General features: G+C 40.6%; 1 protein-coding gene and 1 long non-coding RNA gene across 2 annotated transcripts; one reads left to right on the top strand and one right to left on the bottom strand.

The window, feature by feature from the left end:
* The first annotated feature begins 77,725 nt into the window (after nucleotides 1–77,725).
* LOC117517316 (protocadherin-16-like) lies at nucleotides 77,726–283,472 on the top strand. Its single transcript, XM_034178302.1, has 28 exons — nucleotides 77,726–78,586; nucleotides 78,684–78,881; nucleotides 81,869–82,642; nucleotides 234,329–234,517; nucleotides 237,382–237,613; nucleotides 237,712–237,954; nucleotides 240,275–241,333; nucleotides 241,480–241,667; nucleotides 245,827–245,923; nucleotides 248,342–248,499; nucleotides 251,846–252,286; nucleotides 252,366–252,661; nucleotides 255,210–255,325; nucleotides 259,355–259,594; nucleotides 265,685–265,810; nucleotides 265,944–266,153; nucleotides 266,535–266,791; nucleotides 266,876–267,082; nucleotides 270,955–271,351; nucleotides 271,438–271,551; nucleotides 272,583–272,794; nucleotides 273,463–273,614; nucleotides 274,707–274,837; nucleotides 275,796–276,082; nucleotides 279,404–279,545; nucleotides 279,683–279,854; nucleotides 279,958–280,367; nucleotides 280,462–283,472. The coding sequence occupies exons 1-28, from the start codon at nucleotides 77,759–77,761 to the stop codon at nucleotides 282,507–282,509; spliced, it is 9,924 nt and encodes a 3,307-aa protein (XP_034034193.1). The 5' UTR covers nucleotides 77,726–77,758; the 3' UTR covers nucleotides 282,510–283,472.
* A 25-nt stretch (nucleotides 283,473–283,497) lies between these two features.
* On the bottom strand, nucleotides 283,498–284,190 carry LOC117517317. The gene is made up of 2 exons (XR_004562703.1): nucleotides 284,045–284,190; nucleotides 283,498–284,006 (listed from the first exon to the last, which is right to left on the bottom strand). It is a non-coding gene; the product is annotated as an uncharacterized LOC117517317 (long non-coding RNA).
* Between the last annotated feature and the right edge of the window lie 4,168 nt (nucleotides 284,191–288,358).

Below are 288,358 nucleotides of genomic sequence, written 5' to 3'. Positions count from 1 at the left end.
CATCATTAGAACATTAGAATCCTCAGTGGCTCATGGATTTCTCTACTTGTGATCAGTGCAGTGTGGACTTAAGTTTGTTTACTAAGTGTATAAAGCCTGCAGGTCTTTCTAAATTTGTTAACAAATTAGCACCACGTGGTCCGGGTCACATGTTGAGAGACGTGTACGGGTCATGCGGTCCCTCAGCAGAGAGAAGCGTGTCATTTAAACTTAAAAAAGGCCTGCAGTGTTCTTTGTTGTTTCTTTCTACTCCCATTAATAACTCTGTTGTTGTTCTGTCTTCTTGGTATCGGCAGTTAAAACACATACGGCACGATCTGTTCTCATGGAGCTTCAACTTTCCTTTCTCTCCACGTCTCTCAAGATTTTTGTCAGTTTGCCAGAGGATCCTAAATATCCTTATGGACAGATATGACCTCTGGTGGATTGTTTCCATCTCCTGTCCCTAATCCCTCTAAGGCTCAGATATCATCTCCTAATAAAAACATATTGTGACCTGTTCCACGTGTGGCACTGACTGTGAACTCAACAATACCTTATCACCATTACTGTCCTTCTGCGGCAAGCAGTTTATTGGGAAAAGCAATTCAAAACTCACTCACTCACTCATTCAAAAAAAAAAAAAAAAAAAACCCCAAACAATCCAAGTCTGAGCAATCTGAGAAGACCGGACAGGACATAAATCAAGTTTGAGGACACCCCTTCTGCCGCAGGTCCAGACACAGACAGCTGTGAGAGTTACTGAGGAGGTTTTTAAGTTATTCTTGACTATTTTCCAGATTCAATTTGGTCTCCAGTTCCTGTGCTCTGATTTCCCAAAGATAAAACCACATTTGAAGAACGCTGCATCATAGAGCCACAAACACAGCAGAGTCACTGCTTTGAAGATAAACTGATGTCTGGAGATTTTAAAACACTGTGTGCTTGGAAATCTGACATTTTAAATGGTTTTCTTTTTTAATCCCTTTTTTTTGTCTTTTTTGGTGACACCACACTGCACTGTGGGTATCCTGAAGGAAAACCAACAAATTTCAATTATTTGTTTTCCCCTCAACAAAATTGTACACATTGCCAGATTGTCCTGAGGTATTGAAGCCATGCTTTGGAAGCTTTATCCCTGTTCTAGATCCTGATTTTTGACCTTGTCACCTGGCTGACCTTGAGCCAATCCTGTCCTCCCATTGCCCAAATTTGTGGATTTGGTTGTCAGTCTACTCCTCAGCTGCAAAGTGACTGTACCCCTGCCCGTTTGCCTGCCGTAGGTGGCTCTAGGGTGGGGACTCATGGGACTGTTGCCCATGAGCTCAAGAATTTCAGTCATCCCAACATAAATCCAACCTTTGCTTTAAAACTCAGTTTCTTACCTTCTCTGACTGATGCAGTCCAGTTGTGCCCACAGTATCCTAGTGAGATATTGATCCTTTTCTTGATGATCTAGACTGCATGGTCTGAAGGGCACAGTATAATTGCAATTGGGGTTATGTCAAACTACTCAACTGCTTTAGTTTCCCAGCTGTGTTGCAAAATGCAAAATGCAATACGTACACTCAAAAAACTGATGCATTGGACCAACTCAATTATGAGCAGGATTTCCATTTAATAAATATATGTAGCCCAAACTAAAATAAAGCGCATCCATGGAAGCTAATTTAATTTAGTTTAGTTGGGACTACATATATTTATTAGATGGAAATCCTGCCCATAATTGAATTGAGTTCATCCAATGAGTCATTTGTTTTAGTGTTACACTCAAAAACTGACTCATCTAATAAATATGTGTAGTCCCAACTAAATTAAGTTCCATGATCTTGTATGGAGGTGTTTTATTTGAGTTTGGGCTACATATATTTATTACATGGAAATCCTGCACATGATTGAACTGAGTTCATCCAATAGCCATTTTTTTTTTAGTGTTCTTCCTTTTGGACTACTGAACCAAAATGGCGGTGCAACATTGCGGCGACCATAGGGGGCCTGCTCCAATGTAGGTATGAAGCGCTTGTTCTAAGCTTATTAAAGAAACATCAATTCATTTTTGTAGGTGATTATACACTTCTGAACAGATGGTTATGAACACTAAATTCCATTGCTGCTAATAAGCAGCTTTCAGAGCCAGAGTGCGTTCCCCACGTGCACTTTGGTACTTCCAGTCTGTATTCGGCACAGATGTTCCAGCATACTGCACCCTGCCACTGCTCTGGGCTGCCTCTGTAGACATGACGTGTCCTGGTGCTGCAGTGGTCAGAGTCTCTGTGCTGCTCTTCAGCCCAGCCTTTGCGAGCCCGTTGGTAGGATTTCATGATGTCAGTCGTCACCTCTATCTCCCGGTGGAAGGTCACAAAGGTGCGATAAGGAGTGACGAAGGCATCATCAATACCACATCCGCTGCAGGATGTGCTTCTCTTCCATTAAAGCCAAAGGTTGAGTACTTGTTATTTTCATATCACAACTCTTCGGTGCAACAATAAACAGGAAGCAGCTGATCTCTGAGGCTAATGTGAGGGGTTACTTATCTCCCCTGATGCACCCAACCTTCTCCATCTTCCACTTCCTCCGAAGTCTCCGACACACGAAGGCTTGTCGAAAACACGTGTTCCTCACACGTACGCATAAACAAAAGGTTAAATGGTGTCGCATAAAACTTATAGCAAAGTGTGTGGGAGTCAAACCCTGCGCTACCTATGTGAGTCACAACCAAAACCGTAGAACTACCGAACACTGCTGCACGGAACCTTAAGGAAAAAGTAACCTGGGTGTCTTTTTCAGCCTCCCACATGAACAGACCTGCTATCAAACTGTCATTCAGTCTAAACATAGAAGACCGGGGACTTCTGCACGACATTAATGACCCCAAAGGTCATAACAGTGCAACACATCGGGCTGACAACACCCACTAAATCTGGCAGCGTCCCCGCTGCCATGTGTGTGTGTGTGTGTGTTTGCGTGTGGAGGTGCCCCTCGCATTTTCCCACGATGCACCAGCATGTGGGGCAGGGAAGGAAACAGAGGGGATGTAGTGCTGAAAACACACACACACACACACACACACACACACGCACACACGCACACACGCACACACGCACACACGCACGCACGCACGCACACACACACACACACACACACACACACACACACACACACACACACACACACACACACACACACACACACACACACACACACACACACGTGCACTACAGCTGCACACAGGTGCACATTTAGGAACTTCCTGTGCACAAACTGGGTATTAGTCAGATCCACTCAGGAAACTCAGCGTTGGCTTCTTCTTGTCTGCCAAGACTAAAAGTTTGGAACTGATGAGAAAAGAAGAAAACCTGAGTTGTTAGACATCATACCACAAAAACATTGGAAATGTAAAAGTTGGGATGAGACAAATACCCCCCCACCCCCACCCCCACCCCACACCCCTAAGGTAAAGTCAAGATATTTCATGTTTTGTGTGGTCAACTTAATTTGTTAATATATGTACATCCATGGGCGGTTAGTGGTTAGCACTGTTGCCTCACAGCAAGAAGGTAATGGGTTCAATTCCCACCTGTGGCCTTTCTGTGTGGAGTTTGCATGTTCTCCCCACGTTTGTGTGGGTTCCTTCTGGGTGCTCCGGTTTCCTCCCACATCCAAAGACACACATGTTAGGTGGACTGGAAACTTTAAATTGTCCGTAGGTGTGCATGCGGGTGTGAATGTGTTTGTTTATCTATATGTGGCCCTGCGACAGACTGGCGTCCTGTCTAGGGTGTATCCCGCCTCATGCCCTATGACTGCCGTCACCCTTAATTGGAGTTGAAGATAAGTGAGTGATTGTACATCCATTCTTACATTTCAGTCCTGCAATACATTAAATAGAATAGATCAACATCAACATTCAGTTTGTCCTTGCTTCTGTGTCAAGCAGAAAAGTCAAAAAGTCAACCTTAGATGGCTTGTAGCGTTACAGTGTCGCTGGTGGTGGGAGAATTTTCCATTGTCTCATTGAAACAACCCAAACATTCAGTTTACAGTTAACTGCACCCTGACATGTCACTTTTAGTATCATTTGTGGTTAGTGTCACGTGTGGGTAGCAGTATTAGTGGTTAGAGTCATCTATAATTTACATTATCCACATTCGCGTCAACTGAAGAGTTAGCATCTTCCATGTTTAGTGTCATTCAACATTAGCATGTCTGCATATGCTAACTATGGCTACCGTTTTCTTTAACCCTCTGGGGTCCGAGGGCATTTTTTGGACAGTTCACTTGCCTGGCATAAATGTTTTATTATTGCTGTTACCAGTGTTGTACAGTAATGAAGTAAAAATACTTCACTACTGTACTTAAGTACGTTTTGGGAGACTTTGTACTTGAGTTTTTTTTAATTCAGCTTACTTTCACTTTTACTTCACTACATTTCCGATCTTAATTGCTTACTTCTACTCCGATACATTTTCTATGCGCCATGCCGTTACTCGTTACAAAAAAAACAAAAAAAAAAAAAACACGAAAAAAGTAATGTTTTCACCCAGAGACACCACTGATTACTAGTGACTGCAACGAAGTCAGGTCGATTTGTCACGAGGCATGTCCGGTAGGCTTTTTTTTGCAGTTGAGCACTTGCGCACTTGTTTATCAGGAAAATGAACATTTCTCTACATTGCATCTCTACATGCATAAAAGTTGATTACAGACCCACTGCAGGACTGTAATCAACTTTTCTGCCGCGCAGCTTTGCTTTGAACCTTGAACCAGTCGAAGCAGTGATTCGCAGGTTGAAGCAGTGCTTCGATTTATGATTCGTGGATTGATTGATATATTTCACTTTATCCTAATTTTTCCCCGCTAAAACCCAGAAGAGCATATGTCTGTGAGTAATATTTAATATTTTTATGCTAAACTGACCTGTTATGGTCTTATGAAACAGTTGATAGATAGATATTAGATAGATATTTTATAACTTAAAAACGGGACCGATGCTAACGCGTTAGCATGTCTATGGCGTTAAGCTGTTCGCATCAGCACGTTTGTGTTGATTTGTTTTCTGTATAATTAATGGCTCAGTGTTCATTGTCGTAAAAGAGACAAATAGTATTTTTTTTAATTTATTTTTATTCATATATTATAGCAACAACAATAATAGTCAATAATAATAGACTAATAATGTTACAATACAGTTTTAGAGAGAGACAAAAAGCACCTAATGAAACAAAACACAACAGAAAAGATAAAACCAACTAACAATGAAAATAAATAAATACATATAGAAATAAATAACTGTTTCCTGTGAACACCTAGTGAGTAGCCTACTCTCGTTTAGGTTTTGAAACCTTGTTTCTGAAGTGTTCTTGTGTGATGTGCACAATTTTCAGTATTTTCACTAATACTACCAGTCATTTACAAGCCTAGATAAACTTTTATTAAAAAAAAGTCCGTTTTTGATTATTAACATTTACTTGTACTTTTACTTTTACTTTCAGTACTTGAGTACATTTAGTTGTACATTACTTGTCATAAGTAAGTACAATAAGTACTAGATATTTTAAGACTTTTACTTGAGTAGCATTTCATTCAGTGACTTGAACTTCTACCAAAGTCATTTTTTAAATGGGTATCTGTACTTTTACTTAAGTGTGATTTTCCGGTACTTTATAAAACACTGCTGTTAACAGCTCTCCCTGCATCCCACAATCAAGTTTTATGTCTCTTTTTTTTTCAGGACAACCTGTGCTTTCAGAATATATATGTTTTGTTGTGTTTTATAAGTGTAATAAAGGTATTACAATCAAAAATAGGCAAGGGAAAAATAAAGCGAAAAATAATTTTCCATACACAGTTATTCAAAACACACAGCAAACTATAACAAACAACTGTTTTGACACTTTATAAAGGTAATTTGAGGTCTTGTGTGAAAGACTGTACAACAAAAAGGTTCAAACAATAAAATGCACATTTTGAAGAATATATACAAAATGGTCTATGCATTTTGTTGTCCATCGATATGGTAAACAGTGATTTACGCAGAGAAAGCAACAGAGTTATCCAGTAACATTCACATGCAAACTAGTGGAGCAATCCTGATAGTTACACACTCTTTGTTTGAGCATGTGAGATTGTCATCAGAGGCTCTCCATCTGCTCCTGCTTTCACTGATCGCTGTGCGTAATGGTGCAGGGCACACTGAGTATGTACTAATAGTATGTACTCATTGGAGCACCCAGGGGGCTATTCAAGCGGGCCAACTAGTAACACATCACTCCTGAAAATGATCTTTGGCCTTTCACGTGAGGTAAATCTGCCCTATGATTGGATTTTGGAAAACCATGTGACGGTGAACCAATTCCAATTCCATCAACCAATTCCAAATTCATCACACAGCTTCTATGTGGAGTACAAAGTTGGCCGCTGGCTGGCTCGAAAGTCAGCGGAGTTAACTTTTCAGCAAAAAAACAAAAAACAAACAAACAAACAAACAAAAAAGTAAGTTTCTATCTCATATCATTAAAAAGTTATTTATAATTTAGTAAAGCTTGGTCTTAGCCGTCGTATACGACGGCATCGGCCCCAGAGGATTAATACAGCCTGTCAACAGGACAGCATGGTGACTTAGTAGTTAGCAATGTTGCCTCACAGAAAGAAGGTTATGGGTTCGATTTCTGACCTGTGGCCATTCTGTATGGAGTTTGCGTGTTCTCACCGTGTTTGTGTGGGTTCCCTCCGGGTGGATTGGATACTTGAAATTGTCCGTAGGTGTGCGTGTGGGTGTGAATGTGTTTGTTTGTCTATATGTGGCTCTGTGATAGACTGGCGTCCTGTCCAGACTGGCGTCCTGTCCAGGGTGAACCCTGCCTCATGTTCTGTGACTACTGGGATAGGGTCCAGCCCCCCGTGACCCTGGAGTAAGCGGTTGAAGATGAGCGAGTCAGTAAGCCTGTCAACAACTGATTGTGCTGTAGTAAGTCCCTTCCGCTGCTCCCTTGTGTTCACACGGGGTTGTCACTGCAAATCTGAGGTGGATCTGCATGTTGATTTGGCACAGATTTTACGCCGGATGCCCTTCCTGACATTACATGGAGAAATGGGCAGGGGTGGGGTTTGAACCTGGATCCTTCTGCACTGAATCCAAGTGCACTAACCACTTGGCCACACTGCTGGTTCCTTCAAATCCAGAATTCTATTTATTTGCAAGAAATTTTCACCATCGATTTGGAAGGAATCCTTTGTCAGAACGGTACCTTAGGTTTAAACAAGCCCTTCTAACTCACATGCCAAAATGTAGAAAAATGTTGCAATGAAGGCAAACAGCTGCACAGAAAACAAAATGTAATATCAAAGAAAAGTTGATTCTTCGTAAGTTGAGTGATGTGGTCTTCCCACAAACATAAGGAAACTTCCTGACACAAATTTCCTCTGTCGTACAAAAGCCGGAAGCTTGTCAGAGGAACCGTTTAGTCTCCTCTTTGATTATCAGCCTGAACGACAGGGGACGAGAGCGAGGTCATTACAAGTGCAATGTAAAACCTGTACTGCTGCTTTCTGTCTTTACAACAAGATCTCTGCTTGATATGGAATAAAAATGTATGGCTTTGAGGTTGAAGGCGCAAGATACGTTTACAGCAAACATTTGGCTATTCCTGGAAGGCCTGGTTTGTCTGAACCTTGTTGGGAGGAAATAGGTCAGCTTCTGAAGTAGATCCTCTGTCGGTATAGTATATGTTAAACAGGAAAAGACATTTTATTATCTCTTTCAACTCTAATCACAATAGGAGAATAAATTAACTCAAGAATCCGAGTCTGTGGAATCATAAGATGAGTGAAAAGTAGATTTAGTGATGTATTTTGGAAGTATGCCATCTAAAGGGGTCATGTTGTGGAAACTCAACTTTTATCCATTTTATTGTTAAATAGATTGCAGAGGTGGGACAAAGTCACCAGCAAGTCATTCTCAAGTCACGAATCGGCAAGTCTCAAGGCAAGTCTCAAGTCATAATGATCACCAATTGTCTGCAAGCTGACTTGAGACTTAACTTGGGATTTTAGACTTGCTGATCCATGACTTGAGAATGACTTGACAGTGACTTCATCCCACCTCTGATAGATAGTACACAGAGAAACTCCCTGGCAATAAGCAAAAATTGTGCCACAGGGCACTGTCACTCACCTGGATGATATAAGACATCACAGTTTTAGCTAGAAAAGTTGGCATGGGCAAACCCCAAAGGTTGTATCAAGGTCAAAATGAAAAAAAAAAAAAAACTCTTTAAAACCCCTTGGATATGTTTTGGAGCTACCTACTAGCTACAGTTATACCAAATTTCAGCTCCATATCTTTAAAAACTGTTGACCAATGGATCTAGGTGCCATTTTCAACATGGCCACCATGGCAGCCATAGTTAAAATCAGATCGCAATGCCTCAGACACACTTTGGTATCCTCATGGGTAGGAACATACAGACTAAGTTCCAGCTTCACTGGTTCAATGGTTTCTAAGAAAAGATGTTTAAAGTGACAACTGGAAATGTGGGCGTGATCACAGTCCAGGGGTTACATAAAGGCCAAAACGGACAATTTTGCAAAACCCATCGGATATGTTTTTGAGCTTTCTCATTGCTACCCATATAGTAAATTTCAGCTCAGCTGCTGCATAAATGGCTGACAAATGGCTATATACTGGATTTTGAAGATTAGAACCCCACAAACAAACTGTGGTGTCCTCATTGGTAGGAATATGCACACCAAGTTTGAGCTTCATTGGTCCAGCAGTTTCGGAGAAGAAGATGTTTACACACCCCACTGCCGCCACAGCTGCCAGCAGGCAGATGACCCACAGTATAAGCCCACCGGACCTTCGGCCCAGGTGAGCTAAAAATTAGTTTTAGACTTCTTTGACAGCTTAGTTACTCCATGAGGTAATGCCCACATGACACTGTTGTTGTCATTATTATTATTATTATTAATATGCATATGTCACAGACATGAACGAGTGAAGCTTGTCAGCATCTCACCATGTCATTTACGTCCTTCAGACTTTATTTTGAGTAAATGGTTCAGGGGAGCATTAGCATGGCACCTCATAACTCCATAACATTCAGTCACAGATTGTCCAAAGTATACCTTTTTGGAATCTTTATGATTATGATATTAATACAATAACATACTTTTAGAGGGCACTATGCATTTTCAGAGGCCCGATGTCCATGCCCAGTTGCCCAAAATGATGGATATTTGCCCTAGTTTGCCCTGTCATTTTGGGCAACTGGGCATGGACGGAGGGACTCTCAAAATGCATACCGCACGACAACAGCATGTTATTTGCATTATTGTCACTTACTGAGATGCACAACACCTGGAATCACATTAACAATGTTTAATGTCATTTCAAAATGCACGACACCCAGCAAACGCGTCCATAAAAAGTTGGCTCACTTTAACTTTTGTCGTGTTGGCTGGTACCGTGCTGCACTCCAAATTCGCCAGTGCGTCCTTTATCAAGCTGGCTGCTTTGGCTGCTGTTCATTTTCGTACTATCCATGATAAAATCATCCGGAATATCCATATTGGGACCAACACACACTTCTCGCCTTTTCATCTTTTCCTCTGCGGACAGTTCTTGGGCTGCGCGCTATGACGTCATTTGTTTACGCACAGTGGGCGGGTATATCCAGGTAGCGTCGATGTAAATCTACGCTACCGGCCTAGCAATGCCTCAGTAAAGTGATAATAATGTAGTGTAGTACAGGGGTCAAAAGTTAAAGTTGCTCCATTAATTTTGCTCCAGCTGTATTTGTGCTAGATTTGATGCTTGTATCACCAATTGAAGGATTGTTTCAGTTATCTGCTGCACTAATAAGCCAGCAGAGCATGAACCAGTTGCTGACTGTTAGCTTAAACATGTGTATATAAGGCAACCCGAATTAAAGGAGAAATGCTGATTTCAACAACCTGGACCTCATTTCTGGCATAAAATACGGTCGTTTACTCACCAATATAAGTTTGGTGTCATTAGACGTCCACAGTTCAAATGACATGTTCAGTTCAAATCTGAAGCAAACATTTTTCTTCTTCTACTAAGGTGGATTAGAACTTTTGTGGTACACAGCACAAACTACTGGACAGGAGGAACCTAGCAGTCAGTGTGACTCACTGATTTGAAAATGCAGCTCTTTCAACCAGATGTGTGGTGCCGTGACATGTCAATCATCTGTGTCCAATCAAATTTCAGGGGAGTCCAGTGAAACCCCGGCCTCCGCTCTAGCTCCACCCATGCCAGGAAGTGTTCAACATTTGACATTTTCTGTTTCACTGTGACTGAAAATTTGGCACTTCCTGTTTGAGTGTGAGCTTGCCACTGAATTCCTGCGAGATTCCATGGGATCCCGTCTGTCAATCCAGGAAGTGTTTGACATTTGAACATTTTATGTTTTGCTGTGGATTTGAAATTTGGCACTTCCTGTTTAGGACGCCCCGTACCATGAGCGAGCTTTGCACTGCTTCACTTGTATTATTATTATTATTATTATTATTATTATTATTATTAATATCATCATCAGAAATGTCCCCATCCAATTGCAGTGAAAGGAATCAGCCCAGATCAAGTAATTTATTGACCAGTCAGCACTGGAATAAGTAAAAACAAGTGTTAGTATGTTCCTTCTCACTCCGCTTCATAAGCATAGTGACGACAGAGCTAACTGCACCTGCCCATCAGTGCTTGCTGCTAGTTCTTCAGTAGCACTGCAATACATGTTTTAAAATCATATTCATGCTCTGCTTCACTTCAAAATATGCACAAGTTTCTTTTTGACAGATGCCGAATTTCATGTGCTTCTTACCAGCCAATCAGGTAGCACTTTCCTCATGAAAATACACATATTTCCTCGTCATCTTGTCTGAAATTGTGTGATCACAGAGGTAGCTGCAACACTGATGTTACATCATTTAAATGTTTAATTTCCAGATATAATTTTCATTTTAGTTCTGCTGCATTAAGTATGATGTCATTCAAGAAGTGAAAATAAATGAATGACACTGAGTTTCTGGTAGTAATCCTCTTTCTTGCTTTGTTATCACTTGGCCTATTTATCATAAGCCTTTCCTAAAAACACACATGTAACTCATGTAAAACGCACCACAACAGCTTAAAAATATAATGCAATACCATAATATGTACGCACGCTTGCACGCATACACAAATCATGTTTTAATAGAACATCTGAAATCATTGGACTGATGCATGGTGGTGTATAGCAGCAGGCAGACTGGCCTTGGAATAAAGGAAGCTACAATAATATCACTAAGAATAACTTGCAGGCACATAGAAAGAGAAAGACAACTCTATTTTAGTCTCTTTTCCTGGGATAAAGATAAATTTTATGTTGAGGATTCAAAGGTTTTGAAATACTGAATGCTTATTAAAGATCCACTACTCACACATTTATTATGGTTTATTCATTAGAAATGTTTTATTTTTAATATGTACAGTATTTTCATATTTATCAGACCTAAAACTTTAGAAAATTATTAAAACTATTGAGAACTATTTACGAATAAATATAAATAGGTAAAATGTGTGACCACTGTTCACCTTCAAAAAGAAGTAGATAATTACAACTGGTTGTGGTAGCACATGTGGGAGGTATTGTTTTTAGTCCAGTGTGTATCTCTGAGATCGACATAACTCAAAGAGTACTGATCCCATTTGGACAAAACTTGGCAGAATGATTGATGGTCATGCAGGGAGGAAGTGGTTTGATTTTTATGAGGTGGGGGTTGTCCAAGGTCAGATTTTTTTCACCAAGTGCTTATATATTGTATACAGGGGTTATTTAGAATGGCTAGTTTGAAGAATTGGTTCGAGATATACCTTGAGCTTCTGTTAAAACACAAATATGAAGCCTTATCACTCACTCACTCATCTTCAACCACGTATCCACGATCGGGTCGCGGGGTATGAAGTGTTATATTTCTATAAAAATCAATTACCATATGCCTTTTCTATTTGTTAGTCGCCGTTTCACCTTGGGTGACTTTGAAAGTCAAACTCAAGGTCATAGCTGTTTAACTCAGTGTTTGGAGGCAATATGGTTTGAAAATGTTGGAAGGGTTAATGAATGGCATAGTGCGTTGTTCCAAGGTGATTTATTTATTTATTTAAATCACACCCTTTCCAGATTTTGTAATCACACAGTACAGGTGTGATGTGACAAATAATGTCACATGATTTTATTATTATGATCATCATTCATGAGGATGCTTTCGTGCTTCCTCCAGTACTTGATGTGAAGATTTATGTATTATCAAGAGTGAGCTGAGAACCACCTATGGTTTTAAAGTAGCTGGTTAGAGTCTTTATAACTTGGGTGTTTCAGATTCAAGGGTATGTCTTCACAGAAATTACATATAGCACCTATAACCATCTGTTCATTAGCATATAACTGCCTGCAACAATGAACTGATGTGTTTTCATAGGCTGAGAATGAGTCCTTCAGATCTACACCGGAGCGGGCTCCCCTCATGGAAGTTGCCATGTTGCACCACCGTGTTGATGAAGTCACCCAATACACTGGTCCCTCGTTTATCGCGGGAGTTACGTTCTAAAAATAACCCGCAACTGGCCTGCCTGATAAGGATGCAGAACACAATGCCCTGTTAAAAAAAAAGAAGAAGCATGCAAAATTGCACAAAAAAAAAAAAAAAAAAAAAATTGCGAAACTGTGAGGCTGCGAAAGGTGAACTGCGTTATAGTGAGGGACCACTGTCGTGGCATACTTACTTTGCCTATCGCATTTTGTGATGTGGCAAGAAAACTGAAGAAAAATGAAGAATCAGTGGTTACTCCCTTGGAGTCCAAATAAAGTGTATCGTATCGTATTGTATCATATCATATCCCATATTGTTGCTAGTGCAGGCCAACAAGTTTAAGAACCCTCATTTTTTCTGAAATGGAGGATCATATAGAGAAGTCAAGGGAGAATCAACTCTGATCACCAAAAAGGTGATAAAAGGCCATACATAAATAAATACAAATCATGATACAGTATGCAATCTTCAACTCACCACTAGAAGGCACAGTATCATGCACCCTGTAGCTTTAAGAGATTTTTTGTGTGTGTATGTGTGCAATCAAATTACATGAAGAAATCTTTGTGGATGAAGCTCTCATTAAGAATATTTGGGGTATGGGAAAGGAAGTCTTGGTTTATTGACTACTCTTCTGTTTGGCCTGAATCGCTGACCTCGTCTCATCCTGTTTCACAGGAACTTTGGATCAGATAGCTATACAGAGCTGATACCCGTGTGGACACAGGCGAGAAAGTGACAAAATTGTCAGTTATTGCATGTGTAGTATTGCATACACCATCAAGAAAGAAACTAAATCCAGACTGATGAAGTGATAACTTCTGAATGAAACAACTCCAGTTGGAAACAGGCACTAATTTTTTATTTTTAACTGGAGTAGCCACGACAGACAGAATAGTTTTGCTTGTCAGCCAAGAAAGCACTGCAGATGGTTTTTTTTTTTCCAGAGTAGTTTACAAAGAGCAAAAGCAAGTGTTACTATTCATGGGCTTTTCAAAATCTGAAAATTTGTTTCAGTCCATTTTATACACAAACAAACCAACTGAAATGATTTAATGCTTTGATTCACATCACATTTGTGCGGTCAAAATGTGTGTTTGAGCAAGCCCGGCCAACAACCCTATTCTGACAGCCAACATCGACAGACCTGCCCTTTAACTCTCAGGCATGCTGGTCCAGATGACCTCACACCTACTTCGAAGCTCACTGCCGTCATGTCACACATCTGTGATGTGTTCATGATGGCTATAATATGGGTCAAATCCAATGTAATTAAAATCAGTATAGCATAAGAAGTGATGATACAAAGGGCCAGACTGAGTGATTTCCTCAGGATAGGATAGAATAGAAAAGAAACTTTGTCATTGTACATATACAATGAAACTTGTCCTCTGCATTTAACCCATCGTAATTACAGTTAGACACAATCTAATCACTAAGAGCAGTGGGCAGCCACAGTCCAGTGCCCAGGGACCAACTCCAGATGTAGACGCTGCCTTGGTCAGGGGCAAAGAAAGGAGCAGACCCTAAAAAAATACACCTCTCTATATTTGTTCCTACTGTAGGAGACAGGAAGGTAGAATTTGGGTTTAAACTCCACCCCAAATAATCCACAGTGAGTGCTTCCATAAATTAATCCTTTCACACGTGGAACCAAGTCCTTCTGAATATGATTTGCTGTTTTCAACAACTCCAAAACCTAATTGAAACAAATGAGTCACTATTTTGAAACAGTCAAAAATGATTAACAAATTAATTGCTTCAGGAAAAGGGTCACTCTATTAACATGCTTGAAACACAAAAAAGAACAATTGCTTTAGAATATGATTTAGTATTTGAAAAAGCTAACAAACAAGTAAACAAACAAACAAACAAAAATAACCCCTGCTTCAGAAAATTACTTATTTTGAAACAGTCAAGATGGAACCTGATACAATTGCTTCAGAAGAATGTTTACTCTTTTAACATGCTCGATTGCTTTAGAATCTGATTTGGTCTTTCAAAAAGATAAAAACGTTTCAGAAAATAATTCACAGTTTTCAAAAATTCACTATTTGCCGTTTTAACACATTTGAGGCACGAAATGAAACTTTTGCTTTCCAATATGACTTTTTTTTTTGTTCTGAAGAGCTGAAATAAGCTGCTTCAGGAAATGATTCACTGTTTGGAAACATTTGCAAAATGGGAATTCAATCAATTGCTTCATAAATATGTTCACTATTTTAACATGTTTGAAATGCTATGTAGCAATTAATCCATAGCATTAGAATAGGATTTAGTGTTTGGAAAAATAAAAAAAATTGCTTGAAACACTCAAAATGGTACATGAAGTGCTTGTGTGCAAAGCATCAGCACAAGTGGGAGCAACATGTATTCACCAAGGCTTCCTGAGGTGAAGCATTTGAGCGCCTTGTTTCCACAACACTGTCATGTCTTCCTCATTTTCTCCAAACACCAAATCTGCTTCACATGCCCCAGTCCACACTGCACTTGGACACTGTGGTTAGCCAAGTCTTTGTATTAAAATGTACAACCCCAATTCCAATGAAGTTGGGACATTGTGTAAAACGTAAATAAAAACAGAATACAATGATTTGCAAATCCTCTTCAACCTATATTCAATTGAATACAACACAAAGACAAGATATTTAATGTTCAAACTGATAAAATGTATTGTTTTTGTGCAAATATTTGCTCATTTTGAAATGGATTCCTACAACACATATCAAAAAAGTTGGGACAGGGCAACAAAAGACTGGGAAAGTTGATGAATACTCAAAGAACACCTAATTGGAAACAGGTGAGTGTCATGATTGGGTATAAAAGGAGCATCCTCAAAAGGCTCAGCCGTTCACAAGCAAAGATGGGGCAAGGATCACCACTTTGTGAACAACTGTGCTTAAGAACAACGTTTCTCAATGTTCAATTGCAAGGAATTTAGGGATTCCATCATCTACAGTCCATAATATAATCAGAAGATTCAGAGAATCTGGAGAACTTTCTACATGTAAGCAGCAAAGCCCAAAACCAACATTGAATGTCCGTGACCTTCGATCCCTCAGGCGGCACTGCATTACAAACTGACATCATTGTGTAAAGGTACTTACTGCATGGGCTCAAGAACACTTCAGAAAACCATTGTCAGTTAACACAGTTCTTCGCTACATCTGCAAGTGCAAGTTAAAACTCTACCATGCAAAGCAAAAGCCATACATCAACAACATCCAGAAATGCCACCGCCTTCTCTGGGCCCGAGCTCAGTTGAAATGGACAGACGCAAAGTGGAAAAGTGTGCTGTGGTCTGATGAGTCCACATTTCAAATTGTTTTTGGAAATCATGGACGTCGTGTCCTCCAGACAAAAGAGGAAAAAGACCATCCAGATTGTTACCAGCGCAAAGTTCAAAAGCCAGCATCTGTGATGGTATGGGGGTGTGTTAGTGCCCATGGCATGGGCAACTTACACATCTGTGATGGCACCATCGATGCTGAAAGGTACATCCAGGTTTTGGAGCAACATATGCTGCCATCAAAGCAACGTCTTTTTCAGGTGATGTCCCTGCTTATTTCAGCAACACAATGCCAAGACACATTCTGCACATGTTACAACAGCGTGGCTTCAGAGTAAAAGATTGCAGGTACTAGACTGGCCTGCCTGCAGTCCAGACCTGTCGCCCATTGAAAATGTGGTGCATTATGAAGCTCAAAATACGTCAACAGAGAACCTAGACTGTTGAACAACTGAAGTCCATAAAGCAAAAATGGGAAAAAAGCTTATTGTTGAGTGTTTTGTATTGCTGAGTGTTGTTAGAAGTGAAGGTGATTTAACACAGTGGTAAACATACCACTGTTCCAAATGTTTCGGAAGCCAAATCAGTATTTCTAATGATCTGAATGGTATATAATGTTAAAATGTACTGGACAGGGGAACCAGAATGAATTACTTCTGGGGCATGGGCAGTTGCCTCAGTTAATTGGATCTGTTGGGAATGCATGGAGCAAGATTCATTGCAAAACTTGTCAGACTATAAATCTGAGATGTTGCTAAAATTTTGAGATGAGGGTCAGTGTGGTCAGGGTGTGGATTTTGAAGCTGGTAGGAGGAACTATGAAACATGATAGAGAGAAATCCTTTGTCTGTGTTCCTTGAACAGGATGTATATGTGAAGAGTGAATGTTTTTGTAAAGATTCTTTCTACATGAATACACCTGTGCTGTGTGATAGACATTGTAAATTTTGTCCTAGACTTCTACTTCGTGGGGAGTCTCACCGAATGTGTCGATCTTCAGCCATCTGGTCTTAGTTAAAGCTGTGTTATTGCAAATCTGAGGCAAGTGTTCACACAACAAGATCTATGTGGAATGAACTCACGCAAATATGCACATATGCAGGACAACTGCTTGCATTCAACTGCAAAAAAGCACAGATGATGTGTTGACTATTTCAGCCATTTTTGCGATAGAACTTTCTGCATTATACTGCATTTGTCAGGTCTTTTATCCTATGATAGAACTTTCTGCATTATACTGCATTTGTCAGGTCTTTTATCCTATGAACCTTTTTCACGTGGATCAAATATTTCCCAAGGTATGGGTCAGCCCAGTCTCACATTTTTTTTCGTGCTCCCGTGATGAAATGAGTCAAATTTTTGTGACCTTTTTTTTTTTTTTAACTCACTATTACTAACCCTACTCCTACCCCCCGACCCTAACCTTAACCATAACCAAATCTTACTCCTTCCCCCCACCCTAACCATAACCACCCTCAACTCCCCACTTCACTTTTAATTTCGTGCAGCCATCACGGAATGAATGAGAATGAATTTGTGCTGCCATGACGAAAATGAGGCGCTTTACGTCACAATATCAGGAACCAACAGATTAATGTACAGTAGTGTTCAGAATAATAGTAGTGCTATGTGACCAAAAAGATTAATCCAGGTTTTGAGTATATTTCTTATTGTTACATGGGAAACAAGGTACCATTAGACTCAGTAGATTCTCACAAATCCAACAAGACCAAGCATTCATGATATGCACACTCTTAAGGCTATGAAATTGGGCTATTAGTAAAAAAAAAAGTAGAAAAGGGGGTGTTCACAATAATAGTAGCATCTGCTGTTGACGCTACAAACTCAAAACTATTATGTTCAAACTGCTTTTTTAGCAATCTTGTGAATCACTAATCTAGTATTTAGTTGTATAACCACAGTTTTTCATGATTTCTTCACATCTGTGAGGCATTAATTTTGTTGGTTTGGAACCAAGATTTTGTTCATTTACTAGTGTGCTTGGGGTCATTGTCTTGTTGAAACACCCATTTCAAGGGCATTTTCTCTTCAGCATAAGGCAACATGACCTCTTCAAGTATTTTGATATATCCAAACTGATCCATGATACCTGGTATGCGATATATAGGCCCAACACCATAGTAGGAGAAACATACCCATATCATGATGCTTGCACCACCATGCTTCACTGTCTTCACTCTGAACTGTGGCTTGAATTCAGAGTTTGGGGGTCGTCTCACAAACTGTCTGCGGCCCTTGGACCCAAAAAGAACAATTTTACTCTCATCAGTCCACAAAATATTCCTCCATTTCTCTTTAGGCCAGTTGATGTGTTCTTTGGCAAATTGTAACCTCTTCTGCACATGTTTTTTATTTAACAGAGGGACTTTGCGGGGGATTCTTGTAAATAAATTAGCTTCACACAGGCGTCTTCTAACTGTCACAGCACTTATAGGTAACTCCAGACTGTCTTTGATCATCCTGGAGCTGATCAATGGGTGAGCCTTTGCCATTCTGGTTATTCTTCTTTCCATTTTGATGGTTGTTTTCCATTTTCTTCCATGCGTCTGTTTTTTTGTCCATTTTAAAGCATTGAAGATCATTGTAGATGAACAGCCTATAATATTTTGCACCTGCGTATAAGTTTTCCCCTCTCCAGTCAACTTTTTAATCAAACTTCGCTGTTCTTCTGAACAATGTCTTGAACATCCCATTTTCCTGAGGCTTTTAAAGAGAAAAGCATGTTCAACAGGTGCTGGCTTCATCTTTAAATAGGGGACACCTGATTCACACCTGTTTGTTCCACAAAATTGACGAACTCACTGACTGAATGCCACACTGCTATTATTGTGAACACCCCCTTTTCTACTTTTTTTTTACTCATAGCCCAATTTCATGGCCTTAAGAGTGTGCATATCATGAATGCTCGGTCTTGTTGGATTTGTGAGAATCTACTGAATCTACTGGTACCTTGTTTCCCATGTAACAATAAGAAATACAAGGTCTATTAGAAAAGTATCCGACCTTATTATTTTTTTCAAAAACCATATGGATTTGAATCACGTGTGATTACATCAGACATGCTTGAACCCTCGTGGGCATGCGAGAGTTTTTTTCACGCCTGTCGGTTACGTCATTCGCCTGTGGGCAGTCTTTGAGTGAGGAGTCGCCCACCCTCTCGCCGATTTTTCCATTATTTAGGAATGGCTCAGAGACTGCTGCTTTGTTTGATCAAATTTTTTTTAAAACTGTAAGGCACAACTGAGTGGACACCATTCGATAAATTCAGCTGGTTTTCGGTAAAAATTTTAACGGCTGATGAGAGATTTTGGTCTGGTAGTGTCACCGTAAGGACAGCCCACGGCGCCTGATGGCGATCGGCGCTTCGAGGCGGCAGCGTCTCGCCGCTTCAAGTTGAAAACTTCCACATTTCAGGCTCTGTTGACCCAGTAAGTCGTCAGAGAACAGAGAACTTTCAGAAGAAGTTGGCATGAGGAGTTTATTCGGACATTCCATTGTTAACGGACATTTTGTAATGAAAGAACGTGCGGGCAGAGTCGCATGTCGGGCCGGACCCGACCGCGGGGGGTCGCAACAGGAAAAACACCTCCGTTAGAAACCTTAACGGGCAAGTTGGAACATGCCCAAGCTGTTAAACAATTTCTCAGTTACTCACTTCTTGAAAGCCATCAAAAGCCGCCTGAATTTTACAAATGGTTTTCAACACGGAGGTGTTTTTCCTGTCGCGGCGCACACAGATTCGCCGAGTCGTCACGGAAACAACTTGGCGAATTTGCGCGCACGTCTTTCATTACAAAATGTCCTTAAACAGTGGAATGTCCACATAAAGTCCTCATGCCGGCCTCTTCTGAATCTTCTCTGTTCTCTCACGACGTCCTGGGTGAATTAAGCCTTAAATTAGGATGTTTTCAGCTCGAAACAGGCCGACGACGGCGTCTGGAAGCGCTGCACGACGTCCCGCTGCGTGGGAAGTCCTTACACCGACAGAAACACCCCATAATCTCTCATCAGCCGTTAAACTTTTCACCGAAAACCAGCTTAATTTCTCGAATAGTGTCCACTCGAATATTCCTCACAGGTTCAGAAAAAATTTTGATAAAGCAACGCACGCCGTCTCGAGCAGCGTGTGAAACAAAGGAATTCAGCCGAGAGGGCGGGACCACATCTCACTCAAGGCCTGCCCACAGGGAAATGACGTCACCGACACGCGTGAAAAAACTCATGCATGCGCACGAGGGTTCAAGCATGATTGGTGTAATCGCACGTCATTCAAATCCATATAGTTAAAAAAAAATAAAAGGATCGGTTTATTATCTAATAGACCTCGTATACTCAAAACCTGGATTAATCTTTTAGTCACATAGCACTACTATTATTCTGAACATTACTGTATATTTTGTGCTGCTGAAGCACAACTTGCTGTGAGATCAGGTTGTATGGGTACACCTCATAACTTAAAACCAGCACAGAAGGCACACTCATATGGGAGATCATTTTCAATCCAGGTGAGAAATTGTAGCTTACATGTTAAATGTTTGGTATGTTTTCTTGAAAATATAGGCTTATCTGGGGCACAGTATTTAATTATTTCTTTTACAAAACTAAAGAGGCACTTGAAAAAGCAACACCTGAAATTCTTCACTGCCATAACAACATTACTGATGTTTTTGGTGACCTTTCTAGCAAAATGTATATTTGTATCAATGCTTCAAACCAATTTCCCCCCCAATCAGTTCTTACATTTCTTATCTATATGTTAACATTTCCATTTTTGAGTTTGATGTTAAAATTATCAGTCCCAAACTGGTTTGAACCAAATGAAATACCAATTATGTTCCATGTCAGGCTGTGTGATTTAATATAAACTTTCGGATGTTTTAAAAATATCTATTGATATAGGTTATGGTATATTTTACTCTCGTCAACCACCACTTGTGGTTGACAAGCCAGGCTATGCTAGGTACACTATTTAGCCTAACCTGAGCTAGCTAACTATTTCCAACATTATTTCTCTTTGTATGTTAACATGTAAATCAAACGCTGATTAAGTTGATGGCTAAAGCCAACTTTTATAATATACATTATATAAATAATGTGGAAACACATATCCGCTATCCACAATCCAACAAAAAGGTACTTTTATACAACCTGTGCCAGTGAACGCTGCGGCAACTGGATTTAGCTTCCTGGTGTCATGGAAGCAGTTTTATGAAAAGCTATTGGAATTCAGTAGGGTGAAATATGGGATAAAAATGAATTGGTAACTAGCACTAAAATGCACAGTACATGATGTCACTCAAACAATGTGACTCATAATGAATGTCACCTGACATACAATCCACCAAATCAAATAACAAGGATCTATTTAGACATCATGTAAAACAAATATTTAACTGGTTGGAAACAGTAAGACCACACCACGTTTTACTTTAACTGCATACTCCTGGAAAATTGATCTCTATTAATAACATTATTAGCCATAAGTCCAGGTAAATATTTATCTTCTGCAACATTAAAAATTAATAAATAAATAAAAACCTTGTTTTCTTTTTGTTCCTACTGGCATATTGTTTGTGATTTACACTTACATTTGTAGAAAAGGTTCAAATCCTTGATTTCTATTTGCATTATTCACTGTAACAGATCCAGATCTGTTCATAATTTTACCTTGCCTGTGTTAAACCAATCTTTCACAGCAAATTTAAAAATTTTTTTCGTATAGTGGCTCCACATCTTTCAAGATTAAACTAACATTATGCAAAGAGCCCAACATTCAACAATGATAGATTTTAAATTTTCACTCCCAACAACATAATTTTCGTCACTTGAGTGGGCTCACCAACCCTGTTCCTGGAGATCACCTGCCCTGCATGCTTTCCAGGTGTAGCTGTGTCAACCACAGGTGATTATTCCAATCTGATGTTTTCCTCTTGATTGGCTGACCACACCTGATTTAATTAGCAGTATGCGGAGCATGGAGAATTGGAAAACGTGCGAGGTATGAGATTGCCAGGAGCAAGGTTAGTGACCCCTGCTATAAAGGAAATATGTAATAAGAAATAATATAATAAATACAGTATATATATAAAGCTATAAGATACATTAAAAACATCCAGGTTATTTGAATCCTCATTATGGCACCCACATGAGGCTTCTTCCCTCTTCCCTTCCCATCATTACCATTAACATGTAATATATTCTCATTTTTTTGAGCCATTGGTCACTGTGATAGCTAGATGTTTGACAATTCCTTGTTGTACTTTTGTTTTACTTTTCTGTTTTGGTTTTCTTAGTGTGGCCAAAGCAGATGGTCGCCCCACTTAGTGTGGTCTGTTTGAGGTTTCTTCCTGTAATTAAAGAAGAAAAAAAAAGTGTGAGTGAATTTTTCCAAACCACTTGTTGCTAAAATGCTTGTGTAGATGGTTGGTAAGGTTTTAATAGCACTTGTGTGTAACGCTTTGGGGCGACTTATGATTTGGTGCTGTATAAATAAGTTAAATGAATTGAAATGATCAGCTGGGACAAGATTATTATGTGGATCTGTGTACGTTAACACATTAAATATGCCTGATTTTGAATACTGAGTACCATGCATTCATTGTTGAAATTTGATAAATGGATGGGGGGGGGGGGGGTTATGGTGACTTTCTTGGTCCTGTCTCTCCAAAACATTTCTTGAAAATTCCTTCAGTAGTTTTCCATACTGCTATTCACACCTGCCCACATCCCTGCCACATCCCCCTCCTCCACAACTCCCTTGTTGTGCTTCAGTGGTGCAGGTGGAGGGTGACCTTAAATCTGGGCTGATGAATGACCCTCACGTTGCTGATGTCAGCAGTCTGGCGCTCTGCTGCTTTCTCTCTCAAAAATGTTTACAACCCCGTAAATTTCATCAAAGTGAAATAACACCTGCTGCTTTTCCACACTTCATTAGCCAATGTGCACACTCTGTTTACTAATATGTCGATATTTTCACATTGATTAGCCAACACCTGTTCCATATGAATAGAACAGAAATAATATAGTGGGAGCAGTGATGCGTTCCAAATTATGCACACCAAAACAGGGTGAAAAACTGGGCCAAGCAAAATTTTTAAATTTGTTAGTAACTTGAAGACTAAGAAAAGTAAAACAATAAAACAATGCCGAGATATCTGAAATGAAAAGGTGAGTGTGTTAGTGGTGTTGGTGGTGGTGGGGGGAGGGGGGTTGCTTGACATGAAACCAGAAGACTCACATGTCGCAACTCTAGAAGGGACGGATACAGGTAAGATGGAAATGTTTAGCAGAAGATCGTCCGCATAGAGACAAATCCTCTGCTCTGAGCTGCATCATAGTATCCTTTTGATGTGGGGGTGAGAGCAAAGGGATTGAAGTACATGGTGTTTTTGGATCATTGCAGTCAAAACATCTCTATGGGATTTACATTTGTGGACAAATTTTAAAAGAACTGAAGAAACCACTACAAGTATAATTTCTATAAATTAGTTCTTAGTACTTAAGTTGGTCTTACAATTCTGAAAAAAAAAAAGAAATACAGTGTTACATGACCTAACTTCTATCATGAGAATTTGAATATTTACGAGCCCAATTTCATAGCCTTAAGAGTGTGCATATCATGAATGCTTGGTGTTGTTGGATTTGTGAGAATCTACTGAATCTACTGGTACCTTGTTTCCCATGTAACAATAAGAAATATACTCAAAACCTGGATTAATCTTTTTAGTCACATAGCACTACTATTATTCTGAACACTACTGTATGCACATGGATAAACACTTATCATTTACGATATATAATACATTGACATATTATGTATTAATTACACATGAATGCATTATATCAAGTGAAGTCTGGGACCAAGCACTAGTGTCACACATCACTGCATCCACATTGCCACGGAACTGCCCTGGGTCCTGGATGGCAACCAGCCAGGCAGACAGCCAGTCTATCCCCACCTCTCGAAAGTAACCATCTATCTACTGTTGCCAGGGGAAGAGTGGGTGACCCTTTGGCTTTCTCCAGCTACTGGGGTTCTCAACACTCAGGCACCTATGTGCTGGATCATGCACAATGACCCACGCCACATGGCCAAAATGTCAAAGCTGTCGCTCCCTCATAATGCAAGTGATACTCCTCATCTAAGTCTCCATAAGTAACTGGTCATTTAATATAAATGACCACTGTTCATGTAGTAATTCCAGCAGCACCCAAGGATCTAGCATATATATATACACACACACACACACACACACACACACACACACACACACACACCACACACACACACACACACACACACACACACACACACACACACACACACACACACACACACACACACACACACGCGCAGTGAACTCAGAACATGAGAAACAAAATTCTCTGGTCAAAACATATATATAGTCATATGACATACAGTGAAGCATGGTGGTAGCAGCATCATGCTGTGTGGATATTTCACAGTGGCAAGAACTGGGAGACTAGTCAGGATTGAGGGAAAGATGAATGCAGCAATGTACAGAGACATCCTGGATGAAAACCTGCTCCAAAGCACTCTTGACCTCAGACTGGCGCAACAGTTCATCTTTCAGCAGAACAATGACCCGAAGCACACAGCCAAGATATCAAAGGAGTGACTTCAGGACAATTCTGTGAATGTTCTTGTGTGAATGAAAAGTTTTGGCACCATCCCGCTACTTTTCAATTCAGACTTTACATTTCCATTCTGTTGTATACTGCGCCCTGCATTGTAATGTTTTTTTCTTTTCATGTAGAGTCTGGAATAATGTTTAAAGCACAGGGATTCAAAAACTCCAAAATGTTTTTGAATAATGTTTTGAGTTAGCTTGCATTTGTAGTGGAGATCACAAACACTTTACAAAATCCCCAACTACATGCACTATCCTTTCTTTAATTATGGTTTTACTTTTCCATTGCGTTGCATATTTTCATCTTGTATTTGCCGATGATTGCTATGTTAAATTAGCTTGTTAGCTGACGCTGATGTTAAGGACGGGTGAGACACGGGACATCAGACAAAACAAATTTTCTCTTGGGTTTGATCTGTTGTATCTAACCTCTCCACAAACTAATCACCTCAGTATGAACGCTTTTCAATTTGGTAAGTCTGTCACACTATGCTGGTTTGAGGAAATGTATGAGTAATGTATCTAAAATTTTGATATCCGTTTGTGACCATTTTAATTCTGTATGAGCCCTTTTCTGATTCTTTAAACGTGTTCCTTGTCAGTTGATGTCCGGCGAGCCCATCAGAAAGTTTTATGCACGCTCAAAACTTTGAAGTCATCAGAAAAAGAGCTTTCCTGGTGGTTGCACATTTGTTTACCGTTTTGTCCTGTATTTGTTTCTTACTTCTACATTACATACATGTTCATATCCTGTGGATGTCTGCCAGAAAGTCACACTGAGTTTCTGGCTTCTGATTGGCCAAAGCTACAGGGCAGGGTGTGAATTCAGCACCAGAAGAGAGAGGACGGTTCCCGGCACAGCAACAGTCTATTCATTTAGCCAAGGTCAGACAACTGAAGAAACAGACAGTGCGCCTACATGTGTATGGATCTGGATGCACATGAACGTCATGAAGAAGTATGATGTCATAATCCTCGAGCTAGATGGATTTGGGCTAAATCTGAGTTCAAGCCTTGTCGTCAAATCTGGATCTCCCAGCATGCATACCGTAAAACCTGGCTAAACTGTCATCGTATAAACCGGACGGTCGCACTCACTGGATAAAAGCAAAGGTGCAAATATATTTGTATGGTTTTCCCTGTAATAAACACTGTATATAACGGCTTTTGTATAACAGATTTTCACTCACATCGGACAAAACGTTCTGTCCGATCGCAATGAATTTCTAATGAAATGCCTTTGCATATACTGAACAGAGCAGTCTGGACATGCCCAGTAACAGAGGTATGAAATTAAGTTCAGCACGGACACTGACCGATTCGAGGAAAGTGGGTACCATATTTCCGTGATTAAAAGCCTGGGCGTTTATTTTTTTCAAACTGTGCTCAGACCTGGTGCCTAAACAAGGCTGGTGATTATTAACAACCTGCTGCTTGCTGCCTGCACTGTAATATGGTGTTAAGTTTCACACATATCCCTGGGTGTGACAAGCCAAAGACAACTGCTTGCGTGGCTGCGAACCTGCGCACCTGCTGAACAACAGAGACCGCAAGGGCTGTGATTTGTCACATTTACATTTTCACTCCTTCCTCTCTCGTCATATTTTAAAACTTTTGCAGTGTGTCATGATTCGAGGCAGCGTGGCACAGAAGGTGGTAGGAAGCAAATGTAGACCCACAGACAAAGGCATTGAGTTATTAAAGAATACTTTATCTGGTAAATTGGCACAAGGTTCGATACACAGTAAAACAGTCATTGTGGCGGAGGTACAGACAGACATGGTACGTAGTCTAAAGACAGGCAGGGTTCAGGAGCACGGTGTGGCAGATATCAGAGGCTGAGACTGTGGTGAGGTCAAAAACAAGCAAAGTCCTGTACACGGTGAGGTGTAGTTCAAGGGTAAAGACAGAAGCAAGGTCAATACAAGAAAGGACGGAAAACACAGGCAGGCAATCAAACAAAGGCAAAGCAGGGTTGGGATGACGACAAAGAGTACAGCGACCTGGCGGGGAAGTGGTGAAGTGAACCTCCTCAAATAAAGGAGGCGATAATTAGAGGAACAAGACACAGGTGTGGAGAACATTCAGGAAGGAGGTGTGACCAGATGAAACAAAGATGAGGGAAGCCGGTGCAAGATTGTGCAGTGAGACAAAGCAGACAGATGAGGGAAGCTGTGCAATATTGTGCAGTGAGACAAACGCAAATTGAACAGGACCTGACAAAGAGATGATCCTAAAATCACAGTGATCAAAATAAAACATCAAAACCAAATACAAGCAAAACTCAAGACTTCATACATAAGAAAAGATAAAGAATACCTAACATACCCGGACAAGGAATTAACCAGAAACCAAATATAAGAACCGAAAAAGATCAACATGAAAATAAAGGTTAAAACTAAACAAGAGCAGAACTCACAAGGGGCAAAATAGATAATAGAAAATATGACTAAAGATTACACAATGGAAAAACAATAGCTGGACAGAAACTACAACTGAATGAACCACATGACTAAGTATAATAAACAGAAAGAAATGACTAAGGTGTTGTGAAAGTGTCGTGACACGGACCCACAACAGGGGGCGTAAATGAACGGACAATGGATAAGCCAAAAGTAACAATTTAATGTTGTGAATCACACAACGACGTACAGACAATAACAATATAGTGACTGTCAATCATACACCAGGTGACGTGTGGGCAGGCTCGACGATAGAAGATGCCTGGCGAGAGAAGAGCCGGATCCACACAGCTTCCACTGCCAACGGAGCTGAAGAACACCGGAGCCGCCAAGCCCTGCGCCCCGGGTGGCCACTGTCTTCAGCAGTCGGACCCGGTACTGCTGGCAGAGAACAGAGACAGTCCTGATGAGTGTGAGGTCGCACACTCAGTAATCCCACAGTCTGTATTCAGTAAGGAAGGAGCACCTCCACCTCCAATCACACACTCGTGCAGCTCCTGTCTAACCACTTATCTGGATGGGGTGTGAAGCGAAGCCGTCGCTGATCACACCAAACGCCAATCCCACAGATAAGGACACACCACAGGAAAACGGCTGCAAAGAAGTTCAGATTAATACTCAATGTTTTGAGTCAGCAGAGAAAATTACCTGATTGGTAGTTGATTTCTCGGCGAGGAGGTGGAGTTGCAGTCCGGCCTTTATGGTGATGGTGATGAGATGAATGAGTGACAGCTGGTGCTGAGGATGAGTGACAGCTGTCACTCCCAGTGGCTCCGGCGCCCTCTCGTGCTTGAAGCCCGCACTCCAAGCAGGGCGCCATCTGGTGGTGGTGGGCCAGCAGTACCTCCTCTTCAGCAGCCCACACAACATAAGGTATGATAAACAGAAAATACATAATAAACAGAAAACAAAATCAGAGAACACAAAATACCAAACAAAAAATAAATGAACAGTAAACAAAACCAGTGGCAATAATATGACAACAGAAAATCAAAGACTGAAACATAAACAGGGCCGAAACCTGACACAGTGCTCCCGCCAATTACATTTTGATCATGGATGAAATGTCCACAAATATGACCAACATTACGAAACAGAGTCAGAAACAAATGCTCAAATAACCCAATTCATCAAGTTAAATTCTATGTACTGTACCACTGGTTTGGTGGTTGATGATTGTATAAAGAAGTGGAGCTTGTTGAAGGATAAATTAATCCAGAAAAAGCCACTGTTCCTGTGGTAAATTACAATAAGACGGTCACCAACACAATCGAGAACTTTAAAACGGTCACGTGCATGTCAACATCATTGAATGGCCACAGAGTTACAGAGCTGGAAAAGCATAAATCAGGCTTTAGGATTTTCAGGTACCACTCCGCAGTGGACTCAGAAAAAAGAGTGATTCAACCAAATGTAATCTTTTCAATGGTCATAATGCACAGCACTTATTTTAGGCAGGTGTTTATTTTTTTTAGATGAAGTTTTGACCCGGCCATTCATTGAGGCAGGCCCAGCCCCTATTCAAGGTCAGGCATTTAATCAAGGGAATACAAGCCTAACTGATGCATAGATCGTTCGGTGCCTCCTGACTATAACTAATTTGTCAGCTATAGTCCATTTTATACATAAGATGGATTTTGTCCATTTTATACATATAACAGATTTCGATTATAACAGACAAAATTCGCTGGTCCACCTGAATCCATTATATGCCAGTTTTACTGTATATGGCTTGAAACCTGAATGCGGCTCTTTGTGTTGCCAGCAGAAATGTGACTTTATCCGTCCATCATAGCCCCAAATCCACCGGAGACCAATGAATTAAAACGATATTTGCCACTGGACAAATTATTTAAATTGGTTACAAATTAATCTACTCAAGCCGTCATACGAGTGTGTGACTACACCTATACATGATGATAACATTTATCGTTTTTGAGTTAGTGTCTACACAAGCTGGCTTTGACTGATTAACCCTCCGGGTCCAATGCCGTCGTATACAACGGCTAAGACCAAGCTTTACTAAATTCTAAATAACTTTTTAATATATGGAGATAGAAAGTTAATTTTTTTTGCTGAAAAGTTAACTCTGCAGACTTTCGAGCCAGCCATCAGCCATCTTTGTACTCTGCATAGAAGCTGTGTGATGACATGCGAAATGTGAGTGTCCAATCGGAACTGGTTCACCGTCACATGGTTTTCCAAAATCCAATCGTAGGGCAGATTCACCTCACGTGAAAAGCCAAAGATCATTTTCAGGAGTGATATGTTACTAGTTGGCCCATTTGAATAGCCCCCTGGGTGCTCCAATGAGTACATACTATTGGGCTCCAAATGCGCCCTACGCCATTACACACAGCAATCACTGAAAGCAGACGGAGCAGACGGAGAGCCTCTGATGCCAATCTCACGTGCTCAAACAAAGAGTGTGTAACTATCAGGATTTCTCTGCTATTTTGCATATGAATCTTACTGGATAACTCTGTTGCTTTTACCATGAAGACAAAAAAATGCATAGATCATTTTGTATATATTATTCAAAATGTGCATTTGTGTTTATTGTTTGAACCTTTTTGTTGTACAGTCTTTCACACGAGACCTCAAATTACCTTTATAAAGTGTCAAAACAGTTGTTTGTTATAGTTTGCTGTGTGTTTTGAATAAATGTGTGTCAAAAATTATTTTTCGCTTTACTTTTTCCTTCCTTATTTTTGATTGTAAACCTTTATTACGCTTATAAAACACAACAAAAGCATATATATTCTGAAAGCACAGGTTGTCCTGAAAAAAAGAGACATAAAACTTGATTGTGGGATGCAGGGACAGCTGTTAACAGCAATAATAAAACATTTATGTCAGGCGAGTGAACTGTCCAAAAAATGCCATAGGACCCCAGAGGGTTAATACACTCACTCTCATTTACATTTTTGCTATCTGAGCCCTGCAGGAAATAATACAATATGTTATTATATATTTGTATACTGTATAATACTTAAAATGCATCTTCTATACAACATATAAATATGTTTTATATATTATAACACAATGAAGATCCGAATATCTCTACTAATGAACTAATATATATTTTGCATACATGCATATTGTCTGTTTAGTCATAATTTTAAACTCTAATTTGCAAACTAGAAATTTAAAGATGAATCATTCAAGCATAATTACCAATTCTATTGATGATTCTCATTATCATATAACATGATGAATTGTTTTCAGTGCAGATGCTGTGCGCTTTTCTCTGAGGCTGAGTTCCACTGAGAGGAGCTGGGGGGCACCAAAGTCTGCGCTCCAGACCCTCTCCGCCTCCCTCTCCTTCGTCGTCCCCCCTTTTGTGTAGCTCCCCGAATAAATTAGCGACCCAAGGCGCGAGGAGGGAGGCGGATGAGGGAGGAGGGTGATGGGCACAGTAAGTGGGAGAGGCAGGGCCTTATGTTCAGAGGAGTCGGCTTTCATTCGGCGAGGCGCGTGGTGCGTCTCCATATCATCCTGACAGCAGTGCGTGGATGCTGAGGGTTTAGCGAAGGAGACACGCGTTCAGGATCCGATCCAGAGCAAACCGACGCCTCCTGCTGCAGACGGCGCACAGACACCAGCCGATCCAGAGGGCGATTCCCCTAAAATACCGGTCTGCCACAGTAGCGCATCCTCTGTGGATTTGGCTCCAGCGCGATTTTTTTTTTTTTTTTTTAAATGGATAACATGTAACTGAAAAGAAGGGAAGTGAAAAAAAATCCAGCTTCTCCATTCAAGATTTTTGTCCTGTCGGATTGTCTGTCGTTGCCGGATTGGAAAGCGGTTTGCATACTAATCAGGTTTCGGAGGGGGAGCATCCAGAGCGCACGTCCAGGAGCAGCGGATCGGCTCGGATGAACGTAAGTGGAAGCTCGTTTCCTCACATGCATCAGCCAGATGAACGCTGCTCACAGCAGATATAAAGGTGCGCAAACGAGCTCTTTAAGGGGTGCACGCGTCTCCTGCACCCTGCTGTCTGCACCTTGCATCCGTGAGCCAGGCGCGCTGACTATAACGGCAGCACAAAATCAATGGATCATGCATGTGGTGATGCGCATTGATTACTGATCAGAATTCACAGCTTGGCAAAGAGCTGTTTTAAAGCTATAAATACATGAGAGGGATCCATATGGTGTTCGTTTAACAGGCCAATATTTTCTTTTTTATGCAACGTGGAACATTTTAATAACCGTACTTGTAAGTCAGCGGTTTTTTTCTGCAGACTTGCCAACTTCAGAGTGAATACACTTTGTTTTGGAGCGTGCACAGACACATTTAATGGGAAGCACCATAAAGCGCATGAAGTGGGCTTGCAAACTTTGGGCTATTTCCTACACAGGCCAACTGATCTACCAGTGCAGGGCTTAGGGCACACTTATGGACAGAATGCACTATTACCACTTGCCTTTGAGCAAGGCACTTCCTCAGGCAAATTCTGTGTACTGTAACCTGCCATGGAAACCACTGCTATCCAGATAGATCTCGTACAGCATCTTCATGTGTGCAAATCCCATTAGACACAATTCTTTTTTCTAACTGAAAGTAACATTTACAAGGTCCAAAGCTATAATGAGAGCGACTAATTCCACCATGGAGCCCACTGACACCAACATAGCCTGGTTGTCTGCAGAAAAGCATTACTAATAATAATGTGTCCACTTCATGCTTTTACAAATACTGGCCTAAGTCTGTGGTCTGCATAGAACCAATAACAATTATTTTTTTTTCCACAGTGATGATGAGGAATGCCGCTGATGCAGTATTTTCTAACAAGAACCATATGGGTATTGCTGGTGCAGCTCATGTTTGTTCCTAGGCTTTTCCAAAGCCTAGGAAATGCAATCATCTTATAACTTGCAGTATTAAAAGGGCATATCATGATTACAATTCATTTTCACTTCTGGTGAAGTTTGATGCACCAGATCAATTTCACAAGCAGCTTTGTTTTGCCAAAGTAGTATCTCATAGATGTGCCTGCCACCTGCTGGATGGTTAGTGGATGCTAGATGGATCAGGAGCAGGTGTGGGGGTTAGTGAGCATGACAGACCATTTCCCCACAGCAAATATTTTTGTGATTGTTTCACAGTGGTTCCATCCATCATGTTTCTGCATAAAGCCTACACTAAAAAATGAGTCATTGGATGAACTCAATTCAATTTTGTGCAGGATTTCCATGTAATGAATATATGTAGCCCCAACTCAAAAAAAATGCAAGATAATTTAATATATATGCCATATAGATATGCCATCATACAGACTCTGACAAATCCTCAACTGAGCTGCTGTCATTACACCTCTGTACTGAGAAATCATTGGATGAAGAGACTGCTAATATAATTTTTAATACTTGTTTAGTTCTTTTATTCTATGGACTTTGTTGTGTCTGCATTAAATAAATACAATAAATACAATATAATATATGCAAAGATAATTTAATTTTATTTAGTTGGGACTACATATACTTATTAGATGGAAATCCAATCCAGTGAGTCAGTTCTTTGAGTGCACAGAAAGGATTTTGTATAAGTTTGGCCATGAAAGCAAATGACGATGGAAATAGCTAATTTAGGTACAGCGTGAATGGGATCCGTGAGAGAGAAAGAGAGAGAGAGAGAGACACAGAGTGTTTTCAGACAGAAATGTAATAAATAATCATAGCGTTATTTTGCTTGTTTAACAACAATTTTATTGCAAAATTTAAACACCATATTCATCCCCCAGATAAACCCCACAAAAAGGATTTTATTTGAATGTGACCATGAAAGAAACGCAAGCGAGGGAGATGACTGAGTACAGTGTAAATGGGTTCCGTCAGAGAGAGAGAGAGAGAGAGAACTTTTCCACACAGAAATATACTTAATCATTCTGAAGCTCAAATAACACGATCACACCTACACACATCCCTGTGGAAAGGATTTTGTATGAATGTAGCTGAAGCAGACACTTGTTCCTTCCTTCTCTCTCTCTCTCTTTCTCTCTCTCTCTCTTTCTCTCTCTCTCTCTCTTGCTCTCTTTCAACATATACAGCATGTGGTTTTGACGTTACGCTTATTTGTTTCTTCAATTTCAAATCCTAGGTCTGGTGTACAAATTTATATTGATTAATTACTAAGAGGACAGACTGTGTTTGACAGGAGAAGGAAACATATAGTTTTTGCAAAGTGTGTCAGTGGAACGGCCCCGCAATAGATTGGTGACCTGTTCAGGGTGAATCACATCTGTTGCCCAACAACTGATGGACTATGCTCCAGTTGCCCCCCCTTACCCTGTGAACCTTAACTGTAATAAGGGGGTTTAGAAAATTGGTGAATGGCTGGATGGATGTCAGTGGAGATCTTTGATGTCTGTTGCTGAGAGTCTCTATGTTTTGTATACTCGCTAATGTTCCTTTTGCATTTTGTTAAGATATCTCGCAAAGACATGAACTGATTTCAAAGGAATTTAATGGGATGACAGGCCCAGGGTCAAGAAACAGTTGATTCGATTTTGAAGAAGACATGGATTCAAACTACTATTAAATTAATATTTTTAGTCTCTTGCATTGATTTCTATATTTGTATTTTTGTGAAACAGTGCCTCCTATACAGCAACTAACTCATTTTAACTCATTTCAAATTTCACAAATTTAATCAAATTTAATTTCTACTGACATCCAAGCATTATAATTCATTTTTGTAGCATGTTGCAAAATTACAGATCATTTTAATGAAGAGGACATACTGTATTTATCTGGGGGAAATTCGACAGTGAATATTCTCTTTTCCTTCATCAAAGTCATGCAGATTAATGACAGGAAAAACTGCATGTGTGCTAGCAGGGTGAACTTTAGATAGGAACCTAATACATATTATATGATAGCTTTTGTTTCTATAATAACATAACCAGATTTATATCTTAGCCTACTCGCCATAACTTTGTTTTACAACATGTCTACAGACTAGGTAGATGTATATTTCAATCTTTTTCTGTAGGAACATTTAGATTTCAAGTACTAACTCCTATAATATTATGTAATTATGATATTTTTTTGTATATGTTGTTTACTGCCCTGTTTGTGTAAATGTCACTTATGTATGTGCTGTCCATATTCTTGAGCCGCTTGGGTGAGAAGGGAGAGTTCCCATGGGATAAAAATGCTTTTAAACCTACCATTCCTGGTTCTCAAGACCAGGCTCCTAGGTGTCTCTGTCCCTTCTTCTTTCTTCTGCTTTTTTCTCTTTTTTCCCTTTTTTAATAATTAGGAGTACCTTAGTATACACTAGTACTAGTACTAGTATACACTAGTAGTAAACTAGAGCACAATAGTTGCTAATTAGAGCTATTGTTTAGTCACTAGCCTATAGCAGTCTGCCTCTCAGTAGGAGGGGTCTGGTTAGGTTTAAAACTCCAGCTTTTGTTGGCTTCTGTTCTTTCTTCTCTACAAGAGTCAGACAGAAGTCAGACTTCCAGAGCAAGAATTTTAGCTGAGGAAGCTTCTGCGATTTGAAGCGAAACGTCCTCGCGTCAAGCAACCCAGTCCAGTCGAAGATTCAAGCTTCTCTACTATACACTAGTAGATTTCCACCTTAGATTTGGAATGTATAATAGAAGATATACCTTACTGAATTTTCATGTGTGATGTTTTGAGATTACTTGTGACCCATCTTACGTTAACATCCATAAGAATTCTTGTAAATCACATTGAAATCTACCAAATGTTGGGCATAGCATCTGATCCCTTGAATTTCTCCCCCTCAGGGGTTGAAATTCTAAATTGTTTCCAGACAAAATTAATTTGGATTATATTGGCAATATAATATTATGAATCCCTTATCTAAATGCTAAGGAATAAAATTATAGTGGTATGAAAGAAAATTCTTTAAATCTTAAAAAAAAATCAAATGGCACTATATCTTTAAGGATCGATAGAGAACTGTGGGACCTTGGCAAAGGCTCACTTTATCTGTATGCTGTTTTATTTAATTTTATACATTTGGCAGATGCTTTTATTCAATGCATCTTAACAGTCTGGAAAACAAAAAGCAGCAGTTCAATAAATAACAGGAGAAAATGGAATGTGAACATCAAACTTTTTGGTTGGAAATGTAACATGCAGCTAACTGACTACCTGTATCATCTGAACACAGTACATATAGACTGAGTCACAGTCACCCACTATGCTTAAAAGCCAAATTAGCATAATTTTTCCTTGAATTATTTATAGGGTGTATTAACAACAGCATGCCAGCCAGCCAGGCCGGTTTGTCAGGGTCCAGCCTGGCACCAATTGAATTGAATTGAATAAGCTTTATTGTCATTGTATAAAAAAGACAATGAAATGTTGTTCGGCAACACCCCTGTGCAGCAGCTCCCTCACAGATAAATTACAATATACAATAGACTATCACATATAAAATATATAGTCTGTTAAAAACTCAGTATAAATAAGATAATGAATATTAAATACTTATTTTAAAGAATAAAACAGTGGAGGGAATATCCGGTGCAATAATAAAAACAGTGCAGTGTGATCCCCGGTGCGATACAAGTAGTCAATATTCTTCTAAAAGTCTTTTCACAGCCATTGGGAAAAAGCTGTCCTTCAGTCTGTTTGTGTGGGCTTGGATAACCCGGAGCCTGCCAGATGGGAGGATGGAGAAGAGGGAGTGTCTCAGATGGTAGGGATCATTCGTGATCTTTGTGGCCCGTCCGAGAAGGCGTTTTGAGTACATCTCAGCCAGGGATGGGAGCGGGCAACCGATGATCTGCTGAGCTGTTTTAATCACTCGCTGAAGCTGTTTCTTCTCAGATGCGGTGCAGCTGGCGTACCACACCGTACATCCATATGTGAGTACGCTCTCGATGGTGCAGCTGTAGAAATTCTTCAACAGAGGTGGAGGCAGCTTGTTCTTTTTCAATGTTCTTAGGAAAAATAGGCGTTGCTGGGCCTTTTTAACCATATGATTGGTATTGGCTGTCCAGCCAACTTCCTCAGAGATGTGTAGTCCTAGGAACTTGAATTCTTGGACACATTCCACCTGTTCCCCTTTGATCATCAGAGCATGGTGAGGTGTAGCCCGCGCCTTCCGAAAGTCAAATATTATTTCTTTCGTTTTCTTGGTATTCAGGTCAAGATGGTTTTCACTGCACCATGTCACCAGCGAATCCATTTCCTCTCTGTAGGGCGTTTCATTGTTGTCACTAATCAGTCCCACTGTCTGACTGATGACTGTTGTGTCATCAGCAAATTTGATGACAGAGTTGGTGGCGCTGTGAATAGCAACGCAGTCATGGGTGTATAGTGTGTACAAGATGGGGCATAGTACCCACCATTGTGGCACGCCAGTGTTGATGACAGTGGAAGCGGATGTGGAGTTGCCTATTCTCACATACTGCCGTCTGTTTGTCAGAAAGTCCTTAATCCATAGGCATAGCGGGGTTCCAAGCTTCAATGCCTGCAGTTTGTTGACAAGCCTACTAGGGCTGATGGAATTGAACGCTGAGCTGAAATCAACAAACAGCATTCGGACATAAGTGTTTGGATTTTCCAAGTGGCTGAGAGCAGAATGAAGTGCAATGGAAACTGCGTCATCTGTGCACCTACTGGACTTGTATGCAAACTGGTGTTTGTCGAGGCCGGGTGGAATCTTGTCCTTGATGTAGTTGAGCACCAGCTTTTCCATACACTTCATTATCACTGGTGTCAGAGCCACCGGCCGGTAGTCATTCAGTCCCGAAATGGCAGAGCATTTGGGCACAGGAATGATCCTGGCAGTTTTCAGGCAGTCGGGGACTGTGGTCTGCTGCAGTGATTGATTAAAAATCTTTGTAAACACGTCAGCCAGTTGGTAAGCACACGACTTCAGCAGCCTCCCTGGCACGTTGTCGGGCCCAGGTGCCTTGCTGATATCGATCTTCCTCAGTACCTGCAGTACCTGGTGCTGCTGGATAACAAGGGGCTGACTGTAAGGTGATGTTGGTGGCAGCAACAATGTGTCTTCAGCCTGTCCTCTTCCTTCCTCAAAGCGGGAGAAAAAGGCACTGAGCTGGTCCAGGAAAGCCACATCTGCGTCAAGGGGAGTGATGTGGCATTTTTTATAATCCGTGATGTTTTGGATACCCTTCCACATGGTGCGTGCGTTGCCCTCTATGAAGTTGGCCTCTATGCGCTTCCTGTAGTTTGCCTTGGCAGCCGTAATACCTCGGGTCAGGTCTGCTCTGGCCTGTCTATATGAGTCTCTGTTCCCTGACCTCAGTGCCATGTCCCGAGCCTGGAGAAGTAATCTGGTCTTTTTTACTAAACCAGGGTTTTTGGTTGGGGAAGACATTGTCCATAGAAAAAGAAATGTATGACAGGACTGAGTCAGTAAAATGCTCCATGTCTGTGTGCTCAAAAATGTCCCACTCTGTGTCCTCAAAGCAGTCTTGAAGAGACAGTTTGGTCTCTTCAGTCCAACACTGAATTGTTTTATTCAGCGGTTTAGACCTACAGATGAGTGGTTAGTAGGCTGGTGTCAGTATCAAAGAAAGGTGATCAGAGTGGCCCAGGTGGGGGGAGGGACGGGCTTTGTATGCCTCTGGAGAGCTAGTGTAAACCTGGTCTAATGTTTTGCTTTTCCTCGTCCTGATATCCACATTTTTGTAGAACCTGGGGAGCACAGTCTTCAAATTTGTGTGGTTAAAATCCCCAGCCACAATAAAAAAAGCTATCTGGGTGTTTGTTCTGCTGTCTGGTTATGCTGTCATACAGCTTGGACATCGCAATTTTAGCATTTGCACGCGGGTGTACATACACAGCGGCTACAAACACTCGGCCGATTTCTCTCGGCAAGTAATAGGGTCTGCATTTTAATAATAAAAACTCTAGGTCGGGGCAACAGTGCTTCTCAATGACCGTAGTGTCTGTGCACCACTTGTTATGAACATAGACACACACGCCCCCTCCCCTGGTCTTACCGGAGTTTGTTGTGCGGTCCGCCCAGTAGATTGTGTGACCTGCTAACTCCACAGCCTGGTCGGGAATATTTCCATGGAGCCACGTCTCCGTCATCACCAAGAGGCAGCTATCCATCGCGTTGTTGGTGTCGCGTAGTTTAATCTCGTCCATTTTATTAACCAACGAGCGAACGTTTGCTAAAAAGACGCTAGGAACAGCCGGCTTGTGTGGGTTGGCGGCTAGCCGAGCCCGGCTGCCGGCACACTTGCCTCGTTTCTGGCGTCTTCCACACCGTCTTCGCTGCCTCCGCTCTGTCCGTAGACTCTTCCGCTTCCTTCGGCTTGTGCACTCCTGCCGCACGGTCCGCTCTCGGTCCGTCTTCTCAATCCGTCCTTGCCGACGTATTTCGTCTGGGAACAAACTGAATCCTTCCGGCGTCCAGCCGGTCCAATATTGTTCCAGTTCAATAATTTTGGTTTGAGTAATAGTATTTCTCTGTGGATTGCTGCTGTCAAAGGAAGAGCGCCGGGCCGCTGCGTCTACACGTGCCGCCATCACCCTCACTGAGTCACTGAGTGACTTCAACTTGACCAAGCAAACATTATTAAATTCTACTTCAAGTTTTCTTCAGTTTCTGTGTTAAAATGCCATGAGCTGTAATGGTTTAGGAATCCTTTGCTTTGGGGATGTACCAGTTTTGGTTTTATTTACAGTGTTTGGTATGCAGTCTTATCATATTACGTAACTGCCACACGCTCTGACATTTGAATGCTACTGGAGCACATTATGCGTTCCAGAAAATTCATCTGTCTCTTTCTGTCAAGCACATAGAACAGGTAACTCGTTGGATAAGGAGTAGGATGAGTAATATGTAGACCTGGGTTTGATTACTGGTCATGCTACCTCTCTGTGTCCTTGGACAAGCCACTTCACGTGCGTTGTCCGAGTCCACCCTTTTGTAAATAGGTACCAATCTTGGCTGGAGATGTTAGCTGCAATGGACTGGAATTCCATTCAGGGCTAAGTCGTAGACTCTCATCCACAGAATCCAGAGATAAACACAGGCACCCATGGGCCTCAAGAGAAGTCTGGGAGCAAGCATCACTGCATCCATCACACCAAAAAACCACCTTGGTTACTAGATGGCAACCACCCAGGCAGACAATCACCTGCCCCCAACTGTTGAAAGTAAAGGCACCTTGACACTTGCACAAATTTCATCCCTGCACTGCTATCGACGAGGGTCTTCTTTCACTAAAACATCACATCTAGGCTTGCATCTCAGATGTACCTTCTGGCAAACTGTAGTTGAACTTTCTGGTCCTTCTTTATAAGAAAACCCTCCTCTGCTCCACTTTATCATGAAGCTGTATAACTGGGGATACAAAATGCAAAATTTGCACTGTGCACAATTTCTCCAATCACAGTCACAGAAGCCCATAACTTCTTCTGGGTTGTCTGGGTGTCTTAGTGGCGGGTGACTTTTATATTTTTAATTAATTTATATCAGGTTGTAGAGATTTATTTTCAGTTTGAGTTTAAGGAAGATAATTGTAGAAATTTTTATATTGAGAAGCCTGATTTACTTTTTGTATTTGAAATGGCATAAACAAATTAAAATGTGTGAAATACCAAAGGGCTGAATACATTTGCAAGCCACTGTACATATTGTTATATGTATAGTATGTAAGTAAGTAAGTAAGTAAGTAAACTTTATTTATATAGCACTTTTCACAGACCAGGGTCACAAAGTGCTTCACATGATTAAATCAATAAATACAAAATAACACATACAAACATTTAAAAGAAAATCAAGCTAAAATGCAATTTTAAAAAGGTGAGTCTTAAGTTGCTTTTTAAAAACATCGACAGAGTCTATCGAGCGAAGGGAGCAGGGAAGCTCATTCCAAAGGCGCGGCGCCACGGCTTTAAAAGATCTGTCCCCTCGAGTTTTAAAACAGGTACGGGGAACCATCAGCAGGTTCAGGTATGTATGTATAGTTTGCTTGGTAAAACAGTTGCATTTTCATTCCTTCTTATGAGTTTGATAATGTATCTGTAAAATGATGTTTATTATAAATGTAACTCGTCATAACTATTCAGATACATTGCGGAAATATGAGGCATTGACATGCAGTGTTTTCAAATAGGTTGCACAATGTTTAAGACTAGTTCACAGAATTATTGTGTGCCAGAGGTTTTGAACATTTTCAAATTTTTCTTTGCACACTGGTACACAGCCGCACACAGTTCATGCAGTTTACAACAGTTTACAATGAGTGTGGTGATAAAATTCATGCAAGTGTCAAGGCAACTTAACCATCTATCTATTGCAGCCAGATGAACTGCGGGTATCCCCTTGGTCTTCTACAACAGCTGGGGCAGTGATGCTTTCCTCTGATCATGCTCAGAGAAGTACACCAGATGGCCAAAAGGACGCAGCTGATGCTCGCTCACAATGCAAGTGATACCCCTGATCTGAGTCTCCCTAAGTAACTGTTCCTTTCACACAGTTGTTCCAGGATTTCCCCAGGATCCTCTGAAGAGACCTAGTTGCAAAGACATCTAGTCATCACCTACTCACTGGTTAATGCCCAAGACTCACAACCATACCGTAAGACAGGAAGCACCAAGACCCTAAATAGTGCAGCAGATAACAGAATATTTACAGAGGAATCCTTCAAATGGTGATACAAGCAACAAAGTTGGCACAAATACTCCTTAGGCATAGCTCTTTTGAAAGAAAGAAAAAAAAAAAAAAAAAACGAGTGGGCACTTGAATTTTCAATAGGTGGCCAGTTAATAGGGTTCTAAGAAGGAATAGTTTGCACCATGTGTCATGCTTAGTTAGTTATGACGTTGTGGGGTAGCATATGCCACATCGATACTGCTTGACCTTTACTTTGCAGACCAAACATTCAGCACAGTCAAAACTATTCCATTTATTAATCCCATTAGTTCAACCAATAATTTTTACCAAAATTGGAGCAACTTTAACTTTTGACCCCTCTACAAACTGAAATTGACCTTTATCACCATTCTTGTTGTTTTTACCCCATAACTCCAGAACATTCAGTCATAGATAGTCCAAACTATACCTTTCTGGAATTTTTGTTATCAGACACATAAGCTTTGGTATAGCTTTCAATATGATTGGAACATTTTAAAATTTTGAGCCCTGTACAATTCTCAAATTGACCTCTACCTGGCCGCCTATTGGAAATTCAAATGGCTAATGTTATTTTCCTAAAATATGTACCAAAAGGTATACGCAGTCAAATTTTGGTGCTTGTAAGCAGATTTGAACAATTCTTGCAGTTATCTGCTGTACTAAAAGACTTGGACCTTTGCTCTAAGCCATGAATCACAAATTCATTAAATGTTTAAATTGCAAATTCTTCAAATATCTTAAATATCAAAAGCTGTAAAATGTTTGTTTAAAGTCAGCTTCAGCTCATCCGGTCACAGCATGCAGCTGCAGCTGAAACAAAATCAGCCTAATTGTAATGCAGAACTGTTTTTTTGTTTCTTTCCTGTTTTTTTTTTTTTTTTTGTGCCTGGGAAGACCATGTTGGACTTCAAGAATGGAAAAGTGACTCAGAGTCCCCTCCTCTCTCTCACACAACAACCTTGAAATCCAGTTCACCAGAATCCTTAATTTTGTCCATAAAGCTGTCTCCCTGTGTGACCTTTGGTGCAATCCAAGCCAAATCCCAACCCTTAATTTTTTACACCAGGTTCTATAAATGTTAAATTAGCTCATTAAAAAATGGGGGCAGGAAAAAGTGGACTTTGTCTGGGTTGAATGCAGCCAACTGCAAAAAGACCTTGGTTCCAAAACCAGCTCAAATTCATAACCTGCCAAGTTGTGACCAGCTTTTTTGCAGGGCAGAGGTCAATTAGGTTCTAAGTTATGACCAATAAAACATGCTTTTTAGGAAGATTTTGCCAAATTTCTCTTAAACCTCCAAGAAACTAGGTCCCTATAAAAAAGCTGACCTTTTGCTGGACGGTTTGGTTGTTGTTTGTCAGTCTTTTTTTGGTGGCTGAGCCGAGGCTGCCACCAGCAAACAGAAAACCCTTCCTGTAATATATTTCTTTAATTGTTCAGTAATTACTGTATTATTGTACTCGGTGTGCATGCAATGCAAATTGTCTCAGAGGTTTGAATACGTGAATGCATAACTTATGGGATTTTATATTTCACAACTTTGCCGTAATGTATCTTACTGCAAAAATCATGTTGTGCCACAACTCCTCAAAAGTGTATGTTGTGATCAGTCATGGAAACTCTACAACACCAAATAATTTACTTACAAAAATAAATAAATAAACTGACAGGACTTTTGTGTAGAAAGGCTAAAGTTATGAAATTTTGCATAATTTGCTTTTACAGTTCTTAAACTGATGGCTCCTTTGCATTGAAAGGAGCCAACTTAGGTGGTTGGGGCATCTGGTAAGGATGCCTCCTAGGCACCCCTCTAGGAACGTGTTCCAGGCTTGTCCAGCTGGGAGGAGATCCTGGAGAAGACCCAGGACTAGGTGTCCAGGTTTAATCTTCACACTACCCTGGTAACACCTGGGGATCCCCCGGTCAGTGGTGGTTAATGTGGCCCAGGAAATGAAAGTTTGGGGTTCCCTACTGAAGCTGTTGCCCCAGTGACCTGATCGTGGATAAAGAGTTAAAGATGAGTGAATGATTGATAAGTAATGTTTTTTTCCCTACTTTGGGAGGCCCTGCGATTATACTCTGGTGCGACTTACAGTATATACTGAAAATTCACAACTTTGTTATTAATAATAGTAATTATAATGTCTGTTTATATAGAACTTTCCCAAGAATCAAAGCACTACACAAAATAAAGTCCAATAATAAAAGAATAAATGCTTGTAATAAAAAATACGACACAATGATGCACAAAAATCCCAAGTTAAAGAGCTCATTACACAGAAAAACGTGTGACTTATACATGTTTTTCCCCCTTCAAGAGACATTTTTGACAGGTGCGTCTTATACTTCGGTACAACTTTTAATCCAGAAAATACGGTAATCAACTCCAGTAGATGATATTTATTCTATGATAGAGTTGATTTAACAGCTTGGAGAGTCAATTTAACTATTTAACTCTGTAAATTTTCTTATTCAATAAATGCATGTTTTATTTAGGTAAAATAAAATTTATGACATAACAACTGTCATATATTTCCATCACCCTGCAACCTGCAAATGTTGTGCTACCATATCTAGGCTTGGGTTCGATTTCCAGTCATGCTAACTAACTTTCCAGTTTTTTGGACAAGACACTTCATCTGCATTGCCCAGTCAGCCCAACTGTAAATGGGCACCAGTCTTGGCTGGGAAGTACCCATGTGATGAACTGGTGTCCCATCCAGGGGGAGTCATATGTTTCATGTCCTGATGGGTCTCAGAGCCTACATATGACTTACTTCTGAGCTGTCAGAGCTAACTAATGATGTGGCCATAAATGACCCTTTTAACATTCATCTGAGCATCTTCTATTGAGCATAATTATCCGAAAGTGGTATATCTTCTCTATATCTTATACCTATATCTTATTTTATATTTTATAAAGAAATTGAAACTGTGATAAGTGTACAGTAGTGTTCAGAATAATAGTAGTGCTATGTGACTAAAAAGATTAATCCAGGTTTTGAGTATATTTCTTATTGTTACATGGGAAACAAGGTACCAGTAGATTCAATGGATTCTCACAAATCCAACAAGACCAAGCATTCATGATATGCACACTCTTAAGGCTATGAAATTGGGCTATTAGTAAAAAAAGTAGAAAAGGGGGTGTTCACAATAATAGTAGTGTGGCATTCAGTCAGTGAGTTCGTCAATTTTGTGGAACAAACAGGTGTGAATCAGGTGTCCCCTATTTAAGGATGAAGCCAGCACCTGTTGAACATGCTTTTCTCTTTGAAAGCCTGAGGAAAATGGGACGTTCAAGACATTGTTCAGAAGAACAGTGTAGTTTGATTAGAAGTTGATTGGAGAGGGGAAAACTTATACACAGGTGCAAAAAAATTATAGGCTGTTCATCTACAATGAGCTCCAATGCTTTAAAATGGAAAAAAAAAAAAAAAAAAAAAAAGACGCGTGGAAGAAAATGGAAAACAACCATCAAAATGGATAGAAGAATAACCAGAATGATAAAGGCTCACCCATTGATCAGCTCCAGGATGATCAAAGACAGTCTGGAGTTACCTGTAAGTGCTGTGACAGTTAGAAGACGCCTGTGTGAAGCTAATTTATTTGCAAGAACATTTTGCCAAAGAACACATCAACTGGCCTAAAGAGAAATGGAAGAATATTTTGTGGACTGATGAGAGTAAAATTGTTCTTTTTGGGTCCAAGGGCTGCAGACAGTTTGTGAGACGACCCCCAAACTCTGAATTCAAGCCACAGTTCACAGTGAAGACAGTGAAGCATGGTGGTGCAAGCATCATGATATGGGCATGTTTCTCCTACTATGGTGTTGGGCCTATATATCGCATACCAGGTATCATGGATCAGTTTGGATTTGTCAAAATACTTAAAGAGGTCATGTTGCCTTATGCTGAAGAGGACATGCCCTTGAAATGAGTGTTTCAACAAGACAGTGACCCCAAGCACACTAGCAAAAGAGCAAAATCTTGGTTCCAAACCAACAAAATTAATGCCTCGCAGATGTGAAGAAATCATGAAAACCTGTGGTTATACAACTAAACACTAGTTTAGTGATTCACAGGATTGCTAAAAAAGCAGTTTGAACATAATAGTTTTGAGTTTGTAGCATCAACAGCAGATGCTACTATTATTGTGAACACCCCCTTTTCTACTTTTTTTTTTACTAATAGCCTAATTTCATAGCCTTAAGAGTGTGCATATCATGAATGCTTGGTCTTGTGGGATTTGTGAGAATCTACTGAATCTACTGATACCTCGTTTCCCATGTAACAATAAGAAATATACTCAAAACCTGGATTAATCTTTTTAGTCACATAGCACTATTATTATTCTGAACACTACTGTATATACATAGGAAGGTAATTTATGTTTGTAGGCTATGGTAAGCCATCACAGCCACCGTTTACAAAAGCATCTGTGGGGGCCCTCAATGGACACATCATGCAAATGATGTATTTCTGGCAGTGTCCTTTGTGAGTCTCCCACCAAAGATTTGCCCTGCTTGTAGCTTAATCAAGGCTTCAGCTATTACCAAAGTCAAATATGCATTCTTGCAGGAACCAGAACTAAAGATAAACGTCAACTCTATCGAAAAGGAAATTATTTTGCCAGAGTATAGACACAGTAAACAACAATGGTTAGTTGGATACACAATTATAAGTCTTAGTATTAAATATAAATAAATCAGTCTTTTTTTTTTTTTTTTTTACAATAAGTACAACAAATTTATGCAAAATGACTGGAAGATATATTGAACATAATAGTTTCGGAGTCGGAGTCGAGCCGCTGCTCCTCCATGTCGAAAGGAGTCAGTTGAGGTGGCTCGGGCATCTTTTCTGGATGCCCCCTGAACGCCTCGCTGGAGAGGTGTTCCGGGCACGTCCCACTGGGAGGAGGCCCCGGGGAAGACCCAGGACACGCTGGAGGGACTATATCTCTCGGCTGGCTTGGGAATGCCTTGGGGTTCCCCTGGAGGAGCTGGGGGAGGTGTGTGTGGATCGGGAGGTCTGAGCGGCTTTGCTTGAGCTGCTGCCCCCACGACCCGACTCCGGATAATGCGGAAGAAAATGGATGGATGGATGGATATATTGAACAAGATTTTTGACAATATTGCACACAACTCTGAATAACTCTGTTCATTATGTATTCATCCTGCAGAAGGGGGAGGAATTATTCAGTTTGATTGCCACAGGTTGGAACCCTGTCCACCACACTCCTGTACTCAGCCACCTGGTCACTGCTGATGCGGCCCACGATGGCATAGTCATCCGAAAACCTCTGCAGGTGGCAGGCCTGTGACCAGAACCTGAAGTCTTAAGCCCCGTTTACATATAGACGGTAAACTCTCCCGGAAGCATCCCGGCAGAGATTTTGCCCCCTCCGGGCTATTTTAGGGATCAAACGCTGTAGTTAACGCCGGCGCACGGGGGCGTGGTTTGGTTCCGGCTTCACCGGGAATCGTCGAAAAAATTATTCAACATGTCGAATAATTCCGGGAGCACTCCCGGAGAAGTGGCCTGACGACGGAGACAACGCAAACAACGGCGTTTGATACTTTTTAATCGCCGTGTCATCCCGCCCCTTCCTGTAGTGCTGCAGTTTACACCGCCATAATTGGCGGCTGGCGTTGTATCCCTAACCAACGGTGTGTAAAACAGCGATAGAGCCCACATCGGCATCCTCAAAGGCATTTTAACCGGCGACAGAGGCAGACAAAACGGCGGTGCTAGCGGACAGTACGCTGTTCTAAACGCCACCTCCTGGTTAACGGCGCTCCAAACGGCCGATAGGCGGTGGGCAGTATAAAAACACTAGCGCGCTGCATGCAGATCTCTCACTCGCGGCCAGCTCCAGATATTTTTGCAGAGAAGCTCCAGTATACCTCCTAAAATAAAATAGGCAGCGGCAAGGACTTACCAAGAGGTCTGGTTCAGAAGCATAGGGTAGCCCTGTGGTGGAAACGAGCAACACGTTGAGGAGGGGAAAAAGAGAGAAAAGAAAAGGCTGAGAGGTGAGCTCCCTGTCACTCCCTCCCCTGCACTGACAGCTGCTTCAGCCTATTATACTCTGGGGGCAGTGCCTATAAGCAAAAGTTCCTGGAGTAACACAGGATTTGCCTGGATAAATCCAGCGGTACACAGGGCATTATCGGCGGCAGCAGAACACCGCCGTTCTCATGCGCGTCTTAACCTACGATTGTAAAGGATAGAACTGAGTATTAACCCCATTGCCTGACGTGTGCCGGATGCTACGGCGTCAAAACTCCACTTTATTCGGTGGATTTAGCGGCGTTTTATCCGCGTATTTGCGGCTAGTACGGCGCTCAAAATGCAGTCGAAATGCTCTGCCCCTTTCCACCGCAAAAACAGCCGGAACTACCGCGAACTTCGGTCTGTGTACTACCCGCGGACAAAACCGTCTATGTGTAACCTGGGCTTTAGGTGTAGAGTGTGCACAGGAAGGGAGACAAGACCGTCCCCTGTGGTGCTCCGTGCTGCTCTTCATGGTGTTGGATGTAATGTCCAGAAGCCTCACCTACTGTGGGCAGCTTGTGAGGTAGCTGGTAATGCAGGCCACAGTTGGAGCTTCCACCTTCATGTCAAATAGCTTATCACTGAGCAAGTCAGGTCGGGTCGTGTTGTACACACTGGAGAAGTCAAAGTGCGTTCAACTCTGTGCAGCATGAAGATGATGGCATCCTCCACCCCCTGTTGGGCTGGTACACAAAGTGCAGGGGGTCCAGCGATGATTCGATGACTGTATGGAGGCGCCTCAGGAAGAGCCTCTCATGTAACTCCACAGGTCTGTAGTCGTTAAGTGCATTGGGGTTCTTCTTCTTGGGCACAGGAACCAGACATGAGGTGTTCCACTGGTCAGGAACAACCTTTTGGCTCAGGCACAAGTTGATGTGCTGGAAAATCCCACACAGCTAGGTAGCACATCTCTTCAGTACTCTGGGGCTGAGGCCATCAGGACCTACAGACTTTCCTGGACACATGGGACTAAATTCTCTTCTCACATCCTCAGCAGTGATGGTGATGAGAGAGGATGGAGACAGCCCTGGTTGAGATGGGGGGGCAGGACGGCTGAGGTGTCAGGGCAGGAGCAAGCAGACTCATGGAGTAGAATGAGGGTGTAGGGGAGGGAGGGGAGTGGGAGCAGATTGGTGGGAGGAGGGGGGGGTGTAATAATTGGAGTGTGCGGTGAATGCACAGGGGAGGGGGAGCGATGAGAGGAGCTGGGGAAAGTATGGACTCATGTAGGTCTCCTTCCATCATCTGATCTGCCTTCTTACCATGACCAGTGATGGTTCTCATCCCGCTCCACACCTCCCTCATGTTGTTCTGCTGGAGCTGGCTCTCCAGCTTCCTCCTGTAACTGTCCTTTCCCTCTGCAATCTTCTGCCTCAGTTAAATCTGCACCCTCTTCAGCTCCTCTCTGTCTCCACTACTGAATCCAGCCTTCTTCCTGTTCAGTGTCGCCTTGATGTCCTTGGTCACCCATGGTTTGTTACTGGGGTAATGGTGCACAGTCTTGGTTGGGATGAAATTGTCTGTATAGAAGTTGATATAATCCATTATGCAGTCTGTAATGCTGTCCATGTCCTCTGCGCATCACAGAGCACAGCCCAGTCGGTCACGTCAAAACATCCACGAAGATTGTCTTCAGCCTCCTGTGATCACCTCTGTACCACTCTAGTGATCACAGGTTTCCGCCGAACTGCAGGAATGTAGAGTGGATCTAAGTAGATCAGGTTATGGTCCAGTTTACTGAGTGAGGGGAGGGCTGTGGCACTGTATGCTTCCTTGACATTAGCATACAGCAGGTCTTTAGTCTTATTGTCTCTTGTTTTACAGTCCAAAAACTGCTTGAAAGTGGGAAGAGATGTTGAAGGGGTAACATGGAGATGGCAATGAAAGCACTGGGGTGTAGTGTGTGCAGCCTTGCTGTCGTGGGGGTGATGGCGTCACTGGCGCTCGACACATTTGCCGCCAGTGGGATGTAAACAGTACGTGGGAAAACTCCCTCGGCAAATAATCTTAAGTACTACACCCATATCCCATATGGTTTTCCAGATAAGGCAGATGTACCACGGGGATATAAATGAATCATTCCTATGTTGCACTGTGTTAAACGGAATGTTGAGGTCGTTTTCTTCTTCCGTGCCTCTCCACAAGTGGCCAGTGGAAATATTTACCCTACATCCTCGGCTCGCCACACGCTTATGATGGCTGAGGTCTGTGTTGGTGTTTAACTTGAGCTCTCACTCCACCATCTCAGACACAACATAAACCAAAGCTTCGGCATCGAAATGCTTCCACATAGTTTTAGTTTCTCGGGCAGCAATCGACCCACAATTGAGGGATTACCATTGTTTTCCTGGAAAGCGATGCCTGTTTGCATCATCCATCCACAGGAAGGCGAGGTTTCAGAAAATAAGACTCCCATTGATGAGAATTTCCTCACGGTGGATTGTTAACGTTACCTCTAGGGTCTCCTTGGTTGCTATGGCACCTCCAATCACCACATCTGGCTCCCTGCTCTTATTATCATCATGAAACTCAATGAGACTGTTGTAAAATATAAGTTTGTGTGTATGTGTGTGGATAAATTTATTACAGCTGTATCCACAACACTATCAAAAATTAAAACAAAGATTAAGTATCATTAATAATTTAATATATTTTGCTGTGGCAGTTACAATAGCCTTTCTCACTTCATTTATTATTCTCAATACAGCAATGCAGAAAGATAATGTTTGAATTATGTATGTTTTTTTGTTGACATTTTAAGGACTCATGGCATATTTTTCAAGATTACAGAGTGGTCATTATTTTTGTTTCAATAAATCAATTCAAACCTTGAGAAATGATAAGAGGCCTTCACTCTGCTGAGAGGTCAGCCAGCCTTTACGCCAACAGGACAAAAAAAGGTTGAGACTGTGCAGTTTTTGCATTTAGTGGAAAGTATGCATGGTCTGTTCTCCCAGGAAATACAGACGTCATCTTCCTGACAACTCATTGATCTGTTGCTCTGGAGAAGGTACTATTAATTTGTGCCCGATTCACGTAATCAAAGGAAATTACTTGAATCTTTTCACGGATGCAGAGCGATTAACTCACTGGAGCTTTGAAAATGTGCAGGTCCACTTCTGTTTGTTTTGAGGCCAAGTTCTGAGGTAGCAGCCTTCATCGTTACTCGTGGTCCTCATCCAAGAAGACAGGCTTCCGTTTGTCAAATGAATAGGAAAGACTCCACACAGAGGCCAAATTATAAAGTTAGAGGACACACACACACACACACACACACACACACACACACACACACACACACACACACACACACACACACACACACACACACACACACACACACACACACACACACACAGAGTGGACACCCACTATTCCGCTGGTTATTTGTCCTTAAGTGTGCTGAAGTGCAGGGGGCGCTGTTTCATCAAAGTACAACTAACAAGGAAATCAATGAGCAAAATTAGAACAAGACCATCGCACTCATAATGCGCAAATCTCTGCCAACACTAGTTTGCAATTCCACAAATATTTAGAATTTTCAAGAACAAAATCCTATTAGAAGTAGCTTTTCATAAGCTAAAATATAATATAAACTATAGATCAAAAAGGCTTTCCAATGTTAAAATGAAATATCTGCTAAATCCACAACTGAGAGTGTCACTTTGCACCTCATTGTCACAAATGAGAGTGACTGAGGCACTTTTGATTAAGATATAATGCACAATGTTCACCAAATGGGCTTTTCAATATAAAATTCAAATGTCCACAAACTCCACAATCCAGATCAGATCTGGATGAAACTTTGTCAGGTGGTAGTGAGTGCCAGTCTGCACCTCACTTTCAAATATGAGAGTGATTGGGGCATGTTTGATTAAGATAATAATACAAAATATACATGAAATGGGGTTTTCAATGTTAAATTTAAATGGCGACAAAATCTGTAATCTGGATCAGATCTGGATCAAACTGTCAGTCGATAAAGGGCACCATCCTATATAACACTCTCAAATATGAAAGGAATTTGATCTTTTTTGACAGAGTTATGAATTATTGAAAATACTTTCATTGTTGAAGATATGATTTTTTTCCAATTTTTTCTTGACTTTTCCCTTTGAGCTATGACCTTCAAAATTGAATTAGTTCTTGCCTATCAGGATATGAATCTTCAGCAAACATTTCATAATGATATATGAAAAATTGTGGGCTCCAGGCCACAAACAAAAAACAAACAGGGGCGAATACACAGTTGGAGGAGGTAAAAATGTAAATTAAAAATGATCTTATTGAGACCTCATAAAGAATTGTTGAATCTATTCCATTATCTGGATTAAGTCCAAAAAGTTCTTAAATAATTTTGGAGATATTCATGAAAATACCGAAAATCAATTATTTTGAAATCAGAATAAAAATAGTCGGTCCTCATGTTAGAAAAGCTTGACCAGAGGATCCACAGTTCCTGTCTACACTTGAATGCCTTGCATGACAGCATTCTGATGTGTGTGCGTGCACACGCCTGTGTGTGTGTGTGTGTGTGCGTGCGTGCGTGCGTATGAACATGAGGCCTCATTGAAAATTGCTATGGAAAAAAGTAGTATATTTTAATGCTATCCAGTCCAATGTGAAATAAAAAAAATGCTGGATGTGATATGGGCCTGAATTCAACAAATCATGAAAACTGGTTCACATTTTTTAAAATGACACCCTCACTCACTCACTCACTCACTCACTCACTCAAAAGCCTGTAAAAAATATGAAAAAAAGCCATGCTGTCTAGATCTGTTTTAAAATCTAACAAGTTCTGTCTTCGTCCAGTCACCAAGCCCCTCATGAAATTAAATGAAGATCAGTTTAGCAAACTTTTGATGAATTGATTAAAAATGTAACAATAAAGAAAACCACCCCCCTTCACAATGTAACCAACAAACTAACTAACTAAGACTTGGATCCATTCCACTAACCTGTGTCCAGTCCAAACTATAATAAGCCCGTATTTAGTCTATTGCCCCCCACCCCCACCTTTCCACTAGATGGGGGTGGGGGGCAATAGACTTATTTATTTATTTATTTATTATTAGTATCTTTCAAATGTCTTTTTATTGACTTTGAAACATCAACAAATGCAATCAAATCCAAGAAGTTTCTTCTTTTCCTTTTTTCTCCCCAACAACCCACAAGCAAAACCCCAGACAGCAAAAACAACCACACACAAGGTCAAACAAGCAATAAAAAACAGAAATAAAATTACTAAGTAGTATTGTTTATGAAAATACTAATAAGTATACATATATACATATCAATAACAATAGAGAGAAGAAAAAATATATAGATATTTAAAATATTCAGAAAATAATAATCATCAAAGAAATAATGAAAATTAAAAGTTAAAATAATTTCACCAAAAATACCCCTTTCAGCAGTTTTTTCAGATTGCCAAAAAAACCCATCTGGCAATGTTGGAAAGAGAGAGAGAGAGAGAGAGAGAAAATGTCATGGGCTCGTCTCTGCTCCATGCTTCACCTCTCCACAAATTCTGTTAAAATTTCTTTAGCAGTTTTCAATATTCCTGCTAACAATCACATGTTGCCAAAGACATTACCTTCTTGGTGGACATTGGCGGAGTCGTGGTGTTGCAACTTTTAGAACATTTGATCTGCTTTTTTTTTCTTTTTAAATTACAGGGTTTAATTTTTAAATTTGACAACAAACGTTGATCCAACCTGCCCAGACCAGGCCTTTAACATGGTACAATTGGGATCTGGCTTAATGATCGCTGGAAAACAGTTATATATTCCTGTTGGAAACTGCAGATGGAAGTTCTCTAAAGCCTGCTGTTGTCTCAAGTTTCCCTGTCCGGCCGTGCCGTGGGTTGGACCTGTGACTCTGGCTCCGGAGTGCCAAAGTGTGGCTAAATTATTGGGACTCTGGCTTTGTCATTACTGAAGTAGATGGCTGGAAGAAATGTGTCTGTTTCCATGCGTACGCGGACGCGTCTGTTTCTGTTTGGACCTTGAGTCAGTTTTACCCTGTTGATGTGATGGCTGAAGCAGGCGTGTGCACATTGTTTGCATGCATTTCTGGGTCATATGTAGAAATAAACACGCGAATCACCCTCACAGAAAAGCTGCACTATAAGGCAGGCAGAGAGAAAGAGAGAGAGAGAGAGAAGCAGCAGCTCTTTTGCAGAACATCTCATGTGTTTTTAATGAAGTTAGTGAGATAATCTGAGCCTCTGGTAACTTCAAACGCGTGCACGAGCTGACAGCTGCATGTAGGGCAGCTCAGGTAGAACATGTTACACCAGCAAAGGGATTTAGAGGCTCAGTGTGTGTGTGTGTGTGTGTGTGTGTGTGTGTGTGTGTGTGGGCGGTGTAAGACAGACGGGGAACAACCACGAGATCACAGCCCTAAAGAGATTATTTTTTGATCTGGAAAAGATTGAAAAGTGAGACTTTAATCAGACACGACATTATTCTCCGTTGATGTCTCAAACACATTTTGTCTCTCTTTTAATCATTAATTTAATTTATAGCAGTATTTACTGGCCACCACTACTGATTGCTTTTTAAACAAAGACAGCCTGGTTTCATTCGTGGACTTACCACAAGACGTACAGCATAACGCAGTAATATGATACCAACACATTTTCTTAGTGAGAAACCACTGAACAGAGTTAGAGGGAGAATGTAACAAATTATCTGCACTATCTTAGAAAACAAATGAGCAATTACATCTTTAGGAATGTCAACCTGAGGAAAAAAAAAAAAACACATTTTCCAGTCTGACTCATAGAAATAAAGTTAGTACTGCTGTGGAAACTTAAAGCACTTGACTCAACTCTACCTAGCCTGACAACCGGCCTGAATTAGGCTAGATACTGGCTTCTCTCTCCTAGCCTGTGATTGGTTGACGGCCGAGACGCTGACGTCAGCATCACTTTGAAGTAGCTCGTGCGCTGCTCTCCTATTGGTTGTTTAGGAGTGGGAATTCCACCTCCAAAATGGAGGCCAGTATCTGGCCTAATTCTGCCGGTTGTCGGGTTAAACTCTACCAGGCTTTTTAAGGTTTTCCACTGGCCAAACCTAGTCCGCATTACCTAGAACCTGGTTGTGTTTCTGGTATTACCTACGTTCCAAGCTAGCTGAGGTAATACCACAACGTGTTGTGAAAACACTGCAGATTATAGTCAGAGTGACTCGTCACTATTGCTGCATCATCACTGTGTGAGACTGGAGACAAACATTGTCCTGAACAAACCCGCCATTTTAAAATTATTGTGCTGAAGCTACAACCACCGGTGTTTAAAAATGAAGCCATGGTGGAAATGGAAGTTTAAAAAAAAATGCAGTTCTTTGAATGGGCGCTGAAGGCTAGCTCCAAGAGCAAATCACTACCCATAGTCCATTAAAATGTTTACAAGCCAATTTAAAAAACACAATAATAATAATAATAATGCTCGTGTCCCTGTTCATGACAATGGTACGTGAGTGCCTTATTTATTGATTTTAAAATTCAGCATTTGAAGATATTTTAAACCATGAATTTATGAATAATTAGGGCATGGTCGCTTTGACAGGGTGTGTCAGTGAGAGGAATCTAAACTCCCGTATGCAGAGGAAGCTCGCAGTTGTGGTTTGTTATGCAGTTATTTGTACAAAAGGACCATTTTTTTTAGTGAAATTTTAGTGTTATTCAACTAGTATTTTAGCTCTATTAGCACTGTTAGCAGGTGACAATAGCTTGGCTACATTAGGGCTACCCTCCTAGGCTGCACAAATATATGTTAATCAACAACCAAACCAAAGGTAGTCTGTTAGCCTTAGCTTCTTTGGGATCTCTGAGATAGAAGAGTTCATCTTGCCAAGGTCCCACCACACCTCACCTCTTTACCCATTTATTGGTTGGCCAGGAGTTAGGCAGAGTTAAACACTGTGAAGCTGACTACATCCAGTGCTTCTACTTTTGAGCTATAGAGGGCTTGTCCAGTATATATTCAGTGCATGGTTGTGCTTCCTGTACTATACCATAATATAAAAACTGAGCTATTGACTGATTAATGTGTATCATTATGTCCTTTTGTGTGTTGCGTTGAAGATGATGCTATGGGGCAATGGAAAAGGAAGCAGCTGGTACCAAAAATAAGTAGAGTTAAGTTGAATCAAGTTGAGTTGAGATGGTACATCTGGTGAAAAGGCACCATTAGTTTCACTCGCATAGAAATTGTTTATTTGTAAATATTATCAGCCGGCTCTTGTATCACTTTGATTTATATGTAAATAACAAAACCTGGTCTTGATATGTTTTGAGGAAGCAATGTTTAATGTTTGCACTCACACGTTGGCAGTGCACTGTGGAAGGTAAACCTAGGCCCGGTTTCATAAAGGAGTCTAATCTTTCAGTCTACTAAACTTACTTAGTCGACTACAGTTAGTCACCCAACATTATCCATCTAATGACCGTTTCACATTGATGGTAAAACTTGTAGATTAGCCATCTTACCTTAGTCAATGGTTTTCACGGGCATAACATACTCACGCGTGCCATTGCCAAGTGACGGCTCCAATGTGCATTTTTGTTTACTTCCGGGTTGGTCATTGTCATGAACTATGTAGACTTTGTTTCGTTAACTGCCTTTATTAACATTTACGGACCCATAGGAACAGCAGAATGATGTGCTTAGCTTTTAGCCTAGCAGTTTCACTCTTCAGTTTCTTCTTCTACACTTCTATCGAGCCTTTTTGTGCACAAAACGTTGCTCAGTGTAACAGTGACGCCTGGTGGCTTGTGTGAGAACTGTCGCAAACACATCATGACAGGGCTGCTCTTGATTGTTCCATCAAGTGTTGGTGCATGATCACTGCCATTTTTTGAGGTATGACACTGAATTTTTGTCGACTAAAATGAGATTAGACTCCTCTGTACCAGGCTAAAAACTTTAGTCCGGTAACATGAAATTTTAGCCAACTAAGTGCTTTGTGCAACAACTAACGTAAAAAAAATTAGTCAAGTGAGTTTATTCAACTAAACAAGATTGGTTTGCTTTGTGAAACCAGGCCTTGAGCCATGAGGCCTGTTGGTTCTGGTGCTAATCTCTGGATTCACATCTTGAAGTGGATTAGAGTCTATGACTCCCCCTGGATGGGATGCTAGGTAGATGCAAGTTACTGGCTAGTACTCATTTGCAGGTGGGTGAAAAGGGACAATCCAGATTAAGTGTCTTGTCCAAGTATAATGACAGGTAGCAGGATTTGAACCCATATCGGCAGGCAAGATCCTTATCCACTGAAGAACCTACCACCGTTTTTTTTTAAAGTGACACCTTGTATACCTCCACTATACATCTTTCCATAGCTTCCATAGCTTCATCTTTCCATAGCTTCCACTTTCCATAGCTTCAAGGACAAACCAAATGTTGATTTTGGATGCAGGAGAGACAGGGTTTTAGTACAGAGGCAATCTTTTTGTATCATTTGGGAATAAGGTGTTACCATGTATAGTCTGTCAGCACATCACTTGGTATCTATTCTCACTTCAAAAATAGAAAAATATTGTTCCAACTTATATGCTACCAGTCAAAAGTTTGACTGGTGCTGTATGTTTGTTAGGATGAGACTGTTTGGGCTTAAACAAACAGCTGAAATGGTGAAAGAAGTGTTTGCCTGCATGATTGCACTTGTGATGAAGTTAGACGCCTTCCCTCTTCTGGCCCTGTTTTGGCTATCTGCTGAGTGTTCCTTCCTCTCTTGGTTCAGTAATGAAAGGGGGGATTCTGTGATGTCTTTTATGATACTTTGTGGTGTTTTGTGTGTTTATGTGAACTATCCACTACGATGGGAATGAAAGTTCTGAAGTTCACATTTTTGCATCCAATCAAGAATGAGGTCCCCAAAAGGGGTAATCACTGATTTAAGGTTTTACGGTATTAGGGACACGACTAAGATAAAGTGGGGATAAAGGTTGGGGTCAAGTATGTGAGGTTATGGAGCGCTTTGGGAAAACAATAGATCTTTTTATTAGTTCAGTTGGAATTATGAAGTTACAGCTTATTGGATAATCAGCATCAGCTGATTCACTAATGGTTGCATTCTTCACCTGCAAGACTCCAGCTGACTCGTCAAATCAAATAAAATATTACTAGTCTTATGTTGTTCAGAACCGATGAAACTTTTCTGGATGAAGCCTGAAACATCTTCAAGGAACTAAGTCCAGTTGATGTTTAGGATACTTTCCACTAGTCCTAGGTTTCATTAGTCCTAGGGTCCACTAGTGCCAGTATTAAGGAGAGCATGTTGAAGTTGTTTTTACATTTGTGGTAGGCTATATGTTACACAAAAGTAGGTTAAGTAATGTTACAAAAGTGTGACGAGTAAAAAAAAATTAATTATGGTGAATTGACATTATTTGTTGATTTTCAATTCAACAGATTTATAGACAACAGTACAATTAAAGGTGATTAATGGTGTATGTCAACAGATTCAGCTTGCTGCTGAAACTGACCAACACCTCAAGCTTGTCCTGATGTGATCTGTAAAGTTTCTGCATTGGTGTCGGCAGGAATATTTGGATGCTGATGTATGTTTTGGTAATGCTGGGTATGTGGACTCTCAGAAGAATTCATCAATATTCCTGATATTTATGACAAAATCACTGAAAGATGAGAGTACTACTGCCAAATCTAATTGGATATCAAATTAAATCAAATCAAATTAAAACAAATCAATTTATTTATATAGCGCCAAATCACAACAAACAGTTGCCCCTAGGCGCTTTATATTGTAAGGCAAAGCCATACAATAATTACGGAAAAACCCTAACGGTCAAAACGACCCCCTGTGAGCAAGCACTTGGCGACAGTGGGAAGGAAAAACTCCCTTTTAACAGGAAGAAACCTCCATCAGAACCAGGCTCAGGGAGGGGCAGTCTTCTGCTGGGACTGGTTGGGGCTGAGGGAGAGAACCAGGAAAAAGACATGCTGTGGAAGAGAGCAGAGAGAGCAGAGAGGATATGTAACCTGTGTTGTGTTTGGTCTGCACCAGATGTAAATTCACGACCTCATGCATTAGAGGTGGATGTTTGAACAGTGAGTATAAAACCCAATGGTGAGAGCATCTGTTACTAGACCATCTCTTGGTGTTGGGGTTTTATTGTACAGTGCTGTACCGCTGCCTACCATTACAATCGTTGAGATGGTCCATCTAGATCAGGGGTGGCCAAGTTCAGTCCTCGAGAGCCACCTTCCTGACACTCTTAGCTGTCTCCCTGCTCCAACACACCTGAATCCAATGAAAGACTCGTTAGCAGACTTTTAATGAGCCTTTCATTGGATTCATGTGTGTTGGAGCAGGGAGACAACTAAGAGTGTCAGGAAGGTGGCTCTCGAGGACCGCACTTGGCCACCCCTGATCTAGATGGACCACAAAGCTTGAGTATTTTGCTCATGTTTGATAATGAGGCACTATAAAATCAGATTAAATCAATATTTAATTTAAGACATCATGACATCTGAACCCATCTAATCCTAAAACAGTCTAATCTTTTAGTCTATTAAACTTAGTCGGCTATGGTATTGTTATCACAGTAGCTAGTATGGTTCCCTGTGCAAGGATCTAGCAGTCTGCCAGGTCCCCCTTGGTGGGTGTGGTCATGGGGCCTATTAGAATGGTATGCCCAAAATGAGCTAGAACAATCCAATAGGTTACCACTTGAAAACACTTGCAATCCATGTAGGCCCCATGGCTAAACTTGTAGCTTAACTATCTTACGTTAGTTGACGATTTTCACGGGCGTAACGGCCTTGCGAGCGCTGTTGCCAAGAAACGCCTCCAATATGCGATAGTTTTGTTTACTTCTGCATTGGTTGTTGTCACAAACTATGCAGTCTTTGTATATAATAACAGTTTAATTCTTTAATCTCTCTGTCTTTGTCAAACTCACACGACTGTGCTCATCACACTCCAAATTCAGTAGAGCGCCATCATTGGACAGCTTGACCTCACAGGTCAGGAATCACCTCCGGCTGTGTTTTCACTTTGTGATGTCTGGAGGTGACGTCACTGATGTCAACAACAACAACAACAAAACCCCATGAGGATCAAATGTTTCTTATTCATCACTGCTTCTCTTTCTTCCTCTCCTCTGATTGCAATCACTGTCTCTGTGTTTCAGGCCCGTTGGGCAGTGAACTCATGAATGCTTTGTCACGTGGGGGTTTGCATTTTGTGTGTAACGTGTGTAACTAATCCAGCCTGTCAGCATGCATGCGGCTAAATAGACAAATCTGAGTCATCACACCAGCTTTGAAATGTTGTGTTTCTGCTGCTACAGATGCTTCAGAACTTTTACAAGTTGTTTTTCCTCCGGCCAATATTCCTACAGAGTCGAGAAAGAATGCCAGCGCAGAGAAGTGAAACTCTGAGTGTGACACACCTCGCTCAAAGTTGTTTTGCTGTGGATCTGCGATTTGAGCTGCATTGTGTAACTGATTTACAGGGTTGGGTAGGATTACTTTGAAGGAATACATGTGGATTACATGTATGTATGTACATACATTTGGATTACTTGTAATCAGATTACTTTTGGATTACATTTCAAAATAATCCTACCCAACCTTGCTGATTTATTTAGGAGTCATGAGTTGTTGCAGTGTTACAGAATACATTAAGTACGCCATGTGCAGACATTTCTCTGTTGGATTTTTGGAATTCCCACTCTTGGATAGAGGATTTCCCGTGAAAATCGAAAGAAGCGCACTGAAAGAAAATCTTGGGGCACACCTGCATATCAGCACCAAAATGCACAATCTTGTGAATGGCCATGAGAGTTAATAGTGGAACATTTCACACTCGGATTCAAAGCAGTCCTTGTACAGAGCCTCATTTCCTCCACATGCATCCACGACCTTGTTCTTTTGGTAATTCCCCAAAGTTGATAACCGTAGGTGAGGATAGAAATGTTTCTGTGTAGGCTCTCAGTCGTCCAGGTGGTTTCCATAGTAGAGAAGCTTGAATCTTTGACTGGACTGGGTTGCTTGACGCTTCAAATCGCAGAAGCTTCCTCAGCTAAAATTCTTGCTCTGGTAGTCCCCTGTTTACAATGGGGTACTCAGATCAAAGCAGTTTCAGTCTTTTGTTCATGGTAATGAGTCATTCACGCCATCAGGAGAGGTGTCAGTCCCATCTTTAGGAGGGACAGCTGCCCTGTCATTAGCAGGGTGCTAACTAGAGCACAATAGGTGCTAATTAAAGCAGTTGTTTAGTCACTAGCCAGTAGCAGTCTGTCTCTCAGTAGGAGGCGTCTGGTTGGGTTTAAAACTCCAGCTTTTGTGGCTTCTGTTTGTTCTTCTCGACAAGGGTCAGACAGAAGTCAGACTACCAGAGCAAGAATTTTAGCTGAGGAAGCTTCTGCGATATGAAGCGAAACGTCCTCGCGTAAAGCAACCCAGTCCAGTCGAAGATTCAAGCTTCTCTACTGAGGATAGAAATGTAAATCGACTGATAATCATGTCCATTCAACTGCATTTACCCCAGGTGGACTCCAATTAAGCTGTATATACATCTCAAAGATGATCTGTAAACAGGATGCACCTGAGCTCAGGTTGGACCTTCATGGCAAAGGCTGTGAATATATGTACATGTGATTTGTTATTTTTTTTTATTTTTAATCAATTTTTTTTAATTTAAAAAATTTACAAAATTTAAAAAACTTTTATATTGTCATTATGGGGTATTGTGTGTAGATGTTTGAGGGAAAAAATGAATTTCATCCATTTTGGAATAACAAAGTAACATAACAAAATATGGAACAAGTGAAGCTCTGTGAATACTTTATGGATGCACTGCTTACCTCCTGATGGGCTTTCATGCCAAGAATGGGATGCATCCATTTAAATATGATTATTTTATTGAACATCTTAAATAGCATTGACCCCTAATATGGATATCCAACATCTAAACATCTTAAATAGCATTGACCCTAATATGGATATCCAAAATCCAGACAGGCTGGGACTTTTATTGCTGGAAATAATATCAACTTAAATAGAAGTTACCACTTAAAGTTCATTTTCATTGCTTCATTTCACATCCAAATTAGAGAATGGAGCCAACCATCAACGAATATCTCACCCTCCAAAAATCTCTGGATTGGAATGAAACATTCACCGCTTTGATCAGAGAATTAGTTGCAGCCTCGCTGATGTCACTGCCTTCTACATTTATGGAGGAAACATCTAATAAAGCAAAAGCCCACAGTGCCATTTCATGGACAGAATTAAAAACAAAAGCTTTCACACAGTTTAACTGGCAACAATGTTAGTTTGTTACAGCTCAGTGCCAACAATTCCCCAATCACATTTATTTCAGAACAATCTGACCTTGGAGAAAAATGAAAATGTGAACAATAGTAGTCACAATTGACTCTTTATTACAAGTCATGTGATTACAGATAAGTTGAATGCAATCTGAGTTTTCCAACTTCTTTGATATTGTGTTTTATAGCATTAAATTGCATCAGATCAACCAGCTGAGCTCCAGCAGTCATCAGGAAATTTCGAAAGTAGCCAAAGAACTGGTCTGAATGTCATAATTAATTCAACTTTGTACATTTTGTTGGGCTCTTCTACGTAGGCTGGTTGAGTTTCACAGGTTGTGAGGGCTTTTATAGCTCCCCTGTGTGAGGTAACCCACTTATATGACACAGTCATGAACTCTGTAAGTGCAGAGAAGTATTAATATTTTATTGCACTTTGGTGCAGAATATGCATGTATATTTCAGTGTGTGTGCATACGTGTCCAGACAATGGTCGTCTGACTGTCTGAGGGGCTGTGATGTTTCTGTAATACTCAGAAATACCAGATCGGGGCCGAGCCCATTTTGAATTAATGACATATGGAAATAAAGTTAAAGTAGTCTCCTACTTCTCTGTGGACTCTTAAATGGAAGAAAATTATTGGAGGACTAAGAAAACGCATACATGGGGACTCAAACACACACTGAGCGCAGTGCTGGTGACAGCTGGGTTTGGAAATAAGACATTTATATCCAGTGATCCAAGGGAAGGAAACCAAAGGGGAGACAGGGGTCGTAGTTGCTGTGCCCTAAACTCACAAAGCCCAAATGGTGTGAAAACTGAGATGCAAAGCATTCCTCTGCTGTCTAACCCCCACCAGACTCTAAGCCAGACTTTTACCCACACTTGTTTCTCTCTTCCGGTACAACACCAATGAGTCCGGTCATCCAGTCGGATACCAGTGCTTAAAAAAAGCTTTGCTACTGCTGATTGAAATCTTTTGTCTCCTTTTAAGGTAGCATTATTGTTAGACCTGTGCAAATATTACTTGTTGAACCTTTATGACATTCTAATGAAATGCATGGGTTATTAAACCCCAACCAGAGAGTTTGTCTCTGTGTGTATGATCGCGACACGCGAAGCCTCCGCTCGGCTTTCCATGACAAAATCTCTTGTTAAAAGTGAAATCTGCCGGAAAATGGTTGATGTCCAGCTCTTGTGATAACCAGAGAAATGGCACACGATGGTCACGGATCCAGACAGCCATCCGTTTAGAAATGAAATGGTCGTTCAGCCTGTCGATGGCGGCTTCAGAGCGTGGCGCGCCCCACAGCCGCTGGGGGCCGTCCTTAAAGCGACAGTAACACTCCTTATTCTCTACCAAACCTGTAACATTTTCACCGAAAGCCAGATAAATTTTTCTACAGCTGCCAGTCTCTAACAGTTTCTGAAAAACTTCTGATGGAAAAAAAGCCCAAATCATTCCGCCATTTCCTGGCAATGAAAATCCGACGAGGGGGCTGGACCACTCCTCACTCAAAGCCTGCTCACAGGTGAATGACGCAACCGACAGGCGTGGAAAAACTCACGCATGTGCACGAGGGTTCAAGCTTGTCTGACGCAATCACACGTGATTCAAATCCATATGGTTTTTGAAAAAAATAATAAGGTCAGATACTTTTCTAACAGACCTCGTATACATACGAGGTCTGTTAGTATATATATATATATATATATATATATATATATATATATATATATATATATATATATACACACATACATACTCTGTATGAAATAATATATACATAGTACACCAAGTATATACAGTGTAATATAGATGTGTAATATAAATATACTGAGTACATAATACTATGTGTATCATATACTATGAATACCATGAAGGGGACACAAAATATACAGCAAAATGGAAATGTACAACTGTGATTAAACAATGGATAGAATGTGTGACTGGGGATGGTGCTAAATCTTTTGATCAGTACTACAAATTAGTCATGGCTAACTCAAAATATTGTCCCGAAACATACATGTTTTGAACATTGTTCAAGGGTCAGTGTGAAAATCACACTGGCACCTGGTGGATGACTCTGGAATGTGCATCAATTTGAAATTAGTAATTTGATTTTTAAAGGCTACAGTGAGTGCACGGTATGTATAGGCACTAGCTTTTTCGATATGAACCAAAAGGAAATGTGTACTGTACTTCTGAAGACAAATTTTCTGTTTGCACTCCTGTATAAACATCGACTGATGTTCCAGTTTTTTTGGCATGTTCACCTACTGAAAAGCCCATTATCTATTCTCAGTCCTGTTCATTGTGTATGCTAACTGTGTTTGTTTTCCTCTTCACATTAGTGCATAATGTGCTGTTGGATACACTGTTGGAGGCTCACTAAATGGTAAATAAATGGACTGCATTTATATAGCGCTTTTCCATCTGTATCAGACGCTCAAAGCACTTTACAATTATGCCTAACATTCACCCCAATGTCATGGTGCTGCCATACAAGGCGCTCACTACACACCGGGAGCAATAGGGGATTAAAGGCCTTGCCCAAGGGCCCTTAATGATTTTCCAGTCAGGTGGGGATTTGAACTCATGATCTTCTGGACTCAAGCCCAACACTTTAATCACTAGACCATCACCTCCCCCAGCATCAGCACCATAGACAGGATGGGACAAATATATTGCTCACTACTTTTGAATCCAGTCATGAAAATTGCTGTGGCTCTATAAGAAATGGTGTTTACTCAATATTGAAAAATGATGATTAGTAGTTCACACAAAGCAAGTTTCCATTACCCGCCTTATTTTGTAATTTGAAGTAGCAATTTTTTAATTTATTTCATTTATATAGCACCAAATCACAACAAGCCTCAAGGCGCTTCACACAAGTAAGGTCTAGCCTTACCAACCCCTAGAGCAGGGGTAGGCAACCTGTTCCAGAAAGAGCCATGAGGGTGCAGGTTTTCTTTGCAGCCACTGACTCCACCAGGTGATTTTACTGATTAATATCACTTTGAGCAGATGGAATCAGTTAATCAGTGAAATCACCTGGTGGAGTCAGTGGCTGCAAAGAAAACCTGCACCCTCATGGCTCTTTCTGGAACAGGTTGCCTACCCCTGCCCTAGAGCAAGAACACAGGCGACAGTGGTAAGGAAAAACTCCCTCTGATGATTTGAGAAAGAAACCTCAAGCAGACCAGACTCAGAGAGGTGACCCTCTGCTTGGGCCATACTACCGGCACACTTGACAACACAAATATACAGGAAATTTTGGGAGTCCATGCTGATGTACAGGAGGGGAGGCTTGCCGAAGAAGACACCCACTCCCACTTCTGGGTGGAGCCGCACCTCAAACAGAGAGAAAAAAATGAAATGGTTGCAGAAAGACAATAAATAAGGTATAATTTGTCAGCATTAAGTGGCAAGAAAAACAGAAGAAATACTAAGGTGACCACTGGCCAGTAGCCCTAAGCTTCACTAACAGACCCAGACTTTAGATAAAGTTGAGGCTGCGACCTGCTCTGTTTACTAATAAAATTAATTTAACAGGGTAGAAAGCATAGTAACATACTATGCCAGTATGCTAGCCATACAAAAGGGAAAAGAAGTGCATCTTAAGTCTGGACTTGAAAGTCTCGACAGAATCTGACTGCTTTATTGACGCAGGAAGATCATTCCACAGAACAGGGGCACGATAAGAGAAAGCTCTGTGACCCGCAGACTTTTTATTCACCCTAGGGACACAAAATAGTCCTGCACCCTGAGAACACAAAACCCGATCCGGTACGTAGGCTTTAATTAGGTCAGCTAGGTAGGGAGGTGCCAGTCTGTGAACAATTTTATAGACTAGTAGCAGAACCTTAAAATCTGATCTCACAGGGACAGAAAGCCAGTGAAGAGATGCCAAAATGGGTGTAATGTGGCCGAACTTTCTGCTTCCTGTTAAAAGTCTGGCAGCAGCATTTTGAACCAGTTGGAGACCCCTAATGCTGGACTGCGGTAAACCAGAAAATAGAACATTGCAGTAGTCCAATCTAGAAGAAACAAAATCATGAATCAGGGTCTCAGCATCAGCCATAGACAGGATGGGACAAATTTTTGCTATATTTCGCAGGTGGAAGAAAGCACTCATAATATCTCTAATGTGGAGGTCAAAGGAGAACGAAGGATCAAAAATTACTAATAATAATTAATAATAATAATTAATAATAAGGTTCGTCACTTTGTCAGTGTGCTGTATCACACGAGCCTAGACTAAGTGTTAACTGGTCAAATTGATGCTAATGTCTCACTGGACCAAGAACCATCATTTCAGTAAATTGAAGATACAAATTGAAGATATGCTTAATGGAAGCATATTGTTTTTCTTTTTTATTTGAAAAACCTCTAAAATATCACCAATTCTTTTACACTCAAATGATGCTATTATAGGTCACATGATTGTGACCTATAGCGTGCCATGACATTCTAAAAAACATGGCACGATATGTGTGGACAGAGTGAGAGTCACAGAGCCTGTTTAACCTCTTAAGATATGACATTCTTTCAATATTGGATTAAAAAAATAAACAAAATGACAACATTTAGCAAGACTCACCCATCCATCGCCATGACTATTGGAACTACAGTGCTCGAGAGAGCCTTGCTGGAATGACTGTTATCACAAGAGAACAGAACCCAACAGTCGCATTCCACCACTCAATGGAAAGGCTGTCGTGTTTTCGCAGTATTCTGAAAATGTCTCTGAACTGTTGTGCAGATCTGTAATGGAAACCCAGCTGATGTAAACATATGACATATGATATGTTGAATAACGAATGTTTTTTTAATGACACCATTATCAGCAATGCCAACTAGAGGCAAAGTTCTACTCTACTGTTCAAATTTCATCAGACTTGTTTCTTTCTCACAAACTCCCAACTTATTCATACCCCTCTCTGACTTCATATTCAGTTAGTTTGACTTGTCCTAGGTGATGTGTCAGCAGATACAGGATGGAATAAGTTGCTGTCAACAGTCTATAGGGAATGCCAGACCTCAAGCATTGAGGAACTGGTAGAAACAACCAAAGCTTCCTTTTTCCTTCAATAAGCCATCCGATCAAAGTGTAAGAAATGTGGCTGAGATACAGGCTCTGTGGAGTGGCCGATTTTAAATTTGGAACTTCGTGACTTTGAGTCCTGTTTAGCTTGGCCACTGGTAGCTATGGCGTGCCCAAGCTGATCTGCTAAATCCATTAGAGGGGACGGAGGGAAGGAGGAGGTCTAGACATGGGTTGGACCTGGAGATAGGGAGGCCTGTTAGTCATGGGCGCCGCGAGAGGGAACACGACTCTTCACAACTGAGATACGGCAGCGTAAACACACTTGACATCATATCACACATGCAACACTGCTTCCAACAGTCACATCCTACAGAAAACACTACGGTTGCCTGCTATACGGTAACAGCACTTAGAGTGGAGGGCCGTGTATTTGAGGCTTTTGAGGCTTGCACACAGCAGCGGTAGATTATGGGGGTGCAATGCCAGATATAATGTGGCTGAGACTGAATGGAGCCCTCCGGGGCTGTGCTGCCTGTCAATGTGGTCGCACAGAGATGATGTCACTGCTTGCACATTGTGCAGGCTGCAAAAGAAAAGACATGGAAAATCCCAGACAGACAACAACCAGACTGACAGTTGTTTGTGTTTAGAGTATTACTATGACCTCTACCCAGGAGGCCATGTGATCACCAGCATTTATATTGCTTTGCCTGTGGTTTTGGTTGACTTTTTAACCAAGATGACTTGAAAATCTTTTCAGCCAAATCTCCATGAAATTTGGAATGATCAATCATATAAAGTGGAAAACTCCATTCCATTTTGGCTTTGATCATAATCCTAAAATGGGTTATTGGAAGATTACCGAAGATTATGTCCCGCCAATATGTGCAGCCGGTCTGCTCTGTGTCAGCCTGATCCCGTCAGATCTCAGAAGATAAGCAGAGCATGATCTGGTTAGTACTTGGATGGGAGACCTCTTTGGAACACCAGCGGCTGTGGAAAACTGGAGTTGCGTCAGGAAGGGTATCCGGCGTAAAACTTGTGCCAATTACTAATGCGGATCTGGCTGTATCTGCTGTGGCGACCCCGAACAAAACTGGGAGCAGCCGAATGAACAACAGCAATGTCCCGCCAATACGTGCACAACATCAGGGACATCGGATGAGGAATATATGAGCTGATTAGATTTTATGGTTGCATATATTTGATCCCCTGGTAATGGGGATGAAGTGATTATTCGTGAATATATGTGCATTAAAAATACATGGTTGAAACTTGATACTTGTAGATAATAACTTGATAATATATATACGGTAGGCAAATATTATGTATTTTTTAACCGCCTTTATTTGAAAATAATTCCCCTTAAAAAAATTATATTTAGAATGTGTGCTTATTATAGTGATATAAATAGAGTAACAAATATGGGTGCAAATTTGTATAAATCTGTGATAACCAGACATAAGAACCCCTTACCAATGAGCAGACAGGTATTGTGTAAACAGTTTTTATTGTAAACGCAATGCAACAGTTCAAGGCAGAGCACCAAGGGGGCAGTGCAGAGTCCAGACAGAAATGCTCGTCCTGTCAGCTAGCCCAACAACCGGCCCGACTATGAATCGGATTGATACTGGCCTCCATTTTGGAATGAGATTTCCCACTCCTAAATGCCCAATAGGAGAGCAGCACTGGAATTCCCTCTCCTAAATGACCAATAGGAGAGCAGTGCTCGTGCCACATCAACATGAGGCTGATGCATGGGCTGACGTCAGCGCCTCGGCCGCCTACCAATCACAGGCTAGGAGAGAGAGGCCAGTATCTGGCCCAATTCAGGGCCGGTTGTCGGGCTACTTGTCAGCAGACTGTTCCATTACATGCAGTAGAGGGCCTCTACTGCATGTATGTATGTCCCTTCGGCTGCTCCCTTGTTTGCACTTGGGGTCGCCACAGCAAATCCAAGGTGGATCTGCATGTTGAATTAGCACAGGTTTTATGGCGGATGCCCTTCCTGACGCAACTCCACATTACATGGAGAAATGTGGCAGGGGTGGGATTTGAACCCCGAACCTTCTGAACTGAAACCAAGCATATTAACTACTTGGCCACCACCCCGTATCAGGGCCTCTACTGCATGTAATGTCCTCAAATACAGAATGTAGTCTAATGTATGTAGCCATCTCAGAAGGAACTGGAATAGTTAACAGCAGCAGCTAAAGCAACAACAGTGCTTTCAGAGCACAATATTCCCAATAGATGGTGTGCAAGTGACGCCACGGATCATGTGATATGTCGTCATGCAGCCATACTGGACGTCAACTTCTGCATTGCATGAATGGCATACTGTATGTGCTTTTTCACTTTATTTACAACTGTCTACACAAATTGTACCAAGTTGGTGTTTCATTGCTGTGCATACGATTGCATTAACCGTAAAAAGAAGGGCTCCAGGGTACATTTTTAATTGTTTTCCCGCTGATGAAGAGTGTGTGAAAAGTGACAGTTTTAAAGTTCTCCGTGACATCTTTATGCAGTTTTTGTGGATTATGATTTTTCTGGATTAATTTGTCCCTCAATGAGCTTTTCTTTCTACAGTCAATCAACTTCAAAACTAAAAGTAATGTGTAAAATGTTTTCCATGAACTGCGGCTCATTTGAGCGACTGTAGTTTTTTGACTCTGTGTTGTGAAATTGGTCATATTTGTGGGCTTTTCTGCCAAATGTTTTTGATCCATGATTGAAATATAATCCATGTGTGCACTGCAAAAACTATGAAAATTTGATGGGAGAGGAAGGAGTGAAAACATAAAAGTAAATAGCCTTTTGCAATGTTCGACTATGGGTCCTGGGTCTGAGCACTGTTTGAAAAAAAGGCCTGTCTTTCAATAAAGGAAATATGGTACCTGCTTTCCTTCGGCCCGCGGTGGATAAAAAGGCACTCCTACTTCAGGGTAAAACTGAAATTTCCTTTAGCTCAATAAAACAATCAAGGGTTATAAGTTCCACAAAAATAGCAACAGCTAAGGAATCCACGCATGCGGCTCAATCAAAGACAAAAGATCATCAGCTGTTAAAAAACAGATCTTGTGGTTACTTGTAAAATGCTCAGAAGGGAATACTCACAGAGAGACACAAGATGATGGGCTAGGACAAGACGTTCTGGCAAAGTCTCTGTGTGAAAACATGCTTTATAAAGAACCCGGTGTCGCAGACTGAAAGGTCCACCCCTAAAAATTGGTCCACCCTGCCTCCACTGTGCATGCGTCATTTGTGACCACAGCAGCTCCTGTGAGATGGACTCTCTTCATCCAAAGCAATCAAATGGATTAATGTGATTATTAACCATCAGATGACAAGGTAAAACCTCTTAAATCATTCTAAAGTCAGTTTTAAGCAAACTAGGCCGTTTTAATCAGAAATGAGGCAATTTTAAGTAGAAACGAGGTGTTACTGAGTGACGCTTGAAATGACTGACGCAGTGAACGCATCAGCTAGCAGCTCATGTAGCTGCGACACTCTGATCGCTTCCTCTGCCATTTATTATGAAATAATGCTGAATTTATGTGGAAATGATTGTTGTACAAAAGCTTCAGATATCTGTCGCTGAGACAGATGATGACTGGAGTGCAGTTTTGAGCAGAAACGAGGTGATAATCCGTGAACCGCGGCTAATGATGCATGCACAGTGAAGGCAGGGCGGGCTGATTTTTAGGGGGGACTGTTTGGTGTGCGACACCGGTATAATCAGCAGAGACGTTACAGGTGGTGCAGTTCTTTCACAGAAGTGCTTCACAGGGTAAAGCAACAAAGAACAATGAACATTCTGTCAGTCTCTGGTAAGCTTGCACAAGTGTCTGAGAAATGTGGAGTGAAATTAATCTGATCCACACGAGGAGAAAACATATCCGAGCCAGCAGGTGAGTGCACAGCAAAATAAACCAGATGGGATTCTAGCTGGCTGTCAGAGCACTCAGTAGATAGAGAGTGAGAGAGAAACTATTACACCATCTTCATCAGACAGCCTAAAACTCAGCTTATGGAGAGCAAAGGAGAAACCATTACATCCTTTTTATCCCCCGGTATGAAATAGGAGGGATATAGCAATCAGCATGTCTGGCCATCCGTCCGTTTGTCCGTATTCACTTGTTAGCACGATATCTCAAGAACCAGCTGACCAATTTCATTCATATATAGCATAAGCATGTACTTGGGTGATCCCCCGACACCAGGGTTCTAGCTACGACCATTTTAGTGCTGGGTAAATTATGTGATCGCGGCTCATAGCTTTGGGGGGCCGTGGCCCCTGGATCCGCGGCCCCCGAAGCTATATGGTTTTTTATCACTAAAACATTCTCGGCAAGCCTTACTTTAACTAATTTTTGGTGGTTTTAGATGAATGCGTTTAGTTGTTGAAATTATTATTATTCTAAGTAGTATTAGTAGTAGTAATAGTCTTCAAAAATGTCTTCAAAAGTGGACCTTTAATATAGGACTGTTGTGGGGAGCTGCCCCCCCCCCCACTCCGTTCGTGCATGGATTCGCCCTTGGCTTGCTGTTTCAGCAGTAAGACGGGATAACACTTATTTATGCAGAAAACATGACCAGATTGACAGGTAAGAGAGTTTTTATCAGCGTTTTTACATCATGTCGTCCTCAACAAGAGGCTTGGGTCTCTTGAGACTTGGATCAGCTGTTTTTAATGAGGACACACACAGAGCGGCACAGATTTTTAACGAAAAAAGTGTAAAATTATGTTTGTAAAACCATAGCTCTGAGCGTCACCGTGCTTTGAGAGACAATTGTTTTTGAAATCCGAGCTGCAGCACAGTGGATGCGGCTCTGTGCAGCAGCTTGCTGAAAGAGGGCATTTCAGACCTCCACCTGCATCTCGTTGGGACACCTTAAAGCTGTGATCGACCCACAATGCAAACATAATAGTAACGCACACAGAGAAGTAACTTTAATCTGATTGCTGATTTGGAAAGATTATGAAAATTTTGGGGATTAATTTTCAAAACCTTTATTCTGAAGTCATAATTATTATTGGCACAAAGCGGAACTTGTCACACACCACCTTCGACAAAGACCGTCGACAAAGATGAGTCACTCTCTGCCTTAAACAGATGGCTATCTCTAACGTGTTCACGGGGGAGAGACGGAAGAAATAAATTAAGGAAATAAATAATACGCAAACAGTCTGAGACATATACGACCCACAGACACAGACAGACACAAAGACACTTCTTAAAAGGGGAGCTACCACCACTACCTTTGCACCCCCCCCCCCCAAAGAAATAAACCAAACCAACTTTTTTAGGTTCCTTAGATGACCCAAAAGCACAATCAGGATGTTCCCAAAAATAAAAACTGGTCTCAAGCCAGTGATCCAAGATGGCTGCCAAAATAGTTTTTTTTTTCTTTCTCTAAAACACCAATGATTTCTGTTATTATTAAGTCTATTGTTTGTTCCTACTATGTATTTTAATGACAAGGGTCTATTGGCGGCCATTTTGGATGCCATTTTGAGTCTTAAACCCATGAATGAATTTAGTTTAGGCACAAATGAGTCTGCTGTGACCCGCAATGGTCTTCCCATTGAATCTCTGTGATATTTAAGTTGTTTATATGTTGTGTAAAGGTATTTTAGTGAAAAAACACTATTTTGGTGGCCATGTTGGATAACTGGCTTGAGGCCAGTTTTTATTTTTGGGAACATCCTGAATGTGTTTTGGGGTCATCTAAGGAACCTAAAACACTTGGTTTGGTTTAGACCTGGGGTGGGGGGTGTGTGTGCAAGGTAGTGGTCGTAGCTCCCCTAGTATCTTGCTTTATTAACACAAGGAGCGTTCTCATGTGCTAGTTTTGACAAAAATTGTCAACAAAGCTCCCACTTTTCAGTAGGAACACATACTTCCTACGGGCACTGCACTAGTTTGGTAAAACCAAAGAACAGAAAATCAATATGTAATCAAGTAATCCTTGAGAATGTAACTATAATCTCATTAAAAATTTTCCCAATGTAATCTGGTGTGATTACAGTTACTTATATAATGTGATTATGTAATCTTGATTACATTTAATCTCTTACTACCCAACCCTGCCCATGAGCACTGAAGCACACGTGAAAGGGGCGATGACATTATGGACCAACAAATACTTTGCAGCTTTCCAATTGTTTCATCAATATACTCTTTCATTTGGACTCATCAGAGTGGGAGTGAGGGTGGAAGAATGAAGACATAGTGGACATATACTCGTATACTGACTGTTTCAAAACTGACTGTTTTTACCCAGCTCAACAAAGACAAGAAGGCCATCAAGACAAGGCAAACTGCCTAATCACCCTCAAAATATAACTGATTTGTTCGTTTTTCTTATCTCAGACGGTTTTAATGGGCTACATTGTTTCCTTGGCTCTGATTCTGAGTTTCCCATTTCTCATTAACACACTACTTATTTCTCTCAGAGCTACACAGCCTATATTTTTCCTCTTCCACAGACACGAACATGCAAATGCAGATGTGAAAATCCTCGCTGGAGCGGTGTGCGTTCATGCGAGTGCTAACTCTGACTCCTTCTTTGTGTGTGAGTGCGTCAACTGTCCAGAGCAGCCGCCTCGACCAGATGTAGAGGTCAGCGACCCCAACAGGGGAGCCAGTATCAGTGTTCGTGGCCATGTCCCATCGGAGCTGTAGACTTTATTAATTCTCTCCTCAAAGGGTTCACAAACTACTGCAGCAGGTCAAGAACGGTTTGGTGGATAAATATAAGTTTTATTACATAGGAAACAATGTTCTGGATTTGATTTATGTCTGACATATTCCTGAGGATTAATCTGGCATGGAAACAACCAACATATTTACATATTTTAATTTGTAGTGTATGTGTGTGTCTGTGTGTGTGTATATATTCTTACATACATACATACATTCATTTCTCAAATACAGTTATTCTCCCTTTCACATACATATAATTCTTCCTTTCACATACTGTATGGTATTCCAGTGGTATTCTTCTTCTCACACACATATTCAACTTGGCAAATACACACATTTCCCCTCACACAAAGGAACATGGTTTTGCTTTCACATGCAAATGATCCTCTTTCATCCAGAGGATCCTCTTCTCACATGCAGATATGCTCCCTCTCACAAATGTTTGCTTTCACATGCACCTATACCTCTTGTCACATACATCTGATCCTCTTTTCAGATCCCTATATTTTCTCTCACGCATGTATGTTTTGTAATGGTTTGATTTGTTGTCTCTGGACTCTGGTGTGTCTATTCTGCTGGTACTTCTTGCTCTTAGTCTGATACAATGTACCTGTAAAATATTCACAGCGCTTCACTATTTCCACGTTTTACTATGTTACACCAAAATGGATGAAATTCATTTTTTTCCTTCAAAATTCTGCTCACAACACCCCATAATGACAACATGAAACAGGTTTTTTGATTTTTTTTTTTGCAAATTTATTAACAATAAAAAACTAAGAAATCACACATACACAAGTGTTCTCACCCTTTGCTCAGCAGTTTGTTGATGCACCTTTGACAGCAATTATAGCCTTACATCTTCTTTAATATGATGTCAGAAGCTTGGTGCACCTATCTCTGGGCAGTTTTCCCCATTCCTCTTTGAGGCACCTCTCAAGATCCACCAGGTTGGATGGGGATTGTCGGTGCACAGTCATTTTCAGATCTCTCCAAGGATGTTCAGTCAGATTCAGGTCTGGGCTCTGGCTGGACCACCCAAGGACATTCACAGAGTTATCCTGTCCTGCTGAAAGATGCAACGTCACCCCAGTCTGAGGTCAAGAGCACTCTGGAGCAGGTTTCTGTGTGTGTTCCATAGACTCACTGTTCGATGATCTCTTTAAATCTCCTTTGGAAATATATATACATCTATAATCCCCTGAAAAGCATCCTGCACTCTTCATTGGAAGACAGTTTTCAGATGTTAACAGATACAGTTTAGCTTTGTAATAACATGTTGTAATAACCACAGACATTATTGCAGAGACTGCACATAGTACCATTGTGCATGCCCAGTACCTCTACTGTCACAGCGCTGCATTCAACATTGCTTGTAATCTGCAGTAACCTGGTGTATAATTGGATACAATAATATGAAACATAACTTTAGACTGGTATTGTGATGAAGTGGGCCTGATTTCCTTATTTTTGGAATCGGGAAGGCTAAAATTGACAATAGGAGACTGGTCTTATGTATGATCTTCTCACATACATGTATTCTCCCCCTCACACATATAACACTTGGAGTTGATATGGTTCAGGTGGCTGCCACAATTTCTGACTGCCCTTCAAGTTCTTTTAAAAAATAAAATCTATGAACGATTGAATGGTCCATTTACTGTGTATATTACTTTTGCTCTTTATGTAATGTGTGTGACTTTCTCTGTGAATGCATAATCTCAGTGTGTGAGCTGGAACTGCAGCCGACATCAGGCTTGTTTCCTCTCTATAGGTGGAAGACATTCCTCAAGTTAACTGTCTACATTATACATGCACTGTGGGAGCGACTGTGTGAACGCGGCTGATCAGCACAGACCAACACCCTCCTGTTTGCTACCGCTCCTTTCCCTACATCATCAATTTGTATTTAAAAATTTTTAAATAAAACCTAAAAAGTAGGACAGAGTTACATTCCATACAGTTCAGGTATTGTGTTCAATTCCCTGATGGCTGCTGTGTTCCGCACATTGCAGGATGTTTTGAAAAGTTATACACTCAATTAATGTGCTCTCATAAATACGAGGACAATACACATAAACATTTGTACTCATTTCCAGTGTAACATAAATATTTTCAGACCTCATCGAGAGATAAAACGTGCATCGATAGTATCTCATGAGAGTTCATGAAGGACACACTGGTCAAGTTGCCAGCGTACCTCCACATGGGTAGTCTGTCAAATATGGGTCAAACTCCTTTTGCAAATACTTTTTTGTGTTTGTTTTAACTTGCCAGAATCACCAGATATTAAGATTTTTTGCAGCAAAACTTAATAGTGTTCCAAATTGCCAGTAATATTTTATTGTCATTTTTTCTAATCAGTCCTGCATGTCTTCTACATGCCCCTTTGCTGTGGTGGGCACAGCTAACCAAAACGTTAGCTTTGATAACCATTAATCCTCTTACTGAAAAGTTATCTTTTATAACGCTATGATAAACTGCAAAAAAATTTATTGGAAGAAATTTTAGTATTGATTTAGACATGAACACAACAGATTACACTGTTGGCTTCTGATAAACCAGCTTCACTTTAACGCCAGGGCTGCTGGGTAAATTCAAAGATCGAGTCATTCCCAGACAGGATTACAAACACAAAAAGAACGCACAATAAATAAATGAATAAAAAATAAAACCCCAAACACTGTCATCAGATTTCAAAAGCAGTAAAACGCAGTATTAGAAGTCACAGTTTATCTCGGTATTAGATAGTCATTTCCGAACTAAAAGCTGCTGCTTTTTTCACACGCATAGAACCCTGCGACTTAAACAACCGAAATACGTCAAATAATGCATTGATTGGCAGAGTAAAATACACGTAGTAAATATAAATATTTACCTGTTAGTTTCAGTAGGATTCATTAAATTCTGAAGAAAATTAATAATCCACATAAAGCATCCTGATTATCCAAAACAGTGTCTAAATGGTGAAGAAAAGTCTCTCTGTAACACAGCTGTGCCATGAGATTTCCTCTCTCCCAACGAAACTTGGTGATTAAATTATCCCGTTAGCCACAAAGAAACAAAATAAAATAATGTTAAAATTAGACCGTTTTGTTTCTGTGTTGAGCGGATGGTAACACTATAACATCCAAAGTGAACCTGAACTACACTACCCACAATGCTCCCTGTGTTGACCGGCCAGTCACGTTTTGCGGTTAATGATGACGTCATCAGCAAGCGACAGCCAGTCTGCCACAAACACATGACAGGGACTAAAATCTTTAATTTTTAGGGTTTAAAAATGCTTTTTACCATTAAACTTTGCTCACTTTACCAGCAAAAAAAGCTAGCGGACTGAAAGTTAACGAAACTAAATTTATCAGAAGATAATTGGTCTGCTGATGGTTTTAAAAGTTATCTGAAAAGCTAATCCACTAACAAAAACATTAGCTTCGATAATCATGTGTGTCAAAGGGGCAGTGCCCACCACTGCCCCTTTGACACACAAAGAACGTTAAAGCAAGTGAATACTGTGACTCTGAACAGGAACATATGTGCCTGTAATGGTTAGACATTATGTCCATATGTATTTGGACATTGCAACAATTTGATTTTTTCACTTGTCCATCACAGCATGTTAAAGTTGAGAATAAATACTGAATATGAACCTGCAGTGCAGACTGTCACCTTTAATTTGAAGGTAATTACATTTAAATTGGCTGAACATTGGTGGAGTTACGGTTCTTTTTGTCTGAAATTGTTGCAACATTTTAAAGAAGTAAAATCAACTGGACAGTTGGCTGCTGAGCTGTTTCACAATCAGCTGTGTGTTTTCCTCTGAGTGTTTTATTAAAATGTCATCAGATAAAAGTTCTACATTTGATTGCAACTGTTCAGTCAAATCAGGTGTTCAGAAACAGAAACAACATGGTACAGTTTGGTAAATGTACTTGGAGCAGGCCATCCTCAAAAACTGAAAGACTGCCTGAAAGGAGGCCCGAAGCCATCAAGTGTGTGTGAGGACTGCAAAATAAGAACAAACTTCAGTGGCTGTGACTGGAGAAAATGTGCACATACTTCACAAGTCAGAGCTTCATGGCAGAGCCTGTAAATACGCTGGAAAAGAAAATAGATGTAGTTTTCACTTGCAGAGAATATTTTCTCTGTGAAATTGTGCATGATTTAGAGTCTAGAAACAAGAAGATTAGTTTTACTTCTTAAACGAGTGCCTTTCACCCTGTAAAGGTCCTGTTCAAGCAGCTCACGTGCCCATAAATTCCATGTGTTTGCATATGTGTTTGGGTGAGCCATGATGGTCACGATGTCCTGGTCAAATAAATAAATAACAAATCAATAAAATCTTAGAAATCATTTTGATGCCTTTTCCCAAAATGTGGCTGATCTGGATACTTACAAAAGGTTTCAGCTCCCAGTGAAGAAGAACAGGAAGAAGACCACCACCAATAACAAATTGTCAAATACTTTTCAAACAACTGTTTCAAAGTGACTTTCTAACACAGTGGTATATGATGCCATAAACAATAGAAACAAAAATACATTCTCAAAGAGCATGTAATTAAGATCAGAATTAAAATTATACATCCATAATTATGAATCAGTGGACAGTCTTCCACTTTCATATTCTTTCCCATCTTCTTGATTGAACTGAATTATTCTTTAATTCTAAATACATATATCAGTTTGATGAGGAAAACAGTTCAAAGTACAAGATATTTGTGGAGTATTATGTCCTCTAAGACTGGTGTAGTCCACAAGACATCAAATAACAAAAAAAGGCATCACCATAGCAACGCTAAAGGTATCCTTTTACATTGTTAGGAATAGTTGTCATATTTTTGTGATTCTGATAAAAAGTAGTCCTAACCTCAAATATTACACAAACTTGAACATAACTATTACATCAGATTTTCTCCAAAATTTCCTTCTGAATGATTTTTGACTGATAAAAAAACTAGTCTTAGCATCTGCCATGATAACTGATGTTCTTTTCTGTCTTTGTCCTAGGTTTTAGCAGATCTCAACCATGCCAATAACAAGTAAAAGCTCAAGTGGGATGTCCTGGGTTCGTAGACCCTGTGTGTGTTTATGTTTCTGGCGATGGAATCCAGTCTTTTACTTCTACATTGTTGTTCTTCTGGTTCAGTCTACAACTGTCCTTGGAGTGCTTGAACTCCAGCTTGATGAAGAGCAGCCATCAGGAACTATTGTTGGAGATATCAGTGCTGGTTTACCCCCTGGTGTCACTGCAAGTCTTTACTTCATCTCAGACCATGAGGGCACAGGTGTTGGCAGCGACCTCAACATTGACGAGACCACGGGAATCATCACCACTGCACGCCGCCTTGACCGAGAACAGAGGGACCACTACAGTTTCATTGCTGTGACAGTGACAGGGGAAACTGTGGAGGTTTCCATCACTGTCAATGACATCAATGACCACGCACCTGCATTCCCCAAGAAGAAAGCTGTCCTTAAGATTCCAGAGCACACAGCAGTAGGAACAAGGTTTTCACTGGAACCTGCGACAGATGCAGACAAGGACCATCTGACCACACAGGGCTACGGCATTCAAGAAGGCAACGTTGGACAGGCTTTCAGGTTGGAGACTAAAAGAGCTGCCAACAAGATGCTGTATCTAGACCTGGTAGTCAACGGACCACTGGACAGAGAGAAACGATCATCCTACACCCTGACCCTGGAGGCCTTTGATGGTGGTTCACCCAGAAGGATGGGATCCATGATCCTGGATGTGAGCGTGACAGACATCAATGATCATGCTCCACTTTTCAATCAAAGCAGATACCATGCAATTATCTCAGAAAACCTCAGACAAGGCAGCAGCATCCTTCAGGTAACCTACAACCTATTAAATGTCAGCTTAATGAATGATGTTACAGTTTATTGATACCACTTTAAATCATAACCTTCAATGTTCATTTTTCTGACAGGTCTTTGCAACAGACGAAGATGAGGGTGATAATGGTCTGGTTCTTTATGAAATCAACCGGCGTCAGAGCGATCCTGACCGCTACTTTGTTATGGATATCAAGTCAGGCGTCATCACTCTGAACAGACCTCTTGACTATGAACAAAAACGTGTACATGAGCTGGTGGTCCAAGCCAGAGATAATGCCAGCCATCCTGAGGTAAGACATTATGGGGAGCAGAAAGAGATTAAGCCTAGTCCAAGGCTAAAATACACATATAAAACAAAACTACAGTAATTCATTTGGCATTGTAATTTGTGGACTTCAATAGTACTAGATTTGACTTACTCGAGTTTAATCTGATCTGATGTAAAAGTTGAGTGTTCATGTTGAAGTCCAGGAGTAAATGGGGGTTCAAATGAATCTGCACAATTTGCACTGTACATTTTACTGCAGACAACAATACAGATATGTGACTTAAACAAAAAAATTATCAGCACAAAAATTGTTGACTATGGTGGATTTCCTTTCTCAAGAAGGTTTCAAGTATCAAGTTGTTTTTAATAATATGCTAGAATGAACCCAGGAAAGGTAGGAAAAGGTATTTTTGACTTCACACTAGTTTTGAATACTGTTAGCAGTAATGTAATGTAATAACTATACTAATTTTATATAAATTGGCGTTTATGATCCAATGAAGTGATGACATAAGCAAAAATGTAGCAGTTGTTCAAATTCTTGACTGAGGTATGGACAGTGGTGTGCACAGTTCCGCTAATCCGCTAATAATCGAAGCTAATGTTTTCATTATCAGATTAGCTTTTCAGATAACTTTGATAACCATCATCAGACCATTTATCTTTTGAGAATTGTTAGATCGCTAACATGTTTTTAGAGGTGAAGTGAATCAGTCTGAACAGTTAAAAACCTTTGTTAAGTCCGATACCAAAGATTTCAGTGCTTACCTGTTAAATATTTTATAGTAGATAAACAACTTTATCCTCTGTAAACAGAAAAGAGCTGGTTTCAGGAGAAACCGCTCTATCCGCTACAGTTAGAAATGAGCTGGTCACAAGATAATTGCTCTCGACACCATACTAACTCAACAGCAATATCACCCAAGTCATCCAGAGGCATACAGCTTTAACTTATGGTTAAAATTTTAACCAAACTAATTTTGGACATGTTATTTAAATTAACATCACTTCTGAAGTTTTATAAAGTGAAAATATCAGCTATATGTTTTAGTTTTAAAGTATTGCACTAATTTATAAGATTTTAGTGTGGACATGCTGTGTCCAGGTGCATTATGGGTAATCTCAGTACAGTCATGACATTTGCATTTGAGACGCTCTGATCAGGCTCCACACGGACAACAGCATTAAACTCTTTGTATATTGTGCCTAAAAGTCTCGTGAATATATCCTCTGGCTTTATAGACGTTGCTATTATGTTTGTTTTATGTAAAAATGCCAGAAGAAGCTCAGGTTGCTTCTCCATTATTTTCAGTTGGAATCATTGTGAGTTGCAATCGATTCCTGTTTCCTATAATGTCCTGCTTATTGTCCTACAACACTGTCTGTTGTTTTTGTTCCAGAGTAATATATATATAAGATGTCTGAAATTTGATTTGCGTTTATTAAATTCCACGCAGACTAAACGTAGCAGATGGATTATTTGGAATATTTGTTTTGGCAAGTTTTCACGGTCTCTACTGCCATCTACTGGCCAGTAGTGTTCATGGCAGTATTTGCCCTAAGTATTGAGATATCCCATAATCCTTTCTGTGCCTGAGAGTTGTTGCAGTCTCTTGAAGCAGCTAAATAAATAAAAATGTACATTTTGTTTGTATAATGTTCATTTACAATTGTCGTTGTGGATTCTGTTGTTTAAACCGCAGCAACTCTACGGCGCATGAAAAAAGAAACAAAACAAAAACTAGTATGCAAAGGATTATGGGTAAGGGTCTGAGTGTCTGGGAGCCAGTAGATGACAGTGTTCTATGCATTTTGACCCCGGTTATATCAGACGGTTGTCTAATCACAACTTGACTTTTGGCTTCTTTTTTTTTTTACATATGAATAAAATGGCATATTTTACAAAAGCACAAGAATGAATGAGTCAACCAATCAGTGTTAGTGGAGGCTCATTTACTCATAATCCATTTGGCATCTGTCTGTGTTTGTTACAAAACTTCAGAATTAGTGCATTATTTAAAATGAAAAGATATATGTTATATTTTAACTTTGTACAAATGACAGAACTGACATTAATGGGGTTATTTTATCCAGATTAATTTTTTAATCAAAACCATAAGTCAAAACTGCTTTATTTTCCAAGACCTCTTCCTCAGGGCGACACTGCTATATTCTGTTAAGGAATATTGACATTTGTTTTTGTGTGTGTAGAGTGGAGCTTCACTGCTGGAAGTTATGTAGTAAACAGGAGCTTCCAGCAGTGGGCAGGGCGCACAAAGACAGAAGTGCTGACTCATTGTTTGGGTCTGCGGTTGCCTTTAATGCTACCAGAAGCAACCCTGGTGTTAAAACTCAAAATCAGCTTGTTAGTAGTTGCAAGTGTAACGGAGACAATACTGAAAGTTATCGGTTATCAGTTAGCTGTAGCTTCCGATAAATTTTTGGGTGGTTTATCGGTTTAGCTTTATAAAAGATAACTTTTCAGTTAGCTAATTAGCTGTTATCGAAGCTAACTTTTTGGTTAGCGGTGCCCACCACTGGGTATGGAGAAAGTAACAATTTCAGGCTGGATAATTTCAAACATGGTAGTGTGTCTAATTGGTGACTTTGTTTCAATGCCGACTTAAAACAAACCTTAGCACTTCTATGTCACAACTGTTAAATTGTTAAATAATTATACATGTTACCATGGTAATGTTATCATGGTAATGCCCAAATTACAATGGCATATGTGGATGTCATTTAATATATATTTTTAAATACTACTGGATGCTTAATGGCAATGGTTGCAAATGCATCTATGAATGTTAAACATTTCAATGAGGTTGCGGGAAGCAGATTTTTCAACACGTTTGAAAAATATTGAGGATGTCAGTTTTAATAAAATATTCCATTGCCGAGATTAAAAACAATATTATTATAGTATATAGTTTACATACTGCATGTACCTTTTACAATGTGATACAAATATCAAGGCATTGTGAACTATGCTACCAAATTTTCTTCCAGGTGACCAATGCTTTTGTGACTATCCATGTCCGTGACTACAATGACAACCAGCCAACTATGACCATAATCTTCCTCAGTGAGGACGGCTCTCCACGGATCTCAGAAGGGGCCCAACCAGGCCAGTATGTAGCTCGGATATCTGTCACTGATCCAGACTATGGCGAGTATGCAAATGTCAATGTGTCCCTAGAGGGAGGCGATGGAAAGTTTGCTCTTACCACCAAAGACAGCATCATCTACCTGATATATGTGGACCAAGTGTTGGACAGAGAGGAGCGGGATTCATATGACCTCAGGGTGATGGCCACGGACTCTGGCACCCCACCGCTCAGGGCCGAGTCATCTTTCACCATCCAGGTGATGGATGTTAACGACAACCCCCCGCTGTTTGACCAGCAGGCCTACAGGCAAACTATTCCAGAGGTCGTGTACCCCGGTTCCTTTGTTCTCCAGGTTACTGCCAGGGACAAAGACCAGGGCCCTAATGGGGATGTCCGGTATAGCCTTCTCAAGGACAAAAACTCTCACTCTGATTGGTTTTCCATTGACTCTGTAACAGGAATCATCACCACAGTGAGTGCTCTTGATTTTGAATCAGAGCCGGCACCAACTGTGACGGTCATTGCAACTGACAACGGCCGCCCGCCGCTCTCATCCACGGCCAAGGTGGACATTGTGCTCCAGGATGTTAACGATAACACACCTGTGTTCTCCAGCAACTTCTACAATGCTTCCATAAAGGAGAACACCCCAGCTGGGACCTGCTTCTTAGAGGTAGGAAAAGAAAGATCTTCCCCCTCAGCCCTCTGCCCCTTTTTTAGTCGTCTCTACCTCCACTTTACTCTTCTTTATTTGGCAACATAGCTGCTGCATTTAATTCTCATGGTGCTCAATCTTGTGCGCTGGCTGCAACACTTTTGGCCTACTTATTCAGCCAAAAGCAAGTATTCACTGTCTCCTTTTGCCTTTCATCTCTTTATTCACTCTCTTTTCACTCTCAGCCTCCCATTAAAGCCTCTCTGATTGTTCCCCGGGCAACGGTCTGATTTAATCTATACATCAGTACAACTAAGCCTGGAAATCAAAGCCACGTCTGAATCGAAAGCCACTGATTTCACAAGAGGATTGTACACTTGGAAGTGTTGACATGTGATAATGTGATTTTATCTAAAAACAAAAATCAAACCAAAAAAACCCCTTGCAGCTTAATGGTGAGTAATGAACGGGAAAAGGTGAGTTCTAGAGGCTGGAGAAGCTGCAAGGAGAGAAGGACCTGGAAGGAGGATTCACCTGCATTCCTGAAGCTACTGTTCAGAGATTTACTCTGTGCCAGTGTGTTCGCTGTCTCACCTCTCAGGGTTCCCATGGTAACCAAGTTAGCGCAGGGTGAGCCTTCAGTGACGATGTGCTAGCTGCATATGCTGCCTTGTTTTTATCTTGATTCCAGCATCTCCAATGCATAGGAAGAGCTTCTCTTGAGAAATGAAAAAGATAAGTTGTTTGTCTTTCAGCAAATTCTTAAATGACCACCACGCACCTCCTTTTGCCAGTTATTTTTAACCTTCTAAAGTCACACAACACTAATGAAGGACACCAAAGCCAAAGTTAAATAAGAAATCTGGACTTATGTTGACTTTCTGAGACATTGTTTAACCGTCAACAAGCTTCGTTCCTGCAGCTGGCGCTTTGTCAGAATTTTCAAACTGTTGAAAAATGTGAACGAATCCTGACAACAACTTCAGTTCATCCGTAATCCGTTTTGCTTTCTGTCTTGATGATTCCTCATTGTTTGTGTAGTTCCCGTACCGTTTGATTGTCGTCCAACTTCGTCCAACCTCCCAAATCTGACGTCTTGCACGAACATTGACGACATCTGAACAGATCAGTAACTAAAGATCCGACGAGCTGCACATGACTCGTCCATGTGTGGGACAAAAAGCAACATTTTTATACAGAAACAATAGCAGCAAGAACATTTAATCAACTACTTTAACTATTTACGCAAGTTGCAGCCGTCTGTGGCTGCAATGTGCATGTGCGCACACATTGTTGTAGTGAAGACAAAGCCGTTGTCAAGACAACGCAGCTGCAGGTGCTGTGGAGAGCACAGAGCCGCTGCAGAAATGATCACAGAGTCAAGGTCACTGTTTGCTTCATTTTTCTTTTGTTAGTTTTGGTTTCTTTTTGATCTTTTATGCGCTCTGCACTCGCAGGCTTTTTGATGATGGGAGACGTGCCAGCTCATTCGTCAACTTTTTCTTGAAGATTTGTGGTTTTGTGGCTTTTTTCCCCATTTGTTCAGCAAACGCCGTGTGCTGTGTGACCGGGGCTTAAGATGAAGCTTTTGAGAAGGGGGCATTTTTTCTTCTCTTCTTTAAAGATGAAGTTCCTTGTAATTTTCCCAGAAAATTGCTCAAATCAACTTTCTGTTGAAATGGAGTTATTATAAAGTACTTAAATTTCTGAGATAACATTACAGCCATTTTTTTGGCAGCAACTTCATTTAAAATGAAATGAATGAAAATTTAAAATGTTTAAAATGAGATTTAAATTACTCAGTCTTTTCATACCCATTTTGGCCCCTCCAGTTCCCATACTATCAGGACAGGAGGAGACGCGCAAGAAAAACTTCATCACGGCCGGCTTGACTGCAGTGATTATTAGATTTGTGCGTGACTTGCTTTAATTTTACTTCATGTACAATTGAAGGTCTACTGCCTTTCTTTGGCTCCATGATACTGATGCTGACCATGTGTCATGGTAGCCCAACAACCGGCCCGGATACTGGCCTCCATTTTGGAGTGAGATTTCCTACTCCTAAACGACCAATAGGAGAGCAGCGCTAGATTTCCCGCTCCTAAATGACCAACAGGAGAGCAGCGCTCGTGCCACATCAATGTGAGGCTGACACGGGCTGATGTCAGCGTCTCGGCCGCCAACCAATCACAGGCTAGGAGATAGAGACCAATATCTGGTCCAATTCAGGACTGGTTGTCAGGCTAGTGTTATGGCATCTTTTCTCTGTATTTGAATCCATGTGGGTCAAAATTATTCTTTGTTTCCACACAAGATGAATTTAGATCATATTGGTGACACATGATGTGAATCCTTTATTGGAATACTAAAGAATTAAAATTGTAATGGTGCCAAAGAATATTATTTTTATGACTTAAATGGTGTAAAAAAATCAAAAGGGGACTCCAAATTTAACAATCGTAACCCTATTAAAAGCATGTAGATCTTACATGTAGCCTGAAATTCAGTCAACAATTGAATGTTCAAGTTTGTCAGTTTGTTAACAGGTATTTGGACAGTATGGTGTCAGATGTTCTTTGATAAATGCTATCTGAGCCTATTCCAGGGTACAGATGAGGGTAGAAATGGAAAGAATAGGATAGATACACGGGACAGTGTGAGATGTAAATGAAATTATAGCATGGGTAACAGAATGCACAACTACATGTGTTTGGCATGACTAAAAGTTCTCTATTTGCTGGAAGAACTGTATACACCAAGCAAAATCTTCTTATCACAACACTACAACTTTTATTTATTTATTTATTTTGCAAACCTGCTCAGTTTGTGGCAGGCTGTGTGCGGATTGGAAATGGATGAGATCTGGACTATGACTTGGCTACTACATGACATTTATTTTGTAGTGTTTACAACATTCCTATGGAGCTTTGTTTTATGAATGTGGCTGTTGAATTGCCAGAAAGCAATTCTTCTTCCATGCTTCATGTTTCATGCAGAGTGAGGTTTTCTTCAAGGAGTCTAATGTGTTCATGAGAGTCTATCAATTTGTTTTATTTATGCAGTGCCAAATAACAACAAAGCTGCCCCAAGTCATTTCACAAGCGTAAGGTCAAAGCCTACCAACCCCCCCTGAGCAAGCACATAGGTGACAGTGGTAAGGAAAAACTCCCCCTGGTGTTCTTGAGGAAGAAACCTCAAGCAGACCTTCTACATTCTGTATTCAAATCCTACCCTGTATCCAGAAAGTATTCACAGCACTTCACTTTTTTCCACATTTTGTTATCCTTATTCCAAAATGTATAACATAAATTTTTTTCCTCCAAATTCTACAAAAAAGCAATGTGAAAAATGTTGTTTTGAGATTTTTGCAAATTTATTAAAACAAACAAACAAACAAAAAAACAAAGAAATCACATGTACATAAGTATTCACACTTTGCAAGGAAACTCAGCATTGAGCTCAGGTGCGTCCTGTTTCCACTGATCATCCTTGAGATGTTTCTACAGCTTAATTGGAGTCCACCTGGGGTAAATTCAGTTGATTGGACATGATTTGGAAAGACACACACCTGTCTACATATAAGGTACCACAGTGCATGTCATTGCACAAACAAAGCATGAAGTCAAAGGAATTGTCTGTAGACCTCTGAGAGAGGATTATCTAGAGGCACAAATCTGGGGAAAGGGAACAGAAACATTTTTGCTGCTTTGAAGGGCCCGCTGAGCACAGTGACCTCCATCGTCCATAAATGGAAGATGTTCGGATCCACCAGGACTCTTCCGAGAGCTTAGTCAGGGAGGTGACCAAGAACTCAATGGTCACTCTGTCAGAGCTGTACCATTTCTCTGTGGAGAGAGGAGAACCTTCCAGAAGGACGACCATCACTGCAGCATTCCACCAATCAGGCATGTAAAAGACACATGGCAGCCTGTCTGGAGTTTGCCAAAAGGCAACTGAAGGACTCTCAGACCATTAGAAACAAAATTCTCTGGTCTGATGAGACAAAGATTGAACTCTTTGGTGTGAGTGCGAGGTCTACGGTCTACGGTGAAACATGGTGATAGCAGCATCATGCTGTGGGGATGTTTTTCAGCAGCAGGAATTTGGAGAATAGTCAGGATTGAGGGAAAGATGAATGCAGCAATGTACAGAGACATCCTGGATGAAAACCTGCTCCAGAGCGCTCTTGAGCTCAGACTAGGGTGACGGTTCATCTTTCAGCAGGACAATGACCCTAAGCACACAGCCAAGATATCAAAGGAGTGGCTTCAGGACAACTCTGTGAATGCCCTTGAGTGGCCCAGCCAGAGCCCAGACCTGAATTCGATTGAACAGCTTGTGGCATCATATTCAAGAAGACTTGAGGCTGTAATTGCTGCCAAAGGTGCACCAACAAAGTATTGAGCAAAGGGTCTGAATACTTATATCCATGTGATTTCTTAGTTTTTTATTTTTAAGAAATTTACAAAAATATAAATCAAAATTTTCTTCATGTTGTCATTATGGGGTGTTGTGAGTAGAATTTTGAGGGGAAAAAAAAATCATTTACTCCATTTTGGAATAAGGTTGTAGCGTAACAAAATGTGAAATAAGTGAAGTGTTGTGAATTCTTTCCAGATGCACTGTATATCCTATCAAGCCTCTCAGGATATTTAAGAGAGAAGCATCCCCACGTCTGATGCTGTCACCATGAACTTTAGTTTCAGGATGGTGTGTTATGATGATCTGCTGCCCAGTCCACATGTCTTTGATGCTAGATCTCTCCAGAGAAACATTGGAGACCACTAGAATTGCATGTCAAAGAGCAATCACTCAAAGGAGAACTTTGACATTTTTCAACCAAGGCTCTATTTTTCCTTTAGCAGCTGCCTGTCACTGATAGCCACTTAAGTATTAAAAGTTGATTGTTGAAGTGTGACTGGATCTTACAGAATAGCCTCTTCCATATTTGCATTTTGTGCAAAGTGTGGCCATGTGGCATGATTCTCTGGGCATGATCACAGGGCCTTCAGTGCTGAGGACCCCAGAGACTGGATGAGGCCATGGACACAGGGTGGGACTCAGGGTGGCTCCATAGGTTAGTGGATGCAGTGATGGGTAACACCAGTGCATCATCCTAGATATAAACGATCTGACCTAACTCTCCTAGATATTCTTTCTCAAAGTAAATGTTCAGCCTGATTAATGTAAAGATGATGCCTGCAATATTTATCCTTTAGATCTAAAGAGGTTTTTTTTTTTTTAACAGTAGTTAGAGCTTCATGTTAAACTGCAGAAATAATGAACCCAATCTCATCCAGTTTCTCAGACATTAAGATTTTATGTGTATTTTGTGGACTGCCATCAGAGTGGCACTCTGTATTGGCCGACACTTCGGAAGGAAAAAGTTGTATTGGTGGATCCATTGTTCAATTATTGAACCCTGTAATTTGCTTTTAATTAGGCTGTTCTGGTGAAACAGTTTATCCCTCAGTAAATAGATGAACCTCTGGTCCTCACTTCCAGTTTTTACAACTGTTAGAATGTCTAATCCTAGCTGGCAGTTATTGTGGCTTTTGACGTAGGCACAATCCAGTGCCAGATATCACGGGTGGTATTCCGACGTGCCACAGAGCGTGAATAAGGCTTGATTGGCCCATTCCAGCACGTTCTTTTAGGCTCAGTTGGACTGAGCCAACAGTCACCAAACACACACAGGCTGCATTTGGCAGTATAATAGTAGTTGGAGTGGACTTTTTCTGGACCAATGCAAAATGTGTCCACTCTAACAAATGATGTTAGACTTTACATCACTGGCTAATGTGCAGCTACAGATTTGTTCTGCATTTTCTCCATTCACTTGCCAAGCAGCTGTCGAGATTGTGAAGTGTTTGGTAGTGTACCCCGTGGACACGGGATAGCAAAATGAATTGTGTTCCAGATAATGACAAAGTGAGATTTGGTCAGCTGAGCCAAGTTTTAAAGTGTTATCACCTATCCTTTTGAATTATTAAATCAGCGTTCCTGCAGGGTAAAAATGCCCCCTCCCCCATCAATATTTTTTTTTTAATTTATGTGTTTAATGTCTCAAGGACTGGTGTGCGTAATCAAAGGTAAGGGGTAATTTTTGTCTTTTCTGCCAAAAAATTATTTCTTTGTGAATCTCCGTGTCATGTGTCAAGTGTTTTATTTGAATGACACATAAGGCCAAAGCAGCCATATAAAGGAATAAGCACATGTGGAACAAAAAATGCAAATATCTATGTACATAGTTCCAAACCTGCACAATCCCAACATAGATACAACATAAATGATGAAAATTGTCTGTGTGTGTGTGTGTGTGTGTGTGTGTGTGTATGTGTGTGTGTTATAGGTTCGGTGTATATCTTAGTTGTTCCTGGGACTGCACTCTCTGATGTTATGACTGAATGGATATTTGTACGTGTGTGTGCCTCTATGTATGTGTGTGTGTGCGGGTATGAATGTGTTTGTTTGTCTATATGTGGCCCTGCCACAGACTGGCGTCCTGTCTAGGATGTACCCTGCCTCATGCGCTGTGAATTTCAGTGCCGGATAAATTATGTGATTGGGGGTCACAGCCGGGGGTTGAGGGGGTGCAGGCCCCTGAAGCTGTAGGGTTTTATACCCCTAAAACGTTATTGGCAATCCCTATTTTAACTAATTTGGAGTGGTTTTAGATGCATTGAAAGCAAGAATAATAGACAAAAAGATTAGATTAGATAATCCCTTGGGAAGATTCCCTCAGGGAAATTGACAGTCATGTTTTTTTTACATGTTTCTGTCAAAGTCTAACTTAATAAAATAAATAACATTGAAAAGGTCATGAATATCACTGAAAATATAAAAAAAAAACATTAATATTTGATGTACATAGCATTTGCACTCTTCAAAAATGACACACTGTACCTTTAATCCAGTGAAGCAGGCAGAGTTTTTCTGTCATCTTGACAGTTTTGTCTTTTTTCAATATTTGTGAGTGGGATTGCATTACTTTTTTTTTTTTTAACAACATAACCCCCATTGTCTTGTTTGAACAAGAGCTGAACCTGGACTGATTTGATTGTCAAACCAGCTCTTTTAAATATGACACCTGGTTTAAAAACTTTCTGAATCAGTTTTTCACACTTTCCTGTTTGACTGAGGCTTGTAAACAGTAAACAGTTTGTCCAGTTTGTAAACAGTTTCAATAAAAACTATTACTTTTCATCAGTGGTGAGCACAGCTTACCAAAAAGTTAGCTTTGATAACAGTTAATCCGTTAACTGAAAAGTTATCTTTTATAAAGCTAAACCGATAAACCCCTAAAATTATTATATATATAAAAAATTTAGGGGAAGTTACAGATAAAAGCTATACTGATAACTTTTAGCATTGATTTCCGTACACTAGCAGCTACTGACACAACAACGAGCCAGCGCTTCTCTGTCAGATTAGCTTTCTCTCAGCAAAAGAGACCTGGTGACCAAGGAGAAGGAGGAATAAAGACAATTTCTCTTTACACAATACAGACTTGTCAGCCAGCCCAGTCTCATGTTTGTTTTTTTTTTCGTGCTCCCGTGACGAAATGAGTCAAATTTTCATGATGGAGCTTTTTTAAAACTCACTATTCCTAACCCTACTCCCACCCCCAACCCTAACCTTAACCATAACCTAATCTTACTCCTCCCCCCCACCCTAACCATAACCACCCCGACCCCCCCGCTTCACTTTTAATTTTGTGCAGCCATCATGGAATGAATGAAAATGAATTTGTGCTGCCGTGACGAAAATGAGGCGCTTTTCGTCACAATATCACAAACCAATAGATTAATGTATATTTCGTGCTGCTGAAGCACAACTTGCCGTGAGACCAGGTTGTGTCGGCATATCACACAAGTCATCAACAGGCATACAGTTTTAACTTATGGTTAAAATTTTAACCAAACTAATTCCAGACAAGTTATTTAAATTAACGTCATGCCTGGTTAATGTCACACCTGGGTTTTATGCACTAATTTTGAAGGTTTTAATGTTTGGGACACACATGCTGCAGTGCATTATGGGTAAAGTTTCACAACAGGAGAAATGCATTGAGACGTTCTGATCAGGGTACACTTGAACATTTTTTACTTTCTCTCTCTCTCTCTCGTAACTGGCTCTCCTCTGCCTGCAAAGGGTAGAGCTGTCTGTGTGCTGAAAAACATTTAACAGGTAGGCACTAAAGTCTTTGATTTCAGATTTCACAAAGATTTTAAACTGTTAAGCTTTATTCACTATGCCTGCAAAAATATGGTAGCGGTCTAAAACTTAACGGACCTAAATTTATCGGAAGCTAATTGGTCTGCCGATGGTCTTCAAAGTTATCTGAAAAGCTGATCCGATAATGAAAACATTAACTTCGATAATTAGCAGTTAGCGGATTAGCGGAACTGTGCCCACCACTGCTTTTCATGTGAAGTACTCATATCCGGCTCTGTGGTGAAGCCCTCCTCCTCCTCCTCCTCCTCCTCTCTCTCACTCTCTCTTTGTCTCTCTCCATCTCTCCCCCTCCCCTTGCTAACACTGCAGTTTTTCCTCCGAACAAACTTGTAGTTTTTTGCTATATGAAGCCTTTATACTTAAATTTCTGAATGTATCAGCGGCCTCTGCTACAGAAGGAACACTGGATTATTTAATGATTTTGATGGAGTGTTTTTTTTTATCCCTTTCACTGAGATGAATAGACGCTGGTCTCAGCTGTGCTGTGAGCAGCCTTTACACAGAGCTGTGTCTGCACAGAAAGGAGAGCATGCAATAGCACATTTCATATAGCACCAAAATTGCATGCTAAAAAGAACTATTGCACGGTAATGAAACACAACAGCAACTGGTACAAATAATCCATGTCACGTGACCTCCATCCCAGTTTATTCACTGTTCCCTCTCCATTTCATGTTCCAGTCATGTCAAAGGTTCAGAAAAATAAAGATGTGTGTGTGGTGGTGGGGGATGCAGGGGGCATGTTTCCCATATGTAGCCTGAACTGGAGGTTGTTTGGACATTTTGGTGGTCCTCAGGTGTGGCTGAAGGGGAATATACTGAAAATACAAATCATAGGGCTTCAAATGAGCTCCAGTGCAGTGCTGTAACTACCCCAAAACTCTGCTCTATAACCACCACAAATCCCATTTGTGCATAGCAGAGTGTCTACAACCACTCTGGGCATGAACTAAGTTAAATTCTAACAATTCAAACAAACAATTGACACAGTAAATCTGTATAGCGAACTCACCTTATTTGCTTAATCCAACACTGCATTAAACAGTGGAGAGTACATGATTGCTCTGGGGTCTAGCTAAGTTGAAAATCCATTGCCAAACTGACAATTTATACATTAAATTGGGGTGTGGGGAGTGGGGCATCAATGGAGGGGCCAAGTCTCCATAACAAAATGGAAATGGAGCTTCCAACTTTTAAGATGTAGCAACTGGGGCAGTGTGATGTCAGACGCAATCAAGATTCCATTCAAGGGTTCTTTGTCAGGGCACGGAGGGGGTGTATACACACACACACAAACACACACAGTATACAGTATACATTCTGTCATTTTTCTTTCTTTGTCTACTTGCCTTCCTCATCACAGTTCTGTCTTTTCTCACGTGCAGAGTACATGCACTCATTGTGAGAGTTGCATCTTATCAGTTCAACCACCACAGTATTCTGTAATGTATTGGACTGTTTGTGTAGCCGTGACACAAAGGTACTATTTATTTGTCAGTTTCCCTGCTTTCCTCTTCCACTGCTTCCTCAAAATATTTCCCAGACTAGAAAGGTTACAGTATGCAGCCCTTTACGTGTGTGTGTGTTTGTGTGTGCATATGTGCATGCATATACACATTCATTTGATTTAGTTTCATATCCTGACGAGGTAGAGGCTGTAAAAATGGTGTGAGTTGAAGCTGCTGATAAGAAGTGACAAGCATAGCACAAAAACACAATATCAGCTAAAACTGCACTCAGACTCTGGTTTCTTCTCAGCATGCTGTCAGAACTGCTCAATTCTGATGAGTTTCATTAAATTTTGCATATCTGCATTGCACAGAAGATGGAAATACTGCACAAAACCGTACTTTGAATGAATGCTTTTGCCAGTCAGTGATTTGATTACTTTCAGTGTTGTTGCTCTGCACCTTCCAGAATGACCGAACTGTAAGAATCCACTAATCTGGCATGCGATGATGTGCACATTCTTGTCAAAGAAATGTCCAGATCCAATGTCAGCGATCAGTATGGGGCCCGATCAAGGCATTTTTTTTATTGATCAGTAGTAGATTTGCTTCAGGAAGGGCATCTGGCATAAAACCTGTGCCAAATCAGCATGCAAGACCCATACCAGATCTCTTGTGGTAACACTGAGCAAAAAGCGAGGAGTTGAAAGTAGTTTTACACCAAACAGTCTGCATTCTGTCTGGCACTTCACAAGCACTGTGTCGACAGAGGTTACAGCCATCAGCAGCACTGCAGTATGCATTTTTAAAAGCATATTTGTGCTCTGCTTCACTTCAAATACATACTATGTCTGTTTATGACATATGGCACATATGATACACCTCTTGCTTTCCACATGAATGTGTTTTTATTCATATCTTGTATGTGTTTTCCTTCAGCTAACAGGCACTATACAAGCCCATATTGAAAAGAATCAGCCCCCCCCCCCCCAATTTGGGTAATGACAAAAGATATTTTGCATATAATAATAATAATAATAATAATAATAATAATAATAATAATAATAATAATCATAAAATTGTGAAAAATGTTCCAGGGGACAATGGGCGTGGCCGTTGTTAATTGCAGGGTCTTCAAAAGAATGTATAGGTCCCAAAAATTTTATTCTACAAGTTATGGTTCAGGAGTAATGAGCCAAAACGTAAGTGGCACCATGTGGTTTGTAAATGTAATTTTTCTATGAGTAATGGTTGCCTTGGGTAAGGTCTGTGATAAGTTTCATTGCTGTCATGCTCGCAATGTTTGAGCAATAAATGGTATTCGTGAAGAGCACGTATGAATCAAAATGTCTGGCACAACATGGAAGGAAGCAGGGCCAACATGGATACGAGGTCTGTCAATAAAGTAACGGCCCTTTTTATTTTTTTCAAAAACTATATGGATTTCATTCATATGTTTTTACGTCAGACATGCTTGAACCCTCGTGCGCATGCGTGAGTTTTTCCACGCCTGTCGTTACGTCATTCGCCTGTGAGCACGCCTTGGGAAGGAGTGGTCCCGCCCCCTCGGCTCATTTTCATTCTCAGGAAATGGCGGAATGAAAAGGACTTTTTTCCATCAGAATTTTTTCAGAAGCTGTTAGAGACTGGCACCTGGAAACCATTCGAAAAATTTATCTGGCTTTCTGTGAAAATTGTACGGGCTTCACAGAGAATAAGGACTGTTAACAAAGCTTTAAGGACCCCTTTAAGGACGCTTGGCGCGCCACGCTTCAAGCTGCGACGATGCGGCACAAGCCACTGGACCATTTCTAAACGGATGGCTCTGTGGATACGAGGCCGTCGTGTGTTCTTTCTCTGGTTATCACAAGAGCTGGACATCAGCCATTTTCTGGCAGATTTCACTTTTAACAAGAGATTTTGTCATGGAAAGCCGTGCGGAGGCTTTGTGCTTAAAGACCGATTCACTTTGGAAGCGAGACAAAGGAACACCTCCATTTCGGTGTGTCAGGGGACAAGTTTGACATGCCTATCTCAGCTTTCAATGCTTACCAGTCCAGTAAGTATCAGAGAAATTGTGGAGAGCTGGACATGTCCAAACTTGTTCTCTGACACGCCGAAACGGAGGTGTTCCTTTGTCTCGCTTCCACAGCTAATCGGTCCTGACGTGCGGCTTTCCATGACAAAATCTTGTTAAAAGTGAAATCTGCTGGAAAATGGCTGTTGTCCAGAGATAACCAGAGAAAGAGCACACGATGGTCTCGTATCCACAGAGCCATCCGTTTAGAAATGATCCGGTGGTTTGTGCCTCGTTGTCGCAGCTTGGAGCGAGGCGCGCCGACTGTGCTTAAAGCAGTCCTTAAAGCTTTGGTAACAGTCCTTATTCTCTGTGAAGCCCGTAAAATTTTCACAGAAAGCCAGATAAATTTTTCGAATGGTTTCCAGGTGCCAGTCTCTAACAGCTTCTAAAAAAAATTCTGATGGAAAAAAAGTCCTTTTCATTCCGCCATTTCCTGATAATGAAAATGAGCTTCCACAAGGCGTGCTCACAGGCGAATGATGTAACCGACAGGCGTAGAAAAACTCATGCATGTGCACGAGGGTTCACGCATGTCTGACGTAAAAACATATGAATGAAATCCATATAGTTTTTGAAAAAAATAAAAAGGACCGTTACTTTATTGACAGACCTCATAGATGCACTTGAGCACAAGGAAAACTACAACCCCTGGCAAAAGTTATGGAATCACCGGCCTCGGAGGATGTTCATTCAGTTGTTTAATTTTGTAGAAAAAAAGCAGATCACAGACATGACACAAAACTAAAGTCATTTCAAATGGCAACTTTCTGGCTTTAAGAAACACTATAAGAAATCAAGAAAAAAAGATTGTGGCAGTCAGTAACGGTTACTTTTTTAGACCAAGCAGAGAAAAAAAATATGGAATCACTCAATTCTGAGGAAAAAATTATGGAATCACCCTGTAAATTTTCATCCCCAAAACTAACACCTGCATCATATCAGATCTGCTCGTTAGTCTGCATCTAAAAAGGAGTGAACACACCTTGGAGAGCTGTTGCACCAAGTGGACTGACATGAATCATGGCTCCAACACAAGAGATGTCAATTGAAACAAAGGAGAGGATTATCAAACTCTTAAAAGAGAGTAAATCATCACACAATGTTGCAAAAGATGTTGGTTGTTCACAGTCAGCTGTGTCTAAACTCTGGACCAAATACAAATAAACATGGGAAGGTTGTTAAAGGCAAACATACTGGTAGACCAAGGAAGACATCAAAGCGTCAAGACAGAAAACTTAAAGCAATATGTCTCAAAAATCGAAAAATGTACAACAAAACAAATGAGGAACGAATGGGAGGAAACTGGAGTCAACGTCTGTGACCGAACTGTAAGAAACCGCCTAAAGGAAATGGGATTTACATACAGAAAAGCTAAACGAAAGGCATCATTAACACCTAAACAGAAAAAAACAAGGTTACAGTGGGCTAAGGAAAAGCAATTGTGGACTGTGGATGACTGGATGAAAGTCATATTCAGTGATGAATCTCGAATCTGCATTGGGCAAGGTGATGATGCTGGAACTTTTGTTTGGTGCCTTTCCAATGAGATTTATAAAGATGACTGCCTGAAGAGAACATGTAAATTTCCACAGTCATTGATGATATGGGGCTTCATGTCAGGTAAAGGCACTGGGGAGATGGCTGTCATTACATCATCAATAAAGGATATGATTCCTTCTTTATGTTCTCTAATGCCATATACCAACACAGTGCAGAGTAGCTACCTAAACTCTGTAAGTGAGATAGAGTATCTCGTCAATAGTTTTACATCCTCATTGAAGACAACTTTGGATGCTGTAGCTCCTCTGAAAAAGAGAGCTTTAAATCAGAAGTGTCTGACTCCGTGGTATAACTCACAAACTCGTAGCTTAAAGCAGATAACCCGTAAGTTGGAGAGGAAATGGCGTCTCACTAATTTAGAAGATCTTCACTTAGCCTGGAAAAAGAGTTTGTTGCTCTATAAAAAAGCCCTCCGTAAAGCTAGGACATCTTTCTACTCATCACTAATTGAAGAAAATAAGAACAACCCCAGGTTTCTTTTCAGCACTGTAGCCAGGCTGACAAAGAGTTAGAGCTCTATTGAGCTGAGTATTCCATTAACTTTAACTAGTAATGACTTCATGACTTTCTTTGCTAACAAAATTTTGACTATTAGAGAAAAAATTACTCATAACCATCCCAAAGATGTATCGTTATCTTTGGCTGCTTTCAGTGATGCCGGTATTTGGTTAGACTCTTTCTCTCCGATTGTTCTGTCTGAGTTATTTTCATTAGTTACTTCATCCAAACCGTCAACATGTTTATTAGACCCCATTCCTGCCAGGCTGCTCAAGGAAGTCCTACCATTATTTAATGCTTCAATCTTAAATATGATCAATCTATCTTTGTTAGTTGGTTATGTACCACAGGCCTTTAAGGTGGCAGTAATTAAACCATTACTTAAAAAGCCATCACTTGACCCAGCTATCTTAGCTAATTATAGGCCAATCTCCAACCTTCCTTTTCTCTCAAAGATTCTTGAGAGGGTAGTTGTAAAACAGCTAACTGATCACCTGCAGAGGAATGGTCTATTTGAAGAGTTTCAGTCAGGTTTTAGAATTCATCATAGTACAGAAACAGCATTAGTGAAGGTTACAAATGATCTTCTTATGGCTTCGGACAGTGGACTTATCTCTGTGCTTGTTCTGTTGGACCTCAGTGCTGCTTTTGATACTGTTGACCATAAAATTTTATTACAGAGATTAGAGCATGTCATAGGTATTAAAGGCACTGCGCTGCGGTGGTTTGAATCATATTTGTCTAATAGATTACAGTTTGTTCATGTAAATGGGGAATCTTCTTCACAGACTAAAGTTAATTATGGAGTTCCACAAGGTTCTGTGCTAGGACCAATTTTATTCACTTTATACATGCTTCCCTTAGGCAGTATTATTAGACGGTATTGCTTAAATTTTCATTGTTACGCAGATGATACCCAGCTTTATCTATCCATGAAGCCAGAGGATACACACCAATTAGCTAAACTGCAGGATTGTCTTACAGACATAAAGACATGGATGACCTCTAATTTCCTGCTTTTAAACTCAGATAAAACTGAAGTTATTGTACTTGGCCCCACAAATCTTAGAAGCATGGTGTCTAACCAGATCGTTACTCTGGATGGCATTTCCCTGATCTCTAGTAATACTGTGAGAAATCTTGGAGTCATTTTTGATCAGGATATGTCATTCAAAGCGCATATTAAACAAATATGTAGGACTGCCTTTTTGCATTTACGCAATATCTCTAAAATCAGAAAGGTCTTGTCTCAGAGTGATGCTGAAAAACTAATTCATGCATTTATTTCCTCTAGGCTGGACTATTGTAATTCATTATTATCAGGTTGTCCTAAAAGTTCCCTAAAAAGCCTTCAGTTGGTTCAGAATGCTGCAGCTAGAGTACTGACGGGGACTAGCAGGAGAGAGCATATCTCACCCGTGTTGGCCTCTCTTCATTGGCTTCCTGTTAATTCTAGAATAGAATTTAAAATTCTTCTTCTTACTTATAAGGTTTTGAATAATCAGGTCCCATCTTATCTTAGGGACCTCGTAGTACCATATTACCCCATTAGAGCGCTTCGCTCTCAGACTGCGGGCTTACTTGTAGTTCCTAGGGTTTGTAAGAGTAGAATGGGAGGCAGAGCCTTCAGCTTTCAGGCTCCTCTCCTGCGGAACCAGCTCCCAATTCAGATCAGGGAGACAGATGCCCTCTCTACTTTTAAGATTAGGCTTAAAACTTTCCTTTTCGCTAAGGCTTATAGTTAGGGCTGGATCGGGTGACCCTGGACCATCCCTTGGTTATGTTGCTTTAGACGTAGACTGTGGGGGGTTCCCATGATGCACTGTTTCTTTCTCTTTTTGCTCCGTATGCATCACTCTGCATTTAATCATTAGTGATCGATCTCTGCCCCCCTTCTCGGCATGTCTTTTTCCTGGTTCTTTCCCTCAGCCCCAACCAGTCTCAGCAGAAGACTGCCCCTCCCTGAGCCTGGTTCTGCTGGAGGTTTCTTCCTGTTAAAAGGGAGTTTTTCCTTCCCACTGTGGCCAAGTGCTTGCTCATAGGGGGTCGTTTTGACCGTTGGGGTTTTTCATAATTATTGTATGGCCTTGCCTTACAATATGGAGCGCCTTGGGGCAACTGTTTGTTGTGATTTGGTGCTATATAAAAAAAAAGTTGATTGATTGATTGAAATGCACAAGTTTATGTTGATATTTTGGACAATTGAAAGGATGTTTGGGGATGATGAAATCATTATTCAAGATGATAATGCATCTTGCCATAGAGCAAAAACTGCAAAAACATTCCTTGCAAAAAGACACATAGGGTCAATGTCATGGCATAGGGTCAATGTCAATGAGCAGATCTGATTTGATGCAGGTGTTAATTTGGGGGATGAAAATTTACAGGGTGACTCCATAATTTTTTCCTCAGAATTGAGTGATTCCATATTTTTTTCCTCTGCTTGGTCTAAAAAAGTAACCGTTACTGACTGCCACAATCTTTTTTTCTTGATTTCTTATAGTGTTTCTTAAAGCCAGAAAGTTGCCATTTGAAGTGACTTTAGTTTTGTGTCATGTCTGTGATCTGCTTTTTTTTTCTACAAAATTAAACAACTGAATGAACATCCTCCGAGGCCGGTGATTCCATAATTTTTGCCAGGGGTTGTAGAAAAAAAATGAACCACAATTCTAAGATGTAAGGTTCAGAAGTTATTGCGAAAAGTCTATTGCAGTGGTTGCAGTGCCCCTATCAATTCAGTTAAGGCATCAGTTTTTGTAAAATGCCATACTACTCATGTCAGTCAAGTTTGACTTCAAAAGAGTAATTCCTTCATGAGCTAAACCTCATTTAGTGAATTAGGCCACGCCCACTCACATTGGGCAGCCAATACCAGCAAAACAGAAAGAAAGATAAAAAAAAATCCATCCTCTAACGTTTGTGCGGCTTGGTCCAAACATGGTATGTGCCAAATTGTATGAAGATTGAAGAAAAATTGTAGGAGTAGTGACATTTTTAAATATCTGAGTAGCTGTTGTGATTTTGGACCTACTGGCTAAGATCGGATTTCATAACTTTTGCGGTTATTGACCTCCAGATACTTTTATAGGAGAAAAAGAATAATAATAAGAATTTCCATAGGGGTCTTCGCCACTTCAGGGCTTGGACACCTATTAAATTCTTTAGTCTCGTTGTTATGATGATAAATGAAATTTTAACAATTAAAACACAGCCATCAATCTCATCAGTGTAGTTCAGTCAGTAGTACTCTGTGTTGTTGTTTTACTACTACAATCCTGCGATAACTGAAACTGATAAGAGCCAGATGAAAAAAATGTTTATGTTTCTAATTTGTAAAAATAAATAAATAAATAAATGAAAACATTAAAGAAGCAGGTTGGATTGAAGGTAATTTTTTTTCTTTATGCATTGTAGAGCTGTTGACAATCGGCCAACGCACTTTGAATTCTCTTGAATGTGAGCTATGTGCAAGCATAATATTTCAGAAAACACAAACACTTGGTATCAGCAGATCAATTTTAAATGACTCCGTTTGGGATAGAAAAACTTTTTCAGGACAGCCAAACTTTACAAAGCTCAGAATGTTACATTACCCAACATTGGTTCAGCTAGAAAACGGCTTTTGAATAAAAATAATAGAAAATAAGTCCACATCCAGTAGAAATGCAAAAATACATGCTATTGTATCTTGCTATTGAAATCCATCTTAAGAAAAAAAAAATACATCAGGAAAAGACAGAGATGGGATGTAACATACCTCTGTATGTTGTATCCCATCTTTGTGCCTTTGCAGATGCTTGCATGTTTGCATACATAAACATACATGTTCATGTGCATGCTGTCTTGTCATACATCTGCGAATCCATACTTGTGTACACAATCTGAGCCAAGAACACACTTTCAGCAGGTGATGCGTCTCCCCTGTGATGTTCACCATGTGGTTTTCTGGTTAAGCCTGTTAAACAACACTGAATCATCTGGACAGACATGCAGATGTCCTCAGTTGGCAGATGTACAGAGAGAAAGGGAGAGGATTGTTGTACAGCAACAGCATGATAAAATACTGATAGTGCTTAGTTTGTACTTTGACAACAAGAAAACAACAATTGAGGGCAGCCTGGAAGTCAAATGTCCTTCCACAAATAAACTGAAATGAATTTTATTTTGGAAGTGAAAATGACACAAGTGGTCACCCCTAGAGGCTGTTACGTTACAAACACCTAACAGTATGAAAGTGTCAGTACAAGCAAAGAAACTTATCAATCATACCATAACACATAAAGGTGTAATATTATCCATATCCGTCAAGGTAATGCAGGTCAGCAAGTGTCTTAAAAACAAATATGAAAGTTTTAGCCAGAAATATCCCATAAAGAATGTGTAAATGAGTGACATGAATAACTATGAATAAACTATGAATAACTATGTGGCTATATCTACTATCGTGTTCCTTTGTCTGACTGTCCTTGTGCAACATCAACACCCTAAGGTGAGAGGTAATACTGGGTGCTCTGGCCTCAGAAATACACTTAACGTCAACTGGTGTCTGTAATCTAACATTGCGGGTGATAGTATACAAATAATGAATGTTTATGAGTTCACTGGTACAAATATTTCATCATTGAATGGTTTGTTCCAGCTATCACCTAATTAAATATTTGTTCCATTGAAAGAAAAAAAAAAAATCATTATTTGTTTTATATAATGGCCAAAATAGATCCTTGTCATTTGATATTTTATTCATTTATAAACAACAGAAAAGGGATTTACATTTTGGTGTTTCACTGCTACTAAAGTCCAACACGAACTTTAAATAGGAGTCCAAATTGTGATATGTAGCCTGGTAATGCAGTGCACTGACTTTGTACTTCCATAAAAAAAGACTTTGTGTCATTCCTCAGTACAGCAGTGTATGTACTACCCAAAAAAAAAAAAAAAAAAAAAAAGACTGAACTTCCTCAGTCAGCAAAGAAAATCATGTCAGAAATTAGTCCAGCTTTTCATTCTAACATCCTGCTAACAGCCGCCAGATGGCTTACAGCATGGTCGATTTGTTTTGTGTGTGCATATGCACGAGCACGTGTGTGTGCGCACGTGCATGCGTGTGTGTGTGTGTGTGTGTATGTATGTGTGTGTGCAGAGTGCAATGGTACCAAACGTATGGAACCAGATTTGCACTCTAAATGGAACAAAATTGCACTCTAAATGAAATGCAACACAAATGAGATGATTAATCCATGTCATGTGACATACAAAGCACCAATCAAATGACAAGGATCCACTCAGCCGTTATATAAAATCCCCTATCACTAACACACAGCGTTTCAGCCTGGAGATGGATGGGGTAGAAATCACCCATGAGCTTGGAGGGCTATCAACTAGCATATCCAAGGTTGAAAAACATTCAGCAGCAGCGACTGCACAAGCAAATTTCGTTGTGTTGATCGCTGTGCAATGACAATTAAGGTGATTCTGATTCTGATTCTATCAACTGGCATATCCAAGGTTGAAAAACATTCAGCAGCAGCGACTGTGAAACGGGTACCGCAACTGGGCACCAAGCCTTTCAGCAGTCCAAAATCCATTGTCTTTGGCCGGTGGAGCTACGCTAATGCTTACAGGTGTCCTAGCTGGCCCGACAACAAGCTCGTCTGGAGTGCCCATGATGTCTAACGCCACCAAATTAAGAAGCTGCTCTAACTTACGGACACGGCTCACTAAGAGGGTCACCCTTTCTGTCAATATTGCGCAAGATTAATGTAAAGTGTAATGTAACGTGTCATGCACCAAGAGAACCTAAACATGTAGCAAAAACTAGCACAAGCTAAGGGCTAATGAAAAGCTAGCCACTCCTAGGATTCACACAGGAGTAAATGAGCTTAAATTCGTAGCTGTTGCACTTCAAAAATAACAGAAGTGATAGACATATAACAGAAATAAAAGACACAATTACAGCCTTGTATTAATTAGAACAGCGCTATTCTCTCCCGGTCGCTAAGGAGGCAGTCCATCAGCCATCCAGTCCAATCCATTCTACAGGTCCGGCCTACCTGAACAATGGAATGATGCACTGATTCTACAGGCCTTCAAATACAGCCACACATCTCCCACTAAACCACAAATTAGGCCACAAACATTAAAATACAGATTCTGCTCGAAACAAACTGAAAAAAAAATCTGGTTTGAAACCCTGGACATGCATTGTAATCGATATAACACGTGTTGTTTGGTAACATAAAACGTGAGAGCAAAATTGAGTGTGAAAGGTTTTATGGCCTTGGTTGTAAGATGCTTTTGGGAAACGAGGCTCTGTCTAGGAGAAGGTTTTTAGACGGATCATCTGACCAACGAGTGTGGTGTGAAGGCAGCTGATGGAGGTGAAGGTTTTCTTTTGACAGGTGGAGTTAATCCTGCTGAATCTACTTCAAAACCACTTAAATAAACAGAGAAGAACCAACTTTTTTCTTTTCTTGTTGCATAAAGACCAATGTTGGGGTTCACATGGCAAAGACGAATCAAACTGTAAACGTGCAACCCTCAAGATTAATCATATTTGATAAACCTGCAGGCTGAAAGCAGGTCGGTCGTCCTCTTAAGCGCCTGCTGCTGTTGCGCTGAATCCGACCCCGGTGGAAAGCAGAGCCAGACCAAACCACAGCTTCCACTTCCAGCTCACACGTACTCCTCCGGCTCAGGCTCACGGCACAAGCTTCACTTTTTATTAAGCTTGAAAAAGCGTGAGGAAGGAGGAATTTATCGTGCGTTTCATGCCTCCCGCTCTTTCCCGTTGTCTGCTGTGCTTTACTGAATCTGTCAGTCTGTTTCACTTACTAGCTGCAATAACGGCACAAAGGAAAGCTGCAGGTTGCGGTGGCCGTTGTCACCACACACCTCAGATGCATCTAACAGGTGATCAGCGCTGACAAACGGCAGGTTTGAAAATTGGGTGAATCGCTCCTGCTGTTAACAGCTGGGGCCTCATCCCACCTCTCTGTCTCTTTCCCTCAGCTGCCAAAAACACTGACAGGATGCGTGTGATGAGGGATTGCGATGCTGTGTCTGCTATGTGTGCTATTCTTATAACATCCATCAACACTCACTGGGAATTTATCACCTGTTTGCTACTGCAGACTCAGATGCCATGAACACAATCCATCTTGGGTTTATGTTCATTCCCAGATGAAAGTGTCTGCATATTTGTCATCATTAAACATTATGGGGTGATGTCTTTCTTAAAAAGTCTGCAGTCTTGTTGCTATAACAGATATTAATGAGTCATAAAAGGCAGAGGGCAGAAATACTTTATTTTTATTTGTTCTTGGGAAAGACAAATTTTTTTGTCAGTGGCGGCACCAGAAGTTTTTTTTTTTCTTGTTGGGGCTTGTCGAGAGGTGTGATTATTTAGTCGATTGGCAACATAGTTAGTAATTATTGTGTAAATATACATTTTACACGGTTTGATTTATTGTCATCTAGTGGTGAGGTTGCAGATTGCATTATGCCATTGTTGGTCACGATTTTGTTTTCCTTCATGTTTTCACTTCTTTGGTGATGGGGATTCATGCTAGGGGTCAACCGATTATCAGCCTGGCCGGTTAGCGTGCCGTTATTCAGCATTTTTACAGATATTGGCATCGGCCATTTATAATTACCTATATACTGATATGACAGTTTATTTTTGCAGCATTGGATGTAGCAAATCACTGGTCATCGCGTGAGGCCAGAGTGTAACGGCAGTTCAGAAAGCTGCAGAGCACAGCTGAAAACAGCGTCTCTCTCTGTCACAGTGAAAGGAAAAAATTCCATCAAAATCCTTCATTAAATAATACTGAACTCCTCCTGTGTCAGTAGCTGCTGTTAGATTCAGAAATTAACACTTTATTTTGTAGTTTACAACCTTCGTGTTTTCAGAAAAGCTCTGTGTTTCTTCAGCAGAGAAAACAGCAGAGACGGTGTTTGAAGGGAAGTGAGGAGTGAGAGAGACAAGAGAGGAGGGGGGTTCACGCATTGTCACATGAAATCAAAACTTAAGTTTTCATGGATCTGTTTATAAATTGTACAAACTTAATCACATGATCATTTGTGTAAAGAGCAGATTTTAGCGCTAAACGCTCATTAAAGCAGCAGGGCAACTTAACAATCTTAAGCCTCACTTAGTGAAACAGGAAACTTTGATTCAGAAAGTTTTTCATCCAGGTTTTATTCTTTAAAGAGCAGGATTATAATAAAATTTGTCCAGATCCAGCTGTTGTTCAAATAAGACAATTATTAAAGATGTCATATTGTAGAAAAAAGTAATGTAATCCCACTCAAAAATGTAAAAAAAAACAAAACAAAAAAAACACTGTCAAGATGACAGAAAAAGTCTGCCTGACACAACTCTTCCTCACTGGATTAAAGTTACTGTGTGCCAGTTTTGAAGAAGGGAGTAAATGCTATGTCCATCAAATATTAATGTGTTTTTAATCTTTTAAACATTATTTATGACCTATGCTTCACAAAATGGCATGAAATATAACAGAAATATGAAATTTGTATCATATTTAAGTTAAATGAACTCAAAGTTGTGGTTCTTGTAATACGTTACAAAACATTACAAATCTTGAATTACTTTTATTTAGTCTACTTGACATAGGCCCATGGATGTGTGAGAAGGGCCCATCGTATGGAACAAATGGCCCCTTAATTCAGGTAGTGAGGGGCTCATACCACTCTTTTAAAACATGAATCACTGCTTTCTGGTTTGTAGCACAGTCCCACCCACAGCAATACTTGATTTGTTAGATGTCACAAGTTCAGCCTGTCACTGCTGAAGGCTGCTGTACCACAGACTGGCATAAAAGAAAATAGCAGTGTGCAGACTGTGTTGGCTGTATTTAATTATTTGTTAATTTGTTCAACTTCATAATAATGTTATTTCTAGCTCCTTGCACTTTTTGTGTGAAGGTCATGTTGAAAGGTTCTGTGAATTAAACATATCCTACAGTTTTTTGTAGCATATGTATGTAGAATTGTTTGTGTTAACAGTGTGTTACACTAAATTTTGACACGTTTAACTGCAGGCAAATATCGGTCTTGGCCTCCAAACCTTGTCAATATTGGTATCAGTATCGGCCCTTAAAAATCTATATTGGTCAACCCCTAATTTATGCTCCCTTGCTTCAGTAAGTGATCAGTTTGACCCTCACTTTCACAAAAAATAAATGTTATCAAACTTTATTGCCTGCACTAGCAATTGCTGGTCTCTCATCATCAATTTTTGGCTCCGATTGACATCCAGAGTCCAAATACAAGGTAATCAGCACCTCTTGCCCACAGCCTTTGGCAGCAACCCTGTGTGGAACTGACCATCACTGATTACAAGTAGATTGCAAATGTATATTATATTTCAAGAGGAGATTTAAAGAAATCAGTGAACAGTGAGTCTTTGAACTGCACACACACTGATCTCCGTGCTTTAGTGCAGCGGATAACTGAAAAAATGCTTCAAATGGTGATGCAAGCACCAAATTTGGCACACATACTCCTTAGACATTACTCTTTTAAAAATGCTGAGTGGCCACATGAACTTTCAATAGGCAGCCAAGAAGGGGTCAATTGAAGAATTACACAGGGGTCAAAATTTAAAAATGTTCCAGTCATATTGAAAGGTATTCCATATTATTTGTCTCATCATAAAGATTCCAAAAATGTATAGTTTGGACTATCTGTGAATGAATGTTATGGGATAAAAACAGCAAGAATGGTGACAAAGGTCAATTTCAATTTGTACAGGGGTCAAAAGTTAAAGTTGCTCCAATTTTGGTAAAAACTGATGCTTTTTACAACCTAAATATGGTTTCAATAAGGAATAGTTTGCATCATGTATCATGCTTAGTTATCATGTTACAGGGTAGCATATGTCACATGTCATAGAATCCAATGGATGCCGACATTGTTTAACCTTTAGGGCCCTGTCCCACTGGGGAGAGGATTAATTGCGCATGAATTGAGTATACAAATTCGTTGTCATCCGCAACAAAAATGGCCAAAAATGACAAATGTCCCAGTATGAATTACGGATATATTAATAATATATAGCGAATATATGATGAACAATCACGGTTATATAATGGATGTAGTGAGGAAACTGATCCGACACATTGAGATGATCACGGCAGTATTAAGGGTGTATTATGAATGCATCGCACACGTGTTGTGCGTGCACGGCATCTGCATTGCGGTCATAAAAGAAACGCACTCGCTCCTTTCGGCATCACTATTCACACCAACAATACAGCTTCTGGAGCATTTGCTGGACTTGGACAAGTTGATCACAGAGTGTTGTCATGCGAGGGTTAACTGTTCATGAGTTTGGGGAGCGGGAGTGTGAGGCAGTGTTTTTTTTTTTTGAGTGAGTTGTGGATAAACAGCAACTCTTCCTTTTGTTGGTGTTAAATAAAAGTCCTGGATTGCAGCAGCTATGTCTTTGTGGATTTACACAGCCGACCGGACACTGACTGGCAGGAATGTCGCTTTCTGCCACATATAGTACTTTGGGTTTACGTGACGTGTTTGTTATGCATTCACAGAATGTCCGCAAATCAGTTGCAAAGCAGATGTAATAAAAGCGCTTTATTTGTGGCCAATTTGTATGCATTCGCTACAACATATTTTAGTTTGTGATGTGGACATGATGGGCACGATATATATATCTGTTTTACACACTGTCCCGGTCTGCCACCAAGCCGCAAATCCCCGTCAGTTGCGGATATCAGCGGTTAACGGCAGATATACAGCACATAGAGTGAGTATGTATTGTGTATGAATTGAGTATGTATGGAGTATGTAAGGCGGATGTCATCCGCATCAAGATTTTTGAACAGCTCAAAAAGCCTGGCTGCAGACATGCGTGCCTCTGCGGATGATCACGGGCGTGTTTGGATGACGGCCGACTCATACAGGCATGTTACACGGATATTGCGGATGTTTGGCGAATATGGGCCAATTTTGTGCGCAATCCATACGCAAATCCTCCTAAACGCCAGTGGGACAGGGCCCTTACTTTGCAAACCAAGCACTCAACACAGTCAAAACTATTCCATTTATCTAATCCAATGAAAGGCTCATTAAAAGCCTGCTAATGAGTCTTTCATTGGATTCAGGTGTGTTGGAGCAGAGAGATAACTAAGAGTATCAGGAAGGTAGTTGTCGAGGACCGAACTTGAGCACCCCTGTAGCTCAACCAGTAATTTGCACCACTTTGTACCAAAATTGGAGCAACTTTAACTTTTGACCCCTGTACAAACTGAAATTGACCTTTCTCAGTGTTTTTGCTGTTTTTACCCCATAACTCCATAACATTCATTCACAGATAGTTCAAACTATACCTTTTTGGAATCTTTATGATCAGACAAATAATATGAAAAACCTTTCAATATGATTGAAGCATTTAAATTTTGACCCCTGTGTAATTCTTCAATTGACCCCTTCTTGGACGCCTATTGAAAGTTAATGTGGCCACTTGGTATTTTTAAAAGAGTAATGTCTAAGGAGTATGTGTGCCAAATTTGGTGCTTGCATCACCATTTGAAGGATCCCGCAGTAAATATTCACTTATCTGCTGCACTACTTACTGCACAAATGACACAATCTGCCTTGTATTCTGATTTCTTAGATTGTAGCCTAACATCATCAAAATAACTGAAATGCCCATTCCGCATTCAAGTGGATATTATTTATTAAAAGATGCATTGAGGAAATAATAAGTGCAGTCCAACACCGGTATGCAAGAAATACTCCATACAGTCTGTGCTCAAACGTCCGCTGTGCTTTTGCCAGAGCAGTGAGCTGTGTGCCTCAGCACGGTGCTGTTGTGCATCCCGCTGAGCCGTGCTAATCTCCCCCACCCTTATGCACAGTTACTGCACCACTGCACACAATCACTGCCCGCTCAGGTCAATGAAATCACTCTTCCCCAAAACAGAAATAGTAAGTACCTTCGGCTGCTCCCTTGTTTGCACTCGGGTCGCCACAGCAAATCCAAGGAGGATCTGCATGTTGAATTGGCAGAAATAAAACTGTATTATATTATAATTCTGCCTGTAATTTTAAATTGGCATCACAATGACTGTGCAGCCAAATCCACATTCAATTTTGTTTTTTTTCTCAAGATGCAGTAATGAAATAAAAACTAAAGCTGCACACATTACAGTGATTGTTCCCTTTTGTGGATCACAGTTGGTCACAAATGTTTGGAACATTTTTAAAACCTTCATGATCTGTTGCAATGATTACCACAGATCATTCATGATAGCATGCCCCGATTGGGTGTCTGATTTTTTTTTAGTCACTACGAGGGCTGTCAATAAAGTATAGGTCCTTTTTATTTTTTTCAAAAACTATATGGATTTCATTCATATGTTTTACGTCAGACATGCTTGAACCCTCGTGTGCATGCGTGAGTTTTTCCACGCCTGTCGGTGACGTCATTTGCCTGTGAGCACTCCTTGTGGGATGAGTCGTCCAGGCCCTCGTCGGAATTCCTTTGTCTGAGAAGTTGCTGAGAGACTGGCGCTTTGTTTGATCAAAATTTTTTTTAAACCTGTGAGACACATCGAAGTGGACACGGTTCGAAAAATTAAGCTGGTTTTCGGTGAAAATTTTAACGGCTGATGAGAGATTTTGAGGTGATACTGTCGCTTTAAGGACTTCCCACGGTGCGAGACGTCACGCAGCGGTCCCAGGCGCCGTTGTCAGCCTGTTTCAAGCTGAAAACCTCCACATTTCAGGCTCTATTGATCCAGGACGTCGTGAGAGAACAGAGAAGTTTCAGAAGAAGTCGGTTTTCAGCATTTTATCCGGATATTCCACTGTTAAAGGAGATTTTTTTAATGAAAGACGCTCGCGACGCTCGCGACGCTCCGCCACAGGAAAAACACCTCTGTTAAAAGCCTTAAGGACAAGTTGGAACATGTCCTGCTGTTAAACAATTTCTCATATACTCACTCGGCGGCACAGGAAAAACACCGTGTTGATAACCATTTGTAAAATCCAGGCGGCTTTTGATGGCTTTCAGTGGAGTGAGTATATGAGAAATTGTTTAACAGCTGGACATGTTCCAACTTGTCCTTAAGGCTTTCCATGTCTTTCCATGACAAAAACTCCTGTAACAGTGGAATGTGCCGAAAAAGTCTTGATGTCCACGTCTTCTGCCATTTCTGTGGTAGTCAGACAACGTCCCGGATCAACACAGCGCTCAGTTTGGAAATGATCTGGTCGTTTGAGCCTGTTGATCGCCGCTCGGAACGCGGCGCGCCCTCAGCCGCTGTGGGTGGTCTTTAAACCGTCTGTAACACTCCTCAATCTGTGTGATCCCCATAAAATCGTCCCTGAAAGCCATCTGAATTTAGCGAATGGTGTCCACCTGGCTGTCTCTCTCAGTTTCTGGAAAAATTTGATGCAGCAAAGCTCCAAATCATTCAGCCATTTCCCTGATAATGAAAATCCGACGAGGAGGGTGGACCAGTGCTCACTCAAAGCCTGCCCACAGGCGAATGATGCAACCGACAGGCGTGAAAAAACTCACGCATGCGCACGAAGGTTCAAGCTTGGCTGATGCAATCACACGTGTTTCAAATCCATATAGTTTTTGAAAAAAATAAAAAGGTACGTTACTTTTTGGACAGACCTAGGCTTTGAAGGATTACGTCAAAACTACTTCATGGATTCTCACCAAATTTGTACCACAGATACACATTAGGCCATGGAAGACTCCATTAAATTTTGAATGGTGATCCGGACCCGGATCGGCGGACGTCAGAAATCTCGGATTGCTCTTGTTGTATTTTGTAGCTTGCTGGTGAATGGTGGGGGCTGAACTTGGTCGAGTTAATGTGCTGTTTTCTGTCCGTGCCCCCCCAGAAGTAGTGGTTTGGTTTTAAAACAGTAGCTGTGTGCTGAGTTTTAGACATAGTAGAAAGTTGGTTCATGTGGGATATGACTGACCGGTGCCTCTGTGCAAAGCTTCACGCCTCATTAAACCCAAGGCTCAGCACCATATGGCAGTGAAGGGCTTTCTGCTCTCACTTTCTCTCATGTCTGACTGGTTTCCATTTCGTCACCTCATCTGGTAACAGCAAACCTGCCTTCTATTCTTCTCTCTTTTTAATGCACATTTTTGCCTCATGTCTCATGGACCTGTTCCTCTTCCCATACCAGTATTGTCCTAAAACCTTTGATTTTCTTCTGATTATTTTTTAAAGAACTACGTAGACTGCTACATTTCACACTTTTGTGTTCTATCCAGCAGGTATAATGTAAAAGGTTTCATTTCATTTTTATACAGTAGCACCAAATCACAGCAACTTTTTCAATTTCAATTTATTTTCCTTTATATAGCGCCAAATCACAACAGAGTTGCCTCAAGGCGCTTCACACAGGTATGGTCTAACCTTACTAACCCCCAGAGCAACAGTGGTAAGGAAAAACTCCCTCTGAGGAAGAAACCTCAAGCAGACCAGACTCAAAGGGGTGATCCTCTGCTTGGGCCATGATACAGACATAAATTACAGAACAATTCACAAAAGAAAACATACTTAGTGCCTTGAGCAAAGTTGCCTCAAGGCACTTCACACAAGTAAGGTCTAACCTTACCAATCCCTAGGGCAAGCACACAGGTGACAGTGTTAAGGAAAAACTCCCTCTGATAATTTTGAGGAAGAAACCTCAAACAGTCCAGACTCAAAGGGGTGACCCTCTGCCTAGGTTGTACTAATAAAAACATTTTTAACAATACAGAGGAACATCAAATTTTTTGAGAATTATTAAGTCCACAGAGACATCCAGGACAGCCCCAGTTGGTTGGGGAGGGGAGGGGAGGGTGATTAGATCTTCAGAGCCAGTCTTCGAGCATAGCCTGTTTTGCAACTGCTGTAGTTGACCTTCATTTGCACTCATGGGTGTAGCCGCACAGGTGTCAGCACCACAGGCAGGGGTTGTCCACGCCATCAGTGGGCCTTTTACATGAAGGTGAAAGGCCAATAAATGGTGTTATTTTATTCCCTAATATATGGGATTCGGAACATTCAATTTACCAACAAAACTTCAGACTCCCTGTTCGAAATAGTACATTAGAATGGGCACTCAGAGTGCAACATCCACACCTTACAATGTTAATACAGAGGCATGTGAATGTGTGTGTGATGAGGCTTTGATATTGGACCAGTTCTGTCAGAAATGGAACCACTCCATCTTAAACAAACACACAACCAAGCTATTTGTGTTAAACGGTGTTGACCATGAGTTTGACCTGTGTAGGATGGAGCAGGTAGATGGTTACTTTTGTGAGGTGGGGATGGACCAGTTGTTTATCTGGGTGATTGACATCCTGTACCTGGGGGCCGTTCCATGGTGTGCTGGATGTGAAGACATGTGGCACCAGGCTCACCCAGTGTTTGTGCTACTTTTCCCAGGTAGCTCCCTCCAGTTTTCTTGGGAGAACTGTGCATGCAGTCAACACTGCATCAAGCTATTTTGAAAGCAAATTGGTGAGCAGCAGATCTTAAGCTTCGCGTAAAGGCTTTTCTTTCCTCCACCTGTCAGATAAGGTGGACAGATTCAGTTTTAGTGGAAACACAGTCGACGCAGCTGCTCTGTGGAACTCTCGGCTATCAAAGAACCGCAGACACAGAACCCAGACTAAAGCGCAGACATACAATCATGCACACTTTATCTGCCTGTGTCCAGCTCTCCTGGGCTCCTTTTTCTTTGTGTTCCTTCTTTAACTTATCTGCCGTCCAGACGTACGTTCTATCAGCCTCCGGTTTGTTCCCGTTTCATCTGTTCTGGCTCAGTTCCTCTGTCTCACACCTACACTGCAGGTTGATGGTGACATCAACAAACTCGCAGTCACGCACATGCACATACACCCGGCTCCATAAGTATTTGGAAAATTACACCGTGTTTGTAATTTTGCTCCTCTACACAATCACAGTATAGGGGAAACTGGGGATCAATGAATCAAGGGACACAGTGAATCAGTAGCTGTGTCTGCAAAAGTACATATATATTTGCAGCAGTTATGCCATATTTTTATGCATAAAGACATCCCCCTTATAAATTAGTGTTTTTGGATATATTAAGGGTAAAACTAAGTGGCAAGTGAAGTCAGTTTTTCACATCAAAAGTAAATTTTGTGGATGTTAGTGTCTTTGTATTTATTTCTCACAACAGAGGAAAGGTGGCCCAACAAACTGTCATTAGTTAGAAGACTACCCCGTCCAACTGATGAGCATGTGTTATGTCTTCTCCAGACTATCAGCTATTTGATAACATGACTCATGTGTGTCACATGCACCTGTGGCACAGTGAATCAGGGCACAGTGATTCAGTCTAGAAAGTGATTTACTAAGCCCCGGTATCAAGTGGATGACAAATATTACTTGTTGAAGCTTATACATTTATTTTTCCATGAATTATTTATATAATTTGGGTATATAAACAACTGTTTTCACATTTGAACAGAAATTATGACAGTTGGATTTATAATAGTTTCTAAAGGACTTATATCATTATATAAGACACTCACACATTACATAGCTGGTTTGCTGGATTATAGTTTGTATATGCATTAGCATATATTTAATAATGTTGAAGAAATCTTTATAATCATGTGTTTTTTCATTAGATTCTAAGTTGATTCACTGTGCCCCGTGAATTAGTGTCTAGGGCATAGTGAATCAAAAAATTTAACATTGATTTTAAACACCTGTAAATTACACTTGGGGAGACATAAATAACACAGCCTTATAAACAATAACTTCCTGTATTAAATCCACAATCGAAACAACATTTCTGATCCACTCGGCTTCCTCTAGGGTTGAAATGAAAGAATCAAGATGTGCTTGTAGTGTTGAATTTCAGGTACACTTACAGCCATTTGTATCCATTTTCCCAGTCCATAAATGATTGGACAAACTAAATATAAGAATAATTAGTCATACAAATCATTACTTTTACTGCCAGTTTTTTCAAAGATAATCAGAGAATAGATGGCAGCATTTGTCTTTTGTACCTCCAGTCACAGCTTCATGATGGAGTGCAGAGAAGGATTTGAATGCAAAAAAAAAAAAAAAAAAAAAGTATCAAATCTAGGCTTGAGTCTCCCATGTGCCTGTGTCTTGACAATATGGTATATAAAATTGCTGATTAAACGTATTTCCATCGTGGTCCTCCAAAAAAATAAAAAATAAAGCAAAAATAAAAAATTGTGCATGTTGTCCTCCACCACTGGACAGGACTTGTCCAGCCCACTGCCTCTGCCTCTCGGTTGTAGTCAGCCTGGCAGCAGAGCTGATTGGCTGGGAACTGCTTGGACTCACTCGACCATGATCGCACCGCAGCACTTCCAGAAGGGCAGTTATTCTTTGATCACATAAAAGGAAGAGTGCGTCACAAACCCCTCACAAGTTCTCTCACATGTTGCACACTTTCTGACTCATGGAATCTCAGTTCAGAAGGGTTTGAGATGCCCATGAGGACCCTGTGACTATTTAGAGAGAACATGTGTTCCAAATTTTTTGACATGTTCAAAATTCAACTGACACGAGTGTGTTGCCCTGCGACTCACACGAGGAGAATGCATCTCACAAAAGTTCACGACTTCCCTCGCAAATGGCGTTCGTACTCTGTCTCAACCCAGTGAGATACGACCCTACGCACCCTCAGCACAGAGGGAGTTTCTCATTAGGTCACTAGTTGAGTTGGTGTAAATGATCACATTTCCAGCATTTCTCTGGAATGTATTTGTGTTTGCATTGAGGGACAGCAGGTGTTCAGTCACAGATATTTTCTCGTTTCAGCTTTCCAGGGGGACATCCATTAGACTGGAGGTGCGAGAACAATGGAAAGATTGCAGTGATTGAATGTGTTATCTGTCTGACTCCTCTGCTGTTGTGTCTCTGTGTCCCACCTCTCTTCACATTCTTTATTTTCCTCTCGGGTCAAAGACAGTACAGCCTCAGGGGTTTGTTTTCTTTCATCATTCATTTAATCACCTCACGCGTTCTCTTCTTCCTTGTTAGATTAGTGAAGGGACAGAAGCATTAGAAGTCTGAGTATTCCAGATATGGTGTGTAAGTAGTAGCAGAACACAGTATTGAACAATACATTGATCTTACCGTGTGAGATCACGGGAACGCCACCAACGGACACAAAGCGTTTTATACTCAGTAGGAACCACATGACGTCTCTCCCCTTCTTTACATCTCCCAGATGCATTTCTGTCATGCGTGCATGACATGTTGTCTTTTCTCTGTGCGTTAGGTTTTATAAGGAGAGTTCTCACCATGAGATGAATGATTAGAGCGAGACCAAAAAGACGGACAGAAAGTTTCCACTCCTCCAGACTGGAATATTTTACAAGAGAATCCTTTCCTGCTTCCCACCTGCACAAACTAACCTTTACTGTTTCTTTTTTGCCCCACTTTCCTGACTGTTGTGTTCCTGAGCCGCACGGGGCCAGATCAATGATGGGGTGGAAGTGAATTAGTTTATTGTTTCATCATAAAAGTCAATATATTTCTGATGCACATTTCAAGCAATCATTAAAAACAGCCCAGTCGCACTTTTTTTTATGTGATACCAGCATGAAATCCATCACACTGTCGTGACGCAGTCAAGTTTAGGCCACTATTTTTAACCTGAACCCTAACCATAACCCCAATGCACCCCCTCCTCTCAGTGCCACCCCAAAATCCATGATGCTGTCACAGGTTTTGTGACGGTATCACAAACTAATAGATTAAATTACTACTAGCGGGTTGTCCCTGGGGATCCATGGGCTCTAGATTGGGTAGTGTTTATAAAACAGATAGCTGCCATTTTACAAAGTATATATAATTAGTTGGAATGGTGTGTGAGTCCAGAATGTTTTTAGAATCCTAGACCTCAACAGTTTTAGAAAAAGAACGCAACCCTTTTATCTATATTATAATAGCCAAATGGCCTCTGAGTGAAAAAAAAGTTTTCATGTTATCATTAATATTCTCTTAAAAATGGTAAAAAAAAACAAAAAAAAAACACCAAAATTCTGCAAGGGTATGTCAATTTTTGAGCACAACTGTACATGTGATTTGTTAGTTTTGGCATTTCTAATAAATTTGCAAAGAAAAAAAAAACTTTTCACATTGTCATTATGGGATATTGTGTGTAGAAGTTTGAGAAAAAAAAAGAATTTCTATAACATAACAAAATATGGGAACGGTTAAGCGCTGTGAATACTTTCTGGATGCACCGTATACATTAAAAGATGGATAAAAAGGGAACCATTAAAATAACATAAGAGCTATATAACAGTTTATATAATGGCTGAGTAGATCCTTGTCATTTGATTGTTGCTTTGTATGTCACACGACATGGATTATTCGTCCCATTTGTGTTACGCTGCATTTACTATGCAAATTTGTTTCCGTCCATTTTATACTATTGCACGCTGCAACCACCGTGCACACACACTGTGCGCACACACACATTCGTGGGGGCGCCGTTTAGCTAAACATAGTGGAATTAGTTTTGCTGACGGACAACGATTTGAAGGAGCTAATTGACGCTGTTAATTCTTCTAACACAAAAAACAAATCCACCATGCCGTGTGGAGGCATGACGAGCTGTTCAAATGAAGAGGATGAAATTAGGATGAAAAGCTGGACAAATTTCTGATGTAATTTTTTGCTGGAGTGAGGAAAGCAGATGCCAATCTGTACATGAAGTCAGTGCATGGCATCACAGACTACTGAGAGCAATTTTGTACTCCTGTTTAAAGTTCGTGTTAGACTTTAGCACCAGTGGAACACCAAAATGTAAGTCCCCTTTTCTGTTGTTTATAAATTAATAAAATATCAAATGACAAGGATCTATTTTTTTGCGTTATATAAAACAAATACTGAATGTTTTTTTTTTTTTACATTTTTTCAATGGAACAACTATTTCATGAGGTGAAGGCTGGAATGTTCCAATCAACCAGGGAAATTGAACTCAAAAACATTCATTATTTGTATAACATATACTAAAAGATGGATGAAAAGGGAACAGTTAAAAGAACATATATGTAAGAAATGAAACAGTGCAGCAACAATTGGATAAGCAGAAAAATTAAAACAATATAAGATATAAATAAAACACTATGTACAGTAGAACATGGATAAAAAGGAACAAATATAACAGTTTCCTCAATGGGGAATTAGTGATATAAATTAAAACACCACCTGTATCCATAGGTTTAATGGAAAATTAAAACAAACATTCAAAATTTTGGTGGTTCCCCACTGATGCAGACATATACAGAGAAGAAAAGAAGAACAGGATGAATTCATGTTGCTAAAACCATCAAAAACCCACTCTTGTTTCCACTGTGGGCTTCTGTGCATGTGAGTGTGCATGTGTGTTCTTGCTTGCCAGCTGTGGTCTGTCCAAGAGGGATGCAAGAGCTACAGGAGTGGAAATAACTTTAGTTTTTGTTTGCATGGGCAACAGCTATGATTTGTTTTGATGAACTTTACAAAACCTGAACCACAAGGGCAAGAAACAGAAATAAAACTGGAGAAGAACATGTAGCTGCTGCAGGGAACGGAGAAGTGATTAGAACTGAGATTAAAAACTCAAAGAAGCCACAGCAAAAAATAAATGTCATTAAAACTTTTTTATGTGCTACAGCTTTTTTTTCTGTTTGGGTTTTCTCATGCTGTTCTGTAGCAGATGTAGCCACATCTCATGGCATGTAGCAGAAGTTCATCTGCGCTCATCAAACCCATTCACTCTGGAGAACCAGAAGAAATGAGAATAAGAATAAACCTCAGCGGCTTATTTCTACGTACACTGACAAACAGTTGTAATTATAGTTAACAGGCAACATTTTATCAATCATCTCTGCACAAATCACATTTGGTAATGTTGTAATCATTGTTGCCACAGTCATTTTGAAAAAGTAATCCAATTACTGATTACTGATTACTTCTTCAAAAAGTAATGTAGTTACTTTACTGATTACTCAGTTTTAAAAATAACTAAGTTAGATTACTAGTTACTTTATTAGTTACTTTCAGCAACTGCTGACAACACCCCTCTGAAAATGATAACCCGTTTTGCAAATGCTCACTTTACTTTACATTTTTGACTTCAATGAACATAAATACTTGTTTTATGAAAAATAAAATAAAGACACCTTTCATGACCTCATATTTAACTGACAGCACTGTAACAGTAAAACTTACAATTTCTAACAAACATTGTTTATATAAATGTAACTATTAAATTCTTTCTAACATTTTTCTAACATTTAAATTCTTTCTAAACATTTTAGTTGTTGAAATTATTATTATTATTATTGTTATTATTGTAAGTAGTATTAGTAGTAGTAATAGCATGAAAAAAATGTCTTCAAAAGTGGACCTTTAATGTAGGGCTGTTGTGGGGAGCTACGCCCTCTTCCCCCATGGATTCATACCTGACTTGCTGTTTGAGCAGAAGAATGGATAACATTTATTTATGCAGAAAACATGACCAGATTGACAAGTAAGAACTTTTATCAGCATTTTTTACGTCACATCGTTCTCACAAAGAGCCATTAGGTGCATTTGGGTGGAAAAGAGTTTGTATTTGTTGATAATGTGTTGCAGATCAGCTGTTTTTAGCAAGGACACACAGTGGCACAGAGTTTTAAAGAAAAGTGTAGAAGTGTCTTAGTAAAACCATTGCTCTGAGCATCACCGCACTTTGAGGGACAACTGTTTTTTCAACTCTGAGCTGCTGCACAGTGGATGAAAAACTCGCACCTCGCAGAAAGTGGGTGAAGTGGGCAGTTCAGCCGAACTCGACCTCCCCCTGCTCAATCTGATTACTGATTTGGAAAGGTTAATGCATTCGATTACTAATTACTGAAAAAAGTGGTCATATTAGAATAACACGTTACCGGCATCACTGATTATAACATTTTAAAACTTTCTCTCACTTTAACACAATGATGGGTGGAGTACTGGTAATCCATACTCAAGTAAAACTACATTTACTGCCATTAAAAAAGGATGTAGTTAAAAGTAAAAATCCCCATTTTATAAGAAATCCCCTCAAGTAAAAATAATGAGTACAAGTCGCTTTTGTCATGGGGGCAGGAGGTGGAGTGGGTGCTACAAGTCCCCATGCTTCTGCCACCTTTGTTCAAGTGTTGGCTCGTGTACAAATGATGTAGGTTTGGACTATTTGCATCCAAGCAAGGTAAAACATTTATTTGCACCGTCATTGTAAAGCATAAAGAAGTATGCACCGGTTGCACTTGGTGAAATGATGTGCTGCACTTTGTACATGTGTCAGAATAATTAAAAACAGGATGTTACTTTGCATTATTGGCTGAACTCTGTTGCATTGCTGATATGCTGACAGTTGTATAATTACAAAAAACATCATAGACAACACCTGCTCTCAACTTGTGCATAGGGGCGCTGGACATCAGCTGGGTTTGGAGGTGCTGAGAGAAGGTCTAGCCCACTTTATATAACAACATTCTATTAAATACTGTACAAAAGCACAACATTCATGATTTTTTAAATTAATTTGGATGTTTAACAACATTTTACAACCATCTTATGCGGTTTTACATGACAGCAGGCAGCAAACTTGAAAACCAACTTTCTGCATGTTAAAACTGCACAATACATCAAACCTATTTATAATATAAATAATTAACCAACGCTAAAGTGACAAGAAACATGCCATATTTTCCAGACTATAAGTTGCATTTGTTTTTACTAGTTTTACTAGAAGTCTTTCAGAAAGCGCTGTAACTAGGTTTAAGGATATGATTCCTTCTTTATGTTCTCTAATGCCATATAACAACACAGTGCAGAGTAGCTACCTAAACTCTGTAAGGGAGATAGAGTATCTCGTCAATAGTTTTACATCCTCATTGAAGACAACTTTGGATGCTGTAGCTCCTCTGAAAAAGAGAGCTTTAAATCAGAAGTGTCTGACTCCGTGGTATAACTCACAAACTCGTAGCTTAAAGCAGATAACCCGTAAGTTGGAGAGGAAATGGCGTCTCACTAATTTAGAAGATCTTCACTTAGCCTGGAAAAAGAGTCTGTTGCTCTATAAAAAAGCCCTCCGTAAAGCTAGGACATCTTCTACTCATCACTAATTGAAGAAAATAAGAACAACCCCAGGTTTCTTTTCAGCACTGTAGCCAGGCTGACAAAGAGTCAGAGCTCTATTGAGCTGAGTATTCCATTAACTTTAACTAGTAATGACTTCATGACTTTCTTTGCTAACAAATTTTAACTATTAGAGAAAAAATTACTCATAACCATCCCAAAGACGTATCGTTATCTTTGGCTGCTTTCAGTGATGCCGGTATTTGGTTAGACTCCTTTCTCTCCGATTGTTCTGTCTGAGTTATTTTCATTAGTTACTTCATCCAAACCATCAACATGTTTATTAGACCCCATTCCTACCAGGCTGCTCAAGGAAGCCCTACCATTATTTAATGCTATGATATGATCAATCTATCTTTGTTAGTTGGCTATCTACCACAGGCTTTTAAGGTGGCAGTAATTAAACCATTACTTAAAAAGCCATCACTTGACCCAGCTATCTTAGCTAATTATAGGCCAATCTCCAACCTTCCTTTTCTCTCAAAAAATTCTTGAAAGGGTAGTTGTAAAACAGCTAACTGATCATCTGCAGAGGAATGGTCTATTTGAAGAGTTTCAGTCAGGTTTTAGAATTCATCATAGTACAGAAACAGCATTAGTGAAGGTTACAAATGATCTTCTTATGGCCTCGGACAGTGGACTCATCTCTGTGCTTGTTCTGTTAGACCTCAGTGCTGCTTTTGATACTGTTGACCATAAAATTTTATTACAGAGATTAGAGCATGCCATAGGTATTAAAGGCACTGCGCTGCGGTGGTTTGAATCATATTTGTCTAATAGATTACAATTTGTTCATGTAAATGGGAATCTTCTTCACAGACTAAAGTTAATTATGGAGTTCCACAAGGTTCTGTGCTAGGACCAATTTTATTCACTTTATATATGCTTCCCTTAGGCAGTATTATTAGACGGCATTGCTTAAATTTTCATGTTACGCAGATGATACCCAGCTTTATCTATCCATGAAGCCAGAGGACACACACCAATTAGCTAAACTGCAGGATTGTCTTACAGACATAAAGACATGGATGACCTCTAATTTCCTGCTTTTAAACTCAGATAAAACTGAAGTTATTGTACTTGGCCCCACAAATCTTAGAAACATGGTGTCTAACCAGATCCTTACTCTGGATGGCATTACCCTGACCTCTAGTAATACTGTGAGAAATCTTGGAGTCATTTTTGATCAGGATATGTCATTCAAAGCGCATATTAAACAAATATGTAGGACTGCTTTTTTTGCATTTACGCAATATCTCTAAAATCAGAAGGTCTTGTCTCAGAGTGATGCTGAAAAACTAATTCATGCATTTATTTCCTCTAGGCTGGACTATTGTAATTCATTATTATCAGGTTGTCCTAAAAGTTCCCTAAAAAGCCTTCAGTTAATTCAAAATGCTGCAGCTAGAGTACTGACGGGGACTAGAAGGAGAGAGCATATCTCACCTATATTGGCCTCTCTTCATTGGCTTCCTGTTAATTCTAGAATAGAATTTTAAATTCTATTCTTACTTATAAGGTTTTGAATAATCAGGTCCCATCTTATCTTAGGGACCTCGTAGTACCATATCACCCCAATAGAGCGCTTCGCTCTCAGACTGCAGGCTTACTTGTAGTTCCTAGGGTTTGTAAGAGTAGAATGGGAGGCAGAGCCGTCAGCTTTCAGGCTCCTCTCCTGTGGAACCAGCTCCCAATTCAGATCAGGGAGACAGACACCCTCTCTACTTTTAAGATTAGGCTTAAAACTTTCCTTTTTGCTAAAGCTTATAGTTAGGGCTGGATCAGGTGACCCTGAACCATCCCTTAGTTATGCTGCTATAGACGTAGACTGCTGGGGGGTTCCCATGATGCACTGTTTCTTTCTCTTTTTGCTCTGTATGCACCACTCTGCATTTAATCATTAGTGATCGATCTCTGCTCCCCTCCACAGCATGTCTTTTTCCTGGTTCTCTCCCTCAGCCCCAACCAGTCCCAGCAGAAGACTGCCCCTCCCTGAGCCTGGTTCTGCTGGAGGTTTCTTCCTGTTAAAAGGGAGTTTTTCCTTCCCACTGTAGCCAAGTGCTTGCTCACAGGGGGTTGTTTTGACCGTTGGGGTTTTACATAATTATTGTATGGCCTTGCCTTGCAATGTGAAGCGCCTTGGGGCAACTGTTTGTTGTGATTTGGCGCTATATAAAAAAAACTGATTGATTGATTGATAGTTTGGAAGATCCTGTAACATACTGTATATTCTGAAACAACATATATGAAAAGCATACTGCATTATCATTTATGGTCACAAGATAGCACCATTTACACATACGACAAGCTGCTCTGTGTAATGAATGAGGTATTGTGATTCACACTCTGGAGCACAAGGTGACAGTAACACCTTTAAACCAACCACCATAAAACAAGAGGAAAAAGCAGAAGAAGTATAAGAAGCTCTGAATAAGAAAACCTTTGTCTTAGAGAATGAGTAAATTTGAGAAATCATGCTCTCAAACTGAAAGAACGGGCTCTGGAATAAAAAGAGGGAATATCACTCCAAATAAGTAATGTGCTGAATAAATTTATTTCACTTATTGTTGCATGAAGCGGTAGCACCACATTCCAAAAATATATGTGACCTAGAGACCAGTTCAACTTATATATTTTTTAATCTTCATGAGCCATTTTTAGAAGGATGCAACTAAAACTGTGCACTGTAAGAATTATCAGGGTGATCCAACTTTCAACATTCACTTTTTAAATTGTTCTCTCTCTCTCTCTCTCTCTCTCTCTCTCTCTCTCTCTCTCTCTCTCTCTCTCTCTCTCTCTCTATATATATATATATATATACGTGGTGTGTCCATAAAGTATCGGTCCTTTTTATTTTTTTTAAAAACTATATGGATTTCATTCATATGTTTTTACGTCAGACATGCTTGAACCCTCGTGCGCATGCGTGAGTTTTTCCACGCCTGTCGGTGACGTCATTCGCCTGTGAGCACACCTTAGGAAGGAGTGGTCCCGCCCCCTCGTCGGATTTTCATTGTCTGGAAATGTCGGAATGAAAAGTACTTTTTTTCCATCAGACTTTTTTCAGAAGCTGTTAGAGACTGGCACCTGGAAACCATTCGAAAAAGTTATCTGGCTTTTGGTGAAAATTTTACGGGCTTCACAGAGAATAAGGACTTTAACTACAGCTTTAAGGACCCCTTTAAGGACGGTCGGTGCGCCGCGCTCCGAGCTACGACATCGCGGCACAAACCACTGGATCATTTCTAAGCTGATGGCTCTGTGGATACGAGACCGCCGTGTGCTCTTTCTCTGGTTATCACAAGAGCTGGACATCAGCCATTTTCTGGCAGATTTCACTTTTAACAAGAGATTTTGTCATGGAAAGCCGCACGGAGGCTTCGCGCGTCACGACCGATTCGCTGATGAAGCGAGACAAAGGAACACCTCCGTTTCGGACTGTTAGAGGACAAGTTTGGACATGTCTATCTCGGCTTTCAGTGCTTACCAGTCGAGTGAGTATAAGAGAACTTGTGGAGAGCTGGACATGACAAAATCTCTTGTTAAAAGTGAAATCTGCGGGAAAATGGCTGATGTCCAGCTCTTGTGATAACCAGAGAAAGAGCACATGATGGTCTCGTATCCACAGAGCCATCAGCAGCTTAGAAATGATCCAGTGGTTTGTGCCGCGATGTCGCAGCTCGGAGCGCGGCGCACCGACCGTCCTTAAAGGGGTCCTTAAAGCTGTAGCTAAAGTCCTTATTCTCTGTGAAGCCCGTAAAATTTTCACCAAAAGCCAGATAACTTTTTCGAATGGTTTCCAGGTGCCAGTCTGTAACAGCTTCTGAAAAAATTCTGATGGAAAAAAAGTCCTTTTCATTCCGACATTTCCAGACAATGAAAATCCGACGAGGGGGCGGGACCATTCCTTCCACAAGGCGTGCTCACAGGCGAATGACGTCACCGACAGGCGTGGAAAAACTCACGCATGTGCACGAGGGTTCAAGCATGTCTGACGTAAAAACATATGAATGAAATCCATATAGTTTTAAAAAAAAATAAAAAGGACCGTTACTTTATGGACACACCACGTATACATATATAAAACATCAATTTCAAGAAAAGCTTTTATTCAACTCAGGAAGGTAAGTTATAAGTTGTCAACTTATCCCTTATCTTCCTATAAGGTGTATAAGTTGTCAACTTATACACCTTATAGGAAGGTAAGTTATAAATTGGCAACTTTTGTAACTTAACTACCTATAGGTGGGCAACTTTACACATCTGTTCATTATAAATTTTGCTTCCAGCCACTTTGGCTGCTTCATGGTGGTCAACCCTTTCCCGACCAACCATCCTATAACTCATTATTAAGGAAAAGAGATTCTTCATCTCAACAGCTTCTCAGTATTCCCACCCTGTAATTTGGATCTTGCAAGGTCGATGACAGAAAGTCTTTTTTTTTTTTAAATCGGATTCCATCTTACAGTAAGGTCTCTTATAAGATGTTTGTGTTGGACTTGTGTAAGAACTCTGAGATGAATCTGTCTGGCATTAAACAGTAGTCACTGTGTGTTGTTTTAACTACATTTGCAGGCATTTGGCCGAGATGAAAGGTGTTGGCTGAGGTCAGGTAAATCATCTGATTTCACTCAGATTTGGCCTTTTACTTGTCAATGATCTAAATTTAGCACAATGGTTCAGGCTCGATGTCAGTTTCTGAGAAACAAAATTTCTGGTGCACGAGGCTCGAGTGCTGCTTTGTGGTTTTGGATCAGATTTAGTTGTAGCCTAACACACCCTGGTATGCATCAGGAAGTTATTTCAGCTACTGAGAGTAAACCTCATGTTTTTGAAATAACATGCCCATCTCACAGAATGCGGCATTCTGGAGCACTGACAGACAATGACACTGTGCTGCACATACAACTACTGCTGTTTAAAGAACCTGCTGTGTTCTTACCAAAAGAAAGAAAGGAATGGATAACAGCTCTGGAAAATCTGGTGTCACTCACCAAAGGTTAATTTTTTCACAGTGGCAGATTTTTGGGCCCCTTCACACATAGTGCATATTTGGTCGAATTATGCATGAAGTGCGCATGAAGCAGGAATCGTATGCAATATGTGTAAAAATGTATCTGCCTCTAACGCCTCGTACACCTGTTGCTACAACTATTTGCACACACCAGCGGCTGAAAGACAGAATGTGCGTTGTGAGAGCTTGTGGCAGGTGTCGGCCAAATTCCAGGTGACACGCAGGAACATCTAACACCGCTCGCATGGCACTTAGAAAATGTGTGGCCATTCGCACTGTTAACACGACAACAGTCAGCAGACAATCACGGTCGAGCTGGATGTGAAATTTGTCTAAGTGCCCCATGAGTGTGTCTTTGCAAATAGACTTAGTGACATGGTGTGAACTGACAGGGGGTGTGGCCACCCACAGGAACAGGTGTGGAGATCTGTGGTTCTGGATGTCACAGCTGGGGAATGCGTACCATGTTTAGACGGACACGAACTAACAACTGTCCACTGTGACGCACGTGTGTCTGCTTGCTGTCATCACGTGGGCATACATAAAAACATATATCACATATATCACTGTTGCAATGGGCTGCAGTGAGTGCACACACGCGTGTCGTGCAGGACACCCGCACGGGGCCAGCTGGACATGACACCAGCAGATGTGGATGTGATAAGAGTGCTCTGCATCTCATTTATGTCATGTCATGACTGTACGTCTGTGACCATGGGCCATCTACAGAGGAACAAATGGCTCATACTCAGCGATAACGCGTTATTAAGTAACGCGTTACCGGCTGGGCCAATAATCTGCATCGGCTGATAATCCCTCTGGGTGCTCTCTAGGGACAGACCGATAATTGGCTGGGCCGATAAATGGCCGGGGCTGATAATTGGCTGATGCCAATATTTGGCCTGGCCGATAATCATACAATAATCAACCGAGCTGATTGTCGGTCTATCCCTAAAAGTTTCATCAGTGTTTTAATTCACAGCTTGATTTGCAGCCACTCACTGGTATTTGCGACATCTGCCAGGTTAGCCAGTATTAGTGGCACCAGTTGATAAACAACATACTACGGTGTATTTAATGTATAAAAATACCATAGTAACATGCACAGATAACACTCGGATAGCACTGCATGCACAATTTATTAAATTGGACAGAAAAAAGACAGAAGTTCTAAAAACAGTAAAAACGACTCCTTTCATTGCTGTTGATGCTGGGAGTAGCCATCTTGGATTGTGAACAGGAGGGGTATGTGGTGTTCAAACAAGTTGCCAAGTTGGTGGCGAGCATAACTGTGCAATTTTCAGTGAGTACCGTTATTTGTAACTAAGTCTTTCTACAGTGTGATATTTCTACTTCAGATAAGTGAAAGGTGTGAGTACTTCTTCCACTGCTGGTAATTTGTAGGAGATGTGAGTGCAGCCTGGTTGTGTCTGTTAATAGTTTTACAAACCATTTGTCTCAGGACTGTCAGACTGAATTGTAAATGGAAGAAACCTCTTTGTCTCTCTCTCTCTCTCTCTCTCTCTCTCTCTCTCTCTCTCTCTCTCTCTCTCTCTCTCTCTCTCTCCAAACATTGATATCTTGGCAGGCACCTCATTCACTGCAGACAAGTACCAATTTAAGATTGTGCATTCTCATGTTGTTGGGTTCTGCTTGCTAACACAAATGTACATGCATAGTGTGCATGCAAATGCATATGTGCACACTCACAAATGCATGTATGTTAATGCCACCATGGATTAATGGGATTATTACCCATCAAATGACAAAGTAAAACCTCTTAACCCTCTGGGGCCCGAGGGCATTTTTTGGACAGTTCACTCGCCTGGCATAAATGATTTATTATTGCTGTTAACAGCTCTCCCTGCATCCCACAATCACGTTTTATGTCTCTTTTTTTTTCAGGACAACCTGTGCTTTCAGAATATATATGTTTTTGTTGTGTTTTATAAGTGTAATAAAGGTTTACAATCAAAAATAGTGTTGTGTGGGCCGCCAGAAGAGGATGTACTGCTGGCCCACCACCAAAGGGCGCCCTGCCTGAAGTGCGGGCTTCAGGCACGAGAGGGCGCTGCCGCCATGGACACAGCCGGGAGTGACAGCTGTCACTCATTAATTCCTGACAGCTGTCACACATTCTTCATCATCGCACTCCATAAAGACCAGACGTCATCTCCACCTCATCGCCGAGATATCATACTTCATTGGAGGTAATACTCTCAGCCTTTTTGTGAGATTTATAAATCTGTTATTGTGAGTGTTTGCAGGAGAACCGGTCGTTTTTGCGGAGGCTGTGCAAGATGGCGCTCCTTTTCATCTGAGACCGCTGCAACGTGTTGAGTGAGAGGTGGAGGTGGCATTCCCACTGCTGTTGTTACTGGGTGTACACACACCCACACTTGACTGTCTTTGTTCTTCGCCAGCAGTACCAGATCCGACAGTCGGGGACGGTGATCACCTGGGAATTCGGGACTTGGCGGCTCCAGTATTCACCAGGTTCTGTGGGGGCGGAAATCGTGTGGTTCCGGCTCTTCTTAGGACAGACGTCTTCTATCCTCGAGCCTGCCCACACGTCACCTTTGTAATTTGACTGTAATTATATTCTGAGATTGTCTGTATGTTCGTTGTGCACGTTTCACAACATTAAATTGTTACCTTTTGGCTCATCTATTGACCGTTCATTTGTGCCCCCTGTTGTGGGTCCGTGTCACTACACTTTCACAACAAATAGGCAAGGAAAAAATAAAGCGAAAAATAATTTAATTAATTAATTTAATTTAAAATAATTTTCCACACACATTTATTCAAAACACACAGCAAACTACAATAAACAACTGTTTTGACACTTTATAAAGGTAATTTAAGGTCTTGTGTGAAAGACTGTACAACAAAATGGTTCAAACAATAAACACAAATGCACATTTTGAACAATATATACAAAATGGTCTATGCATTTTGTTGTCCATTGATATTGTAAACAGTGCTTTACACAGAGAAAGCAACAGAGTTATCCAGTAACATTCACATGCAAACTAGTGGAGCAATCCTGATAGTTACACACTCTTTGTTTGAGCATGTGAGATTGTCATCAGAGGCTCTCCGTCTGCTTTCACTGATCACTGTGTGTAATGACGCAGGGCGCACTGGATGTACTCATTGGAGCACCCAGGAGGGCATTCAAATGGGCCAACTAGTAACGTATCACTCCTGAAAATGATCTTTGGCTTTTCACGTGAGGTGAATCTGCCCTATGATTGGATTTTGGATAACCATGTGACGGTGAACTAATTCCAATTGGACACTCACATTGCGCACGTCATCGCACAGCTTCTTTGAGGAGTACAAAGATGGCCGATGGCTGGATCGAAAGTCCAGCCATTTAACTTTTCAGCAAAAAAAAAAAGTTTCTATCTTATATCATTCAAACGTAGTAAAGCTTGGTTTTAGCCGTCGTATATGACGGCGTCGGCCCCGGAGGGTTAAATCATTCTAAAGTCAGTTTTTAGCAGAAACAAGGCAATTTTAAGCAGAAACGAGGCAACATTCGTTGACGCTTTGAAATGGCCGACGCGGAGTGAACACATCAGCTAGCAGCTCATGTAGCTGTGGCGCTCTGATCGCTTCCTCCGTCTATAATGATGAAGTAATACTGAATTTATGTGGAAATGATTATTCTACAAAAGCTTCAGATATCTGTCGCTGAGAGAAATGACTGGAGTGCAGTTTGAAGCAGAAACGAGGTGATAATCCGTGAACTGCAGCTAATGACGCATATGCAGTGAAGGCAGGGCAGACAGATTTTTTTGGGCGGACCGTTTGGTCTGCAACACCAGATTCAGGCACTGATGTGAATCCATCTCATCCTGAGCCTTTGTTTCTTATCTGAAAAATGGTCCTTTAAAGTCATGCAGATGAAGAAGCTGAAATCACAGAATGTGCGCAACAGATGATGCATCTCATTCTGTAAATAACAGTGTGAGTACTTTGAGCCGCAGCGAAGCAACAACCAAACAACACTCATGGATCACTAACGCCTGACTTTATGTTATCTCCGTAAATGGTGATGACTCAGTGTGGTTATGTGTCATAGTGAGCACATAATAAAGTGATTCCTACACACACATACACAGGAATAGTTTCAGTGCACAAATGCAGAGTAGTATTCCAGTTTTTGTAGGATATTAAACACATCCTTCATTCTTTTAAATTTGGCTAATCTTTTTTTTAGGCCCTGCCCACTTTCCTTAAGTGGCTCTTGTGTTTTGCCAGGCAGTCATTGTAGTAAATCAGGATCTGTTCTTAATGAATTGCCTGATACAATAAAGGTAAAATAGAATTAACTAAAATAATAAGACTCCAAATCAGAAAAGGTTGAGTGCTCTGCTTTGTGTAAGCCTGATCAATTCTCAGACTGTAAGTGGAGTGGGTCCTGATTAGAACTCGGATGGAGGACCTTTTAGGAGGACCAAGGGCTGTGTGTGTATCTCCAACTAAAACAGCAGTTGCATCAGGAAGTGCATCCGTCTTAAAACTTCTGCCAAATCCCAATGCAGATCTGTACTGGCTCCACTGTGGCGGCCCTGAACACAAAAACAGGGGCAGCTGACAGACAACAAATCAGAAAAATTTGGACAATGTGGAAAAAGCAGCCCCCCACCCCACCCCCACCCCCCTGCAGTGACTCTTCATTTATTTTGACTTCTGTTTCATCGCAGACAGTATGAACTCAAGATATTTCATGGTTTTCTGTTCAGCTTTGTTTCATTTATTAATATAGTACAACACCTATTCCAATGAAGTTGGGACGTTGTGTTAAATGTCAATAAAAACAGTATACAAATAATGGATGGGAAGGAGTCCAACATAGAGAAATATTGGATGAAGAAAAGTTATATTGGACGACTTGCCATCCAGCAATTGTTATGTTCTCCACCCCCCTCCCAAATTAAGCAAACAACAAAGAGTCAAGTAAATTAGATCAATTTATTTTGTTGTGAACAGCATATGAATGCTTCTAAAATGTCAGTAGCGTGCTTGTCTACCTTCTTAGTGTTTTTGGCATCCTTGGAGATCAATACTTCCACCAGTTCCTCCTCTGTGAACTCAGCAAACCTCGCTGGCAGATGATTTTCTGCTGTTGTTGACATGTTTGTTTCCATTTTTTCAACCAGCGTCTGTCAGCTAGTTCCTGACCTCTGCTATGTCATTAGTGATGTCATCTCATGAATAATTGTATGCCGCGCTCTGATTGGCTAGCTGTTGGCAGTAAGCTCTAATGGTATTGGTCAGTGGGAACCAATCCAATATAACTTTTGGTCCTAGCCTTTTTGGATCCCTTTGGATCTAACATAACTTTCTGGTGCTAAGCATGCCAAAATACAGGTAAATGATGGACAGAAAGGCTAATCTGTGACTGGCTATTGCAACCTGAGTGGAGAACATAATACAATTATTTGCAAATCCTGTTCAACCTACATTCAACTGAATACACCACAAAGACAAGATATTTAATGTTCAAACTGATAAACTTTATTGTTTTTGTGCAAATATTTGCTCATTTTGAAATGGATGCCTGCAACACATTTCAAAAAAGCTGGGACAGGGGTAACAAAAGACTGGGAAAGTTGAGTAATGCTCAAAAACACCTGTTTGGAACATTCCATAGGTGAACAGGTTAACTGGAAACATGTGAGTATCATGATTGGGTATAAAAGGAGCATCCCCAAAAGGCTCAGCCGAGGATCACCACTGAACAACTGTGAACAACTGCATGAAAAAAATAGTCTAACAGTTTAAGAACAATATTTCTCAATGTTCAATTGCAAGGAATTTAGGGATTCCATCATCTACAGTCCATAATATAATCAGAAGATTCAGAGAATCTGGAGAACTTTCTACACATAAGCTGCAAGGCCGAAAACCAACATTGAATGCCCATGACCTTTGATTCCCTCAGGCGGTACTGTATTAAAAACCGACATCATTGTGTAAAGGATCTTACCGCGTGGGCTCAGGAACACTTCAGAAAACCATTGTCACTTAACACATTTCGTCGCTACATCTACAAGTGCAAGTTAAAACTCTACCATGCAAAGCGAAAGCCATACATCAACAACATCCAGAAACACCACCACCTTCTCTGGGTTTGAGCTCATTTGAAATGGACTGATGCAAAGTGGAAAAGTGTGCTGTGGTCTGATGAGTTAACATTTCAAATTGTTTTTGGAAATCATGGACGTCATGTCCTCCAGACAAAAGAGGAAAAAGTCCATCCAGATTGTTACCAGTGCAAAGTTCAAAAGCCAGCATCTGTGTTGGTCTGGGGGTGTGTTAGTGCCCAGGTTACACATAGATGGTTTTGTCCGCGGGTAGAACGTAGACCGAAGTTCGCGGTAGTTCCGGCTGTTTTCGCGGTGGAAAGGGGCGGAGCATTTCGCCGGCATTTTGTCTCGACTATCAATCAATCAATCAATTTTTTTATATAGCGCCAAATCACAACAAACAGTTGCCCCAAGGCGCTTTATATTGTAAGGCAAGGCCATACAATAATTATGTAAAACCCCAACGGTCAAAACGACCCCCTGTGAGCAAGCACTTGGCTACAGTGGGAAGGAAAAACTCCCTTTTAACAGGAAGAAACCTCCAGCAGAACCAGGCTCAGGGAGGGGCAGTCTTCTGCTGGGACTGGTTGGGGCTGAGGGAGAGAACCAGGAAAAAGACATGCTGTGGAGGGGAGCAGAGATCGATCACTAATGATTAAATGCAGAGTGGTGCATACAGAGCAAAAAGAGAAAGAAACAGTGCATCATGGGAACCCCCCAGCAGTCTACGTCTATAGCAGCATAACTAAGGGATGGTTCAGGGTCACCTGATCCAGCCCTAACTATAAGCTTTAGCAAAAAGGAAAGTTTTAAGCCTAATCTTAAAAGTAGAGAGGGTGTCTGTCTCCCTGATCTGAATTGGGAGCTGGTTCCACAGGAGAGGAGCCTGAAAGCTGAAGGCTCTGCCTCCCATTCTACTCTTACAAACCCTAGGAACTACAAGTAAGCCTGCAGTCTGAGAGCGAAGCGCTCTATTGGGGTGATATGGTACTACGAGGCCCCTAAGATAAGATGGGACCTGATTATTCAAAACCTTATAAGTAAGAAGAAGAATTTTAAATTCTATTCTAGAATTAACAGGAAGCCAATGAAGAGAGGCCAATATGGGTGAGATATGCTCTCTCCTTCTAGTCCCCGTTAGTACTCTAGCTGCAGCATTTTGAATTAACTGAAGGCTTTTTAGGGAACTTTTAGGACAACCTGATAATAATGAATTACAATAGTCCAGCCTAGAGGAAATAAATGCATGAATTAGTTTTTCAGCATCACTCTGAGACAAGACCTTTCTGATTTTAGAGATATTGCGTAAATGCAAAAAAGCAGTCCTACATATTTGTTTAATATGCGCTTTGAATGACATATCCTGATCAAAAATGACTCCAAGATTTCTCACAGTATTACTAGAGGTCAGGGTAATGCCATCCAGAGTAAGGATCTGGTTAGACACCATGTTTCTAAGATTTGTGGGGCCAAGTACAATAACTTCAGTTTTATCTGAGTTTAAAAGCAGGAAATTAGAGGTCATCCATGTCTTTATGTCTGTAAGACAATCCTGCAGTTTAGCTAATTGGTGTGTGTCCTCTGGCTTCATGGATAGATAAAGCTGGGTATCATCTGCGTAACAATGAAAATTTAAGCAATACTGTCTAATAATACTGCCTAAGGGAAGCATGTATAAAGTGAATAAAATTGGTCCTAGCACAGAACCTTGTGGAACTCCATAATTAACTTTAGTCTGTGAAGAAGATTCCCCATTTACATGAACAAATTGTAATCTATTAGACAAATATGATTCAAACCACCGCAGCGCAGTGCCTTTAATACCTATGGCATGCTCTAATCTCTGTAATAAAATTTTATGGTCAACTATGTCCAGACAAGTTTAATGGAAGGCTTATTTTTTGCACAGTAAAGTTTTAAGTGGCATTTGTAAATGTAACTCCATATGGCACTGCTTTACAACAATTTCCTAAAGCAATCCCTTGCCCATTTGGTTATATCAGCTATTGATGAATGTTAGAAAATTTGAGAGAACAAGTTGCAAAACCAGTGAGTGCAGACGTTATGTTGTTGTCCACTCAAAAAGTGGTTTATGGATTACACTTGTATCTTATGAAGCAATGATCAAAGAGGAATTGTGTTCAAATTTGTGTTGGCATGAAGTTGACACATTTTTTCCTTGAATTTATTTAGTCAGTTTCTTTGACATGAGCTATATGCTCTTCCCTTTATCTTATTTCTCCAATTCATACTATTGAATTATGACAGCAAAAGGAGTTGGCTGGGATAACAAATCTGACTGGCCTCCCTTATTACAGGTTTGCACTCTCTCAGTGCACCTTCTAGTTTGCAATGTAATAAGGCAATTTATATGATAAAGGCTCTAATTAAAGTCACAGCTGAATGAATATTTATACTTCGTCAGAGACAAAGAGGTAAGTGAGCCGTGAAGGGGCTGCTGTATGTCAGATAATCAGGCTTCCTTCCACTCACAGATGCTCGTTCACTCACGGAACAGTTCATGTATTACAGTGTATAATCATATGCAACAGCTGCTGATGACTTTTGGGCATTACAAACTGTGTGACATGTGCAGCTAATTTAAAGATCTGACACGAGTGCTGCAATATTTCAGAGTGGAGTGTTGATGGCGCGGAAATATGGATGATTAAAGGAAAGAAAAAGAATGAAAGAGCGGGACTCAGCACATTTGAGTGAATGAGGTTGTAAATAAAAAAGGAGAGAGTGATAAACAGGATGGATACATGCAGTGTGAAAGCAGTGAAGCCAGGATGCAGGGGAGGCGATGACGGTTACCATGACAATGAGAGATGGGGAAGGAGGATGGGGAGGTGGGGCAAAAACAATTAATCACCACTAACAAATCTGTGTGTGTGTGTGTGTGTGTGTGTGTGTGTGTGTGTGTGTGTGTGTGTGTGTGTATATCCTTGAAGCAAGCTGTTTCCCTCCTTCAATTTATTGTGCATGCGGTTTTAAAAAGTAGAAGACTAGTAACAAAGTGAGCAGGACCCGACATTCTCCAGAGGGAGGAATTTTTTTCCTTCATTTGCTTTCATGCACTCTGTCCGTTTCTGCATGACTCCCCAGATATTATTTCATGCAATCCACAGATGCCGCTGCACAAATACTGAAAAGCTTTTCATTATCCAAATGAGTGCAATTGATCTGTATTTACGGTTTAATGGAAGCAGAGCAGAATAAGTGCAGTTTGGGATCTACGCGTATTTGCACATGCATATGCGAAGAATCTTCCACGCAGAGGGACATTTCATTACTGTCTTGGGGAAAATGGGGTCATGTTATTGTAAGTAGGCACGGAGACAAGCAAAGGCCCCCGTCCACACGGGAACGCTCGCCTACGTGAAAAATGATCGCCATTACCTCATCCTGATATGTGAGCGCTGGTGTGGGTGAGGGGCGTACGCGATGGTGTTTAAAGGTATGGAGCCATCATTCACCAGTAACCAAGGAAACGGGAGTCTCAAGACCACAGGGCAGCCGGGGGGGGGGGGGGGGGGGGGGGGAGTAGACAGAGAGAATATTAAGGGAAGAGGGGTTTGTGTCTGTAGTATCTGATAAGAGATGATGGAAATCTGGGCCTCAACGAACCACAAAGGAATGCAGCAATGCATTGAATTTTCTTGCCACATGATAATTCAGTACAATTTGCAAAGCAAATTAAAACCAAGAACTCAGAAAACAATGAAGAAAACATCCACAGTCATCATCTGCACAATAACTGACAATCCGCCGGTCGGCTCTTGTCTGAGTCACATACAGATAACGACAATCACACTGGATTTATTCTATGCAGTTCCGTACTTCCTTCATCTTGTAATAAAAAAATATGCACTTGGCCATGAATTACATGTATATTTAAGGGTTTTAAGGATTATTAATCACACAGTCGGGTCTATATGTATTTGGACAGTGACATTTTTTGTGATTTTTGTTTCTGTGCACCACCAATGTGGAGTTAAAATGAAACAAAATGCACTTAACCCTCTGTGGCCGACGCCGTGGTATACGACAGCTGAGACCAAGCTTTACTAAATTATAAATAACTTTTTAATGATATGAGATAGAAACATAATTTTTTGGTGAAAGGTTAACTCTGCGGACCTTCGAGCCAGCTGTCGGCTATCTTTGTACTCCTCATAGAAGCTGTGTGATGACGTGCGCAATGTGAGTGTCCAATTGGAATTGGTTCACCATCACATGGTTTTCCAAAATCCAATCATAGGGCAGATTTACCTCACGTGATAAACCAAAGATCGTTTTTTAGCAGTGATGTGTTACTAGTTGGCCCGTTTGAATAGCCATCTGGCTGCTTGCTCCAGTGACAATCTCACGTGCTCAAACACAGTATGTGTGAGTTTTAGAGATGCTCCACTCCTCATTACCTGTAAATGTTATTGAATAAGCTTGTGGCAAACTCTCTCACTCCAGCGTAAAGCGTTTATCATATCACTGGAGCGAGGGCGGAGAGCCGCTCCTCAGAGTGTAAATGGGCCAAAGTGTGAAAGCTGCTTTCAGAGCAGGACAGAACACTCCAAAACACAGTAGAAGTAGAAGTTTATGATGTGACTTTTGTGTAATAAATAAACATCAGAATTTTGGCTCTCTGTTGGAACTGTTTACACAGAGACTGCTACCTGCTGCTTTGGACTTTGAACTAACAGTCTTTTTCAAGACTTTTTTACTTTTTTACTTTTTTTTTTACTTTTTCACCGTGCTCCAACGCCTAAAGAAGACCTCTAATGGTCGAAACATCGCGACGGAGCACTTTTATCAGCTAACTTTCATCAGCGTTGGCAAGCTAACTAGCTTGCTAACGCTTTCGTTTTTATTTTTTTTGGCACTGTTGTCGTGCGTTACCTGTGCTGCTCCACAGCATGTCTAGTGGATTTTTATTTTATTTTAGCACCGTTGTCGTGCGTTCGCTGTTGCCGTGCGTTACCTGTGCTGCTTCATGGCCTGTCTGGTGCCTTAACTAAGGCACTCCTTCTGCTGAATCACCTCTAAATTATTTACACATTATTCACTTTGTGTGTTTTTAGGAATCCGCTAGGTTGCATAGCTACTAGCTCTTAGCCGATTTAGCATGGCGGCTTCTCCTGTCTCTCCCGCACTTTTCTGCTCTGGGTGTGAAATGTTTAGTTATTCCTCGGCCTCCTTTAGCAGTAATGGTACTTGTAATAAGTGCAGCTTATTCGTAGCTTTGGAGGCCAGGCTGGGCGAATTGGAGACTCGGCTCCGCACCGTGGAAAATTCTACAGCTAGCCAGGCCCCTGTAGTCGGTGCGGACCAAGGTAGCTTAGCCGCCGTTAGTTCCCCCCTGGCAGATCCCGGGCAGTCGGGAAAGCAGGCTGACTGGGTGACTGTGAGGAGGAAGCGTAGCCCTAAACAGAAGCCCCGTGTACACCGTCAACCCGTTCACATCTCTAACCGTTTTTCCCCACTCGACGGTACACTCGCCGAGGATCAAACTCTGGTTATTGGCGACTCAGTTTTGAGAAATGTGAAGTTAGCGACACCAGCAACCATTGTCAATTGTCTTCCGGGGGCCAGAGCAGGCGACATTGAAGGACATTTGAAATTGCTGGCTAAGGCTAAGCGTAAATTTGGTAAGATTGTAATTCACGTCGGCAGTAATGACACTCGGTTACGCCAATCGGAGGTCACTAAAATTAACATTAAATCGGTGTGTAACTTTGCAAAAACAATGTCGGACTCTGTTGTTTTCTCTGGGCCCCTCCCCAATCAGACCGGGAGTGACATGTTTAGCCGCATGTTCTCCTTGAATTGCTGGTTGTCTGAGTGGTGTCCAAAAAATGAGGTGGGCTTCATAGATAATTGGCAAAGCTTCTGGGGAAAACCTGGTCTTGTTAGGAGAGACGGCATCCATCCTACTTTGGATGGAGCAGCTCTCATTTCTAGAAATCTGGCCAATTTTCTTGGATCCTCCAAACTGTGACTGTCCAGCATTGGGACCAGGAGGCAGAGCTGTGGTCTTATACACCTCTCTGCAGCTTCTCTCCCCCTGCCATCCCCTCATTACCCCATCCCCGTAGAGATGGTGCCTGCTCCCAGACCACCAATAACCAGCAAAAATCTATTTAAGCATAAAAATTCAAAAAGAAAAAATAATATAGCACCTTCAACTGCACCACAGACTAAAACAGTTAAATGTGGTCTATTAAACATTAGGTCTCTCTCTTCTAAGTCCCTGTTGGTAAATGATATAATAATTGATCAACGTATTGATTTATTCTGCCTAACAGAAACCTGGTTACAGCAGGATGAATATGTTAGTTTAAATGAGTCAACACCCCCGAGTCACACTAACTGTCAGAATGCTCGTAGCACGGGCCGGGGTGGAGGATTAGCAGCAATCTTCCATTCCAGCTTATTAATTAATCAAAAACCTAGACAGAGCTTTAATTAATTTGAAAGCTTGTCTCTTAGTCTTGTCCATCCAAATTGGAAGTCCCAAAAACCAGTTTTATTTGTTATCTATCGTCCACCTGGTCGTTACTGTGAGTTTCTCTGTGAATTTTCAGACCTTTTGTCTGACTTAGTGCTTAGCTCAGATAAGATAATTATAGTGGGCGATTTTAACATCCACACAGATGCTGAGAATGACAGCCTCAACACTGCATTTAATCTATTATTAGACTCTATTGGCTTTGCTCAAAAAGTAAATGAGTCCACCCACCACTTTAATCATATCTTAGATCTTGTTCTGACTTATGGTATGGAAATAGAAGACTTAACAGTATTCCCTGAAAACTCCCTTCTGTCTGATCATTTTTTAATAACATTTACATTTACCCTGATGGACTACCCAGCAGTGGGGAATAAGTTTCATTACACTAGAAGTCTTTCAGAAAGCGCTGTAACTAGGTTTAAGGATATGATTCCTTCTTTATGTTCTCTAATGTCATATACCAACACAGAGCAGAGTAGCTACCTAAACTCTGTAAGGGAGTTAGAGTATCTCGTCAATAGTTTTACATCCTCATTGAAGACAACTTTGGATGCTGTAGCTCCTCTGAAAAAGAGAGCTTTAAATCAGAAGTGTCTGACTCCGTGGTATAACTCACAAACTCGTAGCTTAAAGCAGATAACCTGTAAGTTGGAGAGGAAATGGCGTCTCACTAATTTAGAAGATCTTCACTTAGCCTGGAAAAAGAGTTTGTTGCTCTATAAAAAAGCCCTCCGTAAAGCTAGGACATCTTTCTACTCATCACTATTTGAAGAAAATAAGAACAACCCCAGGTTTCTTTTCAGCACTGTAGCCAGGCTGACAAAGAGTCAGAGCTCTATTGAGCTGCGTATTCCATTAACTTTAACTAGTAATGACTTCATGACTTTCTTTGCTAACAAAATTTTGACTATTAGAGAAAAAATTACTCATAACCATCCCAAAGATGTATCGTTATCTTTGGCTGCTTTCAGTGATGCCGGTATTTGGTTAGACTCTTTCTCTCCGATTGTTCTGTCTGAGTTATTTTCATTAGTTACTTCATCCAAACCATCAACATGTTTATTAGACCCCATTCCTGCCAGGCTGCTCAAGGAAGTCCTACCATTATTTAATGCTTCAATCTTAAATATGATCAATCTATCTTTGTTAGTTGGCTATGTACCACAGGCTTTTAAGGTGGCAGTAATTAAACCATTACTTAAAAAGCCATCACTTGACCCAGCTATCTTAGCTAATTATAGGCCAATCTCCAACCTTCCTTTTCTCTCAAAGATTCTTGAGAGGGTAGTTGTAAAACAGCTAACTGATCACCTGCAGAGGAATGGTCTATTTGAAGAGTTTCAGTCAGGTTTTAGAATTCATCATAGTACAGAAACAGCATTAGTGAAGGTTACAAATGATCTTCTTATGGCTTCGGACAGTGGACTTATCTCTGTGCTTGTTCTGTTGGACCTCAGTGCTGCTTTTGATACTGTTGACCATAAAATTTTATTACAGAGATTAGAGCATGTCATAGGTATTAAAGGCACTGCGCTGCGGTGGTTTGAATCATATTTGTCTAATAGATTACAGTTTGTTCATGTAAATGGGGAATCTTCTTCACAGACTAAAGTTAATTATGGAGTTCCACAAGGTTCTGTGCTAGGACCAATTTTATTCACTTTATACATGCTTCCCTTAGGCAGTATTATTAGACGGTATTGCTTAAATTTTCATTGTTACGCAGATGATACCCAGCTTTATCTATCCATGAAGCCAGAGGATACACACCAATTAGCTAAACTGCAGGATTGTCTTACAGACATAAAGACATGGATGACCTCTACTTTTCTGCTTTTAAACTCAGATAAAACTGAAGTTATTGTACTTGGCCCCACAAATCTTAGAAGCATGGTGTCTAACCAGATCTTTACTCTGGATGGCATTTCCCTGACCTCTAGTAATACTGTGAGAAATCTTGGAGTCATTTTTGATCAGGATATGTCATTCAAAGCGCATATTAAACAAATATGTAGGACTGCCTTTTTGCATTTACGCAATATCTCTAAAATCAAAAAGGTCTTGTCTCAGAGTGATGCTGAAAAACTAATTCATGCATTTATTTCCTCTAGGCTGGACTGTTGTAATTCATTATTATCAGGTTGTCCTAAAAGTTCCCTAAAAAGCCTTCAGTTAATTCAAAATGCTGCAGCTAGAGTACTGACGGGGACTAGCAGGAGAGAGCATATCTCACCCGTGTTGGCCTCTCTTCATTGGCTTCCTGTTAATTCTAGAATAGAATTTAAAATTCTTCTTCTTACTTATAAGGTTTTGAATAATCAGGTCCCATCTTATCTTAGGGACCTCGTAGTACCATATTACCCCATTAGAGCGCTTCGCTCTCAGACTGCAGGCTTACTTGTAGTTCCTAGGGTTTGTAAGAGTAGAATGGGAGGCAGAACCTTCAGCTTTCAGGCTCCTCTCCTGTGGAACCAGCTCCCAATTCAGATCAGGGAGACAGATACCCTCTCTACTTTTAAAATTAGGCTTAAAACTTTCCTTTTCGCTAAGGCTTATAGTTAGGGCTGGATCAGGTGACCCTGGACCATCCCTTGGTTATGCTGCTTTAGACGTAGACTGTGGGGGGGTTCCCATGATGCACTGTTTCTTTCTCTTTTTGCTCTGTATGCATCACTCTGCATTTAATCATTAGTGATCGATCTCTGCCCCCCTCCACAGCATGTCTTTTTCCTGGTTCTTTCCCTCAGCCCCAACCAGTCTCAGCAGAAGACTGCCCCTCCCTGAGCCTGGTTCTGCTGGAGGTTTCTTCCTGTTAAAAGGGAGTTTTTCCTTCCCACTGTAGCCAAGTGCTTGCTCATAGGGGGTCGTTTTGACCGTTGGGGTTTTACATAATTATTGTATGGCCTTGCCTTACAATATAAAGCGCCTTGGGGCAACTGTTTGTTGTGATTTGGCGCTATATATAAAAAAAGTTGATTGATTGATTGATTGATTAATAGCAGACAGAAATTGCTTTGAGATGAAAAGAAACAAAACGCATAGACCATTTTGTATATATTGTTCAAAATGTGCATTTGTGTTTATTGTTTGAACCTTTTTGTTGTACAGTCTTTCACCCAAGAGCCCCTATTACATTTATAAAGTGTCAAAACAGTTGTTTATTATAGTTTACTGTGTGTTTTGAATAAATGTGTGGAAAATTATTTTTCCGCTTTACTTTTTCCTTTCTTATTTGTGATTGTAAACCTTTAATACACTTATAAAACACAACTATAGTATATATATTCTGAAAGTACAGGTTGTCTTGAAAAAAAAAAAAACAGACATAAAACTTGATTGTGGGATGTAGGGAGAGCTGTTAACAGCAATAATAAAACATTTATGCCAGGCGAGTGAACTGTCCAAAAAATGCCCTAGTGTGGTTATGGTTAGGGTGAGGGGAAAGAGTAAGATTAGGTTATGGTTAAGGTTAGGGTCGGGGGTAGGAGTAGGGTTAGGAATAGTGAAAAAAAAAAAAAAACTGAGACTGGGCTGGAATTACCATTATCTCTTGATTTTCAATTCAGCAGATTTATAGACATCAGTACAATTAAAGGTGATTAATGGTGAAAATTTAAAAAAATAAATATTTTTTTGAGAAATGGTGTATGCCAACAGAATTGTATGTTTTATGTTTGTAAATTTAGGGGCCCTTCACACATAGTGCGAATTTGGTCGATTTGCGCATAAAGTGCGCATGAAGCAGGAATTGTGTACAAAACGTGTAAAATCATAGCTGCCTCGTACACCTGTTACTATAACTATTTGCACACACCAGCGGCTGAAAGACAGAGTGTGTGCTGTGAGAGCCCATCGATCCCTCTTGCGGCAGGTGTCGGCCAAATTCCAGGTGACACACACGAACATCCAGGTGACACACACGAACAACAAACACCAAATGCCCACACAAAATGTGTGGCCATTTCCACTATTAACACGAAAACAGTCAGCAGACGTTCCTTGTCGAGCTGGCAGTGAAATTTGTCTAAGTGCCCTACGACTATGAAGTTGCACATGTGGGGTGCCAGCGTGTCGGCTCACCCCACAACATGTGTGTGTGTTTTTCATGCGCCCCCTGCTCCTCCCAAGACATGTCTACGTGTGATTGCTTGCTGCATTTGGATGTATATGTCACTTTTCTTCCTCTAATAGTAGGAAACATAAAAACTAGATAACATTTTACAGCAGATTACGAAGTAGGGGAAACTGGGGCACGGTGAATCATGGGGCACAGTGAATCAGTAGCTGTATCTGCAAAACTACATATATATTTACAGCAGTTATGCCTTATTTTTATGCATAAAGACATCCCCCTTATAAATTAGTGTTTTGTTTTTGGACACATTAAGGGTAAAACTAAGTGGCAAGTGAAGTCAGTTTTTTCCTATCAAAAGTAAATTTTGTGGAGCTCAGTGTCTTATTTCTCACAACAGAGGAAAGGTGGCCCAAAAAACTGTCATTAGTTAGAAGACTACCCCTTCCAATTGATGAACATGTGTTATGTCTTCTCCAGACTATCAGCTATTTGATAACATGACTCGTGTGTCACATGCACCCGGGGCAGTGAATCAGTCTAGAAAGTGATTTACTAAGTCCCAGTATCAAGTGGATGATAAATATTATTTGTATACATACATTACATTTATATATACATTTATTTTTCAATGAATTGTTTCTATAATTTGTGTATATAAACAACTGTTTTTCAATTCAATTTCAGTTTGATTGATTTATTTTTTGATTTATTCATTTATTTTCATTTATATAGTGCCAAATCACAACAAAATTACCTTAAGGCACTTCACACAAGTAAGGTCTAACCTTACCAACCCACAGAGCAAGCACATGGGCAACAGTGGTAAGGAAAAACGCCCTTCGATGATTTGAGGAAGAAACCTCAAGCAGACCAGACTTACAGGGGTGACCCTCTGCTTGGGCCATGCTACAGACACAATTTACAGAAAAATTCACTAAAAGATGTTGCCGGTGCACAGGACAGGAGGGTACAGAAACAGAAAACAGACACCACTGTTGTGAAAGTGTAGGAACACGGACCCACAACAGGGGGCGTAAAAGAACGGGCAATGGATAAGCCAAACAGCAACAATTTAATGTTGTAAATTGTGCACAACGGAATACAGACAACAACCAGTTTGGAACTACAGTCAATTACGTTGGGTGACATGTGGGCAGGCTTGAGGATAGGAGACGCCCGTCCAGAACCGAGCCGGATCCCACACGGCCCTCAACGCCAACGGATCTGAAGAACACCGGAGCCGCCAAGTCCTGGGTCCCCAGGTGGTCACCGTCTCCAGCTGTCAGACCTGGCACTGCTGGCAGAGAACAGAAACAGTACAGGTGAGTGTGAGTACGCACACTCAGTAATCCCACAGTCTGTGTTCTTTTGGGAGGGAGCACCTCCACCTCCAGTCACACACTCGTGTAGCTCCTGTCTAACCACTTATCTGGTTGGGGTGTGAAGCGAAGGCGTCGCTGATCACACCAAACGCCAATCCCACAGATAAGGCAACACCCACAGGAAAATGGCTGCAAAGAAGTTCAGACTATTAGTCAGCGTTAAATACAGCAGAGAAATTACTTCCAAGGTAGCTGATTTCTCGGCGAGGAGGTGGAGTTGCAGTCCGGCCTTTATGGTGATGGTGATGAGTTGAATGAGTGACAGCTGGTGCTGATGATGAGTGACAGCTGTCACTCCCAGTGGCTCCGGCGCCCTCTCGTGCTTGAAGCCCGCACTCCAAGCAGGGCGCCATCTGGTGGTGGTGGGCCAGCAGTACCTCCTCTTCAGCGGCCCACACAACAACCACACCCATCTCTGGATGGAGCCACACCTTAAACAGAGAGAGACAAAAAGAATCAGGCATCAGTAAGACAACAAATACAGTGTAATTTGTCAGCATTAAACAACAAGAAAAACAGAAGAAATACTAAGGTGATCACCAGCCACTAGCCCTAAGCTTCACTAAAAGACCCAGAATTTAGGTAAAGTTGAGGCCTCAGCCCGCTCTGTTTAATAATAAAATTAATTAAAAGAGTAAAAATCATAGTAACATACTATGCCAGTATGCTAGCCATACGAAAGGGAAAATAAGTGCATCTTAAGTCTGGACTTGAAAGTCTCTACAGAATCTGACTGTTTTATTGATGCAGGGAGATCATTCCACAGAACAGGAGCATGATGAGAGAAAGCTCTGTGATCCACAGACTTTTTATTCACCCTAGGGACACAAAGTAGTTCTGCACCCTGAGAACGCAAAGCCCGGGCCGGTACGTAAGGTTTAATTAGGTCAGCTAAGTAGGGAGGTACCAGTCCATGAACAATTTTATAGGTTATTAGCAGAACCTTAAACTGTTTTCTTAACTGTTAACTGTTTCTTAACTTAACTGTTTTCACGTTTGAACAGAAATTATGATAGTTGTATTCATAATAGTTTCTAAAGGACTTATATCACTATGTAAGACACTCACACATTACATAGCTGGTTTGCCGGATTATAATTTGTATATGCATCAGTATATATTTCATAATTTAATGAAATCTTCTTAATCATGTGTTTTTTCATTATACTGTAAGTTGATTCACTGTGCCCCGTGAATTAGTGTCCAGGGCACAGTGAATCAAAAATTTTAAAATCAATTTTAAACACCTGCAAATTACACTTGGAGAGAAATAAATAACACAACCTTATAAACAATAACTTGCTGTTTTAAATCCACAATAGAATGACATAAACCTATGCATAATGTGTTTATGCTGCCACAAAACAACATTTCTGATGCACTGTGCCCCGGCTTCCCCTAATTTTGACAGTATTGCATTCTACAGCTGTGGTCAGTGCTAGGGTTAAATAGTTCTTTGAATGTGTATTGTATGTGACACAGCTGCCTCGTTGGGCAAGCACCACACGCATATTATTGCTGGTTTCACCTCACAGACTTGATTACCAAGTCTGGCACGTACTTCTTGAGAAGCCTGATGTGCGACATCAGCCAGGATCTGTTTCAGTCAGGATCTGCTGTGTTCAGCCTGATTTTTCATGGTCATTCTATCTTTTGTGAGATCAGCAGCACACATATCTGCTGTGTGTGTATGTATGTGTCTGTGTGTGTGTGTGAAGCAACTAATTTCCCATCCTTATGCATCAATGTACCCAAATTCATCGCTAATGTGCTTTAAAGCATGACCTATTTTTCACAGTTGTTTCCAGAGTTTCCACATGGTATACTTGTATATGTCCCAATGCAGAAATTATATAAATAAATAAAAAATACAGCCTATTCTACAGGGATTTTGTCCATCTGGATTTTGTCCCGACTCCATGACAGACAAGTATTCACCTGCTGCAAATCCTCCTTTTGCTTTCGATGAGGGCTGACACCTAAGTAGGACATGCAGGAGGCAGAGCATGAAACAAACAACATGCTGCAGAAATGGGTTTTGCCATTCCTTAAATTTGACAGTTTTGGTTTTGAACCCTTAAGGACAGAAAATCTCAATTCTGGCTGTCTTTTCACCTTGATATTTTCATTGCTGCCTTCATGTAAATGACCCTGTATCACTCTGGGATGTTTATTTTTACTCCAATTTCAGGATAAAAAAAGCCATCAACATACCCACTCACTGGGTGCAAATCTTTTTTGGAATGACCTGTGGGCATTCGCACATGGGCTCAACTGGTCATTACACCAACTTTGTCCCAGGAGGGAGCTGTCAGGTTCAAGTCCATTTAATGTCTGGTCCAACTGAATCATCCTTTAGTGTCTAGATAGGTTCAGAGTTAAAGGAGGCTAGTTCAACAACAGGAGATTGTTTAAGTGTTTCTCTAGAGAGTCCTTAAGGTCAACTCGCCCCCAGAGAAGGTCATTAGCTGTGGTCACCTTAGTGGTCCTCGATCTTCCAGGGGAAAGATCAAAGATGTCTGGGAGAGATGTTTTAGTCATCTAAGTCTGCTGAGGGAAACTTTTTCCAGTTTTACATAGACACGTTAGCTTTAGACTGAAAGATCTACTTGGATTAGTGGTGAAACATTTTGAAGACTAATAAAGATCAGTTTCTTCAGAAACTTTCTTTATATCTGCCTTGAATGACTGTGAATCTTCACCCAGATTGCTGTTCCATTTTTTTCTGTTTTGCTGCCATTTTGGAAGTTTGATTGTGGGTCAAGGCAGGGTGGAGTTGGGAGACACGCCACTTCTTTGGCATTTATTATATTTGTTGTCTTTTTGCCTCAACTAAGGTGATCTTAAGCAAGACCCTCAGTCTCCAGAAGTCCTTGTGGTCCTGGTCATTAGCTGTCAGGTCATACAACTGTAGTTATTAGGGGTATCTTCTAGCTGACTAGAAGTGGGATCAGGATTTGAACTATCAATATGTAGACCTGTGTTTGGTTCTCGGTTATGCTACCAGTCTGTGTCCTTGGACAAGACTCTTCATCTACATTGTTTCAGTCCACCCAGCTGCAATTGGGCATCAGCCTTAGTTGGGGACGTAACCTGCATTGGAACGGCTTCCCTTCTTGAAAGATTCATAGACTCTCATCTGCTTCACACTATGGAATCCGGATATAAGCTCCAGCACCAATAAACTTCAGGGCCTATATAGAACAACTTCTTCTTCTAGGTGTGAGGTAATTTCAACAAGGGGCTACTAAATAAGAAATCAACACACTCAGAGTAACTACCCTGAATGTATTTTTGTGTTTAATCGCTTCCGCAGTTAAAGGTAGACTACAGCGGTGGATTCCTTGGAATACAAGCCAATAAACACCTTTATTTACCTCTGAGGAAACAAAGGTTGAACATATCCAACCTTCCATGTGTATAAAATGTGTTGTTTTTAGTGTCTATGTGTGTGCTTTATTAGTGATGTGTTTGTTTGCGGGACAGATGATGTGCGCGAGTGTTCAGACTTCCCATAGGCAACAGTTAAAGTGTGACTTGATGTGAGGTTAACGGTCCTCAGCGGGCTGAAGAGCAACACCATGTGCCGGTTTTATTTGTGGCACCTTTGAATCCCTGCGGTCTGACGCGGCTTTGAGGTAAACTGAAGTAATGTTTACCCAGCTTTCCACAATTGTAAATTTGCCGTGCATGAGTCAACGTGACTGGCGCAGCAGGACATTCGACCTAATGGTTTGAATTAACCGAAAAGTAAATTTTGGGTTTTAAAGTGGCGCTGTTTGCTTCTTTTCTTCTCTCGGTTATCTAAACTGACGGTTCAGGTTTGCTCCAGCTTTTCGGACATCTGCATCCGTGATACTTCCCTCTTCTGTCGCTTCCAATTCAGCTGGGATATTCGATGAGCGCAGGCTTGTGCGCGGTGTACACAGCCTCCAACTGTGATTCCAAACAGGCTGCTTTGTTTTCTTAATTGTCAAATTAAACATGTCACTCTGAATGGGACGCACACACACCAGCTGCCAGATCATCCAATGGAGAAACGGGGGCTGAAAGACGGGAATGCCCCCCCACTGCAAACTCCTTGAATGCACAACGAAGAGACGAAGAGGAAAAGTCGGTGCAATCTTTTGTGTGTCACAGCCAGAATGGACGACCCCCTTCATCTGGTAACAATCACCTCACAGGCTGCCCCGAGTCTTAACTTGTGAGTGCGTGCTTGGTTTTATGTGTCCTAGCACGCGCAATGCTCGCGAACATGTAGATGGACAAGAGTGCGTATGTGCGTTTTTGTGTATTTGTGTGTGTTCTTAATCCCAGAGTGCCAGAAGAAAGCCCCATCCATCCCGGCTCTGTCTGTGAAATATGAGGGAGGGAGGGAGGGACGGACCACCACTTCCAAAATGGAAAACTACAACATGGAACAGAGTGGCTGCTTTCTTTCTTTCTTTCTTTCTTTTTCCTTGCAGGTGATTATTCTTTTATATTTATTTGCCCAGCAGACGTCCTGTTCATGGTCCAGTCACACATGCTCCATTTTTACACATTAGCGTTTCTTTCAGCGGCCTCCCTTCTGACAGTGGAGGGGATGTGAACCCTGCGGAGCGGCCCGCGCTGCCCACCGCTCCCTACAATGCACACCTATATTTCACTCAGCGGGAACAATTTTTCCGCTTGTTCTTTGATGAATGCAGTGAGATATTTTGCAAAGGAAGGATCATTTAGCTTAATGTCATACTGCTGCACGGCCTGGAGACAGATAATTAGGGCTTTGAATTTGGGGCAGTCGTACTGGTTTGAATTCAGAAGGTTAGGGTGTTTAAGCAGGGCTTAAAGCCCAATGAGAGGCTCATGTTGATTCTGAAGCAGGTGCGAGTTCAATATTGAATAGATTTTGGCAAGAAAACAACTGAAAAGCCACAGAGTACTCAAAATCTATAGAATAGAATGACACTCAAAAAGCACTTGTGTCTGCCAACCAATCGGAGAAGGCTGGTCAAACCTGGGATTTCTGTTTCATTGAGCCTGTATACACAAGCATGCTGAGGTTATTTGTCTTTATGACATCATGAAGCAAACTCCTGGGAAATGGAGTCTTAAGACTTCACCTGGACTCTGAGGGGACTCTTAGTCTGTTGTCAGAGTTCACAAACTTCATTTTTATAGACATTATAGTTCTGTATATTTGAATTGAATTTGAATTGAATTTCTTTATTTTGGCACACAAACTCGACAATAACAAAAACTGATACACAAGACAATTCCACAGTGACATGTGTGACCAAAAATTGGGGGTGAGAAGAAGCAAAGCTTATAAACGCCCACCCCTTATATACATACATACATATATACACATTACCAACCCCCAGAGCAAGCACACAGGCAACAGTGGTAAGGAAAAACTCCCTCTGATGTATTGAGGAAGAAACCTCAAGCAGACCAGACTCTAAGGGGTGACCCTCTGCTTGGGCCATGCTACAAACACATTTAACAACAAAACTCAAATCCCATTATCATAAACATCTTGTGAACTCCGCGTCTTCATCTACATACATAGATACATACATATATACATACGAGGTCTGTCCAAAAAGTAACGGACCTTTTTATTTTTTTCAAAAACTATATGAATTTGAATCACGTGTGATTGCATCAGCCAAGCTTGAACCTTCGTGCGCATGCCTGAGTTTTTTCACGCCTGTCGGTTGTGTCATTCGCCTGTGGGCAGGCTTTGAGTGAGCACTAGTCCACCCCCCTCGTCAGATTTTTATTGTCAGTGAAATGGCTGAGCGACTGCCGCTTTGCTCCATGAAATTTTTTTCAGAAACTGTTAGAGACAGCCAGTTGGAAACCATTCGAAAGATTCAGATGGCTTTCGATGGCTTTTCAGTTGAGTGAGTATCTGAGAAATTGTATAACAGCTGGACATGCCACAACATGTCCTGTGAGACTTCCAACACTCCGCAGTCCACAGTCAACTGGTTTATGTCACAATACTTCTCTAGATAAGCTGAAATAACGTGAGTTAAACTGAAATAACTTAAAAAAATTCTATGCAAATTGTTACATCACTTTTTCTCTTTGAGACGGCGGCTCCTTTTTTAGGGTGCAGACATGTCTCAATAAGTATATTTGAACAAACATTCTTATTTAAACATGTATATAACATACTAACTGCAGTTTATTATAAGTTGCCAACATGGCCCAGAATAGGTCCTCAGCTGTGACTATCAGAGTCTAAAAGTTCAGAACTGAATATGCAATCATATCTGTGGGGTTACTAATGGAAGAATTGTGGACTCACTCACTCACACACTCACTCACTCACGTTCTCTTTCTCAGTGTCGCTACAGTTACTTTGAAAAGTGACTTTATTAATTACTTTTACTTTTTTAGTTACTTTTTGCAGTTAGTTAATTAGCAGCTGCCAACAACTTGTAATTAATAAGTCATGTAACTAATAAGGTAACTAGTAATCTAACTTGGTTATGCTTAAGATTGAGTAATCAGCAAAGTAACTAATCAGCAAAGTAACTAATAGTTACTTTTCTGAGTACTCAGTGTTAAAATGAACCAAGTTAGATTACTAGTTACTTTATTAGTTACATTCAGCAGCTGCTGATAAATTGTCCACAGCTGCTAATGAAGTAACTGTATAAAGTAACTGTAAAATATGACTGTAAAAAATAACTAATAAAGTAACTTTTCAAAGTAACTTTAGCAACACTGCTCTTTCCTGCCCCCCCCCCCCTCCCCCCAGCTTCACCAAATTTAATTCCAGTTTGTTCTTAGCTTTTTGATATGTATCCTGCCACAGGAGACTATTCAATATTCCAAAGGTCCATTGGTCTGATGGTCCGAAGGTCCATATGTCCCTTTGGACCAATAGACTTGGACCTTCGGAGGAACAGAATTTTCAGCACATTTTCAGACCAGTGGACCTTTGGAATATTCATCTGTCCCCCATATTAACAACTAAACATACTGTCTCAGGTAAAAACGTGATCTCAGTGGCAGATAGGTCAAATTTACAGATATAGACCACATATTGCAGTCATGTTTTTTTTTTGTTAAAAACTTTAAAACAAAACCTATCCATGTTTTCTTTTTGAAAATGGAGTTTAGCTTTTCCAGACAACCTTTGTTTCCATCAACTATTCTGTGCTGTGGCTCCAGTGCAACTCAGTGTGGAAAGAAGTGATTTGGCTTTTTTCTCCCTGCTGTTTTTTTCTCCCATTGATGTAAAAGACTTCTGCCAGGTCCAAATTTTCAGGAGGTTAGAGGTTTTGTGAATAAGATTCATTGTCTGAGTGTGTGTGTGTGAGCTGAGCTTCACTCACTTTTTACATGATACACACCAGAGACCATTTGGCTGAAATTCTAAGCGAAATGACGGGAATATAAAATTAGTTCTGAGTGTCCTCTCAGAATTGTAAAGACGATGCAGGAGAAAAGAAAAAAGGAACACCCCTCTAAAAAGCCTGATCGATTCCAAGTAGAAAACCTACATCTGTGAATTTAACCCCTTAAAAGTGAAGCAGCCTAAAGGGCTGGAAGTCACACTGAAGACATTTTTATATAGTGATGCAGCTTAGCTAAAATTTCCATAACAATTGTTCATTTTGTGCCTAAAGCACCAAATTTGGCCCACATATTCTAGATTAACTAATACTTTTTTCAGAAGTGAAGGTATCCTGGAGCTGGCTTGTCATGACCTATAGGGGTCAAAATTTAAAAAATACTCCAATCATATTGATAGGTGTATCATATTATTTGTCTGATCATAACAATTCCAAAAAGGTATAGTTTAGACTATCCTTGACTAAATGTTGTGGATTTACAGGGTAAAAACAGCAAAAACAATGACAAAGGTCAATTTCACTTTGTACAGGGGTCAAAAGCAAATTATTGGTTGAGTTAATAGGGTTTTAAAAAGAAATACTTTGCACCATCTGTCATGCTTAGTTATCATATTACAGGGTAACATATGTCACATGTTGTGGAATCCAATCAACATCTAGTTTGACCTTTACTTTGGAGACCATTCATCACAGCTATTCCAAATTATTCCATTTCTTAATCCTATTAGCTCAGCCAAATTTCACAAAATGCACAATCATTTTGCCAGTCTGCTGCATGATTAATAGCTGTTTCTCAACAAAATGGCAATATAACATAAATATCTATGAAAAGCATATTTCCTCTGGACCAAAGTGAGCTCAAGAATAACATTTTATTGCAATGTGCTGTTGATAAAAATTCAACAAATAGCCAAGCTAAAGCTCAGTTTTTTCTTACCAATTTTAAAGGCCTTCACTGAATTCTACTTCACTCTTAAACATAAACTGATATATTTACAGAATCTACCTTTGTCAGCTGTGGACAAAAGTAGATTAAGTTAATACAGCATTTCATGTCTTAACAGTGTGTACACTGAAAAAAGAGAATAGTTGAACCAACTTTAAAAGCATTACAACAGGTAAAACCTGAATGAATTAAGTTTTTTGAACTTATGTTTGCAAGTTAGATCAACTCTAGATCAACTCTAACTTACAAACTTAAGTTCAAACAACTTAATTCATAATTGGTAAAACCTGGTTTCTACTTTCTACAATTAAATCAAATCAAATCAATTTTATTTATATAGCACCAAATCACAACAAACAGTTGCCCCAAGGCACTTTATATTGTAAGGCAAGGCCATACAATAATTACGGAAAAACCCCAACGGTCAAAATGACCCCCTGTGAGCAAGCACTTGGCAACAGTGGGAAGGAAAAACTCCCTTTTAACAGGAAGAAACCTCCAGCAGAACCAGGCTCAGGGAGGGGCAGTCTTCTGCTGCGGCTGGTTGGAGCTGAGGGAAAGAACCAGGAAAAAGACATGCTGTGGAGGGGAGCAGAGATCAATCACTAATGATTAAATGCCGAGTGGTGCATACAGAGCAAAAAGAGAAAGAAACACTCAGTGCATCATGGGAACCCCCCAGCAGTCTAAGTCTATAGCAGCATAACTAAGGGATGGTTCAGGGTCACCTGATCCAGCCCTAACTATAAGCTTTAGCAAAAAGGAAAGTTTTAAGCCTAATCTTAAAAGTAGAGAGGGTGTCTGTCTCCCTGATCTGAATTGGAAGCTGGTTCCACAGGAGAGGAGCCTGAAAGCTGAAGGCTCTGCCTCCCATTCTACTCTTACAAACCCTAGGAACTACAAATAAGCCTGCAGCCTGAGAGCGAAGCGCTCTATTGGGATGATATGGTACTATGAGGTCCCTAAGATAAGATGGGACCTGATTATTCAAAACCTTATAAGTAAGAAGAAGAATTTTAAATTCTATTCTAGAATTAACAGGAAGCCAATGAAGAGAGGCCAATATGGGTGAGATATGCTCTCTCCTTCTAGTCCCTGTTAGCACTCTAGCTGCAGCATTTTGAATTAACTGAAGGCTTTTCAGGGAACTTTTAGGACAACCTGATAATAATGAATTACAATAGTCCAGCCTAGAGGAAATAAATGCATGAATTAGTTTTTCAGCATCACTCTGAGACAAGACCTTTCTAATTTTAGAGATATTGCGCAAATGCAAAAAAAGCAGTCCTACATATTTGTTTAATATGCGCATTGAATGACATATCCTGATCAAAAATGACTCCAAGATTTCTCACAGTATTACTAGAGGTCAGGGTAATGCCATCCAGAGTAAGGATCTGGTTAGACACCATGTTTCTAAGATTTGTGGGGCCAAGTACAATAACTTCAGTTTTATCTGAGTTTAAAAGCAGGAAATTAGAGGTCATCCATGTCTTTATGTCTGTAAGACAATCCTGCAGTTTAGCTAATTGGTGTGTGTCCTCTGGCTTCATGGATAGATAAAGCTGGGTATCATCTGCGTAACAATGAAAATTTAAGCAATGCCGTCTAATAATATTGCCTAAGGGAAACATGTATAAAGTGAATAAAATTGGTCCTAGCACAGAACCTTGTGGAACTCCATAATTAACCTTAGTCTGTGAAGAAGATTCCCCATTTACATGAACAAATTGTAATCTATTAGATAAATATGATTCAAACCACCGCAACGCAGTGCCTTTAATACCTATGACATGCTCTAATCTAATTTTATGGTCAACAGTATCAAAAGCAGCACTGAGGTCTAACAGAACAATCACAGAGATGAGTCCACTGTCTGAGGCCATAAAAAGATCATTTGTAACCTTCACTAATGCTGTTTCTGTACTATGATGAATTCTAAAACCTGACTGAAACTCTTCAAATAGACCATTCCTCTGCAGATGATCAGTTAGCTGTTTTACAACTACCCTTTCAAGAATTTTTGAGCGAAAAGGAAGGTTGGAGATTGGCCTATAATTAGCTAAGATAGCTGGGTCAAGTGATGGCTTTTTAAGTAATGGTTTAATTACTGCCACCTTAAAAGCCTGTGGTACATAGCCAACTAATAAAGATAGATTGATCATATTTAAGATCGAAGCATTAATTAATGGTAGGGCTTCCTTGAGCAGCCTGGTAGGAATGGGGTCTAATAGACATGTTGGTGGTTTGGATGAAGTAACTAATGAAAATAACTCAGACAGAACAATCGGAGAGAAAGAGTCTAACCAAATACCGGCATCACTGAAAGCAGCCAAAGATAACGATACGTTTTTGGGATGGTTATGAGTAATTTTTTCTCTAATAGTTAAAATTTTATTAGCAAAGAAAGTCATGAAGTCATTATTAGTTAAAGTTAAAGGAATACTCGGCTCAATAGAGCTCTGACTCTTTGTCAGCCTGGCTACAGTGCTGAAAAGAAACCTGGGGTTGTTCTTATTTTGTTCAATTAGTGATGAGTAGTAAGATGTCCTAGCTTTACGGAGGGCTTTTTTTATAGAGCAACAGACTCTTTTTCCAGGCTAAGTGAAGATCTTCTAAATTAGTGAGACGCCATTTCCTCTCCAACTTACGGGTTATCTGCTTTAAGCTACGAGTTTGTGAGTTATACCACGGAGTCAGGCAATTCTGTTTTAAAGCTCTCTTTTTCAGAGGAGCTTCAGCATCCAAAGTTGTCTTCAATGAGGATGTAAAACTATTGACGAGATACTCTATCTCACTTACAGAGTTTAGGTAGCTACTCTGCACTGTGTTGGTATATGGCATTAGAGAACATAAAGAAGGAATCATATCCTTAAACCTAGTTACAGTGCTTTCTGAAAGACTTCTAGTGTAATGAAACTTATTCCCCACTGCTGGGTAGTCCATCAGAGTAAATGTAAATGTTATTAAGAAATGATCAGACAGAAGGGAGTTTTCAGGGAATACTGTTAAGTCTTCAATTTCCATACCATAAGTCAGAACAAGATCTGAGATATGATTAAAGTGGTGGGTGGACTCATTTACATTTTGAGCAAAGCCAATAGAGTCTAATAATAGATTAAATGCAGTGTTGAGGCTGTCATTCTCAGCATCTGTGTGGATGTTAAAATCACCCACTATAATTATCTTATCTGAGCTAAGCACTAAGTCAGACAAAAGGTCTGAAAATTCACAGAGAAACTCACAGTAACGACCAGGTGGACGATAGATAATAACAAATAAAACTGGTTTTTGGGACTTTCAATTTGGATGGACAAGACTAAGAGTCAAGCTTTCAAATTAATTAAAGCTCTGTCTGGGTTTTTGATTAATTAATAAGCTGGAATGGAAGATTGCTGCTAATCCTCCGCCCCGGCCCGTGCTACGAGCATTCTGGCAGTTAGTGTGACTCGGGGGTGTTGACTCATTTAAACTAACATATTCATCCTGCTGTAACCAGGTTTCTGTAAGGCAGAATAAATCAATATGTTGATCAATTATTATATCATTTACTAACAGGGACTTAGAAGAGAGAGACCTAATGTTTAATAGACCACATTTAACTGTTTTAGTCTGTGGTGCAGTTGAAGGTGCTATATTATTTTTTTTTTTTGAATTTTTATGCTTAAATAGATTTTTGCTGGTTATTGGTGGTCTGGGAGCAGGCACCGTCTCTACGGGGATGGGGTAATGAGGGGATGGCAGGGGGAGAGAAGCTGCAGAGAGGTGTGTAAGACTACAACTCTGCTTCCTGGTCCCAACCCTGGATAGTCACGGTTTGGAGGATTTAATAAAATTGGCCAGATTTCTAGAAATGAGAGCTGCTCCATCCAAAGTGGGATGGATGCCGTCTCTCCTAACAAGACCAGGTTTTCCCCAGAAGCTTTGCCAATTATCTATGAAGCCCACCTCATTTTTTGGACACCACTCAGACAGCCGGCAATTCAAGGAGAACATGCGGCTAAACATGTCACTCCCGGTCTTATTGGGGAGGGGCCCAGAGAAAACTACAGAGTCCGACATTATTTTTGCAAAGTTACACACCGATTCAATGTTAATTTTAGTGACCTCCGATTGGTGTAACCGGGTGTCATTACTGTCGACATGAATTACAATCTTACCAAATTTACGCTTAGCCTTAGCCAGCAGTTTCAAATTTCCTTCAATGTCGCCTGCTCTGGCCCCCGGAAGACAATTGACTATGGTTGCTGGTGTCGCTAACTTCACATTTCTCAAAACAGAGTCACCAATAACGAGAGTTTGATCCTCCTGAATTAAGTTGTTTAAACTTTTTTTGTAAGTTAGATAAACTCTTGATCAACTCTAACTTACAAACTTAAGTTCAAACAACTTAATTCATTCAGGTTTTACCAATTGTAAAGCTTTTTTAAGTTGGTTATTTTTTCATTGTAGACTAGCAGAGGATTTGATTGTTTGGCTGGTGACCCTCTCAGCTTTTATTTAGTCACGGCAACAGGCACAAGTTTCCCATGCTGAAAATATTTTATGTGGAGGTTTTTTTTTGTCCAAAAATGAGTCCATTGTAGAAAAGCATACAATTTTCAAGCAAGAGTAAAAGAGAGAGAGAAAGAAGAGTGATGGGTCAGAGACAAAATGAGATGGACAAGCATGCCAGACACACTTTTATTAAGCTACTTAATTCTTGGCATTTTTCACTACCTCGATATTAAACGGTAGTGTTGTGCTGGTGGTCTGTCTGGGGTTGCCTATTCCAACGCATGCACATGCAAACTGCACATGAGACAGACATGCACAGCCAAGATAGAGGAGAGCTGTGGCAGTTATCTACCTAATAAATCAGTTACTTGTTCGCTTTTCTCAGTGCGTGCCCAGCCCCCTACCCAGACACTGCTGACCGTCACACATACACACTCGTACACATGCTACGTGGGGTTTGTATAATGCCTTTCATTTAGAGGTCACCTTGGCTGGAGTTTGCTCAAAAACACATTTGTTTCTTGGCTGGCAGCTGAATTATGAAGTGAGTCTGAATTGCGGCACCATATTTGTCACAAATCAGACTCCATCGTCTTTTGGAGTTGTCCTCCAGCTCACACAGACTTCTGGATTCCACTGTTGGGTGGAGTGAAGTAGGACCGGGTATCGGAGACCGGGATTGGGGGTGCAAACATACTGCCTGGTATAGCCATCAGTCTCTCCTACTTTTAGAAACTTAAAGCAAAGGTGGAGATTGTGTCCTGGTTGGCCGGGGTTGAGCTCTGCAAAACAGGATGGCTGTGTCAGAAGAACTGAGGAGAGACAAAGGGACATTTACATTGCAACACCTGTGATGGAATTGTGGCTGACAGCTCCATCCTCAGGGCTTAGCCACAGTTTTTGCCCAAATTCATATTCACGTTGAACAAATGGCATCATTCTCCAGAATATCTGGGAAAGAAAACCCATCCCTTCATGAAGGTAACAGATATTTAGCCAAGGTACAATTTAAGTTAGGGATGAAATATGGATTTTTGTTATCCCTCAACAATATTTAGTCAAGTTCATGATCCAAACTGTGAAATTGTTTGAGGGTAGGCTTTACCTAACAAGCTATATGCAAATATACACACAGTAGGAATACTGCATGACGGTGTTTGGATAAACCAAAACAAAGCATTTTTACTAACTGCTACATACTTTCAGCTAGCTGTCTAGCTAGCTAAAAAAAAGTCTTGATTGGTTGTGGATGTCCACATTCTCTGACATACTTGTTTGTGCTAAAAATGGGTGTCTATCATGGCATGAACTGTCTGTGTCAGCACACTGTTCAATCTATTGACCAAAGTGTTGAGCGTGTGACTGTTAGCTAGCTAACTAGTTTGCTTTCTGTGGTACAAAACCCATAATCTAACAGACAGAGACACAGAGGTAGATAGATCTTGTTTATTTAGTTCCTTATGTCAAGGTTGAAATCACAAATTCCTACAATGAAGTCTGGAATTCAGTCGGTCACTCGGGAGGAGCTCGGAGTCGAGCTGCTGCTCCTCCACGTCGAAAGGAGTCAGTTGAGGTGGCTCGGGCATCTTTTCCGGATGCCCCCTGGACACCTCACTGGAGAGGTGCTCATTGGGAGGAGGCCCCAGGGAAGACCCAGGACACGCTGGAAGGATTACATCTCTCGGCTGGCTTGGGAACGCCTTGGGGTTCCCCCGGAGGAGCTGGGGGAGGTGTGTGTGGATCGGGAGGTCTGGGCGGCTTTGCTTGAGCTGCTGCCCCCGCGACCCGACTCCGGATAAAGCGGAAGAAAATGGATGGATGGATGGAAGTGTGGAATTCAGAGTGGTTCCATTTTGTCCAACTTCCAGTGACAAAGTCTTCCTCAAATGACAAAGTCTTCCTCATCCGATTGTACGCCATTTAATAGCTTGGTGAGCTACGGTGCATGGTCGCATGAGGTAACTTGAGACTCAGGTTATAGCAGACCAGCTCAATGGAAATATCCTTTTAAAGTCCAACTATATAGATTTAATCTGTGCCATTAAACTGGCTCGAAGTGCCCTTCTCTTTGTCCTCCCTTATAAAAGCAAACTATTACTGTGATTTACGTTGGACAGGTCTTTTCATTTGTGTCTTTATGTCTGTTCTCTCTGCTCTTCGCCTTCACTTATCTTACCTATGCATTTATGCTCAGCAGTTTTAATTTAGTTTAATACTAGGGTCAGCATCTTATTTAGCTTGCTTCTCCCTGTTGTTAAATTCTTCATTTCCTTAACGTCTATCAATCGTCACTATAATCACATGAGGTGCCTCCTTCCTCTAATGTGATGAGGTGCCTCCTTCCTTTCCTCATAGCACTTACCTTCCCTTCTCTCTTCATCTCGTCAGCTATTTCTGTCATCCCTGCCTAATGCTGATGATGAATGTGAACAGGACTATGTTAGAACGTTGGCTGCATATCAAGACCGGGTGCGGCATAGCTGCGGTGCCAGTTGTTTTGCAACAATGCTGTTTCGCTTTCTCACTATTTCTGTTCCAACTCGGATTTTGCTCCTATGCCAGCATTGCAGTTAGCCTATGTCTATGCATTCTTGATTTATTTATCAAGGAGACAATTTCCTTTTAAGCGAAAGACTGCATTGTGATAAGTAGCTGCATGTTTTGCCTTTCGCTTGCATACTTGGAAACAATCATAGCATCCGCCCGAATGCTCCTACATGTTCCATAACCCTGTACTGCTGTTCATATATTGAATGGTGGGAAAAAAAAGTGAATTATTAACAATGATCTCAACACTGTAGCGCTATATTCTCCATCTGGCGTAAAGTTTAATGCTGTGACCGCCTCCAGGGTGAGTCAGCTGTGAGGAAAGTTGTCTAATTACTTGTCTGAATTCATAGTCACAAACTGTGGCAATAGGATAGAAGAAGGGAGCCGTTTGAGACCATGCTTATGAATTAATATCCTCTTTTCTGTGGCTTTTGTTCCATTCTTTATTTCAGTATATTTGAAAGCCACTCCTCTCTGCTTCAGGGATAGATTTTACAGATGTATGTAAGTATCCATGTGTGTGTCTGGTTTGTCCATTCCTTTGATTGGGTTAAGGGCTGGACCCCCCGGGGCAGAGTCTGGGGGTAATAGCTGGGTCTGAGGCTCGCGACTCACGCAAGGTGGTGAGTTGGGACCTTCAGCCATCTGTCAACCCCATCTCCCTCACCTAACGCACACAAAGAGGCAGACTAAAAGGAAAGGGGACTCAAGCTTTAACTATTCTTACATAATACTACTACGACTTGGGTTTGGTATTTTTCATAGTTTGAACCATTGCGTGTTTGTGCAGTGATTAGATGTTGTAGCCACAATGTGTACAGACAAACTAAGTCCTACATAGGCCCCGATGCACATTGGTGCTGGTGCTTATCTCTAGATTCTATAGCATGAAGCAGATGAGAGTGTATGACTCCCCTTGGATGGGTCAGCAGTCTGATCCAGGTTATTTCCCCGGCCAAGGATGGTAGCATGACCAGGACTCGAACTCAGGTATATATATATTAGTATTTCCATGCCTATCCAATTGAGCTACATGCTCTAAAACACAAATCTTAGTGATCACATATTGTCTCTTCTTGACTGCAAGTAAACAAGTTGGTTCTCAAGTATTTCCATTGAGTGAACTTTTAGTATGTGTCATTGGGTAACATTTTGACTCTCATTCTGTTTTGCTGTTTTGGTCAGATGGGTCACTATGTGTTAGGGGAGGTGATGGTCTAGTGGTTAAAGCATTTGGCTTCAGACCGGAGGATCCTTGGTTCAAATCCCAGCCTGACTGGAAAATTACTCAGGGCCCTTAATCCCCTAGTTGGTCCCAGTGTGTAGTGCGTACCTTGTATGGCAGCATGACATTGGGGTGAGTATACGGCATTATTTGTAAAGCGTTTTGAGCATCTGATGCAGATGGAAAAGCGCTATATAAATGCAGTCTATTTACCATTATTACTGCAAAACTTAAAAAGTATGAATACATTTTTGTATAAAATCAGACATTTCATAAGTGTCCTGTATTTTTTAGAGGATGGATGTGCGCTTGTGTTTCTACCATGTGAGTGTGAGGCAGGGTCATGAAAGATTAGAGGAGGTTTTTGGTCATTTATTATTATTAGAATTTTGTCAATTATGTTAGTCCTAAGAAGAACCTATCACTTTACTCGTTTCATAACAATTACCAAAATTTTGTAATCAAGATCAGTGTTGTGTCACATTCTACATTCCAATGATATATGATAAATCCAAGTGACAACCTCCGATGTATATACCGGACTGGCAGTGCAAGGTTAGCAGGTGGCTTTGTAAGTATTTTATTACAAATGTTTATATCTATACAAATATATAATCTATAATATCTAATATATGGCTTGCTGTGTGATCGGTTGTAATCAATGACCATCAAACAAGTCGGTTATTCTCTATCTGTCATTGGGCAGCGTTTTGACTCTCATTCTGTTTTGATGTTTTGGTCAGATGGATCACTATGTGTTATTACTGGGTTTTATTCCTCTGTGTTATTTTGTGGTGTTTATTAGTTGTGCACTTACTGTGATGTTTCTCCTATGTTTGACGTCTGGAATATTGATCTCCGTATTTACATTCTTTATACCCGCCATCAGAACGTCTCCTAGTCACCAGATTGTATTGGGTTCCACCCTGCTCTCTTGCGTTCAATGTTACAGTGTATTTTTGTTTCCACATTGCTGGCCTTTGCTATTGTTCCGGACTCCTGTTTCTTGCCTATTGTTTTTGTTCTGGTTACAGTGTTTTTGGCCGCATGCTATAGACCCGTGTTGCCATTCCAGGATCCTGTCTTTTGCCTGCTGTTTTGGACCCTGTGTTATGAGAGTCTTTGGTTATTGAATTGTCTAACCCTTGAAAGACTGCTGCTATTGAGAACTCTTGTTGCTGAACTCTGTTTTTGTTTTTTTTTCTTCTCTTTTTTCTCCTCAGATAAGATGAGGCTGTTTTTTTTTGTCTGATTACTGTGTGCCTGACCCAAGCCTTTGTTTTAACCATTACTGCTGCCTGCTGCATTGTTGCTATTAGCTCAGCTTATTGTTATTTTGGACAATAAAACCTGTTCAAGCCGTCCTTCATTGTGGTTCTCTGGATTAAGGTCCTCGCCTAAATCCATTACAGTATATCAGCACCCTTATCACCACTCAGCAGGTATTGATAGCTTGTAATGCTGATGTTGGCTACATTGATTCTGGCATGGTTACTGAGGCAATATGCTTTAATGTTTAATACCCACACCTGAGCCACCTGTTAAGAAATACACCGGACTAGATACAAAAGTAAGCGAAAATCATATACCCAAAACTAAATTGATTACGGGGTTGGGGCCTTATTCAGGCCTCATTCGTCACACTGGTATTACCAATGTTCCATCTCAATACACATTTTTGGGTTAACTACGAGTTATAGTTTTACTTTTATTTATTTTTCAGTTCAATGATTTTTTTTAATTATTGTAATTTTATTCTATGCAATTCCATTGTTAAAATCCAAGTTGTTTTTTTTTTTAAAGTTTAATAAATGCAAGATGTTTCAAAACTCAATGAGTAAAAAAGTAAGCCCCGTTGGCTGCTCCCTTGAAGTCTTACACCGGATGCCCTTCCTGACACAACTCCACATTGCATGGAGAAATGTGGCAGGAGGGGGGTTTGAACTGGAAACCTTCTACACTAAAACCAAACAGACTAACTGCTTGGCCATGACCTCTGCCACTCAAAAACCATGTTAAATAATCAGGATTATGATTTTTGCCATAATCAAGCCGCCAGATCTCAGGTGTTACCTATGAGACATTAAGAAGGAAACAGATTCTCTTCTTATCAGGGAACCAATCATTTCCCAATGTGAACAGAAATAGACACAGATAGGGAAACAGTGCTAAGATGAATGGCTACAACATTTACAATTTCTTAACCATGTCAGTCGGGTACAAGGTATAAAGCTCTCTAATGTTACCCCCTCTACACACACATAAACAATCCGTCCCTCATCCTGTAATGTTTTGTTTCACCCCATCACAGTTATATTTTATGATTCTTGTAGCATCACTGCTAAAACCTTTACAGGCCTATTGAACATGTGTCTGAATAAAAGGGGCAGTTTTGACAACTAACTCCACCGAAACCAGACTGAAGCATCAAAGCACTGGATGCTTGCACTCTCTAGGTGAGACCATCACCTCCCTAGAGGACCCTTGGTTCAAATCCCTGCCAGATTGGAAAATCAGTTGTGCAAGGTCTTTAATCCCACCGTTGTTTCCAGTGTGCAGTTGAATGCTTTAAATGGCAGCACCCTAACATGTGTGTGAATGGGTGAATGTGAGGCATCATTAATGGAAAAGCACTATATAAATGCAGTTCATTTATTTTTTCATTTTTACATAAAACAAACACAATAACACGGTCTATAAACACAGAGAATATATTCACAAGAGTTTTAGGCACAATATACAAAGAGTTTAATGCTGTTGTCTGTGTGGAGCCTGATCAGAGCATCTCAAATGTATTTCTCCTGTCGTGAATGTACTGAGATTACCCATAATGCACCTAGACACAGCATGTCCACACTGAAACCTTTAAAATTAGTGCATTACTTTAAAACTAAAACATATATCTGATATTTTCACTTTATAAAACTTCAGACGTGACGTTAATTTAAATAACTTGTCTGAAATTAGTTTGGTTAAAATTTTAACCATAAGTTAAAACTGTATGCCTCTGGATGACTTGGGTGATATTGCCAGCGTATCAGTATGGGGTTAAAAGAAATGAGCTTTTTTCTTTTCTGTGACCAGTTCTCCTTTGCTTGCAGAGGATAGAGTGGTTTCTTCTGGAACGAGCTCTCCTCTGTTTGTAGAGGATAGAACTGCACATCTACTACACTCAAATCTTTGATGTCAGACTTTATAAATGTTAGCGGTTTAAAAATGATCAGACCAAAATTTATCGGAAGATATTTAGTCCACTGATGGTTTTCAAAATGATCTGAAAAGCTAATCCGATAATGGAAACATTAGCTCCGATAATTTAGCGGATTAGTGGAACTGTGCCCACCACTGCTCATTTGTTTCTCACTTGTCTTAACATGGCCATTCTAGAATTCACTGTCTGGAATTACCATATTTTCTTAAATCCTCTTCCTCTCAAAACAGTCCAATCACTTTCCAATCACTTCGAATCACTTCCAATGACTTCCAATCAATTTGTAGAAGTGCAAGAAAACAGTGGTCACATTGGGGAAGCATGTCAGGCATTTTGACTTTACATGTTAATGGAAGTTGCTCCTAAACATGGTTCCATTCCATGCTTAACTACAGCGCACCATTTAGTCTTCTACAGGCTATGATTCCAATATAGTTTTAAGATGCAATTTGGGTCATGTTGGCCAATGGATAATTCAGTGGTTTAGATGGTAAAAGACACCCTTTTACACTCTTTGGAGATGGTAAAAGACACCCTTTTACACTCTTTGGAGAATATGTCAGTCTTAAATAGGTCCTGAGGCCTATTGGTCTTGGTGTTTATCCCCAGATTTAGCAGGAAGCGGATGAGACGCCAGTCTGTTGTAGGTTACTTCCCCAGCCAAAGCTGATAGCTGTTTATTGCGGGTTGGACTCTGATGATGCAGATAAAGCATCTTGTCCAAGTACACAGACAGATAGCATGCCCGGGACGCAAACCCAGGTGTATGGCAGCTTGATTCTGATTGACACAGAGTGACCTGCTCTGGAAAGTCACTGGAACAGAAAGTTGGTCTAACAATACTGAACATATGAAATAAAGCAACTTATTGTTTCCTAGTTGTTGACAAGAGGGTTCACACTCTTGGTTTTAAAAATATTTTGTAAAAACATTAAGTATCTTTGCAGTACTCTCAGAGATACGTGGCAAAAGAATTCACTGAGTGTGGTATTTCAGGGTTGCAGGATTTTTTGTGCTAAAATTAAAAAAAATAAATAAATAAAATTCAGAGCTTTCTGATAAAAATATAAATTGTGCTGTTTCATATCTCATTCCTTTTTGTGCAAACCCAGAAAAATGCTTTAATTTGAACCTTTGAAAAGCTCTCCTCAAACAACTTTGGAGTTTCTCCAGTGTAAGGGCTTAGTGTCGGAGTCTAAGAATATCACATGCAGTGAGAAGCTGTTCTGTATTGTGTAGTGCATTATCAGCTGAGCAATCAAATCACATTCCTGTGGGCAGAATGAACACATAGAAAAGGAAAGGTGCAAACAAATACCAGGCTTGTTTTATTTTAACCAATTTCCTCACAAGAGCAAAGAGGAAATAGAGATAGAAAAACTTGTAGTGTTAACAGTGAATGGGAGCGAGAAAGATCAGTTGTGTCAAATGTGGTTTGAGTTGTACCATGGAATGCTGAATGCACATGGTGTGGTGTAGGTTTTGGGTCCCAACCTCCAACCCCATAGGGAGACCTGTGGTCCATCCCTGTCCCCTGAAGGTAACCACAGATCTGATGCAGATCAAATGTGGGCATCCATTTGGCCTTGTCCACTCCTTGTGGTCTTCAGCAATGTGGCAGCTGCATACTTGATCTTTTTCAGGAAAGTGTCCTACATGCCAGTACTACACCTCATCTGGTTCTCATTACATTTGACAAACATGCTAAAAATTGAGACCAAATAATAAAGACATTCAGTCAATCATCTTTGGTCACTGGTTGGTATCCAGGTCTCACAAGAATGTAGTAGGACTGGAAGGACCACTCGAAAGGCTTGGACCTTTTTCATACTGCAAAGATATCAGCCTCATCAGACACCTTCATCCAGCAAACACATGACTCCATAAGCTGTTTCTAGAAGTCTTTTGATCTCACTGGCTGAGCTCCCACAGACAAGAAAGGCACTGGTGAGGTAAGTGATGCTCTCACTTTATATGGCATGCTAATAGCTGGCACCATGATATAATTGAAAGCCTGGATCACAGTCTTGATTCAAGGCAGTTGTGAAGCTCAGTACTGCAAATCCTCACTAACATTTTTGACAACACAAAGAATAATAAACTGAAATTAAAACTATGTGCAAGTGCTTTTTGATACAATCATTGCCATGGATTTAATGAGTGGAGTGCTCTGTTAGTACAGTATGTCTACCTCTTGTCACCTTACCCTTTGGATATGCAAGTGGGCAATAACCATGATTAAAACATGACATTTTATATGTGTACCTGTAAATAATAGAGTGGCACATATCAGATAGTAAATGGCCTTTTGTACTACCCACAGCTATTGATTTAATTGGTTTGTCTTGATGACAGGATCCCTTGAATGGAATTATAATTCATCTGATGCCACACTGCCCCAGTTACTCTGTCTTAAACTTTAACAAAATACTTGAGCTCTCCCCTCTGCAACCCCTGAGGTACAGTACTGTAATACTCTAAATCTCTGTGGAGAGCCCTATATATACAGTGGGTTTTAACACGTCACATTTTTTTCTCATTAAATATATTTCTAAAGGTGCTATTGACCTGAAATGTTCAAAAGATGTCAGCAACAACCAAAGTAATCCATGCAAACAAAGAAACCAAAACATATAAGTTTAAGCTTTATCTATCCATGAAGCCAGAGGACACACACCAATTAGGTAAACTGCAGGATTGTCTTACAGACATAAAGACATGGATGACCTCTAATTTCCTGCTTTTAAACTCAGATAAAACTGAAGTTATTGTACTTGGCCCCACAAATCTTAGAAGCATGGTGTCTAACCAGATCTTTACTCTGGATGGCATTTCCCTGATCTCTAGTAATACTGTGAGAAATCTTGGAGTCATTTTTGATCAGGATATGTCATTCAAAGCGCATATTAAACAAATATGTAGGACTGCCTTTTTGCATTTACGCAATATCTCTAAAATCAGAAAGGTCTTGTCTCAGAGTGATGCTGAAAAACTAATTCATGCATTTATTTCCTCTAGGCTGGACTATTGTAATTCTTTATTATCAGGTTGTCCTAAAAGTTCCCTAAAAAGCCTTCAGTTAATTCAAAATGCTGCAGCTAGAGTACTGACGGGGACTAGCAGGAGAGGGCATATCTCACCCGTGTTGGCCTCTCTTCATTGGCTTCCTGTTAATTCTAGAATAGAATTTAAAATTCTTCTTCTTACTTATAAGGTTTTGAATAATCAGGTCCCATCTTATCTTAGGGACCTCGTAGTACCATATCACCCTAATAGAGCGCTTCGCTCTCAGACTGCAGGCTTACTTGTAGTTCCTAGGGTTTGTAAGAGTAGAATGGGAGGCAGAGCCTTCAGCTTTCAGGCTCCTCTCCTGTGGAACCAGCTCCCAATTCAGATCAGGGAGACAGATACCCTCTCTACTTTTAAGATTAGGCTTAAAACTTTCCTTTTTGCTAAGGCTTATAGTTAGGGCTGGATCGGGTGACCCTGGACTATCCCTTGGTTATGCTGCTTTAGACGTAGACTGTGGGGGGGTTCCCATGATGCACTGTTTCTTTCTCTTTTTGCTCTGTATGCATCACTCCGCATTTAATCATTAGTGATCGATCTCTGCCCCCCTCCACAGCATGTCTTTTTCCTGGTTCTTTCCCTCAGCCCCAACCAGTCTCAGCAGAAGACTGCCCCTCCCTGAGCCTGGTTCTGCTGGAGGTTTCTTCCTGTTAAGAGGGAGTTTTTCCTTCCCACTGTTGCCAAGTGCTTGCTCACAGGGGGTCGTTTTGACCGTTGGGGTTTTTCATAATTATTGTATGGCCTTGCCTTACAATATAAAGCGCCTTGGGGCAACTGTTTGTTGTGATTTGGCGCTATATAAAAAAAAAGTTGATTGATTGATTGATATAAGTACAGAAATTATATTATGACTCTTCATGACACAGGAAAAAAGTATTGAACACATGAAGAAGGAGAGGTGCAAAAAAGCTTGGAAACCCAAAACATCAGCTGAAATCTATCAGTAATAAGAAAGCAATCCTGCCCCTTGTCAGTGCAAATTAATATAAGATAGTTCAGTCCCAAATCATGGCTTAGTAAAAGGTGTCTTATTACCAAGGTGTCACTCAAGAAATATCTCATAATAGGTAAAAGCAAAGAGCTCTCTCAAGATCTTTGCAACCTTATTGTTGTAAAACATACTGATGGCATTGGTTACAGAAGGATTTCTAAACCTGAATCTTCCAGTGAGAACTGTTGGGCACATAATCCAGAAGTAGAAAGCACATCATTTCACCATAAACCAGCCATGACCAGGTGCTCCTCACAAGATTTCTGAAAGATGAATGAAAAAAATTATCAGAAGAGTTGTCCAAGAGCCAAGGACCACTTGTGGACAATACAGTAGTGTTCAGAATAATAGTAGTGCTATGTGACTAAAACGATTAATCCAGGTTTTGAGTATATTTCTTATTGTTACATGGGAAACAAGGTACCAGTAGATTCAGTAGATTCTCACAAATCCATCAAGACCAAGCATTCATGATATGCACACTCTTAAGGCTATGAAATTGGGCTATTAGTAAAAAAAAAAAAGTAGAAAAGGGGGTGTTCACAATAATAGTAGTGTGGCATTCAGTCAGTGAGTTCATCAATTTTGTGGAACAAACAGGTGTGAATCAGGTGTCCCCTATTTAAGGATGAAGCCAGCACCTGTTGAATATGCTTTTCTCTTTGAAGTAGAAAAGGGGGTGTTCACAATAATAGTAGTGTGGCATTTGCTGTTGACGCTACAAACTCAAAACTATTATATTCAAACTGCTTTTTTTTTTTTTTAGCAATCCTTTGAATCACTAAACTAGTATTTAGTTGTATAACCACAGTTTTTCATGATTTCTTCACATCTGCAAGGCATTAATTTTGTTCATTTGGAACTAAGATTTTGCTTGTTTACTAGTGTGCTTGGGGTCATTGTCTTGTTGAAACACCCATTTCAAGGGCATGTCCTCTTCAGCATAAGGCAACATGACCTCTTCAAGTATTTTGACATATCCAAACTGATCCATGATACCTGGTATGCGATATATAGGCCCAACACCATAGTAGGGGAAACATGCCCATATCATGATGCTTGCACCACCATGCTTCACTGTCTTCACTGTGAACTGCGGCTTGAATTCAGAGTTTGGGGGTCGTCTCACAAACTGTCTGCGGCCCTTGGACCCAAAAAGAACAATTTTACTCTCATCAGTCCACAAAATATTCCTCCATTTCTCTTTAGGCCAGTTGATGTGTTCTTTGGCAAATTGTAACCTCTTCTGCACATGTCTTTTATTTAACAGAGGGACTTTGCAGGGGATTCTTGCAAATAAATTAGCTTCACACAGGTGTCTTCTAACTGTCACTTACAGGTAACTCCAGACTGTCTTTGCTCATCCTGGAGCTGATCAATGGGTGAGCCTTTGCCATTCTGGTTATTCTTCTATCCATTTTGATGGTTATTTTCCATTTTCTTCCACGCGTCTCTGTTTTTTTTTTTGTTTTTTTGTTTTCCATTTTAAAGCATTGGAGATCATTGTAGATGAACAGCCTATAATTTTTTGCACCTGTGTATAAGTTTTCCCCTCTCCAATCAACTTTTTAATCAAACTATGCTGTTCTTCTGAACAATATCTTGAACGTCCCATTTTCCTCAGGCTTTCAAAGAGAAAAACATGTTCAACAGGTGCTGGCTTCATCCTTAAATAGGGGACACATGATTCACACCTGTTTGTTCCACAAAATTGACAAACTCACTGACTGAATGCCACACTACTATTATTGTGAACACCCCCTTTTCTACTTTTTTTACTAATAGCCTAATTTCATAGCCTTAAGAGTGTGCATATCATGCATGCTTGGTCTTGTTGGATTTGTGAGAATCTACTGAATCTACTGGTACCTTGTTTCCCATATAACAATAAGAAATATACTCAAAACCTGGATTAAGGTCTTAGGTCTTCACACCTACACGTCAGAGCTGCGTCAGTCACAGTCAGTCAGAGCTGCGTGTCGTCAGAGTGAGCTGCAAAAAGTTTGTACCTGAGTTTTCAGAGGTGGTGTTTGTAGTTGCCATCTGCCACGCCGGTGTTTGCCAACCCGGACAGTGGGAATACCACCTCAACCGGCAACTTAGCCCCGCGACTGGACAGCAACAACGTCCGAGGCCCAACGTGGTGAATTCACTGAGGCCGCGCGCTGCGTCATTAGAACCGCGCGTCACGAGTGCCGCTTCCCCGAGGCCTCGTGCAGCCACCGCGCATCCATCAGCGCGGAAACACCGAGGCCGCGCGGCACCAGCGAAGTGCAGATCCATCCCGGTGACAAACAACGCAGGCTGTTAACATCGGCGATCGACAAGCTGCTCATAAGCCGACCATGGGGCCTAAGAAGGTTCTGACAGCGGAGGAAGGTGACGATATTAAAAAATCTCTGGACTTTTTATCAGAGGAGATTTCTGTTGTGAAGCAGCAACAGAAATCAATCATGGATCTGGTGGAGGAGGTGAAGGCATTACGGCTCCAGAATGCCGAGAAAGACCGGCATCTGGTGCAGCTGGAAAATAGAGTGGCTGAATTGGAGCAGTACACCAGAATCAACGACGTCATCATCACAGGTCTTCACATCAAACCACGGTCCTACGCACGGGCGGTAACAGATGAGAGCGGAGGGGAGCCCAGTGAACAGGAGGTCAGCTCTGTGGAAAAACAGGTTGCTGATTTCCTCCTATCTAAAGGTATAGAAATGGATTTAAATAACATTGAAGCATGCCACCCTCTGCCCCGGAGAAATGACGGTGATAAACGAACCGTCATCATGAGATTCATCAACAGAAAACACAAAACAGCACTGTTAAAACAAGGAAGAAAACTGAAAGGGACAAACGTATTCATCAATGAACATCTCACCAAACGGAATGCCGACATCGCCAGGAAAGCACGCTTCTTGAAGAAACAGGGAAAAATCCAGCACACATGGACTTCAAACTGTAAAATATTCATCAAACTGAACGGATCACCAGAACAAGCAAAAGTCATGGCAATAAGGAACATCGAGGAGCTGGACAAATATGAACAATAGTGTTTCTTAAAGCGAGGATCTGGACAGATATGACCAATAAGGTATGAGGACACAAACACATCACAACACCATGACACAGACCAGAGGAACCTATTCATCTACTACCTATTCATCTACATCTGGAGACAAGAAGGATATAACTCAAAGGATTGCTGATCATGGAAAAGTAGAACTGAGAACATTTAAATACACAGACCACAATGTACTGGACTTGGAGCACGATATAGACCCGGACAATAATTTCTTCTCAAATATCAATGACAGTTGTTGCTATTATACAGATGAACAGTTTAATCGGATCTATCTTGTAATTGTTGTTGTATCAAATGTTCGAAATAAACAGTTTTCATTCATTCATTCATTCAATCTTTTTAGTCACACAGCACTACTATTATTCTGAACACTACTGTAAGTAATGCACTCAGCCACCATGGCCCGTATACACGCTCACCACACAAGACTCCATTGCTGAAGAAATGCATGTTGATGCTCATTTAAAGTTTGTTGCACAACGTTTAGGCACGACCGTGAATTACTATGAGAATATAGTCTGGTCTGATGAGACCAAAATTGAACTCTTTGGATGCCATAATGCACATTATGTTTGGAGGTCCAGTGGCACTGCACATCAGCCCATAAACATCATACTAACAGTGAAGTATGGAGGTGGGAACATCATGGTTTTGGGGCTACATTTTAGCATATTACACTGGCAAACTTAGTAATTGAAGGAAGGATGAATGGAAAAATTTACCGAGACATTCTTGATAAAAACCTACCAGGATGAAGAAGACGAAAGGAGGGCGGACATTTCAGCAACACAGTGATCCTAAACACACAGCAAAGGAAACTCTCAACTGGTTTCAGAGAATGACAATAAAGCTGTTAGAATGGCCCAGCCAATCACCTGACTAGAATCCAACAGAAAATCTATGGAAAGAATGAAAGATCAGAGTTCATAGAAGAGATCCACGGAACCTTCAAGATTTGAAGACTGTTTGTGTGAAGGATGGACCAAAATCACACCTGAGCAATGCATGAGACTAGTTTCTCCATAGAGGAGGCTTCTTGAGGCTGTCATAACCAACAAAGGCTTTTGTACAAAGTATGAAATAAATTTCACTAAGCATGTTTAATACTTTTTCCCTGTCTCATTCCATTTCATTACACATAACTTAAGATTCAAGATTCAAAGCTTTTATTGTCATATGCACAGTAAAGAAACATGTTTCCCTGTGCAATGAAATTCTTACTTTGCTGCCCACACTGGATGCCCAAATATTAAATTTTGTATGTGTGGATTACTTGGGTTGTTAGCGACATCTGGTGAAAATTTCATGTTAATAGCACCTTTAGAAATGTATTTACTGAGAAAAATAGTGACGTTTTCCCACTTGCTGTGTCTGTGTGTATGTGTGTGTGTGTGTGTGTGTGTGTGTGTGTGTGTGTGTGTGTGTGTGTGCTCGCACGTACTATCATATATATATATATATATATATATATATATATATATATATATATATATATATATATATATATATATATATATATATATGTATAGAGAGAGAAAGAGATTGTTTACTTCTATCTTGGCCAGATGTTTTATTAGAGCTATATGAATAATACAGATGTGTTCTGCTGTGTTGTCTCACAAGCCAACAAAAGGTGCGTTTGGTCTCAGCATTTGTCTGCAGAGCTTTTCTTCTTCATTACTTTACAGTGCTACAGTTATATCTGGCTTTTTTATGTAATCTCTGACGCCTTGTATGTTCTGGCAGTCAGGTGCTGTCTCAGATACATTTGTGTACGCACTCACACACTTTTGTCTACATAATCACTCAAGCACAGGTCTGTCTGACGGTATGTATAGCGCTAAAGAATCCCATCTAATCAGGTTTAGATGAGAAGGATCCTTTTCATTTTTTTTTATCGTGGATCGTAATGAGGTTTGGATGGTGAACAGAAGAAGCACGTGTTTGCTTAGTGTAAAAGAGGGCAGGAGAGAGGGACTGATGCTGTCTCACTGCAGCTGAACCCCAGTGTTTGAAGGCTTCACAGTGCATATCTGTGTGTGTGTGTGTGTGTGTGAGAGAGAGAGAGAGCATTCAGGCTGTGGAAGAGGACAATCTTAAGTGTGTAAATCAGAGCTGTGCGTAAGAAAGGACTCGTTATGGGATGATAGGAGGAGGGCTGCTGGAAAGGAGGGCAGAGGGACGTATGTTTCTCCTCAGGTTGATTCTGTAAAAGGGTTTAATTCAATCTGTGGAATAAAGGTGTGAAATGTGTGTCAGCAAGCTGTATTTACTACTGAATAAAATCCTGGTTGTTATCCTTCCTGAGTCTAAAAAGGAAACACAGAGAGAATTTTATCAGTTAGTGTGCCAGAGGTTATTTAATCAACAGGAAGCATTTGTTTGCTACTTTGATAAATAATTTGCATTTATCAAGAAAAAAATGTCCAAGACTGTGAGGTTATATTTGCTCTGGACAGACGCAAGCACCAAAGACACATCAACAACAAAAATTGTCATTTTTTCACTGTCCAAATACTTATGGACCTGACTGTCTGTGGCCCTTTAACCAGTTCCCCAGAATAGCCATATATATATATTGAAACAAATATATCCCTTGTATGCAAGCATAAATAGGGAGTCACTCAAATATTCCGCCTGGCCTGTGACTTTGACTTTTTCCTGATTTTTCTTGCAGTCAGCAGACTTTATCCTTGGCTGACCATCAGGGTGATATGTAGGCAAGACCAGCATGACCTGGGTGTGAGGAATGAAACCTGGACATGCTCACCTTTCTCAAAGTTCTCAAAACAAACAGGCTAGATCACCTGAATTTGGACGATCGACTGGAGATGCCTGTTAAGTCCATGACGAAGAGTCATCAGGCTTGTTTTCTTATAAAGTTCGCCATTCACCTGTCTAGCTTCCGCGTAAAATCGACCGAGTACTCCGTCGAGCATCCACCTGTCATAAGTTTCAAAGTTGGCCGCATGTCTCTTTTCAGTGATGTTCTTGCGACACAGGTTGGCTGCTGACTGTGTATTTCTGTGGGTGTTCTTCGCATCTTTTTCGTGTAAAATTCATTTTAAGTCAGCATCGCTAACAGACGCAAACCTGTCTTGTGCCATCCTGTCAACAAACTGACAGCCAAAATAGGCATTGTATCGCGTTATCTGATTGGTCGTTATTGATAGAAGGCGTCGCTCGATTAGCTAGCGCTATGCTGCACTTGAGGTGTACTCTTTTCACACGCGCGGTCTACTCAGCTCCACCAGCGGTCAACTCGGCATGTGGTACAGCTCAGAAAGTGGCGAATGGGCCAATCAGAAGTTGGCAAAATCCCATACCATATAATAATCACTGTAGTTACCATCACCAAACTACTGGTACAGGCTAATTGCTGGTAATGATGCTAACATACAAATTACATAATAGTCAAATTTCACTCAACAGAAATACTGGAGAACAGTCATCTTAGATGGTCTGTTAGTGCAGTTAACAGCACAGTAAGCCAGATATTTGAAATCAAATGGTCAGAAAGCACAAACACAAACAAGCCCACAACTGCTAGCTGCCTCTGCTAGCAGCTACGGTCTCTGCTAGTGGGGCCCTGGATCCGGTACATGCTAGCTAAAAAGAACCATCCATCCATTTTCTAAACCTGCTTTCTTCCAATTAAGGGCCACGGGGGTGGGTAGTGAAGTGAGCACTTGAGGCTATTAAAGCAACCACAAACCCTAATTATTTAAAATAATATGGCTTAATATAGCTTAAATGCATAAATAATATAAAGCCCCACCCCCATTCACTACACAGCTGTCATGATTTTGGAAACTAGCTGTAGAGACCAAAACCGCTTTTGTAACCAGCTTCTATGGGGAGTGACTGACAAGTGACTCAATTTAGTATCACGCATCAAGTGGTCATTTAAGGAATTGCAGGGTTTGTCCCTTCCTTGTTGGTGTCGTTTTTTAGCACTGGAGGTTGCTGCATGGGCTCTTCCTCTTTAATCCATAAAAATCATAATGTTTCAACACTGTTCAAGAATGCATAGTTAGAAAACAGCGGGGTCCCAAACTGCCTATTGTCCTTGTTGTACGCGGTGCTGATTTTCACCTCGTTCACCATCTAACATTCTGTGTAAGCAGGTCTGTTCGTTTCTGCGTCAGCCAAATACAGTATTTCTTGGATGTTTACACAAATCCAAATCATACTGAAGCTCTGGGAGACGTTCGCCTAGCTTAGCTTTGTGTTTGGAAAGTGAGTTTGAGCGTGAGAGTGTCTCCATATGTGTGATTTCTGTGCAAAAGTCTGAGTCCTGTGCATATCGTCCCAAACAGAGCTTCCGTTTCTTTTGGTCTTAACAATAGAGGAAACTTCCTGCTTTATTGTATCACATCCTGTATTGGTTCTAATATCGTCTTACACTGCTGCGTCCGGTCTGAGGGAGTGGAAAGTCACACTGACACACTGGTAAGTTAATAATATATGGTAAATAAAACACTTATTTTCTTTCTTTCTTGAATAAATTTCTGGAAAAGATAAACTGTTTTGTATCAGAAACAAGCAGCATAAGTGCTGGTACATGTACAGATCCTGCCAGGATTGCAGCCTTTAAATATGATATTAATGTTGATATGAATGTACATTCCTGAACCATCCAGCAGGTGCCAGTGTGGAGCAGATGACATGTGATGTCTTTCTTTTAATACGAAACATTGTTCAGAAACACAGGTGTTGCAAAACTTTCAAAATATTGAGGCACAATGTTTCCAGTTTACCTATGTTAATTTGTTTTTTTCTCTCTGTTTGAGGTGTGGCTCCATCCAGAGATGGGTGTGGTGTCTGTTTCTGCAACCCTCCTGTCCTATGCACCGGTAAAATTTCCTGTATTTGGGCAATTCTATGGTAATGGAATTACAACAGCAGCAAAATCTGGACATGTGGCATCTAACCATGACAGATTAGCTCAGATTGTAATTCCGTTACCATAGATTTGCCCATATTTGTTTTGTAAATTGTATCGGTAGCTTGGCCCAAGCAGAGTGTCACCCCTTTTGAGTCTGGTCTGCTTGAGGTTTCTTCCTGAAATCACGAGAGGGAGTTTTTTTCTTACCACTGTCGCCTGTGTGCTTGTTCTGGGGTTTGATAAGGTTCGACCTTACATGTGTGAAGCGCCTTGAGGCAACTTTGTTGTGATTTGGTGCTATATAAATGAAAATAAATTGAAAAAAGAAATTGCAGTTGTGCCAACAAGATCTGGTACCATCCCCAGGCACACTGTTGAGACGTTTTTTAATTCTGGTTGTCCAGTTCTCTCTCTCTCTGTCTCTCTCTGTCTGTCTGTCTGTGGGTCTGTCTGTCTTTCTGTCGATCATAAGCATCATGTTTCTCCCTGTGGTTACTAGCTTAACTTACTCATTGTCTGTCATTTGATGGCAGTCACTGAATCAAGCAGGTGGCAAACACATTGATGGGATTTCACCCAAAACAAAGTTGTTTTTTTAATAATGATGATGACAATAATCATAATCATATTATTACTGTTACTTCCACTACAACTACTATTATAATAATAAAAACAACAACAACAATAATAACAATAGTAATAATAATAATAATAATAATAATTATTATTATTATTATTGTTGGGGTTGATGTATTGATAATGATGATTATTGTTATAAAATAAGTTTTAAAAAATGCCTTATTTTCTCACTGTCCAGAAGGCAAAACTGTTAAATCTAAATGATTAGAAACAGAGAGAAACAGCAATGATGATCATGATGTTTCAGAAGCTCTAACAAGAGAAAGTTTGACATTTTTGAGTGCTAAAATTTTTCTGAGATTAATGACTTATTGGACTTCTTAATCGTCAGTATGATAGCTTAGTGGTTAGCACTGTTACCCCACAGGATCAATTCCCACCTGTGGCCTTTCTGTGTGGAGTTTGCATGTTGCCCCCGTGTTTGTGTGGGTTTCCTCCAGGTGCTCCAGCTTCCTCCCACCTCAAAAGACATGCAGGTCAGGTTGACTGGAAACTTTAAATTGTCTGTAGGTGTGCGTGCATGTGTGAATGTTTGTTTGTATATATGTGGCCCTGGCATCCTGTCCAGGGTGAACCCTGCCTCACGCCCTATGACTGCTGGGATAGGCTCCAGCCCCCTGCAACCCAATCTGAGATAAGTGGTTGAAGATGAGTGTGTGTGTGTGGAATTATTAATTATTCATTTATGTGATATGAAACTAATTGGCTATTGTTCATTTTTTTTGGTTTAGTGCAGCAAATAACTGAAACAATCATGCAAATGGTGATAAAAGCATCAAATTCGGCAGAAATACTCCTTAGACACTCCTCTTTTGAAAAAAACGATTGGCCACTTGACTTTTCAATCGGTGGTCCAGTAGGGGTCAATTGAAGAATTACATAGAGGTCAAAATTAAAAGATGCTCCAATCATATTGAAAAATATTCCACATTATTTGCCTGATCATAAAGATTCCAAAAAGGTATAGTTTGGATGATCTGTGACTGAATTCTATGGAGTTACGGGATAAAAACAGCAAGAATGGTGACAAAGGTCAGTTTCATTTTGTACAGGGGTCAAAAGTTAAAGTTGCTCCAATTTTGGTAAAAAGTGATGCAAATTATTGGTTGAGCTAATAGGATTAATAAATGGAATAGTGTTGACAGTGTTGAATGCTTGGTCTCCAAAGTAAAGGTCAAACAAGGTCTACGTCTATTGGATTCTATGACATGTGACATATGTTACCCCGTAACGTGATAAGTAAGGATGATACATGGTCCAAACTATTCCTTTTTAAAACCGTGTTAACTCAACGAGTAATTTGCATCACTCTTTGCCAAAATTGGAGCAACTTTAACTTTTGACCCCTGTACAAACCTACACTGACCTTTGTCACCATTCTTGCTGTTTTTATCCCATAACTCCATAGAATTCAGTTACAGATCGTCCAAACTATACCTTTTTGGAATCTTTATGATCAGGCAAATAATGTGGCATAGGTTTCAATGTGACTGGAGCATCTTTTAATTTTGACCTCTGTGTAAATCTTCAATTGACCCCTACCTGAACGCCAACTGAAAATTCAAGTGGCCAATCGTTTTTTTCCAAAAGAGGATTATCTGAGGACTATTTCTGCCGAATTTGATGCTTTTATCAGCATTTGCAGGATTCCCCTCTAAATATTCTCTTAATCTGCTGCACTAGTTAAAATGGACTTACTGTGCCCATCAGAGACTTTAAATAGGAGATATTGTGAAGTGGGTTCCATTCACAGTTCAGTTTGTGTGTTTGTCCGGATTGTACTGGACAATGTAAACCCAGGAGAATTCCATGTACTTGGTCAGTTTTCTAAAAACGGGTGTACTAGTTTCTAATGAATTTGAAGAACTGTGGTGGAGGTGGTCACAAACGATCCACGTTGAGAGGAGTTCTTGGGCACTGTCATGGTTTTGTTGATCCAAATGGAACGTCCACCCGGGTGGTCTTGCGCCGCCAGATGAGTGTATAAATCATCTTGTTTGACTCAAAGCAGCTTGTTTGTTACACTTCTGTATGGTTTTAGCTCAAACTCCGTCTAAGGCAGTTATTTAAGACTGTGAACTGAGACAAACTGTGGCGCTCCACTTTGCTGGGTTTCATCACCGCTGAAATAAGTAATGCTGGAAGTCTGACTGCCGCTGTCGGCTTTGGCTGGGAAGTCATCTGATACAGCGGGCCCGAGGCGTGTTTATAGCAGCTGCAGAGCGCGATGAGCGCTGCAGAGGCAGGCTGTGCGCTGTGTGACATGATGCAGGCAGGTCAGAATAGGACAAGCCTAACTAATGCACTGCTGACAGGTTAATCTAGTCCTGCTCTTCATCCAGCACTCGCTCTCATGCCCGGGTAAAGACGAGGACTTATGAGAACAGTGTGCTTGAAGAGTTTAACGTTCTGTCGTTCAGATGCCTTTTTTTTTTTAATTTTTGGATGTCACCTGGAGCCTGAAATGAAAATCTTCTTTTTGCAGCAATGATAAACAGATTATGTTGCACTGACTGCAGTCTTACTGTGATTGAAAGTGAGAATTGTATGAGTTAATCATGTGTCGAATCATTAAGTGGAAGCTGTGATACCAAAATGCCTCATGAAACATCAACCATGTTCAGTGCAAACCAGAGGAGCACTATGCGGTAGAGGTGGGCGGATTCATCCTAATATCGATAATATCGATACCAATGCTGGTATTGATATTGAACGATCCTCGTCTAAAAGGTCGATACTCAAGCTTTTTTTCTCTCCCGCACGCACTGACTGCTGCGCACGCAGATTCATCAAAGTCTGCTCTCTGTCTGTAAGAGCAACGCTGCGCTGTGTCACACAACACGGAGCAGCGCACCCTTGTATTGTAGTTTGTCAGCCCACTACCTCAGGAGATTTTGTTTTAAGTTGTGTTGAGTGATATTTTTTTAAACAAAAATGTTGATTGTGATAATAAAGTATTTTGTTGTCACGTACATTGTTTGGCAAAATTCTATCCTAGGTCTTTTGGATCCTTTGGATCTATGAAGCTTAAATATGAAAAAAGTATCGGTATCGGTATTGATATCGGCGATACTGGGCCTGTATTTACTTGGTATCGGATCAATACCAAAATTCCCGGTATTGCCCACCTCTACTATGCGTAGTGCATACCTCCAAAAAGTTCTTCAACCTATGACAAAATTGACAAAAGTGACACATACTCTAAAATGCACAAAATAAATAAATATCAAAAACAAAAAAAACTAAATTCTTGAATCTTCCCCTGGTTCCAGTGTTGCACCACAGTTTAAAGTTACAGTGTGTAGGTTTTAGTGACATCCCATGGTGATTCTGCAGAATGCATTCATCACTGGTCACAGTGATGATGTTTCCCTTACATAGTATATTCGGGAGCAACCACTGATTCCTCTTCTTTTTACTGTAGTCTTCCAGCAGCACTGTAAAATGCAAAATATGGAGTACGTATGTCCCTTTTGGGCTCCGGTGTCCACATTGTGGTGCAACATGACAGCTTCCATGAGATATGAAGGAGAAGGATTCATTCCAAGGTTCTGAAAACACATTGATTCATTGTTGCAGGTAATTATACACGATTATATAATGCCTGAATGGATCCTTGTCATTTGATTGGTGGTTTGTATGTCACGTGATATTGATAATTTGTCCCATTTGCCAATGTGCTCTATTTAACATGCAATTTTGGGTCCATTTAATGTGCAAATTTAGTTCCACATGACTTGTACTATTGCACACCATGTGCACAAGAGTGGCAACAGCACTTAAGCTTCTAACACAAAAGAACAAATGAATCCAGTACGGTGTAAGTCTTCTGGAGGCATTTGGGGTATTCACTGAGACGTATCTAGCTAAAGTAGAACTGTCGGATGAAGAGCTGGACAAATTTCTGTCGCAAATTTGCGCTGGACTGAGAAAAGCAGACGACATACACAAAGAAGTAAGTGCATGGTGGATTGGGCTATGGACTACATCATGGACAACTATGGACTAAATCATCATCATGGATTGTTTTTGAACTATCTGTTTTTGCTGGCCCACTGAGAACAATTTTGGAATGGATTGGACTGCTATTAGAATTCGTGTTGGAGTATTTGGTAAATGGACTGTGTTTATATAGCACATTTCCATCTGCATCAGATGCTCAAAGTGCTTTACAATTATGCCTCACATTCACCCATTCACACAGACACATTCACACACCAATGTCAGGGTGCTGCCATACAAGGCACTCACTACACACCGGACGCAACTTGGGGATTAAGGACTTTGCCCAAGGGCCCTTAATGATTTTCCGGTCAGGCTGGGGTTTGAACCGAGGATCCTCTGGTCTCAAGCCCAAAGCTTAACCACTAGGCCATCACCTCCTCTGTGTGGCGTGGAACCTCTTGATGTCAAATGACCAGCGACACACACCAAAATGTAAGTCCCTTTTCTCTTGTTTATAAATTAATAAATGTCTATTTTTTAGGCATTATATAAAACAAATAATGAATGTAAAATAGAATAGAATATTTATTGTCATTGTAACATGAAAATTCAGTAAGGTATATCTTATATATTATATTCCAATTCTAAGGTGGAACTATAGTATAGAAAAGTATATCTAAATAGCTAAAAAGGAAGAGTAAAATAGGAGAGTAGAAAAGAGTAGAGCCACTTAGGTGCCTGGGCTTGAGAACCACATGTACAACGAAATAAAAAAATGCTAGACCAGTCAGTGCAACATGCAACAAACATTCAGATAATTTAAAACAAGACTCTAAAACTGAAACTATAAAAGCATAAGTATATATAAATATATCTAAATAAATAAATATAATACCAACCATGAAACATTCAACCAAACATTGAACATTAATTGTACAATCCCTTAGTCGGACGAACAGCAGTATTACATTTGGCGTTATTGAGTGTGGTTATTGCTGTGGGGTAAAAGCTGTCTCTGAATCTGTTTGTCTTTGTTTTGATTGATCTGTACCGTCTGCCTGATGGTAACAGATCAAACAGGGAGCGACCAGGGTGTGAGGTATCCTTTATAATATTCTTGGCTTTTTTGAGGCACCGGGAACGGTGCAGTTCTTCCAGAGTGAGGAGAGGGCAGCCGATGATCTTCTGGGCCGTGCTGATGACCCTCTGGAGTGCTTTCCTCTGAGCCACTGTGCAGCTGGTGTACCACACACGCATATACAATATGTCAGAATGCTCTGTATGGAGCACTGGTAAAAGGACACCAGCAGTCTCTGTGTGATGTTGTTTTTCTGAGTACCCTCAGGAAGTGCAATCTCTGCTGGGCCTTTTTCAACAGCTCAGAGGTGTTCATGCTCCAGGACACATTCTCCTCAATGTGGACTCCCAGGAAGCAGAAATCTGCCACCCTCTCCACACAGTCCCTGCTGATAATCAATGGTGTAATGTCTGTTTTTTTCTTCCTGAAGTCTATTACCAGCTCCTTGGTTTTTGAGCTGTTGAGGAGCAGGTTATTGTCCCTGCACCACCCTATTAGCTGCTGCACCTCGTTCCTGTAGGCAAACTCATCCCCTCCGGAGATGAGGCCCACCACTGTGGTGTCGCTCGCAAACTTGACAATGGTGTTACTGTGGTGGGCGGGGGTGCAGTCATAGGTGTAGAGGGCGTAGAGCAGGGGGCTCAGCACACAGCCCTGTGGGACGCCGGTGCTGAGGCTGAGGGCCGTAGATGTGTGGTGGCCTACTTTGACTGTCTGGCTGCACCTAGACTGGAAGCTGTAGAAACACACGCAGATGGAGTGTGTTAGACCCAAGTCTCCCAGTTTGTCCACCAGTTTGGGAGAGAGGATGGTGTTAAATACAGAGCTGTAGTCGACAAAGAGCAGCTGCACATAGCTTCCCTGCCGCTCCAGGAGCTGTAGTGGACAAAGAGCAGCTGCACATAGCTTCCCTGTCGCTCCAGGTGGGACAGTGCAGTATGGAGAGCTGTGGCTACAGCGTCCTCTGTTAACCTGTTTGCTCTATACGCAAACTGGTGGGGGTCGAAACTGTGGGGCAGGAGTGATGTGATGTGACCCCTGACCAGCTTCTCAAAACATTTCATTACCACTGGGGTGAGTGCAACTGGGCGGCAGTCATTAAGGCTGGAGATGTGAGGTTTCTTGGGCAAGGGGATTATGATGGAGGACTTCAGACAGGACAGGACAGTGGACTGGAACAGGGACTGGTTAAAAATCCTGGTGAAGACTCCAGCCAGCTGTCTGCACAGTCCCTCAGCACCCGTCCTGAGATGCCATCAGGTCCAGCAGCTTTTCTCGTATTGACAGCCCACAGTGTGCGCCTGACCTCATGCTCCTCCACTATGAGGGTAGAACTGCTGTGGACCGTGGGGTGTAGTGTAGCTGCCTCCAGTGGCTCTACCTCAAAGCGGGCAAAGAAGAGGTTCAGCTCCTCTCCCAGCGTGGTATCGCCTTGAACAGCTCCAGGGTTGGTCCTGTAGTTGGTGAGATGCTGGACTCCCTGCCACACCTGCCTGCTGTTATTGCTGTCCAGGTGGTCCTCAATTTTCCTCCTGTTGGCCTCTTTGATGCCTCTCTTCAGGTCAGCTCGGGCCGAGCTGTAGAGAGCCCTGTTGCCAGACCTGAAGGCAGGGTTCCTCTTCCTCAGCAGCCACTGAACCTCCCGGGTCATCCAGGGCTTCTGGTTGGAGTAGACCCGGATATGTTTATCCACTGTAATAATGTCTGCGCAGTTCTTAATATAACACAGAACACTATCTGCAAACACCTCCAGGTCTGTATGTTCAAAAACATCCCAGTTGGTTCTGTCAAAGCAGTCCTGGAGCTCCTGAGAGGCATCCTCCGGCCAGGTCTTTACAGTCTTTGTGGTGGTATATTGACAAACAAAATAGGTTACTGTTGTCCATTCGTCTGCTCCCTTTTTGTTCGGGGTCACCACAGCAGATACAGCCAGATCTGTATTGATATTTAGCACACGTTTTACGCCTGATGCCCTTCCTGATGCAACTCCAGTTTAACCTGGAGAAACACACAGCCGCTGGTGTTCCGAAGAGGTCACCCATCCAAGTACTAACCAGATGCTGTACTGCTTAGCTTCTGTGATCTGATGGATGAGGCTGACACAGAACAGACCACCTGCAAACAAATGAAAAATGATAGATTCCAAACTGTATTAGATTTTAACAAATTATTCCTCATTCCTAAAAAATCATGAAAACTGATTCAGATGTGTTTGAGTAATCCTAGTTGCAAACAAACAAACAAAGCAAAAGACATGCAAAACCACAAAATCCATGCACTTCATTTTACAATAACCTTTTTTTCAGTCACAATAAAAAACATATGCAAGCATAAAAAGCATTAACATAAATAAAAACATAAAAAAAAAATGAAACAATGAAGCTTGTATTGTTGCCATCCAGGAACCAAGGTGGTTCTGTGGTGTCAGAGATGCAGTGAAGTGTAGTGAACAATTCACGGGAATGTGTGATGTGTTGACTTGTTGGTCACAATGCTGAGAAATGTTTATTTGTCAGAACGCAAAAGATGGAGAGCCACGAGGGGAAGTGATGGTCTAGTGGTTAAGCATTGTGCTTGAGACCAGAGGATCCTTCGTTCAAATCCCAGCCTGACCGGAAAATCACTAAGGGCCCTTGGGCAAGGTCCTTAATCCCCTAGTTGCTCCTTGCATGGCAGCAAGGCACCCACTACATCGGGGTGAATGTGAGGCATTATTTGTAAAGCGCTTTGAGCGCCTGATGCAGATGGAAAAGCGCTATATAAATGCAGTCCATTTACCATTTATTTACCATGACATACTTTTTGTAGTTCAGGCTTAAAAATTTTCAATCGCCCCTCGTAAAAGTGGTTTTCAATAATTAGTCGTCAAATCTGGGCGTGTGCGCCACACCACAGAAAGGCCTTGGGCTCTGGATGGCAACCACCCAAGCAGACAGCATCTGATTCTGCATCTGCCTTTGAACGGAAGACGAGGGGCTGTGAAGATGATGGGCGAAAACCATTTGAAGCCTCATTTGCAGAAAAGAATAAACCAGAAGAAAAAGTACGGAGGGTCCTGCCTTTGGATGGTGGTGAGTGGTGCGGCGTGGAGGGATCAGAGTCCAGGTCCAAACCTGAGGCAGGTCATGTGGGTGGCCACCTGCAAATGAATAACAACCCTGAATAACAACTTACGCAAATTTTTAAAAGGAAAATCTCTCCATGATGATGTCACCAGGTAGTTTAGTGCTCTAATGCCTGCTGGTAGAGGTTTGGATTGAGAGATATTGATCTCACTGCTCTCCTTTTCTATCTTGTGTGCTTTGTGTTGAAATCACTTGGCAGTTACAAACGTGCTGTGCCGAACGTGCTTACGTATCATTATAAGCTAATCAGATACAGTGACGGCGATTAACTGATGAGCGAGCATGAGTCACTTTAAGCGAAGTAATCAAGTACATCTGGATGTGTGACTTCACTCAGCCTTTGTTGGCTTTTTGTGCTTGGATTGTCTGAACCTGACACAGCTCAGTTTTCTATTCTGGATAAACACTGAGCAAGGGGAATCACAGGTTCTACTGCTCAGCCAATCAGCTCTTTGCTGCTGGTGTTTCATGCCAAAATATTACTTTACTGTATGCATCATGCTGATGGAATGATCAAATTGTGCTGGATCATTTCGGGTTTTTTTTGTTTGTTTGTTTGTTTTTTGCCAACTCAGAAAAGTGCTCTTTGTTCATCATCTTTATACCTCTTGGTTCCTTTGGATTTAGTTTAGGTTCTAGAATAGAATAGATGTTTATTGTCTTTATATTTCTGCAATAAAATTCTGGTGGCACTTTCCAAACAGCTGTACACACACACACACACACACACACACACACACACACACACACACACACACACACACACACACACACACACACACACACACACACACACACACACACACACACACACACACACACAAAACAAACAAACAAACCCAACACAGCAGCAGTTAAAAAAAAAAAAAAAACAGCAAACAGCTTCCTTCTTAAAATATCAAAATAAATAAATAAATAAATAAATAAATAAAGGTGCATAATGCTTAATAAGATAGTTTCAGATACAACAGACTGTATTATTTATTGCACATGTTGATATCTGTTACTGAATGTCTGTGTTTGTGGGAGGGGGACAGGGTGGGGTGATGGAGGCTACAGCTCTGGGGAAAAAGCTGTTCCTTAGCCTATTAGTCCGTGTCCTTATAGTGTGGTACCTCTTCCTCAATGGCAGAGGAGCAGGGAATGTCCCCGGTGGTTGTTGTCCTTGCAGGTGGCCCGTGCCTTCCTCTGCAAGCGCACAACATACACAGAGTCTAAGTCCGGGAGCTCAGCTCCTACAATCCTCTGTGCTGTTTTCACCACCGGGGACAGATCTTTTCTGTCCTCTGCCGTGCAGCTGCTGTACCTCACTGTACAGCCCTGACAGAGGATGCTCTCGATGGTGCTTCTGTAGAAGTTCCTGAGCAGCATTGGAGCCAGACCAGCCTGCGTCAGCTTCTTCAGAAAGAATGTCCTCTGCTGGTTTTTTTTTTTTTCACCAGGTTGTGGGTATGTAATGTCCACGTCAGATCCTTGGTGATGCGGGTGCCAAAGAACCTGATTGAGTCCACCCTCTCCACCTCTTCTCCGCTGATGTGTAGTGAGGGCTATGAGACTGTCCTGGTCCTCCTGAAGTCTATGATGACCTATTTGGTTTTGGTGGTATTGAGGACCAGGTTGCTGTCTGCACACCACTCTATCAAGTTGTTGGAGGAGTGATTGGGGACACAATCTTGGGTGAAGAGAGTGAAGAATGTCAGACTGAGCACACACTTCTGCGGTGTGCCTGTGTTCATGGTTATGGTGCCAGATGTCAGGTTCCCCATCCTGACATTCTGAGGTCTGTTGGTCAGGAAATCCATAATTCATGAATAGAGTGAGGTGGACAGTCCGAGGTTGGTGAGTTTCTGGACCAGTTTATGAGGGATTACAGTATTAAATGCACCGCTAAAATCTGCAAAGAGCATCCTGACATATGTGTTTGTCTGCTCCAGGTGGGACAGGGCTGTGTGTAGTGCAGTGGAGACAACATCCTCTGTAGATCTGTTTGCCCGGTATGCAAACTGACGGCTGTCCAGGTCTGCAGGGATGCTGTTTTTAATGTGTTCTCACACCATCCTCTCAAAACACTTCATAATGGCCGGGGTGAGGGCAACTGGCCGATAGTCATTGAAGGGTGTCACAGCAGGCTTTAACATCTCACTTGTTTTGCCTTCACATAATTCTTTTCCAGACCGTCACTACTGAGAATATTCTGAGAAACTCAAATGCACTTTATGTTTACAATACCTCAGATTTGTTCACACGTTTCCGTGCTGGATGATGATCTGCTGAAACAAATGTCAGCCGTGTCGGTGAAAAGACGATGAAAAATCCTCCACTGCCGGCTGTGACAGCGACACACCACAAATGTCATCAAAAGCTAAAATATTTCAGTTTTTTTCTATTTGCTCCTACTGTAGTGACAAACTGGATGTTGTTTTAATGATGGTCAGAGAATTACAGTGAGAAATTGTCAGACACTTTTTGTAACAGAGAAACTCAAACGATTCCAAGGAAAATTTATCACAATGGTTGATCCCTTAGCTAACAATCAGAACCAGAGGTTCTTGATTTTATGTAACACTGTGATGTGTCCTTCAGCTGAAGGGCATACTTTTGTCAATGTCCAACAGCCCTGTTTTTACATCTAATTTTCCTTTCATCTCTTTCACTAGATGATAATTATTCCTTTGATCTCTTCTCCCTCATCCTTAGATGACGGCTGACCTTTGGTGCTGCCCACGCACCCCACTGTGTTTTTGAAAACCCATCTTTGATTCCTCATCTTTGATCCTGATTTATAGCCTTTGATCCTGATAATTCATTTTTAATTCTGACCTAAGATGTACAAGTATATAGCTGAACTTTGATCCAGATCTTTCATCCTGGCCATTTTTTATATTGATTGGTGATCTTTGAGCCTTGTTTCTATTTTGCTTTGATCCTGTAAGCAGGATCCAGATCAGTTTGATGAAGTAATCAGCACTGGATCCTGATCTTTGATCTGATTACTGCTCCCCTGATTACTGAACTAATCAGCAATCGTGATTACAGGCTGAAGTGAAGCTGGATAAAAAATCAGAGATCGAAGATCAATGGCAGGATCAGCATCCACGATCAAAGGCAAGACCCACCAAAATTTATTCAGCTTATCTTTTAACCATGGTCTACCTCTCCAATAAATTCTTTGAAATTCATTTATCTCTTCTGAGACAAGCAACATAGTGCACGTACAGACCCCGCACTGATGATAGCCTTATAGCCCAGTCTATGGTTAAGGTTAGGGATGGGGGTAGGGTTAGTAATAGTGAGTTAAAAATAAAAACCCCTGTCACAAACATTTTTATCATTTTGTGACTGGAGCATGAAAAAAACATGAGACTGGGCTGGAATTATTCATTGTAAAGCTCGGGCATATTTAAAGAGTTAATGGTTAGGCTTCATTTTTAAAAATAAATGTCTCCATGTGTAACAGGTGGCCCACACACAGACATATATATCAGAGTCTGTGTGGGACATCACAGCTGTGTGCCCAGGATGCACAGACTGTGAATACAATAACGAGCTGAAACAAACAAACAAAAACCAATCTGTGTGCGTTTCACCGGCAGAACACAGTATAATTATTCACCAGTTAGGTTAAATATTATGGATGGAGCCTTCATGAAATATATGAAATAGATTTTTTTGTTAAATAGCCAGCATGTGAACATACTCAGTTCTGTGACAGAGTTTGTGTGTAATGAAGCACAAGACACATACCTGCAAGTGGCTGATTTAATCTCATTTTGTGCTTACAACTGTTAATGTGAAAAATCCTCATATCTCTACTTCTGTTTACATCTTGTCACCACCCATGATTGATTGTGCAACTGGCCTTAGTAAATCACCCACAAAACTGCCTCCAGTCACTGTGTAAAAGTTTGAATTGCCCACACAATTTAGCATTCATTATCTGGGATCTTAGTAAATCGGGCCCTTGGAGATGTATTGAGGCCCTATTTAGCACAGTAACGGATGTCTCCCTTTTGATATAGATTGCAGGACAATGTTTAGAAACACAGGTGTTGCAAAGGTTTCATAATGCCTCCAAGCAGTGTTTTGAGTTTGCCATTACTAACTTGCAGTACTGACAATAAGTTTTAGTACCATCCCCAGGCACACATTTTGTCCATTCTTGATTGTGGTTTTACTTTTCCATTGTGTTGTATATTTTTTCTCTGTATTTGCCCACATAATAGACATCCTGTTTTTTTTTCCACACAAAAACAAAGACTGAAAACACCACAGCAAAAACAAGCTTGTGTGGACATGAGTTGCAAAGGAATGACAGATTAACACGGCTTTTCCTAGTATAACAGGGTTTATTTTTTGGTTCCCATTTTTGTCAGAGCCAGACGATATCACATGCACATTTTCACACTGTTGAAGTAGGAGTAGGAAAACTTCCCTTTTCTGTTGTGTTATTTCAAGACTTCTCAGATCAGTGTTGTCATGAAAAGTCAAAGGTAAGAATGGCCCAGGACAGCACTTGAAATTGGCTGTCGCCCATTTACAGACTGTGTTCTTTGTTTACAGTTCAGAAACATCATATATGGAAATTCTTTTAACATAAAATCAATAGAAATGCTTTATGGCTGACGTTATCCTTGCAACTGGTCTATTTTCCAGCAATTGCACATCTTGTGGGGCAGCATAGCAAAACAATTGTTCATTTTGTGATAAAATCATGGAATTTGGCACACATATTCTAAATTAACTAATGTTTATTTTCAGATATGGAGCCATCCTGGAGCTGACCTCTAATGAGCTACAGGGGTCAAAATTGAAAAATGCTCCAGTCATGTTGAAAATGATACCACATTATTTGTCTGATCATAACAATTCCAAAAAGGTATAGTTTGGACTATCTATGACTGAATTCCATGAAGTTATGGGGTAAAAACTGCAAAAATTGTGACAAAGATAAGTTTCAGTTTGTACAGGGGTCAAAAGTTAAAGTTCCTCCAATTTTGGTAAAAAAAAAAAAGTGATGCAAATTATTGGTTGAAATAAAAGGATTAATAAATGGAATAGTTTTGACTGTGTTGAATGCTTGGTCTCCAAAGTAAAGGTCAGACAAGATCGACGTATGTTGGATTCTATGACATATGACATATTTTACCCCGTAACATGATAACTAAGCATGACAGATGGTGCAAAGTATTCCTTTTTGAAATGCTATTAATTCAACCAATAATTTGCAGAATTTGTTTTACCAAAATTGGAGCAACTTTAACTTTTGACCCCTATACAAACTGAAACTGACCTTTGTCACCATTTTTTTTTTTTGCTATTTTTACCCTTTAACTCCATAGAATTCAGTCATAGATAGTCCAAACTATACCTTTCAACATGACTGGAGCATTTTTAAATTTTGACCCCTGTGCAATTCTTTGTTGACCCCTGTAGCTCATTAGAGGTCAGCTCCAGGATGGCTCCATATCTGAAAATAAACATTAGTTAATTTAGAATATCTGTGCCAAATTCCACGTTTTTATCACAAAATGAACAATTTTTATGGAAATTTTAGCTAATCTGCACCACTAATCACCATTGTTGACTGAATGCACTGTGGAGGAAACACAGCGTTCCCCACAATAACCAAAATAAATTTTATAAAATGATCCAGAAATAGTTTTGGTTTGTCAGTATGGTCAAAACCAAAATGAGAGTGGACTACAGTGAAATACATCCACAATGAATGTGACACACCCTGTGTGAATGGAGAGTAAAGTAGAAAAAAACAACCAAAAAAAAATTACAGTAGTGTCATAAGTGACCAAATGAATGATGAATTAAATGACTGAAGGCAGGAAAAATAAATACACTGTGGTTAATCAAACTCAGCAAAAGATATTGCACACATGGACTTAAAGATCCCAAACCTGCAGGGACAAATTGTCAATAAAACAGAGTCAGCAGGAGAGAAGACGAGACAGAGCTGACAAGGATCGAAAAGACACACAGAGAACAGGGAGGTATAAAAGGAAACACATTAAAAGGGAAATACCCTGTCAGTGCTGAGGTGGGTTAATGGGGGGAAATCTTTTTGTGGGCCTCCACACACAAGGCACCATTGTCCGTCTCCACTGTAGTGGTTTTTCTAACACAGGATTATTTTCATGGGTCCCTCAGAGATCAACATGTTTAAGATAGAAATTTACAGGGGCGTGTTGTTCATCAGGGGCGCTGCTGTCTTCCTGACGCTCGTTCTTCTTTCATACTTCACTCATAAGACGTGACAGAACATCCAGCCTGCATTTATGTTCTGCAGCAAAGAAATGGTGCACTTTGTAGGTAAAAGTGGTCCTAAGGATAGGCAGTGCTAGAGGGGGGCTTGATGGAGCTGTAACTGCCTCCCCCAAAATAATTTCATTAGCTCCACCATGATTCCAATGGAAAATATTGGCCATTCAAAATCCAACATTTCCAGGTTCAGTTTTTCATATTCTGTGTTTGTCCTCTTGCATCCCCAATTTTCCTAGAACACAAGATTTTATTTCTGCACAGCACTGGGATCATGAATAACTTCACAGTACTCATGTACCACAAAATGTATGTATTATCTAATTTGTTTTTATTGGTTTGTTACTCTCACGCAGCTAAAAATATATTATTCCGTTACCAAATTTCTCAGTTCGGGAACCAGAACCATGTACGAGTAGGTAAGGGCGCAATTTATAACTAGAAATTGGGGGGGACAAAGTGCGAGGCCCGCAGGGCCGAAGCTCATAGGCCGGGGGTCTGGGGGCTGCTTTAGGCTCCCAGAAGCCAACAGTTTCTAGATAAGCTCAGATGCATTCTGAGCATCCAGAACAGTAATTTTAATGTTTTGAGAAGACCATAAAGTGGACACCATTTGACTTATACAATTTGAAACTGTGGATATAAGTACTTTATTCTGAGAATAGCCAGCATTGATTTTATTAACATCCTGGTGTAAATAAGATATCACCACATGTGTAGAACTCAAAAAGAATGATAGGTTGAGTTTTCATTAAAAAAACAACTGCAATGTGGTAAAATGTATTAATAAATATGAAAGAACAGGCTCTTAATAATTATTAACTATCACATACTGTATTTTATTTTCCTCAAGATTTGTTTTTGCATAAGTTTGAAAAAACAACAGATCATAAGTTTAGGATAAATTAGTGGCACTAATGACAACACTCATACTGAACATAATTTTGCTTGCATAGACTGATTTTGGAGATCAAGCAATAATTGCACATGGGCTTTCTGAGGTCCCAGATAGCTTTTCTGATTTCCTTTTCTAACTTTCAGAATTTAGTAAATTAGCATATGGTCCATTGATACTTATGTGTAGACACTAGTCCCTAGAGGCAACTATTTCTGGTTTCAAATCTGGGCAAATGCAGTCCCAGAAAATTCTGAATGTGACAAACAAGAAACAGGTGTAAACAAGTCAATGCTGCTAAAAATACAAACTTGCAGAAACAAAGATACTATTCTGACATGGTTTTGCACATAAGACTGACATAGCATGTTTCAAGTACACACAAATATGTCAGAAGGTGGGGGAGACATACCATATTCTGTCCCCCCTGGTTGAAAAGGTGGGGGAGACATGTCTCCCCTATCTCTTACCAAATTGTGCCCATGCATGTAGCATTAAGAAACAAGAAGAATAGTCACACCTTAAACAGAGAGCAGCCTGGATTCTGTTTTACCTAGTATGCCCAAATTTCCTTTTTTTTACATTTGCATTTTTTGCAGTTCCCAATTTTTTGCATTTGTGTTCTCTCACAGGGGATATCGTTAGCGGTTGTATTATTTTTTTTTAACAATTACTATTGTTAGTCGTATCTATTTGTATATATAACTCATCAGCATGAGTGTATTTGGCACTTGAGCTTTATTTTGCATGTCTGCAAGGTGGATGCAGCAATTTGCACCATATAATTTCACACTGGACGTGATCTGTAGAGTAGAACATGTAGCGCAGTGGCATATTTTTGGCTACTAATGTGTACACTTGGGTTTGAGTCCCAGGCACAATGGGCCTCATTTATCAAACGAACGTACGGCAGAAAACGTGCGTTCGACCATTTTTACGCAAACTTCGGTATTTATCAATTTGGACGTGAGCGGAGGCTAAGACGAATCTCACGACAGAGCTCACGTTTGGTCTGAGCTCATGTACGCAAATCTGAGTCTGTGGATCTGCGGCGCAGCACTACAAAATCTGAGTGTGAAAATAATTATGAAACAAAGCTCAGCTGTCATCCAAGCATAAGCAGCCAAATATTCAGAACAGATCAAAACGGATTCTTAAAATGGATTAAACAAAATTAATTTAAAAAAGCCCACGTTTTTAATGATACTGCTTCCTTTGTAAAATAAAAAATACATATGGTAAATAGCCTAAACATGACAACTAATCATTGCACGTTAACATGCCTAATGCTGAGCGTGCCGCAATACGTTTTTTGGTGGCCAGCTTTAAATCGGACCACTTTTTCTTGACCTAAATGCAAAGAATTCTTTCACTATACATTTACACAATCAGCTCTAACATCATGAACCCTGCCAGCTGAAGTAAATAACATTGATTATCTTGTTACAGTGGTACATGTCACTGGTATATCCTGTGTACCATGGTAGCAGTATGTTAGCCAGCAAGTTAACATTTCATCCTTGAAGCTGATGTTTTGGAAACAGGAAATGGGAGCACATGAAGTTTGACAAGTGCCAAATTGTGATGGCTTGACAACTTCATCAGAGCTTCTCCAAAACTTCAGTTCTTGTGTGATGTTCCCAGTTTATACCTACCAAAAGTGGTCCAACGAAAGAAAACTGCTAAACCTATGGCAGGGGCACGGACAGTCAAGGCTCACTGATGACCTGTGTGATCCAAGCCAGCAGAAGGAGCTGCTACTAATGCCTTGGTGCCAGATACCACAGCACATATTCAGAGGTCTAGTGGAGTCCATAGCTCAATGGCAGTTGGTCACAATGATATGGCTGATCAGTGAATGTCCATGTCTCTGGGGTCTACACACAATACCTTTGACTTCATGCTTGGTTTGTGCTCCGGCATGCACTGTCAACTGTGGGGCCTTATATGTAGACAGATATGTTCCTTTCCAAATCATGTTCAATCAACTGAATTTACCCCAGGTGGACTCCAATTAAGCTGTAGAAACATCTCAAGGATGATCAGTGGAAACAGGATGCACCTGAGCTCAATTTTTACCTTCATGGCAAAGACTGTGAATACTTATGTACATGTGTTTTCTTAGAATTTTTTTATCTTTAATAAATTTACAAAAATCTCAATTTTTTCTGTAATAAGGCTGTAACATAACAAAATCTGGACAAAGTGAAGCACTGTGAATACTTTCCAGATGCACCGTATGAGTGTGGGCTTCAGGGTGTATTGGGTGGGATAAGACCATTTAGTTATTCCACAGGGTGCACACAGTGTGCAACATCAACAGAGTCTGGTAATGAAAGAGAAAACCAATATGAATTTAAAAACACCAGGGAGCCCATCCCCATTTCTCCGCTGTTTTCACCTCCTCTCTGCCATTCGTTTCTTTTTTTTTTCAGTCCACACTTGTATCAGATGCTCCTCTGCCGGTGTGATTTGTGGATGCTGAGCTGAGCTAAATGTGACCGTGCTTGCCAGGTTTGCTGGCTAAGGTACATTGAGCTGCTATCTGATGAAAGTCTCATCATCAAAAGCCGTTTAGAGGTCAAGAAATGTCACTAAAGGCTGTGCAAACACTGAGGAATCATGGTGTGAAACAATGTTTCATACAACTACTATAGAAAGCAGCCAGCAAGATGCAAATCTGTCATAGCAGGTGCAAAATGTGAAATTGTATGTTTAGGGGCGCAGTTAAAGATAATGATAAGGCTCTTATTACCAATCAGCAGAGGCTGGGCCACTAGAGGGAAATAAGGTACACATCTCCTTGTAATTTTGTAGATACAAAAACATCTTTGGAAACATTTTAAAGGCTACAACTCTTTCTACTTCCTGCTTATTCTGTCAGCGTAAACTCTCATCTCTCTGGGCGATGATGTTTCTGCTACGAATCAGTGATATTTTAACCAACTAAGTAATCACATGTGTCCCTAGTAACTAATGGTGATCACAGGGGAAGCAATCAGAGTGCGACAGCAGCACCGGTGTTCTGTCGAGATGAGCTCCCGTAACGTAAATCGACAGTTAGTGTGTCTGCTTTAATGGCAGCGTGTACATGCAAATCTTTACCTTTTAAAGTGAAAAGAGACTTATTGCTATAGGTTTTCTTTGGTGGGGAACCTCAACACAATGGATGAGGTGTAGATTTTACCAGTCACATTGAACGCAGCACAGGTGAGCCATTCCTGTGTTTATACAGAGATAAACTGTGACTTCTAATACTGTGATTTACTGCATTTTATAAAGACGATGATGGTGTTTGGGATTTTATTTTTTATTTATTTATTTTTGTTGTGTTTGTTTTGTGTTTGTGATCGCCTTTGAATTACCCAGCAGCCCTTGCGGCGCTTAAACTTGAAACTGGCTTATCAGTAGCCGACAGTGTACCGAGTCAATACTAAAAGTTAGCAGTTTGCAGTAATGTCCGCTAAATTTTTTTCGGCTATGCTAAAATACGAAATGGAGCTAAATGCGGCGAAATGGAGACTGATAATCACAAAATGGGGGTAAAATGTAACAAAATGGAGCAGACTGACTCCAATATGATTCAGTTAAGTACTTTTACTTAATTATTTTTAAGTGAAATGGAGCAAAATGGGGACTGATAATAACGAAACAGGGGTAAAACGTAGCAAAATGGAGCAGACTGACTCCAAATATGATCCAATTAAGTACTTTTATTTAAATTTTTTTAGCGAAATGAGACAAAATGAGGGTAAAACGTAACGGAGCAGACTGACCCATTGATGGAAGTTTCATCTCTTGAACGCCAGGTGGCGCACCTGCCCCTACTACATGTACTGAGCGCATCTCACAAAAAACACAAAAGCCAAACAATTAAATAAGAGTACTTATTTGGATTCCGTCTGGTTCACTCTGCTCCATTTTGTTACATTTTACCCTATTTAGTGATTATCAGTCCTCATTTCACTCCATTTCATCCATTTCATATTTTAGTATGGCCCACTTTCAGTTTAGCATTATGAAAGTTAACTTTTCAGTTCGCAGTTTAATGGTTATCAAAACTAACTTTTCAGTTAGCTGTGCCCACCACTACCAGCAACAAAAGATTTGCAAAGCAGCACTTCACAGCCAGTGATGCCGGTAACGCGTTACTTAGTAACGCGTTACTCTAATCTGACCACTTTTTTTAGTAACGAGTAATCTAACGCGTTAATCTTTCCAAATCAGTAATCAGATTAAAGTTACTTCTCCAAGTCACTGTGCGTTACTATTATTTTTGCATTGTGGGTTGATAGCAGCATTAAACTTGGTCCGTGGGCAGGGGGTCGGGGTTTGACTGAACTACACACTTTAAGCGAGCTGTGAGCTTTTCATCCGCGGTTTTCTGCAGCAGCTACGACTCGTCCTCACCTCTTAAAGCATGGTGACAACAGCACACCTGCACCGAACTTTACAAAGACATTTTTGTGTTTTATTTTTCTCCTTTATTTAGAATTCTGATCTGAGCCGCTCCGTATCGTCTCGTTAAAACAGCTGATCCTCCGCGACGCGTCAACAACTAACACTATTTTCCACTCAAATGCACCTAAACTCTCTTTCTGAGGACCACATGATGTGAAAACGCAATAAAACTTTCTTACCTGTAAATCTGGTCATGTTTTCTGCATAAATAAATGTTATCCATTCTTTGTGCTCAAACGCCAAAGCAGGGGCGAATCCAGTTGGATGGGGGCGTGGGGCAAGGATGTGCCCCCCCAACACCCCTAGATTAAAGGTCCAGTTTTGAAGCCTTTTTTTGCTACAACTACTAATACTACTTATAATAATAATAATTTCGACAAGTAAAATGTTTAGAGAGAATTTAAATGTTAGAATAATGTTAGAAAGAATTTAATAGTTACATTTATAAACAATGTAGGCTAGAAATTGCAAGTTTTACTGTTACAGTGCTGTCAACAGTTAAATATGAGGTCAAGAAAGAGGTCTTTATTTTACTTTTTAAAGTATTTATTTTCATTGAAGTCAAGAAAGGGTGACTATAAAGTGAGTTTTGGCTAAACAGGTATCATTGTCATGTTGATGTGGCAGAGGATTGTTGTCGACAGCTGGGGAAAGTAACTAAAAAAGTAACTAGTAATCTAACTTAGTTACTTTTACAACTGAGTAATCAGTAAAGTAACTAAGTTACTTTTTCAAGGAGTAATCAGTAATTGGATTACTTTTTCAAAGTAACTGTGGCAACACTGTTCACAGCACAACCAGAAAAAACAAAAAAAACAAAAACAGTTCTGAGGATGACCTTAAGGTGCATTCATCATACATCGGAATTTTCACTTTTATAGCAGGAATTGCTGACAGCGTTGACATGGAGTCAAATGTCTTTCAAATGTCTTTTGAGAAGAAAACCTTAGTGAAGAAACTACATGTGGCTCAGACAACAAATTTGTGAAACATAAAAAAACAAAAAAACAAATGTTTCTTTTGGTAGATTCAGTAAATATGTATCTTTTAGGTTTCAACATATACTTTTTTAAACAACAGGGACAGTTACAGCATGGACACGCACAGACATTTGAGAATTGAAATAAATATAATGAGTTGTCAGGATTTCTTCACATTTGTCTTTGTTGTTGATGTTCAAAGGATTCATGATGCAGAAATATGCTGTACGTTGCGTGGTGAAACCATACAGCTAACGTTAAAATGGTCACATTCATTATTCATGTTAGATTTCATTACATCTGAAAAACATACACAAAACAAGAAAAGAAGCCCAGCAAGGAATTTTTGCTCTCCAAGAACTTTATTTTTTAATTTAATAAACTCAGCACATTTATGTTACTTGTCAAATTGAATGCATTGTTTGATAGAATGTGTACACATTATCAATTAGGGGAAACCGGGGCACTGTGGATCACCGGGCACATTGAATCAGTAGCTATATCTGCAAAAGCACATATATATTTGCAGCAGTTATGTCATATTTTTATGCATAAAGACATCCCCCTTATAAATTACTGTTTTGTTTTTGGATACATTAAGGGTAAAACTAAGTGGCAAGTGAAGCCAGTTTTTTTCATATCAAAAGTAAATTTTGTGGATGTCAGTGTCTTTGTATTTATTTCTCACAACAGAGGAAAGGTGGCCCAAAAAATTGTTATTAGTTAGAAGACTACCCCATCCAACTGATGAGCATGTGTGATGTCTTCTCCAGACTATCAGTTATTTGATAACATGACTCATGTGTGTCACATGCACCCAGGGCACAGTGAATCAGGGCACAGTGATTCAGTCTAGAAAGTGATTTATTAAGCCCCAATATCAAGTGGATGACAAATATTACTTGCTGAAGCTTATAGATTTATTTTTCCATTAATTATTTCTATAATTTCTGTATATAACTGTAATTACGACAGTTGTATTTATAATAGTTTCTAAAGGACTTATATCAATCTATAAGACACTCACACATTACATAGCTGGTTTGCTGGATTATAGTTTGTGTATGTATCAGCATATATTTAATAATGTTGAAGAAATCTTTATAATCATCTGTTTTTTCATTATATTCTAAGTTGATTCACTGTGCCCCGTGAATTAGTGTCTGGGGCACAGTGAATCAAAAAATTTTAACACCGATTTTAAACACCTGTAAATTACAGTTGGGGAGACATAAATAACACAGCCTTATAAACAATAACTTGCTGTATTAAATTCACAAGAGAATGACCTAAACGTATGCATAATGTGTTTATGCTGCCACAAAATGTTTCTGATCCACTGTGTCCCGGCTTCCCCTATGTGTACTTCATGTCTTACCAGCATGGGAATAACTGTAAGATACAAACTTTTCATGTCTTCAGAGTTATTGTGGAATATGCTTTTGCTTTCTTCAAATTGATATTTTTTTCTGATCTGATTTTCGAAAATTACAACCCCAATTCCAGTGAAGTTGGACGTTGTGTAAAATGTAAATAAAAACAGAATGCAATGATTTTCAAATCCTCTTCAACCTATATTCAATTGAATACACCACAAAGACAAGATTTTTAATGTTCAAACTGATAAACTTTATTCTTTTTGTGCAAATATTTGCTCATTTTAAAATGGATGCCTGCAACACATTTAAAAAAAGCTGAGACAGTGGTATGTTTACCACTGTGTTACATCACCTTTCCTTCTGACAACGCTCAATTTGCGTTTGGGAACTGAGGACACTAATTGTTGAAGCTTTGTAGGTGGAATTCTTTCCCATTCTTGCTTGATGTATGACTTCAGTTGTTCAACAGTCCGGCATCTCTGTTGTCGTATTTTGCACTTTATAATGTGCCACACATTTTCAGTGGGCGACAGGTCTGGACTGCAGGCAGGCCAGTCTAGTACCCGCACTCTTTTACAACGAAGCCATGCTGTTGTAACACGTGCAGAATGTGGCTTGGCATTGTGTTGCTGAAATAAGCAGGGACGTCCCTAAAAAAGACATTGCTTGGATGGCAGCATATGTCGCTCCAAAACCTGGATGTACCTTTCAGCATTGATGGTGCCATCACAGATGTGTAAGGTGCCCATGCCATGGGCACTAACATGCCCCCATACCATCACAGATGCTGGCTTTTGAATTTTGCGCTGGTAACAATCTGGATGGTCATCTTCCTCTTTTGTCCGGAGGACACGATGTCCATGATTTCCAAAAACAATTTCAAATGTGGACTCATCAGACCACAGCACACTTTGCGTCTGTCTATTTCAAATGAGCTCTGGCCCAGAGAAGGCGGCAGTATTTCTGGATGTTGTTGACTTATGGCTTTCGCTTTGCATGGTAGAGTTTTAACTTTCACTTGTAGATGTAGTGACAAACTGTGTTAACTGACAATGGTTTTCTAAAGTGTTCATGAGCCCATGCGGTAAGATCCTTTACACAATGATGTCAGTTTTTAATGCAGTGCCGCCTGAGGGATCAAAGGTCACGGGCATTCGATGATGGTTTTCGTCCTTGCCGCTTATGTGTAGAAGGTTCTCCAGATTCTCTGAATCTTCTGATTTTATATTATGGACTGTAGATGATGGAATCCCTAAATTCCTAGCAACTTCCCCAGTCTTTTGTCCCAACTTTTTTGAACGTGTTGCAGGCATCCATTTCCAAATGAGCAAATATTTGCACAAAAACAATAAAATTGATCAGTTTGAACATTAAATATCTTGTCTTTGTGGTGTATTCAATTGACTATAGGTTGAAGAGGATTTGCAAATCGTATTCTATTTTTATTTACTTTTCACACAACGTCCCAACATCATTGGAATTGGGGTTGTAATTCAGCAATTAATATTGGCAATAAATGACTGGTGAATATGAGTACATAATAATAGCTTTCTTTTTCTGGAGTTTAGATCTTGGCTTTACCTTCATCTGATAATCTGTTCTTGTTCTGCTGTTTCTGAAACCCAAATCCACTCAAAAGCAACTTTGATCTGGTTTATAATCTCCACATCCCCCAGATCCACTGCCCCTTGCACTCTTTCTCAGCCTCGCTGTGACCAACCGGTCCATCATGTGATAGCTGAGACCTCATCCCTTGTCATTACTGAGTGGCTTAGTGCATCTTACCCAGCACCTCCTACCTTGAACCCCTCCTTTCCCCGGCTTACCATGGTGGAGGTCTGTTTAACCCATGACTCTGAGCTAATCTCCCTCTAACTCCCAGCTAAACACCCCCCCCCCCCATCCCACCCCAACCTGCATCATCCACACTCTGCACTTTAACAGGACAAAATAGTGCCCCAAAAGAGAAGTCACTGCAATGAAGGATCAATTTTTCCATCCTGCATGTGGTGCTGTGATCCACTGTCATTGTATTTAACAGTCAAGGTGCAGATTATCCTTCTGTCCCTTTGTCGTCCTCTCTGCCGTCCTTGGCCGTCTGTTTTACATTTCAAAATCACCACATTAGTTCAGCTCTCCTTCACTCCCTCATTCTCCAATTTTCAACATGCATGCTTCTTATCCTCAGAATTTTCATTTCTCTGAACACATTCTATGTCCGACAGTTTCATCTCATCTCTCAGTATCATACCCAAAAGTTCAATCTCTTCTTGATCCCATTTAGTCCTTCATTCTGCTTACACCTCCTCCTTTCCTGAGCTTATCGCCTTGCTCTTTAGGATAACAGGTGTGTGATGATTGCCACAATAGACTGCAGCTGATCACGTAACTTAAGAAATGGGTCCCGAAGCAGTAATTCTGTTAATAAAACCAAGAGTTCATACAAAGTATTATTATTATTATTGTTACTATTGTATTGGCATGCCACAGTGGTTAACAGTGGTCCTCCACACAAGAAGGTTGTGGGATCACTTCCTGCTTGGTCCTTTCTGGTTGGTGTTTTTTGCATGTTCTTTACGCCTTCACATGGTTTCTGTCTGAGTGCTCTGCTTTCCTCCCACCTCCAAAGATATGTAAGTTAGGTGAATTGGAAACTTTAAGTGAGAGTGTGAATGTTTGTCTTTTTTTTAAAATCAATCTGAGAATAATGGGGTTATCATATATTCAGGGTCTAGACTTTTGCATGCCATATACATCCACACCAGTAAGTGTCTCAGGAGTGAATCCTCCTGCTCCTTTAACTAGCTTACAGTGCTGCATGACACAGAAACACAGTGATTGTCCTGAAAAGAGACTACCTACAAAGTTGAGTAAGTTCACCATATTAACCAGCAACTGAGTAGAAGTTTTGATGCAGACTTTAAGCTCATGGTGATAAAGGCAGCAGAGTCATTAAACAACTCTCAAGCAGCCAAGAAATACAGTGTGAGACTGATGGGGAGCTGACAAAAGGCTTTCTTAAAAACAATAATTGTCAGAAAAGCTTACCATGATCCTCAAAATGGGGATACGTTTGATTTTTTCCTTAGCATTATTTTTTAAAATATTTTTTTTTTTTTTAAGTTTGCCTTCAGAAAATCTTTTCTCCAGAAATATTTTTTAAGTGTGTGTCGGGGGGTATTCTCATATTCAGAACAATCTGAAATTATTATTATTATTATTATTAGTAGTAGTAGTAGTAGTAGTACTATTATGCTTGCCTATTCTGAAACAAAAAGTGACGTGATTTTTATTTCTCTCAACAGCAAAAACAAATGATTTGTTCTTACTGCTCCAGTACTTTTTTAATGACCTCACTTAATGGAAGTACATTATTTGCAGTCCTGCTTGCAGTGTGAGATATGAGCCGCTGTGCGTGGCACACCCACATGATCTCTGGGAGAAAGACAGAGAAAAGGATCAGCTCCTTTATATTTAAAGCAATAGACAAGGACACACGCGGTTTCATAACGGATTCATTTTTATTTGTTTATTTTTATATTCTAATTTTTTAAGCCTTCATCATCTCATTAATATGTAGCTCTTGTGTGGTATTTTTGGCTATACGCTTTAATGTTTTTTATGTTCTTTTGATACTTTACCAAATGTGAATGTGACATGTCTTCATAATAATAATAATATAATAATAAAAATGTTCATAACATGACCTCTTTAATCAATCACTGTCTTTTTTTGTTTTATTTCCATTCAAATTCTATGTTAAGATCCTTCAGCCTATAAATGAATTTTCAATTGAACTTTCCAATGAAATTATGATTCTTTCCTCTTATTCAACAAATTCAAGTTTCATTTCTACAACATTCACATAGAGCATATATTGAGGCATTTAACATTATTTTAAGTCTCTGCTTTTCTAATTTCTCACTGGAAACATTGGAATCATGTGGCTGGGAGCCCGTCTGCCCACTCCATGCCTGCAGTGTTTGTATCTGAAGCTACGGCCGTGTTGAGAAATCATTACCCAGGGGGCTGACTGATGAAGTGCTGACGTGCAGCTGATTTAAGATGTCTTTCGACACGTCTGTCCGTGCACTGTACTAAGCTCCCTTCTTCCCCTCCTCCTCCCTACTGTCTCGTGTTCTCTCGCTCACCCGCTTTTCTTCATCCCTGCCTGATTCGCTCTCTGCGGGAGTTGGCTGAGTCTCTGACTCCGGGGCTGTAATGCGGCCCACCAACCTGTTTTTCTTGGAGTTTTCTCTTGGCTGAGTGAGCCAAGGAGGACGGGATGACATCGGGAGGAAGGTGTGTATGTGCGTGCATGTGCCCCTCATGAACATGTGCCTAACAGATACACTCCAAAACGTACAAGTTGCTTGATTCAAGTTGTACTTATTGTTTTATTACATGAAGACAGTAACACTGCTCGCAATCTGACATTTGATCCCGGTAACCTTGATCTTCTCCCAAAAATTGACCTTTGACTGATGTTGCCAGGGCAATTCTGGAATACAGCTGTGTGTACCACATTTGGTCCAAATCAGATTAAAAATCTGATTCTTTGACATTGACCTTTGCAAAAATAAATGTTTTAACAGCAATTTCAGGGCTAACCTTTATTGACATACCGAGTTTGGTAGAAATTCGTAAAATGAGCAGTGAGGAGTCAGCTAGCAAACAGACAGGCGGACGTGACGCTGACCCCAATGACTGACCATTGGCAAATCTGATCTCTCCTCAGCAATTCTGGAACTCATCTCCATATGTGCCACATTTTCTGTAAATTGGAGCGGAAAAAATTTAATTTTATCCTTTGACCCCTGTGACCTCAAACCCAGTGATTGACCTTGAACAGATTTGATGTCACACGAGCAATTACAGAACCAGCCTACATACAGTATGTGTGCCAGGTTTACTGGAGATAGGAGTGTGTGTGTGTGTGTGTGTGTGTGTGTGTGTGTGTGTGTGTGTGTGTGTGTGTGTGTGTGTGTGTGTGTGTGTGTGTGTGTGAGATGGTTGGGGGGGAGATATATTACAATTTAACCTTTGACCCCACTGTCCTTTACCAGTACAATCCCTTTAAGGGCAATTCTATGGCTGTCTATCTTCCACATATCAAGTACTTTGGAGTAGGAGAACAAACAGATAAACCGAAATGTTGACCTTTGACCCTAATGACCTTGACCTTTGTCAAAGCAAAGCTCTTGAGGAAAAATTCTATAGTTGACTGTTATCCACACATCATATTTAGTGGAAGTGGGAGAAAAAGGGGAACAAAAAGACAGACAAACCAAATTTTTGACCTTTGATCCTAGTGACATTGGCCTTGGCCAAGACAAACCCCTTAACAGCAATTCTGCAGTCAACCTAGATGCACATAGCATGCTTGGTGGAAATAGGCCCAAATTAAAATGACCTTGGAGTTGTGGAACAAGCAAATACACAAATATTCAATTTTAATGTAATAGGTCAGCTGATGATCTTCTCACTCCTTTTTGATATGAACAAATGGGGGGATAGCAGGCGCTGGAGGACATAACAAAGAAACATGTTAGACAGAGAGGGCAGAGAGAGAACAGTTTATCCAATTTATCTCCTCTAAGTACTGTTTAAAATGCACGGACCAGCCAGTGGTGTTGCATGAGCTGTGATTTAACAGATGCTTTAGGAATCAGGATGATGTTTCTCCTCGGCTTCCGCATATTCTCCTCATATGTGCACACTCAGGAAATTAATATAACGAAGATAAGCTAGTTTTCCGCCTACAGGCAGTACAGTCGCAGTGTCTGATATTCTCTTCCCATGTGCACACGTGTGTCAGTTAAAGAGAACTCAGCTGCACTGTGGGCACGTACGTGTGTATACGTGTGTGTATATGCAGGGGGATTTTAAAGATAATTAAATGTTTTAATTTGATGAGAAGTGCTCAGAATGCACAGCGACCCCACACCCACATTTCAAAGTACGAGGCGTAGAAAGAAAATGTTACACGACTTTTTAAACAGTTGCATTTACTAACATAAAAATAAATAAAATAGATCTGAAATCATTTTCCTAATACATGTGTAGAGGACCAGAAATTTCATCTTGACCTATGACCTTAATCATTGACCAATCCAAAACCAAAATCAAACCACGTCTTCTTCCCATTCATAAGCCCAACGTACCTGCTAGTTTGATCAAAATCAGATGAGGTGTTAATTAACATATCATTCTAGAATAGATTACATTACATTACATAGAAAACTTTACTGATTCCTTTGGAAGACTCCCTCAGGGAAATTGAGGTTCCAGCAGCATTGTATAGCAGTACACAGGATAAGAAGCACACAAATGATCAAAAGTGAAAGTAAAAAAAAAAACAAAACAAAAAAAACAATTTGCAAAAATAAATATAAATAGACAAATGTAAATGCCAAAAAGTGGCCTTTTATTGTGACCAGTCCAAGGCATATCTGTGCAATAATCATGCTGTTTAATCAGCATTTTGATGTGCCACACCTGACAGGTGAATGGATTATCTTGGCAAAGGTAAAGTGCTCACTAACATGAGTTTTAGCAAATTTGTAAACAAAACTGGAGGAACATAAACCTTTGTGTGCCCGTTGACAGTGGCAGAGTTACTTTTGTTTGCAGTGATGTAAGATATAGAGATTTAGCATTTTGCACAGCATTAATATTAAAACAGGAAGCACTGGCTCTCACGGTTGCTTAAAAAGTCACATTTTCATGACGCTGCAGCTTCATTGCTCTCTGTAATATTACATAAATTATTTACACTTGCCTAATTAACACCGAGTGGCTCGCTGCCATTAATGCTTCATCTCTTGCTACCTGTTTTTGCCCACTGTTAAGATTTAACATTTGGTTTGTCCTTGTCACTAAGGCAAGCAGACAGAAATAAAACAAAAGAATTATAAAGCTTTTTTATTTTAAAATTTTGAACTCTTGATAGAACGTACCACGATGTGCACATGTGAATGCAGTATAACATATTTAAGATAAGATAAGATCAACTTTATTGATCCCACAGCGGGGAAAATCAAGAATTGTATACTTGTATTAGTAAAGAAAAAGAAAATTATTTACATTAAAGAAAGGTGACTAAAGTATATTGAAATGTTTGTTGTTGGTGCATAAATACTGATGTGAACAGATTAGGTGAAAATTAAAATATGAGTATAAGTACAAGTATGTATAGATATGGTAAAATTATTGCACAGGATAAATTGCACAGTTGTGCATGTAATAAAGCACAAAAGGTGGTGGAAGACGTAGATAACAGTGCAAAATTAGGGGTGAGAGGAGTTGTCCATAATTGATGTCAGCTTAGCTAATACTAATACTTACTAATTACTTCAACTCAGTAAAACTAAGCAAAAATACAAGTGTTGCATTTGTAAATTTTCGATGAATATATCATAAAAATAATAACGTGTAGCACTCATCTATCCATAGACTCTCCTCCACTTCATGCTACAGAATCCAGAGATGAACACAGACACAACAGGCCTCATGGTTTATATAGGAATTACTAATAACTAGTAGTGCATACTCATGATTGTGAACATTGGGGTGACATCTGGGTGAATGTGAGGCATAATTGTAAAGCGCTTTGAGCATCTGATTCAGATGGAAAAGCGCTATATAAATGCAGTCCATTTAACATTGCATGGACACCTCAGAACAATTTGTTTTTCATTTTTATTGACGCACAACTTTAAAATCATGTGCATTATAATGGAGCCCTTTTTATAATGGAGCCCTTTTCATTGAAATGGATGTTTTTATTTTTGTTTTAAGGACAGTATCTAATGTGACATGAAATGTTTTTGCAGCATAAATTTGTACTCCCTTCTGTGATTTAAATGGAATTTTAAAAGCCCACAGATGAGTGTATCCCAGGGGCCCATACCTACTTTTATTCACCAAAGTAATGTTAAAAAAAGAAATAGTCTCTTTGTAATTCTGCTAACAGCCAAGCCAACAAACCTTAGTTTTTAGTTTGGCCTGATCATTAAATTGTCACCATATGTTGTTTTGTGCAGGTGGAGTTCAAGACTTCGGCATTTTGCATGGGCCAAAGTTGTTTAACCTTCTCTAAAATGATTTGTTTTTCATCCTGCTGTCGGGCTTCATGCTAATGAACATTAGGACAGACAGAAGAACAGCCACAAGGGTGACCTTGCTGTGGTTCAGGTTCACCGTCTAATGTTAGAACTTTGAGAATTATGGGTTGGAATAACTGTGTCTTACAAATAATTACCTGGGAAGATTGATACAAGGAGTATTACTTGCATTGCGAGGGATCATCAGCTACAACATTTTGGCCATGTGGCGGTGCTTTAGCAGAGGGCTCAGTATTGAGGACCCCAACAGCTGGAAAAGGTCATGGTGATGTCTACATATTCCATGGCAGTGACGGATAGATGGCTACTTTCGGAAGGTAGGGATAGGCCAGTTGTCTGCTTGGGTGGTTGCCATCCAAGAACTAGCATAGCTCCGGATGCGATGATTTGAGGTACCGTTTCATTCTCCCAGCTCTGACCAGACATGACCCTCAAACTGAACTGGAATCACAGTTTCTCTGAAACACTTCTATTCTAACTTTTTTTTTTGGCCAGTTTTACCACCATTGTCGCTACAAAAACTGTTTATGTACCTGCATTCCAACAACACCTGAACCATTCCTGAATCAATGCCATTTTTAAAACCATTTTTCAGCCTTTAAAGAGCACACCATTGGTGACTCTTTTAGAACTCTAGATTGTTGCTATCACCATTTATCATCACCATTTATTTATCTTAGCTCATACATTCTGTACATTTTGTAACATTGCTATAGTGTTAAGTTTTATTATATATTACTTGTTTTACTACTCTTCTTTTTTTTTATCTTAGCACCAAGCACCGCAGCAATTTCCTAACGTTGTGAACTTGTACACTCATATGGCAATAAAACTTTTCTGATTCTGATTCTGATTCTGATTCTCAACAGCAGATGTCTCTATTCTGGATGAAAGCAGACATCTGTTTTTGATAAGGTCTTAGATTTTTTTTTTTTTAGCACGTCCACTTCAGCCAACTGTGATACAACTTTGTGCTGGGTGGTGTTTGCCTGTATATGCTGCAGCAGGTTACTATGTATGTGCTTGTTGATTTTCTGTGCATGATGAGGGTCAAATAACAAGGTTATTTAGCCACTAAGTGATAATAATGGGCTTTAGACATTGAGGCTAAGGGTGCATTTAAGAGTAACAGGCAGCTACGATAACCGGGTTAGACGCTCAGTGACCGGAGCCTGAACCACAAGCAGTCACAGCAAGGTCACCGTTGTAGCAGTTCTTCTGTCTGTCCTAATGTTCATTAGCATTAAAGGCCGACAGCAGGATGAAAAACAAATCACTTTAGAGAAGGTTAAACAACTTTGGCCCATGCAAAATGCCGAAGTCTTGAACACCTCCTGCTGCACAAAACAACATATGGTGGCAATTTAATGATCAGGCCAAGTTTAAAAGCTAAGGTTTGTTTGCTTGGTTGTTAGCAGAATTACGAAGAAAAGAAGCTGTTGCTTTTTTTACTTTACTTTTGGGGATTAAAAGTGGGTATGAGCTCCTGGGATATACTCGTCTGTAGATCTTTAAAATTCCATTTGAATCACATTTGATATTCCATTTGATGCCAGTCAGTTCAAGATACACAATGAGGGATGAGGTACAATGAGCAGTGATGCCGGTAACGCATTACTTAGTAACGCGTTACTCTAATCTGACCACTTTTTTTAGTAACGAGTAATCTAACGCGTTAATCTTTCCAAATCAGTAATCAGATTAAAGTTACTTCTCCATGTCACTGTGCGTTACTATTATTTTTCATTGTGGGTCGATAACAGCATTAAACTTGGTCTGTGGGCAGGAGGTCGGGGTTCGACTGAACTGCTCACTTTAAGTGAGCTGTGAGCTTTTCATCCGCGTTTTTTTGCAGCTGCTCGACTCGTCCTCACCTCTTAAAGCGCGGTGATCAGCACACCTGCACTGAACTTTACAAAGACATTTTTATACTTTTTTTCCTCCTTTATTTAGAATTCTGAGCTGAGCCGCTCTGTATCTTGTCGTTAAAAACAGCTGATCCTCCGCGACGCGTCAACAACTAACACTATTTTCCACTCAAATGCACCTAAACTCTCTTTCTGAGGACCACATGATGTGAAAACGCAATAAAACTTTCTTACCTGTAAATCTGGTCATGTTTTCTGCATAAATAGAATTTAATAGTTACCTTTATAAACAATGTAGGCTCGAAATTGCAAGTTTTACTGTTACAGTGCTGTCAACAGTTAAATATGAGGTCAAGAAAGACGTCTTTATTTTACTTTTTATAAAACAAGTATTTATTTTCATTGAAGTCAAGAAAGGGTGACTATAAAGTGAGTTTTGGCAAAACAGGTATCATTGTCATGTTGAGGTGGCAGCGGGTTGTTGTCGGCAGATGGGAAAAGTAACTAAAAAAGTAACTAGTAATCTAACTTAGTTACTTTTACAATTGAGTAATCAGTAAAGTAACTAAGTTACTTTTTCAAAGTAACTGTGGCAACACTGACAATGAGATATATAAAAGTTTTAGTTGAGACCAGATATCATCAGTATGCAACACCACAGCCTCTGACAAAGAATAATGATTTGATGCCTTTGATGAGTAATGACAGTTTTGTCTCATTCCACTGTGGGGTACAAATCTTTAGAACTGATTATCAGGCGTGTGTACCTATCTGTGTGCCTGGTTTAGTTTATTTAGTTTATATAGCACCAAATCTCAACAAAGCTGCCTCAACGCGCTTCACACAAGTAAGATCTTACCTTACCAACCCCTAGAGCAAGCACACAGGTGACAGTGCTAAGGAAAAACTCACTCTGATGATATTTAGGAAGAAACCTCAAGCAGACCAGATTCAAAGGGGTGACCCGCTGCTTTGGCCCTTCTACCAAAAATGTTTACAATATAGAACACAACACAACAACAATTGACGAGAGTCTGTGCAGGCATACAATCCACTGTTGGGGGAGGGGGTGTTGGGGAGGGGGAGGGGTCATGGAGCCACTCGTTGGATCTGTTTTCCTACAGCAAGGTCCGTCCCGTGTCCGCCACAGAAATCATCCAATCCAGCATGTGGAGCCAACCGCATCTCAGACAAACAGAAAAAAGAAAACAGAATCAGCAGGCCAGAAAACTACACTTAAGGTATAATTAATCAGCATTAAGCAACAGGACAGCAGAAGAAATAATAAAGCAATGGCCGGCCACTATCCCTAAGCTTTACTAACAGACCCGGACTTTAGATAAAGCTGAGGCTGAGTAAACAGAGCGGGACAAGACACTTTATTTGCATTGTCTCTGTCAATGCAACTGTAATTGGACACTGGGTTTGGTTGGGGAAGTAACCTGTGTCGGACTGGCGTCCCATCCAGGGGCAGTTGTAGACCCTCATCTGCTTGATATTATGAAATCTGGAGATACCAAGCACGATGCCAATTAGCCCCAGGGCCAATATAGGACTGGTAACCAATCTGACCCGATCGTCATTAGACTCCACTCATGTATCAGATATATTAACACAGTTACCAGTAGACTAATGACCAATAGAATGACACCCAACACAATTTGGGTCACAGGTTGGGTTGGCTACCTGACTTTGTTCTTCTGTGCTGGTGCTTTCCCACCAGATTTTACCAGTTCACTTACGACAGACTGGCAGCCTGTCCAGGGTGTACCTCACCTCTTGCTGAATGACCGCTAAGATAGGTTCCACCCCTCCCCTCCTCTGCGACCATTAATTGGAATAATTGGGTTCAGAAAATGGATGGATGGATGGAACCAGCTCAAGTCATCTCAACTGTACTCGCTTTTGGTGTAAGGCACTTCCTTTTCCACTGAAGGTAATCCTAACTTGCCATCGTGATGGTGCATGAAACTCTGACATCACCTTCAATGTGACACATAAAAGAAGAACATGATACACACTCATCAATAAATACTTTAGCTTTTGTGTTGTAGTGCAGTACAGACAACGCTACTTGCCAAATAATATTTTAAAAAAGGTGGGTTCCCTCAGAACGTATTTTATCTATCTCCCTTGTTGCACAGTGATGGCGTACTGATAGTGACGAATCTGTCTGACTAACCTGTAATTTGCAGTGTTTTCACATCACCTTGGAACTGCGACAGAGGTAATAAAAGCAGGAGCAGTTACCAGGCACCAAATCTGGCCAATGGAAAGACAAAAATGGTGGGTAGGATTGAGTTGATTTGGGCAGGTCCCACACAGGTACTACGCAGTTGAAAAGAACCAAATGGGTTTATGTGTGTGTGTGTGTGTGTGTGTGTGCGTGTGTGTGTTCCAGTGATGCCGGTAATGCGTTAATTAGTAACGCGTTACTCTAATCTGACCACGTTTTTTAGTAACAAGTAATCTAACGCATTAATCTTTCCAAATCAGTAATCAGATTAAAGTTACTTCTCCAAGTCACTGTGCGTTACTATTATTTTTCATTGTGGGTCGATAACAGCATTAAACTTGGTCCGTGGGCAGGGGGTCGGGGTTCGACTGAACTGCCCACTTTAAGCGAGCTGTGAGCTTTTCATCCGCGTTTTTTTGCAGCAGCTACGACTCGTGCTTTTTTTTCTCCTTTATTTAGAATTCTGAGCTGAGCTGCTCCGTATCTGCTGCTAAAAACAGCTGATCCTCCGCGACGCGTCAACAACTAACACTATTTTCCACTCAAATGCACCTAAACTCTCTTTCTGAGGACCACATGATGTGAAAACACAATAAAACTTTCTTACCTGTAAATCTGGTCATGTTTTCTGCATAAATAAATGTTATCCATTCTTTGTGCTCAAACGCCAAAGCAGGGGCGAATGCAGGTGGAATGGGGGCGTGGGGCAGGGATGTGCCCCCCCCACACCACCCCTAGATTAAAGGTCCACTTTTGAAGCCGTTTTTTTTTACTACAACTACTAATACTACTTAAAATAATAATAATTTCGACAAGTAAAATGTTTAGAGAGAATTTAAATGTTAGAATGAATTTTATAGTTACATTTATAAACAATGTAGGTTAGAAACTGCAAGTTTTACTGTTGCAGTACTGTCAGTAGCTAAATATGAGGTCAAGAAAGAGGTCTGTATTTTACTTTTTATAAAACAAATATTTATTTTCATTGAAGTCAAGAAAGGGTGACTATAAAGTGAGTTTTGGCAAAACAGGTATCATTGTCATTTTGAGGTGGCAGAGGGTTGTTGTCGGCAGCTGGGGAAAGTAACTAAAAAGTAACTAGTAATCTAACTTAGTTACTTTTCCAATTCAGTAATCGGTAAAGTAACTAAGTTACTTTTTCAAGGAGTAATCAGTAATCAGTAATTGTATTACTTTTTCAAAGTAACTGTGGCAACACTGACGTGTTCAGGCCACTTACTGGTTTTCCTCTTTATCTTGCCCTGGATTTAACTCTAGTTAAATTCTCTTACAACAATACCCTCGATCGTTCAATATTTCAACACACACACACACACACACAACAGGATTACAGTCTAACATAATGTATTCGACTGTTTTACTGTTTAAATCCTGTGCATACAGACCCACTCTGGTTTAAAGCCGCTGTACCTCTATGGGGTCAACTAGTATTAGTGTAACCCCACACCAGATGTAGGTTCAAAGCTCACAGGGAGCTTGGCTAGCTTTTACTGTTATCACTTATCTGATGTGGGGGTGGCTAACGTCCCTGACATCAGGAAGAAGACATTTTTACATTACAGGTGAAGATGAAAGGAACAGGGATCACCAAAAAGGGCAGCATGCAAACACTGAACAGAGAACAGTTTGAATCACTCTGTGATGTGAAATGTAACCCTGTCAACTCCTCTAATAACAAACCTCACAATTTTGTCAGTTTGAACCACAAAAGTTGAAGTTGTTGCATCTATATTCTAATAGCCAAGTGGCCTCTGTTTGTGTGCTTGCGTGTGGCTTTGATCACAACAAAACTGGGGAGAGCTGACATTTGCCGTTTGTTATGCTGATGTATTTTGAATTAAGGATGAACGCTGTGAAAACAAAAAATTGATAGGACTAATATTTCAGAAATTAGTGATTTTAGCTAACCAGTAAACGATGGACATTGTGCTGCAATGCACCATGGGACTTCAGAGTTTTGAGGTTTTAAATGTTGTTATTGTGGTTCATGTTAGATTAGCAGTGTTGTTAGTCTTATTGATATTTTGTGTTTTTGTAGTTCAATTGGTTTAGTCAGTTTAGTTAAGTGTTACATTGCTCTTACCATGAGTGACTTAAGTGTCATGTTGGTACCATGACTGAAATGTGTATTACTATTATCTTCCGCCACCATCTCTGTTTGTCACATTAAAAGCACTTGCTTATGGAAGATTGCAGAAAAGACAAGAAGCCTTGCGTGCATTTTCCATCACGTAAAACTGGTGAGAGCTGACATTTGTCGTTTGGTATGTTTATGTATTTTGGGTCAAAGATGAATGGCGCCAAACCCAAACGTTGTTAGGACTAATATTTTAAGAGAAGCTACATATTTGAGCTAACAACACTGAACAATGTGCAGCATTGATATTTACATTCTGGACTCACACTCCAAACCAGTAGGAGGCAGTAAATAATTTATATATTAGAAGCATGTGTGTGTGTGTGTATGATTTAATTTAGTAAGTTCAATGAAAGTACATAATATAATTGTAAATACATTAAAAATACATGGGTGACACAAGAAAGTGAAAACACATTTCCATTGTGGTCCATTTAAAAATCAAATGACAAAATAGAAGTAATAATAATAATAACAGTAGTAATAATAGTGTGTATATGATAACAAGAACCTAAACAAATGATAAATACTTTAAGATATTAAATTAACATTAAGCAATTAACAAGAAATAAAAGGGCTGAGTTCTTCTTCTAAAAACAATTGAGATCTAAGGTTCTACAAACATTCTGGACTTGCACACCATTCCAACTCATTCTAGAAACTGTGCATAATTTATTACCACCCTTGAAAAATCGCAGCTGCCTATTTTAGAAACACAACCCAATCTAGAGCCTGCGAAACCCCACGGACAACATGCTAGTACTATAATATTTTTTTAATTGGTCGACATTGTGGGCAGTGGCTCGTGGTTAGGACTACTGCCTCACAACAAGAAGGTTGTGGGATCGATTCTCATATATGTGGCCATGTAACAGACTGGCATCCTCTCCAGGGTGCATCCCGCCTTATGCCCTATGACTGCTGGGATAGGCTCCAGCCCCCCCCATGACCCTTAATTGAGTAAGCAGATATAGAAAATGGATGGATGGAACTGTTATTGTTTTGTACAGTGATAACAGATGGTCTTCCTTCCTGTTTTGTTACACATTGATGTGCATCACACTTGATCTGTTACATTTACACATACACTTAACCTTACTGTTCTTTGGATTAAAGGAAAGAGACCACAGCTGGAAGTTTGACTGACCTTTGACCTTTGAAAAACATTGAATTGATCACACACACACTTCACATGCATGCACTCACCCAGACAGTGTGTTGTGACAATCGGTGACCCATAGCTCTTTTGTTGAATCACTGACAACGTGAAACAGATTATGTTGGATGATTTTTGTTTTTAATTCGACCGATCCCATGTGAAGATGAAGCCTCCTACATAGCCCTGTGTTGGTTTGTATGTTCAGACATAAAGGGCCCAATGTTGATGACTGACTAGTGTCAAATGCAAATTGTGAATGGATTTGGTTCCTTGACAAAACTGTTTTGGAGATTTCTTCTATGAGGTGCAAATAAATAGTTGAAAGGCCACAAAGGCTTTGAGACATTATTTTAGTTTTGTAGACCAAATGCTTTGCAATCAGTTGGGATAAGCCTGAATCTTTGTGTGGTATCTTAAGAAGGTATCTTTATTTGTGCTTTAACTTAAACGAGGTTCACATTTCTCGCTGGCCCCAGTTTGATCAGGAAAAAATAATAATTTGAGCATGAAGATACAAGAAGTTATTTTTTTTTAATTATATTTTATTTGGTTTTAACATATTAAAACAGACAAACATTAACAACACCACTAACAACACCAAAAACACCACTGAGCAGACCAAATGTAAACCAAAACAATAATGTATAATTACAAGTTATACAAAAGGATATGCTGGGATGTAGTGAGTCATTTAGGAAAATAACTAAAAATAATAATAAATAAATAAATAAATAAATAAATTGCCTTTTCAACCAGCGCACTCAAAAATTGGAAATGGAAATCAAAGTAATATTTAACCTTAAGTACCCGAACCTCTCATAATAGTAAATCTCAGATGAGGAGGCAAATAATTTATAAATGGCTGCAATATTTCACTGAATAATTTACTGTTACCCTTCAATTTAGCACTAATTCTTGCCAGAGGCAGCACTTTAAAAATTTCTCGATACCACTCTGTAACTGATGGAGGTTTGTCTTTAATCCAATTATTTAGTATATTTAATTATTATTTAGTAATTGGCCAGATCCCAAAAATCTGGCCAATTTTTTGGGATCCTCCAAACTGTGACTGTCTAGCGTTGGGACCAGGAGGCAGAGCTGTGGTCTTATACACCTCTCTGCAGCTTCTCTCCCCCTGCCATCCCCCTATTACCCCATCCCCGTAGAGACGGTGCCTGCTCCCAGACCACCAATAACTAGCAAAAATCTATTTAAGCATAAAAATTCAAAAAGAAAAAATAATATAGCACCTTCAATTGCACCACAGACTAAAACAGTTAAATGTGGTCTATTAAACATTAGGTCTCTTTCTTCTAAGTCCCTGTTGGTAAATGATATAATAATTGATCAACGTATTGATTTATTCTGCCTAACAGAAACTTGGTTACAGCAGGATGAATATGTTAGTTTAAATGAGTCAACACCCCCGAGTCACACTAACTGTCAGAATGCTCGTAGCACGGGCCGGGGCGGAGGATTAGCAGCAATCTTCCATTCCAGCTTATTAATTAATCAAAAACCTAGACAGAGCTTTAATTCATTTGAAAGCTTGTCTCTTAGTCTTGTCCATCCAAATTGGAAGTCCCAAAAACCAGTTTTATTTGTTATTATCTATCGTCCACCTGGTCGTTACTGTGAGTTTCTCTGTGAATTTTCAGACCTTTTGTCTGACTTAGTGCTTAGCTCAGATAAGATAATTATAGTGGGCGATTTTAACATCCACACAGATGCTGAGAATGACAGCCTCAACACTGCATTTAATCTATTATTAGACTCTATCGGCTTTGCTCAAAAAGTAAATGAGTCCACCCACCACTTTAATCATATTTTAGATCTTGTTCTGACTTATGGTATGGAAATAGAAGACTTAACAGTATTCCCTGAAAACTCCCTTTTGTCTGATCATTTTTTAATAACATTTACATGTACCCTGATGGACTACCCTGCAGTGGGGAATAAGTTTCATTACACTAGAAGTCTTTCAGAAAGCGCTGTAACTAGGTTTAAGGATATGATTCCTTCTTTATGTTCTCTAATGTCATATACCAACACAGAGCAGAGTAGCTACCTAAACTCTGTAAGGGAGTTAGAGTATCTTGTCAATAGTTTTACATCCTCATTGAAGACAACTTTGGATGCTGTAGCTCCTCTGAAAAAGAGAGCTTTAAATCAGAAGTGTCTGACTCCGTGGTATAACTCACAAACTCGTAGCTTAAAGCAGATAACCCGTAAGTTGGAGAGGAAATGGCGTCTCACTAATTTAGAAGATCTTCACTTAGCCTGGAAAAAGAGTTTGTTGCTCTATAAGAAAGCCCTTCGTGAAGCTAGGACATCTTTCTACTCATCACTAATTGAAGAAAATAAGAACAACCCCAGGTTTCTTTTCAGCACTGTAGCCAGGCTGACAAAGAGTCAGAGCTCTATTGAGCTGAGTATTCCATTAACTTTAACTAGTAATGACTTCATGACTTTCTTTGCTAACAAAATTTTGACTATTAGAGAAAAAATTACTCATAACCATCCCAAAGATGTATCGTTATCTTTGGCTGCTTTCAGTGATGCCGGTATTTGGTTAGACTCTTTCTCTCCGATTGTTCTGTCTGAGTTATTTTCATTAGTTACTTCATCCAAACCATCAACATGCTTATTAGACCCCATTCCTGCCAGGCTGCTCAAGGAAGTCCTACCATTATTTAATGCTTCAATCTTAAATATGATCAATCTATCTTTGTTAGTTGGTTATGTACCACAGGCCTTTAAGGTGGCAGTAATTAAACCATTACTTAAAAAGCCATCACTTGACCCAGCTATCTTAGCTAATTATAGGCCAATCTCCAACCTTCCTTTTCTCTCAAAGATTCTTGAGAGGGTAGTTGTAAAACAGCTAACTGATCACCTGCAGAGGAATGGTCTATTTGAAGAGTTTCAGTCAGGTTTTAGAATTCATCATAGTACAGAAACAGCATTAGTGAAGGTTACAAATGATCTTCTTATGGCTTCGGACAGTGGACTTATCTCTGTGCTTGTTCTGTTGGACCTCAGTGCTGCTTTTGATACTGTTGACCATAAAATTTTATTACAGAGATTAGAACATGTCATAGGTATTAAAGGCATTGCGCTGCGGTGGTTTGAATCATATTTGTCTAATAGATTACAGTTTGTTCATGTAAATGGGGAATCTTCTTCACAGACTAAAGTTAATTATGGAGTTCCACAAGGTTCTGTGCTAGGACCAATTTTATTCACTTTATACATGCTTCCCTTGGGCAGTATTATTAGACGGTATTGCTTAAATTTTCATTGTTACGCAGATGATACCCAGCTTTATCTATCCATGAAGCCAGAGGATACGCACCAATTAGCTAAACTGCAGGATTGTCTTACAGACATAAAGACATGGATGACCTCTAATTTCCTGCTTTTAAACTCAGATAAAACTGAAGTTATTGTACTTGGCCCCACAAATCTTAGAAGCATGGTGTCTAACCAGATCGTTACTCTGGATGGCATTTCCCTGATCTCTAGTAATACTGTGAGAAATCTTGGAGTTATTTTTGATCAGGATATGTCATTCAAAGCGCATATTAAACAAATATGTAGGACTGCCTTTTTGCATTTACGCAATATCTCTAAAATCAGAAAGGTCTTGTCTCAGAGTGATGCTGAAAAACTAATTCATGCATTTATTTCCTCTAGGCTGGACTATTGTAATTCATTATTATCAGGTTGTCCTAAAAGTTCCCTAAAAAGCCTTCAGTTGGTTCAGAATGCTGCAGCTAGAGTACTGACGGGGACTAGCAGGAGAGAGCATATTTCACCCGTGTTGGCCTCCCTTCATTGGCTTCCTGTTAATGCTAGAATAGAATTTAAAATTCTTCTTCTTACTTATAAGGTTTTGAATAATCAGGTCCCATCTTATCTTAGGGACCTCATAGTACCATATTACCCCATTAGAGCGCTTCGCTCTCAGACTGCGGGCTTACTTGTAGTTCCTAGGGTTTGTAAGAGTAGAATGGGAGGCAGAGCCTTCAGCTTTCAGGCTCCTCTCCTGTGGAACCAGCTCCCAATTCAGATCAGGGAGACAGATACCCTCTCTACTTTTAAGATTAGGCTTAAAACTTTCCTTTTCGCTAAGGCTTATAGTTAGGGCTGGATCGGGTGACCCTGGACCATCCCTTGGTTATGTTGCTTTAGACGTAGACTGTGTTTCATAATTATTGTATGGCCTTGCCTTGCAATGTGGAGCGCCTTGGGGCAACTGTTTGTTGTGATTTGGCGCTATACAAGAAAAAAGTTGATTGATTGATTGATAGTATACATTTCCTAGCCAGGGAAAGAAACGTTTTAATTAATTCAAAATGTGGGTATATATTTTTTGTTGGTAATCCTAGTACAAATTGTCCCGCGTCCTTATTAATTTTGCATTTATTTTTGATTTTTTTTTCTTTTGTCGACATGATCATAGAATATTTTAGCTTTTGTGAAAAGGTGACATTGACTGTTTTTTAAGCAGCTGTTAAGATGATAAATTGTTGAAGTCAGACCTATTGACTATATCCACTCTGACAGATGGACTAATCAGTAACCATAATCAGAGCTGCTCTCTGTGACCAAATATCCTGCACACACAGAGTACGTGTCATAACACAGTATTTTTCAATTTACAAAGACCGCAAGCTAAAAAAAAAAAAAAATACAAATAAAGTAAATAATGGGGGTTATTACTGTGTTTTGGAGATATTGGCACTAAAATAGGCCGGTGTAAATTGTGATACTTTCATTGAAGGGTGTGGTGGCTCTGTAGTCAGACCACTGACCTTTTGTGTGCAAGGTCACCGGTTCAAGGCTGATGGGGCCTAATTGGATTTCCCTACCCACCTAATTTGACCAAAAAAGACCCAACCAACCCAAACGGACAACAAAGAGGGGATAAAATACTGCTGAGCTACACTGCCACCTTGGGTCCTGGATGGCAGCTATCCAGACAAACAACTGGTCCATCCCCACCCTTTCAAAGTAACGATCCCTCTGCTGTAGCCAGGTGAAATGTGGGCATTTACTTTGTCTTTTCTAGCTGCTGGAGTCCTCAACACTGATGCATGTACTGGATCATGCACAGACAAATGGCCAAAATGTTGTAGTTTCTGCAACACTATAAAAGGCACTCATTTATATTTGAATATTTCTATTCATCTCATAGGTTCAGTCAGTGGGAAGGTGACAGATAAAGGACTCTTGGACTAGGTCCTTATGCACAAGTTGCTCATGAAGGGTGAATGTGAGGACATAGCTGTCATGGGCTTTCAGCATCTGCCAGATGGCAAACACAGTTATAGTTTTCAGCCCTTCATTTATCCACAGGAAGACAAATTAGCACCAATTTGACCTGATCATCATTAGACTCCACTCACGTATTAGACATTAACACATTGACCAGTAGAGTAATGAACAATACAATGACACACAACACAATTTGGGTCGCAGGTTGGGTTGGTTACCAGTAACTGAGGTCACCCATGCAGACTTCTTATGGGGACCATCTTCTAGTTTCTCGGCCACTCGCTTTTGTCTTATTGCCTCTTTTCACTTTAACATGCTTTGAGCTTAAAATACAAATAGGAAGCTATGGAAACTGAAGCAACGCTAACCGTGAATTCTACATGCACATTCCTAATGATATGCTCTAAAAGTACTCTGACAGTTCCATGTGCTTGGCAAAGACAAACCAAAATCTTGTGGTGTCCCACTGTGGAGAGAGAAAAAAAAAAATCAGATTCCACACACTTGCTGTTTCTTTGACATTTTTTTCTTTGTTGGGATAAAAGAATGAAGCATGTATAAACATACTTTTATACACCCAAACTCGGTTAGATACTAGAACAGATGCACGACATAAAATTGTAAAATCAGGCTTCTTCTTTAGCTCATTTAGAGGATGTGGAGAAACATTTTGTTCTATTTAATTTAAGAAAGTATCATTTTACAAACATATTAAAAAAATCAATTTTGATCAAAAAATATTGATGTTGCAGAATAAACTCAATCAATCAAGCAACCAATCATAAACAATATTTTATTTACGTTATAACGCCGTCTGCAGGAGGGTGTGTGCATGCGCACACATGAGCTTTTGACAAGAGTGCACGTTAGCTTTGAGTCAGCGGAAGTTAGCGTGCACATGGATGTCTGTGAGATGTCTTATAAATCATTCCAGAGATTTTATCAGGCTCCAAAAACAGTGTTTTCAGTTTTAGACGTGTTTATTTCTCACCACCTTTCCATAATATATGAGAAACATGTTATATTTACACATAAACAAACCGGTTTTGGAGCACCAGAGAGACCAGCCAGTGATGTCACAGTGCCTCTTGACTCTAATTGGCTGTCACCCCATGCCCCTCAAAAAAAAAGTAGATGGCCAGTAGATGGCAGTGTTCATGGCAGTGTGAATAGCAGTTGCCACACATTCGCTAAAAGTGCTGAATCACAACAAACAGAATTTTCAGTTTTCAAATTGCCTTTTTTTACAAATGAAAAAAAGACATATTTACAAATACAGATTTATTTGTGAAACCTACCACACACGTTAAAGTAACTTATGTGTTATACCGACCAACCACTGATATCAGGAAACTAATTTTCCCATAACACATTGGGGCATGTGTGGTTGTAAATGCTAAAACCTTCAAATTAGTGCATTACTTTAAAATTAAAACATATAGCTGATATTTTCAATTTGTAAAACGACAGAGGTGACGTTAATTTTAATAACTTGTCCAGAATTAGTTTGTTTAAAATTTTAAATATAAGTCAAAACTCTCTGCCTGTGCATGACTTGTGTGATATGTGTACAAACCTGTATGGTGTGAAAATAAATGATCTTTTTTTCTCTCTTTTCCTTTCTTTCTGGTAGCCAGCTCTTCTCTGCTGGCAGAGGATTTTCTTCCACTGACTGCTGTCTGTCTGCTACAAAACATATAACAGGCAGGCACTAAGTCTATGATTTTAGATTTTAGAAATGTTTTTAACTGTTAAGCTTTATTCACTATGCCTGCAAAAATATGTTAGCGGTGTACGAGGGCTGTCCGTAAAGTATAGGTCCTTTTTATTTTTTTCAAAAACTATATGGATTTCATTCATATGTTTTTACGTCAGACATGCTTGAACCCTCGTGCGCATGCGTGAGTTTTTCCACGCCTGTCGGTGACGTCATTCGCCTGTGAGCACTCCTTGTGGGAGGAGCCGTCCAGCCCCTCGTCGGAATTCCTTTGTCTGAGAAGTTGCTGAGAGACTGGCGCTTTGTTTGATCAAAATTTTTTCTAAACCTGTGAGACACATCGAAGTGGACATGGTTCGAAAAATTAAGCTGGTTTTCAGTGAAAATTTTAAGAGCTGATGAGAGATTTTGAGGTGATTCTGTCGCTTTAAGGACTTTTCACGGTGCGAGACGTTGCGCTGCGCTCTCAGGCAGCGTCATCAGCCTGTTTCAAGCTTAAAACCTCCACATTTCAGGCTCTATTGATCCAGGACGTCGTGAGAGAACAGAGACGTTTCAGAAGAAGTCGGTTTCAGCATTTTATCCGGATATTCCACTGTTAAAGGAGATTTTTTTAATGAAAGATGTGCGGACGGGTCCGCGCGTCGGGACGCAGCCGACGCGGCGCGGCGGCACAGGAAAAACACCTCCGTGTTGATAACCATTTGTTAAAATCCAGTTGGCTTTTGATGGCTTTCAGTGGAGTGAGTATATGAGAAATTGTTTATCAGCTGGAGATGTTCCAACTTGTCCTCAAGGCTTCCAGCAGAGGTGTTTTTCCCGTGACGGAGCGTCGCGGCGGCTGCAAGCCGACGCTGCAATCCGCCCGCACGTCTTTCATTAAAAAAATCTCCTTTAACAGTGGAATATCCGGATAAAATGCTGAAACCGACTTCTTCTGAAACTTCTCTGTTCTCTCACGACGTCCTGGATCAACAGAGCCTGAAATGTGGAGGTTTTAAGCTTGATCAGGCCGACGACGCTGCCTGAGAACGCTGAGCGACGTCTCGCACCGTGAAAAGTCCTTAAAGCGACAGAATCACCTCAAAATCTCTCATCAGCTGTTAAAATTTTCACTGAAGACCAGCTTAATTTTTCGAACCATGTCCACTTCGATGTGTCTCACAGGTTTAGAAAAAATTTTGATCAAACAAAGCGCCAGTCTCTCAGCAACTTCTCAGACAAAGGAATTCCGACGAGGGGCTGGACGACTCCTCCCACAAGGAGTGCTCACAGGCGAATGACGTCACCGACAGGCGTGGAAAAACTCACGCATGCGCATGAGGGTTCAAGCATGTCTGACGTAAAAACATATGAATGAAATCCATATAGTTTTTGAAAAAAATAAAAAGGACCTATACTTTACGGACAGACCTCGTAAAAGTTATTGAAACTAAATTTATCGGAAGCTAATTGGTCTGCTGATGGTTTTCAAAGATATCTGAAAAGCTAATCACCTAACGAAAATGTTAACGTCAATAATTAGCGGTTAGCAGATTAGCGGAACTATCTCCACCACTGATTAAGTGCCATGTCCAAGGACACAGACAGGTAGCCTAAAGTCCACACTGGGAATTGAATTCAGGTTTACATATTGGTAACTCATCTCCTACCCCTATTTAGAAACCTTCACTGCTCATAGCAGTAAGTGTAGTGCTTTGAATGTGTTTAAATTCATATACCTGCCACAGGCTTACTCACAGTTTGTCATTTGGACAAGCACAAATCCTTTTTTTTTTTTAACCTGGGTAAGATTTCTTCCTTGTCCCCATGGGTGCTGCTGAGTCAGTGATGGTGCCGCATGGATTTCCGGTGATTATAGGGGATTTTCAACAATGGATAATAATCTCTTCCACGGGATGGAAGAAGGGTGATCAGAAATCAGCTTTTCTCCGGACCATCTAGCCTGTTTGCATTTATATATGAGAGCGCTCGTGTAGATTTACTGCTAACATCAAAGAATGACATATGACACAGAGAGAAACAGAAAGGGGTGATGACAAAACTACCCTCTGTCAGCTGGAGAAAATCAAAACCAGGTTGTCTCAAATAAAGCTGAAAAACAGGAAATCCTAACGTGTGAGAAATTGAAAGAACTAAATTTTACAGTTTTAAATTTTGAAATTAGTTGACATATTTTTTGATTTCATCGATTGAGTGATTTATTGATTGTTTCACCTCAGCATTAACGCCACATCTCCTGCATGATAAATCCCACAAACTGAAACCTGTATAACTTTAGCTGTTGAGTTTAGCTTTAACTGTGAAACATCTGTAAACAACTATTTGTGTGCATACACACATGCACATGCATGCATGTGTGTATGTGTAACCCTTATTGTATTCATTAATAACATTAACATTCTTTCCTTCAGATATAGAAGTCAATCATCCTCGCTGGGTCTCTTTCACCTCCCTCTTCCACTCTTCCCTTCAGCGGTTTGATGTTCCTAATTATTTCCAGCCGTGAGCTCCACATGAAAGACAACAAGCACTTGTCGTAATAGGGTGGTGAAAGAACAAGCGCGAGAGACGATAGAAAAGAGGAGAGATGCTCAGAAAAGGGAGATCGAATGAGAAGGGAGCTTGAGACTTGGTCGTCCTCTCTTCCATTTCAAGGTCTCGTGTTATTGTCGCCTTTTGTTCCTCTGCCAGAGTATTTCCCCCGTCATTCCCTCTCCCACAATTCTCTCTCTTCTCATCTTCTCTGCCATATATCTTAATCATACCCACGGTGTCCTGGCTGACATTTGAGAAGGACTAATACGAGGAATGAAACTCAATAGGGTGCAAGTGAACTTGCTCTTGAACCCTCTAATTCACATCGTTGTAAATACCTTTTGCGCAGTTATCCAGGAATGAGACATTCAGTCCACAAGCTGCACGCCCATCATGCAATGCTTTCCACTTGCATATGGAAGGAAACAAACATCTGCAAGTCTTTGTTTTTTAACCTCATGGATGATGATACTGGTTTATAGATATTCATGGTTGGCACAAGTCAGAGGAAGACTGGATTAGATTGGGACAACTCTGTGTTTTGCACAATTTAACTCAGGGTCTCTGTCCTTTTTTATGTCTTTCTGTGTCACTCGCTTTTTCACAAGAAGCTATAAAAGTCCAGAGCTGAGCAGAGCTACAGCTGGGACTGAGAAGTCCAGGGCAGACTCGCTCTGACACAAAAAGATGTTTTACAGAGACAAACTGCGGAGGCCAGCGGGATCCATCTGGATCTGCGCCCACATCTGGAGGAGATGGGAAGAGAGAGGAGTAGAGATACAGAACACCAAAAAGGTTAAAGCCCTGGTTGTAATGAAAGAGAGAGGCATAATAGTAGGTTCAAGGGAGAAGCAAGTAAACAAACGGGAAAAAGCAGAGAGAGCGAGCAGAGTGTCAGTCAGGTACAGAAGTATTTGGACAGTGTACGAGTAACTGGGTGTCCATTGCAGATTTTCACATAAGTTAAACGATATTTTCAAATTAGACAAAACACTATCGTGAAATGCAGCCCAATTTTAATTCAGTTCAATTTATTAAACGTATAGAGCGCCAAATCACAACAGCGTCGTCTCAAGGCGCTTCACAGAAAAACAATTCAACAAGAAAAAACAAAACAAATGAAATCAAAAAAATCAAAGAGCATGATGAAAAGGATAAAATCATGATAAAAAAGTTAAAAAGGTAAAAAAAAAAAAGTAAACAATATATTAATAATATAAAATAGCAAACAAATGTGTCTTCAGACTCAACTTAAAAATCTCCACGGAGTTTGACTGCCTCATTAAAACAGGGAGATCATTCCACAGGACCGGGGCATGTTAGGAAAAAGCTCTTATGTCCCACAGACGTTTTCTTCACCCAAGGGACGCAGAGAAATCCTGCGTCCTGTGAGCACAGAGCCTGGGCCGGTACCTAGGGCTTAAGTAGATCCACCAAGTAGGGTGGTGCCAGACCGTGAACAACTTTATAGGCCAGTAGCAGGACCTTAAAATCTGATCTTGCAGAGACATGCAGGAAGTGAAGAGATGCCAAAATGGGAGTAATGTGGTCAAACCTTCTCACTTTTTTTTTGTGCCCTTGTCAGGTTTTTTATTTTGCTATTCATAGTCTTTCCCTTCTCCTAACTCTAACCATAACCATAGTGTAAGTGTGTTCCCTCCCCAAACATTAATCATGACCCCCACAGACCCCCCCCCTTCACCCCACATTTTGTGGGCACTGTCACAAAATTAATTTGTGCCCCATTACTAAAAACACCCCATTTTTGTAACCCCGTCAAGAACCCATGTACTTTTCGTAACGAACTGCTGTGACACTGGGTTGTGAAATGACAGCATTTCCATTGAGTGATTGAATGTAACTGCTGGGGTTTGTCCTCTCGCGATAGCTGTTAATCCAGTGAGGTGATTGCGAGAACTGTAATTCCAATAGTAATGGCGACTGAAGGGTAACGCCTGCTAAATATTACCATGTTGTTGTTTATTTAATCCAATTTTATTGTAACATTATCGTTTATAAGGTTTAACGAGCTCTCCATCGCTTATTTCGCCCAAACGTGCTGTCAGATATATTTTAGAATGTCATGTGACTCTCTCTGTACCTCATGTGGTTTGTAATACGGTTAAAAAAACGGTTACTTTCAATTTGTGAAATGAGGCTTATTCGAATCACCTGAAAAACCATCTCATGCTAGATTAAAGTTTTTTTTGAACATTTAAGAGAGTTTAAACAAAAAATAAACAAAAAAATAAACCAAAAAAATGTGTATTTCCTATCCGGGACTTCAAATTGTGCAGTTTGGAAGGTAATGGAAGCCTGCCTATGATCAGGTGGGGGCTACTCATTGCTGCAACCATCATGGAACCACCTTGAGTCCTGGATGGCAATCACCCAAGCAGACAATCGGTCCATCCAAACTCTTTCCAGACATCTCTTGATGTCAGAGGCTGAGGACAGGCTGGGGAAACTGTTTATCTGTTATCTGTTGCACCATTAGTCCCAGTTTCATGGTAAAGTGGACTAGAGAAGGGTTTACATACAATAAATAAATTGTAGGCTTGAGTATCCCATGTGCCTTCTGGCAAACTAGCTGCAAAATCTTCTGAAATTTCAAATCTTCTTTTAGAACTGGTGATGCAACTTGGGACAAACCTGGCACTATGTGTAGCCTGAAAGGTGCATAACCTCTGTAGTTTTCACTTGCTTCTTGGTGGCTTCCCACACTTGTCTCCTTCTTATATCAGTTTTTGAGAGCTGCCTTCTCCAGTGAAATCCAAGACACATTCAGTGACTTAGGATTTAGAATTGTTCATGAATCCATCCCATAACTCATCTAAAGAATACTGGCTGCAAAAATGATGATTTGTATGAAAGATTCTGATATTTAGTTTGTTCATTTATTTATGCAATGTGAAACTGGGGTACTATTAAGAATATCTACATAATTTCATTTCATCTACAATTTAATTTCAACAGAGGCAGAATACTTTAGGCTTCATATTTGGTTCAGTATAGTTTTCTGCTGTATGATGTCATACACATCCCTCATGCTGTTTCATTAACTCTGGTTGCTGTACAACAGAAGAGTTTTTTTTTTTTTTTTTTTGGAAGATGCTGATCTACGGTTATCATTAGATGTTAGTCTTAATCTGGACCATGTCCCAGAGAGACAGCCACTCCTTTACTGGGTTAAATAGAGCTTAAAGATCATTCCGCATGACGTCTTTGAGTCTAGTTGCAGAGGAAAAGTTGAAGTTCATGTCGGTGACCTGAGTGAAGCCATATATACGAGATCGTACAAAGATTGTCTGGAAGAGATGGAGCAGACAAAAGATAGAGGCTCAGTGGACTACAGAGTATGTGCAAGCTATAATTCATTGTTAGACTTGCACATATGTACGTACAGTATAGTCTCCTTCTTACATACCCAACTTCTCAGGTTCATTTAAAGTTTCTCTCAAAAATGACTGTTCTCACATGTTCTCTTTATGTTATGGTCATTAAAAGATGACCCAAAATAAGAGGTACACTTGTCCTCACTTGTACTGTGTGTATTAGAACCAAAATTTCATGGCTGATGAAATTCATCAGAGGGATGTTGCAAACCTTGCGTGCTCTGCACACTGGGATATATCCATGTCCAATAGTAATGTTGTCGATCAATCATCTCTTTGGCACGATTGGCTGCTGACTCTCTGACTCACAGATTCCATTATCCTGATGTTTGCTCTGCTAAAACGTATTGTTAATCACACATACAGTGCATGTATGCTTACGCACACTCTGAAAATATACTATATTTTTACTATCCCATTTATTTTGTTCTTGCCCAGGAGAGACACTACCAAAACTGATATGTAAGAAAGTTAAAAAAAAGAGAGACTTGTTTAAAGAAATCTGATTTGAGGAATTTGACTTTATTTTTTTTTTAAATAATCTTGTCAAAGATTTTTTAACCCCCCAAAAAATGTCCTATTTTAGGAAAATATTTCACATTTTCTTAAGTTTTTCCAGCTGATATCAACCTGTTTTTAACCAGTAACAAGAAAAGGCAATGGATTTCAAATCGTTCAAGCAAAGTAACAAGATTGTTTTCCTTATTATAAGACAGAGGCTATTCTTAAAATAAGAATTCTGGCTAGTTTTAAAGCACATTTTGATTATTCAGTGCATAGATATTTTGCTACTCTTGAGAATTCTAACCAAGTAATTTTTTTCTTTCCCCACTGGCAAATTTTTGTGCTTAATACAAGAAAGTTTGGCTAGATTTTGGATTATTTGTCTTATTTTGGGACAGTTTTTGCAGTGGAGATAAACTGTTAAACCAGCAATTAAAACATCCAATGAATGTTGGCATATACTGTTACTGGAAGCAGGGTGTACTTGTGTCATGAACCCACTTGGGTAAGGCGTATTTCTACCATTTCATATTCTACCGTTTAAATATCCCAAAGGCATTGTGCTTGACTTTAGACTAGATTTTTTTGTGGTTTATGGTGTAAAACATGGTCTAGATCCATAGGATATCAAGTCACAAACACTTCGCATGACCACACCTCATTTTTAAGTTAACATACCCATGGGTGCACACACAAGAGCAGTTCAACTCTGTATTAAGATGACATGGATGCTGGACATGAAAAACACAACAGCGTCAATTGGAAAGTGCCAATTACACTTGTATTGCATTGTGCAGTCCTTATTCCCAGGTCAAACACTGGGCTTATTGATTAAAATTAGTTCTGTATAAGTACACTACAACCCCTGGCAAAAATTATGGAATCACCGGCCTCGGAGGATGTTCATTCAGTTGTTTAATTTTGTAGAAAAAAAGCAGATCACAGACATGACACAAAACTAAAGTCATTTCAAATGGCAACTTTCTGACTATAAGAAACACTATAAGAAATCAAGAAAAAAAAATTGTGGCAGTCAGTAACAGTTACTTTTTTAGACCAAGCAGAGGGAAAAAAATATGGACTCACTCAATTCTGAGGAATAAATTATGGAATCACCCTGTAAATTTTCATCCCCAAAACTAACACCTGCATCAAATCAGATCTGCTCGTTAGTCTGCATCTATAAAGGAGTGATCACACCTTGGAGAGCTGTTGCACCAAGTGGACTGACATGATTCATGGCTCCAACACGAGAGATGTCAATTGAGACAAAGGAGAGGATTATCAAACTCTTAAAAGAGGGTAAATCATCACACAATGTTGCAAAAGATGTTGGTTGTTCACAGTCAGCTGTGTAAAAACTCTGGACCAAATACAAACAACATGGGAAGGTTGTTAGAGGCAAACATACTGGTAGACCAAGGAAGACATCAAAACGTCAAGACAGAAAACTTAAAGCAATATGTCTCAAAAATCGAAAATGCACAACAAAACAAATGAGGAACGAATGGGAGGAAACTGGAGTCAACGTCTGTGACCGAACTGTAAGAAACCGCCTAAAGGAAATGGGATTTACATACAGAAAAGCTAAACGAAAGCCATCATTAACACCTAAACAGAAAAAAACAAGGTTACAATGGGCTAAGGAAAAACAATCGTGGATTGTGGATGACTGGATGAAAGTCATATTCAGTGATGAATCTCGAATCTGCATTGGGCAAGGTGATCATGCTGAAACTTTTGTTTGGTGCCATTCCAATGAGATTTATAAAGATGACTGCCTGAAGAGAACATATAAATTTCCACAGTCATTGATGATATGGGGCTGCATGTCAGGTAAAAGCACTGGGGAGATGGCTGTCATTACATCATCAATAAATGCACAAGTTTACGTTGATATTTTGGACACTTTTCTTACCCATCAATTGAAAGGATGTTTGGGGATGATGAAATCATTTTTCAAGATGATAATGCATGTTGCCATAGAGCAAAAACTGTGAAAACATTCCTTGCAAAAAGACACATAGGGTCAATGTCATGGCCTGCAAATAGTCCGGATCTTAATCCAATTGAAAATCTTTGGTGGAAGTTGAAGTAAATAGTCCATGACAAGGCTCCAACCTGCAAAGCTGATCTGGCAACAGCAATCAGAGAAAGTTGGAGCCAGATTGATGAAGAGTACTGTTTGTCACTCATTAAGTCCATGCCTCAGAGACTGCACGCTGTTATAAAAGCCAGAGGTGGTGCAACAAAATACTAGTGATGTGTTGGAGCGTTCTTTTGTTTTTCATGATTCCATAATTTATTCCTCAGAATTGAGTGATTCCATATTTTTTTTCCCTCTGCGTGGTCTAAAAAAGTAACTGTTACTGACTGCCACGATTTTTTTTCCTAATTTCTTATAGTGTTTCTTAAAGCCAGAAAGTTGCCATTTGAAATGACTTTAGTTTTGTGTCATGTCTGTGATCTGCTTTTTTTCTACAAATTTAAACAACTGAATGAACATCGTCCGAGGCCGGTGATTCCATAATTTTTGCCAGGGGTTGTAGAACTTAAAAAAAAAAGCCACACTGATGATTTTCCAGGATGTATCCCAATTCTGCATAGTATCACCATGTCAGATTATTTTTCAATGTGTACCACAAATTAAAATGTTGATCTACCTTCCAGACATCCCCTAAATTCAGTTTATGCCAATAACCTATAAAAATCAATGTGAAAATCCACAATATGTACTTCTTTTAATATGATCTTGTCAGTTGTAGCTCATACATGCAATACACAGGAGATGACTTACTAAACTCTCCAAAACAACTTACACTGAGTAATTCTGGACACCAGTGATATAAGCAGCAACTCTTTGAGCTTTCAGTTACAGAGTCTATAAATCCATTTACCTACCACATCCAAAACACTGTAGGAAATCCCACATGGTGTTACGTCAGGTATCATGGTGACAAACATACAGTATCGCTAATTGGTGTATACTTCGGCAGAACAGAAATGTAGATGTTGACGGTTTGGACTGCTGACCGTGTTTATGTTGCTATGTACCGTGTGTTTATCACTGTGGGATGCCTCTGGAGAGCACAATGACAAATGGTGTGTAGAAGTTGGCTGGTTGGTCACGGATCAGAAAACACGGCCCAATGTGGGAGGAATTACTTCTTGCCAAACATCGCTCTCTTGATTTATGAAGATACGTAGACTGCGTGTTTACTCAGTTACCTCTACTGGCATTAGTCCCCACTGTTGTGATAAATTCTACAAATACAGGACACAGGAACAAATTCACTGTCCCCTTTGGTTTTTGTGGTTTAAATGGTATATTTGTGACCAGATGATCTGACAAGTGGAAAGCAAAACCTCACAGATTCCATATCCTTTATGAGGCGTTGATAGCTCTGGTGTACCTTCCTGTCATTATTTCTATGTTGTTCTTTTTCAACAAAAACTAATTGATTTACAGTATGTTATTGCTTCAGCGTTTTCATCCTGCAACCGCATAACCGCCAAAACCCAAATCATTATATCTTTCATTTTATTGTCCCCATGTGTTCCTGAACTTGTGCTTGCATAGATCTGTTCTTAGGGTCAACTTTGTGTTACATACCATAGTATGTAAGCTTCTTACATTTTAGGATGCATGGAGAATCAATGTCCTTCCCAACCTCAGTGCTAGTAAACATTCACAGACTTTGCTTCAGTTCCCAGTGGTCTTCATGTATAGCAGCCAATTACTGCTCTTACTAAGTTTAACAATTGCACATATATACACGGTTTACTGTATTATCCCCCCTGTGACCCTTAACTGGAGTAAGAGGGTATGGAAAATGGATGGATATATTAACACTCATCTCTGTTGATTGTGAAGATCAGCACATTTTCTTGAGGTGACGATGAAATCATCCTTTGACCAGGTGGACAGGAAGGAGAATTTAAGTCTTTTTAATTAGATTTAGTGAAAAGAATTGGTCATGTCATATGTGAGTGTCATTGAGTCCTCGTCACCACAGGTGGTTAATCCATCACAGCCAGCCAGGAAATATTCAGGAACACCCAGACATGTGTCTAGATCCTGAAGATAGTGTCAGTCTCAACATCATCCTGCACAGGAAGTCTCAGTAATAATCCAAAGCAAACTCAGCAAAGGAATAGCTCTTAAAAGATAAGATTACTTTTTTTTGCCTTGTGACAACCCCAGTCATATTAATACATTTCCAAAATCTGAATACTCTGTATGTGCTAACATCGGTTAGGAACCTACTACCCAAATGTTACTGTAGTATATACCGTATTTTCCGGACTATAAGTCGCACCGGAGTATAAGTCGCACCAGCCACTTTATCCATTATAAAGAAAAACAAACCATAAATAAGTCGCACCGGAGTATAAGTCGCACCAGCCACTTTATCCATTATAAAGAAAAATAAACCATAAATAAGGTCCACTGGACTATAAGTCCCATGGACATACAGGTATGTTAACATGAAAAGTTCAGATGATAATATTGTGACGGCTACCGTTTTCGGATGCATATTTCACCAGTCGCAACTTGTAATCTGCAGAGTATGATTTTCTTTTTGGTGGCATTTTTTCGGGCCTTCTCCGTTGTCTTGTTATGTTATCAGTAACGTTAAAATTTTTATTTTTCTATGGTAGTCAGAAGTCGCAGGAACAGTCACACAAGCCTCGAGTGCCCTCTCGTGAGCTGCATTTTACCTACGGATATGTTTGTATTTTGCGGACCACATTGCGAGCCGAACCATGCAGCACCTACCTGCGCAGCTCATGACCACCCAGCGGTGTCGATCCAGCTCCTTCCAAGTGCAGACGCTAATCCTCCGCCGTCGCTCAGTGCTCCCATGCAGCTCTCAGCGTCAACTCTGCTCACACTGATATCCAAGGGTTGAAGCTGTTTTGTTAGCCGTCCCGGAATAAACACCATGTTCGTCTGCTTCAAACGCTTTTCACAATCATCGACGCCAGCTCCTTCCAAGTGCACACGCTAATCCTCCGCCGTCGCTCACCCAGTGCTCCCACGCAGCTCTCAGCGTCAACTTAAACACTCTGCTCACATTGATATCCAAGGGTTGAAGCTGTTCTGTTCGCCATGCCGGAATAGTTGTAGGGGCACAATTCGGATGTACTACACTGCTGACATCTTTCCTGTCCTTTGGCCCAGATGTGTCGAGATGATGTATACGAGGTCTGTCCATAAAGTGTCGTACCTTTTTATTATTATTTTTAAACTATATGGATTTGATTCATATGTTTTCACGTCAGACAAGCTTGAACCTTTGTGCGCATGCGTGAGTTTTTCCATGCCTGTCGGTGACGTCATTTGCCTGTGAGCACGCCTTGTGGAAGGAGTGGTCCCGCCCCATCGTCGGATTTTCATTGTCTGGAAATGGCGGAATGATTTGGGGTTTTTTTCCATCAGAATTTTTTCAGAAGCTGTTAGAGACTGGCACCTGGAAACTATTCGAAAAATTTATCTGGCTTTCGGTGAAAATTTTACGGGCTTCACAGAGAATAAGGTCTGGTAGTACAGCTTTAAGGACCCCTTTAAGGACGCTCAGTGCGCCGCGCTCCGAGCTGCGACGACACGGCACAAGCCACCGGACCATTTCTGAGCTGATGGCTCTGTGGATACGAGACCGTCGTGTGCTCTTTCTCTGGTTATCACAAGAGCTGGACATCAGCCATTTTCCAGCAGATTTCACTTTTAACAAGAGATTTTGTCATGGAAAGCCGCGCGGAGGCTTCACGCGTCACGACCGATTCGCTTTGGAAGCGAGACAAAGGAACACCTCCGTTTCGGCTTGTCAGAGGACAAGTTTGGACATGTCCAGCTCTCCACAATTTCACTGATACTTACTGGACTGGTAAGCATTGAAAGCCGAGATAGACATGTCCAAACTTGTCCTCTGACCCACCGAAACGGAGGTGTTCCTTTGTCTCGCTTCCAAATCGAATCTGATGGAAAAAACCCAAATCATTCCGCCATTTCCAGACAATGAAAATCCGACGACGGGGCAGGACCACTCCTTCCACAAGGCGTGCTCACAAGCGAATGACGTCACCGACAGGCGTGGAAAAACTCATGCATGCGCACAAGCATTCAAGCTTGTCTGACGTGAAAACATATGAATCAAATCCATATAGTTTAAAAAAAAAATAAAAAGGTACGATACTTTATGGACAGACCTCGTATGCATGTCTACAATTGCTAATTTTATTTTTCCATGGTAGACCTTTTAAATGGTTCCTGACAGCGGTGGGATGAAGTTACCAGCAAGTTAATCTCAAGTCATGAATTGGCAAATCACATGTCTCAAAACAAGTCCCAAGTCAAGTCTCAAGTCAAGTCTCAAGTCATACTGACCACCAGTTGTATTTGGCTGAAGTTGCTGATCAGGCTCCACCTACCTCACAGGATAGGGTAGTGTATTCCGTTTGCACATTACGGAAGTAGTTGTTCATCTTGGTACTGCTGACTTCTCCCAAATGCCCACTGTGTATTCAGATACTGCTTTCTGCCAACTGTATAGTAAGACAGCATGAGTATTCAGAGGTAGCCATTGTTAGGAGTCAGCTCCCAGTGCCCTATCAAATAAGTGTGTATCACAAAATAAGCATCAATTTTAGTTTCCACTCAACGCAGTTGTGGTTTTGACTTATAAGTATTATTGCACTCATCTGTGCATGCATGGGTGTTGTTCTTAAAATGACACATGTTGACAAGTTGGCATACAACAGAAGACCAAAAAGGCCAAAGACAACTTCTGGATATGCTGCTTTGATTAATATCAAGTTATCATAATCAAGACAACCCAAAGAATATCAACTTGTCTTTACAAAAACCGAATGACACTGACTGACAGCAGTCATAAACATTTACGACATTGACATAATGTTTATGACACGTTCATGACTGTGTCATGTAACACTTATGACAGTGTTATGTCACTATTATGACGATATCTTCAAGTAAAGTGTTACCAACAAAGCTATCACGCCTAACTTACACTTACTCTGTGCTTCGTCTTCTCTCTCTACCTTTCAGCACCCTGTCAGATGTCACTCACTGGTATCAACTTACATTTTTGCACTCAGTAGTTTGTGTGTTTGTAAAGATGTCATTCATCATTATACTGAAGTCTCCCTTAAATTATAAAGATGTATTCATTGATTTGATTTCATTGATTCCTCACTTGTAAGTCACTTTGGATAAAAGTCTCAGTGAAATGAATGGAATGTAATTATTGTCAAATATGAAAATATTCCAAACTTGGACATTTCAAAGCTTCATCACATGTGTTGCATTGTGGTTGTGCCGCTGCTTGACAGAATGGGAGTGATGTTGGGATGTCATGCCTCCTGGAATTTGGCTCGCCTTCAAAGTTTCAGGATCTGAGGGAGAACACTGCTTTTAACAAACTAATAAAGACCAACAGACACGGTCACGGTTCAGTGCCAGACTTCAGTTGGAGATATTTCCGCAGAACGTGAACGTCATTTCACTTTTCTGCTTTGTGAGCAAGACTTTATGTATATTTGTCTATACATGTGCAAAAAAAAAAAAAAAAAGGTCAGACAAAAGGTGAGATTTATATTTGTGTTAACAGTTTAAACCCTTCATTGGTGTAAAATGGGTAAATACCTGAAATGTGTCAAAGTATGTTCAATTCTGTCTGCTGACCACAGAGAGAATCTGTCTTTCTTTAATCATGGTCTTTATTTGTGATTTATAAAAGTGAATCACTCTCACAGATGCCTGGGTTTTATCGTACGCTGGAAATTCTAATAAATAGTGCTATGGTGTGTGATATTTGTACAAGTGTGTGTCTGTGTCCTATGAGGTTCCTGTATTATGGGGCGTTAATAGGGAAACAGCCATAGCTTGTAAATAATGCTTCTGACACTTGTAAGTTTTCTTTCATGCAGATTTGCTGACCTGCAGTGGTGATGTTGAAACTCTCTGTCTCATGGGCCATTTGGCGTTAGTGGACCAACCACCTCTGACTTCATATCTCTTCTCCCTCAGGTGTCAGCCACAGATGAGGACCGCGGTTCCTTCGGTGCCATATCATACACCCTGGGTTCAGGCTCTGGGGGTCCAACACCAAGTCACTTTACCTTAGAGAAGGAGAAGGGCGAGCTGTGCCTCAGCACAGCTCTGGACCGGGATGAGGGGCCAGACAAGTTTGACTTAACTGTAACCGCCACGGATGGAGTAAGAAGGATTTTACTGAAAACCTCTTGCTTGTAAAATATTCCTTTATCCATAGTCATTAAAATGCAGTTGTTATGAAAATGAGTCCTACATGTGTGTGTGTGTGTCATAATTGGCCTTGGTCAGAGAACTTAATATGTTTGAAGACGACAGTGTCCATTATTCAATGTCTTAAAAACAAACAATCGATTGAAGTATCAATGGCATGCAAAGATATCAGAGAACAAGCAAAAAAAGAGAAATAAAATATATAAAATATATTAAATGTAGTTTTAAGATTATAGTAGTTGAAGCTGATTCCACGCTTTCACGTTCCATTACAGTTATTATGTAATCATACATCATAACCTATGCTGCTCCATCTTTAGTGAATGTGGATTAAATTCTGCTAAACTATGAATAAATAAATGAATAATATGTAATTCAGTGATAACAAAATTAAATAATAGTATCGCAACAATGATAATAATAATAATAGCAATAATTCATAGAAACCAAAAGAAAAAAATAATAAGCACAACAAAAACAACAAAATAAATAAATAAAACTTGGGAAGAAATAATAATACAACCTAATAAACACAATCATCACATAAACAACAATAAAATATTATTATGTATGTAAAAATAAAGAAAAAAAAATCAATAATAACCATGAGATAACAAAAACTACTACAGTGTCTGGTGAGAGCATAAACCACCCCCCAAAACTTCATACATATCTCTGTAACTATTAGAAACAAATGTTAGCAGGATTATGCAAAAACTGCTGAACAGATCTTCAGTATGGGCCAAAGAAGAAAGCATTCATTTTGGAGCAGGTCCTATGAAGGGGGCAGATCCAGGACATATTTTTTTCTGCTTACTTTTAAATGACCAGGGAAGGCATGTTTCAACACTTTCATGAAATTCCATTCCATATATACCAGAAAAAGAACATGAAAAAATGGGATCTGCCTCTTAGTTGGATCTGCTCCAAATGCTTAGAATTTCTTCCTTGGCTCATATGGGGTTTTTTCACCATATTTCAAGAAAATCTGTTTAGTATTTTTTGCACAATACTGGTGACAGACAGACAACCATCCCCAAAAACATGACTCCCTTGGTGGAGGTAAAGGAAAGTCAGTCTTATAATGTACCACACAGCCTCCACATTTTGAGTCACACCCCTTTCTGGTGTCGGCCGTCTGTACTCTTCCTGTTTTTAATGTCCTCATATATGATGTAACCAGTGCAGACTCCAGTGTGTGTGCGCCCAGAGGACCCTGAGACAAAGGATGTATCAACAATTTACTTTCCATGATGGTCATTATGTAATCAGACAACACAGCCATTGTTGTTCCAGCTTTAGTGAGTGTGGCTTTAATCCTGTTGAACTATAAATAAATAAATGAATAAGGGTCTGCAATAGACTGGCAGCCTGTCCAAGGTGTAGGCTCCAGCCCAAATGTAGAAAATAAATAAAATAAAATAAACGTTCAACATGCAACTGGAGCCTATCATGTAGACAGAGAAACTTGCCTACGGTCAATTTTAAGTTCTCAGTTTATCTAATCTGCATATTTTTGGAAATGGGAGGTACCCAATGCCTATGCAAAGACAGGGGGATCATGCAAACTCCACTCAGAAAGGACAAGATAAGAAATGATCCCACTGCCTTCTCGGGATAAGGCAGAAGTGCTAACCACTCAGTCACCATGTCACAATAAATAAACAAATAAATAAATATGCCCCTGCGATAGGCTGGTGTCTTGCCAAGGGTGTATTGCGCCTCACACCCTATGACTGCTGGGATCCAGCCTCCCGTGACCCTTAACTGGAGTGAGCGGGTATAGAAAATGGATGGATGGATAAATAAATAAATGAAGGAATAACAAAGTTAAAATACTTAATACTATAACAATAACAATAGTGACACTGATAACAACAACATCCATTAATAATGTTACATACATACATAAACACATAATGACAACTATAACAACAACAAAAGTAAACATACAAACGCAAAAATAATAAATAAAATGTAAATTAATAATAATAACATTAAAATAATATTATCACAACAACAATTATAATAATAATGATAACAGCAATAATAAATTGTATAAATAAAGAATCATAGAAAGTACACATCGTGAAACTTGCTAATCTATGTAGACTATTAACATGTTTTTATTTATGCTATTCTTGGATGTATCTGTAACTGGATAGGGTCATCCCTGGTATGATTCCACTGTTACTCTTCTTCATGGCCTCATATACACTGTAACGGGTGCAAACTCCTTGCAGAAAATAAAAATGCACAAGATGGTTGATTGTCACGATATTTCAAGAATTTTCAACAAAGAAGTCATCTTTCAGGCTTCCTTTGTGGTCTTTTCATCTTCCACACAGTGTGCTAAAAATCGATTGTCTCAGTTTCAAACATGAAAGCCCCGGAGTGTGTTGCCTTTTTCCAAGGGACCAAATACAAATCTGAGGATTGTCTTCAGGGAAAAGCAGTGTAATAAGGGAGGATGTGCTTTAGCAAAAACAATTACTTATGATTTTGCCTCTGTTGAAATAAGCACTTTTCTGTTGATTACTAGGCCTCAAAGTGCTGTGTATTTTTTATCTGTACCATCTCTGTCCACAATTTCTTATCTATTATCAGCTGTTTTCACTTTGATCTCAGCTCTTAACTGACTCAACATCCCTGATTTAGATCATTCAGTTGTAGTTGGATAAAATACAACACGCTGTGCATGAAGGACTGTGGAGCCGTGCCCTAATCTAAAAAACATTCAAGGTCACACTGCTGATAGAAACCCTTTTAAAGCCAATATGATGCATTTTATATGTTTTCACTTCTGTCTTTTGTAGGGTGGTCTGAGCTCAGTAGCCCGGGTGAGGGTCTCAGTGGTGGACATTAATGACAACCGGCCCACCTTCTATCCGGCCCTCTACACAGTCAGTCTCAGTACCCACAGCGCCCCTGGAACCTCTGTTGTCAAGGTAACAGCAAATGACCCCGATGCTGGGGAAAACGGCAAGGTGACATATCGCACAGTGCCTGGAGGCGGCTCTGCTTTCTTTACCCTCAACAAGGACACAGGTGCACTCATTACTGCGCTGAGATACACACACGCAATAACCGTCACCAGTAAGCTTATGTTTGAAATGGAAATTGTTGAACATTGTCGTCCTCTGCAGGTGTGATCTCTCTCTCCCGCTCACTTCACGGCAAGGCCAACACTGTGATCTCCATGGTCATAACGGCTGAGGACGGCGGCGGTCTGACGGCGCCTGTCAACGCCCGGGTGAATGTGAGCGTGGTGGGCGGGTCAGTGACATCACCCGTGTTTGAACAGGCACAGTATTTCTTCACTGTGTCCGAGTACGTCCTCAGAGGTACCGCTGTGGGTGTGGTCCGTGCTGCCACCAAGTCTGGAGACGGTATGTGGAGTATAAACTCCGGTATTAACAGACTCTCACTTTTCTCAATGTTGTCACTGTAAGTGTACACACTGTTCATGGCTCACATGTGTAGTCCTTTCCCGGAAAGACAGAAAACGCACTAATGGACATGAGTGCACAGTATCTTCCCTCTCATTCCAACAGTTGCACAAATACCCACTCAACAGGCGTATTCAACAGTCCATTAGCAAATCATATCCATCACACATCGTGGGCTTCGCCAGGGTTTATTTTCACTGTGGCAGGACTTTTATTTCTTTCAGTATTAATGATGGAGAAATGGGTTTGGACGAGCTGTAATTCTGAGAGCCATTCAAGAGTGAAGTACACTAAAAAGTAGATCACTAACAGCTCTTTCTTAGCTTTTTATTTTATATTGTTTTGTGTTCAGCTGCCTCCAGTTACTAAGGGTCACCACAACAGATCCAGTAGACAGCCACATTGGGATTTGCCACAGGTTTTACACCGGATGACCTTCCAAATGCAACTCCAATGTAATATGGAGAAACATACGCTGCTCCTGTTCTTACTAAGCCAAATACTAATCAAAACCTTTTCTGTTTACCTTCTCAGCTCTGAGAGGATTAGCCGCACTCTATTCTTCATCACATGTAAAGATCACCTTGTCAAAAATCCTTTTTATGTAGCTTTTACACAGAAATATGGTGAGACGTTTATGTTAAGCATCCACAAAGTTACACAATTATCTGTCTGGTACTATGGTGTACCACTGGGTGGGGAAGGTGAAGAACAGCTTTTGTCCAACAATTGTTACAACTGCTACAAGATGACTTCAGCCAAGTCTTTATTCCCTAAGTGGATTCCAGTGTGCAGCTGAGCACCTTGCTTAGTTACTGACACTGGTGTGTGAGTAAAGGAGTGATGTGAGACGTCATTGTAAAGATGTGCTTGCAGATGCAAAAGTGCTATAGGATGAAGACCAAAAGGTTTAAGATCTATTTTTTAACTTCCACCCTGGTCAACTTTTTATCATATTTCCACAAACAGATCATATTATTACAAAGTGTTCTAGAAGCTGAGGTAGTTCTGAACATTGTGATATGCAACACATGGGCATTAAACTAAAAGAAAGTACATTAAAAAGGGAATTTCTTAAGTGTTGAGACACCTGGGCCCGTATCCACAAAGCAGCCTAAGGTTAAAAATAGCTCCTCGTGACATTATTCTAAGAAAAATTTTGGAGTTCTTCAAATTCTTAGACATTTCTTAGAATTTTCCCTTGGTAAGATAAAAGTTGTCTGCAAAACACCTTAGGCCTTAAGAGAGCTCCCAAGGTGCCAAACTGGTAAGAGTAGGGAGGAGAACTTTTAAGAGGCCCAAGAGTGTCTTAAGTAGAGAAGATGGCAGAAAAAACAAAGAGGAAGCAGAGATATTCTCTGTTTGTAGGATGACAGTGAGTCAGTAACACGCTACCAACCTGATCTACATAATTATTTTATGTTAATTTACTGTCTTAATGTATTTATAAATTGTTTAGGTCCTTATCATATACACCATATTAATATTATCATTATTTATATTGTTATTGTTATTATTATTATTATCTGTGTTATTAATATTGCCATTTTCTTTTATTATTTCATCTGATTTGTCATTTGATTTTAAATGGCCCACAATGGAAATAAGTGTTTTCACTTTCTTGTGTCATGCATATATTTTTAATGTATTTACAATTATATTACAATGAACATACTAAATAAACTCACGCTTGCTTACATGCATGCAGGCATGCATGCTTTTAATATATAGATATTCGGCATGTGAATGAGGTACATTGAAACATTTTCAAGCTGTGTAACAATTCATTTAATTTTGCTTGGTTTCATCATCATAACAAAGTTACCTTCACAATTACGCATCTTAATACAGTTCAGGTTATATGATCGGTTGATTTCCCTGTCCATTCATGACTAGGAGGGCAGGGCACATTTGTTTTGTTTTTTTATTTCTCCTCCCCTTTGCATGACAACCAATCACAGCTCTTAGAGGACTGTGTCATACCTAGCAATGGGGTCAACCCCGCCTCCTCACAGAGATAGGAGTTTCTGTCCCCTCCTTGCTCAGAGTTGCTCTCATACACCTGCTGGCTCACTCTTAGCCTAAAATTCCTTGCCAGGAAATTTTAGGCTATGTTGGGAGCTCTTTGAAAGGACTTAGAGTTGCTTTGTGGATCATCTACATGAGCTTCCTAAAATTGTCTGTTGCATGACCCCGTTCCATTTTTTCACTTTTGCTTTTGTTTTTTTTTTTTGTTGTTGTTGTTTTTTCTGTCCTACAGGCATTTCTAAAGACATCTTCTACTCCATTTCTTCTGGAGATCCTGATGGTTATTTCACAGTGGACAGTGGCTCTGGTACCATCCGTACAGCTCTTCCTTTGGACCATGAGACCTGTTCCAGCTTTGACCTGGAAATACAGGCACGCTCTGGCACACCACCAGCGTATTCAACCAGCCGGGCACACATCACTGTCTCAGACATCAATGACAATGCTCCGACCTTCCTCCCCTCCTCATCAGAATCTCTCCTTTTACCTGAGATCACCAAAATGGGGAGCATCATCTACCGCATTCAAGCCACTGACAGGGACTCTGGCCATAATGGTCAGCTCAGCTTCGACCTGGTCTCCGCTGGAGCTGCAGGTAGCAGCGGACAGAGGACATTTGGTGTTGACCGGGGCAGTGGGGAAATCCGTCTTATTGGGAGTTTGTCATATGAAAGTGTTCCTCGCTATGACCTTCAGGTCGTTGCCAAGGATGGAGGCACACCCCATCTTAGTTCCACCTTCACACTTGTAGTGCACATCCAAGCACAGGATGCACAAGGCCCCAACTTTGACACTTTGACCTACCGCGTGGAGCTACGAGAAAACACACCTCTGAATACAAATTTTCTCCAGGTTAGAGCGCTCAACCGCGAGGTTGCTGGGAAGAGTGGTGGATCCTCTTCCTCATCCTCCTCATCTATTTCATACTGTCTGAGACCTGACGGTGACACTGCCGGGTTTGGTATCATGCCGGATAGTGGCTGGCTGTTTGTTCGTAGCTCTCTGAACCGTGAGGTTAAGGACATGTATCTGTTGACTGTCTTGGCCACCTCACTCACCGGAGGAGCAGGGAGGACTGGCAGTGCCACTGTGAGAGTGACAGTTACTGACGAGAATGACAATTCACCCAGACTGAGCCAAGAGAGGGTCTTCCTGGCTGTCAGAGAGAACCTGCTCGCAGGGACAGGTTTCGGCAGAGTGTCAGCAACAGACAGAGATGCAGGTCTAAATGCTCGACTCACCTACAGGCTACTGCACCCCGACAGGCATTTTCAGATCAACTCTCAGACAGGTAAAGTTAACCACAAATTTTCATTTAATAGGATTTGAAGCTGGGATGTTGACGGTATTGGATATTGGATAGTCATAAGTTCCCACGAGGAACCGATAAAGGCAACGCAGCTTGCAGCCCTGACTTGATCTGTTCTTTTGGTGCAGGTGAAATCAGCACCCGCCTTCCACTGGACAGAGAGCAGCAGTCCAGTTACCAACTGGTTGTGGTGGTACAGGATGGAGGAACACCACCACGCAGTGCCACCGGCACCGCTCATATCACAGTGCTGGATGAAAATGACCACGCTCCCAGTTTCACACATACTAGGCCGGACAGGGAACTGCTACTCCAGGTGAGATAAGGGCAGAGTAGATAGGTTAGTAGCAGAGAAACATTCAGCACCTTTTGGAAAGTAAAAAAAAAAAAAATTATCTTCTTTTTCCAGATGTGTGACGTTGGCCAACAATTTTTAGCAGCTCTATTTTAAGTTTTGTAGACTGCAAAATGTATTACTGACATTGCAAAACTTAAAAACACTGGGGCTCACCTTGAAATCATATATATATATATATGTATATATATATATATATATATATATATATAGGGGCCTATCTAAAAACTGAATGACAATTTTGATGAACACATGGCACCAAGCTGAAGTATTTTCATACATATATATTAGCAAACTAATTCAGATTATTGAAGAATAACACCTAATTCAAACCCAGTGGCTTTGTTTCTGTGTAGGCTCTCAGTTGTCCAGGTGGTTTCCATAGTAGAGAAGTTGAATCTTCGACTGGACTGGGTTGCTTGATGCGAGGATGTTTCCCTTCAAATCGCAGAAGCTTCCTCAGCTAAAATTCTTACTCTAGTAGTCTGACTTCTGTCTGAACCTTGTCAAGAAGAACAAACAGAAGCCACAAAAGGTGGAGTTTTAAACCTAACCAGACGCCTCCTACCGAGAGGCAGACTGCTATTGGCTAGTGATTAAACAGTTGCTTTAATTAGCACCCATTGTGCTCTAGTTAGCACCCTAATAATGACAGGGTAACTGTCCCTCCTAACGATGGGACTGACTCCTCTCCTGATGACGTGATGACTCATTACCATGAACAAAAGACTGAAACTGCTTTGATCTGAGTACCCCATTGTAAACAGGGGACAAAACGTGTCTCAGACCCCCTCCCCGGTTAAGGCTGGTTCTCACGTCAAGCAACCCAGTCCAGTCGAAGATTCAAGCTTCTCTACAACCCAGTGGTTTTGTTTTATTACTTCTGATTACATTTTACAAACAACCAAACATTTTTAGGTATTTTTAAACTATATTACAAATTGAAAATCAAAGATGTTTTTATTTAGTATTTTTAATGACCTCTCATGGACCACCCACAGTACCTTCATGCCCCATCAGGGGGCTTCCTTGCATATTAGAGATATTGTTGCTGTACAAGTTGTTGCTATTGGTATAAGAAAAAAAAAATCACGATTACATAGCAATAAAAATGATGGAAATAAACCTTCCTTGAATTATTCATGATGTAACACCCTTGAGGTTGACAACACAGCAGTTCATATGGGACCACAGGACATGGTTGTATAAATGTTTCTGGTGCACTTACATTACCACAATATGAAACCAAAGTAAACACTAAAAAACCCCATCAAACCTTGGTCCAAACTTTCAGGTGTAAAAATATTCATAAATACCTTTTCCTTTGCAGGGACCAGCACTGCAAATAGCCGCTATGGGAAAAAATCATGACATATGTGTGATTTTGTCAATCCTGCCTCAGGGGTAGTATATTTTGTGGACTCAAGTCAAATGGGATGAAGTTTGGCAGTTACTGATCACATAAAAACACGAGGCTGTTTTTAGTTTTCACTTACAAAACAAAGAATTGAACACATTTATAAACTAAAAACCAATTTTGAAGACGCAGCAGAACAATAATGAAGCACAGCTCGACTGAGGAGTTGCTGCCATGGTAGATTTTACTCTGTTGCTTTATGACACAACAACAAAGGCCTCAGACTTGGATACAGTTGAGAGGCAGAAAGTGACTTTCCATCTCTTTAAACTCTCCTAATGATCACACCTTTTATATGTTAATGTAGCCAAGCACACGTTGAAGATACAGACATTAAAGTGTATTTACCACCAAGTTACCACCAAGGATGGCCTGATGCCACGTTTTCTAACGGACATAAAGTATACTGAAGCTGAAACGAAGCCCATGATGATTGGCCACAACCAAGTATGAATACTAGTAGTTGAAATATTTCTTCAAATTCTATACCCGCTTATGCCAATTAAGAGTCACAGGGGGCTGGAGCCTATCCCAGCAGTCATAGGGTGCGAGGCAGGCTGGTCAGCAGACAGGATGCCAGTCTATCGCAGGGCCACATATAAACTGAAACACAGTCATACTGTCACATCTACGATCAATTTAAAGCGTGCGGTTCACCGAATCTGCATGTTTTTGGAAGTGTAAGGAAGCCGGAGCACCCGTAGGGAACCCACATGAACACAACATGCAAACTCCACACGAAAGGCCCAGCAGGGCCACAAACCACAACTTTCTTGCTGTGCTAACTACTACTCCACCACGCTGCCGTAGCTGGAGTATGACTCTAGAAATTACATGCAATAACGCGCATTGACTTTAAACATTACTTATTTTATTGAGATACTCTCTCAGCAGAGAGCAGAGATACAGGCTGGACTACCAACCTATAGTCCTGTGTTCGACTCCCGACGTGTGCAAGCTACCAGTGACACAGACAGCAGGGGATTAACCTGCAGTGCACAGGTGTCTCATCCACAGGGAGTTGTGTACTTTCATTCGTGTCACTGATGATAAGGACCAACCAAGTTGATAACTTTCAATGTCCTTTCCACAAACATGCAAACAGAAATAATCACTTTGAACAAAGTTTTGACACACTTCAACTTCCGTAAGAAGTAATGCAAATACAATTACACCAGGCAATGTCCTGATCAAATTCCAGCATCCCTCACTGTAAATGGTATTGCTTGCTGCAATCTACACTTTATTTATTTATTTGTTTATTTATTGATGAGTTTGAGATTGACATAAACATATAAATTAAAATATATCATTTCTCAAAACAAGGTGCAATACAATGCATATCACTGGATGGCCAATAAATTAGATTCGATTAGACAGAACTTTATTGATCCCTCAGGGAAATTGAGGTTCCAGCAGCATTATATAGCAACACACAGGGTAAGAAGCACACACAGTGGCGGTGCCAGGAAATTTTTGTTGGGGGAGCTGAGGGGGAGCTGGGGTAAAAGTTGGAGGGGCTCCACAAAATACCAAGGTATATGTTTTAGGCACCCGCGCTCCTCTAAAATGTGTTATCAATGCACAAACACATCACTTAGAATGATTGCAAGTTCAGTAAACTTGCACATAGGTATAAATAAAGATAAGTGACGTTTTAAGAGTGGCCGTAATAAATATTTAGGAAACCTAAATTTTTGGAGTATGGAGTTAAATTTGTCTCATTAATACTTGCAAAAGAGGGTGATTTACAAATATCCTTTGATTTGTACACATGCTTTGTGATCCACAAACACAAATTTCTGATTTGTAACTTGTGTGTGGGTTTTTACAAATAAATGTTTATTTGCAAAACTGAAAATTCTGTTTGTGAAGGGTGATTCAGCATTGATGGATCACCGAACACACACATTCATCACTTTGCTCAGTTACGCAATATTGAGACATTCTCAGCGCAAAACTGCAGTTGAGATCCACAAATATGTCAGTCACTATTCACATTATTGGCAGAATTATTGGGGGGCTTAAGCCCCCCCAAGCCCCCCCTTGGCGCCGCCACTGAGCACACAGAGTATCAAAAGTGCAAAAAGAAAAACAGATTGCAAATATAAATATAAATACAAATACAGAATATAAATACCAGACACACTGATCAATACTCAATATATTTAACAGTATCAATACACTTGTACAGTAACTTTTATTTTATATATATAAGTCCAATTTTGAATGAGTTTAGGAGGTCCAGTGTTTTTCTACTCTGGTGCATCTTATTTGCTGGTGTGCCTGCTTTTATTCCTCCTTCAAAAAGGCTTTTTTTTTTTTTACATATGCAACTGCTGCATACTCTGGTAAGACCAGGTAATTAAAATACACTTAATTAATACAGGTAATTAAGCTACAGTGACACATATTCTCAGTGATAATTAAGAGAAGGGTGGGACATAGTATGGCCACAACTCATGCCTCTGTGTTACTTACCCCTGTATTCCCACATCACATTTCCATAAAAGGTCTTTTTTTCCCAGTGGAAACACAAACAGAAGCACCTGGTTGTTCAGGATTTAATACTTGTGCTGGAAAATCTTGAGAAACAAAGTCTGAACTGTGAATAATTATGAGCAGGAACAAAGACACACGGAAAGATCGAGACGCCGTACGTACCACGACATTAATGTGCATGGTCCCTCTGTTCCTCTTCAGGTGATGGAGGGTCTTCCATCTGAGACCGTGGTGGGGGCAGTGACAGCTAAAGATCCCGATGAGGGAGAAAATGGCACCATTTACTACTCACTGTCAGGTGAGTGGTTTTACTTGACTGATCAACTTCTATTGACACATTTGCTGTCCTTTAATTTTCCAGTTATTTTTTAAATTACATCCGCCAAGGACGTGATAAAATCATCTGCATTTCATTATTTATTTATTTGTCTGTCTGTCTTGTCTGTTAGCTGATTTTGACGAAATTTTCACCACAGATAGATATTAGGCCATGGAAGACTCTATTAAATTTTGGAGGTGATCTGGATCTGAATTCTAGATCAAGTTTCACTTTATACTGCTTTGAAGAATTACTGTTAGCAGGATTACGTCAAAACTACTGCGCAGATTTTGATAAAATTTTCACCACAGATAGATATTAGGCCATGGAAGACTCCATTAAATTTTGGAGGTGATCCGGATCTGAACTCTGGATCAAGTTTCACTTTATACTGGATTTGAAGAATTACTATTAGCAGGTTTACATCAAAACTGCTGCACGGATTCTCACTACATTTTCACCACAGATAGATATTAGGCCATGGAAGACTTCATTAAATTTTGGAGGTGATATGGATCCGAATTCTGGATCATTTTGGGATTACTGGGAGTGCCCTTGCATGGTTGACGTCATACTTGACCAGTCGTTCTCCCTGTGTTTTGTACAGTAACACTACCTCTAACCTTAGTGACATGAAATTTGTGGTTCCACAGGGGTCCGTCTTAGGTCCCCTGCTTTTCTCCCTTTATATAGCACCCCTTATGCACATATTGTGGTGCTTTTGGATTACCTTTCACTGCTATGCTGATGATACTCAGATATACATGCTGATAACCGCTAGTAATCAATCAATCAACTTTTTTCTTATATAGCGCCAAATCACAACAAACAGTTGCCCCAAGGCGCTCCATATTGCAAGGCAAGGCCATACAATAATTATGAAAAACCCCAACGGTCAAAACGACCCCCTATGAGCAAGCACTTGGCAACAGTGGGAAGGAAAAACTCCCTTTTAACAGGAAGAAACCTCCAGCAGAACCAGGCTCAGGGAGGGGCAGTCTTCTGCTGAGACTGGTTGGGGCTGAGGGAAAAAACCAGGAAAAAGACATGCCGTGAAGGGGGGCAGAGATCGATCACTAATGATTAAATGCAGAGTGATGCATACGGAGCAAAAAGAGAAAGAAACAGTGCATCATGGGAACCCCCCCACAATCTACGTCTAAAGCAGCATAACCAAGGGATGGTCCAGGGTCACCCGATCCAGCCCTAACTATAAGCCTTAGCGAAAAGGAAAGTTTTAAGCCTAATCTTAAAAGTAGAGAGGGTATCTGTCTCCCTGATCTGAATTGGGAGCTGGTTCCACAGGAGAGGAGCCTGAAAGCTGAAGGCTCTGCCTCCCATTCTACTCTTACAAACCCTAGGAACTACAAGTAAGCCCGCAGTCTGAGAACGAAGCGCTCTAATGGGGTAATATGGTACTACGAGGTCCCTAAGATAAGATGGTATGATCTCCCTGCATCAATAAAACAGTCAGATTCTGTGGAGACTTTCAAGTCCAGACTTAAGACGCACTTATTTTCCCTTTTGTATGGCTAGCATACAAAATACATCATTTTATTAGGAAAATGGAGCGTGCCACAGCCTCAACTTTACCTAAATTCTGGGTCTTTTAGTGAAGCTTAGGGCTAGTGGCCGGCGATCACCTTAGTATTTCCTGTTTTTCTTGTTGTTTAATGCTGACAAATTATACTGTATTTCTTGTCTTTCTGATGCCTGATTCTGTTTTTTCTCTGTTTAAGGGCAGCTTCATCCAGAGATGGGTGTGGTATTTGTGCTGGAGACCCTCCTGTCCTGTGCACCAACAGCATTTCCTGTATATTTGTTTTGTGAATTGTTCTGTAATTTGTGTCTGTAGCATGGCCCAAGCAGAGGGTCACCCCTTTGAATCTGGTCTGCTTGAGGTTTCTTCCCCAGAGGGAGTTTTTCCTTACCACTGCTGCTCTGGGGGTTAGTAAGGTTAGACCTTACTTGTGTGAAGCGCCTTGAGGCAACTCTGTTGTGATTTGGCGCTATATAAATGAAAATAATTGAAAATTGGAATTGATCAAGTTTCACTTTATATAGGCTTTGAATAATTACTTTTAGCAGGATTACATTAAAACTACTGCATAGATTCTCGCTACATTTTCACCACAGATAGATATCAGGCCATGGCAGACTCCATTATATTTTGGAGGTGATCTGGAACTGGATCCGGATTGTGGATCAAGTCTCACTTTATAGGGTTGTAAGGATTATGTCAAAACTACTTCATGGATTCCCACCAAATTTGCACCACAGACAGACATTAGGGCATGGAAGACTCCACCGAATTTGGGAGGTGAGCCAGATCCAGATTGGCGGACAACAGAAATCTCCAATTACTCTTGTTTTTAATGAGATGATCTCCTTGCATAGGTGCCAGAGCAGAGCGTTTCTCCCTCAACCCAACCAACGGGGAGCTGAGAACGGCTTCGCCTCTCAGATTTGCTGAGCGAGCTGAATATACCTTCACCGTGACCGCTGCTGACCGTGGAACACCGGGTCTCAGCTCTGCCTGTCAGATACAGATACAGGTAATCACAGTGTGTGACATCCAATCAGCCTTCAGCAGAACACACATTATCCTGTCATTTGTTGCTTCTCCAAGGCATCCAGTAAATAGACAATAAATAAATAAATAAAATAAATAAAAAAAATATACCAGTCTTTTGGCTCAACCCCAAAAAAAATGTCATATCTGTGCATGACCTAAGTCTTTTTACATTCCTGGCTGTGAGTAATTTCCTCAAAGTGTGCACAAAGTGAACAGTATACTTTAACTGTCAAAGGAATTGGAAAAGGAGGTAAAATGAGTAGGAGAATTTGAATGTGTGCCTGAACAAACAAAAGCATCTAGATCCAATCTAGTGTCTACTTCCTGCTCCAAAGGTGACTGGGGTAACCGAAAACCCAAAGTGAGAAACCCTGAGCTGCTGGTCTGGACTGAGTTATTGTCCTGGAGTTTCTGCATGAGGCTCAATCTTCTATATCAACACACAATATCAGCGGAAGAAAAGAGGGAGGAGGACTTCCAGGGGGAACTGGCCACAGAGGAGTGGCGGTTGGTGCGATGGTGATTTCACAAAGCAAAGAGATGCTAATTACGGCAGTAGTGCAGCTTAGATTTTGTCTGCGTTCTGACTGTGCGACACTGAGATTAGACAGAGCGGAAAAAAACAGCACCTTGGAATCAAATGTTCCCAGATGAGATCTGATGAGAGACAGCTGCAACAAATTGCACAAAAAGAAATGGAATCCACCACCGCACGGTAGCAAACAATGATTCATAGTGTACACATGCAGACTCAATCAGATATGGACTCAGACACATTCAAAGGCACGCACATAGTAACACTTTCACATAATGATCCATAAAACATTTCATACAGCTTTTGGTAAAACTCATACACAAAGATACTGTTACATTATACCACAGGTGTTCTGGCTGCTGAGTAGTATTACAATAAAAAAACAAAACCCACTTCCACCAAGGCCGTTATGAACTCTGTTTATCTCTACTTAACTGAGACGAAGAACAGGTGGGGCTGCTGTTGGAGACAAGTAAAAATGACATTAAAATCAATGTGAGGTATTATACAAATGTTCATTAATAATCCTGAATTTGCATCAACCTCAAAATTGTGTAAGATACATCCAAGACCTGTGTTTCCATCAAAATTCTTTGAAATCTGTTGATGACTTTTTAAGAGGCCTTAATGATGAATAAGCAAACATCACTGAAAATCTATCATCATTGGCTGGTGCAAATAGCCTGGGTTTGAACATAGTGCTGTCAAAGTTTTTCATTTGAGTTAAGGGCATTGGGAACAACACCACTGACAGAGAGAGGAGGTGATGTCAAGAAATTCTGTCAGTGACCGATAAAGCCTGGGCTGAAGGACTGACCATGGCAGCAGAAGAACAGGCCCCGAGTCAACCATAGCCAACGGGACGTGAGGTGTAGGCTGTGAGAAGAAGCCCCTGAGACGATCCAGCACACCGCGGCAGACTACAGATGCAAACTAGGGCAACATATTTAACTCATGCATTGTGTATATTGTCTCCACTCTGTCGCTCCACCTTAGGACACAAACTCAAAAATTCTGGCATGGGAGGCAGGTACTCTAAACAGGAGGCTAAAAGCCATGGTACCTGGCATCTGTGGCCAGATTGTCTTTTGCCGTTGCGGTGTAAGGTTTACTGACTACCACTTGTGAATTTCTCCACTGTGAGATCAATAAAGTCTTATCTTATCTTATCTTATCTTATCTTATCTTATCTTATGCACAGCAACTCCTGCTGACCTCTGTCACACATACACTGAAAGGCCACCAAAGTATCTGGGATAGTATAAAGGAACCTCTGTGCCAAATACGGACTGGAAGGACCAAAGTCCAAGTGGGGAGCACCACCAAAAGTGCTGTGGGACTTCATGTTCCAAATACAGTGCAGTCTTATAGACCCCTGTTCAGAAGAGTGCAGTCTTATGAGACCCCTGTCCAGAAGAGTGCAGTCTTATAGACCCATGTCCAGACGAGTGTAGTCTTATGAGACCCCTGTACAGAAGAGTGGAGTCTTATAGACCCCTGTCCAGAAGTGTGCAGTCTTATAGGCACCTGTCCAGATGAGTGCAGTCTTATAGACCCCTGTTCAGAAGAGTGCAGTCTTATGAGACCCCTGTCCAGATGAGTGCAGTCTTATAGACCCCTGTCCAGATGAGCGCAGTGTTATGAGACCCCTGTCCAGATGAGTGCAGTCTTATAGACCCCTGTCCAGATGAGCGCAGTGTTATGAGACCCCTGTCCAGATGAGTGCAGTCTTATAGACCCCTGTCCAGATGAGCGCAGTGTTATGAGACCCCTGTCCAGATGAGTGCAGTCTTATAGACCCCTGTCCAGACGAGTGCAGTCTTATGAGACCCCTGTCCAGACAGGTGTAGTCTTATGAGACCCCTGTCCTGAAGAGTGCAGTCTTATGAGCAGCTAAGAAGCTAAGATAATGTGGAGGACCATCAAACATCCAGCTCCATTTGGAAAATCTCCTCCTACAGCCTGAAACAGCTTATTTTAAACTTTTGTGATGTGTTTCACAGAAACCCATTCTGTAGAATACAGACAAACAGTTCAGCTATTATATTTCTCCTGCTCCACCCCCCCCCACCCCCCCACACGCCCCATTCACAGAGGGTGTGTGGTAATCAGCTGCTTATTCAGCTGCTTATTTCAAAGAAACAGCTTGTTTCTTAGGAACCTGAAAATGATTTTCTTTTACGATGCATCACCTCAGTGTATTTATTGTCTACTTTTTGTCTTTAAGCTTTAATATCTTGTTTTTAAGGCACTCGGTGACCTACATTAACTTGCCGCAAATAGCTTTGATGTGACCCCATTAAGTGTTTTATTCAGACAGTAAAGATGAACAGTAAACATGTTCTTGGTTCAATTCTCACATTCCTGGTTAATAAAGTCAGCAAGAATGATGCTAATTTTAACAGTAAATGTGTTTGTGCTCGCACACTAGCGTGCACAAAACTGTCGCAGCGGGATCGTTCACACCTGCCCGACCATGTGTTCCTCCCGACGTCGGCTCGATGTTTTCGTGGTTCGCTCATTCGGGCTGTTTCGCTGTGATTCGCCCTGATTCGTACTTATTCATGATATGTGTGAAGGGTCCTTATTGATGTTACCGATAAACGTATTACATGGGTGTTTGGTATTGACTGGTTGTTGATCCCTGGTTTAGAGGAAAGACAGGTGAGTGGTTTAACATACAAATTCTAAGTTTGAGTTTTTATGAGATGTTATTGGAATCATCCTCATCAGGACAATGACGCTCCCAACAAGTGGTGAGATCTCATTCAAACTGTTGCCTCTCCTTCAGGTTCTCACCTCTGCCAAGTCTAATGCCAAATCCAATGTGCTCGCCATGACCTTGAGCACAGTTGAAGGGACTGCTCCAGGCTCCATTATTGGCTCAGTTCGCCAATATGACCATCATGAATCCAATCATCTGGAAGGCCAGGTGACCTATCTGGTTGTTGGCGGGACAGACCGAGATGGGAATTTTATGGTGGATCGTTTGAAGGGTGATGTGTACCTGGTACGTGAGCTGGATTACGAAAAGGGTTCGAGGTACACACTGCACATTGAGGTGTCAGATTTCTCCCAGGCATTTCCCAGCAGCCACCTGGTGCATTTGGATATCAGTGTTCAGGACAGCAATGACCATGCTCCCCAGTTCACAGAAGATCCTGTTACCATTGTGGTCCCAGAGAACATAGAGCCAGGGTCTTCCATATACTCCTTCCAGGCTGTGGATCAGGTATAATACAGTTTTTGATCCCATCTTGTCATGCCTTTTTTCCTCCAAGTGATGGTGTAATTCTGGTTCCATTTTCCAGGATGGCAGTGGACCAAACAGCAAGTTACATTACTCTATAGAGCACCACTGGCCTGACACGCCTCATCTCCTCACCCTTGACCCCTACAGTGGGGTCTTATCTCTGAGGCAGAAGTTAGACCGTGAATCTACACCCTCCCTGTATCTTGTGGTGCGAGCCACAGACCAGGCAAAGAATCCATCAAAGCGCCGATGGGGTTCAGTCACCGCACGAGTGTTTGTGACAGACGAAAATGACAATGCTCCAATTTTCACCTCACCATCTGCCGTCAGCGTCATGGAGGACCAACCCGTAGGGTGAGTGCCATGAGAGGTATTGTCATGCCATGTTGCTTGTGTTTGTCTTTCTGAAATTATTCATTCTTCAACTTCCCCTTCATTCGAAAATGTGCATTTTTTTGTGACTATATCTCCAGGAATGTTTCATGTATAAAGTATATTACAGCATGTCCAGTGTGTCATTATAGTATTTTTTCAGAAGGGGGCACATTTCTTGGAACTTGCCTGATAACCTATTCAAATTTATGAAGTAATAAATTAGGTGTTTGTTCCCCTATTCTCTTAAAGGGTTTATTTGACAAAATCAGTGTCATTCAGGACAAGTCTGTTTTCCAATACACTTGGCACACATATGTAGCTGGGTTCTTGAATTGTACAGGACAGATCAAGTTTATCAAAGGTCAATCACAGCATTGGGGTCAAAGGTCAAAATTCAGTCTAATTTGCACCAAGCTTGGCACACATACTGTGGTGGGTTCTAGAATTACCCAGCAACATCAAATTAGTCAAATGTGAATCACTGGGTCTTGTCTGCCTGCCTGTTTGTTGGCCTTCTACTTGGTCATTTTGCTGATTTCTACCAAACTTGGCATGTCAATGAGGGTTGACCCCAAAGGGCCCCTGAAAAAAATGTATTGTGGCAAAGGTCAAGTCAGGTCTGGTAGTATGCAATGATGCTGCATTTTGTCACATCCACAACACCACAGAACTGCACTGGGTCCTGGCTGGAACCAACCCAGGCAGAGAACCGGTCCGTCCTCACATTTCTAAGATAACCATCTATCTGCCGCAGCTAGGGTCAATGTGGTTGTACCCTTGGCTGTCCCTTTTTCATAAAGTGAACATATTGTGCTATGGGGCCCTCAACACTCAGGCACCTGCTTGCGGGACCATGCACTGTGCCACATAGCCAAAATATTGAAGCTAATGCTCCCTCACAATGCAAGGGATACTCCTCATCTTAGTCTTCATAAGCAACTGCTCACTGATACAAAGTAATTCCAGTGGTACACAGGGTCAAAGAGCTTCCGAAGAAAACTAGTACTACAGACATTCAGTTGTTGCCTTAGGTCCCTGGTTATGTCAAGGTCAAGGAATTTGATTTTCAACCCGAATTAGACCAAATGTGACACACACTTAGGTGGATTCTAAAATAGTCATGGAAAAGTGATCCAAAGGTTAATCATTTGAGTGGTGAGGTCACTGGGGTCAAATATCAGATTACTGTAGCTCATACTGGATTCATACCCACAGGTACTATAACCTAGTTTGTTGAAAAAACCCCACAAAAAACCTTGTACTCACAGCCGCTGATTGTAGAGTAGGCCAGTGACTGTGCTCATGGATGTGCAGCTAATGCTAATAACATTCCCAGCAGAATTTCTAGAAATGTGCAGAAACAAATTATTTTTCTTTTTAAACCAACATAAAAGTCAAATCTGCACATTGGCTTTCAGATGCAGCTGTCCAGTTTGTTATGAAAAATTGTACATGCAGCTAATATAAACAAGAACCTAGCTAATATCAGCAACATTTAGCAACTGAAGCAAAGCAGAAAATAGTTTTGCAGCATGACCCACAGTTTTGGGTCATAATGATTTGTGTGGACATATTCTGTGGATGTTTTGCAAGGCGGTGAAATATGAGGACACTGTTCAGCCAGTGTCACGGACCGATGGTCCCCCCTAAAAATCCATTCCCCCTAAAAATAAGTCCCCGCCACCTTCACTGTGCTTGCGTCATTTGGGAGCGTCTGCAGCAATTTACCGATTATCGTCTCATTTCTGCTTAGAACTGTACTCCTATCATCTATGTCAGTGACAGATATGTGAAGCTTTTGTACAACAATCATTTCAACATAAATTCAGCATTATTTCATCAGAAAAGATGGAGGTATCTGATGAGGTGTCTGATGCAGATCGAAAAGCGCTATATAAATGCAGTCCATTTACTGTTTGTTTCTGCATAAAACTGCCTTTAAAATGATTTAAGAGGTTTTACTTTGTCATCTGATGGTTAATAATCACATTATTCTCTTTGATCGCTTTGGGTGTAGAGAGTTAGACTCAGATGTGCTGCTGTGGCGCTCTGATCACTTCCTCCGTCTTTTATGATGAAATAATGCTGAATTTATGTGGAAATGATTGATGTACAAAAGCTTCAGATATCTGTCACTGAGATAGATGATGACTGGAGTGCAGTTTTAAGCAGAAACGAGGTGATAATCAGTGAATTGCTGCTGATGCTCCGAAATGACGCATGCGCAGTGAAGGCAGGGGGAGCTGATTTTTAGGGGGGACCATTCGGTCAGCGACAACGGATGCTTGGTGGGACTTGAGGCATTCATTGACTCACATATGATTATTGATACTTTGTGCATTTTTTTCAATGAGATGAGTTGCACTTATGCTCTCTCCCCGTTTCACAATTTAATGAGCAACTTTTGGAAAAAAGAAAAAAAGATAAAGAACAAATTATAAAACCTTTGAGGACAGAATATAAAAATTTCTGGAGACAAGTGTAGTCACAACTATGTTCGTGTCATATTTTGTTTTTCCACCTGCAGCTTTGTAATTCTGTATTTAATGGCTCGGGATGACGATGAAGGGGAGAACGGACGGGTTTCTTACAGAATCCAGGCAGGCAACAGCGCTGGATGCTTCAGTCTGAACGTCAACACTGGTAAGCTTCCGTAGAGGATGATGGATTTCCTAGAAGTATCCAATTTACACTTTGCCAGGGAAGTGATTCCACTAGAGTTTTCTCCACAGTTCTAAAACTCTGCACTAAATTATTTAACAGAATATGTGACTTTTTCTGAGAGGTTTCATGATTGATTGATTGATAACCAACAACCCATCTGTGAAAGCTAACTAAGCTTTCTTTCCAGAGGACTATAATTACCCACTAAAGGGCTTCATAATGACATGCTCATAACTGTTAAAGCATGTATTTTCTCGGTGATCACTCTGTACTTTAGGATAATATTTAACTTGAGTAATACGTTGTCATTCTTTCCTTGGCTGATACCTTCATGGGGACCTTTTTATATTTCAGCGAGGGACAAGAACGTTCGATATCTTGCATGTGTTTGATCTCTTGATCATCTCAGCTGGGTGATGTGGGTTTGTTCTGCTCTGACTGAGGTGGGAATCAGAACCATTAGGCAGACTCTTAATGTGGCTTCCAGGTGGAAGGAACGTTTTTATTACATTACTGTCAAGTGTACAGTGTGTTAGAGAAGATTGATTCTACTTCTGGTTTGTTTCTCAGGCGGTATGGTGTTAAGATCACACTTAATAAGGGCTGTAATAGGAGACTGATATTGCATCCCTGAGACACTTAACAAAACAGCCTGACTAAATACGATGGAGTAACATTACCCTGATTACATTGCTTATAAATTAGATATCAGCCCTGCCAATACCAACTTTCTGTTAGTTCAGGTTATTGTTGCTTTACTGATGGTTTTATTAGCCACTTTAATGTTTCCTATATTTCCCTTTATTGTTCCCTTATGTATCCTCAGAGGCAAATGAAATGTTTTTGTAATTTACTTTGAAAACATTATATTTTACTTTATATCTGCTTGTTTCAGCACTTCAGTGAAGCTACATCACTTGTGCTGAGTGAAAGTTTGTTGCTTTATATTTTGAAAAATTTCAGCCTCAGTTTCTCACCACCATGGCCTTTCTTTGGCTGGTCCGATCTTACGCCACTATCACTTTGTAGAGTATTTATGAGATATTGCTTTTCCATCAACTAAGAAGGTCAGCTAAGAAGATCCATGCTCCTCATACAACACAAGATGTATCTGTGCCTTATTTCATTTACATTGGTGTGCCAGCATGGTTAAAAATGGATCTTATATTACTGTTGTTGTGTCCATGGTATATCCAACAGTCTTACTGTCATGCGGTTGAAGATGAGTGTGTGTGTGTGTGTGTGTGTGTGTGTGTGTGTGTGTGTGTGTGTGTGTGTGTGTGTGTGTGTGTGTGTGTGTGTGTGTGTGTGTGTGTGTGTGTGTGTGTGTGTGTGTGAGATTAGGGGTAATTTCTGGTACTACTTACTCAGGTGTAGCTAAGCACATTTTAACCTACACAAGATGGCAGCAACACAGATGGTCTTTTTCTTGAAGCCCTGATCTTTCAATTAGTGCAAAGCAGAGCACTGTGCTTTTGTATTTGCGAACCAGTGCAACTGGCATTTTTACACTGAATATAAAGAGCACTTTTCCACTCATTTGTGCACCCATGAGCGTCTCTTAAAATGAGGTGTGGCCAGGCACACTGTTGAAGCCTGGTCTAAAGTTAAGCAACTTTTCCTTTTAGACCTTTCCTACAATTTATATGTTGCAATACTCAGATACACCTTACATAGGCGGGTTCATGAAGGACATACTACACAAATAATGAATGTTTATGAGTGCAATAGTAGAGTTGAATGGAACGTTCCATCTTTCACCGAATGAAATATTCTTTCCATTGCATGAATGAAAAACATTCATTATTTGTTTTATATAATGCCTAGCAATCCTGACGATGTACTCCGTAACTGATGCCGTGTATTGACATCTTTGTGTACAGATTGCTGTCTGCTTTCCTCAGTCCAGCAAAAAATCACGACAGAAATTTGTAGAGCTCTCAATCAGACAGCGCTTGTACTTCATGTAGATACCTCCAAGTGAATACTGCAAATACCTCCAGGCGGCTTACGGCGTACTCAATTTGTTTTTTTTGTGTTCCGAGTACTGTTAATAAAACAAACACTGCCATGTTTGTTTTTAAGCTAAGCGCAGTCGCTGATAGTGGTGGTGCTGTGCAATAGCACAAAACATATGGAACCAAAATTGCAGGGTGAATGGAATCAAATTTGCACGGTCAGTGGAACACAATAGCAAATGGGATGAATAATCCATATCATGTGACATACAAACCATCAAACAAATGACAAATATCTATTCAGGCATTATATAAAATCTGCTTATACATAGTTGAAAACACAAATCAATCAATTCAATCAATCAATTTTATTTATATAGCGCCAAATCACAACAAACAGTTGCCCCAAGGCGCTTTATATTGTAAGGCAAGGCCATACAATAATTACGTAAAAACCCCAACGGTCAAAATGACCCCCTGTGAGCAAGCACTTGGCGACAGTGGGAAGGAAAAACTCCCTTTTAACAGGAAGAAACCTCCAGCAGAACCAGGCTCAGGGAGGGGCAGTCTTCTGCTGGGACTGGCTGGGGCTGAGGGAGAGAACCAGGAAAAAGACATGCTGTGGAGGGGAGCAGAGATCAATCACTAATGATTAAATGCAGAGTGGTGCATACAGAGCAAAAAGAGAAAGAAACACTCAGTGCATCATGGGAACCCCCCAGCAGTCTAAGTCTATAGCAGCATAACTAAGGGATGGTTCAGGGTCACCTGATCCAGCCCTAACTATAGGCTTTAGCAAAAAGGAAAGTTTTAAGCCTAATCTTAAAAGTAGAGAGGGTGTCTGTCTCCCTGATCCGAATTGGGAGCTGGTTCCACAGGAGAGGAGCCTGAAAGCTGAAGGCTCTGCCTCCCATTCTACTCTTACAAACCCTAGGAACTACAAGTAAGCCTGCAGTCTGAGAGCGAAGCGCTCTATTGGGGTGATATGGTACTATGAGGTCCCTAAGATAAGATGGGACCTGATTATTCAAAACCTTATAAGTAAGAAGAAGAATTTTAAATTCTATTCTAGAATTAACAGGAAGCCAATGAAGAGAGGCCAATATGGGTGAGATATGCTCTCTCCTTCTAGTCCCTGTCAATACTCTAGCTGCAGCATTTTAAATTAACTGAAGGCTTTTCAGGGAACTTTTAGGACAACCTGATAATAATGAATTACAATAGTCCAGCCTAGAGGAAATAAATGCATGAATTAGTTTTTCAGCATCACTCTGAGACAAGACCTTTCTAATTTTAGGGATATTGCGTAAATGCAAAAAAGCAGTCCTACATATTTGTTTAATGTGCGCATTGAATGACATATCCTGATCAAAAATGACTCCAAGATTTCTCACAGTATTACTAGAGGTCAGGGTAATGCCATCCAGAGTAAGGATCTGGTTAGACACCATGTTTCTAAGATTTGTGGGGCCAAGTACAATAACTTCAGTTTTATCTGAGTTTAAAAGCAGGAAATTAGAGGTCATCCATGTCTTTATGTCTGTAAGACAATCCTGCAGTTTAGCTAATTGGTGTGTGTCCTCTGGCTTCATGGATAGATAAAGCTGGGTATCGTCTGCGTAACAATGAAAATTTAAGCAATGCTGTCTAATAATACTGCCTAAGGGAAGCATGTATAAAGTGAATAAAATTAGTCCTAGCACAGAACCTTGTGGAACTCCATAATTAACCTTAGTCTGTGAAGAAGATTCCCAATTTACATGAACAAATTGTAATCTATTAGATAAATATGATTCAAACCACTGCAGCGCAGTGCCTTTAATACCTATGGCAAATGAAACAAAATATAAGTAAACACAAACAGAAAACAGGAAACTTGCAAAGAGTTCTGTCTCTTGCAAAGACAGAACTCAAAATTAGATCACATATAGTCCAAACTCTTAAATTACATTGAAATGCTCAGCATTTTGAGGCCAAAACATATTACAGTCAAACATGACTATTTTACAGGAAGTTCTCACTGAAAACCTGTTTTTTTCTTCTCTTTTAGGTTCTCTTTCCATCCTTAAAGCTCTAGACCGAGAAGACCAGGATGTCTTCAATCTGACTATTGTAGCGGAGGATCATGGGATGTCTCAGCTGTCCACCTCTCAGGTGTTGCGTGTGCAGGTGATCGATGTGAACGATGAAGTCCCGCTGTTCCAGCGAGCAGAGTTTGAGACGGAGGTGATGGAGAACCAGGGACCAGGAACCACAGTGCTGAAAATCACTGCCACCGATCGAGACCAAGGTCGGCTCACTCACATCAATGACATATACAGAATTAGTATGTTAAACAAGTGGTGTGTTACAGGCATCGTGGTTGTAACAATGATTCAACACACATTCAAGCAGTGTTTAAATGCAGCATTTTTTTATTTTTTTTTTTTTTACATTTTCTACTCAGTTTGATTACATTTGATGCATGTAAAACTCAGCAATTTGCTACAAAATTATTAAACTATTAGCTGTCTGCAATACAGGAGTTGCATCAGGAAGCCCATCTCGTGGAAACGTTATACCAGATCCTAATGTGGATCTGTACTGGATCTGCTGTAGCACCTGTATCCTCACACGGAGTTATGCAAATTATATGTTTGTGATTCAGTGATACCATAATATATGGTTCTCTGTGATCAGTTGTGTCTTACACTGAATCACTTTATCCTTGGCTAACACCCACCCGTTCCGCCCATTCATTCATTCACTTTCTGCCACTTATCCAGGTCCGGTGTCACAGACTGAATGGCTCCCCCTAAAAATTGGTCCACCATGCCTTCACTGCGCATGCATCATTTCGGAGCATCAGTAGCGATTCACTGATTATCACCTTGTTTCTGCTTCAAACTTCACTCCAGTCATCATCTATCTCAGCGACAGATATCTGAAGCTTTTGTACAACAATCATTTCCACATAAATTCAGCATTATTTTATCATAAAAGATGGGAGAGCAATCAGAGTGCCACAGCAGCACATCTGAGTCTGACTGTCTGAGTCTGACTCTCTGGGTCTGACTCTCTGAGACTGACTCTCTTCACCCAAAGCGATCAAAGGGAATAATGTGATTATAAATCATCAGATGACAAAGTAAAACCTCTTAAATCATTCTAAAGTCAGTTTTAAGCCGAAACTAGGCGCTAATCTGTGAATCCCTGCTGACGCTCCGAAATGACTTAGGCGCAGCAGTACGTCAGATTTAGACATGCTGCTGTGGTGCTCTGATCGCTCTTCCATAATTTTATGATGAAATAATGCTGAATTTATGTGGAGATGATTGTTGTACAAAAGCTTCAGATATCTGTTGCTGAGACAGATGATGACTGGAGTGAAGTTTGAAGCAGAATCGAGGTGATAATCATTGAATTGCTGCTGACCCTCAGAAATGACGCTGCTGATGCTCTGAAATGACGCATGCGCAGTGAAGGCAGGGCGGACCGATTTTTAGGGAGACCATTCGGTCGGTGAAACCGGGTCACGGAAGTGTTCATCCTACACTGATCCTGGGCCAGGTCTTTTAACTCCCCCTGGAGAATGTCTAGGTGTTCCCAAGCCATCTGGGAGATGTAATCCCTCCAGCATGTCCAGGCCCTTCTGTGGGGCCTCCTCCTAGTTGTATGTGTGTGGAGGTCATCCCAAGGTAGATACCAGGTGGCATCCTCACCAGATGTCTAAACCACCTCAGATGGCTACTTTTGATGGGAACAGTGTCTCTAAAGTCCCTGTACTCCCCCCTCCACCATGTAAATTCTATATAGATCCTGAGCCCCATTGCTGCTGTTGCTTATCTAAGGATTCCATAGCATGAAGTGAATGAGCGTGTATGATGTTGCCTTTAAGTAACCTGCAACAGACTGGTGTTCCATCAAAGGTGGGTCATAGAGGAGACTCTTCTGTTGCTCATGCAAATGTATCTGGGGATTATCTGAAGCAGCCTCAATATGTTGGTTTTCATTATAATAACCTTGTTGCTCTATACATCTTTGGATTCACTTATACATGTTTTATTATGTCAATTCATTCATTCATTAAAGAATACATTATGTCAGGCCTGGGAGCATATGCTGATGTTATACATCACTGCATCCACCACCCCATGGAACTATCCTGTGTCCTGATTGGCAAACTCCCAGGCAGAACGCCGGTCCATCCCCATTTCCCCAAAGTACTCATCCATCTGCTGCATCCAGGTGATGGGGTCTCCATTAGTTGGTGTCCTCAGCACTAGGGCACCTGTGCGTTAGATCATGCTCAGCGAAGCGTTTTGCCTGACCACAATGTTGTAACTGAATGTTCTTCACTATACTTGCAGTGTTGCTATACAACTTATTTTACACAAAATAATTTCAGTGGAACCCCAGAGACCAAGAGACCTGGTACCGAAAAGCATCTAGTCGTAACCTTAGGTCACTGGTGAGAGTTTAGGTTTTACAGCCATTCAGTAAGACCATAAGCAGCAGGAATCTGGACACTTGAGCCATTGTCCTTCTGCAATGGTATTGGCGACACCATACACATCTCTTCAGCAACCTCATGAGTCCAAACGCTCTTTCCAAAGCCTGTAGATCTTAAAAGTTGAGCGCCCAGAGAGATGAATGAGGCCATATCAAATCAATTTTATTTATATAGTGCCAAATCACAACAAACAGTTGCCCCAAGGCGCTTTATATTGTAAGGCAAAGCCATACAATAATTACGGAAAAACCCCAACGGTCAAAACGACCCCCTGTGAGCAAACACTTGGCGACAGTGGGAAGGAAAAACTCCCTTTTAATAGGAAGAAACCTCCAGCAGAACCAGGCTCAGGGAGGGGCAGTCTTCTGCTGGGTCTGGTTGGGGCTGAGGGAGAGAACCAGGAAAAAGACATGCTGTGGAGGGGAGCAGAGATCAATCACTAATGATTAAATGCAGAGTGGTGCATACAGAGCAAAAAGAGAAAGAAACACTCCAGCAGTCTACGTCTATAGCAGCATAACTAAGGGATGGTTCAGGGTCACCTGATCCAGCCCTAACTATAAGCTTTAGCAAAAAGGAAAGTTTTAAGCCTAATCTTAAAAGTAGAGAGGGTGTCTGTCTCCCTGATCCGAATTGGGAGCTGGTTCCACAGGAGAGGAGCCTGAAAGCTGAAGGCTCTGCCTCCCATTCTACTCTTACAAACCCTAGGAACTACAAGTAAGCTTGCAGTCTGAGAGCGAAGCGCTCTATTGGGGTGATATGGTACTATGAGGTCCCTAAGATAAGATGGGACCTGATTATTCAAAACCTTATAAGTAAGAAGAAGAATTTTAAATTCTATTCTAGAATTAACAGGAAGCCAATGAAGAGAGGCCAATATGGGTGAGATATGCTCTCTCCTTCTAGTCCCCGTCAGTACTCTAGCTGCAGTATTTTTAATTAACTGAAGGCTTTTCAGGGAACTTTTAGGACAACCTGATAATAATGAATTACAATAGTCCAGCCTAGAGGAAATAAATGCATGAATTAGTTTTTCAGCATCACTCTGAGACAAGACCTTTCTAATTTTAGCGATATTGCGCAAATGCAAAAAAGCACTCCTACATATTTGTTTAATATGCGCATTGAATGACATATCCTGATCAAAAATGACTCCAAGATTTCTCACAGTATTACTAGAGGTCAGGGTAATGCCATCCAGAGTAAGGATCTGGTTAGACACCATGTTTCTAAGATTTGTGGGGCCAAGTATGATAACTTCAGTTTTATCTGAGTTTAAAAGCAGGAAATTAGAGGTCATCCATGTCTTTATATCTGTAAGACAATCCTGCAGTTTAGCTAATTGGTGTGTGTCCTCTGGCTTCATGGATAGATAAAGCTGGGTATCATCTGCGTAACAATGAAAATTTAAGCAATGCTGTCTAATAATACTGCCTAAGGGAAGCATGTATAAAGTGAATAAAATTGGTTCTAGCACAGAACCTTGTGGCACTCCATAATTAACCTTAGTCTGTGAAGAAGATTCCCCATTTACATGAACAAATTGTAATCTATTAGATAAATATGATTCAAATCACCGCAGCACAGTGCCTTTAATACCTATGGCATGCTCTAATCTCTGTAATAAAATTTTATGGTCAACAGTATCAAAAGCAGCACTGAGGTCTAACAGAACAAGCACAGAGATGAGTCCACTGTCTGAGGCCATAAGAAGATCATTTGTAACCTTCACTAATGCTGTTTCTGTACTATGATGAATTCTAAAACCTGACTGAAACTCTTCAAATAGACCATTCCTCTGCAGATGATCAGTTAGCTGTTTTACAACTACCCTTTCAAGAATTTTTGAGAGAAAAGGAAGGTTGGAGACTGGCCTATAATTAGCTAAGATAGCTGGGTCAAGTGATGGCTTTTTAAGTAATGGTTTAATTACTGCCACCTTAAAAGCCTGTGGTACATAGCCAACTAATAAAGATAGATTGATCATATTTAAGATCGAAGCATTAATTAATGGTAGGGCTTCCTTGAGCAGCCTGGTAGGAATGGGGTCTAATAGACATGTTGATGGTTTGGAGGAAGTAACTAATGAAAATAACTCAGACAGAACAATCGGAGAGAAAGAGTCTAACCAAATACTGGCATCACTGAAAGCAGCCAAAGATAACGATATCTCTTTGGGATGGTTATGAGTAATTTTTTCTCTAATAGTTAAAATTTTATTAGCAAAGAAAGTCATGAGGTCATTACTAGTTAAAGTTAAAGGAATACTCTGCTCAATAGAGCTCTGACTCTTTGTCAGCCTGGCTACAGTGCTGAAAAGAAACCTGGGGTTGTTCTTCAATTAGTGATGAGTAGTAAGATGTCCTAGCTTTACAGAGGGCTTTTTTATAGAGCAACAGACTCTTTTTCCAGGCTAAGTGAAGATCTTCTAAATTAGTGAGATGCCATTTCCTCTCCAACTTACGGGTTATCTGCTTTAAGCTGCAAGTTTGTGAGTTATACCACGGAGTCAGGCACTTCTGATTTAAGGCTCTGTTTTTCAGAGGAGCTACAGCATCCAAAGTTGTCCTCAATGAGGATGTAAAACTACTGACGAGATAATCTATCTCCCTCACAAAGTTTAGGTAGCTACTCTGCCCTGTGTTGGTATATGGCATTGGAGAACATAAAGAAGGAATCATATCCTTAAACCTAGTTACAGCGCTTTCTGAAAGACTCAAATATCTCAAAGGGTTGATGCACCTGCTTTTGGTCGGGTTGCTCAGATAGCCAACCATACTCAGGTGAAACATGGACCTTGGCCTTCAGCTGCAGAAGTCCTCAAGAATGAGGCACCTGCATGCTGAAGCATGCCCATCATGCTGGCATTCCTTCACAAGGTACCTCCTCATTTGAGTCTTCTAAAGTAACAGTTCATTTGACACAAAGTCTTTCCGGGCAACAAGGCTCCTCTGAAGAGACATTTAATTGACTACAGCAGATAGATGGCCACTTTTAAGAGCGGTAATGGACCATTTGCCTTCTTGTGTATTTGTCATTCAGAACCCAAGGTGGTTCTGCAGTGTGGTGGATGCAGTGGCACGTGGCACCACCCAATGCTTCCAGACCTGACATGGCTGCAGAGTATCAGCTCTTTCCGATGGTGTTAATTGTTACCTCAAGTAATAAATGAATTACTATAAGTCACACTGGAGTATCAGTCTTACCTGTCAAAAAATTCATTGTGAACAGGGAAAAAAAATAAAGAGGGAAAAATTAATAAATAGATAGATAAATAAATAATATAAGTCATAGATAAGTTGCACCTTTTCTATATGTGGAAATTAATTTATAATACAGCATTTCCCAGTCAATTTTAACAATGGACCAGAACTTGTGTAGCACATGTGCACACCACAGCCTGGGCTGTTACTTAACATAAGGACTTTTTCACCTGTACAACGAATTATAAGGAGTTTTTGACAACATTTATTTGACAAGATACTGGATGTCATTTGACACAGTTTAGACAAAAGAAGTCATCAGATGGACATGGATTGCTGGCCTACAGTGTTGGGAGCACAACAATAAAAACATGAGTCTATTTGATTAAAAAAAATTTACCAGCTTTGTTAATTTGGGATTTTTGTGCATTGTTGTAGGTTATTTGTATAATTGGTGCTTATTCTTTTATTGTTTGAGTTTATTTTGATTAATGCTTTGAGTCCTTGGAATGTCCTATAGAAACAGTCAATAATAATAATAATAATAATAATAACAAATGCATGATTGTTCAGTATATAAGTCACAATGGCGTATATGTCACAGGTGCTCCCAAGCTAGTAAAAAAACAAAACACAACATATTTGGGAAATACAGTAAATAAAGTTTTTATGTACTTCATCCCAGGTTCTAATGGTCATGTGACATATGGAGGTGTGACAGAGGAAGGCTTCATCATCAACCCTGTGACAGGAGTCATCACCACCACCAAGGAACTGGACAAAGAGCTGCAGGACCACTACACCCTCACCGGTACATCATATGCACCAGCTTTTGCAACTTTACCTTACTACTTATCACTATAATATACATATCTGCTAAGTATTTAATGCTTGAGGTAACATATTAAAAATCCATCATTTTAACATTTTCCATCGATTGCTAGTGTATGCCAAGGATGGAGGGCTGCCACCTAACTTTGCCAAGGCAGTTGTCCGAGTGGAGGTGCAGGATGTCAATGACAATGCTCCAGTCTTTGCAAAGCCGTGGTACCAGCTGGAGGTGCCGGAGAACCAGGCGCCTGTGGAGCTTTGCTTCCTGCGGGCCACAGACCCTGATTCTGGTGCTTTTGGAGAGTTGGAGTACAGAATCAGTGGTGAGAAATAGTGCTGTTCCTTCACATGAGCATAGATTTAAATAGGGGGATTTAAACTAACCTTGGAGCACTGCTCTGGCAGTGAGCCGGAATAAATTTTGTGTTTCCCAATAGAGAAAGAGTACGCACAGAATTTAAACTAATGTATTGCTTTTGACAGGACTCAGTTCCTCCCATATGACATGTAAAAGCTGCACGTAGCTAATCCAGGCTGCTCCTGACATACTACATATCTCTGGAGCAAATTCAAACCTGGACCAAAGTGCAGAGTTAGCACAGTTGTTCCACTTTCCCTAATCTCAAAACTTGTTTCACAGAAGACGATGAGATTTTAAAGGGTTTTTCCTTTCTCAATCTGCCACACAAACTCATTCCATCCAGCTGGGGACCCTGATGGAGATTTCCATCTTCACACCAGCACGGGAGCCCTTTCCACCTCTCGTGGCCTCGACAGGGAGTTAAAGGCTGAGTACACTCTGGAGGTTGTGGCTGCAGACCGGGGCAGTCCTGCTCTTAGCACCACAGCCACAGTAGCAGTCAAAGTGCTGGACGTCAATGACAACAGCCCCGTCTTCAGCAGCAGCAGCTACTCTGTGGACGTGCCCGAGGATGCCGACGAGGGAGCTCAGGTGTTGCAGGTCAGCAGGAATGTAAATTGAGATAATCATTTACCGTACAATAAATGTCTTTACATTTAATCCTTATCACGAGTTTCCTTCCAGGTGACCGCCACAGATGCTGACGATGATCAGAACGGGAATGTTTTGTACTTCCTCAGCCGAGAGGCGCATGGAGCGTTCACTGTGGATCAGAGCACCGGTCGTATCACCACGTCAGCACCTCTTGATCGCGAGAAATGGGCATCTTACAGCTTCCAGGTGTTTGCTGTTGACCTTTCACCTGCTGCACCGAGAAACACATCCGCTCAGGTAAATGATCGGTCAACGCCGTAGGCCAGTGATCACCAACCTTTTTGAAACTAAGGTCACTTTCTGTGTCACAATAAAACTGGAATTTGCTGGGTGCGGTTGGATTCTGTGTATAACAGCTGAAAATTGTACTATACTAGGTCTATTAGAAAGGTATCCGACCTTATTATTTTTTTCAAAAACCATATGGATTTGAATCACGTGATTGCATCAGACAAGCTTGAACCCTCGTGTGCATGCGTGAGTTTTTCCACGCCTGTCGGTTGCGTCATTCGCCTGTGAGCAGGCTTTGAGTGAGGAGTGGTCCAGCCCCTCGGCGTATTTTCATTGTCAGGAAATGGCGGAATGATTTGGGCTTTTTTTCCATCAGAATTTTTTCAGAAACTGTTAGAGCTGGAAACCATTAGAAAAATTTATCTGGCTTTCGGTGAAAATGTTACGGGCTTGGTAGAGTGTTACTTTCGCTTTAAGGACAGCCCCCAGCGGCTGTGGGGCGCGCCGCGCTCCGAAGCCGCCATCGACAGGAAGAACGACCATTTTATTTCTAAACGGATGGCTGTCTGGATCCGTGACCATTGTGTGCCATTTCTCTGGTTATCACAAGAGCTGGACATCAACCATTTTCCGGCAGATTTCACTTTTAACAAGAGATTTTGTCATGGAAAGCCGAGCGGAGGCTTTGCGCGTCACGATGGATTCGCTACTGGAGCGAGACAAAACCACCTCCGTTTTGGTCTCACAGGACAGCTTTGAGATGGTGTTCAGACAGCTGTCGGTGGTTTTTCCAACGAGTGATTATCCGAGAAATTGTGGATGTGCCTGGACATGCCAGAACATGTCCCGTGAGGCTTCATCACGGCGTTGCTGTGCGCCATGCGGCACCGCCGTGACGCGCGAAGCCTCCGCTCCTCTTTCCATGACAAAAACTCCTGTAACAGTGGAATGTGCCGTTCATTTCCAAACTGGATGCTGTGTTTTATCCGGGACGTCGTCTGACTAGCACAGGAATTGTGAAAAGACGTGGACATCAGCACTTTTTTGGCACATTGAGACAGACGTGTGGAGGAATTCCGCGCGTTGCGGCGGTGCCGCATGGCGCACAGCAACGTCATGATGAAGCCTCACGGGACATGTTCTGGCATGTCCAGGCACATCCACAATTTCTCGGATAATCACTCGATGGAAAAACCACCGCCAGCTGGCAAGGTTTCGCCCCTATATGTATGTATGTACATTGTATGTATATCACATAACATTGTGTCCTTACTTTAAAGAACATGCACCTGTTGTGGCCCTACCTCTTGGTACATGTCCATAATTTTCAGATTTGGTTGGGTTACCGCATATACACATTTGTAACAATACTCTTTTATTACATTATGTACCTACAAAACACTGGGACACATTATTCCATTATGGTTGTACAAGTGAGTACAAGTAATTACAGATTATTACATAGACTAATACATTGTGCTAAGTGTGGTAGGTACTATGTATTAAGGATACTGTAAAATAAAGTGTTACCAAACAAGTATTGGATTAAAAACAAAAATTCCAGCTTCCTCAACGGGACAATGGAAAAACCTCAACTTAAAACACACACAAACTTGATTAGTTTTGTAGGCATACTGCCCAGTACATGACACCACAAAGACAGTTCTGAATGATCATACAACAACAAAATAATTGTACAAACCTGACATACGGATGAGGACCAAATCATTAGCCCTCCTATAAATTTTACCAAGTGTTTTTTCATTTTTTAAATGGGATTCAAGTCGGGGCTTTGTGCAGGCCAGTCAGTAAGGTTCACTTTAGTCTTCAGGAGCAATGTACTTTTTGGGTTTTCGTGTTGGAAGACCAAAGCAACAACCCAAACCCAGTTTTGCTGCTGACTACTTGAGGTTAGTTAATATATCCTTCTTTCTTCATGATTCCTTCCATCTTGAGAAGATTCCCAGTTCCAGATGTACTGAAGCATCCCCAAAGTATAGTACTCCCATTGCATTGTTGTGTTTCACTGTGGGGACAGTGCTCTTTGGGTTGTACACCTTTAACTCCTTTCTCCGCACATAAGCAAAATCTTGATGGCCAAAGAGCTCTAGTTTTGTCTCATCTAACAAAAGGACACCCTTCCAGTTGGAATAGTCTTTCTCCAGGTTGTCCTTAGCATACTTCACTCTGGTTTGGTGATGCCTTGTGCAGAAGTGGACTTTTTCTTGGCATGTACCCTCACAGTCCATTCTTGTCCAGGGCTCTAGTGATTGTCTTCTTTGAGATTACAATTCGCGACTTGGCTAAGTCATTTGCTAGTATCTTGGCAGTTGTTCTGGGGTCTTTAGACACATCTCTCACTAGTTTTCTTTCCAGAGACTTTGAAATCTTTCCCTTCCTACCTCTGCCAGGCTTGTTCTGTATTGTGTGGCTCTGTTTGAGTTTCTTGATGATTCTTCTCAGTCCAGTTCTTGACATTTGGAAACACTGTGGTAACCCCTTCGCCTGCTTTGTGAGCATCAACAATTCTTTTTCCCAAGTCTAAACTGATTTCTTTTGTTTTTGGCATGATGCTTCCTCCAGTGTCAGCTCAAACCCTTACTGAAGTTTTTATAATGTGTGTACACTGGAAGTTAACCTTCAGTTTTATGTTGATTTTACAAGCTTTGAGCATTACAAAGTCAAAATACATCATTGCACAACAGTGGACTGTACCATGGTTCAACAATGCTTAAGGGGTTGGAATAATCATTTTGACCTTGGTGGTTTTTGTGAAATAATTTTATTTCTGTGTGCAAATAATGTAAGCATCCAAAACAAGATTAAGATGTTTAGAAAAGCTTTGTTGAAAAGTCCTTGCCCTGTTAAAAACTTGCGTGGGAAGATTTTGAAGAAAACATTAAATATGGGAGGGGGCTAATAATTTTGTACTCAACTGCATGGTGGACACTATATGATGGTAATAATGTATATTCAAAGGTAAAACATGGTTATGCTGTTGTCTTAATTGTATATAAATATTAGATATGCAGCAATTTCTCATAATATTTTAAACGTTTTTGTGGCAGATTGAATTTTCCTCATTTGTGAAAATAAAGTGGTCTCTCTCTCTCTCTCTCTCTCTCTCTCTCTCTCTCTCTCTCTCTCTCTCTCTCTCTCTCTCTCTCTCTCACACACACACACACACACACACACACACACACACACACACACACACACACACACACACACACACACACACACACACACACACACACACACACACACACACACACACACACACACACACCGAAAGATATCAGTTACTCCTGAGCCTTTTGCCCAGTTTTTCTGCATGGTGTTGTGTTTATCTGATCCCTAAAAACCAATGTGACCTTTTTTCCTTCTTCATTTTTTTTTCATGTGTGGAGAATAATGTGAATTTGCATTCATTTTCTGTGGTTTCGATTGCAAAATTCCATATTGGCAGAAAATGTACACTGTGTCCATGTGCCAAAACAAAGATAACAATAATGCCAAATGCCATTTCTTTTTCCTGTTTGTTCAGCAATTTAAAATCTTTCTGGACTTACAGTTTATATATTTGGTAATCCAACAAATGGCAAAAGAGCTGATTATTATTTTCCTCTGAAATAACCATCTTCAAAAATGCATAACTTAAACTAAATAAAATCCTGCATTTGCTTAAATATGTTTCCGCTTTTGTCATTGTTGAAACTGAGAAAGTATAAATTTGATGTCAACTTGTTTTTCTGAAATTTGAATTGTTTTCCATCGGTAGGTACAAGTAAATGTATGTAAATGCATAACAAGCAATCCTAAAAAGAAGATTTTATATTATTTTATTTGAAATATTTTGTTATATTTTGTGCTTCCAGGTGACAGTCATCATTCTAGATGTCAACGACAACACTCCCTTCTTCATCCAGGATCCCTTGATCATTGAAGTTTCCAGCAAGCGGTCGCAGCGTGTCCTGGCCACCATGAAGGCAGAGGACAAGGACTTTGGAGCCAACGGCTCTGTGTTTTACCGTTTTGCTGCCCCAGTGAAGGGCTTCAGCATCAACTCCCTGACTGGTGAGATCCAAGCTACAGAACCACTGGTGGGTTTGACCCAAGCTCAGAGGACCCTGATAGTGGAGGCCATGGACCAGGGTAGCCCGGCCCAGTCTGCACAGGGGGTGGTGGTGATCTACGTGAAGGAGGTAGAGTATAATGGCATCCGTTTCTCTCGGAATGCGAGGGATGTCAGCATACAGGAGAACGCCACCAAAGGTCTGTCATTCACACAGAATCAGATCATTTATGTCTTTTCTGTCATACAGAAATTGAATGATCTCTGCCTCATTTTTTAAATTTAGGCACAGCTGTAGTCCAAGCTCAGGCCCGACATCCAGATGGCACACGGAAGGGTATCAGCTACAGTCTGTTCAGTGGCAACAGGAAGCACGCCTTCAGCATCAGCTCCTCAACAGGTAAAGCTCATGATTAAAAACTAAACCAAAACTATCACCTTTTCAAAGAGATCAAGTCAGCATTGACATGGACATTCCTAAAGGGATGAGCATTAAACTAAACCAGTATCGGCAAACCAAATCATGATCAGCAAATCAGCAAATCATGAGTACAAATCTGCTTAAAGGATCAATACCAGCAAGTGCACCTGCTTATTGTTTTCTGCACTGGTAGTATGTTTTCCAAAGTCACAATGCTCTCTGCAAGTGCTTATTTTAAAATAAAAATTCCTTGATAGGTGTAATCTGACTTACACAGAAAAACTTGATTCATTCATCAATTAAATATCAGTAGTACAGTACGTTTTACAAGTCCTGTGGCTTTTCTGCAAATATTGATTTTTCTGACATTTTAATCAGCTGCTGTCTCTTTAAATGTGTGACATTAATATTAATTTAACACTCTATTATACTGCAATTGAACGCTAATATTACACTACGTATATTCACTCACTGTGACACATGTTTCTCAATTTAGGCGTCACAATCACTTATGGACATGATTTTAACAAACTTTAAGAAGCTTTAAAAATCTCAACACAAGAACCAGCATAAAACTCTCCAATTAACATAAAAAGTAGACAATTATTTATCATTAGTTGTAACAGAATCCTTTGTGCTCCTGCGAATTCCAGCCCAGTCTCATGGCATGTTGTGATTCAGCAGCATGAAATATACATTAATCTTTTGTGATATTGTCATGAAAATGCAAAATGTTCATCATGGGAACACAAATTTATTGTAATTCATTCTGTGACGGCTGCATGAAATTAAAAATGAAGCGGGGGGCCGGGGTGGTTATGGTTAGGGGAAGGAGTAGGGTTAGGTTATGGTTAAGGTTAGAGTTGGGGGTAGGAGTAGGGTTAGTAATAGTGAGTTAAAAAAACCCATCACGAAAAAATGGGAGCATAAAAAAAAAAAAAAAAACGAGACTGGGCTGCGGCAAACATATGAGATGTATCAGTGACATCTTTCTCTAATCTGTATGACAGGTGAGATCTTGGTGCAGAACTCCAAAGAGTTGGACTTTGAAGACACTCCCAGACTCCGCCTTGTCGTGAAAGCTGAAACTGTGTCCTCTACTTCCTTCATGGCTGTCAACTTAATCCTGCAGGATGTTAATGACAACCTTCCTCGCTTCCAGCTCCAGAACTATGTGGCCTACATGAGAGAGGCACAGGGATATGAAATGCCAATCATACAGGTGCCTAACCTACGTTCTGAATTACACAGGCTAGATAATACTTAGCACCCATGGACATGTAGACAGTAACGGGTATGGCAAAATGATATTTCACCCTAATAACCTTGACTTTCAACCTAATGATTGACCTGTAGTGCATGTTGCCAGGACAATTGTTGAATCAACCTAAGCATAAGCTACATTTGGCCCAAATTGGCTTGAAAATCAGATTTCTTGACCATGACCAAAATGAATTCTTTCAGCGCAATTCGGAGTCAACCTTCGCTGACACGCCAAGAAAAAGGACCAGGGATGTGCAGGTCGACCAACAGACAGGCAAACATGAGTTGGCCCCAGTGGCTGAACTTACTGGGCAGTTCCTGAACCCATCTCCAGATATGTACCACATTTGGTGCAAATCAGTGTGAAATATTTAAATTTTGACATTTAATCCCAATGACCTTGACATTTGCCAAAACAGATCTTTTAAGGGCAATTCTGGGATTGACTGTCATCAACATATCAAGTTTGGTGGAAACTGGTTGAAGGGCTTGCGAGGAATAAGGGAAGAGACAGAAAAAAAAAAGTTTCTCAAATTGTAGAATGACATTTGATCCAGTTGACCTGCACTAAACATAAAACCACATTGATATCACCTTCGTTTCCCTTCTTGATCTTTCGTCCCCCAGGTTGTAGCTGAGGATGTGGATCAGGGCCAAAATGGTCAGGTGACCTACTCCATCCAGTCATCAGGGATGAGTGGCTTGTTCAAAATTGACCCAGTAACAGGAAGCATCACCACAGCCGCCATCATGGACCGCGAGATTTTTACCCAGACAAGGTGAGAACAAGTCTGATGTAATGGCCTCATTTGTAGTATTATTTCTAATGTAGCTTTTGATATGGTGTATTCACTTCTTATAGGCTGTGTTTGTCAGCATGCTTTGATGACAGACATAAGGAGGTGCATTCAAAACCTCATGATTGAACTATCATTTCCCCTCACTTGTGTCTTTTCCACTCCCACTTAATAAGGGCAAGAAGATAAATTTAGGAGAAACACATTAAGGCAAATGATATGTGCTTTCCTCACAGATGTTTTCTGACATGTTTTTTGTGTATTGTTAGCATTGCATTTATACACAGACAAATGAAATATACTGTCGAAATAATAGTAAAGGTAGACAATTACTACTGTCAGTACTTTCAATTTTTATTGATCTATTTCTGTATGACAAAACTGAATTCATGAAATATAAAGTCTTTGTACATACTGCACAGTGCCTGCTTGAGCTTTTACACATTTCAATTTCCAGATTTCATTAGAATAGAATAGAATAGAATAGAATAGAATAGAATAGAATAGAATAGAGCCTTTATTGTCATTGTACATATACATACATACATTTGATTTTCTGTTTCTTCAGCTTTGTTAAACTTTGCAAAACCTTGTAATTGATAGAAAGTCCTAAGCAGAGGGTCACCCCTTTGAGTCTGGTCTGCTTGAGGTTTCTTCCTCAATATCATCAGATGGAGTTTTTCCTTACCACTGTCACCTGTGTGCTTGCTCTAGGGGTTGGTAAGGTTAGACCTTACTTGTGTGAAGCACCTTGAGGCAGCTTTGTTGTGATTTGGTACTGTATAAATGAAATAAATTGAATTGAAATTGATACTTGAGACACCTGAAGAATGAGGATGCAATGAGGATGAATGAGGATGCAAGAATGAAGATGTACAGAACAGAACAGAAGTTAAGAATGGATGCAAATCAAAGGTTGTACAAAATTATATCAGCTAATTTCAGGCAGATGACTACTTCCAAGCTGTCTGCTTAAAATTGAAATTTGAACAAATGCATTTAAACCAATAAAATAATAATTCAAATAACAAAAACTGATTTTTTTTTTTATTTCATCTGTTCTCAACACTGCAGGCTAGTAGTTACAGCCACTGATCGAGGAAGTCCACGATTGGCTGGTTCGGCCACACTGACAGTGATCATTGTTGACCAGAATGACAACAGTCCCACTATCCCTTTGCCCCAGGAAGTCCGTATTCCAGAGAGTAAGTGCTTTAAATAATAAGAGTTTGTTTTTTGCAAGATTGTGTCTCATTTTGGCCATTTTACAGATGAATGCATATGATTGTAAACACACTCATTAGCTGCACCATAGAGGAGCATCACTGTGAAAGCTACGATTTATGCTGACAGAATAAAAGGTGAACAGACTGGGTATTTTGCAGAGTTGTGGAAATTACGGTAGTGATTTTTTTCCTTTGGTAGCTAGGAAATGTTTACTGCACTTGACATTGTGGATGATGCTGGGATCTTTGCTGAATCAATGGATAATCTTGTAGATTGTAGCACTCTGGGTTCTTGGTTTTTGTGATCAGGAGACACCTGGGAAGACACATGGAGTCATGAGGTCGCTGGACAGAGGTGTGTGGTTATGTTGACATCTTTGCAGGGGAACGAAGGTCCACGTTTTTCAGGTCCTGGTGCTTCCTGTGTTACTACATGGTTGTGACACCTGGATGTTACCAGTGACCCTAAGGTGACAACTGGATTGTCTTTGATACCACTTTGAAGAATCATTGGGTACCATTGGAATGACTTTATGTCAAATGAGTGGCTACTCAGGGAGACTGAGATGAGGAGTATCACTTGCATAATGAGGGAGCATTAGATATGATATTTTGGACATGTGGTGTGTTTCTCTGTGGGTGATCCAGCACATAGGTGTCTGAGTCTTGACGACTCCAGCAGCTAGAGAAACCAAACAGACCACCATGTTTCACCTGGCTGTGAGGTATAGGGAAGGATTGGTTGTCTGCCTGGGTGCTTGTCATCCAGGACCCTAGGTGATTCCATGGTGTGGTGGAGGAGGCAACACGTGGCACCAGTGCACACTTCCAGATTTAAGTATAATGAAAGGTCAAAACTAAAAACAGTATAGATATATTTCATAGTAAAGTGTGTTGAATGCAGCTCATAGGTTCTGTTTAATGTTTTTCCTTGCAGATACATTGATTGGAACAGAAATAACTCTTGTGACCGGTAACGATGTCGACTCCAGTCCTGCTCTCTCCTACTCCTTGCAGCTGGATCCATCAGCCTCAGGCAAATTTGGGATTCACAGATATGGCGGGGGTGTGTCTCTGACTGCTCCTCTGGACTTTGAGGAGAAGACCTGGTACACACTAATGGTCAGAGCCACAGACAGCCAACACCAGACTGAGGCCAACATTACCATACTGGTGGAGGATATAAATGATAACGCGCCCACCTTCACTCAGGATCTCTATCAGGTAGGGTGACCTTAATATAAAGAAGGTTGTTTTACTTTGGTGTCAACGCTTTGTGCAGATATACAGTAGTGTTCAGAATAATAGTAGTGCTATGTGACTAAAAAGATTAATCCAGGTTGTGAGTATATTTTTTATTGTTACATGGGAAACAAGGTACCAGTAAATTCAGTAGATTCTCACAAATCCAACAAGACCAAGCATTCATGATATGCACACTCTTAAGGCTATGAAATTACGCTATTAGTAAAAAAAAAGTAGAAAAGGGGGTGTTCACAATAATAGTAGTGTGGCATTCAGTCAGTGAGTTTATCAATTTTGTGGAACAAACAGGTGTGAATCAGGTGTCCCCTATTTAAGGATGAAGCCAGCACCTGTTGAATATGCTTTTCTCTTTGAAAACCTGAGGAAAATGGGACGTTCAAGACATTGTTCAGAAGAACAGCGTAGTTTGATTAAAAAGTTGATTGGAGAGGGGAAAACTTATACGCAGGTGCAAAAAAATTATAGGCTGTTCATCTACAATGATCTCCAATGCTTTAAAATGGACACGTGGAAGAAAATAGAAAACAACCATCAAAATGGATAGAAGAATAACCAGAATGGCAAAGGCTCACCCATTGATCAGCTCCAGGATGATCAAAGACAGTCTGGAGTTACCTGTATGTGCTGTGACAGTTAGAAGACGCCTGTGTGAAGCTAATTTATGTGCAAGAATCCCCCGCAAAGTCCCTCTGTTAAATAAAAGACATGCAGAAGAGGTTACAATTTGCCAAAGAACACATCAACTGGCCTAAAGAGAAATGGAGGAATATTTTGTGGACTGATGAGAGTAAAATTGTTCTTTTTGGGTCCAAGGGCCGCAGACAGTTTGTGAGATGACCCCCAAACTGTGAATTCAAGCCACAGTTCATAGTGAAGACAGTGAAGCATGGTGGTGCAAGCATCATGATATGGGCATGTTTCTCCTACTATGGTGTTGGGCCTTTATATCACATACCAGGTATCATGGATCAGTTTGGATATGTCAAAATACTTGAAGAGGTCATGTTGCCTTATGCTGAAGAGGACATGCCCTTGAAATGGGTGTTTCAACAAGACAATGACCCCAAGCACACTAGTAAACCAGCAAAATCTTGGTTCCAAAGCAACAAAATTAATACCTCACAGATGTGAAGAAATCATGAAAAACTGTGGTTATACAACTAAATACTAATTTAGTGATTCACAAGATTGCTAAAAAAGTAGTTTGAACATAACAGTTTTGAGTTTGTAGCGTCAACAGCAGATGCTACTATTATTGTGAACACCCCCTTTTCTACTTTTTTTACTAATAGCCCAATTTCATAGCCTTAAGAGTGTGCATATCATGAATGCTTGGTCTTGTTGGATTTGTGAGAATCTACTGAATCTACTGGTACCTTGTTTCCCATGTAACAATAAGAAATATACTCAAAACCTGGATTTATCTTTTTAGTCACATAGCACTACTATTATTCTGAACACTACTGTAGATAGTGTATTCATAATACTAAATACTCATACTAAATGTGTGTTTTACAAATAACTAACCACACTACAGTGACTGGTTTTTAACAAAATCAAATACATAATATTCTATATTCTATAAGAATTTATAGCCTCTGAGAAAATGTGTTTTGCAGAAATTTAGACCAGAGGTTCACCATGATTCACAAACATGCAAGGGATTAAATACTCAGAAAAACAACACAAACTTCAGATGAAGTCTGTTCTTGCATTTCTCTTAAAAGATGGATTCCCACCCCACACACACACACACACACATTTCTCACACCTTTTTTTAATTCACGATTGAGGCAAGGGGGATGGTGATCAGCTGCAAGCCTCACGTCGAACTGCGTGAATTTCCTCGTGGATACCATTCGCAGGCTGTCACAGCCCAGTGAGATACTAGCCTAAATTTTACCTTTTTGTGGTCACCCAAGGTCAAAGGTTATGTCCCTAATACAAAGGAAAGATATGATTTCATACGAATGTTTAATAGAAACCATAGATGTAGGTTTAACCATTACCTTGGAACAGCCATTCTAAATATCTCCTATTTAGATGTTACCAATGGGCCCAAATTTTGACCTTAGCCTATGAACTTGACTTTTAACCCCTGGCTGACACACAATCATTTCACCAACTTTTGTTACTGATTTGCTAAAAAATTCTTCAGATGCAGAACGAGACAGAGGACCAAAAACAATACCCCTGCACACTGTACTGTGTGCAGGTATAACAATACCATGGAACTGGAAACTGACATTTAGAGGTGCTATTTTGTGAATGCAGTATTATAAATGTGTATCCCTTTAAATTTCTAAGATCTTCATGCTTCATAAAATTTAATAAGGTTATAAGTCACCTGCAAGAACTCCTGCTCTTCAGCAGCCGTCTGCATTATAAAAAAAAGTACTTGTATGTACTCATATACATGCACGGTGATTTGAAAAAGGTGCATACTACAGAGGTGATTAAATTAACTACCTAATAATGACTGGGGACAGGTTTAATTGATGGGCACATATAATATTTTACAACTCTGTCTCAGGAAATGATCTCATCTTTAAGTTCAGACTGAAGAAAAGTAAGAACCAAGATAGAAAACCAGATTTCTTCCATTGCTAGTTTACTGCTCGTTGTCATCCTCAATATGAGTTTAGGAGCTTCTATTTACAGTATTTTCCAGATGGTATGTTGCACCGGAGTATTTGTCACACCCGGCCAAAAACTCATAATGAATAGGAAATAACATAAGTCTATAAGTCACATTTATTTTCAAAACATGGTGCTATTGCTTCATGCAACAAGAAGAAATATGAACAGGCATGTCAATTTTTTACAATACAAAAACCCTGTTAACAAGTGGAAGCTAACAGGCTAATTAATGCTACTGTATGAAGGACAAAGATCTCAAGAGTAAGGTGCTTCTTGACATTCAAGATCATCTGTTCAGAGTTAACTGTGTGAATATTTACTAAACTAAATGTAATTAAACAATTTAAAACTTCTGTAGATTTTTAGAATAATATAGTTAGCCTTACCTTAGCCTAGGTGTCTTAGTCATTCCTGTTCTGGCTGCCCAAACAAGTGGAGTGCCAGGAAGTCTTAATTTTAGGTTATTTCCAGTCTTTATCCAGTTTGAGAGTATGATTTATGAATTTCACTCATTCTCTAAAACCCAGTGCCCCTTTCTCACTGAAATAGTAGTAGTCTGGAAAATATGGTACATGCTGCATTGCTTTGTTTCCTTCATGGTGATACTCATCTACTGCTTTTGGTGTCATTGCTTACCAGGTAACGTTACCTGAGCACACACCACCAGGAAGTGTTGTTCTCACTGTGACTGCAACCGACAGAGACTCTGGAGACAACGGGAAAATCACCTACAAAGTGATTTCTTCAACCAGGGATGGATTCTACATTGACCCCAATAATGGTTAGAAACTTGCCTTCCTTTCATAATTCCTCGAAATTCTTCAAAATTATCCCCTTATACAGAACTTTCCGATATCATTCAAGTGTAACAACTAAATTTAAGGAATCTTTCTCTGTCTCATCCCTTTCCTTTCACAGGAATGTTGTTCATCAATCACAGGGCAGAATTTGACCCCGAACGCCCCTCAGTCAGTGTAGTCATTGAAGCTTGTGATGGAGGCATGCCTTCACTCTCCTCTCTCACCACAGTCCAGATCCAAATTTCCGACGTGAATGACAATGCTCCTGTCTTCCATCAATCAGAGTACAGGTCAGCCTAACTTTGGATGTTGGTTCCTTGATGAATTTAATATGCAACCTAATCAGCTGTTTTTTACCCCTTAAATGACTGTGGGGGTTTTTTTCGGTTTCAGGGCTACTATTCCCGAGGATACAATCCCAGGGTCAACTGTTCTAACGTTTGAGGCTTTTGACAGCGACCTCTCACAGGAAAACTGCGGCTTCGACTTTGCCATTGCCAATGGCAATGAAGGGAATGCATTCCAGATTGAAAGCAGTGTACGCTTCCTGGAGGGACGAGGCTTTCAAACTGTTGGGACGTTGTTGTTGGCTGAGGGACTTGACTTTGAGATCAAGCCACTTTACAATCTGACTGTGGTGGTGTCAGACCGCGGTGTTCCCCAAAGAAGCTCTCGTGTTGCTGCAGTAATAACTATCAGTGATGTGAATGATAACCCTCCACTGTTTAGCAGAGCAGAATACACCGTTTCACTGAGTGAGGGAGCTGCTGCTGGGACTGAAATCATACGTCTAACGGCCACAGGTGACATGTCTCCTTTTTTGCTGTCTCTCTTTGTGGTTATTACTTTCTTACGCTGTCAGTCAATGAAGTAACAATCGTGTTTTTGTTCTTCCAGACCAAGATTCTACAGCCAATGCTGAGGTCCATTATACAATTAGTTCTGGTGATGAAGTCAACTTGTTTTCCGTGGACCAGTGGACTGGAGCTCTGCGGCTGAACCGCTCCCTTGACCGTGAACACCAATCAACACATACTGTCATCATCCAGGCCACAGACGGTCATGGTCACTTTGCACTAGCTCCAGTCACCATTGAGGTCAAAGACATAAATGACAATCATCCTTTCTTTCCTGTGGAAGTTTTAACATCCAGTATAAGAGAGAATCAACCAGCAAATTCAGCAGTGACAGTACTCCACGCAATTGACCATGATACGGGAGTTTTTGGCCAACTCAAGTACTACATTGTAGAATGGTCTGGAGCAGGAAAAGACAGCTTCTCTGTGGATAAGAATTCAGGAGAAATCAGGACCAAAATGTCTTTTGACTTTGAGAAAATCAGCTCCTTTAATTTTGTAGCAGTGGCAGTAGATTCCGGCAACCACTCGGCCACTGTGACTGTTCAGGTTTTTGTCACTGGTGAAGATGAGTATGACCCATTTTTTACATCTTCTGAGTTTTCTTTTGAAGTCCCAGAAGGAGCCAAGAAGGGCCAGAGTATTGGCCAGGTCCAGGCCAGTGATGAAGATGGAGGGGTGGATGGCATAGTTCTGTATTCTCTTCCTACCAGTTCTCCATATTTTGATGTGAACAAAACCACTGGGGTGATTTTCCTCAAACTGGACAGTTCAGGCAGCAGTAGTAGCAGTGGGTCAGGTCGCACCAAACGGGAAACCAGGGTGATGACTATGGATGTGACAGCTCACAGTCCTCTAGATACATCTCGCACTGCAACAGCTGAGATCTCAATAGATGTCACAACCACTAACTTTGGCCTGCCCCCTGATGTCAACATCCTGTTGATTAGCATCATTGCTGTTTCACTTGGTGTTATTGTACTCCTTGTAGTCATGGCTGTGATGGTTTTCCTAGTCAAGTTGCACAGAAGAAAGAAGGGCCAAGATCCAGGGAACAGAACCGCTGCCTCGGGAACAGCCCTTCAGAAAATGGATGATTGCAATTCAGGACAAGGTGGAGAAAGAATCTACCACCAGACCTTACCGGGCTATGTTGGGGACCAAGCAGGAGCAGGTGGAGGTGCATACCCTAGAGGAGGCTCTTTAGACCCGTCTCACTCAAGTGGGAGAGGATCAGCTGAAGCAGCTGAGGATGATGAAATCAGAATGATAAATGAATATCCCCGTGTTGCCTCTATAACCTCATCTATGCAGGAGCATATTTCAGCTAGAGGACCAGACTCTGGAATACAGCAGGATGCTGATCAACTCTCTGACATCTCTTGTGAGCCTGGAGCTTTGGAAGGCAGCACCTGGTTCAAAGGGAAAAAACTGGGAAGTAGTCTCAGTGGGACTTTACTTTCTGGCCAGCTCCCACTCTATAGAGATGAAGGTGGTGGATACCTTGGGGTAGGTCGTGGCCTGAATATTTCCCTGCCAAAGGATTATGCCTTCCCTGAGGATGGTAAACCTTCAGTAGATGGCTCTCTCACAGCTATTGTTGCCAGTGATGAGGAGCTTCGTGGAAGTTATAACTGGGATTACTTGCTCAACTGGTGCCCTCAGTTCCAGCCTTTAGCTAATGTCTTTACAGAAATTGCCAGATTGAAAGATGAAACAGCCCAACAAACCCAGAATCTGCGCCAGCCCTTCCAGCCCAAGCCGAAAATGGATCCTAAACCTAGAATTGACCCTCCACCACTCATCACATCAGTGGCCCACCCAGGTGCCATGTCAGTACCACCTAAAGTCCCGGTGCTTGGACGGACATTTCCTCATTTGGCATCACTACGTAGGTCCCCTATAAGCCATGAGGGCTCAATCTCATCTGCAGCTATGTCCCCAAGCTTCTCCCCTTCTCTTTCTCCACTGGCAGCTCGATCTCCAGCTGTGTCTCCCTTTGGAGTTAACCAAGGCCCCTCTGCATCCATGATCAGCACCAGGGAGCCCTCACTAGACCAGAGTTCTGATCATGAGATGAGAATATGATGGTAAAACACTTTGAAATATCGAAGACAGACAACCTGAACAAGACATGATAGAACATCCATCTGAGTGTTCTGCTTCATGGAAGATCAAGTGAGCAAAGCATTCTTACAGATACTTATTTTCATCTTACAAATGAAGTTTTGACAAATATTCAGACATCTTCTTGTCTGACCACATCTTGATTACTGACAGTCAGTGGTCTAGATATGAATTTGGGACATAAATACAAAGACAAGAAAGGACAAAGGACTCAGTCTTCACCTAGTAGAACATGTCTGTTGCTGTTGACCTAATAGTATTAATACACCATGGTGGAACAGGTGCTGGGTTCACAGGACCAGGACCCAAAGCCCTTTCATGTTCACAGTGATGCAGATCTGTATGAACTGATCAAGTTGAAAAGGTCTCACATTCAGGGGAATGTGCACTTACCTTGCCCCTCAGTTTGTCAATAGAGACGTGCAGTTTTACCTCACTGGCTGGCCAGAGAGTTAGGAACATTGTTCCTCGTCTTGTGTCTTTGGATATTTTTACACTCCAGTATTGAACTACCCTTGTAGCTGCTTTTATAACAGCTTTTGTACTGTACATCTCAGTGAATCCTAAAGACACTGATTCACTGAATTGCCAACGTATGACATTGTAACAGGAACGGACATTATTGTTTGCCTCAACATTTCAGATGAAACTTGTGTTGATTTTACTGTTATTTTTTATATATTTTTATACAAAATTATGATTTCTGAACCTGAAATGCCATTATGCCACATCGAGAGGTTATTGTAAGTATTTGCGTATATGTATATTTGTTTGTTTGCAAGCTATGCTATGTACTGTACCTGTCTTCTATGTTTTAAGAGACTCTTTGTTTATGAGACTTAGAGGCTCTTGTTTGTGTTTATTTATACGAAAAGAGGGCTTGTTCCCACATTTATAACATTAGTAAATCAAACCTAACTCACAGGATGCTGTGGTGTTGTCTTAATTATTATTATTATTATTATTATTATTTTGGTCAAGTTGTTGCTCATCCAAAATGAGGGAAATTTCAGACCTGTGATTAATAGTCAAATTATTTACTTATCTAGTAGTTCAGTGCTCTATTTGTTGTGGTGTGATGCACAAGAAGAAATCCCCTTTGTCATTCAGGGACAATTTGCTGAATACCTCTGTGTCTTTGAAAGAAAGACATACGTTGTAATTCCATTGCAGGCCCTAAGGCCAAGTGGGCTGGTGCTTATTATGGATACCGTAGTGGGATGCAGATTGAAGTCTTGGATTTCCCCTAAATGGGATACCAGTGAAACAGAGGTTACTTCCCCAGCCAAGGCCCAAACCCGTTTACAGATGAATAGACTGGGACAATGCAGATAAAGTATCTTATTCAAGCAATTGAACCTTAGTCTCTCTATTTGTAGTCCAGCTCCTATGCCTGTACAACAGGTGGTTCTGTGGTATAGGAGTTGGACTATCAATACGTAGACCTGAGTTCAATTCCTGGTCAAGCTACTTGTCTGTGTCCTTGGACAAGACACTTTCGCTTTGATTCTTGGCTGGGGAAGTAACCTCTGATGGCCTGGCGTTCTGTATAGGAGGAGTTCTACATGCCAGTACACTTCACACTGTGGTGTCCATGGGTAAGTACTGGCCAGATGGGCACCAGGGCCTATATAGGACTTCATTCTTCTTCAACTGTTGTCCCACAGATTCACCTGCTCTGCTTTGAATGAAAGTGTTTCCTAAATTCAGTCATGTCAGTCAATAACTTACATGCACTTAACTGTGAAGTTGTTCATCTCAGCACAAAATTAATAAAAAGCAATGGAAATGCCCTTGCCAACCAGTGTTAACCAAGGCCAACTATGCTTCATAAATATACTTCAGTACATGAGCAGACCAAATAAGCCAAATCATGTCCTGAATGCATGGCCTCTGATGAATGTATGCATTTAACCCCCAGTATAGTATTTATTTTCTGTGTGACCTCTGCCTTTTGTGCATTTTATTTCAACACTTCACAGATCAAGACTGTCACAGACATTTCATGCCTGTTTATCTGCACCATTCTCTCTCTCTCTCTCTCTCTCTCTCTCTCTTTGGTCAAGTTGGATTTTTGACCTAGGTTCATATTGCAGATTTTTCATTGCCTTCATCATTTCATGTGTTTGCATATTTCTTAATTTGTGGGGATAATTGCAAGGATTAGATATTATTTTGTGTTCAAGTGATGGGTTCTACCTCCGTTCATTATTTAATGTAATCTTGTAAATCGCCTCATGCAAAATATTCATGTCTCGCCAACATTTCTATGTAGGATACCCATTTCAAATTCAGTTTGTGGTGTGTGAGAAGTAGAGTGATGGTTGAAAAAAAAGAAACAGCTGTACATGTGTTTAAAACAAGCCAATAAATTTACATTGATGTCTTTTGACAAAGTGGACTCACACTTATTTCACACTTCAAAATCCAGACAGAGGGAACAGTTGAAATGCAGTGCAAAGTGAATCATACATGCATTCAGTGGCACAATTGTTATTTTGCCTTTCTACACCAACACAGAGTCACAATCACAAAGTCAAGATTTTTAGTGTAGACTTACATTTTTAGTTCAATTATTCATTTGTATAAACAGCCACTCTATTTTCAGAGATGGCCATAAGTAATTGGACAAACTAAATATCAGAATCGAATTTATTATCAAGTAAGTTGTCACAAGGAATTTGATCTGGTGTTGGTGCATAAACAACAATAATTTTAAAAAGAAAAAGAAAAAAATAGTTCTGTAAGAGGTAACAGAGTCATATAGGCAAGTCTATGTTCACTGTTAAATAAATATAACATGGGATGGGGCTGTGCAAAAGCATGCGATTGGTGTACAGTACCTTTCAGTGCAGGGTTGACCAAGGAGGGTGACATAAATTTTGTGTCCTGGGTGAGAGGGATCGGCCAATGCCTTCCTTGCTCGTGTCAGGGCCGTGGAGGTGTACAGGTCCTGTAGGGATGGCAGATTGCAGTCAATCACCTTCTCTGCTGTGTGGATGATACACTGCAGTCTGCTCCTGTCCTTAGCAGTGGCAGCAGCATACCAAACGGTGATGGAGGAGATGATGGACTCAACGATGGAAGTGTAGAAGTTCTCCATCATTGTTTTTGGCAGGTTGAACTTCCTCAGCTGCCGCAGAAAGTACATCCTCTGTTGTGCTCTCTTGATGAAAGAGCTAATGTCAAGCTCCCACTTGAGGTCTTGGGTGATGGTGATCCCCAGATAATGGAAGGACTCCACAATGGCAACTGGGGAGACATGCAGGGTGATAGGGTTGACCGGGATTGGGTTCTTTCTGAAGTCAACAACCATTTCCCTGTTTTGAGGGCATTGAGCTCCAGGTTGTTCTGTTTGCACCAGGACACCAAGTGCTCGATCTCCCGTCTGTAGGCCAAGATAAGTCCAATAAGGGTTGTATTGGGCCTCATATATCAACGTTGCGTACGGCGATATTTGAGCGTATATGGGGTGTACGCCAAAACGGCTGCGCTACTTGGCATTTATCAATGTGGACGTTGGCGTACGCTGCGCTGAAAATATACACCAGGTCGAGAGGTGGCGTAAATATACACCAAAATGAACCAGCGCTGGAATCCACATAAAAATGAATATGATCAACATGATAAACAGTGCCATTATACAAATCAATGCATATGTTACATAAATAACACTTTCCTGATTATACTACATAATCAATACATAATCAATACAAATCCCGCTTTTGCGGGATTGTTATGGAGCACGATCCGTGGCTACAGCGCTGACTGCAAAGACAGCGCTGCTCGCCTTTTTCTCCAGACTTCGAGCCTGGAGCCAGAGCAGCGCTGAGCTTAACTTTATGTGGTGTGATCGTTTTAGACTATGAAATTGATAATAACAACTGTAGTTTCATCATTCCCTTAATTCGCCCGTGCTGCAACCAGGTTTTGTCGTCTCCATTCGGTTGTCACAATAAAATAAATACAGAAATACATTTAAAACATAAAGAAATCTGAAAGATTAGGCGTGTCTTATTAATTGAGTGAGCAAATATCCACGTCAAGAATTATTGACATGTGAAAAGAGAATACAGTTGTTGTGAAAGTGTAGGAACACGGACCCACAACAGGGGGCGCAATGAACGGACAATGGAGAGAGTAAATAACAAGATTTACTACTGAAACAAGCACGAGTAATACAACAAACACAATTTGGGGTCGAATCCGCTGGTGTCGTGTGGGCAGGCTCGAAGGTAGGAGACGTCTGTCTCAGTCGAACCGGAACCACCCAGATCTCCTCTGCCACCGAACCCTGGAAATACTGGAACCGCCAAGTCCCGAATTCCCAGGTGGCCACTGCCTCCGCTCGTCGGATCCGGTACTGCTGGCAGGAGAGAGCAACAACACACAGGAGTGGATGAACCACTCTACTGGTGGTTGGCTCTCACTGCGGTATTGTATCACTTCCTGTTCCGGAGCACAGCGGTGTTTTTCTGTATCTGTTAGCTGTTTAATCTGCGCAGTTAGATTGATCTAGTTATCTAGATTACGATTTGTTTCCCAGTGTAATCTTTACGTGCCTTAACTAAAGCACTCCTTCTGCTGAATCACCTCTAAATTATTTACACATTATTCACTTTGCGTGTTTTTAGGAATCCGCTAGCTTAGCGTAGCTACTAGCTCTTAGCCGATTTAGCATGGCGGCTTCTCCTGTCTCTCCCGCACTTTTCTGCTCTGGGTGTGAAATGTTTAGTTATTCCTCGGCCTCCTTTAGCAGTAATGGTACTTGTAATAAGTGTAGCTTATTCGTAGCTTTGGAGGCCAGGCTGGGCGAATTGGAGACTCGGCTCCGCACCGTGGAAAATTCTACAGCTAGCAAGGCCCCTGTAGTCGGTGCGGACCAAGGTAGCTTAGCCGCCGTTAGTTCCCCCCTGGCAGATCCCGAGCAGCCGGGAAAGCAGGCCGACTGGGTGACTGTGAGGAGGAAGCGTAGCCCTAAACAGAAGCCCCGTGTACACCGCCAACCCGTTCACATCTCTAACCGTTTTTCCCCACTCGACGACACACCCGCCGAGGATCAAACTCTGGTTATTGGCGACTCTGTTTTGAGAAATGTGAAGTTAGCGACACCAGCAACCATAGTCAATTGTCTTCCGGGGGCCAGAGCAGGCGACATTGAAGGAAATTTGAAACTGCTGGCTAAGGCTAAGCGTAAATTTGGTAAGATTGTAATTCACGTCGGCAGTAATGACACCCGGTTACGCCAATCGGAGGTCACTAAAATTAACATTAAATCGGTGTGTAACTTTGCAAAAACAATGTCGGACTCTGTAGTTTTCTCTGGGCCCCTCCCCAATCGGACCGGGAGTGACATGTTTAGCCGCATGTTCTCCTTGAATTGCTGGCTGTCTGAGTGGTGTCCAAAAAATGAGGTGGGCTTCATAGATAATTGGCAAAGCTTCTGGGGAAAACCTGGTCTTGTTAGGAGAGACGGCATCCATCCCACTTTGGATGGAGCAGCTCTCATTTCTAGAAATCTGGCCAATTTTCTTAAATCCTCCAAACCGTGACTATCCAGGGTTGGGACCAGGAAGCAGAGTTGTAGTCTTACACACCTCTCTGCAGCTTCTCTCCCCCTGCCATCCCCTCATTACCCCATCCCCGTAGAGACGGTGCCTGCTCCCAGACTACCAATAACCAGCAAAAATCTATTTAAGCATAAAAATTCAAAAAGAAAAAATAATATAGCACCTTCAACTGCACCACAGACTAAAACAGTTAAATGTGGTCTATTAAACATTAGGTCTCTCTCTTCTAAGTCCCTGTTG

This window comes from Thalassophryne amazonica, chromosome 9, assembly GCF_902500255.1.
Source record: "Thalassophryne amazonica chromosome 9, fThaAma1.1, whole genome shotgun sequence".
Taxonomy (NCBI): Eukaryota; Metazoa; Chordata; class Actinopteri; order Batrachoidiformes; family Batrachoididae; genus Thalassophryne; species Thalassophryne amazonica.
The sequence above is the reverse complement of the archived record's forward strand: the minus strand, read 5'-3'. Positions and strand labels throughout refer to the sequence as shown.

Bases quoted from the DNA above. Each gene is read 5' to 3' on its own strand.
- LOC117517316 (XM_034178302.1), top strand. From the start codon at position 77,759: ATGCCAATAACAAGTAAAAGCTCAAGTGGGATGTCCTGGGTTCGTAGA. The intron at 259,595-265,684 runs GTCGGCTCACTC...ACTTCATCCCAG, and splicing joins TGCCACCGATCGAGACCAAG to GTTCTAATGGTCATGTGACA. The intron at 279,855-279,957 runs GTCAGCCTAACT...TTTCGGTTTCAG, and splicing joins TTCCATCAATCAGAGTACAG to GGCTACTATTCCCGAGGATA.